Source organism: Dromaius novaehollandiae, chromosome 13 (assembly GCF_036370855.1).
Source record: "Dromaius novaehollandiae isolate bDroNov1 chromosome 13, bDroNov1.hap1, whole genome shotgun sequence".
NCBI lineage: Eukaryota > Metazoa > Chordata > Aves > Casuariiformes > Dromaiidae > Dromaius > Dromaius novaehollandiae.
In genome coordinates this window covers 4220146-4501627 of record NC_088110.1, presented here as the reverse complement: position 1 = coordinate 4501627, position 281482 = coordinate 4220146, and the positions used below count along the sequence as shown (strand labels likewise).

General features: G+C 48.4%; 9 protein-coding genes across 32 annotated transcripts; 4 read left to right on the top strand and 5 right to left on the bottom strand.

The window, feature by feature from the left end:
• Nucleotides 1–6270: 6270 nt before the first annotated feature.
• On the top strand, nt 6271–17408 carry OSGIN1 (oxidative stress induced growth inhibitor 1). Of its 8 annotated transcripts, none has more exons than XM_064519483.1 (8): nt 6271–6425; nt 7485–7544; nt 7629–7716; nt 10769–10867; nt 13365–13501; nt 13831–14022; nt 14318–14409; nt 15055–17408. In XM_064519483.1, the coding sequence occupies exons 4-8, from the start codon at nt 10783–10785 to the stop codon at nt 16046–16048; spliced, it is 1500 nt and encodes a 499-aa protein (XP_064375553.1). In that variant the 5' UTR covers nt 6271–6425; nt 7485–7544; nt 7629–7716; nt 10769–10782; the 3' UTR covers nt 16049–17408. The 8 variants fall into 8 exon arrangements, with proteins under 8 accessions (XP_064375553.1, XP_025957887.1, XP_064375552.1 ...); XM_026102102.2 differs by having other exon boundaries at nt 10765–10867; XM_064519482.1 differs by having other exon boundaries at nt 7629–7737.
• A 23181-nt stretch (nt 17409–40589) lies between these two features.
• On the top strand, nt 40590–159960 carry NECAB2 (N-terminal EF-hand calcium binding protein 2). Of its 6 annotated transcripts, XM_026102110.2 has the most exons (13): nt 40592–40881; nt 47688–47712; nt 79853–79961; nt 111461–111486; nt 115923–116020; nt 152240–152376; nt 156512–156624; nt 156892–156971; nt 157965–158021; nt 158206–158318; nt 158618–158695; nt 158939–159030; nt 159341–159960. In XM_026102110.2, exons 1-13 carry the CDS (start codon nt 40678–40680, stop codon nt 159367–159369), a joined length of 1161 nt encoding a protein of 386 aa, XP_025957895.1. In that variant the 5' UTR covers nt 40592–40677; the 3' UTR covers nt 159370–159960. The 6 variants fall into 6 exon arrangements, with proteins under 6 accessions (XP_064375549.1, XP_025957894.2, XP_025957895.1 ...); XM_026102109.2 differs by having other exon boundaries at nt 40591–40881; nt 156512–156971; XM_064519480.1 differs by lacking the exon at nt 111461–111486 and having other exon boundaries at nt 40763–40881; nt 156512–156971.
• SLC38A8 (solute carrier family 38 member 8) lies at nt 159880–170039 on the bottom strand. Its single transcript, XM_026102111.2, has 10 exons — nt 169731–170039; nt 168436–168634; nt 167570–167726; nt 166716–166820; nt 165945–166002; nt 165337–165451; nt 164571–164718; nt 164220–164419; nt 163114–163165; nt 159880–160223 (listed from the first exon to the last, which is right to left on the bottom strand). Exons 1-10 carry the CDS (start codon nt 169911–169913, stop codon nt 160121–160123), a joined length of 1320 nt encoding a protein of 439 aa, XP_025957896.2. The 5' UTR covers nt 169914–170039; the 3' UTR covers nt 159880–160120.
• Nucleotides 170040–176922: 6883 nt separating this feature from the next.
• On the bottom strand, nt 176923–206427 carry MBTPS1 (membrane bound transcription factor peptidase, site 1). Its single transcript, XM_064519470.1, has 23 exons — nt 206272–206427; nt 203790–204281; nt 201732–201989; nt 201081–201284; nt 200606–200716; nt 198964–199073; nt 198457–198573; nt 197373–197440; nt 196659–196761; nt 195665–195816; nt 194545–194706; nt 193793–193937; nt 192465–192653; nt 191697–191869; nt 190650–190765; nt 187070–187226; nt 186076–186200; nt 184884–184961; nt 182765–182905; nt 180254–180385; nt 179590–179716; nt 178779–178909; nt 176923–177742 (listed from the first exon to the last, which is right to left on the bottom strand). The coding sequence occupies exons 2-23, from the start codon at nt 203974–203976 to the stop codon at nt 177546–177548; spliced, it is 3183 nt and encodes a 1060-aa protein (XP_064375540.1). The 5' UTR covers nt 203977–204281; nt 206272–206427; the 3' UTR covers nt 176923–177545.
• A 2017-nt stretch (nt 206428–208444) lies between these two features.
• Nucleotides 208445–215834, bottom strand: HSDL1 (hydroxysteroid dehydrogenase like 1). 3 transcript variants are annotated; one of them, XM_064519475.1, is made up of 5 exons: nt 215744–215834; nt 213643–213876; nt 212474–212919; nt 210271–210498; nt 208445–209359 (listed from the first exon to the last, which is right to left on the bottom strand). In XM_064519475.1, the coding sequence occupies exons 1-5, from the start codon at nt 215817–215819 to the stop codon at nt 209258–209260; spliced, it is 1086 nt and encodes a 361-aa protein (XP_064375545.1). In that variant the 5' UTR covers nt 215820–215834; the 3' UTR covers nt 208445–209257. The 3 variants fall into 3 exon arrangements, with proteins under 3 accessions (XP_064375545.1, XP_025957891.2, XP_025957892.1); XM_026102106.2 differs by having other exon boundaries at nt 215457–215786; XM_026102107.2 differs by having other exon boundaries at nt 215499–215786.
• DNAAF1 (dynein axonemal assembly factor 1) lies at nt 215770–232146 on the top strand. 5 transcript variants are annotated; one of them, XM_026102123.2, is made up of 14 exons: nt 215770–216000; nt 216597–216738; nt 217134–217271; nt 217750–217885; nt 220495–220586; nt 221442–221663; nt 222395–222561; nt 222814–222935; nt 223441–223655; nt 224887–225147; nt 225783–225892; nt 228602–228664; nt 230812–231190; nt 231508–232146. In XM_026102123.2, exons 1-14 carry the CDS (start codon nt 215818–215820, stop codon nt 231603–231605), a joined length of 2328 nt encoding a protein of 775 aa, XP_025957908.2. In that variant the 5' UTR covers nt 215770–215817; the 3' UTR covers nt 231606–232146. The 5 variants fall into 5 exon arrangements, with proteins under 5 accessions (XP_025957908.2, XP_064375541.1, XP_064375543.1 ...); XM_026102122.2 differs by having other exon boundaries at nt 215865–216127; XM_064519471.1 differs by lacking the exon at nt 217134–217271.
• Nucleotides 232147–235061: 2915 nt separating this feature from the next.
• HSF4 (heat shock transcription factor 4) lies at nt 235062–260332 on the bottom strand. Its single transcript, XM_026102053.2, has 13 exons — nt 259744–260332; nt 255410–255518; nt 254406–254533; nt 253825–253949; nt 251229–251304; nt 249222–249286; nt 246204–246303; nt 244946–245070; nt 243744–243968; nt 242156–242261; nt 240636–240701; nt 239057–239147; nt 235062–237756 (listed from the first exon to the last, which is right to left on the bottom strand). Exons 1-13 carry the CDS (start codon nt 259864–259866, stop codon nt 237560–237562), a joined length of 1536 nt encoding a protein of 511 aa, XP_025957838.2. The 5' UTR covers nt 259867–260332; the 3' UTR covers nt 235062–237559.
• Nucleotides 260333–260473: 141 nt separating this feature from the next.
• FBXL8 (F-box and leucine rich repeat protein 8) lies at nt 260474–270242 on the bottom strand. 6 transcript variants are annotated; one of them, XM_026102057.2, is made up of 4 exons: nt 270109–270242; nt 267443–268155; nt 263243–263476; nt 260474–262532 (listed from the first exon to the last, which is right to left on the bottom strand). In XM_026102057.2, exons 3-4 carry the CDS (start codon nt 263404–263406, stop codon nt 261557–261559), a joined length of 1140 nt encoding a protein of 379 aa, XP_025957842.2. In that variant the 5' UTR covers nt 263407–263476; nt 267443–268155; nt 270109–270242; the 3' UTR covers nt 260474–261556. The 6 variants fall into 6 exon arrangements, with proteins under 6 accessions (XP_025957842.2, XP_025957847.2, XP_025957845.2 ...); XM_026102062.2 differs by lacking the exons at nt 267443–268155; nt 270109–270242 and adding an exon at nt 265876–266143; XM_026102060.2 differs by lacking the exons at nt 267443–268155; nt 270109–270242 and adding an exon at nt 265020–265782.
• Nucleotides 266748–279798, top strand: TRADD (TNFRSF1A associated via death domain). The gene is made up of 5 exons (XM_064519469.1): nt 266748–267094; nt 270125–270276; nt 275209–275486; nt 277225–277417; nt 278867–279798. The coding sequence occupies exons 1-5, from the start codon at nt 266763–266765 to the stop codon at nt 279169–279171; spliced, it is 1260 nt and encodes a 419-aa protein (XP_064375539.1). The 5' UTR covers nt 266748–266762; the 3' UTR covers nt 279172–279798.
• Nucleotides 279799–281482: the final 1684 nt, after the last annotated feature.

Below are 281482 nucleotides of genomic sequence, written 5' to 3'. Positions count from 1 at the left end.
TATTTCAGCCGAGAAGCTGTAAGAGATTGATTTGGGGTTATGTTCTGCTTTGGGGCCAGCAGGTCATTATGTGATACTGCAGTTATTAAATTATAAGTTGCCAAATATAAACAACTTATATGCCAAATACTATAAATATACGTTGCCAAATGCCTCAATAGAAAGAACATAACTGGACACTGACTATAGGATTGTAGAAAATAAAGGCTGTGTTTTCACAAGTAGATCCTGCTACCCTGAACTCAGGTAAATATTTATAAATATTGATGTCAAGAAAAGCGGAAAAACTCTCCACCAGCTTCATTTGCAGTTTAATCTTTGACTAGGTCATAGCTGCAGTTTGTTTGAAGTGAAAGTGCATGTGTTTGCTTTTTTCCCAAACCACATGAATGGTGAGATCATGGAAGTCTGAATGCAGTGCATGTGAACTGAACTTTTCTCTGCATGTTGCATTTTGAGGGCATTGAATCTGCAAAGGCCCAGCTCTTCTGGGATGTGAGCATGGCTGTAGCCCCTTGAGCCAAAGGACAGCACCTCTTTACATCTTATCAGTTTCTGAAAGGGAGCAGATGTGCAGGGAAGTAGAAAGCACACTGGATTTGACTCTTATCCCTGTACGCTGTGATCTGAGGACACTAGGGCTGTGCCTGCATGCTGCATTTGTTCTCTGTGTGGATATTTGTATGTGAAGTTGGAGTGACTTTAGTTTTGCAAGATATCTACTGCTGTTTTGCAGCACAGTGGGCTACTTTGTACAGGCTAAGAACATCTTTCTCAGGATGCTTATGCAGAGTAGCTAGAGCTCTGCAGACATGCCCTCCATTACTGCTCTGTAGTGGGCTTGGGTAGAGATGTGTGAAATCTCCCAAGAAGGCATTCTTAGTACGCACTAGAGTGCCTCTGTCAGGTGTTGCTGCAGAGTAGCCAAAGATATGACCACATGAATGCAGACAGTGGTGCTACAGAGCCTTCCTGTGCAGTACAATTGATTCTAACTTAACAGCATTATTAGTGGTGCCTTCCCCATGCTTTTTATGCAAATGTTTTCAAGATGAAGTGGTTGATGCCTCTGGACAATGAAGACTGGGAACTTAAATTGATACCAAAGCAAAGAAGGACCACCCTCTGAGAACGGCCAGGGAGAAGATGATTGCAAGGTAATGAGTCGAGGGAACAACAGAATTTTTAAATAGTTCTAGCAAAATATAAAGTTTTGCTTTTTCTTTCCTTCCTCAAACAGCTCTCAAAGGCACTAGGACAAAACCATTTCAGTTATTTATCTGACTGGGAGGTCAGTGTCTTTTTGAATAATAAGTGGGTGGAGTGAACCTTTCTTTCTCTCCTTTTGGACCCAACTGCCTAAATACTGCAAAGAGAAGTATGAACATTAGACAGATATGGCCTTGGCAGGGTCACAGGAAAACAGGACACAAGCTCAGTGACAAGTTTTTCTTAAAATGAAGTCCTGTGAATGCACAAACACATGTAGGAAGTTATAACTCCGAGCAGGAGCTGGGTCTCACACTTTCAAAAGTTTCCTGAGCTGCTGCTTCTGTCAAGCCTAGCAACACCCTGGGCTTCCCCAATAGATCCTTTAACTCATTTAGCACAGCAGGTTATGCACTTCAGAGATCCAGCTGCTGGCACAGGTGATGTGGCTGCAGCTTGTCTTTTCTGTGTCAGAGGGCGCCAGAACATGTGTAGGGAGCATGTTTGATTGTTTTTGTTTTGTTTTTGGTTGAGGATTGTGTTAATGATGCCAAATGTGTGTTCTGTTTGGTCAATGCAAAAAGTTTCCAGCATCAATGTCAAAGCATTATTTTCATTAAACAAATAGGTGCAAGTTTTGAGTAGATAACATACAGTTTCATAAATGGAAACTTTCCTGTGTGAAAAGGAGGGATGCCTCTGAAGCTGGTCTGAAGCTGGATTTCATGTACTGCAGAGATCACATGGGATCAAAATATTTGGTCAGGTCTTCTAAGTGCTTCATCTTGAGGTTTTGCATTAGACTACATGATCCACATTTATAAAGTTCCCTTAGACAAAAAACATGCAGGATTTTATTTTTACTGGAACTGAATGAAACCCTGAAGCATCAAAGTGCTATTTTGGCCCATAGAGGATCATGTTGGGAGTGTTCCTCTAATTATTAAAAAGCAGCAGAACATGAAGTTCTGATGTGTGAAACAATGTAGTGTGCCATGATAACTTGACACAGTGATAGCACACCGTAAGCCTGGCTAGAGGGAAGGGTGGACGCTAGAGAGGTACTGTAGTAAGTGTCCTGCCATGAGTTGTCACCAGCAGGGATAGGAACAATGACTTCTGACAGCAGAGATGTGTTGTTCCTGAAGTTCCTCCAAATCAAAGACAGCAGAATCAGGGCTGTCTGGCAGGTTTCATGAATAGGACATGGGTGGTATAACTTCTCAGTGACCTGAGATGTCAAGTCACTTGATAACAAGGAAATTTCTTGCATCAGGGGATAGTTCAGATGCAAAGTGTTCCTCCTGAACAGTGCTATGGCTCTTTGGCACATTCTGCAGCATTACCTTGGGAAAACATAACATTTGCTTGAGTTCTGAGATGTAGATCATGGCTGACCAAAAGGGAAACAAATTGACCTTGGCAACAAATGCACCTGTCAATACTGTAAACTGCAGGGTATGACTTGAAGGTGAAACGAATGATTAGCAGTGAAGTCCATCCCTTTTTCCCACAGGCCAAAACCTTCTCAAGTTGCGTGAATCCCAACTGCAGTGTGTTGAATTCTCCCCATACAGTGATAGGGCATGATTTGCCTGGCTACCACTACGTAGTGTGCAAGGGTTATTCACACAATAGCAAATGTAGCCCTCTACCTTTGCCCTGCATTTCTACCAGTACAGATGAAGGTAGACGTGATCCTTTGTGTTGTCTGAAGGCAGCTCTCATTGTCATGGGTCTTTTTTTTTTCCATAAACAACTTTTTTTAAGAAATAGAAGCTCTTTGGGAACTGCTGTGTAAGTATTATATTGCTTTTGCTAGATCACTTTGTCTTCTTGCTAATTTGGATTAATCTTTTCTGGATAGTGTCCATCAGAGGCTAAGTTTTACTGTTATTTTATTTTTTTAAAGGAAAAAATTCAAAGAACAGAGGAGAAACCTTTGCAGATCATGTGCTTTATTGACAGTTTCCTTGAGCCTGATAAATCTACTTCGTTGTACCATGCCATTCAGAGATTTGTGAATTCCTCAGATCCCAGCTGGAACATACTGCAGTATACCTCAATGAGCCTATAAAGTAGTGGTTTGGTAGAGATTCTTTTTTTTTTCCTGGAAAAATCTGAAGCCAAAGAAATCTGTTCCACAATAAACATGTTTTTGTCAGTTTGTAGCAAAGAAAGGAGTTGGAACTGTTGGCTAAATGCATCCTCACAGACTGTGAATAGCAATAATGCAAAATCCTGTTGAAACCTACATATAAACTTTCTCCTTGAGCCCTTATTAATCTGAATGATACTACTTACCTTTTCTTCCTGACTTATTGTAAGATCATGGAAATTTGTAGATCAAAAGGCTGACTGCCAGGCCAAATGTAGATTATGCAATTACTTCCTCTCCTGGAAAGTTTGAGTGGACAGACAAAGCATGCTAGGCTGAGTTATTTCTTTCTAGACATGGCACACAAAAGGAGAAACAGAGCAGAGTAAAATTAAGATATACCCAGAGTGGTGTGTATGGTAGGATATCAGTAACAAGCCCTCAAAATTTCTAGATTCAATAGCCCTATTGTGCAAGCAAATAAGGGGCAGTGAGATATTGTCATATTTTAACATTTTCCTTTAAGATTTATAATGCCTACAGAAAAGATAGAGCTTGTGGTTTTGGCCGTACTTGCAGAGAAGTAATATTAATATCTCCTCATTTTGTACACAGAGGACAATTTCATTTCTGCAGATGTGCACACACAAAGTATTCTTGATTTTACTGCTTAAAGCCTGCCAAACCATCATATGGTTTCCTCTTGCATCTATGCCACAGGCAAGTATTGACTTGAACATCATTTCTTTTCTTAAATATTTGACATGCAATACTACATTGTATTAAAGATCAAGTCTTTGAAAAAATATAGTAACAGAGCAGCTTTAAATCACCTAACTAAACAAATACCGTAGTTTCTCTGAAAGTTTGTCTTGAGTGATACTGATCACATCTGTTACCTGACAATAAATATGTATTTGGGTAATGCATGTAAAAGCCTTTGCTCCTGTTAAAGAATCAGGATGACTGTGTGAATGCTCCAAGTCCTCCCTACCTTGGATACAAGCCCAGGCAACTTGAAAGAGACCTAAAAAAATACTCAGTCTGACATATATATTTACTGAGTCAAATTTCCAGAGGGATCACTGCTAGCTGAAGCTTTAAGTTAAACAATGGCTTTGTATTTATTAGAACATCTGATTCTTGTGGAATTAAAATAGATTATGTAGTATGCTACTTTGATGTTGGTCTTGAGAGCACATGATTCCTTCTCACAGGCTGTTTTCATCTTTGATATCAGATTGTTGAAAGTATGCATCTTAACTGAGTATCAGCAGTCCTCCTGACTCCCTGGAGATCTTACTTTCAAAATAAATGGCCTCAGAGATAAAGATATGCAGCACTTACTGCTTAAACTGAACTGCATTCTTCAGCTGGAAACATTACATTTAAGAGCACTTTAATTTTAGCAGACTTGATGGAGATTGTATAAATGGACTATTCCATTGCATTGAATAAAATCCCTTGAATGACAATCCTATTATGCTGTAGTAAGTTTTACTTGTGAAAGTCACATTCATTTAACTTATATGCAATAGGTTTGCCAGACTTTATCTCACTGAAGAAAAATAAATACAGCTGAATGCTGTATTTTCAGACCCACTGTAACTATGCTATATAAGGACAAATTTCTTGGAATTAAGGCAAATATCCCATGATTACAGCAAAAAAAAATTCATGTTAGATTTCCATATATAAGAGGTTATGGTAGGAAGACCAAGAGCAGAAGATGCTCTTATATGCTGAATAAACAACTCCCATATGTATTTACTTAATTAACATACATAAGCTCAATGTTTTGAATATGCCTGCAAAGAACTCCAGTCTTAATACTATGTAGCGCAAGCTAAATGCAATCTGACTCTTGATTTTTAAGAACCACTGACACTTGGGGAGCCTCCAGATAAGATCTAGACTCTAAACTTGTTTTCTTTGACTCAGAGGAGCTTAAACAATTCTGTTTTGCTTTCAGAGTTGTTGTTTGGATCTGGATTTTACTTCATCAGATTTTATAGCAAGGTCTCCTATGTGTCTAGTTAGAGACTTCTAATCCTGGTCTTGTTGCACCTGGCTGCCGATTTTTCCTGTGGAATTGAACACAAACCGAAGACAAACAGTGCTATGGAAGACTGAAGATTGTCGGTGAATAGCATTGGTTTCCCAAAAGACGATGATGATGAGGCTAACTTTGTGTGCAGGATATTACAACTAATAACATATTAGATTAAGCGTGGTATATGAAATGTACTATATCAATAAATACCTGAGAACTGGAAACTGGAAGGGATTGAGGGAGCAAGGATTTTGCATACTGTGCTGTTTAATCTTCTTGAATTTGATTTGCATGACAGTGCAGCAATGCCTGGTGACTCTGTGTGACTTCAGTTTCCCTATGTAGCAATCTGTGCCTGAGGATCTTGGCAGACAGGAGAGGAGAAGACAACCCTGCTCTGGCAGTGTCATGCATGTCTTGTGTGCTGTCCCCATGTGTATTAGCTGTTTTTTAATGATGAGGTGAAACTAAAAGTCAAAATACTGTCCAAAGAAGGTAAAGCAGTCATGAATTTTCTTTCCATTTGTGGCCAAAAAGATTATCAGTTTTAAAGCAAGTATACCATGCTATCCTTTCACTTTTATTCATATCTGCAGTTATCACTGTAGCAGCTTACCTTTTAAATACAGAGGAAAAATACACTTTTACTGCAGGAAGCATTGTGTTTTGTGAAGTCTTTGGTTTAATTTGCTCTGAAGGCAACAAGTGGAAAAGAACAGATTAGTTCAGTGCTGGACTTCTGCCACGCACGCGTCCTGTAAGCCTGCTTTTGCCCTAGTCCTGTAGTCAGCTGAACATCGCTAAGGAAAGTTACTCTACATCATTCATTCACAAGCTGGGAAATAAAATCTTCCTGCTGACTCATGCTTATAAGTACTTTTCTAGCTCCACCTACACTCATTTCAGCTCCACCTCTCTCCACTTAGAGCTGGTAGCCTACTATATTTAAACAGCTGTCTTAGAGCAGAGACAGGATTCAAGGCTTGTAGTTTGGCCGTTTTTCCTGACTGTACAGGCATTTTCATAAAGATCTTGTTTCTTCTCGTCAGATCTGCTGCTAAAAAGGTAAGGCGACTGTAAGTATATGTAGAGAGCTCTATTTGTGTGGCATACTGGAACATGTTGCTTTCTGAAAGATCACAGGAAGGTTTATGGAACACCGTATCTGTATGTATCACAGAGTTGAATTGCTTCCATGTACTTTGTCTGTGGGGTAACTGGACTCACATGTAAGACTGTGCAGGTGGGAAAAAAACTCCTTAGACTTGTAGGAAAGTGTGAAAGCTGATGGGACATCTGTTTCTTGAAGTCCGAATGAATTGAACTAAATAGCCTCTTAAATAGCTGCTTCTGAAATGAATGAGGGGGATGAAGAAATGAAGCGGAAGGAAGCTGTTGCATTTCTGTTATTGTTCGTGTTTAGCCCTGGGTGTCACAGAAGCACTTTCAGACTCCTCTATTCCTTATATACTCACTGCACTGCTCGTTTGAACTCTCTCCACGTGCTGTACAGGGCTCGCTTCGCAGTCCGTACTTGAGCAGAAGTCCCATTGATGTTATAGGGAGAGCTATTTGCATGTGGCTGATGTAACTTGACCTTTCTCTTACTAAAGTTATTCTAATATTGTTGTCTTGCTAACACATCTTTACCTTTTTCTTTCGCTCACTTAAAACTTGTTTCAGTTGTGCAGCCTGGAACTGCTAGGGGCCACGCTGACCTGCTTTACGTGAGTTACGGGCCCTCTAGGCGTGAGGCTGTGTCTGGGAGGTATGCAGAATTTGGCCCAGGATGATAAGCTGGCTTTTTTCTTGAGCCAGAACAATTATGTAACGTTCCGTTGGCAGTGAAATGCTTTGGAAGCAGCAAGGAGATGAATTCTGGAACTTGCAGCATCTTCCCAAATGAAGAGGAGGAAAGAGACCCCCATTTAAAGCAGGAGCCAAACCAGTGGTCAGGGTCACTGAACTGGCTAGATGCAAGTGCCTGGCAGCCTGCTTTCCCCAAAGGGAAAGTGAGAAGGACAGCCTTGTGTTTCTTGTTACCTCAGGCTTTTCTTTTTCTTGCTTAGTTAAATAGCTCTGTATAGAGTTGAAGTGAACGTTGGTGTCCTGTGTGCTTTCCAGGAGCCTCTGCAAGAACAGGGATTCATCTGCTACAGTGGATTAGCTGTGTGGGCTATTGAGGTATGTGTGTCTCAGTTCTGAGACTGTCAAAAATCAAAACAAGCAACAAGCAAAAAAAACCCCCACTTTCACTTCTCATGGCAGGAAAAGTGAACATTTGGCCTGAAAATTCGACTGCCTTGATGCTCTGAGCACAGCTTTGCCCACTGCAAGTCACACACCTAGCCTACAGGTTGGGAACAGCTCTAACCAGGTTCAGCATCTGATTCATTTTCTGCTTATATGTATATGTGTGTGTGTGTGTGTGTGTGTGTGTATATATATATATATAAATTATTAACTGTCAACCATAAAGATGGCAAGTCTAGGATGTGGAAGGGACTTCTTTTGTATGTAGAGACATGCTGGGATGAACAGAGACTGCTTTGATAGTTTTGTGTTGATAGAATTGTCCAGCGTCAAAACTTCGGGGAACGAAGTGTGTAGCACTAAAATGGGCCTAATGGGGTTTTGTGAACCTGGATCTTGGACAAAACTACAGCTAAAAATGGTCATGTATGTATATTAATTGAGGAATGTTTGCCAAATCAGCAATTGTACTCCTCTAGCCTTCAAGGTTTGGCTTAATTCCAGCAAAAGCTCCTTTTTCACATATCAAAAGATACTGAATGGAGGTGCAGAGTGAAATGAGGAGAGAGTTATCACGGAGGCTGCTGCTTTGCACTGCTCACGGTGGGTTGGGTGACAGTGGAATGGCTGTGAGCCAAGGCAAGCTCGCTTTGAAACAGACAGGACTGCAAGGCGGACTTACCGTCTTGCACCTATTTTTGTCCCCGTCTGTTTCCCCTGTAGAAACTCTGGCATAGGACAGTGTGAGTTTGTGCCCAAGTCTTGCAAATGGACTTGCAGGCTCATCAGTATTTATATGCTGGCTTTGCTGCTCCCCTGGAATGGTTGCCATGTGCCATACTGGGTTGGTTCAGCAGTCCTTCCTCCCAGCAAAATCCCACGAACGTTGCTGGGTTACCGCTGTCTGCACAGCGCATATGGTCTTTCTGTGCATGCTGCTGCAGACGACTACAGAGCAGAAACCTGCACTGCTCCCTTCCAGGGATCTTGCTTCACATTTTCAGACTCCCAGTATTTTCACAGAGATAAAAGGTGTGCACTCTGTGTTAGGAAACATTAAGAACTTGGCTTGTTGTGTAGTACAGCTGTGGAGGAGGGAATGGTTTGTTACCATGGAGAAGAAACCTCTGCTAACCTTCAGATGTGTGTTGCGATTTAGGCTGGTTCGAGCAAGTATCTTCCTGACCAGACTGGTGTGCTGTTTCTCTGGTCTCTCAGGCCATCCCAGTTGCTAGTGCTGAACTCTTCCAATTGCACTCGTGGACCTTTGTGGTAGAAAATTATTTGGGGATAAACTTACACAGCAACCCATCAACGGTAGTGTGGGGTTTGGTTCGTGTGGCAGAATCTACCCAACAGGCTGAGGAAATACGTGGGCGGCTACAGTGGTTGGGTTAAATACAACTCAGGGGGCAGATGGGTGCCTCAGTGTGGACATCACATGAGGAATTATTCACATATGCATCTGCCTTTGGTCCTCTGGGTCACAGCTAAGCTGTGAAGCAACAGTTCCTGCGTAGTTCCTCAGGATCCTGCTCTCTTTAAAGCTAGATGCCTAAAACGGCTTAAATTAGAAAGCATGACTGTTTCTTAACCCATGTTTTCTATGTGGTTCTTGCCATCTCAGACAAGACATGAGAGAATATCTTAGTCTAATGCTTAGTTAAGTGGTAATAAGTGACCAGTAGCTGTTAAACTGTGGTACAAACTTCAGACAAAGCTGCTCGTTTTGAGTGCCACATGGAGGCCTTAGGCTGTGTCTCTCTACTTGGGTGAATCCAAGCCTCTTAGAGTAGCTGCCACTGGAGATGGTAGCTGGAGATGGCCGTATCGCAGGGCATACAAGCATAGCCACGTCCTTGCAGGCAAACCCACTCACACGGCTCCTTCTGAAGCCTGGAACTCTGCAAATCCTAAACTCAGCTGCGGTTTTCTGGCTGTTCATTCAATCACCAGTGCCTTACTGTGTTACTGTAGCTGTTGGTGTTGTAAAAGTCAGGTTTTAAGGGGAGCTTTGCACTCGCAGGATGGAATTTGCTGCAATGTTTGTGTCAAAGGCAGTGATGTGCCCAACCTGTGAGTGCGCAGTGTGCTCGCCTAGGATCTTTCTGCACTTTGGAAGGACGTGGAGAGCATCCCCTGCTGAACAGAGTAATGCCATTCAGTGGCTTTGGACTTGGTTTTTCAAGGCAAATATAATGCTTTCAGAAAAGACTATTTTGTGTAAAATAACTTGAAGTTTATGTTGAATTTTGAAAAAATAGCTTTTACTGTGATAAAAGTAACACTGACTTCTCTGGATTAGCAGCCATGATGGTGTAGTTGAATTCCCTGGAAAAATAAAATACTTATTTAAGGTACTGTGGTGCCTGCAGGAAGGGCAAGAAACTTTGATCACTGTTCAGTGAATTAGGGTATGTGCACAACAAAATCTGAGGTGTGTAGATTCCACTCTCCCAATGACAGCTTAGTCTCCAAGATTATATTTTTGTTACTTTTTTAATAAAGATTTGTTGTCATGTACTAGTTCAAACTCAAAATTCTATATTTTCTGGAAAGCAAAGAAGGCATTCCTCGGTTCAGGAAGTGAAGTAGCCCTTCCTTTCTCAAAAACCTGTAGCAATGCAATGGCATGTATTTGAAAATACAATCGAAACATTTCCATCCTTTGGGCAGAAGTTTTAGGTGATGCTTGCTCTACTTCTTAGTGAATGCACAGGTTGCTTTAAAAACTATGAAGTATTCAGGAAGGGGTGTTTGCAAGACCTCCATTCATACAAGAATTCATGGTAATTACATAACAACATTGTTCTACTCAGTATGAGCGAAAGTGAAGCTTTCATTAACAAGTTGCACCATTTCAGTTGTTATAGTCAGAGGGTTCATGGTTACTGAAGTTGCCAGCTGTTCTGGGTGGACTGAAATTCATGTGTGGAGGAGAAAGATAAGGGTCCTTTCCTTTTTTTTGTGATATAATCAGGGAATCAACCTTCAGCTCTAAGAAAAAAAAAAAAAAGTAGTGGGCCTGTGCAAGTGTAAAGTTGTGTGCAATACAAGGATAGTACTCTGGATCAGCCCTGTACTGTGGGCTATAGCAAGTCATGGTTTTTGTCAGAAAAGCCAATAGTTTAAAATTTCTTTGTTTTGACAGGTAGACTCCAGGACCTAAATGCTTTCAGACAGGAAGATGTATTCAGTATTGAACAAACACCAAAACAGGAGTGGATTTAAGCCACTTCCTGTAGTGATTATAGGTAAGTTTTCTTTTACCAGCATAGTTGTGTTCTCTAATGATGTTTTTGCTTTGGACTTGCTGTCTTTTTTGTTCCATGTCTTCTTAAGACCAGAATTGTCGTGGTCATTGTTCCTGCCCCCTTTCCCTGATAGCCAGACTTTCTGTAGTGCTGATACAAAGGGAGTGGTGGCAAGCAGGGAACGAGCTGTTTAACAAACTAAAATACATGCCTGCTTTTCACTAACAAAAATGGTAACCTTTCAGACATCAGGTCAGCTGGGCCTTTTTTTTTCCCCCTGTTGGGTGCTTAAAATGGTTTGAAACCATTTCACTGAGAAAATCACTAAACAAGTTGATTAACTTTCTTAGTGCTTGAATTGCGTGTGATCTTTTTCCTTCATCATGTGTGGTTTGGGAAGTGATCCAGACGCTGTTGAAGTTCCTGGGAATTTTTTATAGATCCTTTAAATACTTTAGAAATCTCTTGGCATGTGCAAAGCAGCTACACTGCTTTTATACAGAAATTAATAGCTTTGGTAAAAAGCTGTGGCTTTTTATTTTTCACCACTTTAGAAATTAATGCATTAACTGTCCCACGTCCCTTGTGAGAGAGGAGCTTTGTAATGTAAGGTGACTCCTGGAGCAAGAATGAGTGGTGATGTGAGTGCCTTCCCCTCTGCGACTGATGACAAGCTGTGCGGGAGCATGGGCGTTTCACTCTTTCCTTCTGAGCAGGTGCTTAACTGCCTTGTAGAGCTGCTTCCCGCCTTATCTGTCAGGTCGTTGGTAGCCCTCGAGCTAGGCCAAAGTTTGTGCAGCACATAAATCACATTTAGTCCTTGCCGACAGCAAGTTTCACAGGGACACTACTACCTGCAGGTTGAATTCTGAGGGTGACTTTCTGCTGCCTAGTTGTGGAAGCCTTTTGCGGCAGGCAGAGAGGATATTTTGGTAGATCCCAGGTGTGCCTCTATGGGGACCCAGTGTGGAGATGTCACTAAAGCCTCTGGAGCACCAGTGTGAAGATGTGTGCTGTGGGTAGGCTGTTGAGAGCTGAAGCAGCTCGGTAGTTTCATTGCACCTGGACATGTCTGGCAGGTTCCAGCTGCTTCCCCAGGCCTGATTTTGGGAGACCTTAGCTGTGGCTTGGAGGGTAAATCCTCTGTATGCCTTGTGGAGTGTTGTGAATTTAACTCAGACTTCCTTGTACATCCTGAAGCAAAGGAGCAAGCTGAGGCCATATTATATTCTACCATAGCTGCAATGCAGTTTGCTTTTAATTTCCACTGCTGCTCAGTTTTGGATGGTCACTTTCCTGCGAGTGGCATATTCCAAGCACTGACCAGCAGCCACCTGTCCTCAACCAGAGTCAAGCTGATTTTGGCTCCAGCTGCGGAGGGTAGCTGCCCTTAGCATAGCTCAGCTCACTGTGAGTTTTCCAGCCCAAACCTCTCTCTAGCTATGCCCGAGAAGTGGCCTTTGCTCCAGTGGCTGTGGCACGCAGCACGGGCACTGTGTCAACACGGCTGCTCTGTCACTTCGGCTCTCCTGCCCTGCATCGTCACTGCATTATGTAATTGTGGTTAGTCACGTATTAGTGAGCAGCCAAACTCTGGACCAGAGAGGCTGACAGCTAGTTATGCAGATGCTGTAAAATATTAAACATTCTGGAGAGCAGCCATGTGAAAATTTTCCACAGGCTACTCTCACTGCACTTTGGAGTCACAGATAAAAAGTCTTCCGGCTGGCTGTTGGGTGGTCAACTGGACAAGTTTAGCCATCCAGCAATTTGTTCAAAGTGCTGTCTTGGCGTGGCAGAGAGACTTCTTTTTGTAACTTTCTGCTTGCAAACCACTGTAGGGCTGGTTCCAAGGTCCTCCAGAGCCACCAGCCAAAGCTAGTATTGCTAGAAAGCCCTCATTATATGGTTTTTCTTACTGAAAGTATACAGAGCAGAGGTGTTCCCTGTTGTCTTTGGTCTCTGGATTAGCTCTGCATCCCATACCTGATGAACTACCCTGCACAGGTGTGACATGTGTCCAGCAGAGCTGAGGCCCCCAGTCAGCATGTTACCAGTTTTGAAACTTTTAAACTGACTGCAGCTGTCTCCTCCCAGCAAATAAAAGGAGAGAAACAGTACCAATGAGACAGATGGGGAGAAGGAGAACTGTCTTCAGAGCCAAAAGCAAGAAGTTAGTGAACAATTCTGTAATTAATCATCAGGCTAGTGACTTCAGCTTCAGGTGAGGTTAACCTCTGCCTTGTTTAAGCCAATGTCTTTTCAGCAAATTCTGAGGAGCTTACAATGCAGATAGACACAAATGAGGAGTAGGAGGGGAAACATGAGAATAAAATTCCTTCCCCAACTCCATCCAACAAGTCAGTGGGCAATAGAAAGTCTCCTGTATCTGCAGTGGTGTCTTATCCTTTGAATTGGTCTGGTTATTCAAAATACTTCTCCAAGGGTTGCTCCATCTGTAGGAGTATAAAATCTTCTTTTTCATCTGTCTGTTTAGGGAATGGACCTTCAGGAATCTGTCTGTCCTATCTGCTGTCAGGCTATGTCCCTTACTTCAAAAGAGATTCTCTTCATCCTCATTCCATTCTGCAGAGGAAACTGGAAGAGGCACCAGATATCTCCATTTTGGACCAGGTTTGTGGTTTTTTGAAAAAAAAAAAAAAAAAGCTTTTTTTAGCAGGAAAAAAGCCTTCGTTATGACCTCATAGTGAAATATCCCAGGGCTATTTTATAAATGATAACCTCTTTTGGATTTTCAAAGTGCATGGTCAGAGCAAGCTTTAAACAAGTATGAAGTACCAGCATTGCTGCTGAGATCCTTGAGGTAATTCTTAAGCAGTAGAGGGGCTATGTGCCAACAGATGAATTTCACGAAACACCAGACGCCCTAGTTGGAAGTAGAGCAGTTTCAAGTAGTCTCCATGGTATGACACAGGTTTTGAGCATCTGCTGTCTCCTTTTAGGATTTGGAGTATCTATCTGAAGGCTTGGAGGGACGATCCCACAGCCCAGTGGCTCTTCTGTTTGATACTCTTCTTCGTCCAGACACAGACTTTGGTGGAACAGCAGAATCTGTCCTCACTTGGTGGCATGAGACTAACAGAGCCATCCCGCACTTGGTCCTTGGCAGAAACCCTCCCGGAGGTGCCTGGCATGTATGTGAATTGAAGCCTAACTAGGTCTGCATATTGAAAGACAGCCAAAGTGTCCTAACCAGAGAGCTGAAGGATGCTCAAAAAAAGAGGAGGAGGGGGAACATGAGACACACTAATATTTCCATAAGTATGAAAATACTCCTTTTTTCCTTTTGATATCATCCACGCCAGTGGATCAAATGAAATCACTGACTTCATGATACAGGATGTATTGGAACATGACAAAATAGCATTTCATTTTTCTTACTCTTAAATGGCTTTCAGTTATTTAATGTAGCTGTGTTTCTTGTTCCAGTCTATTGAAGGGTCTATGATTACCCTGAGCAGAGGGGAATGGATGGGACTCCCAGATCTCCAGTTCAAAGAGTGGCTGAGGCAAAAGAGAAGGTGAGATATCTATGGTGTGATTGTTTATTTGCAAACATCTAAAGGTTATTTGGGAACCTGGAGTGGAGTGTACTCCTTTGATGCAGCTGTTATGGTTCTAGTGGGAGGAAGGGACCCCCAGCAAAAATCCGTTCTGCATGCAGTGATTCTAGATAAAGCTGGAGTTGCAGCGCAGCTAGTTCTCAAGCACTTGCTGGGGATGGCTCAGTTCTGAAAATGCTTGGAGAAGACATGATAGTCTGTGTGTCCATTGCTGCTGTCCACAATGACAAGTATAATCATCAAAGGTACTGTGGAATCTCTCAGGTGCTTGAGAGATGTTAGATGCTTGAAATCTGAAAAAGTCCAGGAGATAAAAACAGAAGTGAGACATGAAAGAGGAAGGTATAAATGAGTTACCATGTTCCTAGGGAAGGGATTCATGTTAGACAAGTTGTCTCTGTGCAAAAACCTATGAACCTGACTGTTACCTCTGTAGACCAAGAATAAATTTGCTGAAGACAAGAAAACTAGATGAGAAATCTCCTCTGTTAGTGCCAGGATAGAAGGCTCTAGGATACACTCTAGGATACACTCAGTGGAAGAGGGAGAAATTCTAAGCTCTTACTTAACTGCTGCTTGGCCTTTGTTTGTAATGTATTACAGAGGCCTTAGAAACAATAGAGCCACAGCAGAAGACATTGCTCAATATTACCAACATTACGTGATGAAGAAAGGGCTGCAGAAGAACTTTAGATGTGGGACTGTTGTGACCTCTGTGAGGAAAGTGAATGCACAGAGCATCTCCAACCATGCACAGAAAGATCTGCAGGAGAAAAGTGGCTCGCTCTGGAACTTCACTGAGGAAAGTATGGAGGTCTTTAAGGTAGATGGATTTTTCAGAACTGTGAAAGGTGATCAGGAACCCTTCTCCATCGAAGCAGAGAATGTGGTCTTAGCTACAGGAACATATGATAGTCCCACTTGGCTTGGGGTCAAGGGAGAGAATCTTTCTTATGTCCATCACCAGCTCTCTGCCCTAGAGGAAGCAGTGAAGGACAACAGCATTGGCATCATGTCAGATCCAGTCTTGATTGTGGGTGCTGGTCTGACAGCTGCTGATGCGATTCTTTTTGCTCACCACTGCAGCATTCCAGTAATCCATGTTTTTCGGAGAACAGTCAATGATCCAGCTCTTATCTTTAACCAGCTCCCAAAAGTGATGTACCCTGAATACCACAAAGTCCATCAGATGATGAAAGAACAGTCAGCTGCTTGTTCTGGGCTCTATGAGTGTTATGTTAGCCTTCCTGAACATCATGTGCTATCCTTTGGCAAGGACAAGAAATGTATCCTTCAAGACAAGAATGGCTACCAGAAGATTTATAAAGTTTCCATGGCTCTTGTTCTCACTGGTTCAAACCCCAACCTTTCCTTTCTGCCAAATAATGGCATTGACTTGGCAATGGACTGCAATCAACCAGTCAATCCCAAGAGGAATCCCATAGATGTTGACCCATTCACCTATGAATGCACTCAGGAGAAAGGGCTTTATGCTCTAGGACCCTTAGCTGGGGACAACTTTGTACGCTTTGTGCAGGGAGGGGCTCTGGCCGTTGCCAGCTCTCTGTTAAAGAAAGCAAATAAAAATCCACCCTAATGAAAAAAGCCCCTCCACGCTTACAGTGTCTAAGTGGGTAACTGCTGTTTTATTAAAGAAGCAAGTCTCTGATATGTACACCCTCAAATGTGAAGCCCCCACTCCTGGTATTCACCAAAGGTTATGCAGAAAGTTACTAAGTTCTTGCTGAGTTATTTGGGAAGATTAAGTCACCACACGCACAGAACAGGCTTCACACATGGTGATACCGTGAACTCTAGGGGATTCAACTCTTCCTGCATGGCTGTGCATGAAGGCAGCAGGGGCCTTGAATCCTGTGCTGCAAAAGTGGGGAGCAAGACAGTGATTGCTCTTCTATGTAACACCTTCCAGGCTACTAAAAGTAGAATTGGGGAACAAGCGTTGTTAATTACTTCCAGACAGCAAGCTGGCAACCCTGTGCCTGTCAGTGTCTTATATTGTCCAGTGTTTTTGGATGAAACAAAGTAAGCCAGTGTAGTTGTATTTGCTCCTGTGGCTCAGCTGTATGTTCTTATTAGACAAGAATTCACTGAAAGATGCTGCAGGTAAATTTTTGGCACATGAAGTGGTACTCCGTGAATAAAAACTGGCATTGAAGCACATTCTAAGCTGTATTTTCTTACTGATGACATCAGCAACATGTTATATGTAGGGTTTTTTTCAAGAGATACATGTGATGGTTTGTTTTCTCCTTCTGAAGAGTCTTCAGAGTGATGGTATTGACTTACAAACATCCAGTGTGCTATCTTACAGCAATTTGTTTTCTGACTCCTAAAACTGTGGTGGCTACATTCTCAGCAGCTGCTCTAAAGACAGCAGAATTAAAGGGAGCGACTGGCTTGTCTTGAAATTCTGCCCGTGTATTGTGTGGGACTTCTGCTGCGTGGAGTATTGCAGGAAAAAGCAGTATGTTGCATATTGTAGTATGGATCTCTAATCTAGCATGATTTTTCAAGAATGCTGTTTATGAATTCAAGATTTTTATTGACAAAGCACTTTGTTAGGGGCTTTCAATCAACTTGTGTTTTGAATGAGCTGGGGTGGGTGGGAATCGTGCCTCATGGTGCAAACCTCACTCTCAACCGACCTATGGGACCTTACATACCTCTCACAGGAAAATATAAGAATCATCGTTAATGGTTTTCAGTATAAAGACAGACTCTGCTCCCTTTGGTGCCCTGAAACTCACTGGCATGACAGGATGCTACAAACGTCTCTGGAAAGCTGTGCGTGTGGAGACAGTGGCTGTTTGCATATGACCCTTACAAGTTGTGCAGGGAGACATACTTGTCTGCAGTGCTGTTGTAGCTCACTAAAGTATTTTCATCAGTGACTGTACTTGTATGAAATATTTTTCAATAAAGTGATTTCAGACTTACTCAGCATGTTTGTTTTTTATCTCTGACTTTGAATCCCTGACCAAGAGAAGATCTAGCAAACTGTTCTTCGTCTGCTTCCTGGCAAATACCAGGGTGTGGTGTGATGTGCCCACTAAATCCCACCTCTCTTCTCCCTAGGGGCATAACGCTCTAAGGACATGCTTTCCACACATCTTCCTCTGCCCTTTAGGATGGAGAACCTTTTTGTAGACCCTACCAGAGTGCCCTTTCTCTTTTGTGAGGCTAAACCATGCTTACAGAACAAAGCTTTTTTGCAAAGAGTGTTATCTCCTAGGAGACCTTAGATCTTGTTACTTTGTGTCTTCTCTAGTCAGGAAAAGTCACAGATCATGGCCTAGCCTAGTAAGTCATAGGATCACTTAGATTGGAGGGGACATCTGAAGGTCTGTGGTCTGATGCCATTAAAGCTTGGTCAAATTTGAGGTTAGATCAGATTGCTCAGGGTCTTGTCCAGGAAAGCTTTGAAAATCTTCTGGGATGAAGATTCCACTGTCTCTTTGGGCCTGCTGGTTCGATGTTTGACCACCTTTACTGGGGAGAATTGTGGGTTGTGTTGTGTTTTTTTTTTTTTTTTTCGTCTCTAAGTATCTAACTGAAACATTCCTGTTGTGACTCATATCTGTTGCCACTTGTTCTTTCACTGTGCACCTTTGATAAGAGTCTGGCTCAAAGTCTTAAAGCACATGCTCCATCTGCTCGGTGAAAGGCTGACACTCAAGGCCTCTAGGACTTGCAGGGACAGAGAGGTGCAGTGTGGGGAGTTTCTGACTCTTTGCTGGCCGCATGAGCAGTAGGGCCCCCAGAGATCTCTGTGGGACAAGGCAAGGTGTCAGCAGCTCTGCTTTGCTCTCAGACTTTGGCAGCATTGCTCTAATAAGCTGGCAGTTGTTACATGCTATCTGGACATAACTTAGTGTGGATAATGCGGTCCAATGGCAGCTTGTGTCCCGGATACTCCCTAGGAGAGATGAGCAAGTAACTGATACTCCCCTTGCCCCCCTTATGCTCCTCCAGGCTGGTTTCCATACAGCATATGGAGCTGAGAGCTAAAAAAGCATCTCAGCCCACTTCAGTTGGAGGAGAGAGGCCTTTGCTGTCTGCCTGGGCTGCTTGGTAACCTGCCTGTCTTCCTGACTTTAAATAATTTGTTGTCTTTTATGAAATGAGAGTGCTGTGGGCTTCCAGGATTGTGCTGTTTCTCCCTGGCAACTGACCTTTGCTAGAAAATAAATCGATAAATGATCAGTGCTCACCTTCTTAAAAACAGCATTTTGGGCCAGGCCTAGAATTCCTGCATCAGAAGCAAATGGAGTGGAGAGCAAAGGCCAAAGGGTGGTTTTGTTTGTTTGTTTGTTGAGGGGGGAAAAAAAAAGCAAGGGGCATCAGAGCGTTCTGGGAATACAGGAGGTAGGACTGATGTCGCTGCAATGCTGCTCTTCCCACTACTAGAGTAAAAGTCACAGCATTCGTGCTGATCGTTCCTGTATTGTGTTACTGTGGCCTAATCTCCCTGTCCCGGGGAGTCCCTATCGAGGGTGGCAGCCTGTGCTGACGTTGGAGGTGGGGGCTAGGATTACTGTCTTTTAAATAGCTGGCTTTCTCGCCTTAGAGGGATGAGCAAATTGCCTGCCCTGTACAGAACTGGAAAGGGAAGTGTTTTTTCACAATCGTTACTTAGAAAATACCCTATGTTCTGCCCTACAGGGATGTTAAAGCAAAAAACCTCACTAGTGGAGATGGTAGTTTACTCATCAACAACGAAAAGTCCTCAGGGCAAGCTTGTGTAGTGCTAATCCAAGTCGATTGTCATTGATTTCTCTGTAACCAGGGAGACAAATATGAATCACTGTTCCAAAACACTGGACAGTCAATAGATACCAGCTTTGTTAGGTCTGGGGTTCATCTGTGCATTATAACCTTGACCTACAGCATATGACAGGGCCTGGAAGTGAAGAAGAGTCTTCTAAAAGGCTTTCTGCACATCACGCTGCTCCCGTGGGAATGACACAGCTTTGTTAGGAAAGACACTAAATGCATTCACCACTGTTTCCATTCCTGCATGTACAGTCCAGCCCGGAGGTAACCCTGGCAAGGTAGTTGGCTTTTTCAAGTTGGAGGCCAATTTGCTTGTTTTCTCTGTCCCGTGTTAGCCCTTTGGTGTCCTCTCCTTGCCCGGTGGAAGCCTGGTGCCTGCAGCACCAGTGACTGAAGCAGATCCCTCTGAGAAGCAGCAAGCAACTTCCTAACCTGCTCAATTCAAACAGAGCAGGTTTTTCTGTTTGAACCTCCGGTTTCCGCTAAGATCTGACATTCAATAAAACCCCACAGCGTCAGCAAGAACTCCTTGTCAGGTATTTGCTTTCTGTCCTTAGGGGCTCCTCAGCCTCCTTTCGTTTCCTTGCTAACCTGGTAAGCCTCCAGTCTTTGTCTTCTCAGAACAAGCTCCAGAGACTTACTAGTACTTGCCTGGGGCAGTCGGAAACTTTTGCAGCCTGGATAGAAGCAAAGATGTAAAGTTTACCTACAAGAAGCAAAAGAGAACTGTGGGTTTTTTGGCTTTTATTATACTGGTAAGTGCTTGTAGTCAAGGATGATGTGTTTTAAATAAACATGCTAGTGGGTGTGGCAGAAGTGACTGTGCAAGTCTAAACTCAGGTGCCTTTTATTGTGCAAGTCACGGCACAAGCCTACTGCTTTTATTTTGTGCTTGGCTTAAGGAGCTGTGAGATGTCAGAGCATGTTTATTGGGGACCTTCACTTCTTAAATGGAGAAAAGGGTACCATCTTTCAAAAAGGAGCCATCTCTTAAAAATCATCTGGGTTGAAATTATTTTGTGAAATTCTTATAGTCTTGGGAACCCCATTAGTTCTTCAGCGTTTACCCTTTTTGGCCACATTCACTTTTTTGGCCAGACTTCTGTCTTGCTTTGAGTACAGGATTAAATCCAGTCACAACCTGGCCAGACCAGTCCGCACTATTTAAAAAGTCCATAGAGTAATTACTATATATATTGCAAGTCAGATTATTGCATGTCATATACTTATGAAGACCCCTGAGGACCTGTCAGACAGTTGCAAAGTGTGGTGGCTGAAATTATCTGTTTTATTTCGGCACTGGGCAGGCCAGCAGCAAGCACATTGCTTGTGGCTGTGGCTCAGCTGACAGGCGGTAGGTAACTCCTGAAGTCTGGAAAGGAGCCCAAATTTTTGTTGCTGTTGGTGATGGGATCCCAATTCTGCCAGGATCCAGAGCGCGGCAGGGATTTGTTGTCCAGGAAGAGTTTCCTTTGCTGTCTCTGGGGAGCAAGCCCTGAGGGCCAGGACAAAATTTTGGTCCTCCGTTGTACAACTGAGAAACAGAGTCTGCTCTGGCATGAGAAGCAAAATGTCTCACAGTATTTCTGCACCTGGCCACGTGAATGTGCCCTTGTGCTCCATATGGACACCCCTACAAATTTTGGCTCAGAGAAGCAGGACCTATTAATAGACTGATTTACAGGAGCCTGCTTAGGAGGGGTAGAACAGGCAGCTTCCAAGAACTTTGTGCAGACAAAGCAGAATGGATTTTGTTTCCTTGCCCAACTTTTACTGCTTGCATTCATTTCTTGGACTTGCTGCTGGAGGTTCTGTGTGATTTTACAGCTACGCCGCAGCAGGCTGGAAGTGGAAAAAAGGAGGGGAATCCCGAGTAAGCCAGTGTGCATGTGCTCAGCATCACTGCCAGCCAGGGAAAGACTGGTTGTCAGGAGGTGAAAGTGCTATTTACTTAAGATATTTATCCCGCAGGTGAATTTCCACAGCTTGGTCCCATGGGAAGCGAAGGGGCTGGTGCAATAACTGCAGGAACCACCTTTATGAACTGAGTTGCATCTGCAAACTCTTGCAACCCCCTGCAGAGGAGGGCAGCCGGGGCGGGTATTTGATTACCGGCTACCTCCAGCGGGCAAACAGAGCTGCTTTCGCTGCCAGTGTCAGATCAGCACCAGGTCAGGGGGAATTTTCCTGGTGAAACAGTGGCTGAATGAGAGCTAGGAATGAAAAGGCAGTTTGACAGGTCTCCTTGAAAGGGGCCGTGAACATGCAAAGTTACTGCTGACGGTGAAGTGTGCATTTGGGGGTATTACACTGGGCAAGTCTCCAAATTTTAGTCGCACTTTTAAAGCCCACTGAACATTTTGCCAGGAAGGCAAAGTCTAATCAGAGGACAAGCAAAGGGCAGAATGAAATCATGCCTTTAATGGCAAAGGAATAGAAAACTGGCAAACCAGAGGAACTGCGAATTTTTATGAGACCACAGAACAGTTTCAGGCTAAAACATCCATTCTTTTTGAGAGCTGGCCCAACACGGCAAACATAGTTTGCAACTTGGCTTTAATACACAACCAGTATTACCGTAACTCTCAGTCAAGTCTCAAAGGAACAGATATTTTTCAAAGCTAATAAACTGACCAATACATCTTTCAGCTGAAAAAGCCAGGAAATTTGTGTATTAGAAAAAATTCCTTGGTGTAATTTTGCGGTAATAAGTGCACTATTCAGTTTAAACACTAGGGTCCAGGAAAAACAAGCCAACCACAAAGCGGTGTGACCCTGAAGTCCAGGCTCAGCGGAGGCTCAGGGCCACGGTGGCTCCTGGTGAACGCGGGTGGAAGCGCCCGAGACGCGCCGTGCTGGGGCCACCGGCGGCCTGCAGCGAGCGGGAATGGAAAGCTCCAGTCTCGATGCGTGTTTGGGCACTGGGAAAACTTTGTTTGACTATGCCTGCTCCTGCCAAAGGGGACCAGGCATTGGGATGTCAAGCCCGTAGTCCTCCTCAGCACGCCTAACCTTTCCTGGTGGGGGTGGTGGAGGGGGTGTTTCACCAAATTGGCCGTTTCTTGCTTTAATTTGTAATTCCATTTTTAGTTTGCAATATGTAATTTTTTGTCCCCAGTAGGAAGGTGGCATGTTACTGCCCAGGTCTGCTTGCCTTCTTATGCCGATAAAGCCTTGTAACTGCAGAGGGAAAAGTCAACGGTGCCACCAGAGAGGCTGATGCAGGGTCAGAAGCTGCCCTCCAGCAGCTGGCCAGAGGGGTGGTGAGGGACGGGTGAGGTTTGCCTTCCCAAGCTACAGCCATTCGGGGTGTAATTAGGGCAGCTGTGGGAAGCTAATTAATGCCCTCCTCAGCCAGCAGGGCTGGGGCCAGCTGAGGATGCCCTGGGGAGATCTCCGGTCTGCGGTCTCGTGTCCCCGCAGGTGGGCAGCCGCCTGCCTCGAGGGCAGCGGCGAAGGTGCCGGGCGCTGCGCCAGGCTGGGCAAAGGTAACTTATCAGTGTCGCTTCTCAGCAAACTCGAACTGGCAGAGAGTTTATGCCATGCGAGTCCCATGTTGTGCAGCGGAGGGTTTTTCTTAATTGGGTAGCTGGGCTCCCAGCGCCGCTTTTACAGCGGCATTGAACCATGGCCTGAGATAAGAGGCAGCAGCAGCAGCAGGTGTCACCGGTCCCCAGGTGCCCTGGGGACCCTCCTTCGCGCAGGTCGCGTCCCTCTCGCCCAGCCGGCGTGGGGTCGGCCGCCAGCTCTCCTGGCCGGCGATCCTGGCACAGCGAGTGCATCGCCAGCGATTGCAAAGCTCCGGTTTTCTGCAGAGCCCCTAGAGAGAAGCGGCTTGAAAATAACCGCTGCCAGCACACTCTGGCTGCTTGCGAGCTCCGCCGTTGCGATCCAAGTTCTCCCTAAGCCATTTCCAGCACCTGCTTGCCCAACTCCCTCGTGCAGGGCTCACTGCCGGCTTTATCAGCTTTCCTGTAAAAGCTGGTCAACTCGCAGCTATTTTTGGCACCTGCCCAGGAAATTAAGGCCTTCGGCACGCAGTAAGACACAAGACCAGGGACAGGGAAGTGTGGTGTTTCACACGGAGGAATTACACGTGGTTACGCAATGCTTTGAGCGAGCTCTGTGCAAAAGCGTGGCTCATCCCTTGTATTTCACTTCTAGAAAGCTTAAGCAAAAGGGATATTTCAGGAGCATAAGTAACTGCCCAGTATCTTTACTGGCTAGACTATAACTACCAAGAGAGTTTAAGAAGCTGAATTAAAGCAGCATGTGAAAACAGGCAGCAGGCAACTCTGCAATGACCCTCTGCAATGTATTGACCCGATCAAACGTATAATGGTGAGAAGTGTATCTTACTGGTTTTCTCCCCTGAAAATGAAAGCCTTTATGAACTCGCTCTGTTTTACATGGAGGTGGAAATAAGATCTTTGGAAATTTTGCATTAGAAATGGAGAGGGAAACAGATGCTGGATCAGGGATTTAGCCCCGAGCCCCCGACGCAGCTCGCTGCCGTGCTGGGTAAACGCTGCGGCCGCTGGAATTTTGAGGTGAAGTTTTTGTTCCTTTTTCAGGCAAGGTTTCCATCTCGAGGCTGAGCAACGTTTTCCCCGAGACTGGCTTCTTCCTCTGCAAATTTCTGTTTTCAATGAATTGATGTTTTTAGGAAGCCAAAAAGTTCCCAGCCAGCACTGCCGAGGGCTCATCGCAGTGACGTCCCGAGGACGCGCGTGGGAAAACTATTCCGATGGCACCAAAAAGGTTGTCTGAGCTGATATCCTTCTTAAAAGCCTCACTGTTCATTTTATATTCAGATTTGGCTAGTGAGTTTGCAGAAACTTTCTCCTTTTTCACTCAGATTTTCAGAAAATAATTTTTGGCCGCCCTTCCAGCCCAATTTCATAAAAATAAATGAACAGTCTGGAGAAACTTTCCGGAATATGGCTGCTATTGCTCCCAAAGCAGTACTGAAGTCCCCAAGTTGTGATGCTCCAAACAGCCGCCCCCGTGTCGCCCGTGGGGCTGCGCTGGGGAGGGCGGGCGGCGCGGCGCGGGTGCCCGAGGCCCGGCTGTGCCGGAGGGGGGGAAGCGGCGCGGAGGCAGCGCCGTGTCCCCGCAGAGCGGGCGCTGGGGACGCCGCCGAGCCAGGGCAGGAGACGGGGCGCTGCTAGACGTGTTTAAGAGGTTTTCTCTGCTTAACCCACAGTAAGAAGACGCGCTATGGACAAGTACAGCGAGCGCAGGGGGTTTTGTTGGAAATGGGAACTGACGAGGTGATTTCCAAGGGAAACTTGAGGTACCGGAGGTTGCAACCATGTGAACTTTTGCCATTTTGCATAAGAAGGAGGCGTTTTGCTTTGGCAAAGGACGCGTTATCTTTGCAGGTCTGGTTCAAAGAGCAGGAACGGGGCATTCCCCAAACCGTGACACAACAGGGACCCGCGGAAGGGCAGCGAGCGCAAGAACCCCAGACCTTGGCTAGAGCTGCATCCCTTCGCCCAAAACGCCTGTCTCTAGCAAGGACGCTGTGCCCAGCCGCAGACCCTCAGGCTCATGCCCGAGGGGTCGTGCACACCATTTCAAACTGCCTTCCCTTGTGCCACCCCTTGATTTCAGTCTTCTTAACGTGAACTCTCTTGTTTTATGGAGAGAAATGCAGGCAGCAGCACGCCTCTGGCCGTCTCGGAGGCCCCTCCTGGACGCTGGCCTCTGCTGGCCTGGGCCTGCCGAAGGTGGTCCCAGCTAGCACAGGGACCGCACAGGGCAGCTTCACATGCAGGGACCGTTTTATAGCAAAGGTGATAGTCCTCGTGACGCTGAAGGGAATTAGTTCGTGCCCCTGCCAATATAAATATTTTCATGAAGATGGAGAAGCGAGTGTTATCTGTCTGATGTAATCCTCCAAATGTCCCGTCCACTGAGCGAGCTGGAGGTGACAGAACTGGAGAACCCGAGCAGATTTGGCAAAGTGAGCGGTTCTCGCTCAAACACAAAGGGAAGCAAATCAGCGGGCCGGGGGATTGGCCCGTTCCCAGGCTGCTGCTCCCACGTGACTTGCCTCGCGCTCTGCTACAGCCATGTCCAACAAAAGGCTTTCCTTTTTTTTTCTTAACATCCTTTAAGCAATGTAATGCATACCCCGCTGCCCATTTTCTGGGAAATCACTCGCTCAAGAGGAAGTTACACAGCTCGGCTGGAACAGATTCCTGTTTGCAATTGAAGTGTATGCAGTTTATTCAATTTTAGGTGAAGAAAATTACAGGGCTTTGAAAGAAAAGCAGTAGCTGAAAGACCAGATTCTTGCTGTGGTAGGTTATGATTATGGGTGAATTACCTTCCACCCTTTCCTCATGTGAGTAATCCCAAAAGCCTTTAATGCTGCAGCGATAAAAGAAGTGGAAATGCACAGGACAAAAATAATTATTCTGTTAAGAGCTAAATGACTAAGCCCTAGATTCTTACTCTTTCCAAGGCTACGCAAGGCTTTCACCTCGGTGGTGCAAGAGCTAATACTAAAAATTTTCCATATGGAAGTATATTTCCATGTTCCTCTAGAAAGTCCCCTAACACTCGGAGATCTCTCAGGCTGATATTTCATGAATTATTTACCTTGCTGAAGTTTATATTGCATGGAAAAAGCTCAGCAAGAATGATGGTAGCTAATGATGTGTTCAAGCAAACACAGGGGAAGAGGTGAATGGGAATATTTCTGTTGAGACGCGATTTTATTTCTAAGGTAGGTAGAGGATATTTTTTGATTTTTTTAAACTGGTAGCTTATCACTTGTGACCGTAATGGTCTTTGCTCTTTCCCAAACACACCGCTGCTCCCCAGGGTGTTAGCACAGAGGTATCCTTGGTCCCTGCAAGCCAGCGCAGGTCTGAGGCAGAAGATGGTGGGATGCTGGTTGCCCTTTAATGCTGCTCTCTGGTTTCATGAGGAATGTAGTAACAGCAGGGTCTTTGCTGACGAAAATTCAATGTCGTTCAGGTTGAGAGCAGAGCATAGCATTGGTGTATAGCTGTTCCCCACTGGTATTTGGGCAGGCAGTTATTCATGTGTGCAGATGTGGTCTGCTTGGTGTGGTTACCTCATGCGGACAGCCTTTAATTTTATAAATTCAAGACAGGCTGCCTAAACAGATAGAAGGGGGACTAAACAGGCTTATTTTCTGAATCCAGTTTCTCAAACTTTCTTATTTCTCCCCAGCTCCCACAAGGAATCTGAGCTCTTGCCCTCAGATGTGGCTTATGACAGTGTGAATTCTGCAATGAGTAATTCCTTCTACCACCCACCAAAAAATCCGACTTCTCCAGAGGTGCTTATCACGCCTTGAACTTGCCATCTAAATGGTGTTTTTTTCTTTTCTGAGAGCTCTTAAAATGATAAATGAGAACTGCATTTCCAACAAGCAGTCCACCCTAGGAAATCTGACTGCCAGCCAAGTTTGGCTTTAAAGCTCTGGCAGTGGAAGTAGGTAGGCAGCCAGCTTATCTCAGAGAAGGACTCAACGTGTCCTAATGATAGATGGTCCCCAGGCCAACAAACAGGGTTTTCCAGAACGGAGAGTTAAAGAAATTCTCTAAAAGGGAAACAAACATGTGAAAGGGGAAAAGCAGGTAAGCCTGAATAAAATCAATCTCTTTGAGCAAACTTTGTTGGATTTGTGTTCCAATGGAGCAAACTTTGTTGGATTTGTGTTCCAATGGAGGAGGACTTTGAGGTGGCTGGTGCACTGGTGTAAAGGGTATGGGTGTGTCCCGTCTGGACTTGCAGCAGCCGAAAACTTCCCTGCTCCTGGGAGGTCTTTAAAGCTGCTTTGAAGTGCAGATGTGGTCACAAGCTAGACTACCAGCTCCGAGCCATGAAGCAGATTGGGAAGAGAGTTAATATGTCTTGATCTTTGCTCTTCTTTGAATGAGAATTTATGGAGGAAAAATGAGATTACTAATGGAAGGTGGGAAAATGGTCTCGCTTTTTATGATAAAAGGACATTCTCTTGGGCCGCTTGATTGTCCTCCACCACCCCAAAGGGCACTTGAATGAAGAGGGCAAGCTGGTTCCTGCTGTGTTTTCAGCCTGGGAAGGACAGAGAGTTTGCTGGGCTTCACTGTCACATAAAGGTGGTGTCTTCAAACTGACCTTAGTGGGAGCAAGAGGTACATTTGATCCCTTTTTCTTTCTAGCTCTTATCTCTATTTTTGGCTGTCATAAGCTTGGTTACTTCATAAACCTCTTCAGTGTAGAGTATACGCAAAGATCTGTGTACTAATTTGGAAAGCGCAGTACCGTATTTATTGCAGCCTGTTCATGCACGGTTAGACCACAGAGACTACATCTTCTGCCAGTTCACCTCTGTGATGTGATTGTAAACTTAAGAGCTTCCTGGTGCGAGCTTGTGCTCGCATTTCAACAAATAGATACTAAAGGAAATCATTGTTTATTTGCTGTAGGAACAGCCCAAAATTCAGTTTCATAACAGTATCTAATCTGGCTGTCAGAGTTGGAGGGCACTGCCCATTCCAGAAATTTTTGCAACTGATTTGCAACCAAATATTATATAAGCTTATTGTATCCGGAGGTTTGTTTATAATGTTGTCATGTGAACCTTCAAGAGGGATCAAGAACAGGTAGCAGGTCTTTGGGAGAAACCAAGAGAGGGTGAATACAGGGTGATGTTATGCTGTTCTATCTATCATTCAAAACTCATCCAAAAATCCCCTCCTGCCAGATGAACTCAGAAGCATACATGACCATTTTATCAGTCAAAGCTCTCCCCTCCTCTCTGCTCCTTCACGGCTTTCCCCAAGAGGTTCTTCCAGTTCCAAGGAAACTGGGAGAAAACTCTACTGCTGCTGGAGAAGAAAGCTGGATTTTGAGCCAGGAGCAATAAGGGCTGAATCCATTCGCCCCTCCAGCCTGAGGCTGACTTCTACCCCGGCTGATTCAGGACTGTGACGTGCAGCGAGTGTAATTTCAACAGAAGACTTCGGGCACTTATCGTTCCTTTATCTTCACAGTTGTATTGACCCCTAATTTCCTGGCAACCAGATTAGCCCCAGCAAGCTGTGGTAGATACAAGCTGTTCAGGCCAAGCCAGCAAGACTTTGCCGGCACCGCGAGCGCGGGTAGCACAGCTGGGGTCTCTGCCAGGACTGTTTCTCATGTCCGCCTCTTGTCTTGCTCCCCACCCACCGCACCCTACTTGCTTGCCGCCTCTCCCAGGGCCATCTGCAGACAACTCCAGTTGTCTCCAACTGGCAGTTGCTTGACGATCAATGGAGAGGGGCCCACGCCCTCCTGGCAATGCTTGTTTGGAGTCCCATTTACACCGTCCTGCTGTATTTGAAGTCTTAGGTAATTTATGTTTACAATAGGACATTAAGGTGTGGCCCATAACTATTAAAAACAAATTTGGATTTCTTTTTAAAGTTTATTGAGACTAAAAGCTAAGAACACTGCAGCCATAAAGAATGCACAGCTGAACAGAGGGCATCTGCACTGACAATTCATCCACTTGATGCAAAATTGTTCTCAAATTTGTAAAGGGCTTCTGGTGTCATTTGTTGCAATCCTAGAGACAGATACGCAATGTTAAATCTTTTGTGACTCAGAGAGTGCATGTGATAGTGAGACTGTCAGAAATATTGCTGCAAGTCACTAGATATTTATGCTGGAGACACTGAGTGAGGACCATCAGAGGATTCCCTTTAAAATTCCCCTTGAATGAAGGGAGCCCAAATGAGTTCATCCTTAGAGTGTGCAAGCTCCTCTTCAGCCCTGGGGCTAAAAGCATGACAGAGGGTAGTCAAACATATGGACATGTTGCCCAGAGAGGTTGTGGAGGATTCTTCCTTGGAGACAGTCAAAGCTTGACTAGACATGGCATGAACAACCTGCTCTGCATTGGCCCTGCTCACCCTGAGTTTCCCTGTGTCCGGAGGCAAAACTCAAAGGCCTGTTAGAGAACGGGATGTCGCTTTGCAGTCCGTGAGATCAAGGAGACAAATGTCTTCAAGTAGGCAGCTAACTGCATCCTTCTAAACCTCTTTTGGAAATGTGGTTTCCCCGTATCCAAGACAATCCATGGATTCATAAGCAATGTTTTCTCCCCCAGGATATGGGAGATGCTGTTTGGGGTTGTTCCTCTAATTGTAATTGAAGATAGGTATTTCTTCAGTCATGGATATAAGCTTTATTCTGATATTTAATATATCCACTCTTGACAAATCTGAAGTGACATTTGAAGAAAACTCCTAGTATATGTGTCAGCTGAGTGCCTTGCATCCTAGTACGTTACATCCCACTTAACGCTCACGCTTCTTGGATGTCCATCACGAAAAATAGCCCTCTACCATGTAACAGTCAGTGCTAAGGAATCCGAAAAAGAAACCCTCTCCTTTTGAGACAAAGGTTGCTGTAATAAATTTAGATCAACTGTGTGACAGAAGAGTGCTTCAGAGTTATAAGAATAGCGTGGTTTGACTTAATAGCTCTATTTCTACCATTTTAATGGGAAACGTCATGTAGTAAATAACTACCTTCGTATTTTTGCTGGTGTGTCTCCTACTCCTAGTCAAATATATGGACCATCAAGTGCACCCAGAAACTTGGGATGAATGTATTATCAGAAAGAAGCTACAATAGGTTTCTTACCACTTAAATTTGCGTTTTGCTTTGAGTCTTTCTTCTCATGGTCCTTCAGAAGTTACAAAGTCTGAGTTACCTAGAGTTTATTTGCCACCTTGTCTATGTCTTGCTGTTTGAAATCACAAAGTACCGTACAGGGGAAGGTAAATCCATGGGGGTATCCATTGCTTGTGCTGGAAGAGTGGTGTCTGGTGCGTGGCAGGATCAGGCAGCCTGGGCTAGTCCAGAGAGGCACGTGGTGGTTGCCCAGAAATGACACGTGCACCTTCTCAGGCACATTTTTTGGCCATCATATTATGTAATTATCTGGGTACAGGCTGTTCAGACATATCTTCAAGGAGATAATGAGCCGCCTTACAAATCCCAAAGCACCAATCTGGGCTTGCACAGGGCAGTGAAGCTGTTGGGACAAGTTTTGCCTGGAAACAGTTTCTGAAGGTGTGAGTCAAACCCTGTTGAGGAACAGAAAACTCGTGTGCGCGTGCGTGTGTGCATGTGTGTGTGTGTGTGAGAGATTGGGGATGAAGAGTTTACAGTGGGAAGGCCAGATTTCTGCAGTTGTCCTTTTTTGGTGAAGAGGGTATTTCTGCCTAAACAGGCATTTCTTCTTGTTTCTGCTAGTGCTCCCCATCACAGGGGGCAATTTTGCTCTCAGTCGGACTACGACGCAGGTCTGAGAAAATAAGGCCTTCGACTCCATGTGCCGGCTACATTAGTTGGCAGAGCATGCTGCCGGCGAAGCAAGAAGAAATTGCAAGGGTGTAAAAGTGAGTTTGCCTTCATTTGGCTGTGCCTTCCTCCCTGGTGGGCACCGTGCTCTCCCTCCCAGGGAAACGTGGAGATTTGCAGGGGACATCTGGGAGGGCGAAGACCTCTGTGCCACCACGGGCCACCGTTGCGTCACGGGTTATGGAAATGCATGTCACGCTGCGGTGACGAGTCCTGGGCAATGTTGGGTGGCTTTGCACAAGTGTGGCGTGCATCTGAGCCTGGGGTAGTAAGTTATTAAAAAGGCAATTTTCAGGGGAGGCAATTTTGTACAAATTTTGCGAATAGCTAGTTTTTTTTAATTTCCAAGAAGAGAAGGAAGACCAGCTTTCGACTGTTGATGCACTTAAGATGTCTTTAAATGAGCATTTGATTTAGGAAACACCAGCGTGGTTTGCCTTGATGTTTTTTTAAACAAATGTTTTGACCTTTCCTTTTGAAACAGCATATTGTACTTTAAAACCACCCTAAATTAGAAACAAAAGGATAAATAATGTGCAAAAGGAGACAAAGCTTTCTGGTTTGGGTTGAATGAAGTGCCTGAGGTCAGCCCAAAAGAATTTAAAGAGCTATTTGACCCCTCGTCCCTCACCTAAACGCATTTTGGTTTTGCTTTTGGCCCAGCCGGTTTTTTGGCGTTGCAGTTTGCTCCCCAAGCCCAAAAGACTTTGAAACGTTCAGCAGATCGCCAAGTCTCCCGCGGCTTCAGGCTCAGGGTCCGGCTCCCCGGCCGGCTCTTTTCAGCCTCAGGCCGTCCCTGTATTCACGCAGCTCCTACAGCGCAGCCGCAGCCGCGGTGGGCGACCCGAGCACCAGGAGTCGTAGGCTGCCCCGTTCTCATTACCCTGAATTCACATCGAATTTCACTGCGTGCTCTGCACTGGATATGTCTAAATTGACGGCCAGCTGCCCCGCCGGTGCGAGCACGGGTGCGTGTGTGCCGCAGCGCGGTGCTGGCCGTGGGGAGGGATGCAGGAGCTGCGTGGGGACACAGCTCCCTGTCACCACTGCGGAATACACCGGCACCGGCGTTAACGTTTTCTTAGACTTGCAGTGAAACAGGTTTGTTTTTTCAGAGTAAAGGTGCTTCGTAAGGCACCGTTCCTCCGAGGACAAGGAGGGCTCGGGGGGGCGTCCACGTCCCTTCTGCACTGGGAGGTCGATGGTCAAGGGGGAGAACGCTACAGCTTCCAAAAAATCAGATTTTTAATTCCAATCGGGCTCCCTTGGGCAGCGATTTCTCGCCTCTGCCTGACTGCCTGCACCTCGCCAGAAGTCCTGCAGCGTGTGAAAAGCCACCAAGCAATCCCCACCCATGGGCAGATCAAGACGTCCCAAATCAGCAGCTATTTCAGGCTCTCTGTTGAACTGTGTTGCCCGACGGGGCCTTCCCTGTCTCCGGCTATGTTTCTTGATTTAAAGAAAAAAAAAAAATGTGTTTTACAGAGTGAGCTGAAAGCTTGCAGCCTTCCAGCACTAACAGCACGGGCACGGCAGGCGAGCCCCTCCGCGCTGCAGCGTCCCGCGGACGGACAAGGCAGGTCGCCGTCCGAGGGAGGTGGCGAGGGGCCTCTGCAGGCAGCACCTCCCTGCCACCGGTCCCTGGCTCTCGGCTGCGCAGCGTCGAGGCGGCTTCTGGGCCGGCAGGGCTGCGGCTGCAGCTGGAGGAACCCCTGCCCGGTGCAACCCTGTCTCCTAGGGGCGTTACGGGGAAGTAACATGTGCTGCTCCATGACAGGCGAACGTGCTGTCCCACAGCCCGCACTGCGATACTCTGAGCTTTTAGCTCTGTGAGATGGTTTTGGAGATCTCAATTCTCCATCCTCATCCACTGCAAATATCTTAGATTATCCTCCAAATTATCTTGTTGCTCAGGAGCAGCCCTGCTCATGTTGCCCAAACCACTTTAGTCTGCAAGCTCGGCTATGCATAGCTTGGATGGAAGTGTGTTTTCTTAGAACAAGATTGGTTTTTATGCTACGAACGATGCAGTCAGCTCCGTGATCAGCATGAGTCCACAAAACGTGCATGTCCAGCTGCTGGAAGACAGTTATGGAGGCTGACAGCTAAAAAATGCTTAGTTACAAGCCAAAACCACAGCTAAAACTCTGCAGAGAGGGATGAACCCTTCTCTGCTTCCAGCTTTATTGGGAGAATATAAAACCAGCCGCAGTCGCTATAGCATTTTAACTCCTAGCTCTTGAATCACATCTAAGTCACAACCCAAACGAGGCCAGCTCCGCCCGAGCCGGAGGAGCCCAAGAGGACCTGGACCTCCCGGACCCGGGGACCGCGCTCGGCAGACGAGAGCAGCTTTTGCCGAGCGGCCGGTGACTCGATCTCCGCGACTGGGGCTCTCAGTTGAAACATACGGCACAGGCACACAGCAGACAGGGCCTGCAAAGAGCGCAAACATCGTCAAGGAGCTGATTCAGCGGGGAAAGAGTAAAGGCGAATGTCTGGGAGGTTTTTCTTCTTCAGGCTCCCTCCTCCCGTGTGCTGCGTGGCACCGAGCCGGCCATCTCCAGAGACGCGAGGGCTGGTGCCGGGGCTGCCGTGGAAAAAGCAGGTTTTATCGGCCAGATCCTTGCCGTTTCCCGCAAACAACGCAGGGCGCGTTGGAGCCCGACCGGGGCCACGGGGCAAAACTGCCCCGGCTGAACCCGTCAGAGGAGGCGAATTTTCGGCACGAAGTCACGGCCTGTCTGCAGAGCTCGGACTTGCAAGACGCAGCCCCAGCCCCGCAGCCCTCCTCCCCGTCCCACGGGGACCCCCCAGAAACCTGCGGGTGGGAGCCCCACTCCCGCGGGGTCTGCAGGGCCGTCTTGCAGCCGCAGGGACCTAAGCCACCAGCACCCAAGCCACCAGCACCCAAGCCACCAGCACCCAAGCCACCAGCACGGCGGCTTCGCCTTAGCCCCGCGCCGCCTTGCAGCATCCCCGTCGGTCACTAGATGTCCTTGCACACCGCGCCGGTGCTGTCCGGCCCGGGCTCGCACAGACGACCCCTCTGCAGGAATGTGGCCCGCTACCACCTTCTGCCTTGCCGGGCTCAGGCGGTTGCCCAGGGGAAGGTGCGCCCTGCTCTGCCCGTCTCTGCGCTCCCCTCGAGCTCCAGGTCAGGAGCTGGCGGGGGGGGAAGCGAAGGAGACCCAACGCGTCGTGCCCGAGGGCAATCCTTAGCGGGGTGTGCGGTGGCAGAGGTGCCCCGCGGCAACTTTCTGTGCTCCCAGGAGCCACAGACACACCGTGAGCCTCTCGCCATAGGAAGGTTCGCAGCCAAGGTCCTGCTCGCGCGTTTGCTCTCTGCTCCCGCCGGGCTGGGACGGCCGCAGCAAGGCTCGCTGGCGAGCCGAAGGGCGACGTGGTGATGCCACTGGAATGCTTCGTGGGCAGCCCTTTGGTGTGGGGCATCAACAGGTGCCCTGCCGGCCTGCTGAAGTCCTGGTGAAACCCTTTAGATGACATGAGTTTGATCTCAAAGTGGCAAACGCAGAGGTGCGCACCCATGGCACGTGCTGATAAAGCGAAATTTTGTGCATCCAGCAGTGAGCAGGACCGGAGAAGCAGAAGATGCTGCTCACAAGACCTCCGACGGCAGACTTGGTGGAGTGAGATATGGATGATCTCCCACTTCTGTGGCTGTGAGAAAATGAATAAGGCCAGGCAAAATGCTATGGGAAAAATGGGTGCCCCTGGTTCCCTGGCAGTAAGGAGCATCCTCGACTTCGCTATTAAATCTATATGCAGCATATGAAAACCCCGGTTGTGCCCTCAGGGTAGAAAGTGCGCACTCCTCGGGGTGAGTGGCCGTAAATATCCTTTGGGGAAGGCCTGGCAGACCACTTCTCCTTGTCCGTATTTTGCAATTTCTTGTACTGGCCGCTGTGAGCTCGCTCCCGTGGCGCATGAAGGCAGGATTCACACCCACCCAGCGCTGCGACCAAAACCGTTGGCTGTAACAGCCCGAGTGTAATTACACCTTTTGGGATGGGATAACTACAGAGAGCTGCTGACACTAAATTAGTATTTGCCCTCCAATAAAGCGTGTCAAGAACAGCAGCACGAAAACTTCAGGGTTTGCGATTAAACGGGAGCAAATGCGTTTCACTTGGATGTGGCAGCTGCAGCCTCAGATAAAGTCCAAGCACAGCGTATGAAGTGATGAGGAGTTTCACGTCAGATCACTGTGAAATACTCCATCCCCAGCGCTGAGACGCCCGGACACGTGGGGTTGGTTGACCCCGGGCATTTCCCGCGGGCTGGTGGAAGTTCAGCATTGCTAACGGAGAGCCACTTCCTGCACGTGGATGTGGAGCCCGCTTTTGGGCAGCGGTTGCACCCTTTTGTGGTGCTCACCCCCCACGCCCTCCGGCACGTGATGCTCTTCTCCCTGCCTGGGCTGGGAGGGCTTGCTCATGGACATAGGACCTTGTTCTCACTTACGTTTCTGCACAGGTTGACGCTGGCTCTGCGCGGAGCCCGTGGCTGGAGGGCATCGCTTCCTGGCTGGTCTCCGCTTTTCAGGAGCAGTGGGGATACGGTGCTGAATTACTTCAGGAGCAGGACAGGCCCCAGCGCGGCACCAGAGTACGACGGATCCGGTGCAAGCGGGAAACTATCCGACACCCGTGTGCCGTGCGTAGGAGTGGAGTAACCAGGGATCCGTCCTGTGGAGCCAGAAGTCAGGCGCGAGGGTGGAAATGCCAGAAATTCCTCCCTTCAGTGAGGGACGAAGGCTTCTGTCACGGCTGGGTTGCTGCAAGACAAGTTGAAAAGCCATAATGTTCGACCGAGCGCTGGAAACGGCCTCTCGTGGCGTTTAGCGAGCAGCACCTGGCCCAGACCAAAGCAGGAAAGAGGGGGCGACAGCAAAACTGGATACTGGCAGAAAGAGGCTCTCCCGGGCGCAGACGTCTCTCCCCGCCCCATCCTCCTCCGCGCAGACCCGTCCGCAGCGGCGCTGGCTCTCGGCGTGCCGGGCGCGGGGCGCTCCACGCCAAGCACCACGTCAGCAGGGCCGGGGCGCTGGGGAAGCCGAGCCTCGCCGCCTCCCCGCGCCGCCCCGGCCCCGGGGCTCGGGAGCGTTTGTGTGGAGACGACTGTCCGGGCTGCTTGGGGTAGGGCGGGAAGGAGGAAAAAGCCGTTTTTCTCACAGCTGCTTTGTTCATCCGTGTTCTCTGTGGCCTGCTGGGAAGGAGCCGAGCTGCCGCCTGCCCGAGCGCAGGCGCAGAGGAGCTGTTGTCCTTCCCGGTGGGAATTTTGTTGGCGTGGAGCTGCTCTGCACCTGGGTTCACCCACCAGTCCCGGGCCCAGACTTTGCTGAAGAGGACCCCCGAAGCCCGAAACTCCCTCCCGCATGCTCTGGGCACTGGCGCCAGACTCGGGGCACTGCCCATGGGCCGTGCTGCTGAAGCCACGGGCAGAAACGTTCCTGTGAGCTGCAGTGCCCAAGGGACGGGGGGCTTCACGGCTCGCCCGGCCGGCCCCTGCCCTCCCACCCGTGCGGACGCGGACCGAGTCGAGGAAACATCTCACATACGCTGGGAACAGGGGGGCGTCGCAGCGGAAAGGACGTGCAGTTTGCACAGCCTTCCCCTCTCACTGGGGAAACCTCACTGTGCTCCCACAAACGTGGCCGGCGGTGGCATCTGCTAGGCCCTAAAGGGACGGAGGAAATTGTTTCAGGAAGGAATTACGACGGGCACAAGCCATGGAAAAAACGCCGCTGCCTCTCCCCTTTTGCCACCAAGCAGCCTGATGGTGCTAACTTCAATCCATCTGCAGACACCGTTTGTCCATTCGGATGTTTTATGTTGCAGTAACACATGAAGACACAGGAGGTCACTTAAAAACAGGCAATAGTTTATTGAGGTGCAATAACTCAGCTGGTTGTTTAATTGCTGCTCGTGTCCACACAGGGGCTTCGGGCTTCGGTACCTTCAGACCTACGTGTGCTGCCAGTCCCTATTTCCGTGCTTTTTACGCCGTGATAGGAGATGCGATGTGAGGGGTGCCGAGCGTGAGAAACGAAGGGTAATTTTAAAGGGTCACTGGATGTGAATTTTCTTGTTCTGTGGTTTTTTAATGGTCCTGACCTGAATCGCGTGTTGAAGGGGAAAATATTTCGATCTGTTTTCTGTGAATGTTTCCTTAAATAACAAATACGCCCGAGTCAGGCTCCCTCCGGCCCAGGCCCGCGCAGGCACAAGCCCGGCCGAGCCACTCGCCTGCGCCTCCAAGTACCGCGTGCCGGTGCGGGCCTGAGCGCTCGGATCCTCAGCCGCCAGGGCCCAGAGCCGTGTGCCGTCCCCGTAATCCCCAAACAGAGCGGGCCGAGAAGGAAAGGAAGGAAAAAAAGAAAGGTGGTAGTTGCCGGAGGAGCCCCGGCCCGCTGCCCGCCGGCTGCAGAGCGGCTGGTCCCCAAGGGGCAGGAAGGCGACGGGCTTCGCTCCCGGGGGTGTCCTGCACGCGTGGCCGCCGGGACCCCGCGCCCGCTCCCTCGCTGGAGGGCAGGCGCTCGCTGCGTCCCCTTCTGTGCGGTGCCACCTCCCTACACCACCCTGGAAAACCCTCTCGGAGCTGTGGGGAAGTGGGGCCGTAGGAGCAGCCCCGTCTGCTAACGCCACAGCAGCTTTGCGTTAGCGCGAGGCTGGCGCAGAGCGTTTCTGCCCGTGCGGCTTCCCGCGGGCTGCGGGAGCTGCGGTGCTGCGCGGAGCCCCGGCTGCGGCCAGCGGTGCTCGGAGCGGGCTGGGCAAAGCCCGGGAAAGGGCCGCTTGGCTGCCTGCTTTCGCGCAGGCGATCGTCCCACGTCTTGGGATTAAACCCGGCTGTTTGGGGTCAGAACTGCAGAAATGAGCCTGTTGCAGGAAGGGATATTTGTGCAAAAGAGAGTTTAATGGGTTTTTTTTTTTTGCTCATCAGCTTAACCTTGGTTGGAGCATGGCTGTAGGCGTGTTTAAAGTCAAAATGCATCTTAAAGCAAGAGCCAGCACAGCACTCCAATGTCGATGCTATATGAAGTGGTGCATTTGAAGCTTTCTACGCACCCCTGTCCCCGCCTTTGAGATAGCACCTGGGTTGGAAATCTGCGACTCTGGGGCGCTCGATGCTTCCCTGCACTCCCCAGCACAAGGGGTGTGGGACGGCTCCGGGCTCTGCCGCCACCGCGAAAGCCTTGGGTGAGGGCCGCTGGCGTGGTGTGCTTTGCAAAAGAAGTCCTTCTGTGTTTTTAGAGGTGAACGTACATTACCTGCACGACCTCTCCGGATCGCTTCCCTCAGTTCAGACCAGTGCGTTAGGTGGGTGCTGCTGATGGTCTGGCATTTTCGAGCCGTGGTTTAAGATTCGCTATAAAATCACCTGGTGATCACTCACTGCATTACAATCAGGAGCCCTGACGTAAATTGCCGCAGGGGCTAAAGCAGCGGTGCAGCCCCCGGGGTGGCCCCTGCCCGGGGGGACAAGGCTGCTCTGCCCCGTTCTTGCCCCGTCGCGCGGCTGCCATTTCGCCACCCTCCGAAGGAGCAGCTGGATTCGCCTCAATCCGTCAGTCATCAGTAAACAGGAGTCAGTGGCCTCTGACATTTTGCACGACGTGAGGCTGCAGGCCCTGCCTGCTGGCAGGTTTTAATTAAGCGAGGCTCCCCGCTGCCCGCGTGTTTGGGGTGGCGGTGGAGAGAAGCCTAATTCAAAAGGGAGATGAAAGTGGCTTTCTCCGCCTGCCGGGCAGTGATGCTGGCGGGTCTTCTGATCCGGCTTGGACCTTTCTTCTCGCAAAAGCTATCGGCTTCTTTAGGTGGGCTGTTATCTGAAATTACAGCATGCGATCAGGGCTCCTTTTCGAGCAGGCTTTTCAGAAGCTGCTGGAAGTGCTGGGTGCAGCATCCAGACGAGCGTTACGTCAGAGCGTGTAGAGCAAGTGGTGGTGGTGGTGGTGGTGGTGGTGGTGGTGGTGGTGGTGACACACTGCTAAACCAAGAAACCTTCTAGCTGCAAATGCTGGGCCCTGAGCGCCACATGCACCTGGGAGGAGCAGCCTTGGCGGGCCAACACCAGAGCTAAAACTAGAAAGGCAACAGCCTCTCTGGCGGGTTCTTCGAGGTTTTTGCACTTGGACCTGGGAATGAAGGAGAACAGGTCCAACTTCTCCAGTCCTTTACCGACGAGCCTTCTTGCCCTTACTGTGCCTGTTATTAGTGACAAAGCTGTAGCGGTCTGGGCCCGCACGTGTGCCAGGTTAGTGCAGCAATGGGAAGCTGATCCCTGAGCGTCAAGGAAGAGAAAGCTACAGCCAGTGCCTTGACATGGCTTTGCTTGTGCAGTTTGCTGTTATCGCCATCAGCCAGCGTTCGAGTCCCCTGCTAGCGAGGCGGCATGGAAAACAAAGCGCCGCTGGGTCTCCAACATGGAAAGGAAACGTCACAGAAGAACCGTATTTATAAATTTAGTCAGTAAATTGTTCTAAATGACTTAAGCATACAGCAGTCCTGACCCGCATGTGAATGACGGTCTGAGCAGCCGTTTAGCAGAGGCAGGCCCAGCGGGGGAAAGAAGCGTGTGGATAAGCTGGGGATTGGAAGTGCCGGGAAGAGTGGAATAGCTCGGGACGTGAGGGGCACGGGTAGATCGGCGTCACGAGCTCCTCGCTGCTGTCCCGTGAGGCTGCCCGCCTGCGGAGCTGCGTCTTTGGGGCTGCGCTGCGTGCTGGTGCACCTGCGGTAGCAGAGCAGCCCCTCTTCCCTCGATCCGCTGTCCTCAGACGTTTAATTTTATGGTAGAAAACAACTTTTCAGCAGCAAGCGAGCTGGCAGCGAGCGCTCGGATCTCCTCCAGCTCCTGGCAGCGGGATCCAGTCGCCCTCCACTGCGTCCCAAGGTGGGAGCAACGAGTGCGTAGGGACCGGCTCCACCGGCGCCTGTGGCAGAGGTGACAAAAGGCACGTCCTCCCCTAGACTGGCTTTGCTGTAAAACCTAAGTGGGGATTAAGTGGCGCTTGGACTGCGTGCTCCCCCCTCCAGAGAGATGAGCACCCCCGTAAAGGCCTGCAGACCCATGAAGCGCTCCCCGAAGCTCCCGCAAGCACCGTGGCGGCCGCCCCTTCCCCATGGGCTGTGGCCAGGAGGGCGCTGGAGAAGCGGGGCCGGCGCCCGGGCGCCCCAGCCTCCCGCCACCCGCGCTTCGAGCACGGCGCTCGCCCCGGCGGAGGGAACCGGGCTCCCACTCGCTCTCCCTGCAGCAGCAGTGGGAAAAACACGTGTTTCCCCCCCGCTTCACTTCCATCACAAACCTTTCACCCTGCTTTGCCTGAACAAGGAGCCGCGGGCTGGGAGAAGGGGCTAAACAGGAGCTCCGCCACGCAGGCTGTGCTCCGGGGTCGGGGCAAGCCGGCAGAGGCTTTACCGCGGCAGTGGCTGCTGGCTTGCTTCCTTGAGCAGGAGCGGCCGGGCCTTTCGGAGCCGGGATGCTGCACCTCCCGGAGCCGGGGTGCGGAGCGGAGGGCGGGAAGCGGCCGGTGGTGCTTCCCGGGGATGCGGGGCTCGCCGGCTCCTCTGCGCCCAGGCGGCTGAGCCGGGCGGCTTGGTGAGGGTGCTGAGCCTCGCCGGGCAGGCGGGTCCCAAACGCTGCGGTACCGTTAAGCCGGGGGTCGCTGGGCTGGGCAGCGGCGCTCGCCCCTGCCCTTCGTATCCCCTGAGCAAGGGACGGCTCTGGGGGCTCCCGGGAGCGAGGCAGCCCGGGTCGCGTCGGCGGCGGGGGCACCCCCGGGGCGGTGTGGCGACCCCCGGCTGACCGCCCGCCGCCGGCCCGGGCCTCGCTGGCGGGGGGGTCCCGCTAACCCCCCCCCCCCGGGCAGGGCGCGCAGAGCCGCGGCGTCCCCCGGCGCCCGCCCCCGCCCGCTGCCTGCCGTCGGGGCGGCGCGGCTGGGGGGCGGGGGGGGAGGAGGAGGAGGAGGAGGAGGAGGAGGAGGAGGAGGCGGAGGGAGTCCCCGGCTCCAGCATGAGGCCGGCGTGAGCGATGTGCGAGCAGGCAGCGCGCTACTGCCGGGCCGGCGTGCACAGGCTGCTGCGCAAGTCGCCGCCGCCGCCGCTGCGCGGGCTGGACGGGCTGCTGCGCTGGGTCGCCGCCAAGATGAGCGACAAGGGCGCCGCCGCCGAGCGGCAGCTGCTGCAGCCGGGAGCCGCCGCCGCGCAGAGGAAGGGCACCTCCGTCATCCTCGATGTGAGTTGCCCCCGGGGCGGCGGCGGGCACCCGGCTCCCGCGGCCCCTTCCCCGGCGCCCGCCTCCCCCGGGCCGGCTGGGGGACGGGGGGGCACCCCGGCTCCCGCACCCCGGTACCCCGGACCGGCAGGGATGGGGCTGCACCCCGGCTCCTGCATCCCGGTATCCCGGACCGGCAGGGATGGAGGTGCTTCCCAGGTCCTGCATCCCCCGGACCGGCGGGGATGGAGGTGCTTCCCAGGTCCTGCATCCCCCGAACCGGCGGGGATGGGGCTGCACCCCGGCTCCTGCATCCCGGTATTCCCGGGCCGGCGGGGATGGGGCTGCACCCCGGCTCCCGCACCCCGGTACCCCCGGGCCGGCGGGGATGGAGGTGCTTCCCAGGTCCTGCATCCCCACCCCCGGGTACTGCATCCCTCGGACTGGCTGGGTGCGGGGACACCCCGGGTCAGCTGGAGATGGCGGTGCACCTCGGGTCCTGCGTCCCCCGTCCTTGACTCCTGCATGTCCTGGAGCAGCTGGGCGTAGGGGTGCACCCTGGGTACCCCACCCCCGAGTCCCCCATCCCCCGGCCAGGCTGGAGATGGAGCTGCGCTCCGGCTCCTGCATCCCGTTTTCTGGGTGCTGCGTGCCCCCGGACTGGCTGTGCATGGCGTGCACCCCGGCTCCTGCACCCCGTGTCCCTCAGGCAGGCTGGGCGTGGGGGTGGCCCCTGTGTCCTGCACCCCGTGTCCCTCAGGCAGGCTGGGCGTGGGGGTGGCCCCTGTGTCTAGCTCCTGCCCCCTCCCCACCCTGCCCCTGCACTGCGGGGTGCCCCGGGCTGGCTGCCCCTAGGTCCCGCCTTGCCCCCGGTGCTGCACCCCACGGCAGGTGGGCGTGGGGGTGCACGCTGGGCCTGGCCCCCCCAAGGGGCTGCGGCGGGGGGGACCCGTTAGGAGGGAGGCAGCGCAGCCCCAGGTGCCTGTGAGTGGATGGGAGCCGGCGCTCCCGTACGCGGGCCTGGGGGACAGGCGGGGGTGTGCTTGTTCCTCAGCTGTGCTTGTTTATAGACCTCCCAAATCAGGGGCTTAACTAGGCTGTTGGCACAATGGGGAGAACGGGGTGGGCTAAACCGGAGCGCAAACGGTGCGGCCGCCTAGTCCTCCTGTAGCATCTAACACTTCAACACTCGCGTCTTCAGTTTTGCGATCTTCTGGCTTAAAAAAAGTGTCGCGAATTCAAAAATGAGCTCCGATGGCATTGCCTGTAGTACAGGGTCGCTCACACTCGCTTGGAGCGCTGGGCAGGAGCACCCCGGCCAGGCGAGCCCGGCGGCCCTGCGGGCGCCTGGCGCTGTCGGCGGCGGGCGTGGGCACGGCCGGGCACCCGCAGCTCGCCACCCGCGTGGGCAGCCCGCGCTCGCAGCCGTCGCGGTTCCGCGTGTCACCGGCCCGGCGGCGCCTGCCGAGCTGCCGAGCGGGGCGTGGGAGCGGGGCCAGCGGCGGGCGGCGGTGAAGAAGTGCCGCTTGATGGGGAACTGACAGGACAGAAGTAACAATGGCGCTTGTGTTTTTTAAGTTCACTTTGCGCTTTCCCCCCCCCCGCATTTTCATGCAGTGGAGCAGCAGCCTGCCCAGGGCTGCCGGAATCCGCCTTGGGAGCATAAACACAGCTGGAAGGCGACAATTCGGTGTGTTCAAAAGCTGCAGGAGTTAGGGCTGGTTTTCTGCCAAGACGGTATCTTATCCGTCCAACTTTACCTTCCTTAAAACGGATTTTTTTTCCCCCCACTTTGAGGTTTGAGCTAAGAAAATGAACCATGAACGCCCTGATTTTTTTTTCTTACCGCTGGACAGTGTGACAGACCTGGGTGTGCAGCTCCCAGCCCTTTTTCCTTTTACAATGGGACTTAGAGCCCTTCCCAACCTGCTGGCAGTGGGAAATGGATGTGGGAAATGTAGGGTTTGAGGGCTGAGGTTTCTTTCCCCTTAGAGCTTGCTTCTCTCTGTTGTTTTTTTCCCCCTCTAGTTGTAATAGAAACTCCAAACTATGGCTTTATTGTGCCAGACTCTTCATGTGCACCACGAGATCAGCCCTTAATGCAAAGTTTACCAGCGGGGGAGCGCGCGTGGAGACGAGGGAGAGGCAGAGCCGGCCGGCCGGGCTGGTAGGAGGTTTCCTACCTTACGCTCTCCCAGCGGAGGAGCAAACCGGTGGCTGTTGTGTAGCAAAACGGAGGGCTGAGGAATAATGAAATAGGACTGAGTGTTAAATAGTGCCTGCCATCCACGTGCATGCTGCTGCCTGGAGGACGAATCTTAGCTTAAGGCTATTTTTTCAGTATTTTTCTTCTTTTTGCTTGCATCCTTTTAGGTAAAGGATTTAAAAAAACTCCACAAAACCCGAGTAATGTTTATTAGTACAGCTCAATCATAGGATTCAGAGTATAAAAATAGCTAAAATTGCAGATTAACTTTTTGAAACCCCAAGTAATAAACTGATGGAGAAGATACGTAAGTACTAAGCGCTCCCTAAAATAGGCAGCGAGTACAACTGTGGAGTTACGGACACTCTTGGATGGTGCTGGTAGAGCAAGCAGAGATGACATCTCCCTCTAGACACCTTGAAAACGTCAGTCTGCATTTACCGAGCCGCTGTTGCAGTAGCGGTCAGATCCGCTGAAGGGCTTGGGGTGGAGCGAGGGGCGTGTGGCTCCGTGTTCCCCCCCGAGCGTTGGGTTTGGGGTGCTCGCGCGCCTCGAGGGGCCGTTGCAGCGGGTGCCCTGGCTGCAGGGCGGCGGGAAGAGCCGAACGCGCAGGGCGGCAGCGCATGTAGCTGGCTGTAGGCAACTGGTGCCTCTCTGCAGCCTCTGGCACTGGGTCGTGGTGATCCTGGCTCCTCTGTTTGCCTTCTGTGCTGCTAGAAACGCCCTCCAAAGGCTCCTGCCTACAGCCGTGAGCACAAAACCCTGTTTTCATTTCCGTTCCAGAACAAATCCGCAAATATCACGAGACTCGGGGAGATACTGCAGAGAAGCTGTATCGGTTCGTATTTGCTGTGTGCAAGTGAATATGCGTGCAATATAGGCTGGAGGTGACTGGATACCAAGGTGTGGGAAATGTCTACACAGAGGGGTATTACTCTGTCTGGGAGTGCTTTAATACGTATTTACAGGCTCTTCCTCCTCATCTCCTCCTCCCGCCTTCGTCCCCGTCCTTCTGCTGTGCGTCGGAAGACAGGGAGCACGGCAGCCGGGCTCGCAGCTCAGCGCCCGCGGTGAAAGCGGGGCGACGGGGACCTGCAGCGAGTGTGAGCCGGGTCCCTCGGGACGGAGCTCGTGTCCTTCTTGGCGCGCAGAGGACGGCCCGGCCCGAGGGGCTGCTGCCGGCCCTGCCGCGGGCCTCACCCTGCCTCCGTGCCGGCTTCTCCGAGCGAAACGCGGCGGCTGCAGGGGGGCCGTGCGTGAGCTGGGTACGGGGGGGGCCCGAGGGCTCTGGGTGGGCATGGCTCCGCGCAAGGCTGGCTGTGTCCTCGTCGCACTTCCCAGCACTTGCCCAGCGGTGCCCGGGCCTGGAGAGCAGAAGGCGGCACCGGACGGAACGCCGTACCGCAGCCCCGCGGAGGGGCGTCCGCACTGGCAGCGAGGGGCAGGACGGCAATGTGGCAGCGCAGTGCACAGATTAATCCTGTTTTTAATGTTGTGCTCTCTATTTTAAGTCAACATCGTACTAACCTGCGAAAGGAATAACGAACTCTGCAAATACTGTAATAGTTCTTTGGCTTGTTAGGGGAGTGCCTGTGCAAAATTAACAAAATTGCCAAGAAAAACCTCAATTAAGTAACCTCCAGCGTAGCAGGACCTCCTCCAAGAGCTTTGAGAAGGCAGAGCTGAACGTTTAAACTCCAAACCATCATTTTTTCCCCCCAAGTTTATTATTATTGCTAGCATTTCAAATTGCTTTACTTCTGGCAGCCAAATGTGTAGTAGCCACTTGAGAGAACAGCAAAAATGTGTGTTTTTAAAAAAAGAGCTGTTGGAGGAAATCTCGTAAGAGCTCCTGGCTCTTAACAAGATGCAGCTTGTCTGCATCTAAATGCTGCCTCCGAGCAAACCTAGTGCCGGTGGTGTTACTGGGGTCCTCCTCCCACGTCCTCCCCGATTCCTTGGGATCCCTTTTCCCTTGGCCCCAGCTCAGATAGGTGCCCCCCCACCCCCACCCATGGCCCATGCTGCTCCTGTGACCGGCACTGCCCCATGTCTGGCCTCGTGCCTCCTCCCAGAGCCCGGTTTGGAGGGCAGGACCTAGGGCAGACCCAAGCTTTGGTGGTCTTGCCTCTCATGCAAGACAAGGCCGTGGGGCCTTTCCAGGCTTGCGTGTCGGAGGGCGTTGGTTTTGGCCGTACTTCTGCTGCTCTAGTGTCTAAATCCTGCGTTTTCGCAGAAGAAGTGCTTTTGGCAACGTTACCGAATTATCGCCGAATGTATTATGTCTCAGCAGCCCCTTGATATTCCTTCCAGTTGTTCAGCCCTTGATGCACTGCCTGTCTGTGTTGACAAAGGATTTTGTCTTAAATTGCTCTCGCTGCGGGAGTCCTGCTTAAAAAAAAAATTTCTTTTTCTTCATTTTTACGTGCGAATTTTTGGCGGTCCAATTAACCTGGCAGAATAGATCTTGCTCATCAGCAGTGAACGCGGCACAGCTTGATCCTGTCGAACAAACCTCGGCAGGCGAGCCTCCTTACGTGCCCTTCCATAAACCCCTTCACTTGCAGATAGTTTCTGCTGTCAAACCAGTTCATTGTCCCGTTGTCGTCCTTTCTCGGAGTATCAGGAGTTCAGGCCCTAAGAAGTTGCTTTTTCTTTTGCTCGGAGACTTCACTGCAGGGTTGGTGGCTCCACAGAGCGTCAGCACAAGCCACGGCTTGCTTGAGTGAGCCCTTCTCCCAGTTTAAGCTACGTTTTCAGCTATTATTTTTGCCTTCCTGCTCTCCCCCTGACGGTTGTGCTTAGTGGGGTGGCTGCCTCCCACAGCACCTTAAAATAGATATTGCCGCTTCTATATTAGACTTTATGTAAGGTCTTTGTTTCCGCGCGGCGGGAACAGTAACAAAAGGATGCGGCAATGAAACAGAAAAGAAACTGGAATAATCAGCGTCTAGAAAGAAAAAGTTCGCGGGCTGGCAGGGCTCGCTGGGAACGAGCAGCAGGGGCGTCCAAGCCGGCAAAGGAGGCACATTTTGCCCTGCAGGCAGGGCAAGCGGCCCCCGTCCAACAGGCATCCCCTGTCTGGCAGCCCTTCGAAACCCACCTTTAATCAGGTCCGTAAGGACAGGGATAGATAGGATTTCCCCCCGGTTTCTAACTCTTGGAAAGGAAGGTCAGCCCCAGAAGTAAGGAGGTTTTGCAGCGGCTCCTGGCCGCTGGGGCGGGCGCCGGGGTCCTGCTCCCTCTGCGCCCCCGAATCGGCACGTGCTGGGGCTTCGGGTGGGCATGGGCGGCGCGGGGCGGGGGCCCGAGCCCCGCTCCCGGAGACCTCTCCCGAGGGAAGATTTCTGGAGCGGGGAGAGGTTACGGTTCTGCTGCAGGAGCCCGAACGCACAGCCTCGGCTTTGCCCCGCGCAGCCTCGGAAGCACTTTGGGCAAAAGAATGATTAATGTCGCTTAATTAAACCATATTCACTTAAATAGCACATTCTGCGGTTCAGTTTGTCTCTCGGGTTGCTTTTTCAGTACAGCAGTTTCTCCGCTGATATTTTCTTTGTAATGATTTTATGACCCAGAAAATCCGAGATCCCATTTCACGGCTGGCTCTGCTCTGTCCTGCTGGTGCTTTTATTCCCTCCGCGGGGAAATCTCTTTGTAGGGCCAAAGCCTCTGCTCCTGCTCAAATTAATAGGGTCAGGTCTGGAGAGATGATGATAATGTTTTCCCTTTCCTGCCCGGGTTATGAGCATGTTAATTTTTCAGTAATTTATGGCAAAACCTGTGCTCGTGGTCACTCTTTGTACTAACCCAGAAGATTTCTGCCCATGCAAGAGGCTATCACTATTAATTGCAGTGTGTCAGGGGCTATTCCTAAGATTAGAGTCGTCAGAAAAATAGCGGTCGTTTCTGCTAGCTTTCTCCCTGGCAAATTCCACTGTAATACTTGTTATTGCCGGTTTTCTGCTGATTCCTGTCTGTGGGCTGTTTTCTCCACGCTGTAGTCTTAAGTCTAAATATAATCGCCTTCCCACGCAGGAAACTTGCTTCAGGAAAAATAAAATTGTAAATAATTTGTTTCAGAAGCGCAGGACTGCGCAGCATAGTTTACGCGATATTATCGGTGCCGGAGGCATTAGCTGGGCTCGTTGTGCTGCTGCTGTCGCTGGTTTTCCATGCTGGGAGCTTGTCCCGTGCTGGCTCCACGCTCTGCTTCCTTCTGCAGGGAGGGGGGGAATGAGTGAATCGCTCAAAGCGTTTAACATCTGATTTTTTCTGTTGTCTTTCCAAAGCCAAACAATGTTGAGAATAGAGGAAAACCATCCAAAAGGCACTTCTGCGCTGGCAGGAGTGTCGGGAAAGCGGGGTCTCGGCATTGCCGGCCCAACAAAGTCCCGCCTTCAGCTGCCCCCTCCGGCGGCGGCGGTCCCGCTTCGCCCGGCGGTGCAGGGAGGCACCCGGAAGGGCTCTGGGTGATGAAACGCCTCGCTGGCGTTGGGCTGAGCTTAGTCCTAGTGGTAACAGCTTCCCTGAAACCAAAAAAAAAAAAAAAAAAGACAAAAAACCCTTCAAGTCAAACAACATAGTAAAAATGCATCTCTCTCTCTCTCTCTTTTCATTCCAGATTTTCAGAAGAGCTGACAAAAATGGTAAGTCTGTATTTTTCCATTTCACTTTTTTTGATCAAACTTTTGTCAGTATTACTGGTTTTTGAGATAGGAACACCTAACTGTGTTGTTTTAAGTGTCATTCGGTTTACCGAGTCTTGACCCTGCTGCGGTTTGAGCCTTTGCAAAGGTTTTGCGCTGTTTATGCAGCTGAGGCACTTGCAGCGCGGACACGGTGCTAGTGTGCAAGACCGGCCAGATTTGGGGCAATTTCACAAGCCTCAAAGGAACATTTAAAAAAAACACAGCTAAGTGATTAAGTGATAACAGAAGATGCATCTATTGTTAATTTGGCAATAGCTTTGCAAAACAGACCCAATTTGTGAAGATTGGTAGCTGGTGGGTTCCTGGAGGGCTGTTGGGTGCTTGTGTCGAGGACTAACATGTCTTGATGGGTACTTTCAGCTTCTACCTGTCCGAAGCTGAGCAGCGTCATTGAAGCCTAGTAGTGGCCTTGGGTGGGGAATAACACAGAGGGCTCTTGATGGCCTGGTTTGGGATCCCTACACGAGAGACAGCTGAGGGGAAAGAGACACGGGGGGTCCAACCCCCAGAACAACTCTGGCCACCTGAAAAGCATTTTCATTTCAGCTCCTAGCTAAAATCCCAAGACCTCCCCTCTGCTTTTTCCCTGCTGTACAGCAGGAAAGTTAAATCTGCATCAAAACTGTGTGTGCTGCGACATGTGGGAGCAGAGAGGATACCTGTTTTTCCCACACCTGATTTAAAAAGGAGAAGCGAGGTTTCTAAACGAGCTCGTAGGCGTGATGGCTGCTCCCAGGTAAGGAGTGGCGAAGGCTGCTGCGAGGCAGCTGGCACGTAAGCAGCAAATGCCCGGTTAGATGGGCATTTGGTTACAAAACCCGGCGCTGTGATGAGAGGTGAAATCCCTCGCGTTCGGAGGCTGGGCGCCCCGGTCGGCTCCGCGGGGCGAGGCGAAGGCTGAGGGGGCTGCCGGGGAGCCGGGGCGGCGGCACGCGGAGCACCTGACGCGGAGAAACACCTTCGACACCCGGAATATCGCACTTCATCGCCGCACAGCCGCTTAGTCGCTGCGTGACTGGAGAGCGGTGGGTTTTGTCTGCTGAAACGTTAGCTCTCTGTGCAGCCCCGCGGAGCGAGGGCCGCGGTTCCAGCTTTTAAGCGAGTCTTACCTGGCACTTGCTCCGAGTCCGAGTCATTCCGGTGAGGTTTCGCTCTGCAGCCGTCAGCATCCCTCTGCTGCAGGCAGACACCGAGCCAGGTTCTGGGCTTAGCTATTCCCGTCGCATTCGGAAGCTGACGATGCCGCTCCAGAGTTAGACCGGTGAAACTGCTCCTAGCTAAGCCCGGGTTTGGCCTCCCTCCTGCGGGAGGTAACTCCCAAATTTCCAGTCTGCAGCTTCCAGCATTTCCCCCTGTGCGCAGCAGCTGGACGCTAAGGCAGTGGTTTTCTTCAGTAACGCCTGCTGCTCCGTTGAGCAAAGCCTAAATGGCTGTAGCTACGTTCAGAGGCTGCTTTTCGACCTCGGCCAAACGATGCTTTTTTGAAGAATGGAAAACCATCATCGAGGGTTGTACACCATCTCCCAAGGTTGTGGGGGATTAACTTTTGTGGTCCCTCCGCACAGGGGCAGGTCTCTGGATGTGGCAGGTGCCAGCAGTAAGACACAGATCTGCGTTTCGCGCCGTGGGTGATAACCTGGGAGGAGGACGAGCCGTAGCCTTTGGCCTCGCTTGGTCCTCTCCGGTGGCGGAGCACCTGAGAAGGCAGATTTACCTGCTGAAAGCCGGTGCTTTTTGCAGGCCGGTTCACTCCTTACTGCTGAAACCCATCTGAGCCTTCTCGTTCTGCAGCCTTACACGTTTTGTAACCTCACACCTTATGCTCTGTTACTAATGACAGGCAAAAACTCATCTTCCTGAGTCTTGGCGTGAGCAACAGGCGGAGGGCAAACAAAGAGTTTCCTTAGCAAGGGCAAACCTGTTGTTTTCCCCTGGTCCCCGAAACACTGCCCTCATCTCAGGCCAACCAAGTCCAGCTGCTCCACCGTCGTTTCCTCCCTTTGTAAGGCCAGAGCCAGTGGCCCGCGAGTGGCAGGCTGCATCGCTGTTACCTTGCACGACGAGGAGCCCGCGTGCGCCGCCAGACAGCTTTGCAGGCAGCGTTTCACACAACAGAGCAAAAGCTGTTAATATTTCCCCAATTTGCGGTCGCTTGCCTACCCGCCCCAACACGTGCTGTGGAAAGCAGAGCGGCGGCACCGCCGCACACCGTGCTTCCCGTCGCGCTGACGCCGCGGGGCCCGCGGGACCCCCTCTGCCTTTGCCTTGCCACGAAGACGGGCTGCCCCAGGGCAGGGGAGGTCCCACGGCAGCCCTGGCCCCGCTCCGTCCTGCCGCCCGAGACGGCTGCAGGGAGCAGCGGAAGCACCGGCTGCCGCGTTCGGGTCTCGCCGCAGAAACGGTCCATAACCAGCCCTTCCCCGGAAGAGGAAAGGGCAAATCTTACACTATTCAATTATTCTCTGCATCCCGGGGGATTTCTCTCTGACCGCCGGGAAGGGGCCCTGAGCTCTGGGCAGGCTGCTGAAAGCAGCCGGGAAGCCGCCGGGAAGGGGCAGCTTTCCCCCAAAGTCGGCAGCTTCTCCTTTCCGTGGTAAAGCCGCTCTCCTAGGCAGGAGCGAGTGCTGTGGGGATCAGGAAAAAGAGCTGAGGGAAACCTCAGCTTTTGGCTTCTGGTTCAGCTAGAGGGCCCGCTGAGCCGGCCTGCCAGCGGTTAAAGGAGGGCGGCTCCGAGCTCGGCTTTCGGATGCTCAGCTTTGCTCTTGAGTCAGCTTGCAGCTACAGGGTGCAAAACCTCGCCCGCAATGGCTTTTCCGGTTGAAACTGCGAAATAGCAGCTCCTTCGCTACTGCCCCGGCTTGTGTTACGAGCCGCAGGAGCTGGCCTGGGCAACGTGCAGCTGGCTTCAGTCGGAAGAGGGCTCGCGTCGGCAGATCTGCCTGGCGCCTCGTTGTTTTCGAGCTGTGTTGAAGTGCTGTGGCTGGCCGGGCCGTGTTTCTACGGAGCCTGGGGGAGCGCATCAGAGAGCCGCAGCCCCTCCTCATCCCTGCCCAGGCTCCGCAGATTTAAGTGTTAATTCACAGAAAACTGGGTGTCCTTGGTGCAAGATGCTAAGACACGTTATTGTTCCTGCCGTGTTCGTGTACTTGCGTCGAGGTGACTTGATTCAGTCGCTACGTGTAGTGGGAGACGTCTAACGAAGCAGCTCTTGCTCGCCGGCCCCCGCGCAGCATTGAGACCCTGCGGCTCGTGTGAGTTAATTCCCCTGCCTTTCCCCCAGGCGTAACACCGCGCGGCGGCAATAAGCTATTTACAGCTGTAAGATGAACTGAGCAAACCATCTAGACAGCCCACCTTGCAGTGATGAAGACATCGGCGAAATCTGGATAAGCTGCCAAATGATCTGGAAATAAGGCAGAAGTGCTGGGGCATAACCTTTTGACAAAGAGTAATTGAGCTAGCTCTAGCCGTGCTTTGCCGGGGCATGGCTGTTAGTCATTCAAAATAACTTTTCTCTTCTGTGTAGGAGTGTTTTTCCTTTCCCTGCTAATAAATCCACCTACAGTCTTGTAATCCTCCTGGTCCCAGTAAACAATACTTAATCGTTTAATTGGCATGTGGTAGGAAAATGGAGCTATGTTGTCTTAAGCTCTTAAAGCAGAGCTGTTGATCATTGGAGAGTTATCTGCCATGTTCTTTAATTCTCTCATTAGAAAGCTGTTAATCAATTATAAGTTAAATAGCCTGGCAATCACTTCACAAGCTTAAGACAGCTTTATTTTGACATAGCAGCCTAATTGCTAATGATTAGCTATAAAAACGTTACTTCACAAAAACATGGGTTTTATTATCTGGGACTCTCCCATCACCGCAGCCACCCAGCTCCCGTGGCTTTAGCGAAGCTAAACATGAGCTACGTCCAGTTTGAATCCTGTGGTTTCCTTCCGTGTCTTTGGTGTAATTCCCAGACCCGCTCACAGAAAAGCCCATCAGGCTGCCGGGGAGGCCGGGCCGGGCAGCGCCGAGCCCCGTGCGGGCAAACGAGCCGCTGCTCTGGGCGCCGAGGCTGACGGCCGCTCACTGAGTTGTGCTCCCCGAGCGCCGTCCCTCCGGACAGCCCCGTTCGTGGAGGCATCTCCAGCTGGACGTGCCGAGGAAGCGTCTTCTCCTCTCTGCTCTGTGCCCCCTGCCCCTGCGGACCTCTGCGGCGGAGAGGAAAGCTGCAGAAGAAAAGGTCGTGCCACGAGCTCAAAGGTGGCTGGAAAGCCCCTGCACGCGGCAGGCCGGGGTTGCTGTGGGTGCAGCGTTCTTCCTATTTTCGGGGTTGAGATTAGCACCAGTTAAATCGGCATCGCCCGTTCCCGTTATTGCTGCTCCCGCGACTTCCACGATCTGCGGCAAGACCTGGCCCCAACGGTTGCACCACTCAGTCTGCTTCATTTGCCACATCCTGGGAACGCAACGTGTTCATGGACGTTCGCTGCGGCAGTGGAGAGGCCGCTGGCCTTATAGCAGCCAGCTCAGGAAATGCCGAGAGGGCAAGAAGCTGCCGCTAGCCGTGGTGACCAAAACTGCTGAGCAGAGGGCTGCAAACACCGCCCGAGCTCTGCTCCCCGCGGCAGGTAAATCCTGCCCCCGCCCGCCGTGCTGGAAGGCATCTCGTTCTCAGAACGTGCCGTTGGTCAAGTTCGTAGCGTGTTCCGCATGCAGTTTCCCAAAATGACAGTCACGAGGCATCAAGCCGTTTTCCAGAGTGCAATAACGTAACTGCAGCCTTGGAAAACGCCACCGCTATGTAACCCCTCTAAGGACGGAGCAACAGGAATGTGGTTAGATGTGGTGAAGGCGTTTTGGGGACCAAAACTCAGCACCCCATTAATTCAGTGTAATGACAAGTGAGACTTGTCCAAATAGCAGCTCTTCGCTGTAGATGGGCTGCGGCAGTGTGGACTGATCATCCGGCGTGTGCTCGGATGCGCATTGGAAGATGTGGAGGGGAGCACAGTCATTCAGCGCATGCTCTTGAATGGCTTTTGCTGTTATCTGATGGGAAATACAGTGAGGTCGGAGTGGGGATTTAACTAACTTCACTTATAAGTTTAACACAGATAGCTGGAGTGCAAGCTCTGGGTGAAGGTCTCAGTTTGCAGTCGAGCTAGCTGATCGGTCGGGAATAGCCAGTTAGAGAGGGCCAGTCGGTTGGAGCTGCAGCAACGCCTGTCCCCGTAGGGCTCGTCCTTTAAATTATTGCACGCAGGCATCTAAGGACCACTTAGGATCTCGTTAAAGGAGATTTACGCTGGTATTCTTCATCAGCAGAGCCCTGTGTATGCCAGCGTTGCGAGCCTCCTCGCAAGCAGCTCCTCGTTTGCAACGTGAGGGATGGGGGCACGTGTACCGCAGCTGGCAAGTGGGGGACGTCAGCGGCTTTGCTGGGCACCAGCAGCCTAACGAGCCTGGGGAGGCTTTTCAGGCAGCAGCAGGACTGTGCCCTCGCGAGTAAAGCAAGCGCCTCCACTTCGATGCAAACGAGAGGCATTGCTCTGCCTGACTGCTTTTTGCTGGTGCCGGTAAGGCCCCGCGCTGCCGCTGCTCGGCATTTGGCTTGTGGAGGTCACGAGCTTCATGAGCTGGGCAAAGGGAGAAGAAGAAAGAGGGAAAGGAAACAAGTGAGGGGGAAGAAAAAGCTTCAGGCACATCTCTTGGCCCCAGTTTGATGTATTAAACAACCGAGGCATGTCATCAACGTCTCCTAAGTAGGAATTCCCCCCCAAAAAAGATTTTGACCACGTCTCACGAACACAGAGAACTGGAAAAACTCTGCTCACCTCGGCCAGGGAGAAGGCAGCAGGGTGGCCCCTAGAGTCCAGTGGCGCCCCGCGGCCGCGGCCTGCCGAGGCTGGAGGTTTGAGGAGGCACTCGTGGCTCAGGGGGATGGGACTGCGGTGCGAGCACGGCGTTACGCTGTCCTCGGCAGTCCCGGGGCAGGTGGCTGCGCGATGCGCGCCGTCTCCTGCTGCTCGCTGTCTCCTGCAGTCTCCTGCGGTGGTTCGCCTTGCTCCTTCCGTGCCCGTCGGCATCCAGGGGCCTCGCGCCGCCCGGCTCGCGCTCCCTGCCGCCTTTTTCCTACAGCATCTGCCCGCTGTGCAGAAAAGTTTCGTTCTGTAGCTGTCCCGAGTTTAAAAATAGCAGGCGTCTATTACTAATTGCCTTCTTAATTTATCAAAACGTTTTTAGAAGGCTGCTTGATTGGAATTTAGCATAGTAATTGATCACCAGGTGGTTTTAAGACTTGGAATACTTCTCTTGCCTCTCTGTCCCTGCCAAATTAAGGCCTCTTCCAAAAATACATCTGCACGGGACTTGAATGGTAGCAAGCAGCTGGGGCTTCAATCATAAGGCACTAAGGCATCCGGGAGGAAAGGTAATGTCATCCTAGCTTGGATCCTTCCATCAGAGCTTCCTTTTGGTTAAAGGGAAGTCAAGCTAGGGCTGCGCTATCTTCTTGTTATATATTAGGGAAGAAATAGTCCATACCCACAACTCGCCCCACCATGACCGCTGATTTGAAGTCTGTGCTCTTCCCGTGAATTCCCGGGAGCCGCACGCTCCCTGCCTGCGCGCGTCGCTGATGAGTTGCCACTCGGCAAAACCTACTTACCTTCCAGGACGGGGTAATTACCTTCTGCTGGCCTCCTGCTCCTCACACGTGTGGAAAACCTTGAGCTATTCATATCTTGCTGGGGCATCCAAATTAAGTCATTAGTTCTAAGTGAGAATATTTAAAATTCTTGCATAATAAAAACAGTATTAGCAGCCACCCACATGTAAGTGGGAAAACGCAGCGATGAATCAGGTCTCCAAAATGTGGATGAATCTGGTCAGCTTTTCTATGACCAGACCACCAGGTCTGAATTGATTTATTTATTTTCTTAAAAAAAGATCCCAACAATAACAAAAAACCTTTGCATTTGTATAGTCTAGCTTTTGTGTGATGGTCAGAAAGCACCTTGTAAAACTGGGCAATGAGAGAAAGTTTGGATCCCCTTTCAGTCCCTTGGATTCCTGTGTACAACAAGGCTTTTCTAGCTCTCTCTATTGTGTACTCAGCTGTCTTTCCAAAATCTTAAGTTCACAGCACACGGTTTTGAAGTGATGACATCTGTTTAAATCAGGACACGCTGTTCCCAAAATAATAAACCCATCAACCAGATGAGTTTTGAGATAATGTAGCTATTGTGAAAGATGACTGTTGGGCTTGTTCTACAGGCTGCCACTAGCCGTGCCAGTACTCCTGTCTACCCTTTAAACCCATCAACTTACAGCGTACTGAATCGGGGCTTGATTTTTGTCTTTGGCCAGCTTGCTGTTACTGATACAAGCTCCTCAACTGCTTGTGCCCTTTCAGGGCTGCTCTTTCGTTTCCCCAGGGGTCTGGTTCCTGCCGCACTTCAGCAGAAGTGAAGAGCTGAGGTTTCTTTGAGCTTGCCTGTCTTGTCACATCACCTCTTGCTAGCAAATGCATGTTAGAACCAAGTATACATTCTTGTCTTTTTTAGCCAAACCACCTTCGTTCTGCAAAGCAGACCTCGAAGCATGCACGTGCGGGGTTAGCGCCGCTGGGCAGGGACGCGTTCACCTCAGGTGCAGGAGGCTGGTGCTCAGGCAGCAGTCCAGCCTTAACCTAGGGCAAAGTTTAAATTGGCCAGACCAGGTTTGGATCCAGCCCAGAATCTCCTGCATGAAGTCAAGCCAACAGCGTGGCCAATGCAAGACTTAATTCTTCCTCAAAAATGCTGGCCCAAGAGCCGGCAAGAGCTCCCCAAGAGCTTCCCTGCTTAATTTCCCCAGCGGCAAAGTGATGTCCAGACTCTAATTAATACAATCGTCCCCTGAAGGAACAGTCCCGGGTCGAACTCGCCTGGAATAGGCAAAACCAGAGCGAAAGGGGTGGCTGGTTGCTCGTTGGCTTGGGGTGACGGACAGCTCGTGCATGGAGGGACCTGCGACTCCTCCACTCCTTCAGTGGGGAATAGCCCATGCACTTCTCCTGGGACGTTTCTTCTTGAAGAAGTGTGTCAGTGTATCTGTGTTTGGCCTTTAATTTTTTTTTAACATGAGCCTCGTGTGTGTGATGGGGAGGGCAGTGCGATGGGGAGCCCAAGCATTTCGGCACCGAGCACTTCTGCTGCTGTCTCAGTGACCTTGCTCAGCTCCTCCTTGTCCTTCCCACTGCTGTTTCTTTGGTCTGCTTTGGGGAAGGGTAGGGAACTGGGTATGCGAGATCTTGCTGGGAGAGCCATGGCTCCTTGAATGTTGCTGTTGCCTGCCGGAGTTGCCGTTGCTAATGGTCCGGCTGGTATTTCAATTCCTTTAATACAGAAAGAGAGTGAAGCACAAGCAGCCGAGTCTGGCTCTCCATGACAAATTGGGAGAGAAGACATTGAGCAGGGGTTACGGTTTCAGCCTGGCAATTTGAAGCAGAATATCTGATCTGGAGGACAGTGTTTTCAAACACTCCTGATTTGCTTTGAAGTGCACCAATTAAGGTTTGACATACAAAGTAACCTGAAGAAGACAGGGTTTATCTTCTTCCTCTCTCTGTGGGTTAGGAGATGTGGTTTTTCTTCTGCAACCCTCATTAGAGACTCCAGCCTGCACAGAAGTGAATGGGAGATATTCTGGTGACGGCTTTAATGGCCTTGTTACAGGTTGTGGAGGGTGGGAACAAGGGATCACGGTTTCTGAAGGGGACTTTGAAAAGGTGGTCAATTAGCCAAGAGGACCTTTAAAGGAAATTTCCTTCTAGAGCCAAAGTTGAGCAATTTAATTGGGCGCTGCATAGCAAATGTGTTCACATGGCATGACGACGGCCAGCAAAGGGCACTATGAAACATTTATGGATCTATTAGCTACTTATGATCTCTAGCCAAAAAACGTGAGCTTTATTGGTAGTATCTTAGAAGTGGTGGCTCTTGTGCCGGCTTTTCTGGAGGATGGACCAATCCCCGGATGCTTCCAGCTGGCCTGGAAAGCTGTGGCTGCTGCGATCCCAGAGGGCAAAATGCAGCTTTCATTTATTTCCCTTGTGGACGGGTCAGTCCCGATGTAAAACTCCTCCAGCGTCTCTCCCTGCTGAGCTGACAGCACAAGCACCAAATCCTCCTCCCCGTCCCTCGTCCGGTGGAGACGTTGACACCGCTGGAGATACGGCAGCGGTCAGTCTCAGCAGCAGTGCTCGTGCGAGAGGTAGCAGGCACCGAAGGGAAGAGAAAGCCAAACCGCAGTGTAGCCTCCAGAGGTTACGGCCACGAATTCGGTGTAATATGCAGAGCTTTTCCCTGCAGGCAGGGAAACAGATAGCAGGGCTCTAATGGGGGGGGGACGGGGAGCAGCTCGGAGGTGCTGCCTTGCACTCTGCCTGCTGTTTTCTCTAACAACATGCCCCGGTTTCAGGAGAGATTGGGCATCGGCGCAGATCTGCCGGGGAGAGGAGGTTACTTGCAGCACGATCTCCGGGCAGGAGCGGTGTGCCGCGGGAGAAAGCGCCAAGGCTCCGGCTGTAAAGGCAAGCCCGGGGTTGATTGACGTTGCCGGCTTAACACCCAGGGCACTTTTTGATCTGCCTCATTAATATCTAATGCTGCTGTATCCAGGAAGCTTTTCCAAGTAGCTCCAGCAAATCGATATTCCTCTTGCTAAATTGTTGATGTTGTTTTTCAGCAGAGATGAAATTTTAAAATTCCTGGAGAGGATCTGTTGCAGCCTGGACGGCTGTAGTGGTCCGGCAGATTAAACGGGTGCAGCTGACTTTGGGTTTTGGAGACTTGGCCGATGGGTAGGCGTCCCTGGGGACACCTGGACGTGCCAACGGCCGTGTGTGCTGGGCACGGGAGGCTTTGACAGGCGGCAGAGCAGACTCTGCATTTTGCATCTACCCGCCCTGAAATTTTGCTTCCAGGAACTGATCCCCTTTGCCACGAATGAAGCAGCTTTGGTTTTGTCTTGCTCTCTTGGCAGGAAGGTATCTGCTGCTGGCACCCTTTTGGGTACCCTTCTCTTGGTAGCTGGGCTTTCATTTGTTTGTCTTTCAGTTTAATCACTGGGATTTAATCGCTCGGTTTAACCACTGTCCCTCAAAGGCGGCAAACGCTTGGGGGAGCAGAGCAAATCAGGACCTGCGTAAAGGACAAACTGCGACTCCTGCTTCCCTGCCGCCCGCCCAGGTGCCCGGCAGCCGTCCCTTTGCTCCCAGCGGCCCGGGGCACGGGGCGGCACGGGGCTCCCGGCACCGCGTTTCGTTAGGCACCTTCTGCTGATCAGACGTATTTATCGAAGATGGTTTATTACAGCCGTTAAAATTAAATAAGGCAAAAATTGAATCCAGAACAAATACACTGCTGCAAATAATCCTTATAATTCACTAGCAATTTGTGCCAGACAATTGTGAGAAAATATGTTCTGGCAGCCTACGTTCAGGCAGCTGGCCAGGAACAGTGCTAAATCATGCGTATCTGTTTCTTCCTATTATCATTCTCACCCTTTTAAAATCCACGGGTTACTGGATAACATACATCAGGGAGAGGGGAATAATTATCTTACTGACTTGTAGGGGGAGAGAAATGTCTGAAGCTAAAACAGTGATATATCCAGATATATAAATGCCAGCAAGAAAAAGCTGGGGGACAGGAATAGCTAAATTCTCTCTAGAAGGATGTGTTAGATACGAGTTAATATTGACGTTCATGGGCACGGGACATGAGTCCCATGCCATTAGGAGCCTAAGAGTCTTTGGTTTTCTGCTTGGTTTTCTGCCCTGTAGGAAGGCAGCATGTCAGTCAGAGAGCAGCCTGCAGTGCTTCCAGAAAGTTTTCTAAGTGAGATGATTTCAAGTTATTTTTAAAGTAGAAGTTTCTTTTCTGTGATCCTGCTGGAGCCTCAGTGCAGAGTCAAACCTGCCTGCGCTTCAGCTGAATCCCGGTCCGAGTCCAGCTGCAGTGAAGATATTCTGGCTCAGTTCCTGTTTGATTTCAGCAAAACTTTAAAGGAATGGTGCAATTTGGGCTCCGGTTCAAGAAATGATTCAGCCCGGGTTTCAGATTTGGATCTGAGGTCGGTTCCTGCTGCCAAGGTCCTGCCTTAGCTGGATGCTGGTGCTCCCAGCACAGCATGAGCAGACACGAGCGCTCCCCCCCCCCCGCTATTACTCGTGCTGCTTCCTAACCTCAGCCTGTGAAAGGAGCCAGATTTTGGGGCATGATGACCAGAGTGGGCGGCTTCCAGGCACTTCTGGTGCTGGGCGTATAAACACGGGGTTTCTGTTCTTTGAGCTGAAATAACTGAGCACGCAGCCCCACGGAGCCTGTGCATCGCGGCAGCACGCGTTGCTGTATCGTGTCAGCACCAAAACACAGGTCTGCACCTGGGCCACTAACTGATGTGTGCCGAGACTTACTTTCCTTTCCAGAAGATTTTCTGTGCATCGTGGAGATGTTACTTTTCCAGCTGGCTGGTTTGCTGGCTTTCGGACACGCAGCGCTCTGCTAAGCAAGGCTGCTCCTCCTCCCTTCTGTTTTCAGTGATGCGCCGTTCGCCGTGGCTGTGGCTTCCCTGCCCATCGCAGTGTGCTGCCTGTTGGACGACCTTCCGCCTCTCCTGGGTGTTGCCTTGCAGGATGGGACAGAAAGGGAAAGGGGTTTTCAGGCTTGGAAGAAAACAGTCTCGCCGACTCATGTGGTTTCACTGCATACTGCCAGGCGTCTTTGTAATTGCTTTTAAAGCCCCAGGGCCTGGAGTCATGTGTTTCCATGAAAACCTCTGCTTTCATTAACCTCCTTCCCACAAACTTTCTGGCTCTTGTCGTTGGACAAGGGGACTCCCAAAAGTTCAGAGAAATTGAAGGCATATCGGTACTTTGGATTTATCACTGATTTGTAAAAAAAAATCTCTTGTGTGTTTAGGGGAGGACGCCTGGGAGTCAGGGCTTGGGGTGCTGTCCCTGGTCAGTCCAATTTGGAAACTAGAGGGAAAAATGGTCCTGTAGTATTTAGAAGTGGGCATTTACGTAGTAAGGAGCATTAAAAGCAGGCACAGTGAGAGCGCTGTGATCCGAGGCGGTGATGAACGCTGAGACTCCTGGGGAAATAAAGGCGAGAAGAACCGAGCAGTGGGGGACGTGCCTCGCTAAGGACCGTCTGCAGATATGCTATGAGGCTTGAGTATGACACAGACACTTAGAGGCTTCTCAAAACCAGTTGTTGCTTTCTAAATGAGGAGCCTGACATTTTAAAGGTCATCAGCCATGGGAAAGGGCGACCTGTTAAATAAAAGCAACCAGAGGTCCTGCGTACTGGCCTCCAGTGTCCTTCAAAGCAGGGTACGTCGTTGCCTAATTGCCTGGGAAGACTATTGCCACAAATGTGTTTCCTAATAAGACAGGTTTGCGATATGCAGATACACTGGAAATAGCAAGTTTCAAAGTTAACCTGGTGTGCCGGTGAGAGCCCTCCTTGCCCTGGGGTCTCTCGTCCCTGCCCCATCTCGGCAGGATGAGACCTCCGCGTCCACCAGCCGTTGTCCTTCATCTGGAGGCTTGGGCTCTTGTGTGCAAAACCAAGCCTCAGGCTGGCTGGGACCAGGCATAAAAGTAACTTACCTCAGAGATCTCCTTTTTTTAATATCAAGTACCTTAAAATGTGGCTTGCTTGAGCCGTTCTCTTCCTTCTGGTGTGCTTTTTCTGACAGTGCTGAACTGAGCAAACGTATCCATACAGGGAGCAATCAAATAACCAGGGCAACGTGGTGGTTTTCATATGTTCATAAATCATCACAGAACAGGGCTGGTCCATCACAGCATAACCCAAGTAGTATAGTTTTTTCCCCCTTTTACCTCCCCTGCCTTCTATGATTTTATGGTTCATGTTTTAAGCTTGAAGTTGTGTATCTTTTTGTTCTGATATTTGGATGTCGGACTGCTAAGCCTCTGAACTGTTACTATGCTGGCCATTTTGATCCTTTCATAAAGCAAGAATGAGGAATAAATGCTTCTCACGACACCTGCGTCATGACAGTGCTCAGAGCAGATTCGTACATGCAGATGTTGGAGTAGAAACCGAGTCCTCTGCAGTGCAGGGTGCCCGTGGGACTTGTGCAGGGAGGAAACCACTGAGCCGACTGGCTGCGAGTGCCTGCTCCTCTCCGCGAAAGCCTGTCAGTGCACGCCGTGAGAAAGATGGATGAGATCTGGAATTAGCTTCTCTTTAACTAGGGTGAAAATTGCAGTCAAGAGCAAATCTATATTCTCTCTTGTGGCAAAATGCCGTCCGAGCCCTCAGTCGGAGGTTTCCCTTCAATGCATGACACCAAACCTTGCCGTTCCCCTCGTTTTCCTCACCCAAACCTCAGCCTGCCTCACCTCTTTACTGGGAGATTTGCTAATTTTTCCCCAAAAGGAAACTGAAACACAAATTATCCTCAAATACACTTAATGGTGGCTTGCTGGGATGAAGAAGGTATGCAGCAGCTGTGGTCTGCTTAGCCAGAGGTTAAGGTTTTATAGCAGATCTCTACAGCACCATCACCCTCAGCAATACCAAAGTTTTTTGTAAAGACTGTGTTTTGTTTGCTCTATCCTAGGTTATTCTTATGCCCTTTTCTTGTGCCTACGTAAATAAGAGATACAGAAGAATCTCAGTCTCATGTGTTACAAGTAGGTGCCCAAATAGGTCAGTAAGGAGAGCGGGTGGCTCACAAACCCAGTTAACTTCTCCCATAGCTTTGTGCATTGAGCAGGTCTGGAAATCCAGTCTCTGCTAAGAGTTACGAAACACGGGTGGATTTAGTGGACGTCCCTTGGCCTGTGATGGGCAAAGGAGGGCCCAGAGAGAGACGTGGTCCTCTTGAACCTTGTGCCCGTGCTCCTTAGGGGGTGCGACCAGGATGGTCTGCTTGCTGGGACGCTTTCTCCATTACCAGCTCGGCAGTGGCACGTCAGCTGCTAGCCCTTCTTTACCGGGAGACAGAAAAACACCTGTGTAAATTGATCCTGTGATGGAGCTATTAGACAAGTCTTCCCTTGCACGAAGAGGTGTGTTTCTTCAGATGGGTCCAATCTCTGCTAATAAATCACCTCCTCCAAGCGAGGAGAGTTTGATTTAACCTCACAGGAGATATCACTGAGGGCTAACCCCCTATTTCATATGCCGTTAGCTAAAGCTAGTAGTGGTCAGTACTTCAAAGACACGCAGCGTTGCCTCCAAGGTTTGTATCACCAAGCCAAACAACCCAAGACGAAATCCTCCATGTGCAGAGAGTTGCTCCTCATTTTGCTTTCTTGAGCAGGTCTGTTAAAGCAGTCGTTATCTTTATCCCGCTTGCATGTCCCTAGCAGAATGTGCCAGGGCCTTGCTGGTAGCGGTCCCTGTCGCAGAGGCTCCCGAGCTGCTGGGAAAAACGGGAGCAGTTTGGATTTCGCCCGAGTTACCCGTCTGACGTTTCCAGCAGAGCAGCATCTCCGCTGGCCCAAGCGTGGCTGTCCAGGGCACGGGTCCCCAAAGCCCCTGAGTGTGTCGGGGTTGGTAAAGCCCTATGGTACAAAGCTGAGGAACTTGGGTGTTTGCTTTTAGGCTGGGGGAGTATGGACAAAACGCCCAGTCGTTCCCGGTCTCTGCCGAAAACTCCTGGGATAAGGCCTTTGCGAAAGCTAGGTGCTGCCGGGCTTTTTTTTAAGCTACAGAAAGATGCTAATGGCTTTGTGACTAGAGCTGGGGAAGGAGAAGAAAGCTCTTAGGAGGGCGCTTTATCTCGTAAACTCCTGAGCATCACCGTGACTGCAGCTGCTCTCCGGCGTCCGTGCAGCTCTGCCGCGAGAGCGGAGGGGTTTGCGAGCCGCTCTCCCGCCGGGCGAGCTGTGTCTTGGCTTTCAAAGGCCGCCGTGGCCCACGCGGCCCCTTTGCCCCCCGGGCAGCGCCGAGCACTGGCTTGCCCTGCTGTTTGGCATCGCCGTGGGATTCTGTGGGTCCCTCAGTTGGCTCCGGGGTCAAGCGCAGCGGGCGGGTCCCGGGGGGCTGCGTGGTGGGGGGCTGCCGCAGTATCTCCGCGTGCTGCCGCCAGCGCGACGGTCCCGCTGGGCTCTGGACGCCTGTCCGGGTGGAGAAACACAGATTCAGCACAAGCTAAGTAGCACACGGCATTAAAAATGCACAAAGGCTGCTCTGAAATCCCGTCTCCGGGCGGAACGGTTCGATACGCCGTAGCGAAACCAGGAGGAAACCCAGATATTTGGGCTCCGAATAATTTTGGCTGTCCCGACCTGGACCCCAGCTGGGTCTGTTCCAGCTGTAAAACCGGTGCCCGTCAAGGCCGCAGAAATGTCTTCAGCCCGGCAGCACCGAACCGGACTGGCACACACCGAAATCCCCGCGGGAATGGGCCAGGAAAGGGCTTCTCACGTCAGTCCGATAAACGAGCGTTTCAGAGGGCAGGCTGGGAAGGAATCAGCACTGGCAGTAAGTCGTGCTGAAGATTTGGGGCTTTATTTATTTTTAATTCGCAGTCTTCAAAGAAAAATCACGCTGGAGGTTTTTTCTTTCCATGCTGTCCTTGGAGCTCCCTGGGAATTTATTTGGCTTCCCCGTGGAAAAGTAAAATAAGTCGAGAGACTGTCGTGAGTTTTCAGTGGAAAATGTTAAGATTAAAGTGAAATTAGACTGAAATACTTCGGGTTTGGCATTTTTGGGTTTCTCAATTCAGAAAATGAAAACCAGACAAAAAGCAGATGTTCCTTTCTAAAGTGTTGTTTAATTAAGAAGTGAGGCAACCCCATTTTCCACGGAAGAAAGCTCGTGGGCATTTATCAGGCAGCTTGGTTGTTCAAATACTTTTTTCCTCATTGGATACGCAGCCAAATTAAAGTGGGCCAGGCCGAAACACAGGCCCCAGATCTAGTCTCTGCGAGGCTGGTGGGGGCGAAGGGAGCCGCGGGGAGATGCTGGGAAAGGGGGTTGCGTTGCGGGGGGGCTTCGAAACACGAGTCTGAGATTAGTCTGCAATTTTCCCTCTACCTTTTCTGCAGTCGCTCTTGCCATTAAATCGAAGTAGGGCACGTTGCACGGAGCTGCAGGGATGCTCTGCCTCAGCCGTTCTCCAGACCGCGTCGTGACCTGCTTGTGCAGCCGGTGCCGCCGGCCGGGGCTCGGGGCTCGGGGCTCGGGGCTCGGGGCTCGGGGCTCGGGGCTCGGGGCTGCGCAGCGCAGCGCAGCGCGGGGAGGAGGCAGCGGCCCGTTCTCGCGGCTGAACGCAGCGTAGCAGTGCGCGTGTGGCGTAAAGTGTGCACGGAAACAGGGTTCGTGCTCCTGGGTTTTAGCTATACAGTGCCACTCTGCATTATGTTATGTGCCAAATTATATACTATATGCCAAGTATATTATAAAACGGTATTGCTGGCATTGTTCGTTTTGGCTAAAGGTGACAGAGCAAGGCGTGCTGCAGGATCTGCTGCTTCAGGGGCTCTTGCAAATCGCTGTAAGCAGAAACCCCGAGTTTCTGCATTTCCCTTTCCACTTTGCGTCTGTCAAAGGATTTCCCAAAGGGAATCCAGAAGTTAGATGTGGCTGGGACTTTTGGTGTCACCAGCACGGTGGGACGACTAGGAGACAGTTTCTGGCACTAAGAGGCAGTGCCTGCCCCGTCGCCCTGCCAGTGCAAGGTGAAGGGCCGGACTGCACGGGGAGGATAAATCTCGCAGGATGGCCGAGCTCTCAGGGGAGATGTTTTCTCCCTCTCTTTCCTTTGAAGCAAAACCACACGGGCAGGTCCCCAGGCCTCCCACCTTCTGCAGACTGGTGAGATAAGAAAATCGGTGTATGTTTTGGGTGGTGGGGTTGGCTCATCAGCTGTCCCTTGGGCCCGGCGACTGGCCAGGGTGGTGGAGCTGGCCGTTGCTGGGGCCTGCGAACGTCTCGTTCACGGGCACCGCCGTGGGTGCTCCTCCGCAGCTTGCTGCTGGCCCGGCAGTTTAGTGCATCAGCTAGGGCTGCTCCGCGGCGTCTAGGTAAGAAAAAAGAAAATTGGGATTTCCATCCTGAGACATCAGCGTGGCCTAATAGCTCATCCATAATTCGTTTTCATATACATTTTGTCATTGGCACTCTTCTCTATTTTGAACAGTATTGGATGTTGCGGAAAACACTCTGGAATATTTTTCCACTCCCTAAAAACAGACCAGCCTGGTAACAGTCCTGCTTCTTTACCTACTTCTGAACCAAGCACCTGCAAAAAAACAAAACCAAAAACACAACAGAAAAGATATTAATGTTGTAGCTTTTGTTAAAAAACAGTTGCAAAGGTATTTAATTATAAAGATGTGCTTGTTTAATTCACTGGAGCAGAAACACATATTTGACTTTTTTTTCCCTTGCAGTCGTTTCAGAGCAGATGTGTCTTCCCTGCAGGAAGGCTCCACTTCTGTGCTGTTCAGCTGTTTTGCTGAAGCATCCCCATGAAAGAATATGGAAAAGATCAGCACAGTTTAGTGCAGAGACATTAAGTACTTTTGACAGGGCTGAGACACCCATCCTGCCCCGGACAAATAGCAAGAAGCACTCAGTATAGGACTTAAATTCTTCTGTGAAAATAAATAAGAAATGTGAAAGCTTATTAAGCAAGAGCCTAAAATTAAGACCAACTGGGCTGGATTTAGCAAGGCTTCCTCTGGCTGCTGTCCCCAAGGAGGCCACCAGAAGGGCCCAGGGGAGGGGTGAGCACTTGGGGAGCAGAGACGGACCGTCTCCAAAGTCCCCAGGACCTGCATGCTCGGAAAGAGCTCTTTGGCTCTTGTTTGTGCTGACTCCTGAAGCAAAAATTACCCCTGAAAAAGAAGTTTCTGAGGAGAATCAGCTAGTTACAAAGGAGCTTTTGGAGAGGGGATGTAGAGCATTTGCTGTGGTTTGTTTTAGTGCCTCAAACATCTTTCATGGGAGTTTTGAGACCATTGATGCTCAAAAAATGAGATGTTGATGTTGCAAGTGATCAGCATTGTAGACTTACAATTGGACTTCTTGGTTCAATGGTTAAAATGAGGAAGCCAGTTATTAATTATGAAGCTTCTAATTTGCTATTCAAGTAATTTCATCTTGTCTTGTCAGTACTGGCACAAAGAGCTGAATGTCCTATATGCTGTAAATTATAATGCAGTAGGATAACTTTTTCTGCCTTCTGAGAATGCAAATAAGCTATCTGCCTTTTGAGTTAGTTTAATTTGCCGTCTTCATCTCTGCACAGCTTGTTAGCTGAATGGAAAATTGTTGATGCTGCCAGTGCAATCTGGGTATTGTTTCATGGGGCTGCAAAAAGCGATGAGTTTGTAGCTCTCTAATCCTCAATAATTTGCTGCTAATTTGTCAACAGTCAACAGCTCCAGCGGTTACCACATCATAATATCCAAGATGCCACCATGCTGCTGTTGTCAGTGGTATAAACGGTCATTTATAGGACTACTTTTCATCTGCTGTTGTCTGAATGTTTTACTACACAGAATAACGCTCGTTTTGCAAAGGAGGAACAACGTCGTGACGCGACTGTTATCAGTGGCAGAGACCAGAATGAGCTTTCCCACATCTCGGACTTGCGCGTGGCCCAGCGGCGTGTTCAGAGCGCGGGGGAGCCTTCTGGCCCGTGGAGACCTGGCATAGCCCTTGTGCCTGCACCCCGAGGGCAGCGCGCTCTCTTACACTGAGTCCTTTAGTTATGTCAAAATGCAGCTTCTGCTAGTATAAGATCAGAAAATCAAATCAAAGGGTTTAGTTGCATTCATAGCAATTTTTTTGAAGTGTCTGAGCACTCTGCCTCCCCATGAAGGAGAGCAGCTGGGGGAAAGCTGTGGCACAGGGACAAAGGAGAGAGCAGCAGGTCACTCGGCAGCTACTCCACAGTCGCATGGGCTTCAAGGGCTGGTATCTGCCCGCCTTGCAAACTCTGATGGACAGGAATTGGAAGACATGAATATCAGTGAGCTGCCGCATTTCTCCTGGTGCCACAGAAGATGCCTTCTCCCTTTTCTAAGGACTTATCGCCCCATTATCCAGGTAGACTGGCTGAGGTGGAGGGAAAGGGGCTTTCAAGGACACTTGCCTGCCTCAGAGCCTGGAGCTGACACTTCTGAAACGCCGTCCCTGATTTCTGCCCGGATTGTCCTTGAGAGACCCTAACACCGCAGTGCACCAGGAGAAATCCCCCCGAGCAGCTCGCGGAGGAGGTCACAGCACACGAGCTCTGCCGTTGTGCTGGCGGCAACAAAACGCAATCAAAACTGTGCTGTTTTCAGACTTCACTTAGTGATGAGAGTCCCTCAGAGGATGGCCTGAATAATAAAGCTTTCTGGGTGCACTCAGGTCCTCTGCCTGCCTCGCTCGGTGAATATGAGGAACATGATTTTGACAGGCAACGCTGTACATTTTCATAACTCTTCTTCTCAAGCCACTGCCTCCATTTCTGAAGCGGAGTGCTCCATGAAGGAGCTGAAAACAGGGCAACCCCTGCCCTGGCCCTCTGAAACATTCATTTGCAACTTAACCAAGAAAATGGCTGATTAATGGGGAGCTGGAGGAGCATTTAGGTGATTGCTGTCTGTTTCTGAGCTTTCTAAGAAACCCGGATTTAATATGCCATTGCAGAGCCAGGGCACTACCGCAGTTGCTCATGCTGCCCTTTGCTTCGAGTTGCCTGAAACTTCCCAAGATATCATCCTATGTTCACTTTTTTGATGTCTCTGCCGAAGTGTAATGATTAAGGCTGAAAACTTCTGTGCTGGCTGCCTGCCTGAAACTGGTATTTCCTGAATGTTTCAGCTAACCCGTTCCCAGCTGTGTCCCAGTGCAAAGTTACGTACATTGTGTTTCTAAATCCGTTTTTCTGAGTTCTCCCCACTCTGGAATGGGGATATTAATTTGGCAGAGAAGGTCAGTATGATGCCAAGATGTCTCTTCTTGCTGTTCCAGTGAAATAATACCCAAATTTGGGCAGCATCTGAGTCACAGAAAAGTTACCATGTGTACACTTGCTCAGCAAACTTGCTGCCGGTTAGCAGCCCCATTAGCCAGGCTCCGTCTGCGGGGATCGCAAGAACATGCTGATTCTCCTTTCTTACGCTGCTGGGAAAATTGAGGAAAATCGGTGTTCATCTTTCAAACAAAATCTCTGCTATCATCTGCTCTGCTGCAAATAGCATGTACGATCCCCTCCTCTCCCTTTTAAGAGAGCTGCCTCTTTTGCTGCTCTTTCAGGAGAGAGTGAGACGAGAGGGCCTTGTACAAACTGTGATGTGTTTTGTCTTGTTTTAGGAATGTGTGAGAAATTGCTGTCACTAAGCAATGGTGTTTCCCTACATGATGGCTTAAGCTAGATTTGACTTTATTTAAACTAGCAGAAGAATCTGCTGTCTAACTTTCTTCCTTTTCCTGATCACTCTGGTCTTCTCTGCCGAACCAGATAACTTCTGATGCTTTTTAAGCAGGCTAAAACCTGGTTGTAAGTGGGATTTATAACTCCATGATCTCCTTTTCAGAAAATGGTAGCATTTTTTATTGTAAGCAAGGATGTCCAGGCTGTGATCTCCTCTGCAGAGGTCTTACAGAGGTCCATCTGAGGCGCTTGGGCTTCCACCACTTTGCATGCCTCCGGGTGCCCCATGCAGCCCCCACTCCCGGGGCACCGGGCCTCTCCAGCCTTGAAAGAGTCAGGTTCCCGGGAAGTCTGGTGTTGCTGTTGTCTAAATGTCAAGCAGCCCAGCTGTATTTGAGCTGTGCCCCGTTAATTAGAGCAGTCTCTTTCATTTCTTCTTGAGGTCATCTCTGCAGATGTTCCTCCTCAGTTGTCCATCAGGGAAGAGGTAACCCCCTCACGCTGATCCTCCCCTGCGGAGAAGGTGCAGCTCTCTGCCCTCATCGCAGGGGGTGCCAGAAAGCCCTGTGATGGGGAAGCTGCGTCTCAGCTCCTCCGTAGGATGCCAGTGAGCTCCAGGGGAGTGTTAGTGAATGCAGCCCTACGTGATTCTGTCTAACCTGCCTTCCCTCGCACGCTACATCTGCTGTCTGCTCTCCTGGCCAAGAGCAATTCCCCTCCTACGCTCTCTGGCAGTGAATGAGCCAGTGAGGGTCTGCTCCAAACCATGATGATGCCAGTCCTCCGTAGCTACCAACACGAAGTTCTCTGCCAGAGCAGGTGCGCTCTTCTTACTAAGCTGTTACTAGAAACCCTGGAGGATGTTCAGAGGAAAGTGGAGGAGAGATGCAGCTTTTGGCTTCCCTCCCAGAGAGATGGAAATGAAATGACCTCTTAGAGGTTCAAGGACGCTTGAACATCTCATTGTACAAGAGAACCTGCCATTGAAGTGTCTGAATGCCTGACACAGAATAAACACAGCAAAAAGGAAGGTGGCTAGTTCTTACTGCTGTTTCAAATGTAATCAGGACATGAGGTCATTTCTGCTGAGTTTCTTTGAGTGAAGACAGAACCCAACCAGAAATTGGTAGGAATTGATTTAAATGGTATATCAGGGCCATGGCCTTTTTGCAGCAAAACTTTTCTCCTCCTTTCTTATTAAGTTGCAGAATTGACATCTTGACTTTTCCCTGAAGAGAAACAGTTTTTTTCCTCTTTTCTGCTGAAGCTAGAAGGAGGTCAGGAGGTTGGTATGTACGCATATGGGCTGTTCTCTGCCACCTCGGCAAGAAGGAAGGCTGCAAGAGGTTACCCATGGTAGCTTCTCAGAGTCGTCTTGTTCAGATGAAGGTGAAGCAAACTTGAAGTTCAGGAATGCATGAATTACTGTAGGTCCCGTCTTCAGCCAAGATGAGAGCAGGGGAGCACTTTGCTAACTGGGTAGGAGGTGAAAAGATTTGCTTTTGACAACTAGAAGTTGACTTTTCCCAGGTCCATGCTGAACCCAGTGTGGTGCAGGGAATGTTAAATGCTGGGAGTCGTGTGCTCTCCATTAGGGATGAGGTGAGCGTGTTCCGGCATCTCATACCATGCAGCTCTTCTATTTACAGCTGCTTGTTGATATCCAGTCAATTTTCTTGATTTAATTTAATTTCTCTGTTCAGCTCTGTCCAACTAATGCAGATTTCCTCATGCACTGTTTGTACGCGAGACAGCAGTTCGATGCTGGCTGAGATGATTACCTGGGAAAGCTTCCTTTTATAATCTTGTGTGGGGAAGGCAGGGTGAAAAAGGCCCATGCTCTAAGACTGCATCGGTGCTTCTTTATTTTAGGGCTTGGAGCATTTGCTTGGCTTGATTTTGAGTCTTTTGGAGAGACGTGCATGAAAACGGCTTTGTTCAAGGGCAAACACGAGTATGAGGAGTGCTGAGCGGGAGCATGCTGAATGCTGCTGTTAGGCGCAGTAATGCTGCCATCGTTTTCTCATCTCTGTCCATCGCCCTGAGTTTTCCACCTTTCAGCCCATGGATGATGAGCATGCCCATTTTCCCAGGCAAGGTGGTGTGCTGCATTTCAGCAAAACACGTCCCGGGGCAACCACGTGGCCTGGCAGAAGTGGTAAGACAGCCTGAGGGCTGGGGTAACTTTTGATGCATTTGGGGGGAACTGCAGAAAAATCTCCCAAACAAACCCACTTCTCTGCTTTCCTGGTGGCAGAGCTCCGTAACAGATTTAAATACATTTTTATCATTCCCAGAGCATCTCTATTATGCATAGAAAGAAATACTTAACCTTTCGGAGAATTACTTTTAACACTCTGGTTTGCGGCTGCACAGACATTAGCTATTTGTTGTATAGGCAAATAACAGCTATAGCATTCGATATTTTAATGTGTCCCAAATATTATTTTTCCTCCCACTGTTTATTTGTAGTGTATTTTTCATTGTTCGCGGTGCTTCCTGTTGAGACTGCTTGTTCTTAAGGCACTGGAGGAGGCAGGTTCTGTTCTCGATTAGCACTGTTATCCTTGGGAGAATTTTGCTTTAAGTGCAAGCAGAAAGTTTTTAGGTCAGAATTCACAACCTTTGGGATTGCTGGAGAACTGATTATCGTTATGTTTTATTTCTCCTTTGAGCAAATGTTTAGACAGCTGTCAGTAACTAGTGTGGTTTGAATGGGAGATCTGTTAATGGAGAGCTTGGGGGTAGTTTCGAAATGCAGAGGTTTGGAAAAAAGGGATCTGCGGTAAGGCTGCCTATATAATAAACATAATAAAGAAATTTGGGGTATCCAGTAGTAGTAGGGATCAAAGGTAGATGAGGTTTCAGACACTTATATCCTTACAGTCTCCTCTAAAACTGAAATCCTGGTACTGTGCTATCTACAACTTCGTTGGAGGTTACACCCAAAAACTCTGTTCAGTCAAAACAACGGAGCTGAGCAGCAATGGAGAGAATAAGGCAAATGCTTGAACGTGGGGAGAGTCAAAGCCCTTGGGAGGGTGACTTCGGTGGTGTGGGCTGTCCAGGTCAGGAGATGGAAAGCTCTGCCCAGAAACGCACTGCTCTGCCTCGGTGGCTTGGGCCTGTGTCACTCCCAGGGGAAACGGTTTGAACGGGCACAGGAATCAGAGGTGCAAAAAGGCTGTGGTTGTTCAGAGTCGTCTGTTCAGTAGTACCCAGTATAAAGGAGACAGGCTGAGGACAAATAAGCTGAAAAATGCTTCACTTACTTTGAACTATTTATGCGGAGGTAGCTTACTGCAACCTATAGTCTCTTTCCCTGAACGTTTCCCCAAAGACTACTGTAATCTGGATGAGTTTATGCATGTAGAAAGTATCCTGGTGACCAGATCGCATGCAATTTTCATGAATTATTACAGGGTAGCTCCACGTGGAGGACGTGACTCAGTGTTGCCATTTTGTTTCTTGTGCGACTCCAGATGTGAAGCAAATGTATTGAAAATAGCTGTCGACATTAATTTTCTTTTTAAATTGAAAGAAAAGGTTCTAATTAGCGAGATGAAAACTGGAACGCATTATGTCTGGTTTGCTATAGGAAAACGGTAGATTAAAACAGCTTTGCAGACAACTGGCATCTTTGAGTCATCTTCCAAATGTTCAGGTAGCATTTGTTAGAGGCTCTGTTAAGCAACAACTGTATTGAACCTGGGCAGTCTATTTGCACCCTGGCAACGTCTGATCCCAGTGGGAATTTCTTTGGAAGACATTCATAAATAGCTGTGATATAACATCTGAAGTCTATATATTGGGTGAGCACAGAAAAAAACATTTCAATCAGGTTGTTACTGCAGGGTGAGGATTATCTAGAAAACTGAAAGAAATAAAGCCTCCACAAAAGACTGTGGGAGAAAATGTGCTTTGTCAGTCCTGTGTGTCTCCCTGCCTACCAGCCTACATTTGGTATCTATCTATAGCTGCTATTAAATATAATTCCAAGATCACTTCTAAATCTGGGATGACAAAAGGCTTGATTTGAAGACAGAAGCTGAGCAGCCTGGTGAAAATTCTGGCACGTTAATGGACGTTGCTGGATGCCCAAGTTATTTCCGGTGAGAACAAGGATTAGATTTCTGACTACAACGGAAATCTTTACATTCCCAGGCCAAGTCTCATATGGAAGATGGCCAGCCATATTCTGTTTGGTATATGCAGTATTACTCATAATGCTAGAGAAGAATTGGGCTGTAAATCATTATTCAGCATCTTATGCTGTCTGATGTGGTCTTTTTGAAATGAAAGTCACTCTCTTCTCATTTTTAATTGAATTGAAAAGATTAACCCTTGTACCAAAGGGAGCTTCTGTCTTGCTTTATCTTTGCCTATGAAGGATTTTAAGTACACACCAGTTTCAGTCTTAGCACAAAATTGCATCACCTACTGCATAACATAAAGCAAAAGAACAAGACTGACCTAATATTTTGTTTGATGAGCTCCATACTTTGATAGCAAGAGAAGTATCTTGAAGTTATTAAAGATGAGCTGACCTTTGTTACTGGGGTAGATGACTACGGAGGGGTATTGGCTGACTTTTTAAGGGATATTCTTTCATTTGCTATGTGCAGCTTAGGTCTTTGTCAGGCCTGCTCTGAATATACGAAGGGAAGATGATTGTTCTGGAAACAGAAAAATCCCAAAGGTTTGTGTTAACTCACGGATGCAGATAGCTTATACCCAAGTCAGCAGAGATTGACATTATCTTCAGCTGATGCTTTTATAATTGCACTAGTTAGGAACCAGGCAGCGGAGAATAAAAGAATATTTTCTTCCTGTAGGTTTGTCTTGTGCGGAGCTGGGGGATTTGATGCAAGGCAGGCAGAAAAATCAGCTGGAGACACTGCAAGAAAAAAAATGATGATTCAGAAAGTAGAGCTGCCTGTGGTGTTGGACACTGGTGCATGTGTGCAGCCTGCCTTAGGGTGAAAAACATCGTGATTTATGTTCTTGAGAGCTGCAGTCAGGGTAACAGGGAGGACACAGGCGAAAACAAGGGCCATTTACAGAGGGGTCATGCTAAAAACTGATGTTAGGCTTTGCAAGTGAATGCAGTAAGGCCTTTATCAATTTTTGTCCAAGAAGAAAAAGTGTAACGTTGACCTGACTAAGCAAAGGCCCACCAGCTCCTGAAGTTCACTTCCCGCTTCGTCGGTATGGGAAGCTGCAGTTTCTTCTGTAGCAGCCTTTGCATTCCCATGCTGGCATCAACCAGTCTGTCCCATTAGCGATGCCAGCAAGCATTAGGAAATGCACAGGAGAGTTTCAAACGGAGGCTCCCAGCACGATGGAAACGTCAAGCTGTCTCTCAGGTTATCCATGCGTGTCACTTGGTGTGCCACCATCCCTTGAGAAAACATCTGGGCTGGGTATTAGGTAATTTTCATGAAAAAAAAAAGCAATTTTGGAGTCATTCAGCAATTTCCTTCCACTAGAAAATTACTATAATTCTAATAATTTCCTTTTAACGATGTGTGTCACATCTCATTAGTAAAGGTGTTTGCAGGAGCTCCATTCCAATGGTTATGGTGCTGTCTGCCTTGCAAGGAGACACTGCCACGTGAGATGTGCTTCTAGCACAGCGATCCATGGCTTTCGCAGGGTTTCACAGCTTCAGCCAAAGTTTGAGATGAATCACCAGGCCTGTTTTCAAGCAAACTCAATTGCCCCTGAAGTAATACTGTGATACGGAGTGCAAGTGGGTGGATAATTTTCAGCTGGTTGCGGTATGACAGGGTGAGTCACAGAGGACCTGCAGATGATTTTTGGAAGTGGATCAGGGCGTGTGGCTGCAGCGAAGCTGTCCCCTTCTCTGCCTGCGGAAAGGCCGTGCAGTGCCATGCGAGGTGCAGTCGCGGCCTTGGGGCGATGCAGGTGACACGCGCCGTTAGGTGCACTTGATGGATTTAGCTGGGTGGGGCACGTCAGCAACCCGGACGGGGGATCGCCGGGCAGAGGGAACAGTGGCCTCCCCAAAGTCAGAAATTAAGGTGTCGGCATAAAATTCATCAGGACAGTATGTAGATAAAAAAAATGGTCTAAAAGGAAAACTCAAAACACTCTGGATTCTTCTGAAAGTGGGAGGTGAAAAGGGCTTCTCCTAGCTTAGGAGCCTGCTTGCTTCTTTATCCTTTTTCCTCCTGTGTTGAGTGTGACTTTTCCTTGCAGCTGATCCTCAAAGCACAATTCCAGGTACCTCTGGGTGTTTCTGGGATGCAGCTCAGGTCAGAGCTGCAGCACGGGTGATGGGGCAGAGAAGCTGTGGGCCACCTGCCTTGGATGTTCCCAACGGGGCGGTTCCACTGCAGAAAGCTCAAAATGCGCCCAGCCACCTGAATGTCAAACACGTCTAGCTTTTGAGGCAGGTTTTGCAGTGTAAAAGCTCTGCTAAGAGGGTATTCTGACACAGTCTCACATTTAGTGTCCCATCTATGTCTTCTGCATCCATTGCAGATCAGATGTGTGGACCAGAAGTTAATTTTTCCTAACAGCCCAGGACTTAAAACTCAGGTCAGATCCAGCTTCATTTAAACGAGTAAGGCCATTGCTGCTGGCTTCTGGGGGACTGCATGGAGGGTCCAGCCTGGAAACCAGTCCATGTTCTTACTGGTTTGTTTATCTGCACATTCATCCCTGCTTCCCCCTGGAAAGAAGAAAAATGCAGTCACCATTTTTATACATAGGCTGCAACAGTCCAATAGCTCTGTTGGTGCTTGAAGACTAAGCAGGGTTAAAAGTATTTTAGAACTCAGAAAGTAATAAAAATAAGTAATAAAATATGTTCGTAATATAGCTAAATAATGATGCTTGAATGCTAAGCAAGGATAAAAGTATTTTAGAACTCATACGGTAATAAAAAATAAAGAATAAAATATCTTCATAATATAGCTAGATAATATATGAGCAGTGTCAAGCTGATATAATTGTAAATAGACTGAGCAAAACTGCAGTCAGAGAGGTGACATTATCTTGTAGACGCTTTAAGCTATTTCTGTTGCTGAGTGAATTTCCAAAAACTTAGCCATCAAATTAGCTATATTTTGGGCAATTTATGATCTTAGCTTGATTTTCCCCCTGCTGCGCTGGACTGTGAGAGCAGTCCGATTGTGTTGGACAGAAGGCGTAAAAGCCCCCTCTAGACTCCTCAGATTTTTACAATGGCAAAAGTGACAATAATAAAATCCCAGCTGGGGCTGTCTGATGTTCTCCATCATAGCCCTCTCTCTTCGGTTACTTTTACCTTTGATAAACGCTGGGCCTTTGCCTGAGATGGAGTTATTTTGGAAAGCTGGAGTAAAATCAAGAATACTCTCTCAAGAAAGCGCGATTAAAGAATAGCTGTGCCCTGATTATCCCTTTCCTCAGCAGATCAGCGGCAATATATGCAACTCTTAGCTCGCGGTGTTTGTCTTAGCTGCAGCTTAAGTGTTGACTTAAAGTACTGGGCTTAAAGAGGGGCTGAGTAGGTGAAACTACTTTGCCTGCCCTTAGTATGCTAGTCCAGATTAAAAAGCCTCAATGGTTTCTTTAGAACTTGAAGTTGATGATATCTTTATTTTCTTTAATGAGATCTGGCATGGAATATCACTTTTTCTATTACAACTGTTATCAAAAGCAGGAGGAGATTTTTAAGAAGACAGAAATGTCTCAAAATGAGCTCCTACCGAGTAGGATGTGGGCTAGGCTGACCCATACGACTTACGGTGCTGTTCTGATACGACGTGTGCCAGTTCCTTTGGAGAATCTGTATCTCCAGCACCCAGATGCTTTCAGCAAAAAGCAGGTTTCTGAAAGTCTTATCCGTTCTTTGGTAACTGCAGAAATTTCTGCTTTCAGAAAAAGCTCGCTTTTCTGCGGCTTTCCTGATAAGGCTGTTCCTAGAGCACAGCATCTTCAGACTGCGTCAGCTCTTATCACGCTGCGCGCTGGCTGTTGAACCTGAGTGTCAGTGAAGTTGCGGACAATCCTCTCTATCCCGGATTTTCCACCATTTTAATTTTAACTTTCAAATCCCAGCCTGGTCTGCTTCCTCTTATCACTCGAGTTCCCTGGAGGCTTCCCTGTCTGCTAGGCGCGAGCACCGCGCTGCTTCAGGGCTGTGCTGCGGTCACAGATATGCAGCTCGAGGATTATTTGGTTACTCTGGAATGGTTTTTCTTTGTGTGTTTGCAGACAGGGAGTCAAGCTGGTATTGAGGAGTGATCAACTTTAAGCTGACTGGCACTTTATGGTCTTATTTTTTGGAGAATGAAAATCTCAAGCAGTGTTTACTACTAAAATTTGCACTTTTCCTGTTCAGGGCCAACCAGTTCTGGGGGGTCTCCAAACAAAAAAAGCAAAATAAAATTTACTGTCACCTCCTCCTTCCTCTAGATCCTTCACTGATCCTGTATTTCTTCTTGCAGTTGCATGCCACAGGCTATTCCCATTCCAGGTGCGCCAGCAACTTCAACATTTAAATAATAACGCTGAGTTTATGCTGAGTTTATGTTATCGTAGATCACCAGAGAATTTCCGCTTCCGCATATTTTCTCCTCACAGATCTACTCTTGCACCTAGGGAAGCAAACTTCCCAACTGTTCAGCATGTGTGCTGTTGGCTTCAAGTGATCCGACCTGTCACGGAAAATTGCTGCCTGCCTCTGTCCTCTCACGTGGGCTCTTCAGAGGCTGCGCGAGGGGAACCGCAACGGCATTTTGGCACCTTTTAGATTTTAGACAGTGACGTTTCAAAGGCTGCAGCAATAACACATTACTCCAAAAAATCAAGAGTGAAACGAAAAGAGACAAGTTATAAGATATAAACTAGGTTAAGGAAAAAGACAACGTCTTCCTTAAACTTAGAGAGAAACACCTTTGACTATGTTTGTTGGAGGTGAGAGAGCTGTAAACTCAGATTAAAGTACTCTACTGGAAAAATTCACTAGCTTTTACAATTTCTCTTTCCCAGTAAGTTAATTTGAGTTACTTTCCTGGGAAATTTACTCTGCCTGGTCTCTGTGTAGAGGGCATTTTTGAGGTGAACAGGCACCTATTTAAGGTTTGCCAGAAAAGTGTATCCTATATAAAGAACAGTTTAGACCTCATGGGATAAAAATGCTATTTCTCTTTTTGATCTTTACGCTTGAAGACATGTATTCATTGCCAGTTGAGATCAGAAGAAATCCAGCCTTGATCTTGGCTAGGATGTTGCATAAATAAGGGCGCTATGGACGTTTTTCATCCAGTTACAAGATATGCAGAGGCGGAGATAGGGCGTCACGTGCATTGGGCCATTGGTCTGGGTCACAGTCTCCTTTTACCTGCTTGCAAAAGAGCATCCTCACTGGGTTAGCCTCCAAGTGACACTTGCAAATCTAGGTGGGATGATTTAAGCAGTAGGTACTTGTCCTGTCCCATCCTCACCTCCTGCCCCCAATCCTCCCCAACACTTTATTTTTCTGTAATCATGTATCTTCTACCATTGCATAAAGTTAACAAGTTTGGGTCTTTCCTTGACAACGAAAACGTCAGCACTGGAATGAGGCCTGTGGCTGAGCTGGGACATGTCTTCCTTGTGACCAGTATGCCCTGATCGTGTCGCTGGTCTTCCCCAGACGGAGCCACCTGGCAAAGGCCAGACGCCAAATCTGGGACCAAATCTATGAGCTGTGCATCGTTACTCTGCCACCCTCCTGTTACGAGGAGTTCACATTTTGGGGAAGAAAGGTGGAAAAACAACACAGGCAGCTGGGCATTCTGTATAGCCATTGTGAGGCTCTGAAAATTATACCCCTCTCACCCGTTGTTGTTTTAGGTTTTGTTCTGCTTCTGTGTCCTTTTGTGTAATGGCCAATTAAAGAGGTATCTCAGGCTCAATTCATCACTGTTCTAACTTCATCTGTGTCAGCAAGGGAAACTGGGTTAGCATTTGGCAATGTAGATATGTTTCAAGAGCAGCAGACTTATTTAGTTTGGGGAAGAAATATTGGTAACTATGTGGGGAGTTGGCTAATTTTGTCCTCCAGCATCATTTCCTGAAAGAGAAGCAACAGAGTTTATAACTGATTTGATTAAACAATAAATCAAACATTCTCCTGCTGCAAAGTAGGCAGCATTTCCAGTCCACGAATCTGCTGTTCTGTGGATATGAATGGAAAGGCTCTGAATGGTGGGTGACACTGGAACAGTCAGTCCACCCAAGGCACTGCTGTACCGCAACAGCACCTCGGCCTGAAGAGGAAACCTGGGGTAAATTAAAGTTACTTTAAAGCTCTGTGTCAGTCTCCCATTGCTTTATGGCTGAACTTCCTCATGGGAGCTTTTCCCACTGCTTCTGCTTCTCACTTCCAGCTGCGGCTTCAGCCACGATGTACCTGTCCGCAGCACACACAAACAGACTCCCGATTTAGCAGTTTGTGCCTTTGTTACCTTAGGAGCAGAAGCTGTAAAGGATTCCTCCTTGTGGGACTTTGTACATGGATTTAGTCCCTCTTTTCTTTGTCCGTCTTTTAAGCAGGCAGTAGTAGCCCCATGTTATATTAATGATGAGGCCAATGTGTATATGGGCCAAGGTAACCAGTTACGTGTTTGGCATCTTTTTCATTCACTGGGAAGGCTTGAAAACACCCAGCCTCTTTCCTTATCTTTAGTCAAAGGTGGTTCTCAGTACAGAGGACATATATGCAAAGTTTAAGGCCGTATTTTCAAATTTGCAACTCTGAGTTGAGACCAGAGACCCTCTTTCCCAAGCACTGGCTGTCTGCAGGGAGAAACCTCTGAAAATCTGCCTGGAGAGGGTATTAAAAGAAGTGTTCACAAATGAGTAGCCAGCTTGGAGGCTGCTAGTGAAATCACTGCAAGTCGGTGTGTGGGTGGCCGGTGCCCAGGAGATCTTTATTAAACCTCTGCCTTGCGATTCCTCCGCTCGCTGGTGGCTTTGCCAAGAGGCACCCAGCAAGCTGTAGCCCGTATGGCCAGGCAGATGGATTTGGTGTGTCATCAAGTCCCTTTAGAAGTAAAGGCACAATATTAAGGTGACACAGCCCTTGTGTGTTTAAACAGTAGGCATCTGAAGCAAAACCTATCTCGTTATGCTCGGTGGCTGCTATTTTGCGTTCCTGTCCAGACCTAGGAGGTCCACTGCATGGAGAAGGTGCAGCTGGATGGAGGTGGCAAAAGATACTCTGGTCCGCAAAGCACCCGGGCATTTTGTGATACGTGCCGAGGAGGAGGCCACGGCCCCTTTCCTCAGCCGGCTCCCTGCTCCCACCGGCCTGCCGCCGCGCCGCGCTTGCCCCCGCCGGGACGCCCGCCTTGCTCGTCCCGTTCCCCAAAGCCCATTTGGGACTTCAGTGTCCAGAGGTGGCCGGGAGCGTGGGGTGGCAGCGGGGTGGCAGCGGGGCCACCGGGGCAGAGCCGAGGCCCAACACGAGGAGGCTGGGGAGGGGGGGGGCAGGATCCGCTAGGCTCCGGGGATGAAAGCATCGCTTTTCACCCTTAGAAAACACAGAAAAGGATAAAATACATCCTTCAAGGTACATTTTGGTCTGAATCTTCAAATCTGCCCGTGACTCTCAATTGTGGGTCTGGGTGGCTTTGCCCCGGCCGGCCCGCGTCCCTAACGCCTGCTGTGTTGCTGCTTGCAGATGACGGGAAGCTGTCCCTGGAGGAGTTTCAAGCCTTTTTTTCCGACGGGACACTCAACGAGGAGGAACTCGAGAAGCTCTTTCACACCATTGACTCGGACAACACCAAGTAAGTGGCCCGTGCTGGCCCTCCGCTTTCGCGGGGGGTTTGTGTCCCGGCCACCTGAGCTCTGTCTGACCCCTAATCCTTTACTCTCACGGCCAAAAAATGCTGAACGCTCTTGCTGAGAACCAAGCGTTCGTAGGCTGCGCCGAGCTGTCAAGTTAGGGGGACAAACTCGTTTGCTGCTAATGTTTTCTTCCCTGACTTTTTAATTTCGTGGCTCTGCGTCTGCCTTTGCCACTCACCCCTCGCCACCCCCTCTGACCGCGTTTTTCTTTGGTGGGATCCGAGATGTTTGTGAGCTCTGTGACGCCCACCTGGTGCCGATGCTGTTCATGACGAATACAAAGCTCTCGGGTCCCCGGCGTCCGGCGGGAGACCCCGCCAGCCCGTAGCAATGGTGCGTGGGCACCGACATGAAGGACATAGCCCACGAGCTTTTTTTCTCTTTCCAAGAGGAACCAGTCTTCAAAAGCCTGGGTAGTTGGGCCCTTTGAAAATATAAATTAAAGCCAGCTTTGAGTCATATTCCAATGTGACTCTAATTCCTCTAGAGAGAAAATATCTGTCCAAAACAGCAGATGAAAAGAGAATCCAGTTTCAAATGAGAAGTCTCTCAGTAAATACTTCAAAAATAATAGTCTGGTTAGTTAGAGAGGCCTTCTGACCCCAGGTAGGTTGAGGGTGGCCCGTGCGAATCCCGGGCTGAGAGGCAGGGACGCTAGTGCAGCCGCCTGCCAGACTGCGGGCAGAGGGAAGGGGGGAGGCGCAGGGGCCAGCGCTGCTTTGTGCCCCCTCCCTGGATTGGGACGAGCTGGTGGCAGAGCCCACTTCTAGTATTCCTACAGGCAGCTGAGTGTTTACTTCTGTTCATTTAGTCTTTAAAATATCCTCCTAGAGGACACGCACCTCAGGAAGATGCTGCTGGCTGGAAAGAGAGGCTCCCTCTCTCCTAATGTGCCCTCCTCAGTGGACGCTGCATTATTGCTCTCAGTCTGCACCGTTACTTGCAGAGGGTGAACGCCAGGCCTGCAGATAAGGGCACTCTCTAACGTACCCGCTGGAAGGGAGAGACTCTAATGCAATCTTACTCTCTTGTTTTGTGCCATCACGGTAATGGGGTTTCCATAAATAGTGGGGCTCCATGGAGTCGTTCCAAGACTGTCGGAACAGTCATCCGACTTTATTCCAAAACTTCAGGCTAGTTCAGATTTCTTTTTTCCTTAAAACTGAGTGCTCACCATATTTACAGATGTGGTACAATCTGAAGGAAGTGGAAATGCCCAAATACTTTGAGTATCTTCTGGATTTTTTATTTTGTTTTAGAGTGGTCAGGTATCTTGGCATTCAAATAATAAAATAACGTGGGAGTCATGGGAATAAGAAGTGCAGGCCTTTACCAATCTGAACTGTCGAAGAAAGGCTGCCATAAGCTTTGTGGATCTATTTAGAGAGCTAGGGGATGCTCCAGGTGTAATCTCTGTGGACTCTGGGGCTCACCTGCTCATCTGCTTCTGTCTGAAATAGTTTATAGCGTTGCCTGGGCATATCAGTTTCCATTTAGCCTTTGAAAGGATGCAGACAGCTAATGTGTAAGCTGACGTGTGCGGGCTTTACTATGTGGACATTTCTCCTGGCTTGTTTGAAATGGTAAGCTTGATCGTACTCCATTTTTGTTTGGGGACTGCAAAAAAAAATAATTTGCAACTTGCTCTGAGCCTTAATGGGGGAAGTCTTCTAAAGTGAATGGAAAGAAAACGTAGCACTTCTAAATGTCACATGATACTTCACGTAGAAAACTTGTTACAGAACAGACTAAGCTGCACATTGTACCTTGTTGTCTGCTTGACCAAGATCGCTGGTCTGCCATAGCTCCACTAGTAATACAGGTGTTATAACTAGCGCATAGCGTACTTCAGGACCGGTGTCTCATGTTCTTACAGCAGTAAATCAATGAGTAATGCTACGTCTTGGGTTAGAAAGTGGAACATTTTATAAATATTTTTATGTGACTATGTGAAATAGCCAGCTGTAATATCTACCAGGATGTTCTTCCCTGTGCTTCTGGAGAACGACACCCCCATAACGCCAGCCGTGGTGGTATCTCTGTCTGGCCTGGCCGGGGTTTTGATTAGAGGTGTCACGTTGCTGCCCAGCGAGTGGGACCTTGCTGAGCAACTCCTGAATGTGGCAAGAGTTCCAGCAGTTCAGTAGTATTTTTCTTTTGCCAAGCTGGCTTGATCTAGTCATCAATACCCATTAAGTACCGATACTTTCACAGAGCTGTGTAGCATCTGCTGTTCTTGGCTGAAAGGAAAAGCAATGAGTTGGTCACACTTCCAAGTTAAATCTTTGCATGAATTGGCACTTGTTTATTGATTTGGAAAGCACAGACACCCACAGCAAATTTATCAAATTGGGGGAAAAAATATTCCTCATTTTTTATTTGCAAGATCTCTCTCAGTCTCCAGAAAACCTATTTCATAGCAGGACTTGCTCAAACAAAAGTGCAGATGTGCATTTCACTATGAATTGAATGGAAATGGAGATACACATCGCAAAATGCTGCTTGCTTGACTGTAGTCCTGAGCCTGGTGTAGTCCTTCTAGATTTACGTGTGTTGTTCAGAGCTGTACAGAGCGATCTTTTCTTTCGTTCTCTAAACAGTAAACTGGTGGGCCTGTATGAGGTGCCCAGGGCAATCAGTTGGCGGCCAGGAAGGATGCCCTGCCCCCAGCCTCCTAGATGTCTGCATATTAGGGTTGCAGTTTTGAGTGCTGCTGCTGCTCTCAGGTGCTGTGAAAGCATGACAGTATGGGAATTGCTTCTCTGCCCCAAGAGCTTTTCTCTAGACCACAGTGGGTTTTTTTTATATCAGCGTGATGCCATTTGCTGTCTCGGCCAGGCGCTCGTGGCTGTGGCTGCTCTCCCTTGGGCACGCGGGGAGCGGCCGCGTGCTGCTGGGCATCTCCCGCGGGCCCCCGGCCCCGGCCGGCGCAGGGACCGGCGCTGCCAGCTACGCGGCAGAGTTTGCAGTGCCCTGGGGCGATGCCACAGCCAGCAAAAATGGGGAAATCAGAGTGTCCTGGTGTTGTGAAAGGGGCTTATCAAGTCCTACATTCACACTGAGCAAGGTGAAGAGTTAAAAAGCTTTTTTAACTATTGATGAATAAATAAATCCTCTAGCCTACAGCCACTTCCATTCTTGGCATTATGTCTACTTATTTTAATATCTTCCAGCAGCTATTGCTTCGGGACAGCACTACGTATGATGAGTACTACTCCCTTTTCTTGTGTCGCTGTTCCAGGGGATATTGCTCCCTTCCTCTCTGGTTCCTGCTCCCTTCCTCTCTGGTTCCTGCTATTTCCTAAACTGTTTCTACCGACTTCATTTAAGCGCAATATAGATCACTGAGTTACTAATAATTATCAGGGCGTTTCATGCAGGGAAAGTGGTGAATAGATTAAGCGACAAAGACTGAAATACCAGATAAGCACTCTCTGTTTTCTTTCACATTTTTCCATTTTACAGTGGAATGCAGGGACAAAATTTAGTTTATCTTTCCAAAGGCCATTTGAATTAAAATTATTTGCTGTTTGAAAGGGGAAGTTAATTTATTTTTAAAGCCAGTTTTGCTATTCCATTTTCTCTGTGTATTTTTCTCCTATTGCCCGTCATGTTCGCTTAGTGTGCAATACGAAGTTTGCTATTGAAATTACATTACAGCTGGAGTAGCTCTAGATGAAGAAAATTATGTTCTTGTTGATTATTAATAATTGCTTTTACCAGCTAAATTACAAAATGTTGATTCAATTTTCCAGAGTATTTTTAGGAATGGTCTTACTGGAGTAGACAATATGAATGTCTCTGTTAGCTTCTTGACTTGCTTTAGTTGGGGAGATGGTCAAAGGGAGAAAACTTGGGAAGATGAATGGAAGATGAGAGTTGGTTTAATAATGCCGGATTAATTCTGTATTCCTGCGGGGTGTCCGTCGCAGCTGCGTGTTTTTGTTTTAAGAATCACAGTCCCCTAGCAAAATACCTTGTCAACAAGGTGCAGTAAGCAGGATGCTTAACTGAAATGAGATAGCCAAAAATAGCCTGGGGGCATTAATGAGGCTTGTTCTTTCTACCTGACTGCCTAGAAAGTGTTTTTAGGAGGTTAATGATGTGGCATGATGGGCACAGGGTGGAAGTGCGGTGTTGTATAAACATGGTTATGGGAAATCAGTAGTGCCGTTGCTGCAGACCTTAAATTCATTTAGCGCATTAGCCTCTCCAGGAGTCAGTTCTTCCCTGGAGCAAACTGAGCGTCCCCAGATGAGGCAGGTCCTGTCTGATGCTCCTAACTTGCAGTTTCAGTGGGGGAAAAATTGTGTGTTCAGAAGCCATCGTGTTGGTATCTCCGGGGGGATTTCTCAGCTTGTGTTGCTGAGGTATTGCTCTTGCACTCTCAGTATTTGCAGAGGGAGAAAAGTCCCGTAGCTGCAACGGTGTCAGAAAGCTAGAGGAGGCGAGGAGACGGGCGGCGGTGGGAGCTCCTTCCAGCCCCCCTCTCTGGCTTGGCACCTGGTCCAGCCTGGGCCCGCCACGCTTCTGCTACCCAGTGGTTGTATGCAGGACGTCTGAGCTGTGGCAGCCTGGTTACGGCTGCAGGGCAGCGTCTCCAGGGCCTCCGCTGTTGCAGGCAGAGAAATCCTCAAGAAATATCTCCTGGCTGGACATGTAGGTTTCTCAGAATCCCAAAAGGAGGGAAAAGGGATGGGGAACTTGTCAAGTCCCTCCAGATGGAAAGAGCTGGAAGCACATGTAGATTTACCGGTGATACAAGGCAGCGCACGGATCCAGAAAAGGGGGTGTTTGACCCGGCCGAGCGAGGGGGGCCCTGCTCGGGGCCGTGACGGCTGGGAAGCTGCCGGCTGTGCCGGGCCCCGTCCCTCGGCGAGTGCTGGGGCTCCGCTGCCGGCCGGCCCTGCTGTAGCAGAAAACACAACATCACTGCCCTGAGACTTAATTACTGAGTATCCTTGTAAAAGAAGCTGCTATTAGTGGGAAAGTACATGGATTCTGCTGTAATCCGCATGATTGCTGGTTATTCCGTCTGGCAGCAGGAGTGTGTAAAATGTGTCACGTACTTCACTCGTTTTTGGCAACATCATATTCAAAAACTTGCTGTCGCTTAGAGGGGTGATAAAGTGATATTCTTCTCTCCATCACTAACGCTAGCTGCCCTGCTTCCTTTCTTCCCACCTGAAGCATGAGGCCGAAGCAAGACGTCGCAGGGTGTTTTTTCACTGTTGGTTTTAACTGATATTTCAGGAGGTTTCAGCAAGGCTTTATGGGAAATCTTCCTGAAGATTGATGGGGTGGTAATGACATATTGCTATTAATATCAATGATACCAGAATTGTGCAAATTATGTAATACAGAAACACACACACATATATACGTGTGTGTACGTGTGGGTATATATATATATATATATATATATATATATTTGGTTTAGTGGCAGAATAGGGCTTTGGAAAGCTTTTGATTGATTGATTTTTTCACCTAGAAAGTCCTGTTGTATCTGGAGAGTTATTTAACCACTTTCTTACCTTTTCTAAAGATATAGATCAATTTTAAAAAAGGAAAACGTCATTGAAAATGGAAAGTCAAAAAGTTTCAGTTTGAGAATGACCAGCTGAAACGCTCTCAAAAGGTGCTGCACTGGCTGGCTGAAACGTGCTTTGTCTGACCCACATTTGCTGTCTTTTTGCGACTCCCTGGAACAGCATTTATAACCACTGTCCTTGAGCGTGCAGTACCCAGGCTGCAGCGGGAGCAGGCAGCTCCCGGGCTGCGTGGCGGAGGAGCTGCGGCATCTCCCGCTGGGTGCAGGAAACCCCGTCCTGGGGGGTCTGGACATCATCCGGGGGATGAGCAAGGCGGGCAGGTGGTGGCACGCACCACTTCTCTTCCTGCTCCCTCAGCTGCAGCGGAGTAGTTTTAGGGCACAATTTCCAAAATATCTGTGTGCCTGTGCTACGTCGCATGCTTAAGCAAAACACCAAGTCTGCTTATCTGCGTGTCAGTCTGACAGGGATGACCCCTGGCCAGCAGATCGGTGCTAACATGAGTCCTTGGATAAATATTCGGCTGAATAAACCTGCCTGCAGACAGTGCTTACGGCTGGAGCGTTTTGCTGGCATAAGCCGTGTCCGCCCTGTGCCTTGCTGGTTTAGGATATGGGTGTCCTTGCATCTATGCAACCTGAGATAAATACACAGACACTTTGGGTAAGCTTATACAGCACCAAACAGCGCTGGTTCCCTGGGAAGGAACCAGCCTGTGCCCCAGAACTGTAGAGCTGAGTCAGCCCAGAGGTTTGCCAGTGGAAATGTGGCACTTTTCACGGTCTCTGCCACTACCATTTCCTCTTACTGACCTGTTTGCTTGCAGTTGTGCCATCAAGCCCTGGCTGTGCCATGTGGAGTGCTCTTTTGACTCCTCTGGTACTAGACACCGAAGTCACTCTGTGCTCTGCAGTCGGTCAGTAGCTGCTCTGCTGGAGCTTCCTCTGCTCTGCACTAGCTCCCGCTGCAGGGCCCAGAGCACCGGAGGTGCAGCGCTGGACGCAGGCAGCACTCTGACGTGCGCGTGTGTGTGCAGGAGCGTTTGCCAAAGGGCCTTTGCAAAATGGGAGCCTGTGAGATTATAGTTTGCTCTGTGAAGTCTTCCAGCAAGCTACGGTACGCACTTCGGGAGCCTGGGGACAGTGCTTGGCGGGATCACCGCCACTGCCAGCAGGTCTTCACTGAAAATACTCCATCACACAGATTGCATTCTCCTTTGCTTTCTGACTTGTTTCAGAAGGACTAATTAGCTTTGCAGGAATCCTCCACCCTCCGGGGATGTTCATACCTCCCCCCGCCAGTGGCATGCCAGAAGTGTGCTGCAGGGGAAAATGGTGTGCCTGTCATCGGTGATCACGGTGGCTCCTCTGCATTGACAGAGCAAGCAGCTTTCAGGCCTCATTCGTGGTGCTCTTCTTTGCTCTTCCTCCCCTCTTTTTACTAATGATGAGAGTCGCATTGCGTTTGTTTGTATCCCAGCTAACAGACACACCGTGACGGCGACACAGGGTCTGGAAGGCCCTGAGGCTGTTTCCTGCCTTGGGATCCATGCCTGGAACCAGGGCAGCGGGAGAGACCAGGGCTTCAGGAGCTTTGGGAGCAGCGTATCTGAGAATACGCCCAGAAGCCCCAGTGCCCACCCCGATGGCCTAGCTGGGAAGACTGCAGTCATTACTCATCACTTGTCAGGAAAACAGGGCTTTGCATCACCTTGTAAAGATGAGCAAGTGGAGTGCCTGTCAGTCCTTGGGAAAGCAGAGGGAGGTCAGACGTGGCTGTTGACCAAACTAATTTACTCCTAGCAAGGGATTCTAAAAATTCCTTTTGTATCTCATACATTTTTCATAGCTGCAGAGGACAAACCTTTGGGGAGAGATCTGCTCGCTGGAGCAAGACTTCTCGGATGAGCTGTACATGTCCATTCGAAAGGAGCCAAGAACATGGCATTAGCATGCTACTGCACTGTCATTTATTATCTCTCAGCTAGGCTTATAGCTGTTACTTTAATTACTTTATTTTCCCCTCTCTCTCTAAGTGAGCTCTTCTCTCCAGTGGCAAATACTAGAAAAGATTGGAGCTTGCATGTAGTATAATTAAAAGAAGTGGTGTCTCTTCTCAGAAGCTCTTCACAGTTCCCACAGACTGTCACTTTTGCTGGAGGATTGTCACAAATGGAGAGCTGAGAACAATTGGGTTTTCCAGCATGTAAAAGTTCACCAGCCTGCAATCATCTGCTCTTCATGGAAGTTATGTAGTGCTGTATCCTAGAGGGAGCAATGATGCGGGATGTTTGGGAAAATGTGATGGGGTACCTTTGGATGTTGAACAGCAACCTTTCTGGAAATGTGGAACCACCTTCCTCATCCAATACTTCAGATATTCAGATACCACAGAGAGCTGTATTATAAATAATCAGACTAATGTGGGTTTGCTTTGCAGTACAGGAAGTACAAAGGGATGGGATGTAATGGGATTTTATCAAGGCAACTACGAACTTCAGTAATTCGTTCTGCCTACGAGAGAGCGGAGGCGGAGCTGTGCAGGGGTGCCTCAGGGAGGAAGGTGCAGCGAGGAGGCTGCGTAACGATGCTGGTGAAGTTCTCTGCCTGCACTAATTAGTCTTGCTGAGAAAGGGAGCATGTTAGCCCAGGCGGAGTGCTGTGCCAGCACAGCTGTATTATTACTTCCAGTGCTCGATTTAGCTTGAGCATTTTGATATACCTGAAACATCAGTGGAGAGAAGATGGGAGCTCCAGGTTACCCGTTTTATACTCTGACTACAAGGCTCCTCAAAATGTTTTTATGGCTGAAATGAAGAAGGTGGCAAAGAGGGAAAGAAAGACTCTAGGGGGGAGGAGAGATGGGTGTTGCGCGCACACAAGACCAGAGAGCCTGTAGGACAGGTGGCTCCCCAAAGCAGAGGCTGAGGTGCAGTTGATGCCAGGTACCCTTAGACAGATGAGCCAAGCGGTCTGTTAGCTGTGAATTACCCTCTCCGGGTGATGGCACTGGGCCGCAGCCCTCCTCTGCCCTGTGAGCAGGTACTGTGAGTATGGACCACCTAAGCCAGGAGCATTTGTTTGTATTGTCCCATTTGCCTGTATTTTGCATTATCTGTGGTTTTGTTCTGGCCAGGTGAACTCACCCGTACCTCCTCAGTACCTTGAATTACTGGGAAGGTGGGCAGCAATAGGCAGAATTAGCATTTTTGGCTCTTTCAGCTCATTAGACACTCACAACCTGGAGCTGTTTGACTTTTGCTGAGTTCAGCAAGGTAATTCAGTGTGTTGTTTCCCTCATTGTCAATTTGCAGCACATTGTTATGAAAAACAGCAGCTTTTTCTCCCGCTTTTGCCAGGAGATGCCATTCAGTTCAAGGTCAGAGGGAGAGGCCTGGGGAGCGGCAGTCTGGTGGGGAGGGCCGTGTTGTTCCCTGCTGTAACTGCAAGACCTGTGTTCCTAGCAGAGGAATCGATAATGGAAAGCACTAGTGGGTCATGAAGTCCCAAAGCACAGAAAAGGCTTGATTGCTTCAGATTGCTTTCTTTGTGACTGCACCTCACACCTGCAATGCTTTCGCAGCTCCACAGCTAGGCGACGAGAATGCAACACAGCGCGGCTCTGTCTGCCCAGCTGCGGCCCGTGTCTGCCTGAAAATGGGATGATGCTGGAGGCTGCCGCGGCGACCGTTTGGGAGCATTTGCTAGCTGGAGGGTCCTCCGGCTCTGCAAGACCCATCCTGCCCTTCCTGGCCAGGGCAGAAGTATGCCTGACCAAAAGCTCCTGGCAGCATAAAGGGAGACTGTCATTAAATGTGAGGGGGACGGGGTCAGCTACGCTGGCTCTCCGGAGCATAACCAGATTTGGCATCTCCAAGAAGTTATTCACGAGTGGTGCCTCGTGATGAGCTGAGCTGCATGACACCAAGATCCAAATGTTAAGTGGCCCACGGCATTTTCTGCTCAGCTAAAAGGACGGCAGAATACGGCACAGCAGAGAGCTAACTTACCAAGTTTTTGTTCAAAATAGTTTTGCGGTCACGGCTGGGTATTCTGCACCTGCAGATGCTCAGGTTCAGCACTTGGAGCTCTGCATCTTGAAAGCCATCCTGAAAGAGCAGAAGAAAACAGTGTGGGCGGAGAGCAATGAAAGGAGAGACAAGAAGTAGCTCTTCGGAGAAGATGACAAACTGAGCCGAACACTCATGAATGAAGGCTCCAAAGACCCGAGAGGGCCTGTTGGGGTATTTTCAGCACACAATGACTCCAAATATTAGGGGTGCAGCTGCAGACAAGGCCTCGGAGTAGAGGCAGATTTAGAAGGGCCTAAATTTATACTTCTAGACATGATGGCAGCTGCATATGGCCCTCAGTTTTCCAGAGCATGAAACAGTAGTGTGGGAGGCAGTAGATACCAGTGGGCCAGAGTCTGTTCTTCTAGGCAGATGGTGAACTCGGAGGTTCACTCATTGCTACGTAGAAGGGGAGTGTGAGAGAAGAGATTGCTCTTCTTTTACTTGAAAGAACCATTTTTTGTTGTGCAAAGTCAGGTCTCTGTGTGTGTGTGTGCGCACTCCATCCTTCCGTAGTCCCTGAGGCGCCTGGCAGAGAAACTCGCTTGTGCCTGTGTTAGCGTTCCCCTTCGGCACACAAAAATCGCTCTGCAAACATCTGGCGGGGGGAGTAGCGCTAGTCTGCACTACTCAGCCGGCCAGGGGAGAGCTAGAAATGAACCCTTGATGCCTCGTTTTGCACCTGCTGCACCCTGAGGTGACGTGGCTCCCCTGAAATTCTTTCTCTCCCTGTAGGTGGGTCACAAGGAAGTTCATCTGTAGGTTCTTCCCCTCGTTTTTACTAATCAGTTTTCTCAAAGCTGTCTTTAGAAGAGGAAAAACACCTTCTTCCCCCCTTTCTTTAGTCCAGCTTTTCAAAATTAGAAATAGAGAGCTGGTAAATTACTACCTTCCACAGCTTGTTGGCTTGCTGACATTATCCGCTTTGGCACTTATATTATACCCGGTCCCACCACAAAGTATTTAAACGGCTGCAGTTAGGAAACAGTTAGTGGGAATGGTCTGCTGCCTAGGAAGCTGAAGCAATTTGAGACCCTGTTCAGCCCTGAGTTGTCATGGCTGGGACAGCTATTCCTTAGGGGTCTTTTTTAAGTGTTGCTTATTTAAGGTTGATTGAAGCAGAGCAAACAAGGAGGGACAAATCTATATTTCACTCACTGTTAATTGTGTGGGAGAAGCTGTTAAGATCATGTTAGTGCTAATAAGGGAAGTGAGCAAGAACGAGCTTCCCCGTGCTAGCTCAGTTGTAACTGGCTGGTTGTGGTTTGTCGTTCCTGCTGAGGGAATGCATGTGAGTTGTGGCCTGCACGGTGACCCGTCCAGTGAGGCCGCTGAGATATTTGTCCGTCTTGCTCCTGGGGCCGTTGGTTCAGACTCCAGGATGCCAGAATGGCAGGTGTCACACAAGCATTAGGTGGCCAGGCTCCCTTGGCAGCCTTCGCTGTTGAATGAGGCCTCCAGGCTGGGGGAACATGGTAGCTCTTCACCAAAGTGTGTTTCCTTGGCTTCGCCACTCCTGGACGTGTTCTGCACTGACCCACACCTGGTCCCTGCAGTGGCATGTGCGTTGCTGCCCCGTAGGTCTGTATGGCAGGAGTTGTCTTCAAGGAGAGGTGTGGAGTTGGAGGGAAGTTGTCATTAAACTCTGTGCTTGATCCTGTTTGCAGAGCAGCGGTGTCCAGTTGAGGCCTCTAAGGAAGTGTCACCTGGGAGGGAGCATGTCAGTGTGTGGTCCTCATCTCTGACCTCCTCCAGTTTCCCTTCCTTATCCAGGCCACTCAGCTAGGAAAACTCCACCTAGGCCCTCCGTGGAAAGGCTGTTTTCTATGCTCTGTGAACACGGAGCATTTTTCAGGACTCTCGAATGGGACTCATTGCTTGTGTGGATTAATTTTGTTTCTCAGTTAGCTTGACTGTGTTGATACCCAGACATCAAGATTGTTTTATGTTAGACCCTGTGCAAGCAGGTCAGACTCGGTGCTTGCCACAAAGAAGCTTAATGGCCTACAGTGATGAGCAGCATCCAGAAGGTGGGAGGAGATGCTGTCAGCGGGAGCTGCTGGTGGTCGTGTGTCCAGGCTGATGATGGCTGACAAGAGGAGCCAAAGGAAGGAGTGTCAGTAGGAGCCCTGCAGCCCTCTGTGCTCAGTGGTACCCTGAGCGCTGAAGACTCCTCTTTTGGTCTTGTGTATGAGAAATACGGTGCTCTATTGGGGCCAGAGAGAAAGGCAAAGAAGCTGAAAATCTGTTCTTGAATATTAAGCAGGGAGCAGCTTCCAGACAAGCTTGATGTGTGCAAGTTTAAGCTATGCTTTGTGCTTCAGCTGGTAACCTGGGCAAAAAAGGAGCTCCACAGCCTCACAAGGGCGAGTCTCACACAGGAACGAGCCATTCCCAGCACACTCCTTCCAGCATGCGATCTTGGCCCAAATCTGGACGACTTCAGTGCCTTCTCTTATACAGCAGCCTGGTGTCCCACTGCTCCAGTCATTATTTTTCCTCTGGTAGATGATCTTTTGTTACCACTTTGCTGCCCACGTTTGGATAGGATACCACACACATGCACCCACACTCTCAACGTGCTCTGTCTTCCCAGGACCTACATCAGGTCTGTTGTCTTTTGGTCTAAGGAGACTCCATTTGATGGAGTCCATTTTGAATGGGGACAGTTCAGCAACAGAACTCAGCTGCTGATGCTTTTCACCAGTCCTCTTATGTCAGTCCCCTCAAATTGGAACAGAAAGTACTTCTACCTCTTGGGCAAGGAACAAAAATGATTATGAGTGTTTTTTCCTGTTCCCTCTACTATTCTTGCCTATTTGCACTGGAAACTGGATTCTGTGTACTGCTGGTTTAGCCTGGGAACTGGAGCCCTTCCTACAGAGATGGATGTGCCCATTGAAACCAACTTAATTTTAGAATATTGAATGTTCTCAATTAACTCTCTGGGAAACAAACTAATGATCATATAATCAGCTGAGATTTTGATTAACCAATTCAAGAGACAGTTCTAGTCTCTTCTGAAAGGACAAAATGATTGCATAAAAATTATATGTCTGGCTCTAATTATTTGGCTCTCAAGAGCATGGGCACTTGGTGGATTTTGTTCTTTCTGTTTATATTGAAGATGTTTTCAAAATCCTGGCTTATTCTTCTTAATGACTGCATGTCACTTATACTGTGCTACGCTGTACTTCTCCTTTAGGCAAAGAAATATTCATGGCTGAAGCTGGCGCTTGGCAGCTGTGTGCTGAAATAGCTACAAAACATCTCAGCCTGGTACTGTGTTTTTTGGACATTATCTTTTCATTTATTGATCCATAGGAGCACATCTTAGATTGCCTTGCAGGGCTGTCGCTCCAAACCTCTTGCTTCACTTTTAACATTTTACCACTTTTGAGTTTAAATATGATGCTGAGTTTTCTTGCTTTAAAAAGTTGGTCCCAATCCTGAGCGGGATAAATTGCGAGTGGTGGAATCGGATCCGGGAGGCACAAGTGCATTTCTTTCCGTCTGCAGCAGAGCAGCTCCCACACGACCAGCCAGGGCCAGCTTTCTCCTCATTTGAATGAAACGTCGTTCTTACAGAGCAGAGAAAGTTGCTGTTTTTTATTGTTTGACCGACCTGCTGCAGTGCTGAGGCAGTGCCTTTGCACCGCCGTGCGCACCGGAGCGGGCGGTTAAGCCCAGAACAGAGTTTGCAGGAGAGGGGAAGATGGACTGTTTGGCAGATGAAATTCAGCCTCCTCTTAGGAAAAAACTCTCTAAAAAAAGTCACTCTCTGGGAAGCTCATCAGGAGAAACATGGATCTGGAAACACTGCACAGAAACTTGTAAATCCCATAGGCTGGAAAAAAACATTTGAGAACATTTTTATATTCCTAACAGTATTTCCCAGGTGTTTTGCCAGGCAGCCTTTCCGCTGCATCCCCGAGAGAGCGTCTGTTTAATACTAGCAGCAAGACGAAGGCGAGCCTTGAACTGCAGGCTGGTGCTTGCTGCAGAGAGCATGGATCCCGGAGTGTTTATCTGTGCGAAAAAGATCTGAAAAGTATCACACGAGAGGGTTTTCTAGCTGAAACTTGGTTCCAGCTTGTTATTTTTTTGTATTGTTTCAGGCTGTTCTGGGAATGGAAATATATCAAGATCTTGCATTAAAACCACAGAAGTGACGAAGATGTCTAATAGTAATTGGCTGCTAGTACTTGAATCGTGTGGCCATTCAAAGGCATTGTAACTTTTTGGTTTAAGCCCCAGTCTGGCAAATGTATCCACGTGCTTTTCGGAATGAGTGAGTGAGTAGGACTTGGTAATGCACCGTGACCAAGCACCCAACGTGTCCGGCTGTTCACTGCTGCTTCCTGGGCTGTGCTGTCTGTCCTAAGACTGAAATAAAGGAAGGAAGGTCATTTCCTATTGGCAGGAGAAGGGAATACATGGGAAACAAAGATATTGGTAAAATACAAGGAACAAGTCTGCAGGGATTTCTTGCTTTACTTTCTTCCTCTACTTCTAGTTTCCTGCCAGTTGTCTCTCATAAATCCCAATCTAGAGTTTTTGTTCTTTTGGTTTCTTCCTGTCCTACATACAATTTCAGTGAAACCAGGATAAACACAAGATATAAAAGGAGGAGGAAGCTGATTTAGTTTTAATTCATGCTCTCAGTGTCTTAACATTTGCTTTTGGCAATTAGCACATCATTCAGCTGAGCTCAGAACAATTAGTTTTTCTAGTCTCTGTTGTGCAGTCCAAGATTAAAGAGTAGTCAAAGCTATATTGAACTGTGGTAAAATTGGGACTTTCTCCCCAGCACGGGCAGCAAAAATGAGACCTCTGTGAGAGAGAGTGAAAGACAAAAATTTGAAAAGTGATGGGCAATTGCTCTGTATTATGACCATAAGGGTGGAGACAGCATGGGTAAGGAGGAGATACAAAAGTATGGCTTTATGTAGCAGAAGTGCTCTGGTGCCTGCAGGGTGGATTGCACTGAGTTTGGTGCTTAATGAGGGGCATATATTATTCACTTAAACAAAGCACATGGAAATCAGCTTAGTCCAGTTTTATCTGTGAAGTAGAAAGAGGCAAAATGTTATACATTCATTCATCAAAAAAGGCAATTTCGGACTAATACTGTTGGCAGTTTGTACAAAAAAAATGAAAGAACATCTTGAGAAAAGGAAAGAGTATTTCATTGTTTTGCATTTACTGCTTTGCGCTGAAAATTGAGCTAAAATAAATAATGAGAAGTTAAAAACATGCATAAGTGACTTCTTGCTTTGATAGCAATGAGAAGACCGAGAAACAGAGGGAAGTTGATTTCTGTGAAAAAACAGCTGAAATATTGTTTTGGTGCAACCCACAGCGAATTACCAGTGCCATTAAATGGTCCCTGTGAAAGTGGCTCGCGTGGCTCTGTTGCCCAGCACGGGCTGCACCGCCAGCACCCAGCCGGCTGGAGCAAGGATCAGACCGAGATGCAAATAGCTCTGTGGCTAATTCAGCCCGAGGGCCCTGCAGGGTACAGCGAGCCAGTCCTCGATTTGTGCAGGTTATGAAAGCGTAACTCTTTTCCACCTTTATAACTGGTTTATCATGGCGTTCGCCTGGCGACTCACTCTCAGCCCTCCCCGATCCCCCCGTAGCGCTGGGCGTCCAAGAACGAGGCCGGCTTAAAGGTGCCCCCAACCTCCCTGCACTGTTTGGAGGGGAGATGCCACGAGCCCCTTCAACCCCCACTTAGCGTCGCAGCTCGGCCGGGCTCAGGGGCTGCATCAGCGTCAGCGAGCGGTGTTTTACATCCCGTGCTTCGTCTGCTGAGGTTGGCGTCGTTGCTGCCCTCCGCCCACGGCAGCCCAGGATCGCGCTCCGCGTTCAGGGCACGAGCGAAGCGGTGCCGGGTAGAGCGGGGCTGATGACCGAGGGAGGTGCCCGACCCTGCTCGTCTGTCTGTCCTAAAGACCTGCCGCCCGTGATGGCAGCGGGGCAGGCCGGGCTCCTCCAGGCGCTGCCGTGACGCCCTGTGCTTCGCCTGAGTGCGCCAGATCTGCCTGCACCCGCGCTCGTGGGGCAGTTCCTCTGCAGAGCAGACTTTGGTTGCTGCTGTGGCTCTCAGTTCCTAGGCTTCTCCCGTTCGGTATAAATCACCCTCACAGATTGAAACCATTCTTCACATTCCTGTTTTTTTTTCTTAATTTATCCCCCAACAGGGGAACCATATTAGCCTAAACCAATATAGTCACAGTAAATAACTCAGTAATAAGGTTGCCATTACAGAATAGTCCAAATCCATCACAAACAGCCGGTATTAAACACCATATCTTGAGGCTGATCAATTTGAACAGTGTGACAGCAAAATTGATGCCTTGTTAACCGAGATGCAATTGCTGTACTTAGGTTTTGTGCAATGCATTTGAAAACTGAAGGGCTCAGTTTAGAAGCGGGCTGGACGATGCAGGACGGAGACTGAAGTTATTGGCTCTGCCTAGGACCAGGGTGCTAGAATTAAATAGTCAAGTTTCTTGATGAAACATGATAAAAATATAAAAAAAAAAATCTGCCAAATTTGAAGATGTGCCTTAGTTTTCCTCCACCCCTTTTTGTCAGTTTTCTTGTGAATAGCCTCCCTCAGGAGCATTTTTGAAACAGTGATGTTAAAGCAAATATATGAGGCTCATTCGAGACCCATAAAGGCAATCCACGTGGGTGAGCTGGTGCCAGGACTAATGTTGGCAGCGCCTCGCGATGAACATTTTGCAAGCATTTTCCCAGCTGAAGCATTTTCCCTTTAATGCGTAGTGAATAAATTCCCCTGGAATTTCCCGGTTCCCGTGCAGCGAAGGGAGGTGGGACAGCGCTTGTGTCCTGCCGCCGGCTTGCCCAGGCCGATCCTCGCCCGAGCGGCATCCCAGGCGGGGATCATACATGCTGTCTGCTGTGTCTTCAGCAGGTCTCCTGGACCTCACCTTAGAAGTACGTTGAATCTTGGTTTAAAAAATGCAACCCTTTTCCTCAGATTTGAGAAAAATAACCTCCTGGCAACATATGATCCTGTCCCAAGCTCTGCTAACAATGTTTGCTGAAATTAGGGCCAAGTCTACTGAAAGATGTGTTTCCTGTAGAAGCCAAAAAATTAAAAATTAAAAAAACCCCAGTGACTTAATCAATTTGAAAGTGCTATCTAGCCTACCAGCTAAGTTATTTGTAGGCTCTAATTAAACCTGCCTTATATTTTCTTTGATGTCTTTGTGGGCAGAGTGATATTTTCAAGATCAAGTCATCCATCCAAAAAGGTTGAGGATTTAAATGCAATTTATTAGGGATTTGGCACATACCAAGCCTTGAAAATGTCTAATACTGTACTAAATGTCTGTTTTATTTAAGGTAATGACTGTACTTGGAAACCAGCTGTTGGATTATGCATAGTAAATCAGCGTGCTGTGCGAACCTATCTCCTTAGGATTTCAGTTGTGCTGCAAACTGCTTTTTTATTACACTGTCTTCCTCTTGCTCGGAGTTTTTATAAGCTTTGCGAGAGATTTTCTCTGCCAGTGCGTGGTTAGAGCCGACTATTTTTAAGAGGCTGTGAAATGGTCTTACACGGGAACTAGGAAAGCCCCCAGCACTAAAAATGCAGTCCTGCTCGGGCAGACAGACCCTCCGACTCCCGTCAGGCTGGCTGAGTGCTAGAACTTGCGTTCAGCTGTTTTGCCAGGGAATGAAATACTTAGTTCAGGGCTTTCTGAGGGCCTAGGGCAACACAGCGTCCTGGCAGCCTGGAGCGAGCTGGCTTTTGGTCTGGGAAGCCCGGCTGGATTTGGAGGAGAAAACCCCTTGGGCACACTGGAGGGGCACAAAGTGGCGGCCTCCCCGTTGCCCAGGCAGTGCCGGTGCCGGGTGGCGGCTGCGGCTGCCGCTGGCAGGCAGATGTGCCGGGGCACCGGGCTTTCGCGGGGGGCGAGTGGGCTCTGCAGACGCGGAGCAGGAGGTTTCTACCTTGGGCTTCTCCTGCCCTTGGCAGAGTTTCGTGGTCTGGATTTGTGGTTGGCACGTTCCGGAAAATCGCAGCGTTGTGCTGTATTTCTGATGCTGATTTGTAGCAGGAATGGGGCAGGAAGGGCAGCGAGGTGCCAAGCGCTCAGCCCAGCTGCTCCGTCCGCTCGCGAAATCCAGCCCCCGCCTCCTGAGCTGCGTGAAGAAGCAAGACGGCCCAGCACCAGCTGACAGACGGAGATGCCATATTGCGGTTGCCGATGAATGAACAAATAAATGCCTGGTACTCCGCAGGTGCCAGTTTATTGCCCCTGCCCTTTTCGTACAGTGACATTTATTTCTTTTTTAACTAATGAGTGCTTAGGTGATGTTTTCTCACAGGATCCAGAACCTTTGTTTCATTTTCCTCCATATTTCAGCCTCTTTTCTTGGTGCCCTCGATGGTTAGAGCTGGGCGTTTTGTTCTGTCAAATACTTTGCTCGACTGAAAACGCAATTTGAAAATCCAAAACGCAGCGCGGGTTGTCGTGACGCTGCCGCTGTGCTCCGCGCGGGCAGGGACGGTTTGCGGCGCGGGACTTCTGCTTCCCGAGGGACGTGAGGGAGGCCTGAACCGCGGTGGCCGGCAGCCCCTGGCCCCGGCGGGGCAGATACAGGCGAACGCCCGTTGCTGGCCGGTGCCGTGCGCTGGCGGGGGTTGTGGCGGTGTAGGTACAGCCGCAGCGGCCCCTGCAGCGGCGCCCGCACCCTCGCAGCGAGAGGCGGTGGGGAGGCGGCAGGCCCCGCTCTGGGCGGGCCGTGCGTGGAGGGGGCCGTTTGACGGAACCCGCGGCTCCGGGCAGGGGGTCTGGCTGCGAGCCGCGCCCGCTGGAGCAGGGCAGGCTGCCGCTGCCCGGGACCCGCTGCTTGCTGCGTGTGCGTGCCCGGAGCAGGCATCAGAGGGTGCCAGGGCAGCGAGGGGCTGAAGCGGCTTTGAGGCGCAGCAGCAGGCAGGTGTCGTGGAAAATGCCAAGCGAAGCGAACAGCGCTGTGCTGGGCTTCGTCGTCCGTAGAGGCCGATTCCCTGCAAAGAAATGGAAACTCTGGAGCGGCGCTGCCGAAAGAAGGTATTGGGAAGGGAGGGGTGTTTAATCCACCCTGCCCTGTTAATTTTATCAACCGCAACAGCAAGAGGGTGACTGTTGCTGTCAGCGCACAGCATCTCCTGGTGACAAGATCCCAGGTGAGACAAGCGGCCGCAGCAAAGCCTGGCTCACGAGGAGGGCAGCAAGCCCGGTCCGCTGCGTGGGGAGCTCAACTTTGGTGGCTTTGGGGCCCAGAGCTGCTGCTTCACGAGTTCAACAGCCTCTTTGCTTCATTTTTATGTGGATTATTACTGGTACGAGGAAGACGTCGTTGCATTGCAGGTCATCGTCTATAGAAGACGTCTTCCCTTGCCATCTGCAATTCCTGCTCACGCTGAGTGCTATGGCAACAGCTTTCGTGCGATGCGCTGTGAGGCAGCACAGCCGGCTCCAGCGTGGCACGGGCTCTTCAGACCTGTCGCTCCCCAAACTGTGGCAGCCTAACTGCGGGGTTCATCTCTTTGTCATAAATAAGCAATTGCTAATTAGTATCCAATGTTAACCATCTTTTTTTCCCCCCCAGTTTGCAATCAGAGCTGAAATAGCCTTCCTGACACGCGTAGCTCGCTGCTGAGTTACGAGTCTTGCTCCGGCCTGAGCTGCCCCCCAGCTTCTGGCGTCTCGGGAAGGATGGCAGCGAGCGGGTCGGCTGCCCCTGACTGCGCTGGCTGTGACTGCAGCAGGTACTGCAGAAGTCATGCCCTGGGCTGGGCTGCGGCCATAAAGCAACGTGGCAGGTGGCTTTTTTCCGTCTAAATGTTAGTGAGCAATCCATTGCTTCGTTTAAAGTTGGATTAGCCTGCCTGACCTGCCGTCCAACTTTCTAATGGCACTACTGCATCTGGAGGGGAGCTGCTGGCCTTTCAAACGGGAGGCTTGAAAACCGGTGGGCGTTCAGGCCGCTCTGTTTCTTCCTCTGCTTTTGCAGCGAAGCAGGCTCAGTCCCGATTTTCCTGTGTGATCGTGCCGCAGTTCCATGGGGTCTTTTTGTGTGCGTGCAGAGGGGAGAGCAGCCTCGCAGCAGGACGGATAAAGGAGGGGGGACTTTGGTTTTCGAGTAGACTCGTGATCCTTACGGTGTCCACTCCTGCAGCAGGTGCTGCTGCGTACGGGGGTGCTGCCAAAGACCTGCCCGTCACTGAAGCCTTTGGCTACAGCCTGCGCGCGGGGCTGTTTTATACTCAGCCCATCAGATGCACTGGGTTTATTTGTATTGAAGGTCATTTCAGTTTGCCTTGAAAAATCCGTGTTTTCCAGGTTACTAGCGTGTAAGGGGGCTGTGCTGCCCGGCGCTGTGGGACGAGACGGCTGCTCCGGCGGCGCGGGGCTGCACGCACGGCCCTTGCCGCTCCCCTTGGAAATGCGTGCTCTCTGACGGTTCGGTTCGATAGCTGGGTGTGTGCAGGGGCTGTGCTGAGGGGAGTCCAGATGGCTTGTCAAGGCAATGAGCCACCAAGAACGATGTGCTAAAACGTTTAGTCTGGGCCCATTGGATCTGCAGGCAGGTTTGTGGCGCGGCCGCTCTGCCCCGGCACAGGCCCCGCTCGAGGACTGGTGCCGGTCGGAGCAGCGGTCGTGGCCGTGTGGGACATCGAGGAAGCAGAGCCACCCCTCCCTGGATCACCTGCCTAGGTCCAGGGGAAACCTGTGCAAGGGGGAACAGCAGGAGAGGGACTGTCTGCCAGAATATTTTGAGTCTGTTATCGTCCCAAATTACACACGGCGGGAGATGAGGCTCTTCATAACATAAAACCTCTATGTGAAAACTCTATATAGAATCCTCTTTTTGCTTCTCTTTGATTTTGGGGGACGGTTTGTCCCGTATCTTTTCTCCTCTGTGCTACTAGAGCTCTGGAGAAAAGACCTTGCCTGCTTTCAGCCCCCCTTGCTGTGCTCCCCAGTCGGGCTTGATGGTGGAGCACGTCTCGCTCTGGACAGAAGGGAAGGATAAAGTTTTTAGTCTCTTTCTGGGCAGGGCAGCATTTTTCTCTCTTCCAGGAGCCCCTGGGGGAGCTTATTTATATAATCTGTGCTCCACAGCGTTGCAAATCTCCCAGGTACGTGATATTCTTGGAACACGGTTTCTTATAAAGTGGATTTGAGAGGAGGCCGCTGTCTGGAGTAAGTCGTGAGCGCTGTATCGGCTAGTGCAAACGGGCTCCGCTCCGTCTCGTTGGGAGCTCAAACAGGCCGTGCGGATGGGCAGCAAGGCGAGCGAAAGCGGAGCTGGAGGAAGGATGCTCGGCTGGGTCGCCGCTCGCTCTTCACCCGCTGCACTGAATCAGGCGCGGGCGAGTACGTCTGTCTCAGTGTGTGCATCTCCGAATTACTGCTGCTGAAGTGCCACATAAAATATGTTGTGAGTTTGTTTCATACAGGAAGCAGGGACATTTGGCAGGAGATAAAGACCATCCTTTAAAGTAAGGGACAGGTGGTTACCAGAACCCTGGCTGCCAGCTTTCCACAGTTAAATAAATGAAGGCCAAACCCGACATATGTTATGAATACTTGTCTGCCTATATCATTTGAAGCTGCAGATGGCTGAATGCAGTTCGCGTTATTGGAAAGCCTTGACGTGTTGTTTATGCTGTTTCTTTGCTGTGGCCAACATACTCAGAACTGATCGGTTTTAGGGTGTTCTCGTTTGGAGAGCTGCAGTGACCGCTTGGGGGTCGGGTACGCCACGCTGTGCAAACTGGCTCTTCCAGGGGCATCGCGTGGGTCTCCCCAGATGACCCACGGGGTAATGCGCAGCGCGTGAGGACAGACCTGGCCTCCTCCGTGCATGCATTGGACTTGAACCAGCCACGTCTGCACTGCGGGGGACCGGTCCGTCACCACGAGCTGCTCGTGACCACGTCACCGCGGGCTCTTGCCTTCCCCCCGTGCAGGGGAGAGGGAGCGGCGCAGCCCTTCGCGTAGCGGGACAGGCGGTACAAGCGTTGCGCTGGCGGTCTCCCTGCGAGGAGGACTTCACCGTGGCAGCTGGCGGGAAGGTGTTAGCAGTAGCTCCAGATGTTATTTTTTGCATCGCCGTGTGTGGTAGTGATGCGCTGCTCAGTAAGGGCAAGATCTGGCAAAACTGTCAAAATAACGTACTGGAGAAGTGATTCTCTGACTCAGAAAGAAGTGAGGGCTGCCAGTGGCAATGCAGCAGTTCTCCAAAAGCAGTTTGCTTTCCTGCATATGGGGCTTTCCTGGCCTCGCTTCCTCCTGAGGGACCCGGGTGGAGCGGACACATGCAAAGGTGCCTCCTACCCTCAGATATGTAGAAACCCATCTAATACCTCAGTTTCCAAGCCAGCGTGGATGGGTGATCTTGGAATCTCAGTTTTTCTATATTCAGAGTATGTCGCACTGCGTGGAGAGTCTCTCTTTTGGGTGTTTCTGTCGCTGCTGTGCCCTGTTGTGTCTTAGCACCTCTGGCCCATAACCAGCGGACCGGCTTGCGACACCTCTCCCTTTCTTGGCTCACAGCTGTGCTTAAGTTGGGTTTTCAGTTCAGACTTATTTTCTAGAATCTTTTGATTTTCTTAGATGAACTCCGTAGAGGGAACAGTCGGAGTGGTCTCTCTTAGCCCCCGTCTGTGCTTGGAGCTATCCTGCAGAAAGCAGTGGTGAAAGTCCAGCTGGCTTTTGAATCAGACCAGGATTTGGAGCATTATCCCTGTATCAATGGCAGACAAGCAAGCTAAAGGAAATAGCTATATATATGTTTAACGTATTGTGAAATGAGCTTGCATTGGACTATTTTTTTTGTGATGTGCAACAGAAAAGTGTGCAAAGGGGCAACAGATTTCTGGAATCTCAGTCGACAAAATGCCACATCACAGGGTTTTGCCATATGCATTTCATTTTAGTTTCACAAAATGCGACTCCAAGGTGGATTTTCTGAATCCCTGGGACAATAGAGCTTAGTAGGCAGCAAAACATTTTGTAGTTCAGGAACCTGGATACCTAGATTGGTGGCAACAAGCTGGTGCACCTGCATATCTCTCTGTCTTGTCATACATATTGCTGCTTTCTCTGTGTAATTCAGTGTGATCCTGTGAGGAGCCCAAGGAATAGATATGGGGGTGTGTGTGTGAAGTGATATCTCCTGATGGCTATTAGCAATAGCTGTATTCTTTTTACTATACTGAGTTCTTAGCGGAGACCAAAGGCATTCTGAGTATCCCAGTCTGATTTATAGCAGCTTCAAGCATCCGCATCCTATGGACATATTCATAGTTTGGACCAAGACTGAGAGTAAGATAGGGGTTCAGGAAGAGAAGAATGTTTATGTTTTGATTATGGAAGATTTTCAAGACTAAAATGCCATGAAAAGAGTATGGCTTACTGGGATAATGCTGTATAGTAGAAGTGGCTGTTGGCTAGAGTTAATATCAGGGTGAGCTGGAAAGGAGGTAAGGGAGAACTTTGACCACACCTGCATTCTGACCACACCTAGCACTCAAAGTCGTGTGACTGAAGATGACTCACTGTGTAGTTATGGGTCCCTTGTGCATGTTCACAGTTAGGGCTGGGGTAGGGAAAAGCAGGCTTGAAAAAGGGAGTTTAATCTTAGATTATGCTGCACTTGCAAGCCTTGTGTGAGGATTGGTATGAGCAAGGATGTACAGTTTGTGTTTGCTTCCTGGGTAGTGAGTAACATGCAGTGAGCTAAAGCTGCTTGCTAGCAAGAGTTAGGGTTAGGCTTTGGAGAGGTACAGGAAAGCTTTGATTACATCTGCATTTTGAAAGATTTTGGAAGTTCTTTTTTACCTTGTGCTCTAAGAGTGGGGCTGTTTAAAGTGAGTGTGTGGGCAAAGGAGGTACTTTAATAGGTATCAGGAAGGATTTGTCAGGGTTCTCTGGGAGAGCAACATGATGGGCTTGGAAAGTTCCTCAGCTATTTAGAATTCAAGTTATTTAGTTCCTGGCTGGTATCCAGTATTCAGTATTTCTATTGCTCTGCCTGGAAGAATTTCTACCTCTCTGGGGTTTGTGCAAGTATGTTGCTCCGAGTCCAGAAACTAATGATCAAGGGTGACCATCTGTGACCTCTTAGTAAGCATCTGGATGTACATTTTCCACTTCTGAGGTGTTGAGATAACTCAGCACTGTTGCTGCCGGGACTTGAAAGCGTATCATCAGATATAATAATGCTTTTCAGCTACACATGTTGTTTTGTGGTCTCTCGTAAATGAAAATCAGTTCTGCAGGTGGCTAAAACTAGAGGATAATTTGTTTCCATGCTCATTTGAAGCATCATAGCAAACTCAAAGCTGTGAACTGAAGACAGAAATAAAAGCAGAATGTGATTTCAGAAAGCCTCCGTTTTCTGTGATGGGGAAGTAACTAAGCAGTGCGGCTGCTGATGCAAAGCTTTCATCTGCCCAAGCAAAAAAAGTTATTATCTTCAGCTGAAGCTGATCAGGTGTTGACTGGTATTTGAGCAGCCTATCCAGGCAGCTATTTGGGTGAGAAATATGCTGTGAGGATGAGACTTTGATGTACTTACAACTTCTGAATTCCCATTATGTTTTTGATTATGCTTCCCGTTTGGAGATCCAGGGACATCACTCCGCTGATGGTGCCGAAACCGAAGAAGGGAATTTCACGCTCCTCTCCTCCATGTTATTTTTTCCAACTTTCCTGTTCCTCTTTATAATTGAAGAGAAGCCTGGAGAAATGCATTAATAACAGCAAGTCAAAGGCCTTGCCTTAGAGAGACAGGGTGATATTGGAAAAGAGAGGAGATCAGAGAATAGTAGATATTTTGGCTGGAAGGGACCTCTGCACGTCCCTAGTCCCTGGAAGCAGGAGCATTGCTAGCACGAAGTCAGGACAGCCCTGGCTTTGTCTAGCTGAGCCCTGAAAACCTCCCAGGTTTAATTGTTCTCCTACAGCTTTCTGTTGCTCTCTGTGATGAAGTCACTAGTGACTTTTCAGATCTTCTTAATAAAGGACCCCGTGCCTTGCGGCTGAATACAGGCAAGGCCCGTAGCTGCAGAAGGCTCTCTCTGCCTCCATCCTACCTCCCTCTTCAGCCCGGGGAGGGCTGTAGTTACACTTCCTCCTCCAGCAGAACCAGGAAAGGGAAGGGTCTGCGCACGAGCCAGGGACGGGGTCTTCTGCTCCAGTTTACCCCGTCAGACACAGCTCCACTCCTTGATCTGGAGTAAGGCCGTGGATCTGTAGACCTGTAGACGTGGCTGAGCGTTTAGCTGCTGACAAATATGGGAAGGTCCCTACGAGCAGCGATTCTCCATGGCCAAATCAGAGCCAAATGCAAAGAAAGAGGGGGCCTCCCAGACCCCTTAGACACCCTCTAGTCTCCTCGGAATCCCTGCAGATTTCTCCCTTCTTCCCCAGAGGCATTTCTTGACCATGTAGATGCCTTAGCACCCCTCTACTGCACTCTGGACCCCTCTTTTCCACAGAATTGGGCCCCCCAGCTCTCTTCTGGGCCCCCAGGCCTAGAGGGGGTGCTTGGTCAGTTCCCTTAGCCCAGTGCAGATGTCAGACAATTATTCTCGAAAAGCAAGGGAAAACCTCAAAAAAGAATAGCTACAGTGGAGGGGTCTGTGGTGCTGATACATGCTGGGCTCCAGCTCTGGCAGAGGAAGTCTTTTAACCCCATATTTAGGGTGCAGCAGGTCTCTAATTCTTCCTCTGCAGTGGGTTAGTTGGTGAAGAGCTAGAGCTACTGACCGTGATGGGAAATTTTCAGAAATATTTTCTCCTGCTGGGAAACGCAGACTGGCTTAAAGCACAGTGGTGGGCTGATCTGGCTCAGTGTGACCGGGGCTTCTGACCTGGCGCCTGGAGGGCTGTGTGAGGGGTAGCTCTGGGCGACTGGCACCCACCCAGAGATCGGGTGCCAGGAGGCTCCGCTTGAGCCGGTGTTGTATGGGCTCTTGGACACCCTGCTGAGGGCTGGAAGCCAAAAAGCCATGGCAATGCCTAAAAATCCCAGTGCAGCTGGAGTTTATTGCCTGTTTCCTGGCTGCTTGAGAAGGAAACCGGACACAAGGCTTTTGGGCCGCATGAGGTGTTGCACCAGCGTTGTTCAAGGAAGTTGAAACGTCAGGTCACTTTGATTATTTTGCATTTTGGATTTTTGGCCCTGCGAATGCACAGCACGGCCCCTCCCGAGGCACTAGGTACCTTCCAAAGTCTGGTTTTCTGCACGTGGTCACGCCATGTCTGTCTGCCTCCGTCCGGCAATGCCCACGCTACCTTCCAGCGGGAGAGAGTCTCAAAGCCGGTAGCACGTTTCTAGAAAGGCAGGCAAAGAAGAAAGAGCTTATTCGGGCTCTGAACTGATGGAAAAGCAGCAGAAACTGTACAGGGACAAACTCTTACAAATGCCCAGGCACCGGAAAATCTTCAGGCAGGGACCCAGCTAGGCAATGAGACAACTTCCCAGGGATCCTCATTAGCTCTGGCGCTCGCCAAACCGCTTGCTCTTGTTTTAAGCTTTATTTGGAGAAACCTATTTCTCTCTGGAGTGCACAGGAGGCACGGTAATTGCTCCGGGCAGCCTTCTCCTCTTGCTGGTCGTGTGGCAGTAATTACTTTCTGGGCAAATTCGCTTAATTAGGCCCACCGAGGGGATGCTCTCGCAGCACTGTTGCTGCTCTTTAAACTCCCACATACGAGGGAGCAGCATCACACTTTGAGGACTTTGCTTTTTCTTTGAAAATAATTGGGTGTAAACCAGCGGGGAAAACTATTTCCTTATTGCTAATACATTTATCTAGTCAAACTGTCACCGTGTATTTAAACAGTGGTGGATGGTGAGCAATAAACATTCCTTTTTGTGGCCAAATGAGTTTGTGGATTATGTATTTTTTTTTTTTTAGAGGATGGTCAAGGTTGAAATCTGAGCTCTCATGTTCATGTTTGGCTCCTATTTCTGTTGGAGAAATTAGGTCCTAAGTGGGAAATGGAGAACCCCCAAATCCCTGCTTGTTCTGCACCTTGTTACAGGTGAGAAAATGTAGAAAAAAGCCTGACACTAAAACAACTTAGATTTTCTTGATTTTCTACTTCGATGAAAGGAAGAACTGTGTTTTAGAAAGGAGCCAGACAGATGTGACCTCCAGCATGCAGGAAAACTGTATGATACAAATGTCTTTAATAATTTTTTCATTTAAAGTTTCACTTCAACATCATACTGTTTTGCTTAGTTGGGTTATGACTTCAATAAGTCCTTTGGTCATACTATTAATGAAGAGTGCTTAAAATGAAGAGTAGCTTCACAGCCAAGTGTTCTTTGGCAGCTGAAAGATTTTTTTTCTCTCCTGTGAAAATGAGAACATAGCTTGTGACTTTTCTTTCTCGTTTGTTGGGGCTTACAAAAGGGCTGAATATTTGGCAGCTGGAAGAAGAGTAGTAACTAATGCTCATCGTCCAACGCTCTCATTTTGGAGGGCTTCATGAGATCTTCACCGAAGCGCGGCCCCTGGGATGAATGGCTGGGGAAGGAGAAAGGGTGCTTGTATCGGAGGACTTGGGCTTCATTTAAGAACGTGGTTTTGCAGCTGTGATGTTGCTGGAGCCGTTAAGGTGAGGCAGGCTGAACTGGCCAGTGCTCGGGACGCCTTCAAGGGAAGGCTGGCGGTGGAAAGGACGGTGACTGCGAGCCCGGGGCCGTGTCGCTGTGCCCCTTCCCTGGAGTCGCGCTCGGGCTGCCGCAGCGTGGAGCCCACCGCCTCCCATTTCACGCGGCTTAAAACCCAGATCCTGAACGTTTGCATCATGCAAAATCTGCTTTGCGTAACCCATGGGATTGTTAGTTACTAGTGCCCTAAACTACCCCCGTACCTTTTAATTTCTTTTAATTATGCATCGCACTTGTCTCACGTGTGCATATTCAGCTGTGCAGAGCTCCCGTCGGGCAACGAGCTCCTCGTAAAACCAGCCCAGAAGTGGCTGCAGGTCAGTGAAGCTCCTGAGCTGTGCTCTCCTTCAGGACAGAAACAGTTCAGTAAATCCCGTGGGTAATACTTAAGTCTCCCATGATTTCTCCTTATAAAGCTTTATCTGAACATTACAATATTTTTTATTAAGTCAGCTGTGACTTCAGGAAGTTCTTTAATTAGGGTTATGCGTAATGCAAGGCTGCCTAAAATTAAAAGGAGGTTCTTGGCCAAGTTACATTCAAGCATAATTAAGTTAAATAATGTTGCAAGGAAATAAAAGACCATTTTTGGAAACAGGAGATTAATTATTCCGATGCAAAGCCATAGGGAATACAAAAAAAGATTTTTTTTCCCTCAGTAACTTGTAGTTGCAAAGCTGTGAACACTTGAATAGGTGTTTATAAATTCTATTTTTTGAAAAATATTATTTAGGACCTTTGTGGGGGTTGTTCATGTAAAAACCTTTGCTGTGCATGTGTCTGAGAATATCAGTTGACTTCACAAGCTCTGTGCTGTTATTTATTAATCAGCCCGAGAGCGGTTTTCTGTGATGCTCTGCGTGACGGTACGACAGGGCCGGCCGACTCTCCGCCAGCTCTCCGTTCTGCTGACCTGCTTTTTCTCTCGTGCGCAAAGGAGTAAGGGCAGAAAATCTCCTTTTTCACAGCATTTCTGACTAAATCCAAAAGTGGAAGAATGAAAATGGAGAGAACTCGTTTTTTACCGGCTGTCCCGTCTGGTTTTGTTGACTAAAGCGCTTTAAGCGTGCGCGGGGCACGGGGACGTCTGCGAGCCCTCGCCGGGGGGTCCGCCTGGCTGCCCCTGCGAACTGCCAAGACTCCGCGTAACCAACTACTTGCACTGTTGCACCAAAAATGAGCTGGGTCTTCTAGGCAGCGTTTCAGGTCTGCGTACTTATTGGGGTTACTGTATGAGAAGGGACCTCAATGGCCCTGGGAATTTTGTAGGATTCAATGAATTTCAATGAATTTCTTTCTTAAGTAGATGAAGCTTTTTCTTCATCTTGGTAATAAGCAAGGCTCAAAAATTATTGCATTTTCACCAAGAAAATGGCAGTTCAGCCACTCCACTCGCCTGCTGTTTAGACCGATGATCAGGACCAAATGCATTGACTAAAAATAGCTCCGGACTCAAGGGGGTGGCAAAAACAGCCCAGCTGCTCACCTGACTGAGAACAAATGCGACCTTCTGAAGGGATTTTGGAAATACTAATTTTTAAGGGCATAGGCAGGTGGTTGGCCTCCTTGATGGATAGCGTGAGAGTTAGTTTTCCAAAGAAATACGTGTGCCTTTCACCCCAGGCTTAAGGGGCATCAGCATATTTGCTGCAAGCAGCTTTTGTGCAGTGCGTGCTGCAACCAGAAAGATGTCCTTTGCGAGAGCTGCAGGTGGGAGCCTAGGGACAGCTTTTTCGCACCATCACAGCCGTGAGTGCATTACCAGAAAAGGTGTGCGATGTGATGCAGTAATATGTTCTGCTTAGCTGTGGTGCATCTGGCTAATGCATCTCAGCAGTGTATTGCATCCATTAAAAAGCCAGCAGGGTCCCGGAGCTACAGTAACTTGCATCTTCTCAGGTAGAGTCAAAAGAGAAAGAAAAATCTAAATTGGTCCCTCTGCTAAAAGAGTGCTTGCAGAAACTCGCTTGATAATGCTATTTTGAGTGGGATATGCAGTCTGTGTCACCCATCCCCTTGCCTTTTCTCTCCATGCAATGAGGCAGCTCTACTCACGCAGCGTCCGAGGCAGCTGCTGCTGCAGAAGATGGCAAAACTGCAAAAGATTTCAGCAGAAACGAGGTTTTCCGTGGCTGCTTCAACTTGCTGCAAAGGGGGTGCCGTTCTGGGTTGTAAATCATTGATGATATGGTTCAACATGGCCTTTGCGTTGAAGAGCAAACCCATATTAAAACTTGCCCATGTTAAATTATGCCTTTAGAAGGGTGTAGAGGGACAGTAGTGAATGAAAGCTGCAGGGTGTGGAGGATGGGAAGCAAGCAGGGTGATACAGGCTAGAAATGCAGGCACGTCGGTCACGGCAGGGTCATCAGGCAGCAGGACTTCAGGGTCCACCAGCACTTCCAGAGCGCGGCTGGGCAGCGCTGCCAGGGCTGCAGGAGCGGCCGAGTAATGAAATCAGCATTTCAAATGTCTCTTTCGCTAATCCACTTACACTGACAGGTTAGACGGATCAGGGATGAGTTGAGTTAAAGAAAGAGCTTTCCAGGCCATAAATGGATTGATAAAATATAATTCTATTAAGAGATCATCCCAGGCGCCTCTCGAGTCTGAATGGCGTTAGTAATTGTGTGGGAATCCGCGTCTCAGACAGATTAAGGCAATCTCTATTTCCCAAGCAGGTTGTCTGTGGGGACAGCGTTACGTAAAGTAGACGTTCATGTATTGAAAAGTAGTTGTGCAGTTAGGAACGGTGTTGAGCTTTTACGCCGAGCGCTGAGCCTCTCGGATGCTTGGCAGGGCCAGAGGCAGGAGAATCGATCCATTTAGAAAAGCAAATTTTGCAAACTCTAAAAATAAAATTGTGTTCCAAGCACACGGGAACAAGCACGTTCCTGCGCCAGGGTCCCCAGGCCTGGGGACCTTCTGCGGCTGCTGTCGGGGAAGGTGGCTGGGAGGAAGGCAGGACCACGCTGCCTCTGCGCTGGCAGTTTTAGAGGTGCCAAGCCACAGGCCCGCTCCTGGCTTGCCTCTTTCCCCAGAAGTTTATACACGGGAAGTGCAGGAGTCCCCTTCTCCCCGCGAAGAATATCTAAAATGAGCTCGATGCTAAAGAATAGCTAAAATGAGCCCGATGCTAAAGGCGTAGCCCCGTGTGGCCTCCCCGGATTGCGCTGACCCTGTGGGCAGTTGGCTTTGTCGGAAAAGCAGCCGGGATGCTTGTGGGCCCCCGGAGCTCCCGAGGTGAGGAGAGCGGCCGTATCTGCTCTCCAGCTGGGGTGAGCAACGAGCCGCCAGCGCCTGCTTTTTGCATCCAGGCTGAAACCGTGGCTTTGTCCTTCGGTTGTCCCCATCAGGCGTCTGGGGAGACGCTGAAGAGGCAGGCGACAGATTTCAGGTGTGTTGGGAGCGTCCTGCACGACCCCACGCCAGCCACGTGCTCTTGGCGCTTCCCTCCCAGCCGGGTGGCTGCGTCGCGTGGAGAGCTCGAGGACGGCATCATTCGTGCAGACGTCTACCCATAGCTTGCAGCAAAGGGCTGCCACGTGCAGGGCTCCTCTGACACGCTCGAGCAGCGGGAAACCGCATCTGCGTGGAGGAGAGCGCACAGCAGTGCCTCTTGGCGTCCCTCCCAACGAGCCTCGCGCAGCTCCAGGAAAGGGGCACCGATTTGCTACCCCCGGCAGTGTGCTAACCCCGTCCGTTGGCTGTCCACGGGGTCTGCCGAGAAGCACGCACCCACGGCGGTGAGGGAAACCCCCCGGCTGAGTGCAGGACCGCTGGTGAATGGTGGTGCCCGTCGGGAGCTGGGGCCGGGCTGGGGTTGCGGCCCCGGCCCGTGCAGCGGGACTCGCCGGCTCCGGCGCTGCGGGGGCTCAGCCCGCCCAGGAGAGCGGCAGCGGCCGGCCGCCCGCTGCACAGCGCTGGTGGGGTCGGGCTGGACGTGTGCCGAGCTCACCCGAGCTGCGAAGGCGTTCGCGCCGCTTCTAGGGAAAATCCGAAGTGTATCCTGTGTCTGCCCTTTACCTTAAAATCTTTTCTCTCTCTTTTTTTCCTGCTGCCTTCCCTGCCTCGCTCCCCGCTCTTGCAGCAATGTGGACACGAAGGAGCTGTGCGGTGAGTACAGCCCTGCTCTCCGCGCAAAGCGGTTGTCGTGTGCCGCGGCTGTTTTCCGGGGGTGCATGAAAGCTGTCAAAAAGCAAAGTGAACTCCTGTCTCCATGGGATAAATGGTTTCTTAGGGTGTGCCAGAAGGAAAAACAAGTACATGTGCGAGTCTCGAATACTGCAGGAACTGGGGCTGGTTAGCGAGACGTGAGGCAGCTGAGGGCGTCCCTTAGGCTACGGAGCCTACGTCCTGCGCGCCCCGCGTGCCTGCTCTCCTGTTCAGCCGGGGAGCGGCGAAGCTTTGCTTCATCTTCCTGCAACGTAAGTGGGCTCAGAGCTTGAGCACAGCAACAGGATCCCGTTCAAGAGCAACGTGCAGTTTAATTTCTGGCAGCGTCACGTCTGCAAGCTCTGCGCTGCAGCTCGGTAGACCGGTAGCCCTGCATAATACCAGGACGGTGTTCAGCCCTAGGCAAACCTGCCTGTTTCGCAGCAGGCTGTCCAAAGTACACATAACCACTGGGGCACCTTCCCCAGCTCAGAGAAATGAAAGACTGAAAAGAGAATCTGTAGTAACACTTTGGCCCACGCCTCAGCCGGAAAGGGATTACTTCCCGCAGGCGTTTCTCGAGGGCTTTGTCTGCATCTCAAGCAACGCACGCGTGGGGCTTTGCCGCTCACTCGGGAACGTTCTTCTACAGATGCGCTGGTGTTAGGAGACATTTGCTCAGCTTTTCTGGGGAGATGGGGAGCTGTGTTGCCTTGCAAAGGCTTGGCCATCTCCTCTCCTTCCTCCTCTGAGATGGTGCAGAAGAGCATCTAAAGCAACCTTTGCAGGTGCTCAGCACTTACCTTCATCACTTCACCGCTAATTACAGCGTTCAAAGGTCTAGGTGTGAACAGATGAGACGGCAGGAAACACGGACCCTGGCAGCTGCCCTCCGCAGCACGGTGCTTGCTGGGGTGTCGCACAAAGCAGAAGGTAGTCGTTATTCTGGATACCTTTAACTCTGCACTTAAACAGTGAGAAAGTTGCATAGGGTTTCCTTACCCCTTCTGTAGTTAAATGACTCCTAATGGCTGTGCTGACACAAATTGCAGGGAAGAAGTCCCCATCTTGGTCTAGCTGCAACCAGTTCCTAATTTATTTGGAAGCAATTTAAGCCACTCATTCTTCAATTTAAGCTGATGCGGTTATGGCTTCCTGCAAGAGTTTGTCTGCTTTAATTTAGAAATATAGATTACTTTAAAATGCTGGCTGTTTGTTTTTATGTTGTTCATAGTTAGTTATTAGACCAGAAAATCCCAGAGGGGAAAAGCCCGAGCCCCAGGTAATGGAGAAGAGCTGAAGTGGGGTTTCATTTCCAGCAGGTGCTCAAACACGTGTTTGCAAGCCCGGCTGTCACTTAGCAAGGCGCAAACGGGAAGAGAAAGCTTTAATTCTGGCCCAGCATTCAGTGGGTGGAAGAATAACATCATTTTTTCATAAATCCCTAAGCCACCAAAGTGAGATAAAATTGTAGGGAAAAATACTGCCTTTTTTTATTGGATCAACAGGCAAGTTTTTGAGCACGCAGACCTCTTCAAGCCTGCAGCAAAAGCAGCAAAATTTCGCCTAGTTGCCCCATTCATTGTCATTTTGGTACGTGAGAAACTAAGCCTTTATTAAAATCCTTTTGGTCTGCTGACGATCTGGTGGGCTTTTGCCAATTACTCCTTTCTTATTTAATTAGGCCTTTCTTGTCTGCTGACCCGAGAAACCCAAAAAACCAGACTGACCTGCAGATTTTGCCAGGGAAATATGGGATAGTAGTATCACTGTTTAACAACACTCTTCTTTTTTCATTGGTCTGATAAAAACAGACAGTTAAACGCCTGTCATCCGGAGCGATCTCACGTTAGTTCTGGAAATAGAGACTGTGCAAAACTGAGTTACCAGGAGAGCGGGAGATAAACCCACCAGCTCGTGGTGTGAAACGGGAGGGTGATCGGTCGGCTTGAGATCCTGGGTAGATCATTTATCTGCTGAATACCTGCTGTTGCCAGCAATGTGCTTTCTTTTTTCCTTGCCACTCTTCTAAGAACTGTTTTAAATATAAAACCTCATCTTGGCAAAATGGAAACTGTAGTCTTTCTCTTGGAAATGGTTGCAAGTTGTAGCACGTTGAGAGCATCTGAAAATGGATTCCTTGGACTCCGCAGCTTATGAGAGAAATTTAGTATGAATTAATCGTTATCTGGTAGCATCCTGTAAAACTCTGTTTTTTCCAACAGTCACTGTTAGAAAGAAACATTTCTGCATTGTAAAGATAGCAGTTTGTTGGGCTCATAGCAGCAGGCATCCTTATTTAATTGTTTGGGAAATAATACTGATGTGTTAAAATGGGAGAGGATGACACGTGGGCCTGGCTGTCCCTGGCTCACCCTGTGGGAGGACGAGAAACCGCGCCAGAGCCGGGGCTTCCTCCAAAGGCGCGTTCCAAACTCAGTGCCCATGGCCATGTCTTTCCTCCAGCTTTCTACCAGCGCACGCGTTTGTGCGGCCACGGAGGGCGTGGGATCAAGGCAGCCATGTGGCTGACAGTAGTCTGCCGAAGAGATGACCGGAGTACTGAGCGACAGCTTTGCTACGGAGAGATGAGCGGGGAACCCACCTCCTCCACACGCAGAACCCGTGGGCATCCATCCGTTCATCTTGACGTATCCATGGGAGCCATAAGCAGAACCATCTAGGGTAGAAAGCGCCAATCTCAGACGTTCACAGGGATAAATAAGGCTAAAACTGTAGAGCTGCATAGCTACAAAAAGTAGCAAAAGTCAGTGCTGTTCTCCTCCCAAATGCTCGCTCTCCTCGCGCTCGCAAGACTGTTGGTCATCGTCAAGAGCCGTGCTCTGCCAAGAGAAGCTCATTTCTCCCGAAATGTGTGGGCCCTAGCTTTTTATTTTAGGACTTGGAAAAATGGATTTCCTTTACTTTTAAAAAATGTACAGTGGTTTGGTTTTCTTTCCTAGGAAAAGTAATAATAATAATAACAGCAAAAGTAAACATGCTGCTCTGAGAATAGGCTGTTTGGCTTGCAGCGGTACAGCAAGCAGCTGCTGTCAATCATGTCGTGACAGTCCAGTTTCTGCCAACGTCTACTTTCCCTTGGATATGTTCTAAGGCCATAAATAGATATAGGCCTAATTAAGCCAGGAGAACCCAATTAGTGTCTAATTGTCTCCTGGAATTTATTTCTTATTGAATTCCATAGCAACATCACTTCAAAATGAATCTTCACTTTTTTAATGTTAAAGGAAAGCACTAGTAGCTTTTCGGGAACGGCTGTTAACCGTAGTTTGTGTCAGTCACATAGCAGCTGGTTAGCTTTGTGTCTACACTGCAAACTTAGCGCATGTGTTGCTGCCAAACTTAACGTCTCACTATTTCCATTGTAAACATCTAATTTCAGGACTCCGTAGCTCCTGCACAAAATTGTGCCAGGGCTAAAGTGTGTCCTAGAGCCATCGGTTGTGTGTGAGCCCACTGATTTTGGCAATATTTTGCATCAGTGCAGAATAGTTGGGATTACTTGGCATGAATCGTCCCCTCTTGTCGGAAGCATGTTGGTGGCACAGCAAAAGCCAAAGGCAGGCGGAGAGCTGGAGAGACGCCAGACCACATCTCACTAATCCATGCCTGTACTGTACAGATCCCTAGTTTCTTCAATATGGGATCCTCTAGGGAAGAAACACATTTCCCAAACCTAAAATATATGTATAAATATATATATATATGTATAAAAGAATTTCAGGAACCATTTTGTGTTCATCAGATTCTAGATTTTTTTTTACCATATTGTGATCCTCAGCATTTTGCAACTACTGCCTTTCATCTTGCGTTGTCACACCTCACAGGGTGGGAAAGAAACCTCAGACTCCTTCTGTGGGAAGGATATGTGCTTTTGGGCACTGCTCGCAGCTCTGTTTTCTTCCTTTTGAGGTGTATTTTGCTCTCTAAAGCCTGTGCAAGCCGCGATTCTGTGCTGAGGTTCAGATGTGATGGGAATGCAGGGAAGGATGCAAGGCCGGAATCTCAGCTCGTGTAAATTGGTGTGGATGTGGTTCATATACCGATGCTTTGAGTGTTGGCAGTAGGAGAGAAAGAGCTGAGATATGGTCAAATGTGGAAGCGGGCATGGAAATAAAGTGCCCGTTGTTTTCAATGGAAAGTACTGTGCCTTCTCTCTCTTTTTTACAATGGTCACAGATTTCACAGCAGTCACCTCCTTTCCCACCTCTCGCAGCCAAGTTGTGACTCTGACTCAGGTTATGGAGTATAAAAACGTAATTGAAATCACCTTCCAAATTTTTTCCTTCCACCAAAACAGACCTTGCTGTGTTGCATAGCCTCGAAACATTCAGCTACATAAACGCTGCCTGTCCTGTCCCTCTTGGTTTCCCCAGACTATTTTGCTGATCATATGGGAGACTATGAAGACGTCTTGGCCTCACTGGAGACGCTGAACCTCTCCATCCTGAAGGCGATGGACTATACCAAACGGGTGAGTCCTCCTTGCTTACCCAGCCTTGTGCTCCCTGGCCACAAACAGGGGGAGGAGCAGCATTTTCCACATGAAGATGCGTACGAGATGATGAGCTTGGCGAGAAGGGTGAGCTTTTGAGAAGGCCTTGCAAGCATGCCTCTCTGACTGCGAAGGTGTGTGAATTCTCTGGAAGGTGGCAGCTTGCCCGATAGCACCTCCGCAGCGTGATTCTCCGTGGTGGCTGTGGGATGGTGCGTTTCAGTGTCTGCTGGTGGATTTGTTCCTTCTGCTCCACTCAAGTGTGTCATGTTACTGTGGGCCACTTAGGTAGTGCAGCAACTGCATGCTCGGTAAGGAAGGTTACATGCAATACCACAGCGGTGATGCAAATATGGTATTAACAGAGCAAGTAAGTCAGGTCTCCATCTTATTTAGCACAGTTGTCTCCTCTTGCCCTTGCATTTGGGTGTAAGTGGATCATTGGGGTAACGTGAAGACAGTGGATGTTTTGTTAACAGCAGACCAATTTTGAAAATCTTTGGCCAGCTTGTGAAATCAAGGTGCAAATTGCATGGGAGTGGTGGCACAGAGGTTTCGTGGCAGAGCACTGTATGTTGTCACGTGCCGTGGGCTGCGTTCTGTGTTGCTGAAGTAATAAAATGCTGCAGTTGTCCTCAGACGATAAGGCATGCAGATCTCTTGGGTGGGCTTTTGAATGCATAAATTCTTGTTAGCTTCTTTGGAAGTACTTTTGGAAACGTTATCTTTTAAAGCTGCCATTAAATACAGCTTCTGTGTTAGAAGTCATGCTGAGTTCCAGAAATATGGCCATTAAAGGTCGCAGTTGATGTATTAGAAAATAGAGGGTTATGTGTTTGAAGGACTGGGGCAGGGGGATATGGACTATTTCTACATGCAGGCACCAAAAGAGACTCATAATGATGTATTTTACACGTGCAGTGGGCCCCCAACTTCTTCATAAACAAGCCAGCATGTATCTTAATGAAACTGCTAATAATAGAGTATTAAAAAGTGGCACTGATCCAAAAGCATACTGAAATTTAATTACGAATATCTGGAGGATCTGAGCTGATCTACCAGATAAGCATCCCCACTGAGCAGTGAATGCTTTATTTGATATCTTACCATGAGGAGTAAAGTATTTATAAAGCTAGTGTTCCTTTTAAACCATTTTCCTATTCTTTCCATATCATTTAATAAAGTAGCTGGACATTACCAGTCATATTAATTATCTCAGAAATATATTAGTTCTTCTACTACTTCTACCTTTAACCATATTTGCATCATGCATTTGTGCCACTGTGAGAGAAAAGTAGTCTTCCCTTTCACTGATGAGTAGTAATTTGGTATACTGAAAACTGAGCAAAGTAAGGAGGTTTTGCTTTTTGCAAGGTTCTTTAAGCACTCCAAATTCAATTCCAGTCCTCCTCTGAGCAGTCCAAATTGAAATGTTCCTTCCATTTATCTTTGGAAGTAAAGGAGAACTCAAATTACTTCGCATTACAGATGTGGTAGAAGTAAAGGAGAACTCAAATTACTTCGCATTACAGATGTGGTAATGATAAGTTTTAGGAGTTAGAATGGGAAACAGCAATTTTTTCTCTCCTCCAGTTACTACGTCAAGATCCTGATTTTATAAGTTTATTTAAAACTATTCTTTTTAATATTTGTGAGGAGGGCAGCATGATGGAAAGCAAACATACATATTCAACATGTTAATGTTTTGCCATGCTGAACTGAAGGCATAAATCTTTGGCCAAGCCCTAATCTGTCTGAAATGTTTGTGAATTTTTTTCACACTTTGAGAAGGCAAAAAAAATCAGTAAAACTTTAATAGTTTTTCTTTTTTCTGGTTAGGTGCTAACTCTGTGCATGCCTCATATATATTTACTATTAGGAAATTTTCTGGCAGTTGGATTTGCAAGCTACATATCTTAAATACATGTTAATGTGCTAATGTAAATCTCAGTAATTCACTTGAACTGTCTATTCATAAGCCTACTACCATTGCTTCTGAATTCATGTTTAATATAGATGACTATTTCCTCCTAGCATTTTACAAGATGAGGATGGTTTATTCCCTCTTTATAAATCAGGAATCAGAGCATACAGGGACTAACTTGCATAAGAAATCTGTGGCAGAACCAGGATGTTTATTCATGATCCTAGTCTTCTACCTTAATGATTAGATCTTTCTCTCTCCTTGAAGCTAACCAGTAATTTGCAGTAGGATTCATCTGCCTTGACTGAGATGTCTAAAAATGTCTAGGTTAGCTGTCTGAATCTGAGCTAGTCACCTTTGTCATCCTCTCGTAGTTCAGCGGAGAGAAATAGGAGATCCAGGGCATCATTCGTTTGGGCTGTGACCTGCTTTAGGATGAAATGAATGAATCCTTGGAGGCATTTTCCTTCTGTGGCTCTAAAGGATCACAGGACTATTAAGGTCAAACGTAGACATCTTGCTTCTAGATGTCTAAAGCCAGGTGAGGCGAGTCCCATCCCCGCATCTCCTCATTACACTTATTTAATCAGACTCTTTGATATGCTTCTCCTCACCATGTGGCAGACTTTTGGCAAGCAAGCAAACGTAGCAAGAATTCTTCACAGAAAGGATCTGGCAAATAAGTATTTCATGAAAAACATCGGCTCCCTGCTGTGATTTGTGAACAAACTGGTACAAACCTCATCAATGAATTATTCAAAAATAGTCTCTTTGTTCAAGTGAAAAAAGTGGAGGAAGAAAAAACCCATGGAAAATAAGCTGTCTTAGGTGTTAGAGAAACTCATCTTCAGTGATTAGGTATGGCAGACTTCCAGACAGCATCAGAAGCTTTTCCAGAGTGCAAACCATTAATACTTTTAATTTTTTAAGATCCAAGATTTTTTATGATGCATTTTCCCTAAAAAAAAATGCATTCGCTTACTAGACTTTCCAGTTTTAGTGCCAGAATTGCCAAAATGGAGGGTTGTAAGAAAGCTTCTCGCCATGGAAATTCATGAAATGATATGGCTGAGGTCCGCTCACCAATTTCCAGTTGATGTTTTCCCATTCCTCTCTTCAGCTCCCAGTGCAGGTTATTCGTAGTGCTGGGGGGAGCCACACTGGTCCAGCTCATTTCCTTTTGGAGAATCTCTAAGCAAGGTATCCAAAGCATTATCATCTGCTACTGGTTTAGCAATCCTGGATCTCGCTTCAGCAATTGAGGCTCACGTGTCTAGAGCTGCTTGCCTATGGGATAGTCAAGACCAAAATTCTGCGGATTTTTGAAGTGTGGGCCAGGCTTTTGCAAACCACTGTGACCTGGCTTGGCCATCAGTCCGGGTGCTAGGTTTCAGAAAGCAACTGTGCAATTCTAGAAGTCCTTAGAAACTGTCCCCTCCTCTTTCCCCCATTTGTTAGGGAATCACTGCTGATCATCAGAAAGACCAAAAACCCTGTCCTGATGAACAGTTTTGTCTGCATGGATTCCCTGGCTGCTTCCTCTTTCTCTCCCAAGAAAACTCTCCTGGTGAAAAGGCCTGGAGATAAATTTTTGTGTTTTCAGTGGTCTGTTATGACCAATTTACTTAGAAGGGAATTTAATTACATTGGAATACTCTGAAGGCAGGTTTCTCTCTGAACAAGGTTTTCAAATTGAGCCTGCATCTGTCTGTACGCTTGTTACCCATTGACTACATGTCCAGAAAGGGTGCGAGTCCTGCCATAAAATTAATAGTATGAGGAAGGAGCTGCAGAGAAGATCGATTGGCTCATCTAGGACATGTCCTGGTGAACTAAGATTATTCCTTACAACCGTATTTCCTTGCGCTTGACCTGGGTGTTTTCAAACACCTCGTGCAGAATTGCTTCCCTCGCTCCAGCTAATCACGTCTCCTTGCCAACAGATTCTTCACTCCCTTCAGTTACTGTTGTTTAATACCCTCTTGGGCTACTGCACAGAAATACTCTTACCCAAGACCGTTGTGCGTGCAAGCCCCCCTCTGCACGGGAAAAGAGAGCTGATTCGAGCTCACTGGGGAGACCTTCAGGGAGACCTGCAGGACAGCCTGGGGTGCCAGGGAACGAGCCTTTACTGTGCGTAAGGCAAGAAGGGGGCTAGGTCAGATGACTGTTCCCACTGTGTCGCAGACTAAGACTAGGAATGAGAGGGTTACTGTAGACCAGCTGCCATGCGGTAGCCTGCAGAGGTGTCCCAGGCCCCAGACAGATGGTCCAGGCTCTGCCCTGGAAGCCCCTGGTGAGCTGCGGTCCCTTGAAAGCTGGCTGCTCATGCCCCGCTGCCTTGTCTCCTTTGTAAGGCAAAGAAACTGTACAAAGATACAGATGGAAGTTGCATTTTAAAGGAACAGATGGCATCAAAGTGTTCCCTTGACTTTCCCTGATTTCCCTTGACTTTCATCCGTACCCAGTACTGCTGCTCCATGTAAGCATCGCTGCATTTATTTCACTGCTGAGGGGGAAAGGTGCTCACTGCAGTCTCGAGTGGTGAGCGGTGCTGCAATAAAGTTAGAAACCCGCACTGAGATGGTACGAGCGTTAGTGTCTTTATATCCTCATAGAGCTAGTGCCTTAGTGAGCTGAGGGAAAGCGCTGGATTTTCTCCTTCAGTTGAGATATGCAGCTCATCGGGACTAACGTGGCGGTGCGTGTGTCTGTTCTGTAGGAGGCTACAGTCGCAGGTGTTACTTATTACTTTTCCTCCAAGTCAGCAGAGCGATTTCCCAAGGAGTTTGCATCCCTTGCCCTTCCTCTCACTTTGCAATATTAAGTTGCAGTAAGTTACAACAATTAGAAGTTGTGCACCTTTAAAATAGAACTGGTAGGGGATGCGGGCACTTTGCGCACGTAGATGATGCTCTGCAGCATCCCATGGCCGGGGCTGGAGGTAATGCGGGGCTGGAGGTAATGCGGGGACGGAGCCACGGCCTGAGGTGCTCCCCTTGTGAGAAAGGCCAGCGCTGGCTCCGGCGGGTCCTGAACGGGTCCCTGCCACGCAGATCTCCATGCTCTGTCGCCTCTGCATGTAATGCTGTAACCAGGGACCCCTTGCTGATGCCAGGATTTTTAGGAGATACGTACATGCAAATACATTTTTAGAAACACTGAATTGGGGAAAAGACTACCAGAACTAGCAGGTTTTGGTAGGAGCTGTGTGCGTTTTTGTAGCCTTCACTACCCAAGCATGTTGCCATTTCTCTGCAGTTTCTCACCTCTGGAGAAAAAAATGCGGCTGCTTTCCTCAGACAAATAAAAGGCAGGGCTCGTCCAACATGTAGGCCGCTGCGGGCCAACCCTGCAACGTGCTGGGGGCTGCCCGAAGACACGGGGCGCTGCGACTCGCAGGCAGGGCTGAGGGCAGTCCGCTGCCGTCGCCATGAAAATAAACCTCCCCAAACTGCAGCCTGTTGTTTCCTGATACTTCAGATGTCATGCTGGCTCCCCCGAGAGAGAGCCTTTTATTTGCCGGGTCGGGACGGACGTCTGTGGTTGCCCTTCGAACGTGCTTTCCGGGGGCAGCGGCGGCACGCTCGCACACGCCGTCGGGAAGCGACTGCGCGTGAGGAGAAGCTTCACAAGCGCCCCAGAGACAGGAGGGCAGTTCTGCGAGTTGTCACTCCGAGATGAAACAGTAGACAGCTTTTCTTGCAGTAGTAACAACTAATGAGCCATATGTCGTCATGAGGGTTTTTATAGCCTGTTTATACAGGCGTATACAGCAACACAGGGGAAACAAGGATCCATTTGGGGCGCAAGCTCGTCTGTCAAGTCTCGGCCGCTCTGCTGTGGGCCCTGAGCTCCAGGAAAGCAGTGGACATTTCAGGGGCAGAGAGACTCCATGTCCTCCCTTGGTAATTGCTTTTTAATTGAGCCTTTAATTCTTCATTTCTCCTTTCCCTCCTGCCTCCCTGCTGTTAATTAGAGATGGCCTCAAGCTGCAAAATGCAGCTACCACATTCAGTCAGCCCAGAAGATACGCAGGGAGCAGGAGCTGGGAGTTGTCTGGCGCCGGGTAAATATGGGGGTTGGTTCCGAATTTGCGAGAGATGCTGAATTTGGGGAGCTGGACTGTGCTCCTGGCACGGTACCAGCCCAGAGGTCGGCTGCCCGGCATTAAGCCTCCTGGAAGTTGTCCCGTTGTGTCCGTCAGTCCCCAGAGGCAGCTGCTGGGTCCCACGCGAACAGCAGCCCCTGGCCGGTTTGCTTCCCCGGTTGGCTAAGCTGCTCTTGGAGGCTCTCCTCGCCCTGCCCTTTCGGCCCGATGCCCCCGAGCTGTGCTGCGAACCAGGCATCCCATCAGGCTGGGCTGGTGTCCCCGCGGCAAGACAGACGCCTGCGCTGCCTACGGGGTACAGACGACTGCGTCAACCTCTGCGGTCAGGTTTTGCGCGACGAGAGGATGAGAGAGGTTGTATCTCGAGCAGGGTGTATAGGGAAGCGATTGCAATTCGCAGCCGGCAGTCATCAAAACCTGGCTGCAAGTGCTAAATGCTTTCTGCAGAGTCTGTGGGCCTATAAATAACAGGTGAAAACCTGGGATAAGCAGGGTACGCGCTGGCCACTGAGCTGCCTAGAGACAGCCTCTCAGCCGGCTGAAGGAAGGACAGCTTGTGTGTTAAAGTGTTGTCAAGTCTTGGCAGTAAACGCTGGCTAGAGGAGCTGCCTCACGTCCTTGCTGAGGCCCTGGTGTGCTTTCAGGCACAGCCGTCACATCGCTGCTCAGTAACCGGTCCTGCTTACCACAGGCCTGAGGTGTCCACAGTGAAAAGTACTTTCCTGCAGCCTTCCGCTGGAACATCCTTATAGCTTTAATCATATCTAATATCATTTTAATTACAAATGTGTTTTTATAGAAACATGCAAGTCTGATGTGATTTTTTAACAGATTTGCCCTGATTTTTTAAGGGTTCCTGTCCTGGAAGCTTGCAGCCAAATCCCTGCCTGCAGCAGAGGCGGGTGGGCAGTCACGCCAGGCACGCTGCTCGCGTGCGAGCGCACGAATGCGCCCAGCTCCACGGCTGCGTTTATATACGTAGGTTATGTGACTCCCTGGCATTTAAAGCGCCTGAGAAACTCCAAATTCAAGCACTGTAAAGCTAAGCTGAATCACAAGCTTGGAGCCATGAAAGTCATGCGTGCAATAGGGATAAGAAAAGTAGCTTATGTACCTGGGCTGCTGTGAGTGTGAGAGAAAGCTGTTTTGCTTGTAAAATGCTCATGCTTCTCTATACTAAAATAATCCTTTCAGCAGATGAAGAAAACTATTGATCATCTGAGAAAATTCCTCATTCCCTCCATCTCTCCCCCCCTTTAAAAAAGTATTATATGCAGACTATAAATGAAACCTAATCTTCCTTTATGTTGGATTTCTGATGAGAAACGCTTTGTGTTCTTTGGAGGGGCTGCATAGCTACGGTATTTAATTGCTGTTTATATTTTACACCTTGAAAGACAACTGATTATTGCTTGTTCTTAAAAAGAGAAAGCAGCAATTATCTTGCGCTGAAGAAGCTCATAAAGTATCAGCAGTAATTAGATTCGGTGGCGGAACATCTCATACAGCCAAACACAATCTGTCATTGGGATTATTTCCCAATACAGTGATGTCCGTGTTGCATTAAAATGACAGCCAACTAATACGTGAAATGCAAAGTTAAATTGTAAAGAAAGAAAATTAACTTTCACGTTCAAAAAATAGCATATGGTAGGATACGTTGTTATACTACTCTCGTTCACTGGTTTATAGCACAGTCAGCAAATATCGAAACCAGCGTGGCCAGAAAGGACGCAGTTTGCTTGTCCAGTGTCAGAGGGAGCATGGGGTTTGGGGAAAGCTCGGGAAGCAGGGTCAGAAGATATATCTAGACCTCTAGTTTGGTCAGGAGCCCGACTTTTATCCAGAGCACTAAACTTCCCTGCCTCAGGCTGCCCACCTGGGAAATGGAGTGACCCCCTGCCTCCATCGTGGGAGCTTCGGGAGGTTTGGTCCGTTCACATCCTCAGCCTGGAGGAGACGGAGGAGCAGGAAGACTCCAGGAGCACAAGGGAGACTCGTGGCACGAGGTGTAAGGAAAAAATTACCTGTGAAGGCAGCGTAGAGGTGGAGGGAGGCACGCAGGTGGTTGTTTCCCTGCGGATATGACAGCAGTGACATCCTTCTGCAACCATAATGTCATAAATCTGAGCAATACCAGTCATGCAAACGTTACAGTAAATGTACTTTGGCTTGGTAAACAAGGCACAAATTTGTATTTTTGAAACCGAGAGGCCCAGATAGCCTATCTCCTGCCAGTGCATTTGCCATATGTAGCATTCATTGCCTGCCCCGCCGCGGTTATTTCTTCTCCTATTTTTGCTGAGCAAGCATTTTGCAACATTGAGCAGGAAAAATATTAGCATGGTTGACCTTTAGCAGTGAGGCAGACTTTAAAAGAAAGATAAAAAGAAGTCCCCCCCAAAAAATGAGCTAGGAAAGCCCAAAGAAACAAGCAATTTGGATTTAAGGTTAAATTATCTGGAGAATCTCCTGCTGGGTACAAGAACGGCTTGAAAAGTGTCCATCAACAGTCTTTGGCATGTTCCTTGTCCACACTGGAAGGGAAGTGCTTTGAAAGCAGGATCGTGCAAAATTTGAGCTGAAATTGCAACACCCATGCGAGTACAGAAACAAAACCGAGCTTCTCTCGCTCTGTGAACTCATTCGCATTGTATTTTGAAAGCAGGGAAATACTGCATTGCTCTGCTTTGGTGAGACCGCTGTGGGGAGCAGGGCGGCGGAGGAGAGGGATCCAGCTTCAGGGAGGAGCAAGGGGGGCAGAAGGAGTGATTTATGGAGGAGGCATAAAAACCTGCCCAGTGGCCTGACTAAGCGGTGATTAAGAGGACATGATCAATGTGTGCACTACAGCTGGGTGGATTTAAAAAAAGCAGATAGGAAGAGCTGTTAAAGGGTTATGGGATGAGCTCCCTGCTTTTTTTAAGATAGGTAGTGAAGAGAGCTGTACAACGTGCTGTAAATCTGGGATTCAGCAGGCTCATAAGGGCGTTTCACCATGTGTATTTTTCTTTTCCAAATTAGAGGTTAAAGGTAGCAGTAAAACTTGGTGCAGACTGAGAGGTATGGCTTATTGGAGATGTTTTGATCGCCTCATGGGCATCACCTTGGCCGTGCAAAGCTCTTGGCTCCAATGAATTTTGGAGTGGGGTAGGCGCTGCACGCGGGGAGCTCCTGCCTCTCCCTGCAGCCAACGTGGCTCTTGGGCCGTCCTGCACTGCCCCTGGGGCTGGTCCCCACCGTAAATCATGGCTCTTGGTGTGCTGAGGGCTGACCAGCCTCTGCCGTCTCCACCCGGCAGGAGAGGGAGACCAGGAAGGCAGTGTTTTACTCCTGAGTTGCTTCCCGCTGCCGACCAGAGATCCTACGGGAAGCGTGATAGCCCGCGGGTTTTAGCACAGACTGTACTGCCTCTTTTCGCTGTAAAATTTGAGTTCCTTCAAGTTCAGATCAATAGTGACATTTTTACAGAGCCACAGGGACTTGCCAAGACTTTGCTGTGAAGAGTCGGGCTGCGTTGCAGACGTGTCAAGCCCAGCGTTCGGAGGCTGGCGAGGGAACGGCTGTAATTTAGCTGAAGCGTGTGGACTGCAGCGGTTTGACAGGGAGATGTGGCATTTTAAAACAAATGTCATTATACTGTAAGGGTGTTCAAACCTCTGGAATTGGCTGGACTGTCAGTGTTTGCGCGAGTGCTGTTGTGGGTCTCTGACATGCTCCTTGACAACAGACCGGGGCAAAACGTGGCATCTTTGCATTGCTGGGACACTGCAGCCTCTCAGGATGCACCGGGAGAAGTTCAAGAGGAACCCGAACTTGTGTTATTCCAGCAAACCTGCAGCTGTGCTGGAGATGAAATAATGAGCCTTTTCCACCAGGAATCTGTGACTTTTGTCAGACAAAATTGCAGACAGTCAGTACTTCTGGAGCTTGGGAGAACAGCGTGGCATTTGCAGAGAACACACCTCTCTGCTCTCCTGGCACTGGCCCCCAGCAGCTGCTGGGCCAGGTTGCTGCCAGCAAGCAGGGCACGACGTGAGACCGGCTCACAGGTGTAAGCGTGAAGACGGGATCTGCCAGGACAAACGGCTTGAACAGTAGCATAAACCTGAAGCGTGACAGGTTGCTTTCTGGGGTTTAAGTCAGTCTGGGCTTGCTAAAATCCTCCTTATCTCATTTAATGCACTGGGAGTGGAAAAATGACCAAGTGTTGACATGTCACAAACCTCCTGAGAGCCTTCTTTTGTCAGGGTGCCAAATATATGTACACGTTACAGACAGGCATTGTACCAAAACTAGCTGCAAGCAAATTTTCCCCTGAGAAAATTATTATGTCGAGAAAATGTGTAGGACATAAAGGGAAGATTTAAGCTGTTCTGAGTGTATTGACCCATAGCGTCAGTTGATGATTTTTCAGTGGTGATGGAGAGCTCAGAGGTATGTACCTAAGGGCGAAAGGGTTCTCCTGAAACATTTGCAGGTTAGGTTGTTTCTGCAGCTCTTCACCCTTTTGCGTCACTGCCTCACACATATGTGCCTTCATAACGCTCATCCCTGGGCTCAGCCTTACTGCAAGTGCTGCATCCCCCTGCCTGTGCCAAATCCTGCAGCTCCTCTCCCGGAGTTTTCCATCCTTGAAGGTCATGGTCGGGTTTCCCCTGCAGCAGTCCCATCGAGGCCACGCAGCACTGCTTTTGCCCGTGAAGTGTGTCGTCCAGCTCACGCAGGGCCTTGTGGCTCTGTTTTGGCCAATCTCAGTTGGTCGGCAGCTTGTTACCGTTTAGGGGCAGTGCTCAAAACTCGCCTGGCAGAGACCTTATCCGTCCCGTGGGCTTTGTAGGCTCACTCCCCTCTCTCTCTCTCTCTCTCTGCGTGGTATTTGCTTTCTTCCACAACAGCGGGAACTGTTGTCTCATGCTCACCCAATCCTGCTAGTCATTTGCCTGGGCAGAATTTTGATGGAGATGGTTTCCAGTCCGTTCCTCCAACTTTTCAATGTTATCCCGTGTCCGTGTGCGTCGAAGAGTGCAGACCGTGGGAGGTGCTGCGAGCAAAGCAGTTAGCGGGGGAGGTTTCAAAGGCTCAAATGAGAATTAGATTTTCAGCCCTGGAAAATCTCCCCCGAACGGTTGTCAGATAATGAACATTACGTACATGACTGTTTTTCCAGGACAAATGAGATCTTGCGCTTCGAAGGTAGTAATACCACTTTTTTGGAACTATATGTAATTGTGCAAGAAGCAGAGCACATTTTTCAGGCCTGGCAGGCAGTTTTAAGTACCAGCATTCAGCTTAATGTAGAAAGCAGAGTGCCTGTTGTATTCTGCAAGATTACCATGGTATGGCCGTATTTTGGGGAGGAAAAGGAAGGCATCTGCCACCATCCAGCAGCTTTGGCCCCAGCCACAGCCCCTAGGCTTGTCCTTTCCCTCTCCGCACAGAGCTGTACAGCTACGGCGATTACCGAGCTGCCTTAAGGGCGGTTGTGTCCTTCTGAGGCAAAGTCTCTTGTTTTGCTGGTCAGGTGGATAAAGACTGATTTGTTAACAGTTAATTTCCGCATTGATTTACTGGCCAATACAACTTTGATTGTATTACATTAATTTATGCAAGTGCAATGCATCTAAATGTCCAGCAACTCCTACTGCTATTTATCATCATGCTGCTTATTGTAAGCCTCTCGGAAGCGAGACTTTCGACTCTTCGTTTTTCTTCATATTCATTATTAAAGAAATAACACCATGTGTCTAATTTTCATTGGGGCGTGTTATTAAATCGAATGCTCTCTGTCAGCCTTTCATCCCAGGTAGGAGCCTGATGTGGAGACACTTTCTCCCCTGCCTTAAGACCTGTCTCCAAAGCTGGCAAACTCATAGCATTAATTAATGTCTCCTTGTGTCTTGCAAATTCAGTTCAGTAACAAGAAAAAACTCCATCTGGGACACAAAACTGACGTAACCTCGGAAATGCTCCCGTCCCCCGTCGTCTCTCTGTGCCACCTTTCCACTCAGGAGCTTCACTGAAAATGAGCTTCAGTGCATCCACTTGGGATGGGGAAGGGAGATCATGCTGTGGAAAGCAAACCCTGGCTGATCTCTTCCCATATGGCAGTCCAGACACAGAGCTGTGGGAACGGTCTAAACTGACCCAAGAAGGGGCTGCCTTTGCCTTCTCTTTGCCCTCCTCTTAGCAAAGTGGTGGCCTGGAGAGGACTCTTGCAAAAGCAAAGCATCAGGGAGTGTGTCTGCAGGATGGAAAGCTGCTGTCACCTTTTATGGTGGGCATTAAGAGAAGAGGGTATTGATAAACTGAGGTAGATGGAAAACCTAAGCAGCTGCCTGTTAAGTGAAATTCCCTACCTTTGCCAAGAAACTTCAAGAGATGTCTTGTTACCACTGAAGCCTGGAGAAGAGGACTTCACCATTGCCTGTGAGAAGATCTGGGGGAGAGCAGAGGGTGATGCCAGCTGAAAAGCTGGACAACCCAAGGCTGATAGTATATATCTCCCATAGGAAGGCAAGAGAAGCACTATGCTGCCAGCCTCACAGGTGCCTGTGTGGCTTGGCTTCCTCCCCACAGACCGCTGTGTGGGCCAGAAGTTAACATGTGATCATGAAACGTTAAAGGCAAGGTTCGTTTTGATTTTGGCATTACCAAAAGCTGAGTGCTAATGACTCAGAAAGGATGATGCTTGTCTCTGTTTCCGTGTCCATTTCCTGCTGATGAATATTTAAATCCATTTGCAGTTTTAACTCAGCTCAGGCAAACCATGGGAGAGGCACTTGAGGATCACAGACACATTTCAGCAAGCCTGACTTTAGCAAGTCCAGTCTTGAGAGGAAGATGAGTTGCAACCCAGGATCTCTCTCTCTCATTTCAAACTTGCTGCTTCAATAGATTCCTTTTCTTGCTGCTTCTAACGTGGAGGAAATGCACCTATTAAAAAGCATTGAGTCTGCCCAGTTTGGTCGCTGTTCTACTGGAAAAAAATGTTGACATTGGCAGAACCTTCGCAAGGACCTTGTTGCCATGGAGCATAGCGGTCATGTGTAATGCGTCTGCCAGCATAGCACAGATGTAGCCGGTGAAGCAGGAGAGAAACACCACAGGCACACACACAGAGGCATCCTGGGTGCATGGCGTCCCGCTCCACTTATGAGCGGCGAGGTGGACTGTGAAGCTGCCTGTCCTAGGAGGCAGGACAGGAGGCAACACCATTTGCCTGTAACAGCTGCTTTCCTGAACAAGTGACTTGTTCCCAGTAGTTGATGATGCCTCTAAAACCAATTACGTTCCTGTTTAAAGCTGTCATTTTGGTTTGGTTCAGTAAGGATTCCCAGGCCACTCACAGCACTAGAGAACGAAAAGTGGGGACTTAACCACTTTAACCAGTAACATCACTAGGCGAGGCTTGGCTGTCTTGCTGGTATCTCTTAGCATATCAAAGCCTGGCATTGCTTGTTTCCTCTTCTCTCCCTTCGTTTTGGTGAGCTTTTATTCCTTTAGAGCCTTTAGATCTTATTGTCCTTGTCCTTTGCTTCTTTTAGCTACCTCTCAGGTCTCACGGGAGAGTACGAGTAACATAAAAGCCAGAGTATTTCAGAAATCCTTTCTTGCCTCTATTCACTGTTGGATCTTGTTGGCTTCTGACTTTGTTTGCAGAGCAGGATATTCCTGGTGAAAAACTTGGGGCTTCCAGAAACCAGAACAGACCGACATGTTGAGGAGCAGGCTCTTGGTCCGGAGTACCTCCTTTCCTGGGCGCTCTGCTTGGGACACCTCAAACCTGATGCAGGGACGCATGGAGCAACCACTAATCCACAAGTTGGTGTCAGGAATTACAACGCCTCAGGAGATCTGTAAATGGGGCTGCGAGTAGCCCTGGTAGGGATCAGGCCTCTGTGGGGCTCAGCAGGAGCCGCTTCATCTGACCCCCTCGCCCCATTGCCATCTCCAGCATAGCCCTGGGTCTCTTCTGGTTTTCACCCACCAACACTGCACTGCAAAGGAGCGCTTCTCTCAGTCGCTCAGTTACAGCCCCAGACTGAACACCATCTGCCACCAAGCTTTGATGCTAAAAATGATGGATGTGTGGTTTTTGTTTTATTGCACGGGCCAGAACAGCAATATATATTGCTCTCATTTGCATTTTTTTACCTTCCAAAATTAAGCTTGCCAAATATGATATTGCTCTTTTTTGAATGATGACATCTCAAGATAAAATAGTCAGGTAGAAATAATCCTTAAAAACGATCCTTTCCCTCCCACTCTCCAGCTAATCCTTTATCCTGTCTTTTTATTTCGCTTGAGCAGTTTTTCTCCCATTCTGCTGAGCAAACCCTAAAATAACTTGGTGTTCACACCAAAGTCCTTTGCTGGGCATTCATCTGAAGCTCTTGAGCAGCACTTTACCGCAGGGGGAGGCTGGACCACTGCCGGGTGTAACCGCAGGGCAGCCGTGGCGGCTCTCCGGTGGTGCTTGGTGCCCCCGGCAGAGATTGCGTTCTCGCCCTGACTCGGATCACGTTTAACCATTGTGGTTATGTGAACATCAGCTGAGCTTTCCTGGTCTGGGCTTAATGCACGTCAGGTAAAACTGCAGCACAGCAGATTTGTTGCTTCATCTTTACTCCAGAGCAGATTTGTACCGTACTGTGCCCATCAGGCTCTCTTGGCCAGGTCTGCGGAGGCACTGATGGAGGTGTCCCGTTCGCCTGGTTTGGGAGGTCCTCTGAGGGAAGAGGCTTGAGCTGTCCTGAGGAAGGTGATGTAGGTGCAGGCAGTCCTGCTGAAAATAGTGGAAATCGTCTGTTATCCTGGTTAGGTTTGCTCAGGAAGGTGGTCTGTAGTGCTCAGGAAAGTGGCTATGTATAGACTTGGCATGCTGTGGTGGAGGTTGGAAGAGTGGCCTTTCTCAAGGCACCTCCTTTTCTTCTGGGACTGAGAGGTGCAGCATTGGTTTAGGGTTTATTAGCTGGGTTTTCCCCCTTTCTTGAAGGGGTGGTTTTATGATGAAATGCTGGCTGCTTCGAAACTTGTTTATAATGCAGTTAACGACTGAGAGCTGTTGAGTTTATGATGGACTGTGTCAGTGTATCAGCAGAAATCAGAACAAACCTGTGTCCGAGAAACGGTGTACCTTGTTAATCTGCCTGCTTGCAACGCAGTCAGTATACCCTCTACGTTGCTCTATCCGGATGACAAATGCAGAGTCTTGTATAAATCAAATGATGGTGCAAGTTTTCTTCTCCACTACGCATGTGCACAATGTATTTCAGTAAAGTATTTCATCCTATGTGTTTTCTAACTTCCTAAACAGTGTGGTTTCTCCATTGTTGCAAATCAGCCAAGCCCTGCCTTCATTTTCCATGTAAATCAAGGCCAAGCGATGAAAGGAAACAAAATCTACCCTTACACAATAGGATGCACTGATAACTACGACAGCGCTTCCACTGATACCTTGTACTCTTGGCCCAAATTAAAATCCTAAGTAGCCTCCAGCCACCCATGCAACTTGTCTTTGCTTATATTTTTTGGCCCCTTCTAGGAAGCTAAGCAGGAGCAAGAGACAGGCTCTAACTGCAGGCAAGGCTCAGCAGCAGTAACTGCACTCATTAACCTCAAACTTCATCCCTGTGCATAAAACCCCTGAGCTGAGGCAACGGCAGCCAGTGGACTGCAAGAGCAGGGGAGAAATATTGCGTATATATCAGCGGCGTCTGAAAGCAGGCTCGATGAGCACCCAGGGTGAGGGCCTCTGAGGGTTGTTTTCCAGTGTTTGAGAAGTTTGTGGTGGCTGCAGTGTGCGTTGGGCTTTGCTTTCCTCGTTGACGCTTCATTTCCTTGCATCCTTCAGGTGTGGCTGCCAGCCTTCTGCACGGCGCTGGGTCTCGCAGTTGGCCCATAACTCACATTTGCAAACAGTGAGATACCAGAGTACTCGTTTTTGCCCATGTGGGACACAGAGCATATTTTAGCTGCTTGTAGCATCTCTTTTCCTTGTTGTGGCCAAATTTTTGTCTCCTGCAAACTGGGAGGCTGCCACCGGATCTAAGCTAGTGGGAGGAGGACACGTGGGCATGGCGGAGTCTGTCACTCAAGTGCTGTGCAATGCAGTCATCCGCAGTCATTCAAGAAGTGTCTTTGGACAGTGTGAAGTAGCTCTCAGGCTGAGACCTGTGTCTTCTGAAGCTGGGGGAAATCTGGTGAGTGGTTTTCACTGAAAAAAGAGAGGATTGGTGATGGGAGGATCAGTTGGTAGAGGCTGAGTCATCTTTGCTTATAATCTGAATGAAGCATTTCTGGTCAGAAGTGTCAAATAATTTCAATATCAATTTTTATAGCAGAAAAATGATATGGATTCCTGGAAGGGTTATGTGACTACTTATTTTTCCAGAATGACCTAAAAGGAAACAGAGCATATTTGTTTGGCCTCTCAGAAAATATTTCTGCAACTCCTTTCTGAGGGGAATTTTGAAAAATATTTCACCAGAAATTAAAGCAGAAGTGCTATTTCAGTTCTGCATGAACCGAAATTTCCCCAACTTTCCTGTTCAGGCTCCGGAAGAGAAAATCAGTTCTCCAGGCAGCAGCACCCAGCAGGATTTCCTTGCCAGCCCTGCAGAGCCGTGCTGAGAATCAGCTGGGCTGCCCGACGGCTGGGGAGCAGCAGCAGCGCTGGCAAGGAGCTGGGTCTCAAGAAGGTCTCTCTTCCATGTTATTTCTAGACGAAGGTGTGTACTCCCTGCTCTTCTGACTGACTGTCGCTGCAGAGTGCAGTATGGCCCCCCTCTCGCTGCGACAAGAAAGAGCGTCTTCTCCGGGGGAGCCTGGCTGGAGAGCCGCAAGCTCCCGCTCTGAGACCTCCCGGAGGGTGGTGCCGGCCCCGTCCCGCGGCGAGGCTGTCGCTGCCTGGGTTGGAGGGGCCGTACGGTGAAGGAAAGCCATCCGACTGGTCCTGCCCTCACGAACGGTCAGACAGACACTCAGGGGTTTCCATGAACTGCCCGAAGGAAAGGCAGGGCACGAGCCGATCGGGTGAACGGGTAGCAAAACAGCAGATGGAGGTCTGTCAGCCATTGACCAGCCCATACGTCCCATGTCTTTTTTTCTGTAGGGTCTTTCAAGTAGGTGCAGTTTGGAAGACAAATTGTGCCTTTCTTAGAAAATTGAAATAAAATATGTATTAATTTACTGTCTTGTGGGTAATAAATAAAGCTAATGAGGACCTTGTGTGAAGGCAAATGTTAATTATAGACCCGGTTTACAGAACTAGGAGCCCACACTCAGTTTTCCAAGCCTGTTCTTTCCCTGCTAGATAAATGAACAGGGCTTAAAAATGATATAAGCCTCTTGATCCATAGGCGACCTTAGGGTGTGCATTGCATAGCGTGTGCTTGCATTGGCCGGCGCCTCTGGGAAGCATCAGAGCTGCTCAGGACGTGCGTGCCAGTGAGTCCAGTGGCAGAGGACAGACTTGGGTGGCAGCCCCTGTGCCGGGCTCCTGCGGGGCTCTGCGAGGAGCCCGTGGTGCCCCGGGCAGAGGGGATGCACGCCCCGGGGTGCTGGCTCCAATCCAGACACCACATTCGCCCTGGGCTCGCGGGATGTCGCCTGCCCTCTCCAGCCCTGCCTGGGGACATTGCAACATTGCTGGCGGGAGAAACTTCGACGTTCTTCCTTCCCACGCCCAGGCCATATGAAATAAGTCGTGAACAACAAAATTTGATGGGATTTATAAAAGGAGGAATTTATAGCAGAAGATTTTTAAAAGAAATGCCAAGCTGTACTTTTTTTATTATTATTATGAACAGGTGTCTCATCTGTCTCTTTTTGGAACCGTTTTGGGAAGGCTGAGGGTCTTTCATATGTTAATGCTTTCATTTATCAAATATTTAAGTGTCTGTTCTCTTCAGGTTTCTTCTACTGATTATGTGCCAGGCAATCAGTTTTGGGCCTTTGCTTTTGAAGGGATTTAAGAGTTGGGGGAAGGAGTGAGAGGAAGGTCTGAGTGTTATTCTAATTATAAAAAAAAATCTCTTGGAAGAAAACAGGCAATTATGAGCAAAGAATTCAAATCAGTCGCTCTGAGGTTACATTTTTACAACATGCCTAATTTTTAAAGTGGTGAGTGGGTGGAAGATAACCTTTCAGTCATTCTGGGATGAGGTTTGACAGAGGTTTTTCTTGGCCATGAATGGGTTTTGTTGGTGGTGATTTTGTGTTTTTGTTGTTTTTTTTTAACTGGAGAAAAAGAGTGGGCGAAACAGAATTGGCTTTGGTTTCCATTTGAAAAACCTCATCAATTCAGTGCGATTGCTCTGTGGGCGTGCTTCAGCTGTGGTTTAAGTGACTGAAAATTGAAGAAGCCATCAAAGTCCCTGAGCTCAGCAAATGTCAGCCAATTTGGCCATTCTCTCAAAAAATCAGTGCTGGAAAGTGGTGTTGGTCAACCTGTAATTCTACAAGACAAAGCGACGGTGCTAAGGTGTAGCTGGGAGGGCTCCCCGAGTCTGTGGGTGGTGGCATCATCATTTATATTTTACATCCTGTAGTCTTAACTAGCTAAATAGTGACCTTTAAAAATGCCAGCGAGGAAGCTTTGAGATGCTCAACAACATTGAAAATCTACTTTTTCAGTCATTTAATACTGACAGGAATATGGTCGTAAGAGCCCAGTTTTAGGCATCAGTGTGCAATTTCTGGCAAGGAAGGCTCGACTCCGCTGTTAGCAAGTCCAAGTGCTCAGAGCCTCTGAGCGAGGAGCCCAAATCCCAGGCTTGATTTCAATACGAAACATTTTGCAAGGTTTTCCTTTTAAGTGCCTGCTGAATTTTGGGCCTGGCACATTTGGTTTGCAAACACTGCTAAATGACCAGGTTTTTAATGGAAGTTGAAACGCTCCTGTAGTTGCTGGCTAAAGCGGCCACAGATGATTTACAACTTTATGAACAAGCAGATACCTTGAGATTAGTGATTAGATTCAAATCAAATCTGTTCACTTGGCTGAACTGAGCCCAGTGTCCTGTGAGTCTGCTTAACCCAAATGAGATGCACCATAAGGCAGGGGAGCTGGCTTCCCACTGGTGCACATCACATGCAGTTATAGAGTTTTTTCAGACCTCAGCTCAGAAAGAGAATGAAACACAAAGTGTATTGGTCCTTCAGTAGATATTTCTAAAAGTATCTACAGATGCTAATTTTCCAGCTTTTTCAGGGAAGGAAATGCCTGCAGCAACTACAGCCTGCCACTGCTCTTTGAGTGTAATATTCATAACACATCTCAAGGGTGTTTTCATTTATCTGTGCCAGAATTTTAAGCTGTTGAGAAAATGCACTTTAAGGGGTTAGGCTCAGATGGGATTAGAAAACGTGGCTGAGAAAAGAAACAAAGCCTGTGTGTGTTAGGTTTTGGGAGGGTTTGGTGCAGAAGGGAACTGAAAGCTGGACGAGCCGTGTCGGGGCTTTGAGCAGCACGAGCCCCGGACACGTGTGCCGTTGCGCGCGGCAAAGCGGTGAGCAGTTCCCCGCTCTGCTCCCCCTCGCCCTGGGATTTTGGTGCGTCCAAGCTGAGCTCCGTCAGGCCTGCAAAATCCCCACCAGCGTCAGCCTGATGGTGCAAAGACTCACTGAGCTTTAGGATGGGGACGTCCTTCCTTGTTCTATGAGGGTTTTCTCTGGAGGGTGGGAATTGTGCCTAAAGGTGGGATAGCGACAACCTGAAATGCAGCAGGGTTTGGGAAGGAGGACTTTTGGGGTCCTTGATGTGAGAGACAGTTCAGCTTTACAAAACCGAGTTGCAGTGTGCAGAGATAGCCTGGGATTTCCTATACAAACTGGCTCTAGCCTGCAGTGTGGGCAAGCGGGGTGAGATTTGGGCCATAGCTCCGGGGCGTTACGTGGGAGTGGGCATTGCTGGCCAAAGGGCCGTCTTGGAACAGAGGAAGGGAAAACCAGCAAAAAAGGTGTGAATTTCATCTCCTGCCGTGAGCACCCTTTGGTTCTGGTCTTGTTATGTGAGGCAGCAGCAGCCACACAGTTTGTTCCCTCAGGTCTGTGCTTCAGCGACTTTAGGGGGAAGGCTGGAGGATCCGGCCATTTCTCCATACCACGGTAGGGAAACGCTGTGCTGGGGTTGCGGCAGCTCGGCGGTAACAGCGGATCGTTCCATGTGGTTGGACTGGTTCACACTTCGGGATTTTCTCATTACAGAGGTCTCGACTCTACCTTTTATTCTAATTTGGATTGCAGGTGGTTAAGCCAATGCTTGACTCATGAAGGGCACTTTGAAGCAAACTTTATCTAGTAGCTCTCAGAGCATGAAATTAGTCTGCAGCAGGGAGGGAGGAGAGCGCGGGTGTAGGTCGCTGCATGGCTGGTGTCAGAGCACAGCCATCACGGGCCTAGGGCTGGTAATGAGGCAGCAGAGGGCTCACCGGAGAACCCAGCGCTAGGCAATATTTTCCCATTTACTAGTAGCTAAACCAAGTTTTCCTTTTCCCACTCATTTCTTCTCTCATTTTTTGATGTCTCTGACTCACGCTCCAGTTTATCAGACTGTGACATTTTATGAATCTCTCCTGAGGACCATCCTCTGCAAAAGTCTTGAGGCCACTCTTTCAGCGAGGCTTTTAAGTTTGTCCCTCACCATAGATGCACATATCTACACATTTGCACAGGCAACAGCACTTGCATCCACACTGTACGCTTTCCTGTGCAAGAGCAGGCGTGCGTGTGACAGCGTGTGGCCGGCGAGGAGGTGATCTGGGTGCCATGTGCCATGGAAGGACCGAGAACCTTTGCCGTCTCCTCCATGGGTCGACACTTTGCTCTTGCTTGACCTTGATCTAGCTGGTTTCTATAACTGGCATCTGTGTGAGACTTCTCAGGTCTGAGATCACATCTGCATTTCCGTTTCTTTTGTAATTAGAAATAATCAGTTTCTACCTATTTTCTGGTAAATGTGTACATGACTGCTTTATGCATGGAGCTGAAACAGTACAGCTGGTTGTGGGTCTGTCGGTGCTGTGGGAGGAGAGGAGCTCCTGGGCTCCCTGTGCTGCGCCTGAGGACTGCCGGCTGCACGCAACAGTTAGGGAGAGCTTGGACATACGTTGGTGATGGCGTAGATGCCATAGATCAATCTATGGTCAATGTATGGTCAATGTAGATGCCGTAGATCAACGGTGGAGATGCATGTTTCTGCCCGCTGCTGTCTCTGGCTGCTCAGTTTGTGCTTTCACCCTCATGCCCAGACTTGCCTGTTTGGTGCCTTTGGTGAAAGCGTGCTGGCTGTCCTGGAGCCAGCGTTGTGCTTGTGTCACCATTTCGCTGCCCTGTGCACCTTGGGGAGTTACCTAGCGGGACTGCGTTTCTCCACGGTGCTCGGGGGCAGCTGCGTCTTTGGACAAGGAAGTCCGAAGTCCTTTTGCCATTTCATTCAGCCTTTCTTCCCCAACTGAATGACTGTAAAAAGACTTGGTGTAAGCCTGACTCTGCTAATCAAAGCAAATACGTTGGCACAAACACAATAAACTGAAGTAGGACTCGGCATCTCCTGTAAGCTTTTTGCCTTTTAAATTCATTCCACTAATACAAACATGGATTTTTTTGCTAATTAGCATGATCAAACAAGGCTTGCTAGCAAAATATTCTGCAGCAGGGCATAGTATCTGTAATGCCAAAGTCTTTCTAGTCTTGAACTAATGAACTAGTTGGATGAAAGAGAAGGTTTTTGAGATACACCCCTCCAAGATCTTCTGTCACAAAGTGGCTTCATAGAGCAGCAATTATTATAATATCTCCATAAATATTTTAACTTCTTAAGAAAAACAAGGAGGAAATAACTGTTCAGGGTAGAATTAATCAGAACAAACCTCATTAAATCTCCCTAGGACAGGCTGACAAACATTTTAATAAGACTATGGGAAGGATTCCTTTGGAGCTAGTCTCCTTAATGACTTGTTTTTGCAACGCAAAATAAGACATTTGCTACAGGTGGGCCCGAGAGATTACTGAAAAGTGTTTGAGTACATACGTTTCAGACCCTGCTTCTGACTGCAAATGTCACAGCTGGGCTGGCAAATGGCCAGACTGGTTAAGTGGGGGAAAAAATATCAGTTATTTTCATTTCAGAGCTACTGGACTCGGACCCATCTGGGGCTCTTGTTTTTATTTGTGGTGACATTAAAAAAACACAGGAAAGCACTGAGGTGTCATTGGAAGTGATGAATTGTCCTTTGGGAGGAAAAACACAGTTTTGAAGGAATAACCTGGATCCATGCTAGTGACTGTGTGAGGAGCTCTCACTGGGGCGTTTCGGTGCATGCGGCTCTTGTTTCAGAGCTTTGTTTCCCCATCTCGGGGCAGTCCAAAAGGAGACATCGCCACCTCATCAGGCTGCCAAAAAGCCTCAGCTCTCAGGGGACACCTTTCCCTGCGCGCTGACGAAGGAATACGCCCTGCGGACCGTTCTGCTTTGGTTGCTTTTGCCTTCCCCTCCCCTTGAGCCCAGGGATTTTGCTTGGTAGCACAGTGATAAGATACGATGGACTTTAGATAAACCTCGGTAGACAGACACATAAATGAAGGACGGATGCAGCACCCAGGTGTGCTGGTGCCTTCAAAAGGGTGATCGTGCTGCTGGAGGTGATCCCCACGGACTGCCCGTCACCCCCACCTCCTCTCGCAGCACACATTTTCTCCCCCTGCAGTCACCTCAGTTGCATTTGCTGAAAAATAGTGAGCTGTGGAGAAGACGAAATGGAAAGAGCACCCGCTTAGCGGTGTAGCCCTCTGCCCGCGGTGCTTGGCCTGGTTAGAGGGTGGTCTGGAGCGTGTGCCAGCTCACCTTATTAACCTACAAGCATTTAACCCTTGCTGGGCTAGGGCTGGTGTTCAGGTTATGTAGACATTTACCTTACAGGCAGCAACAGTAACTGGAGCTTTAAAATTGCTCGGGCTTTTGAAAATACAGTTTGAGAAAGTAAGCCTGAAATGCCTTTCAGTGCACCAAGATTTTAATAACTCTCCAATCAGCTGAGACGCATCAGCTTTAAGCATTTCCTTTCTAAGCCCATTCATTTTAAACCTAACTTAACAGCTTGCCTGCATCCGTAGACTTGCTGAATCCCTCAGGGCTTGATCTGCAGCTCTTGTGGGGTTGTCTTGGAAACTGAGGTGACCCATCTCCTCCAGATCAGTGCGAGTCTAGCAACTGACTGGTTTTATCGTGTTGCGGCTCCCTCAGTGCTGAACCTGTGGCGAGTTCAGGCCATGAGACATCCCGCAGGTCCGTGCTGCTTCGTGTATTTGCAAGCTCTTGCTCATGGTGAAGTCAGCGAGGTTCTGTTTCTCTCCAAAATCGTTATGCCTGGGGAGGAGAAAAAGGAAACCGGTGGAGTAAGTCATTAATAAGAGGATGAGGTGGGGTGTTGTAGTGGAGACGGCTTGGAGAGAGGTTGATGGGGTTGTTTCGGGAATGGTTTCTGTAGGACTGAAATGTCACAAGATCTTACCCTGTGCTCGCATGGGCCAACCCTGGTGGCCAGACTGGGACCACGGGAAGGAGCATGAGTCCCAGTGCTCTGCTGGGGTGACTGGGCAGTCTCTGAACTGCATGACTGCTCCGCACTCCAGCTGCTGCAGTCGTTACTTGCCTTTAATTGCTGCCTGCTCCTTCTGCGGCAGAATCAAGTGACATGGGAGCGTGGCAGGTATCAGCATGGGGGGAACGGTGGTGCCGCTGGTGGGACACAGGCCACCTGGAAGGGTCACGTGGCCACTGATGAAACCTGCCACAACATCTGCTGCTCCTGGCGGTACCTCCGCCAAGGGCTTCGCAGTGCTGTTGCAGTGTTGTGCCATCTGCTGCCAGTGACTCTTGGGAGTATTGGGCAAAAATAACTTTGGGCTCCCCGAGCTGGAGCACTCGCGTGTCTGCTACCTCCAAGGGGCTCTTTGTGCCTATGGCTGGTGGTCGAGCCCTACAAAACCGCTTTAATTTCTGGCCTCTGCCTGGCCGGTGGGGGAGCAGAGCTGTCATGCCCAGGGAAGTGGTGGGCCTGCGGTGTTTCAGCTCGGGCGTGTTGTAAACTGGGGATTTTGACCAGATAGAAAGGGGGAGTTATAGAAGAGGATCGAGATGGGCTTTTCAGAAGAGCAAAACCTTAACAAAACGCTGCAAGTGAGACGATTTATGTCTCAACAAGAATCACATACTACTTTTCTACTTCTTCATTAAGCAACGAAATTCATCTGATGTCCCAGGGCAGAGAAGAGCAGAGCAGCAACAAAGAGATGTGTGAGTTCAAGTCATCTAAAGTCAGGATGTGTGAGTTGTCACTTCACATGCAGAAAGATGCCATTAGTGTCAAAGGCAGGTTTAATTCCAGGACAGCACGACAGCCGCAACGGTGACACAGTGGTGGCTGGGACGTAACGGTCACTGTTAGGGTCCAAGAGAGCCGCAGGTCTTCTGAAGGGCTAGTCAGAAAGGCCAAGTGGCCAGGCACTCGTATTTGGAGCAGTGCCCAAATGTGGCATCTGAGACCATGGAATAAATAACACTGTCTGTGAAAGGTGATGCCTAAAAGCCATTGTGGACATGTTGCCTTTGTTCTGCGCTGACTTAGATAGCTTTGTACCTAGCATTCCTTTTTCCAGACAATCCTGATTTAGGGAGTTAAGCTGATTTAAATTAATGTGCAAATCACCTGTATGATTTCCCCCTAAGCTGAATGTAAATTTTAGGCTACAGTAAGGTAATAAAATCCACAACTTTAAATATTCATACTCTTTTGGCCTTTATCTAGTACCCTGTGTCAGTCTGCTTGATAGACAGCGCTTAGTGTAGCCTGTGTTTGGTAAATACGAGCTATATTTGGAAAGGAGCAGTCTCACGTGCTAGGGAGGCCAACCTGCAAGCACACCGCATGAGCAGGATTGATTAGGAATCTGTTTCATGGTGTTTGTAGGAGATAGGACATAGAGCCCTGGAGGATAGAGAGAAATAGGAGGAAAATAGCAGCACGTTATTCAGTTTTTTGATGTACGCGTTGAGATGTAAAAGCAGTGATGCGTTCTTTGTACCTCCAGAAAGGAAACAGTACGGAACAAACAGCGCAGGAAGGGTATAAAATCAGCCGTGCGTGCTGAGGGAGCATGGGGAATTTGAGAAGTGATACAATATCAGCGAGCAGGACAATGCAGCAGCGCTGCAGATCTCACCGGGGACGAACATTAACGGGAAATTGCTCTTCAGCCTCATCCTCGGCAGAGCTCTGTGCCTTTGCCGTGGATTAGTGCGGGGGGCAGCAGCCGGGCAGCGAGCGGGAGGCTGGGTGCTGAGAAGAGGAGCCGTGTCGGGACTGAGCTTTGCAGGCGCTGAGCAGCTTGAGCAGGGCTCTGCAGAAACCTGCCAGCGGTGTAAAGCGGTGCGGTGAGAAGGAGCCTTTCTCGTTTAGTGTGGGCTTGCCCTCCCGGCAGTGGATGCGGTATCGGGGTGAAGGAGGCGGGCTGGGCCCTCCCGCTTGCTCCAGCTCTTTGGTGAGTGCAGAGAGAAGTGTCGTCCATCAGCTTCAGGAAAAGAAAGGGGAGGAAAAGCAAACAGAGAGCATCCCAGCAAATGCAGTGTTACGAAGCTCTGTATGGATTTCACAGGGGTTTCTCATCCCACCCAACCTCCTTCTTCCATGCTCCCAGGCGACTCACATCTCTGCTCCCCGTAGCAATGGGATGGAGCCGCTTTGCCATGGCGCGTCGGGTCCGAGCAGGCGGGAAGTGGCCTGGGCAGAGACCCGGCGAGTCGTCCCCTTCCCCGGGGAGGTTGCTGCCCCGCCAGCCTGGGGTGGCTTTGCCGCGCTGCAGCGGAGCGGTGCGATTGCTGGCACCAGTGCCAGGCCCTGCAGAGCAGCACCTGAAATCCTCTCCCAACCTTTTTTTCCTTTAACCCTCCCATCCCTGTTTTTGGTTTTCTACCACTCTCTGTGAAAGGAAGCCCAGGAGACGAGGTCATACTGGCATCAGTGTGAAAGACCTGGAGTTGCATCAAGGCTCCTAGGTTCAGTGACAGCCCTGATGGGGACCTTTCGGTGGCTGAGGTGTCGGTCAGGCTCAGAAAAGATGCTGATTTCTCCACTGGAGAGAGGCTTTGCCTCCCTGGCACCGGCTTCGGTTCGGGTTGAGCTCGCCGGCTGCCCCTGCCCTCGTGCTTTCCGGAGGGGCGCAGCTGGTAACTGCCTGCCCGACGCGCTTTCGGCAGCGAGTCTGTGCGGGCGCGCACGAGTGTGATGGCGACCTTGCTGCGGGAGCTCCTCCAGGCGAGCGCCGGGCAGTCGCTGCTGGTCTTTGCAATTAGCAGCAACACCGGGAGCGGGCAGGAAGGGGAGACCCGCTTGGTGCAGCCTCTCAAAGCGGGCCCGACCTCGGGGGTGCTTCGTTGAAAGGATGCATCCAGCCCTGTCCTCGTCCCCGCTCCCCGGTGCTCCCAGCGCCTCCCAGGCCTCAGGGGCCCAGCTCAGCGTTTAGCTTCTGCCCAGGGAAGCCGCGGTCTAGCCCTGCTGGGTCGGGCCGTGGTGGGCCGGGGCCGGGGTAGGGTGCCAGCTCCACCGCGTGGGGCACAGGGTGGGTGGGCTGAGCCCCGCCGAGCCCCCCCGGCAGGACGCTGCGGGCCCGCTCGTCAGGGCAAATCACGCTTCAGAAAACCACCGCTCTTAATCAAGAGGAGAAATTCAAATCAGTCCCTCGAAGGAACGTGGAAAGCTCCGTGTTTAGCAGTGGCAGCTCCTACTTCCTCGAGACACCGAGGTCGACTCTAAGTCGACCAGGAGGGATGTATCTGCCTTCTTGCCCCGCTCGGCTCCTCCGTGGAGGCCCCTTGGGAGACGCAGAAGCAGCAATCAGATGCAGCACACATCAGCAGGGGAGGGGGGCTGCCGGCGCTTTAATCAAACCCTATCTGTAATTATAGCAAAGCCTATTTGAATGCCTGATTAATATATGTGCGCCTTCATTATGCGCCAGCTCCCGTCTGCACACAGCTGCGTGTGCGGCGCAACCCGGGGAGGGGAGCAGCAGTCGGAGGGAGGAAACAGCTTCAAAATTGTTGCGGATCCCAAATGCAATTACGTGTCTTTGCCAAAGAGATTTATGGATTTAATAACATCCTCCTTAGCAAGAGCGTGAATAGGGGAAGATGTATTAAGTGATAAAACAATTGCCTGGGTGAAGGGGTAGGTTTGGTCCAATCTGGAGTTCGTTGCAAAGCTTGTCAGCAGGGGAAGATAAAGCGCAAGTGAATTTAATGCACTGTGTGTACCGGCTTGTTATGTGAAGTATGTGTATTTGTGTGTGTGTGTGTGAGGGGGTGCTTGGAAAAAATACACGTTGTATTGTACAGTGTAACTTGTGAGTGCCTGAATAGGGAGAAAAGAGGTCATCCAGCTCTTCTGGAATATTTGTGAATGCCTTCAATTTTTTTCCCCAATCCAAATGCTCAACAAATGTTTTCACATCACTTCCTTGGCTCTATTGTTATTTATTTGTGTAGCGGTGGTATTCGCGCCTCCCACCACCCCCTGGTGCAGTGTTTTGCCAGATGCTGTGTTAGCACGTCCTGAACAGCCTGTTCCCTCGTGTTGCTGATCCATCTTTGGGCACATGTCTTGGAAAGAGCAGCGGGGAACCGGCTCCCCTTCCCTACGTGCTCCTCACCCTGCAGCCCCTCTTTAGAAGAAGTCCTTGGTGGCAGCCACCTCTGCCCATCTCCGGAGGCGCAGGTGGGTTGCGCAGGTGCAGGAGGGACGCTGCCTGGTGGCACTGGTGTCCCAGAGAGTAAGGATTGGTGTGCAAAGCACAGCAGCAACCCTCTCAATAGCAGGCAAGAAAACGCAATAAGCTTTTGGTTTCAAGGCAAAGCACCTGCTGTTCTGCTCCTCTAACAAAATATGGGAAAATCCCAAAGGGGAGTGCAACGGAGACATGTATCTTTGGTTCTTCAAGCCAAGCCTCCCCCCAAGCCAGGTGGAGGTGGTCTCCATCAGCTGTCCTGAGGATATACACACGGCTCGTGCCGCGGCGGAGCAGATTTTTCCATCGTGTCTGTCATTCTGGGCTCATTCGTATGGGAGATGTAGCTGCCCGCATTCACACGGGCTGCGCTCGATTCCAGGGACTTGTGAATCTCTGTATTAATAACCAGAATGCAGATGTGTTTTGCTAAGCTGGCTGACCTTGTTTTCAAACATTACCATCAGTCTGGGGAGGAAGGAGATAACTCAGAAGTGATAGCTCATTTTTAAGCTTAATCGATCCCTGGCAAGGAAGGTCCCTTGCCCTCTCCTCCCTGGCTTTCTGGCAGATCTCTCCTAACCTTTATTCGCTGTAACACTGCGGTGGTCTGTCCTCCTCTCTGACTTGGCTGTGCTTCAGATGGTGGCGGTGGAGCCTCTGGGGCTCTGGACCGTGCTGGGCACTCGACCCTTGCCACTGTCTGGTGCCCCGGAGAAGAGCATTTCTCTGCATGGCTTCCTCCTGCCCTGCCCTCCTTTAACTTTTGGCTGATGCCAAACTGTGCTTTCGCCTCTGACGCCAGCTGTGACATGGCATGTCTGGAGAAAGGCTCCAAACACAGCGCGGTCCCGTCTACACCACCAGAGGCATCTCGATGCCCCCTGAGCCTGAGGAGGGCCCCAAGGCTTCTGCCTTGTCTGCACCAGCTGCCATCGCAGCCTGGCCGCTGAGCACGTTGCGGTTGGTTTCACCTTCGTTTTACCGGTGTCGGGACCAGGCGTATTAGACTGCGTCCCCGTTACGGTGAAACAGCAGAGCAGCGTATAGATGTCTGCTGTCCTGCCGGTCCCTCCCCCTACCCCTTCTCCCACAAGCTGTGTAACCCCAAATAGCTGCTGCTTGGTTGAAGTACGGGCTTTCTAGAAGTAGAGGTGAGGTGCTGGGGGTGTGTATATATAACATGGAGCTCGGGACGCCTCCGGTACGCCCTCGGTGCGAAGCTGGGGGGCCGTGCGGCCGAGACACCCGTTTCATTTGCCTTCCCCCAACGGAAGCTCACCCCTTCCCTGCCGCTGAACGACGTTAAAGGGAGCGGGCTGCGTTCGCTTGGCAGTGCTGCCGGCGTTCAGCCCATGTCCCGTTAGCCACCTCCTTACTCTGTTAGGCGCTAATAGGGTTATCGTGCCAATGCACTTCAATTTACAGGACAGCCGCTGACAGCCTCAGACGGGAACCCAGGCTGCAGCTGCCGTGATCGCCAGCTGTGCCGTCAGCCCCACGGTGACCTGCTGGGGAGGTGTTCGTCCCCCTCTTTCCATTTGTACTTTTTATTACTCCATGGTGAGGGACAGATTGGGTGTTGCAGGAGATAATTAATATGGGCATTGCATGGTGATTTTCTTTGGCTGTACCAGCCGCTGATCGTCACCACGTCATGTGCCACCCCGGAACGCGGCAGCTGTGACGAGGGGAGACCGCCGGCCCTCTGGGTGGAAGGAGGAGGCATGCAGCGTTCCGGCAGGCAGGGCTGGTGGCATGGCTGTGGGAAGAGAGCTAGTCTCGATCTGAAGCTTTGCAGGGAGAACAGGAAGATTTTGGACATCAAAAAGAGTTGTGCAAGTCTTCTGCATGTTCAGTCTCTTGTAGGCCCCAGGTGACATCTCCTGGTGGAAGAGGTGACTTTCACAGCCCTGGACTTGGGAGACTTTGAGAGAGCTGTAAAATCTGGGCACACCATCCTGTGCCTTGGCTTTCGGCTGGCTCTGCTCAGATAAGCGACTCGCGTGTGACAGGCTGCTCTGAACACGGACCTGCCTCGAAAAGCCTCCTCCCGCTGAGAGGGGTCTGGCGAGCACTGCGGAGGAGCCAGGCTCCCGTCCCTGTTTCTGTCCCCCGCTGCCATTTGACACACTTCGGCCTGGGAACACCGGAGCGTTTGGCTGTGGGCACGCGGTGCTGGTCAGAAGGGGCTGGAGGGGACGGAGCAGGGGCGTTTGGCTCCCTGAGCAGCCGGTTGTGGATGCACAACCTCCTGCGTGCAGGTCCGTCTCTGTCCTTTTTCAGGACAAACTCTGATACATTTTTCGTCTCAGCTGAAGGCCTATGTGAGGACGTCAGCTCTTTTTCTCAGCAACAAGGAAGGGCAGCAACAGGGGCAGCAGGGATTTTTTGGCACTTTGCATAGCATAATTTTGCTGAACTGCTCTTAGGGCCAAAGGGCAGGTTCTCATGAAGCCTCATGCATGTAAGGAAAGGAGGGTGAAGAGGCAGGTCCCAGCTTTTTGCCCTCTCCAGAATGTCAGATCAAGAGATCATCTTCCACGCTGGCCTCTCTGAGGATGCTGCTTTCCTCTGGGCAGTCCGTCAGCCCTCCACGTGTGCAGATGGTGAGGGGGGATTTGGACGAAGAACTTGGCTTCTCCCGAGCCTTTCCAGCTGATTCAAGAGTGACGCTGCCCAGGAGTAAAATCACTCCCACTGCCTTTTAATCCAAGTGCTGGCACAATTCAGGAATGGCACTGTTGTCTCAGATTGCTTTGGGCGTTGAGGGACCGAGACGTTCAAAGCATATGGGGCTGGCTCAAAAAATTGCCTAAAGTGCCGGTGTCAGGAGTGGGCCAGTGGCAAAGCCGTAAATTGGCTGGATTTCTTAGTTCGGGGATGACGGCGTTATCACAGCGATGTGGCTGGCCGACTCGGCTGTGCTGACTCCCTGTCCCCCCCAGCCTCGCTATCTCTTGGAGGTCTCCTCAGACCTAGGATTTTCTAATAAATCGCTTATCTATGTCTCTTGTTCATCAACACAAAGGTCCACAATGAGTTCAACAGTATTAGCTTGAATTGCAGTGGATGGGAAAGACCCTGTGAATAAAATTAACCTTTTTGCCTTCTGGAGTAAGACTTTTTAACCTTGATTCAGGTCGGGGGTCTGGTCGGGGGTCTGGTTAGAGCGTGACCAGAGGAAAGGCTTTCTCTGCAGGCCCTTTAAACGGTGTGTGTGTGCACAAGAGACCTGTGGCTAAGATCGGGGGGGTTTCTGTAGGAGAGACTTTGTTAAAAGATGCACTAGCTGGTGCATGCTCAAGGAGCCACCTAGAAGTTTGTACTCACTGAGCAAATCGGAGGTGAGAAATTAGCCATGCGACCAGTTTTGCAATTGCAAAAGCATTTTCCTTCAGCACATTCATCTTTTGTGATTTAAAATAGCAACTGAAGGCCCTCTCCGTTCTCCAGCTACCCCGGAGCCGCTCTGGTTGCCATGGCAATAGACCCCAGTTCAGCTCTTGGCCATAAACCCGATTTGCGTGCGTGGAGCTTTGATGGCACAAACGGGGTGAAGGTGCGTTCAGCTGCATCCTCAGAAGTGGCACCTCGGGGCCACCGCTGTCGACGTCCCGGCTCCGGCCAGCCGTGGCCGCGCTCTGCGGCTCGGAGGGGAGGGCTTGCTCCAAAGCCTCCCCAGAGCAACCGTGGCATCGAGGAGGAGAAAGCCCCTACCCGGGCTCCGGCGATGCAGGGTGACACCGGGGCTGGGCATTCGGCAGCGTGCGGTAAACGCCATCAGCGATCCTACCGATCCGCCGCAGCATTGCCTCCACTGGGCTCCCGCTTTGGCCCGGCTTTGTCCTTCCTAAAGCTGCCGCTCGGAGCTGGAGCTAAGCGGAGTCCCCAGTGAGTGCAACGGCTTTTATCAAGGCAGGTGGGGAGCCTGCGGTTTGGGAAGGGATTTGTCCTGCCCTCCGGGCACTGCCTGTGTAAGCTCTCCTCATCAGCGAAGCTTGTCGGCGTTTGTCCAGGTGTCACGGCACCAAGAACTGGTGAGTCACGCAGGAGTGTCCTGTCAAGAGCTGCGGCACGCAGGCATGTGTCCGTGCTGGCCGGAGGGACGCGGGAACGGGCTGCGTGGCCTGGGGTTTGCCTGTGCAGGCGGCCGGAGTGAGTGCTGGTGTGTCAGGGTGGGTCCGTGGCGTTTTACCAGGAGAAGAAAAAGTGATGGTGGGGAGTTTGGGTTTAGACGAGCCTTTCTTTCATTGAAAAAATGTGTAGCTCTGACCTTAAATAGACGCCTTCAATGACAAACTTCAGACAAATGCAGTCTGGTGAATGGCCTGCTTGGCCTGATGTCAGTCTGGTTGGGCTGGTGTTGGTCCAGTTGGCCTGATGTCAGCCTGGATGTTGTTCTGGTTGGGCCAGTGTCGGTCCGGTTGGGCTGGTGTCAGACTGGTTGGTCTGGCGTCAGTCCGGTTGGGCTGGTGTCCTGCCTCTGCTGGTGGCTCACAGGAGGAGGGAAGGGCCAGGATACTACTGGGTGCTGTTGGCCGGAGAACGGGAAGGCTGTGCTGGGGCAACAAGGGCCCTGGGCACACTAGGTGGACCGGTTGTACGGGCAAAACATTCTTTTAAGTAAGTGTCTACTGTCGTGGGAGGGGTTGGATTTCTTTGTGAGCTTCTGTTGTGCAGAAATATGGGGATGTGACTTGCCCGCTGAGGGTGGGCTCCTGCAGCCATTCAGTGCGGTGGGGACAAACCTCTCTGAAAACTTCTTGCGACATGAGCAAGGCAGGGCCGAACTCTCTTTGGAGCATGAGCAGCTCATCTTTCTTCACAAAAGCTCTGTGCTTCTCCGGAGCTGAAAGCAGTGTTGAAGGCATTTCTGCTTTGTAGTCAGTCTCTGTCCTATCTTATGTCCCAAACTATTCAGAGCTTTCTTCTTCTCTCTCTTCAGGAAAAAAATCCTAAAGCTGAAATATTATTTTCTTGTTTGGACCTGCAGGGAGCAATTTCTCCTGAAAGCTGTTTGCCCTTGCTAAGGACTATAATCCGTTCAGTTGAGCAGCTCTGGTCTCAGAGCACCTCGCCGGAGGAGCGTCGGTCGGCGTGGTTCGCCGCGGGTTGTGCTCAGACACAGGGCAGTCTTACATGACTGGTTTTTAAAGGATGCAGCAGATCTGATGCCTCCTTAGGACATAGCCGACTGCAGGACGCTGCTGTGGGCACCGAGAGCTGCTGTGATGGATGCTGCCGGTTCCTTGTTTCTGCCTGGCCGTGGGCTCTGCTTCTTCCCAGGACCTGGCCCCAGAGCCCGCTGTGACGGCTGGGTGCCCCCTGAGCCGGTGCGTGTGGGATGCTGAGCTGCGGCTGTGCAAACCTTGCGTGGTTAAAGGCCTGTGACACGTTGCAGGGTGTTTAGGGCAACTTGAAGTTTCCTCTCGACTGCTCTCCCGAGTGCAAACGAGCAGCTCGCATGGGAGAGGGGCTTTTTGCAACCTCTTCTGGGACTGTGGTACTGTCCCAAGCAGCTTGTGTTGGACCCTGGGGTGAGACAGGTCCCTGTCACTCCTTGCTGTGTGTCTGTGTGGTAGTAAGTCATGTCTTCTGCTCAGGTTACAGGCACTGCCTCTGTCCTTGTTTGTTTTTGTCGGCTTTCTAGCCTTGCCTTTGTAAAGTCAAATATGTGCCTGGGGAAATAGCTTGCAGCACCAACACATTCAATTATGTGAACGAGCTCCTTCAAACCGGTTGCAGACCGGTGACGACTGAAGAGCCCTGCATGCTATAGCAAAGCCTATGATTGCTGCAAACCCTCAGACCCTTGAAAAAGCCCATTTCATGCGTCAGCCATTGTAAGTGCAAGATATACCAGTGATCTCCAAAGTAAGATATGCCAGTGATCTCCCATGTGCACCAGGTGGTGGTTGCCGTAGCCTTCTGCACTTGGGTTAAAGGTGCCTTTGGCTTGGTGAGAGCCGTGTTAATTGTACAAAATCCTTTTTACTTTAATATTGAGTTGACCACGCTGGTTTTCCACATCACAGTAATACGGGAAGGAGGAAAATTGATTTATGCACAGCGTGTTCTAATTAATAAGTGCCAGTAGGTGAAGGAAAGATGCCGTGTCTGAACTGTCTTTCCACGTGAGTGCAGAGATAAAGTGGTAGCTTGACATTTAAGAGCATTGAGGCAACGATGGCCAAGGGCTTCTTAGGTGGGTAGTTCGTGCTGTCATGCACTAAGACACTAAATAACTTTCTGAAGCTTTTTAAGCTTAATTTAAGGTCATGCTAAAGATAGCAAACATTAGGTAATTGCCTCCCTACATTGTTTTATTTATGGCTGGTAAAGAGGTGCTCACATGCCTTGCTCCCCGCAACCCCTTTCACCAAGCAAGGCCAGACAGCACAGTCCAAGGTGCCGTACTGAGACTCAGGAAGGCGCAGGCTTAGTCTTGGTCTTTGGTAGCCTCCGTGGAGAAGCAGCTCTGCCTTGCGCAGGTGTGCTCGGCTCGTCGGGTGCGTGGTGGGTCTCCTCGCTCCCATGCCAAGCTCCCATGCCTCTGCACACCGCTGACGTGCAGCTAACCAGGGAACGTGTGGGGAGCTGTGCGGCTGCTGGGAAATGCTTGGGACGGCAGCAGGAGACCACTTAGAGATGTCCTGTTCCCATCACGTACCTTGAAAGTCTGTCCCACAGATGATGCCAAAGATACTGATAGTAGAGTATCTGTGTGCTTCACAGAGAGAGACCCATGTCTCTGGCACACATCTCATTTGTGCCTTGGCAAACTGTGCTGGTGACCTTTTTGAATAGTACAGCTAATAGCATGCTGGAGAGATATTCAAGAGTATTAAGCAGGACTGGAAGGGTTGAGGGTGGCTTCTTCATGGAAAGTGAGTCAAAACTGGGGAACAGATGTCTGCTGCAACATGCCTCAATTAGAAAATGTTGCTGCTAAACAAAAGTGCCTTGGAAGCTAGTCAAGAGCAAACAGCCCTGCCATTCGGCCATCTCGGCTTCCAGGACATCTGCCAGGGCCTGGCTGGGCAGCAGATTAAAGCGAGAGCAGCTTAAAATAAATGGCAAAGCAAGCAGAGATGAAAGAGGGGATCCCAAAAGGCAGGAGCGCTGCTCTGCCAGCAGCAGCCTGAGGAGGAGAAGTGAAAAATGTGGCTGCCCTTGAGCATCTGCTGGCACTTCTGGGCTGTTGGGAGCCGGTGGCTTGGGAAGCAGAGGCATGCCTAGCTCCTCGTTGGGGGCTGAATATGCTCCCTGCAGTGCCATGTGTAATAACCTTCGGCCAGTTGGTGTGTTTTGGGCATCTTGAGTGGTCCCCTGCTGCTTTGTGCTTTCAGATAAACCATCTGCCTGTGGCCACGGACGCTTATTTTAGTCCACAGTTCTTCACAAGTACTATAGCTCTGGGTCTCGGTTCTGAGGCATGTGTCCCCACAAGAGCAGGACGGCTGGGTGGTTATGGACCCAGCCCACGGGGCTTTCACGAGGCTCTTCCGGGCCCCGGTGCTGACGGACACTGTGGGACCATGTGCTGTCCATGCGAGTGGTGGAAAGCCACCCGGGGCAGCCCTCTGCTCTGGAGCTGCTGTGAATGGAGTGGTTGCACTCAAAGCTTTTTCAGGCGGTCTCCAAAAAAGCAACCTGTATTATTGCATGTGCAGGAGAAGAAGAGCTCGTAATGCAGCCCGGGACGTTAGAGGGAAGGAGAAGGGTATCCAGATAGACCTGTGCAACTGCACAAGGCCAGCTTTGGGGTTCCCGAGGAAACCAGGGCAGGCTAAAGCTGGCCAGGTCCCGAGGAGAGCTACCGGTGCCCTTTAGCAATGTTTGCCTTTCTCCGCCTGTGTCGGCAGCCCTTGGGGAAGGAGGTTACGACATTTATTGCCTGGTGTCCTTTAAAGCTTTGCTGTCAGCCATCAGCTCTTCTCTGGAGGCCGGCTGGTGGGAGCACTGCTCGGCTTGGGGCTGGCAGGTTTGTAAAGTTTGAGGACCAAAGAAACCGTAATGTTGGAGTCCTTCCCGTGAGATGCTCTGCAGTCCCAGAGGGTTTCCCGTCTAACATGCACATCAAAAAGGGAAATGCAAGAGAAGGGAGGAGGAGGAGGAGGTTGGTTAAAAAAAAACCCCTGCGCTGACGCCTGCCCGCGCAGTGCCGACCCTCTGCTGGGGACAGCTGGGCCATCCCCGGGTCGCAAACCCCGCGTGAGCGGGCAGGGAGGGGGAGAGGAGGGGACGGGGGGCTCGCGGGGAGGGGAGGCTCCGCGGCCGCTCCGAGGTGGCCCTTTGGGGCGGCGGGGACGAAGCACGTGGCTGTGCCCTCGGCGGCGCGGGGGCTCACGGGGCCCGCCGTCTCCGTTCGCAGGTGTACGAAAGCGGCAGCAACGTGGACCAGTTCGTGACCCGCTTCCTGCTGAAGGAGACGGCCAACCAGACCCAGTCGCTGCTGAGCTCCGTGGAGAGCGCCGTCGACGCCATCGACGAGCAAACCAACCCCGCCAGGTCGGTGGTGCCTGCTCTCCCCCGGCCGGCAGACGAACCCGCTTGCTTTTTAGCTGGCCTTTTCGCTGAGTATTTTATTTTATTGTGGGGGAAAGGAGAAGGAGGTGAATGCCTCTTTGCTCCTTTGCCTGCTCGGCTCTTCTGCGGTCATCTTTCGTAGGACAACTTTTTGTCAAAGTTGATCAAAGAAGCTCCGTGGGAAGCTCGGATAAATTGGTGGGTTGTGCAGGAAAAGGCCAGAAAGATAGGAGATGCCAAAAACTGAGACGGTTTGGTCCAAATAGCCACTGCCAGAGCTGTGCTTGGCGTGTGCTCCCAGGCCAATGCTGGCTGAGGCCGGCGGGCTCCATCGGGGCACGTCCCCGCTCTGGCACACATCAGCGTGGCTCGTGCGACGGGAGGGAAATTGCGTGTGATGAGTGTCCATATGGGAGCGAAGGGGGAGCCCGGGGCTCGCTCCCGGCAGTGGTGGCCGGAGGGTGGGACAGCCCGAGGACGCTGGGCTGCCCAGCGCTGTCTGCTGGCTTTACTGGCGCAGGAGTGGGATAGTCCCAGTCATCTCTTGGGAGGAAAAGAAATAACGTTGCAGCAAATGCGAGCAGCCAAGGTGAAGTGCTCACAGAGAAGCGTAATATTGGCCATTACGCCGGCCAATACTGCTGGGACAGTATTTCTCTCGGTGTGTTTTATTAACAAATAATGATTTGAAAGAAGGTCAGAGGAGCCTGAGACTACATCTCATCCTGCCTTTCTCTCTCCTTCCTCTCTGCGTTGCAAGCGTTGAACCTTGGGACGCTTTTATTGCACGCTTTAACTGGCAAAGGCGATAAAACGCAGTGACCTGTGTTTTCCCAGCGTGCCTCTGAGCTCGGCGTTTTGGGCCATTCAATCGCTCGTCTAGGTGCTCCTCCCCGCACCCCTTCCCTCCTCCCACGTCCTCAGCACCTACGGCGAGATTTTTGGTGGCACCAGCAAACCATCCTCCTCCTCTCTGCCTCTCTGCCGGCCTCCTCGCGCGCCCTCAGGGCTCCCCTCCGCTGCCGCGCCCTGGCCTCCCCCCGCCGAGGCGCAGCCCCGGGCGCCTCTCCTCCGGTGAGCCGTGCCGGCGAGATGCTCCGGCGGGTGTCCGACCCGGGCGGCGGCGCCGGGCGTTTCCCCCACCTCCGCCCCCGAGGCTCCCGCTGAGCCCAGCGCAGGTCGTGCGCACGCAGGGCTCCTTGGCTGCGACCGAGGCTGGCGGCCAGCCCACCCGCGGCACTGCCGAGGCGGCCTCGCGGCCGGCGGCCCGCTTTGGGGGGTTTCCCGGCTCCTCCTCGCCGCTGTTCGTGTGCCGCTGCCGTAACCCCTGCTCTGATGAGATGCCAATAGCAGGATCCAGCTGGGAGACGGTCCCAGGGAAGAGGTGGCAAAAAGGAGGCTGAGAGCGCTGCCCCTCTGCCCGCACAGTGGCAACACCGATCGGTACCGGCATCCCGTGCTCCATCTCGGCACAGCCAGGGCTCCCAGCGGAGGCTCTCACCGTGCCCGGGACATGCGCCGAGCCTGGAAAAGGCAGAGGAGACGAGGTCCGGGATTGCTCTTCTCGGATGCAGTCAGAGCTAAAACGCGCGGGACACCCAGAACCGGAGCGCAAGCCTCAGCCCAGCCTTCCCGCGTGTTCAAGTGTCACTCGGCTCCCTGGAGCACCGAGATCCCCGGCGGTAACCAGGACACGTTGCCATAGAAACTGCTTGGGGACTCTCAGCTGCTCATGAAGAGAATCTGTTTCCTGCCATATCTGAAAATCAGCAGGTCGCAAGGGTGCTTGTAGAGTGTATTATTTTCAGCACGTTGCAGATCAGCAGATGGGAGCGGGGCACCGTCTCCTGTGTTTTAAATAGGGCAGCGCTCAGCTGGAGCTGGAGAACCGCAGAAACCGTGGTTTGACAAAAGCAGGGCGAGGAGGGTGAGGTGAACTTTTTCTTTTGCTTTTCCCATCTCTTTTTGACCAGTTTTAATGCTGATGTAGATCTGTCCGTAGTCAGGCTCCTCTGAGCTCCTTGGACAGTCTCTACTGACCCCAGAAATAAATGGGTATGGTCCCCTAGCTGCAAGGGGATGGTGGGCCGAGCTCGCCCCGGACAGGCCTACCTCTCCGGGTAGCTATTTGCCCTTGAAAAACCTTGAAATGCCCCCTGTCTGCTTTGCATCTCTGGGTCCTTTGGCCATTTAGTGCAGATGGGTACCTGTTGCCTGGGATTTGGGGGCATCCTGGGTTTCCAGCATGCCTCACGCCCCTGCAGCCTAGCTGAGAGCTGGGCCAGCTAAATCCCACTTCCCTCGGTTTCTCCCAGGAGAAGCAGACCTGGCTGTGCCCGAATGTTTCATTACAGGCAGATCTTGGTACTTGATGAGAGCAGCCCCTTCCTGACGGGTGGCTGGAGACCGTAGCTAGTGCTGGGCATGGTGCAAGCGGAGGGGAGAAACAGCAGCTGGCCGGGCTGCCGACCTTTCGTTTCGTAGGAGGAGCAATGCATCCATCGTGTTTTGGGTTTTAACCTCAGTAGATGCACCCAGGCTGCCAGAGCAGCAATCTGGTCTTGCGGGAGCCATTGGCATTTGGGACGCAGTGCCGGCAGCGCAGCGGCGTCTGAAAGGGAAGCGAGAGGATGCGCCGAGCGCCCTGGGACTCCGGAGAGCCGAGCGGCGCCTGGGGACAGTCGTCCGGCAGCACGCTCGCTTCCCCGGTGCCAGGAACTGGTCACAGTGAAACGACCTGGCCTGTGCCTTCGACACCTAAAGGGGCTTGGGCAGCTCGGACAACATCTCAGGAGCTTCCCTAGGTGCAGGGCTGGTGCCTTCGTCGACCCTCACTGGTTCCTCTCCTCGTTTTGGCCTGCCCCAAACCCTCATGTAAGGCGCAATGCAAAACACGTGCAAAAAGTGAGAGCTGGGTGGAAACAACGGGGAGGAACCGAGTCCAACTGCGGATGGAGCAATTAGAGCTCCCAAAAGACTCTGCTTGCTTTTGTTTGCCGACGAGTGGACGCTGCACACGATGAAGCGTATCGTGGTAGTTTTCTCACGGAGATGATGGCTCCCCCCCACGCCCCAAAACTATCTCATCGTCAGCACGGAGACAGCCCAAAAGCACAGAGGTAGAGCTTGCAAAACGCAGCATGGCAGCAAGGGGCACAAGCCCGCGCCGCCTTGCTAAGCTGTGATTAAGAAGTGATCGCCATGCGGTCTTGCATGAGTTCCTGCCTCTTGGCGGGGGCTTTCCTCCCGCGGGGCGCAGGCTGCAACGCGCAGGGCTCGTGGTCGGGCGCCGGCTCGCGACGCCCCGGGGAGAGCGGCGCCGCTTTCGGAGCGGGCTGGGTCCGTGGCGGTGCCGGGAAGGGGCAATGGATTAAAAGTTCACCGTGGCGCAGGAGGGCAAGCGTCGAGCCGCGGGGTTCCCAAAGCAGGCAGGTTTCAGTCGCCGCATGCCGCATTTGAGCACAGGACTGGGGTCCCTCCGGGTTGCATGGCACTGTCAGGCCGCCCCTGCTCCCTTCCCCTGGGGGAAGAAATTCCCAGAGGAGCAGGAGGAACAAGGAACAGAGACGGTGAGAAGTTCTGCAGCGTTTTACAAGCAGGGAAGTGACAACGGACGGGAACCGACTATCGATTTCATTCTAATTTTGACCCACTTTTAACACCAGGCGATGCTGAAGAATCGCGGGTGGCTGAAGCAAGCGATGCGCTGCCTGCGGCTCGGCGCAGAAATCGCTCCTCTCCGCTGCTTTGGCGTTCAGCGGCAGAGCCGTCAACATGAGTGTGCAAAGGCAGCCGAGGGCCCGAGCGCTGGGACGAGCAGGCGGAGCCGGGGGCCTTGTGCTTCCGGCACGGTCCAGGACTATTTCAGCACCTCCCCAGTCAGAGCGGGTGAACGTGGAGCCCCTCGGGGGCCCCCCGACCCGTTAGCTGGCTGTTTCGTGTCTTTTTAAAAAGCCCCATCCTTGGTCTGGCAGCAGAAAGGGGTCGTTTTCCCGGCGACCAGCCCCTCCTCGCCACTGCCCAGTGCTGTGTGCGGCCGGTGGGGCGAGGATGGACGGGTGCCGCGGGAAGAAGGCGCCGGTCCTGCCCTCTCTAAGCACCTGCTCCTCCGCTGCAGGCACCACCATGGCAAAGCTGGGCCCGTGGACGCCTGGTACGACAGCCCCGTGCCGAACTACCCCCCGAACAGCAGGCTGGTGCCCAAGGAGCACCGGAGAAGCCCCCAGACGGGTGAGTGGCTCCCGCGCGCTGCGGTGGGCAAGGAAGCGCCGCGACGGCGGCCGGGGCGAGCCCGGGTGTCCGCAGGGGCGGGCGCCAGGCAGTCGCACCCGTGCCCGAACCTCGCGGACCCCGCGGCGCCCATCGGCCTTCCCGGCCCGTCCCGGCAGCGCCCACCTCCTCCCGAAGCGCGGCGGGAGCGGGGCAGGTGCCGTGGCCGGGAAAACCCGCCGGGCGCTGCTTCCCCGCGCCGCCCTGCTGCTGCTCTGCTCGCTGCAGGTTCTCCCGACGCCCGGGAGGAAGGGCTGGAGGTGCAGATCAACAGGCTCGCCGAGCTCATCGGCAGGCTGGAGGACAAGGTAAAGGAGCGGCGTTTGGCGCTTTCGGCTTGGGGGCCCTCACACCTTGCTGCGCAAAGGCTCCAGCACCATGCACGGCCCTGCCTAGTGGCAGGGCAGACCCCCCAGGCCAGGCCCCCGCTCCTGCCACCCTCAAGCATCACCACGTAGCCGCATTTTGCTGTTTGGGCTCATGAATCGTGCGTGCAGGAGTGGCCGGGACCAGGCAGCTCCCTGCCACGGTGCCCTGCAGCCCTGGGTCCGGCTCTGGGTGCTCGCGCCCCTGGCCCCACCACTAGCGTGGAAATCCCTGGCGATCCTGCGCACGGCCCCCATCGACGGGCGGAGAGGGCCAGGACGGGGCAGCACCAGGCCCGGGGGCTTTTGCAGCTTTGGCCCATCCATGCACTGGCTGCACCCGAGCGCACACGTGTCCGTGGCTGCTTCACAGCGCGGGGGACAGCCATCCCCAGCTCCGTGCTGATAGCTCGTGTTGGTGCTCCCAGCAGCTATTGAATGCTGGGACGGTTAACTGCGACTTGTATTTAAACAAGGGGAAAAAAAAAACCCACAAGAAAGAAGGTGAAGTCTCTGGGCAAGGCTGTCTTACTCCATCTAGGGACCGAAGGTGAAATGGTTTCCCAAATCCTCGGTTGCGGCAGTGCTCTCAGGGCGGGATGCCGCCTGGGGCAGGGAGATGGGCTGGGATTTATCCCCTTTGCGAGGACTTTCCTCCCGGAGGAGCCGCTGGGCTCCCTCGCATCACTGCCCCGGCCCCGCTCCAGGCCCGGCGCCCCGAGTGGGACGTCTCGGAGCTGAGTTTTCCGCTGGCAGCTCGCCGGGAAGTCACTTACTGCTGTGCAGCGAGCGCACGCTCCTGCCCAGCGATGACACGGCTCGGCAGCCGGGCTGGGCACGAAGGGACCGACCTGCGGGTGCCCGGAGCAATGAGGTACGAGCTCAGCCCACATCGCTCACCGTTAATTTTTTTCTTTCTTCCCTGCCCTTTTCCAGACGCTCTGGTTCGACTTGCACCAGCGGCTGTCGGACAGCGAAAGCACCGCTTGCACGGTGAGTGCAGCCCAAGCGCCGGGCTCGCGGTGAGCGTGGCCCAAGCGCCGGGCTCGGCCCCCTTCCCGCACGGCCGCTCGCAGGCTGGGGCCGCCTCGGCTCGGCGGGGAGCGGGACGCGGCGGCTGGGGAGGGGGCGGCCGCGCAGCGGGGCTCGCTGACGTGCGCCTGGCGCGGGGCGGCAGTACCTCCTCCTGGTGCGGGACGAGATGACGGTGGCACACAAGCACCTGGGCGAGTTCTGCAGCTCCCTGAAGCAGTACCTGAAGAGCGTGGCCGGCGAGCGGGACTGCTTCCAGTGAGTACCCAGGGCTCCGGCAGCGCCGGGCCCCGCGGGGCACGGGAAGGGGTTGAGGGGGGTATTCAGTGAGGAGCTGGGGGGATGCTCGGCCACCAAAAGCCTCTCCCCCGTGCCCTGCTGGGGCTGTGCTTTGCACGGGAGCACCCCGGCGGACGGACGCCGCTGGAGGTGGCAGAGGCGGCCCTGGGCTCGGCCAGCACCACTCGCAGCGGCTCCTGGGCCAGCCGAGCCGGGCAGCGCCGCGGCACCTAGCCCCTTGCCCTGGCCCGGCGCTCAGCCCCTTCCCGTCTCCTCAGCGTAACTGCGGTGAAGCTGCCGGACGGCGTCACCTTCATCGTCTACGAGTTCTGGGAGACTGAAGAGGACTGGAAGAGGTAGGAGAGGCGCCCGCAAGCCCTTGCAGCGCGCTCTGTCGAGGTGGGACCGGGGCCGAGACGGCGGCGGCGAAGCCCCCAGACCTCAGCTGAAGGCTGCAGGGTGCCGGCTGCGGGGCAGGGAGCTGCTGCTCAGGGCTGCAGGTCCCCGGCAGCAGCGGGAGCCCCCGGCACGGCGCTTTGGGGCCGGGAGGCGCGAGGGGGTGGCAGGGGGGTTGTGACCGCCTCCCCCCTCGGCCGCAGGCACCTGCAGAGTGCCACCTGCAAGGGCTTCCAGCACGTGAAGGTGGACACGCTGAGCCAGCCCGAGGCCGTGTCCAGCGTCGCCGTGCCAGGTGGGAGCCGGGCGCCGCGCAGCCGGGGAGGGGGAGAAGGGGCTGAAGCCCCAGAAACATTTCTGTGTGCCAGCGCGTGGGGTCCCTGCGGGGAGGGCTGTACCCGCACCAGAGGACGTGGCTGGGTCCCTGCTGCCCTGCCTCGCCGTGGGCCGAGGCTCGTGGGAGGGACGCGCGGCACGCTGGGGAGGCGCAGCGGTGTCATGCTTTGGCACAGGGGCTTGAGGGGGCCCATAGAGCCCTGTGGGCACAACGGGTGTCCCCGGGGGCCGGCGGTGGCGCGAATGACCGGTCTCTGCTCCCCCCGCAGCCGCCTGGTGCACTCTGAGCAGAGACTGACCTCGTTGCCGGAGAGGACGCGGCGGCCATGCGAACGCTGGCGCTTCAGGGCCCTGGGTCCTTCCTGCCTGCTGTCCCGTCCCCGGGGACGAATCGCCTGTCGTTTCTGATGACTGTGTTATGAGTGTGACGCTGGGAGCACCCCCTGCGCAGCTGTGCGGGCCGGAGGTGCGAGCGGTGGCTGGCTGGCATGAAGGAAACCCCGTCCTGCCCCCGGCCCCCGCGGCACCCCCAGCGGGGTGGCACCTGCGAAGCGGCCCTGCCACTCGGTCCCTGCCTGCCGGTGCCGCGTCGCGGGGAGCTGCGGGGCCGGGGGGCCGTGCGCCGGGGCCACGTGTGCCCGTCGGGGCCCGCTGCGCGCGTGGGGTGCTGTGTGCGTATGTGGGTGAAGCGCTAGCTGTCTCGTGTGCACCGTCGCTGTCTCGCTGTGGCTCTCGCTCCCAGTCTCTCCCGCCCAGACCCGGCCGCGCGCTGGGGGCTGTATTCTCCGAGATGAGTCTATCCAGAGGCTTTCTTAATATCATCATGTTCAGTATTTATTAGCAGCTGTACAGTAGAGCAATGGAGATGCTGAATAAAGATGTGATGGGATGCACCGTGTCGCAGCCCGTCCGGGGAAACGGGGCTGGGGGCGGTCGGGAGCGGAGGAGGACGGAGGCGACGCTGCTTGCGGGAAGCTCCTGGGCCCGGGCACCCCTCCGGACCGCGGCGGTGGCGGTGGGACGGGAGAGGGGCGAGCGGCCGGGGTGGCCTACGCGCGGCGCAGCAGCTCCATGGCGGCGCCGGCCGTGCTCTGCCCGCAGACGAAGGCGCCGCACAGCACCGAGAGGACGCCCCAGGCGACGAGCGCGGCCCTGGGGGGAGAGCGACCCACTGCCCTGATCTGATCCGGGTGGCCCTGCTCCCTCCCCCAAGGGGGGCAGTAAGGCCCGCGGGGGTGCACAGGACCATTAAGGGGCCAACAGGGCAGCTGTGGCCAGGGCAGTGATGGCACGCCACGCTGCCCGGTCCCCCCTGCCCAGCCCTTGGTGGCCATCGGTGCCGGCTGTGGCCCACTGGAGATACGGCACAGCTGCACTGGCAGTGCTGAGCACCCAGGCGCACACGTCCCCGTGCAAGGACACCCTCAATGTGCACCCGCATCCTCAGGCCCAGCTCCTCACTGCGGGCACCGCGGGCCCGGCCCGCCACCGGTGAGGGGCCACCCCATGGCACTCGGTCCAGTTCCTCCGCAACACCTCAGCACTGCCCAGAGCCTGTGCCGCTCACTTCAGTGGGGCCACCTCGAGGCACCCCCTTACCAGCTGTGCCCTGCCAGCCGGCCTTGTGGCAACTCACCCCATGATGTGGTTGGCCCTGCTCGCCTCGGCCCCAGCACGCTCGCCTCTCCCCTCCTCGCCTCTGCCAAAGTCCCGTGGACAAGACAAACCAGGGCACATCCTCCACCGACGGCGCCAAGGGCTCCTTTAGCCCCCCTCCAGAGCAGGGCCTGGCCGCTGGCCCGGGCGTGCTTGCCGGGTGCTGCTGGCCACCCCTTCCCGCGGTGCCCGCTCTCCGGGGCGTTCGCCCTGCCTCCCGGGCGACCGCGCTGGGCTGCTGCCCTTGCCCCGTTAGTCACCTCTGCTGCGGGGACATTTGACACAGCCGTTCCTAGAGCTCGCTCCCCGAGGGATGCCGCTTGCGACAGGCTGCCGACGCTCCTGACCGTCTGCCCCTGCGGCCCTGTCCGTATCGCCCGCCACAACCGCGCAGGAGAGCTGTTTCACAACCTTGCAGCAATCGACAAGACACATTGCTTCCGCTCATCCCTCACCCGCACCCCCGGGTCGCCTTGGTGCTCCTACCTCCGCGAGCTACCTTCCAGCTGGCCGGGTGCCCCGCCGTCCCCTCCTTCTGCTGGGGGTTGCTATGTGCTGCTCCCCCCTTGCCAGGGCCACACTTCCCCGGTCACCGTCTCTCTCGGCATCCTTGGCCCTGCCAGACCTCTTCCAGCAAGATCTCCACTACTACCACAGTCTGGAACGAGCCTACGGACCCTCTCCCAAAGTCACCTCTCGCCGCTCCCTTCCCTTGCACCGAGGCCTTCAGCGTGGACGCTGCCCGGCGCTGCTGCCCGGCCCGCTGCAGCCCTGTCCCTCGCTGCTCCGGCCTTCGTCGGTGGCGGTGCCTCGGCACGGGGCCTCTCCCCCACAGCTCGCGGGCTGCAACCAAACACCAGCAGAGTCAGCGCCGCGCTGCCCTTACTACACGCAGCAGAGCACACAACCCCCCGCGAAACTGCCCACTGTGGTCGGGACTCCTCCAACCGGGGTCAGAGGGAGACTGTCCCCCTCCACAGAGGCCCCTGCCACGGCATGTCCCTCACCGGCCTCCTGCCCCGACCTCAGCACTCCCCGTGGGCCCACTGCCCTCCTCGGATGGCTCACCACCCCCCTGCTGCCCTTCCACGTGGCGGGGGAAGCCCATCCCTGTCCCATGCTTGGGGGACAGGTGACTCGTAAGCAGCTTGTCCCCAGTCAACCCTTGTCCCTCTGCCCAGACATCACAAACGAGGCCACCCCGAGCCCCCGGGACGTAGCACTCACCCTCGACCCGCGGTGCTCCTCCACTGAAGGCGTTATCGGCATCCACGGGGATGAGTCGCAGAGAGTGGCAGTCCAAGAGGCGGCTGAGCCTTCGCAAACTCTCCCAAAGCCCCGGGGCTTGGCAGGGCTGAGCGAGGAAGCTCCCAAGCTGCTTGGTGACCCATTGCCTCCACCAGAAATGCCTCCATTCCTCGGCCAGCAGCCCTGCATCTCTTGGCTGACCATGTCTCTGCTGGTGCCAAGGGAGCTGCCATCTCCTCGCCACAAGTGACATGGTTTCCTTATTGATGGTCCCTGTCTTCCCTGGCCCCGGCAGGGCCTCCAGTCATCTCCGCTCCTGCGCCACATGGGGCTTGGGCTCTCTCCCAACAGGGGCAGTTTCAGGGCTTCACCAGGCCTCTCCGGTCCCTTGCCTGGGGACGGGAACAGGGTGCCCCACATGGGCCCTGGGGGGCCGCCAATGCCTGCTCCCTCTGCCGGCTCACTCCGCGGTCGGAGGGGCCCTGACGGCTCATGACATCCCCGCGTGCTGCCTGGTTCCCGGGACCTATGGCTCGCCTCGCCGTGCCGACGGCGTGAGGCTCCAGCAGAGCTGCCCTGCACCGAGCCCACAGGCACAAACAGCCAAAGAAACACCAAAACATGTCATCCCCAAAACACGCCGACCCCGCGGTGAGCCTGTGCCAGACCACGGCAACTCCACAAAGGGACGCCCGCTGTCCCCTGCCTCTCTGCCCTCCGCTGTCCCAGGAACGGCGTTGCGGACACAGCACCCTGGGCATGACAGACGCCAGACGGGGCCCTCCTTTGGCCCTGTGCCGAGTCTCCTCCGACCCCTGCCTCGGCTCCTTCTGGGGCACCACGGCCCCCCACCATCTCCAAACCGCACGGCCGTTCCCCTGCACGCGCAGGGCTCTCGGCGTTCCCTTGCAGCCTCCTGTGCTCACCGTGGCCCTGGTGCTCGGGCGCATCCCTCCGCACTCGCCCTTGAGGCCACAGCCGCTGCGGTCCCCGTGTCTCCCAACGGGCACGAGTGCCCCAAAGCCACCACCTCGCAGGGCTCCTGCTGCCCTCGCGTGACAAGGGGACCTGCGGGGACCTGCTGGGGTACGTTGCGCCCTGCCCCTGCCCACCACCACGCCTGTACGCAGACACTTACCGCTTCCTTGGCCCGACGGCTTCGGTTCCCATCATGCACACCAAGCACAGCCCTGCCACCAACGCAAAGACACGCAGGTGATCTGCCACAGCCACCGCTTACCCGGACGCTCGCTCTGTATCCCCCGCCAAGCACGCGTGTGCACCCCAAACACGCGGCCAAAAATGGGTGCGTGCAATGGCCCTGCAGTGCTCCCACGCCCTTGCCTTGGTGCTGCCTTGCTGAGCCCGAGGTGCATCCCCTCGTCCCCGTATCGGCTCGCCGGAGCACCAGAGTCCGTGCGGCTGCTGGGGAGGGATAGCATCAGCTGCGGGAATGGGCCCTGCCGCCCCCAGGCCCCGCTCTTGAGGCTGCCTGAGGAAAGCCCCACGGTAGCGACCGTCAGGCACGTGCACGGGGCACCCAAATAGGCTGATCCGCACACTGTCCCCAAAGCATCGCGACTGCAGGACCCCCACCCTGCAAAGCCAAGGCACTTGGCCTGGTCCCCGGGCTGCCCTGTGCCCTGAGAAGACCTGTGGACATCACACGGATTTGGGATCACTCCCTCCGTGCGGAGACGGGCACACTGGGTCCCGATCATGGCCGGTGCAGGGGGACCACCTGGCCACACGCGCAGTCCCTCTGACACGGCCAGGCCACTCTCGCCAGCCCGCTGCCTCTCCCAGCCCTTACGGACACGGCTCTCCTCCCGCACTCACCTCATGGTCACCCCAGTGCCAACACCCCAAACCTGCTCAGGCAGGCTGAGAGCCCTCTGCCTTGTCCTGGCCTGCACAGAGCGGCACGCTGCCTTCGATGTCTGTCCTTGGGTGCAAGCTGCATGGGTCCAGCTCTCAAGGATGGCAGTGGGGCATGGACAAGGGGCCGGAGGATTGTGTGAGGTCGCCTGGGACCTTCGCCCCCACCCCCATCTTTGGGCACAGTCTGCTGTGCAGGGCCCTGCCAGGCACGCCCGACCCTGCACCACGCACCACGTGTGCATGTCCGGCCGCATTCCCACCTGAAACCCTGCTCTGCAGGGCTGGAGAGCAGCCTCGGGCCATGCTGAGACCCGGTGCTGGCCCTCTCCCCCGCAACATGCTTCCCTCGCCATTCCTACTCGCCTGGGAAAATGAAGATGAAGAACGCGCTGATGCCCCCGATGAGCCCGATGACCTTGCCAATATCCGGGACGAACAAAGCGATGGCAAGCGTTGCCGCGATCCACGAGACGGTCAGCGCCACCCGGGTCCGCCGCTCGTGCACCTCAGCCACCGGCACGGCCCCGCGCTTGGGGTTCACCCACACGTCCCGGACAACGGACCTAGGGAGGGCAGGCAGGGCCGGCTCGCAACCGCCTGCTCGACCGCGGGGCTCTGGCTCCGCACCGGTGGCTGCGGGCTCCTGGCATAGACTTACGCTTGGCAGGGAGCCACCGGGCTTGCCCGCCCGTGCCCGCCGCCGTGCCGTCTCACCTGCCCAGCAGCACGACGATGGGGTAAATGGTCACGATGGAGATGCCGAAGAGCAGGCGGGCGACGATGACAACTGCGTCATTCCCTGGGTAGGACATGAGGATGTCAGCCGCCACGTCCTCGCCAAAGGTCAGGTAACCATACAGCCCTGTAAACGGGAAGGTGAGGGATCAGGATGCGCCCTGGCCACCTTCCAGCCGGTGGCACTGAGGAAGGGGTGACTGTGAGCGGGACCACAGCCAGCAAGGAGATCCTGGGGGCATCCTACAGAGGCCTTGCGTTTTGCCACCGCTTAGGACAAACGCCTCCTCTCGAGTAGCCTCATCCTTGAGAAGCTTTTGCACTTCAGAAAAAACCCTTACCCTGAAAAGGAGGGAAAAACCCCCCTGCTAACCCTGCCAACATGCACAGAAACTCTATGCTCTGTCCACAGTCACCTTTGCAGTGGGCAGCATCGAGCGTTTCCCCAAGAGCAGGTCACTCTGCCTTTTCTCATCCCAAAGAAAACTCCTCCTCAAGGCCACCTTTGAGGCACCCACGATCACAGCTCCGGCTACGTCTCACCCCCTCTCGCAGGCCATGCTGGCGCCTGTGATGACAGCATGGAGCCTACACCCCACTCCCCGTGGTGCTGGTGGGAGCTGAAACCCACAGGATTAGGGACAGCGACAGGGATGGAGGAGTCCCAAAGATAAGGGATGAAGAGGGAAAGCGAAGGAGTCAAGGGCTTTATCAGCCACAAAGGAATAAAACACGCCGTGGTTACCTGTGAGGGAGTAAATGAGCAGGCAGATGAGCATGGAGAGCACGGAGACGGCGACCCAGTGGGAGAAGTTCTGGTTGCGCATGCTGCTGTAGATGGCCACACAAGCTTCGTGGCACTGAAAAGCACAGGGGACGGCCGTCCTGCGGAGCGCCAGGAGGACAGAGGGGCCTCACCTCACCTCCTGTCCCTGCCTCCCGCTCCCCAGGTGCCATCGTGGCCAGAGGCCTGTGGCTGTGCACCCTACGCTGCCTGCTGAAACCCCCCTAAGCCAGGTTCCATCGTCCTCATGGGGGTCAGGGGCTTGCAGTGGGGTGGGGTGGAGAAGATCATGCTCTGAGACAGTGTTCACTGCCTCCATCCCCCCAAAATCCAGAGGAAAAGGCTGCTTCCCCAGACCTCTGACCCTGCTCTGCCTTCACCCACTTCAACCAGACCTAGCCCACAAGTCTGCAAGTTTGCCACCATCTCCCAGCAGGAGCATCGTTTCCCCTGCCAGGAGCCCTGGTGTCCCTCCAGCCCCTCGGGCCCCAAAGGTACCTCCCTTGGGCCCCGGCAGCTCCCACTGCCTGCCCTGCAGCCCAGGACAGTCACTGCGCAGGCAACAGTACCTGAAAACCGAAGCAGATGGTTGGGATGACGCTGAACATGGAGGCCCAGGAGGAAGCCCTGTGACAGAGGAAGGAAGAGCAGGGGAGGACAGAAGGTCCCTTGAAGCAAAGGGGACTTTGCAGGGATCCAGTGTGAAACCTGGCGCTGGAGTGGGAACCTTTCAGGGGAAGGCAGGATCACTGGGGCAAAAGCCCCTGAGAGGCTCGGCTGGGGGCTGCTGGCCGCTCGCTCCCTTCTGTGGAGCCAGTGGCCAACGTGCCACGAGGGCCCTCCTCGTCTCATCCCCGCCACTTCAGACTGCCCTCACCTACCGCCGCGATGCCTCCATCCCTGCCCCAGCCACCAGTGCACCCTGTGACAGTCGCTTACGCCGTGGCAGGGGTTCAAGCACTGAATCACCATGCTTCAGAAAGGACGGCCCCACTCCTGGCCAGCCCTGCTGTGCCAGGCCCCCACGTGCGGTTCGTGGCCATGGATGCCATGAGGATGCTCTCCATCCTCGTGCGACCTCGCGGGAGGGAGCCCTCCTCGGGCCCAGGCAACCGAGCCAGATCTGCAAGCTGGAGATGTGCTTTTGGTTGGGCACGTTCCCTCTCTCTTTCTGGGGCACAGGGAAGCGGCAGGGTGGTGGAGCACCCCAAGGCCCGTCTGCACCCCAGTGAGCCCAAAGGTGCCCCGACCACCTCTGCCCAGTACAACATGCAACTGATTCCCACGAGGGGACGACACGGAAGGGACATTGGCTGCCCTGTGGTCACGTTGACCCTTACCTGGAGGGATGGGGGGGCTCACGCAAGCTGAGACTCTCCGCTTGCAGATGGTACTTTATGACGATGACCAGGGTGAGGTAGCAGGCGGCTAACGTGCCCAGGATGCTACGAGGAAGAGGAGACCACACGCATGATGCCCTGCTCTGCAGGCGGTGCATATGCACCCCCAGCATCTTGCAGAGCATTTGTGGCCCTGAGGGGGGAACAGGCTCCCCCAGCCCTGGCAGGGACACCGGCACCCAGCACGAGACGGGCTGCGCTGGCTGCCCACAGCCGTGGGCTCCTATTCAGGCGGCAGAGAGAAACCTTCCCTCTCTTGTCGAGGCTTGGGCTATATTGCCTCTCTCATTTACTTCTCTCTGCCACCTTCTGCAAAACTGTACCCCTCACACTGCATATCTGGATAGAGTACACTATACCGACAGCGCCTGTCACATGCTCCGGAGGGGCCACAGATACAACACTACAGCAAGAAGAGATGCAGAGAAAAAGGATAGAAAAAGATATCATCTGTGCAGCAATTGAGCTGCCCCATCACTGGGATGCTGGAGGCTGATGCTTGCCAGAAAACAGGCCCCGCCAACCGTGGCAACAACGCGTGCACAGGATCTCCCGCACCATACGCGCACCCGGCTTCCCTCCCGCTTTGGCAGAGTGCAGAGGACACGCGCCCAGCTGCTGGGTGGCTCTGCCAGCGGGACTTCACCCTGCTCTCTGCAGGGCTTCCCCCGGCCCTTTTCCGGGTGCTGCACTGATTCCCTGTGCACCTGGCTCTGCCAGCAGCCTGGAGCGGGGCTGGCTGCACTTCGGCCCCTGGCTGCCGTGGCCAGGTGCTGCTCCCCCTGCCCGGGTACCTGGAGTACTTCTGGAAGCCGATCTCCTTGGGGACGGAGAGAGGGAAGATCACCAGGACGCAGAGCGCCGAGAGGGTGAAGCGCTGGTCCGCGTACCAGTGCTGCGGCGACGGTCCCTCCCCGCTCAGCGTGCCGTTGGGGTAGAAGGAGTCGCACACTGCCCGGAGGAAGGAGAGAGGAGTCAAAGGCAGGAAGCCCCCGGGGCAGCGATGGCAGACCCCACGCTGTCGTGTCCTGGCTACGTGGCACAGGGATGGAGTGAGGAGCCTCAGCCCGCTGGTGATGGCCTGGGTGGGGAGTCCCACGTGCAGTGCCATGTCCCTACGGCCACCACACTTCTCCATGCTCCCCGGCTGCGGCAGTGTCCCCCGGGGACCCACGGACACTCTCCCACTATGGCCGGAGCATGGTTTTGATGGGACACACGCACAGCAAAAGAAAAGTCCTTCTCAAAGCATGACCATCATGTCTTTGCCCTTGGGCGAGCCTGGGCTAGAGCAGGATGCCACAGCGCCGTGGGACAGACTCACGCCAGCGGCTATCCTCGGCCACCCCAGCCAAAACGGGCTTCCTGAGTTTTCAGGCCAGGGAGACAAAATTCAGCCAGAAGGGGCTCTTCATCACATTGCAACCTCTCAGCTACAGAAAAACCCAGGGCCTCCCCCTTGCCAGCCCTGTGCAGCCGCGGGGAACAACCTTCCACATTAGAAAGGAGGGTGTCAAAGCTGCCGCTTCCCCCCACCTTGCCCCCGGGAGCCACCGTCCCCTTGGCTCATTTCCAACAACACCCAACACATCCCTGGGCATCAGCCTGCCAGAGGGGTCAGGAGTGCCAGTGGGTCACCGGCAGGGCTGTGGGGACTCACATTTCTCCAGCTGGTCACCCACGACCCTTAGGAAGGCCACGGAGATCATGAAGAGGTTGAGGATGAAGCAAACCTCACAGAGCTTCCCCACGGCCGTGCCACAAACCTCCCGGATGACGCCCTGGTACGTGGACTGCGTGCTGAGGGATGAAGCGTAGCCCAGCACCGCCAGCCCGCTGACAAGGAAGACTAATGAGCCCTGCAGAGAAAGGACGGGAAAAGAAGCATCAAACAGTGATGACCCAAAGCACCCATGCTGCCAAAAACGCCAGCACGTCTTGCTTTGAGAGACTGAGTCCTGCAGGTGCCATCAGCAAGACGGGCTTCACAGCGCCTTAGGATATTGCACCTCCTGCCCATCCCGAGCAGAGACATGGGAAAAGGTAAGGTGCCTTCACGTACCGACCCTCCTCTGCCTCCATCATGCCTGGGCACAAACCTAACGGCTGTAGCACCAGTGCTCTACTGTGCTTCTGTGTCTCCAAGTGGCCGTACATCTACCAGGCTATCCCAGGTAGGAAAAGGAGGAAAAAACCAGCTTGTCCTATCTGATAATTTGGGCACGAGCTTGAGGGTTTTGGCACATAGGAGACCAGCAACCAAAAATGCTGTCAGGTTGGGCCAAAATGCCAGCCAGAACCATGGCTTCAGACACAGAAAGCACTGCTTGGGTGGCAGCGGTATTTATAACCCTTATCCTGACTCTTTTCCCGTTCAGCTCCTGGCAGGACAGCAGCTGCAACTGCCAGCTTGCAAAGCAAGGGTCCCTGTCAACAGGCGACGGAGAAAACATCCTGGTGCCCCTCTCCCAAACATCGCCTGAGGCAAGGGACAGATTACAAGCCCTCCCTCTTCTTCCTCCTCTTTTTTTTCCTTCCAGCCCACCTGCCACATTCAGCCTGAGGCTGTGAAATCCCTCAGCTCCCTTTGGGGAGAATTCGCTCATCACTGTGAGCAAAGTAACCATGGAGCTGGGGGCTGCACGAGGCTCGCTCCCCCCTGCCCACTGCTGCAAAACGCCTCCCGCCTCCCTGAGCACTGGGCACGAGCCCCACCTCCCATCGGCCGGCTCCTCTCCTTTCCTCGGCGGCACATCCTGCACCGCACCGCAGCCAACCCCCATCCTCATCCCCGCAGCGGAGGCAAGCCGCACACTGCCGCTCTCGCTGCAACACGACAGCCCCCGGGATTTTTTCCCTTGGGAAGCGGAAACACAGAGCCAGGTCTGCGGGCCGGCTCCCTCCCTCTGCCGGCAGCGCCCGGGGGACGCACACCCTCCTCTCCCCGTCCCTTACCAGCTCCACGAGAACGGCCGGCGCGATCCCGCCAGCTTTGTTGAATGCCCAGGGGAAATTCAGCAGCCCTGCTCCAAGGGCTGATTTCAGCATGATGAAGACAGCTCCGGCAGAGGAGAGGTTGGGGCTGCCCGCCGCCGGCTTGTCTAACAAGCGCACGCTCTCCCCTGCCACCTTCTCCATCTCTGACCGCAAGGCGGGGGGGTCCTCAGTGGGGTGCGTGCCCCTCGCCCACTGCCCCGCGCCGCGCACCCGGCACCCCTGCCCTCCGCAGCCCCGCAGGACAAGGAGTGCAGCAGAGGGGACTCGCACTGCTCAGCTGCCCCCTCTCCAGGACCTCCCCGGGGATGGGATGGGATGGGGAGGGGAGCGCACTCCTCTCCGCCCATCCTCGCTCAGGAGGACGGGAGCCCGGGTATGCTGCTTTCCCAGACACAGCTCTGCGAACTCGTGCCCAGCATTTACCAGCCGCCACAGTTAAAGCAAGGTGTGACACAAGGGCCAGAGATGCACCAGGTTTTGGGGCAGAGCAAGAGAGCAGGCACTGGGCATGGGGAAGCCCCACTGCCCTGGTCACGCGCTCTGTCCTGAGTTGTGGCACGCTCCGAGCTCGCCGATGCACGGCGCATGCAGCAGAGGAAAGCCTCCATCGCAAATCCCCTGTCAGCACAATTTGGACCTCAGCCGGACTTGGATGCACAGGGCAACAGGGATCCCTGCAATGCTGACGATCCCGCAGCAGCCCCAGGTCTCTAGGGACAGCACAGAGGGGGTGCAGCCATGTACCTCATTCAAGCGTATTCTCCGTACTCAGGACAGGCAGGCCACATCCAGCTTTTCTGTGGGTAGCAAGGTGCAGGCTGATTTCAGCACGCAGTGTAGCTCCTGCTGTCCTATGAGATTTTCATATTTCAGTCAAGCAACACCTGTAAAGCAGTGCACGTCTGATGCTTGCACCGATTTTTCCCGTAAAACACTCTAGCACTCTCTTATCACGGCCTGATGATCAAGCTGGCACGTTACTTTAACCACCTTCTTCCCTCGCCTCCCCTCCCCTCGCTCTGCTGCTCTTCCTGGCTGCAGCGTGTCTGCACTGACAGGGCCCGTCCTGCCGTTGTGTCCGTGGGGTTGGATGGCCCATCCTGTGCGCAAAAGGCCAGGCGAGCAAGCCAAGGCAGCTCGCCAGGGCCAGCCTCCCCGGGATCTGTGCCAGAGCCAGCTGGGCTGGACATGGGCATTCCCCCCAGGACCTGCTTTTTCAGGAGTTGCCTCTGGTATCCAGAGTATCCCCCCGCAAAACCCCGTCGCCCAGGAAAATCAGGCAGTTGCTACCACCTATCTAAAAGCAAGCACTAGACTAGTCTTCCCCTTGGTTCAACCCAAGGAGACTCGGCTCAGTAGGAACGGCAGACCAGCTGGGGACATTTGTGCAAAACATACCTTCCTGCAACATACCTGCAATCCTTGTAAACCCAGTCAAGAACTTTCCTCGCAGCGACTTTCGTTTCCACGCTTCCCACAGGGAGCATGCAGGTTCTTCGAGAAAAGTTGCCCCAAAGGCAATCTTCCAGTGGGCTGTGCGATAACCGGCAACGCTGTCTTCCTTTGGGCTTGCAGCCTGACAGCACAGTCTTCCTGCCAAGGCAAACTGCAGCTACTGAGATGCGCTCTCTGTTTGGTGGATGCAACTAGGCCACGTACAACCGGGGACGCGCTGCCTGGAGCCCGCTCTGTACAGAGCGGGCGGTTACGCTGCAGGCGGGTGTTCAGTTACAAACTTCACTCGCCCCATCTCAGGGTTGCTCTTCTGCGACGCAAACGGCTTTTCTGGTTAGAAAAACTAAAGCTCCTGCTGAAATAAACTTGTCCTGTTAAAGCTGGCTTGCAGCAACAAGAGACTTGATTTTTGCACATTTCATAAGGCCAAAAGGCCTCATCCTTGCATGCAGTCACATACAAATTCACCATATTTTTCTAAGAATGGAAGCCTCTAATTCCCCCTCACACTCCGAACTCAGTTGGGGCTTAGGAAAACCAACAGCCCCAGGGAGGGCAATGCTCCCCGAGGAGATGGCATACTGGCTCACAGGTGCTGAGACAGGAGCGCAGGCACTTGAGGAAGAGAAGAAAGATCTTTATGTGCAGCTCTCAGCTCAGGCTCAGGCCAGGTTCAGCAGGTCGAGGGCTCTCGCTCTCTATCTGGGCTCAGGCCTATGCTGGGTTTGCTCCATCCATGATTTTCTCGCTGTGGGGCTTTTCAGAGCAGCTCTTAGAGAGAGCTCTGAAGGGAGACCTCTTCCTCAGGGAGGAAGACTGCTACACAGCTGCATTGAGCTCTCCTTTACACTGTTTGGCTAGTGAACACCCCACCTGCACACGTTCCCTCGTAGGGTACAGCTGTGGACCCCTTCAGCATCTCAGCAACCGCAGCACGCAGCAAGAGGCTCCAAGCCCACGGAAGTGCTCCTTCACAGGAGATCTCAGCAAGGAGCTGCCCCAACCCACAAGCCGCCGGCACCGCTAAGCCTGGTTGCTGGTGGCTCTGGTGCTCAGCATGCATCAGCTGCACCGCCTGAGCTCTTCCCTGGTGCCGAGTGTCCTCCTCCTCCTCCTCCTCCTCCTCCTCCTCCTCCGTGTGGAGGGATGAAAAGGGGGTGTAGAGTTGTAGGAACGGGGTGATGAGGGCAGCCTGCGCTCATGCCATCCTCCTTGCTTTGGGAACCCCAGAGGAGCAGATCCCGAGCCCGTAAACTCACAACACTGGATCCATGTGCATGGCCAAACCCTGAACCTCGTGCCTCTGTCCATAAGCTCAGGCCTGGCACAGATCGTAGTTGGTGCTGCAGCCCAAGTAAACAGCCCTCGTCGGTGGGTTTAGCTCAGGAATGAGGCATCCTCTCCCCACTTATCTCCTTGCTCAGCCTGTCCCGTTTCTCAGCATCACGTTGACTAGTCCCTGCACGTGGACACAGAAAAACCTCTGTGCTGAGGACGGGAAAGCTCAGTAAGATGCTGCACATGGCCAGGGCCGCAACGGGCTTAGAAACAAAGGAGCATGGCTACTAAATGGCCTTGCGTTACAGATTGGAGCGTTACCTCAGGGTGCAAGTCAGCTGGAGGACCTGCACAGAGAAGGAAGCTGCCCCTGCAGACGACAAGGAACCCCGTCCTGGCCACCTCCCTTCCCCAGCGCTCCTCTGCACGGCTCCCTGGGTGTAAATGCTCTCTGCAGGATGAGCACATGTTGCCATTCCTGTGCTAAATGAACAGGCCCCTGACGCTGGCTGACAGTCCCTAATGCATTTTTGATTTCCAAATATGTGCCCTTCTGATCTCAGTAAGAAGGATAAAGAGACTTTAATCAGCTGCTAGAAGGAATTATGGAAGGCTAATTGTGCCTGCCACCTCAATTAAATCTTTGCAGCCTATGGTTTTTATAACCATTTAAAATGTCCTTTTAGGCCTTCATTAGCTGCACACCAAAGACTTCAGAAATAATTGGCTTCTACGATTTAGAAATTGGCCACTGGGCTGTAAAATACCAGCCACTGGGAAAGTCTCTTAACTCGGACTGGTGCTTTGATACAATTTGACTCTGGTTTCAAAGTTACCGAGGGGCTTGTAATCTCTCATTAGCGATGCCATGAGAGGATAGAGCTTCCTCATTAGCACCGACCAGAGCAAAGGCACAAAGGCTTTCAAGACTCCCTTTGACGAGGGCGCCACAAATCAAAGCAACGCATCAAGCTGCCAGGCCCTGCTGGGAGGGCAGAACGGCGGCACTGCAGACCAAGGAAAGCCTCCGTCTCCAGAAGCAGCTTCCACTGCCAAGATGAAGGACCGCGGCTCACAGGGCCCATGGCCAGCCTGCCAGGGCAGCCGGGCTTGCCTCTGCTTGCATCGTGCACCCTCCTCCTTGCCAGGATGAAGTTTGGTACACAGGACACGACAGCAGTGAGGAATTATTGCACACATCTCTCAAGCCGTTTAACTTGGGCTCTAGTCCGGACTGAGTGACCTCTGACAAGTACCTGACCATCCTTCTACTCCTCAGCCAACCTAGTGGAAAACTGGGGTAAAAGCCAGGCCTTGGTCCATGCAGGAGATGAAGCAAATGCTGCCTCCCAGTTGTGATCTTCAGGCTATAGAGGCATTAAACAAGATTTTGTTGCCTCACAGACTGACCACGGAGAGCAACAGAGGACACACTGCAGTGGCCTTCGCTAGCCTCACACACAAGCCATAACCCTCCAGAGTGATTTCCTACACAATTATCCCATTTTGACTCAATGACTGCTGACAGTGAATAATCCATTGCAATCCTGCAGGAGCTCTTCCAGCAACAAATGACTCTCCATGTTAAAAACCTGTACTTGCATTTAAGCCTTAACTCTCCGAGGAGTCACATTCAGGAACGAGCTCTACATCAGAAGAGTTCCTTCAGCACTGTACTTAGGCTGCCTGACTGGGGACTGAAAAATGACCAAGGCACCTTGTGGTCTTTAGTAACCTACACATGAGCTCCTGAAATAGCGGACAAAAGAAAACAGACATCCCGCAGGGACATACCAGGACCAAACAAAGAGCTCCAGTGCTTTCCTACTCTTACATGAGATGAGTGCACATACACAAAACCAACACGTTCATTTTCGAAATAGCATCACGACAATTGCCACTGTGCAGATTATCTGCCAAGACCCTCTGCCACAGGACATCATTTGCCCATAACTCCAGGACTGCAAACAGAGCCCAGAGTGCAAGAGTTACTTAAAGGAAGGAAAAATTACCTACAAACCTCACATAAAATTTTCAACTTCACACCCGCTGCTGAAGCTACCAGTTACACTACAAGCTTCTGCTTGTAATGCAAAACTCTATAGCCCAGGAGAATATCTTCAAAAGAGGCTGGATAGGAGAAGTACCTGTTCATAAACCTTTTTTGAAGTCAGTTGTGCTTTCTAGAACTCACAGTCCTATTAAAATGAGCAACCAGAGACCACAGCCTTCAGGGCATTCAACAGATGCTCACTCTACCTCACTCTGCTGAAGGAAGGTTTAGAAGAAGCAGCGGTGACACAGGCTCATTAGCAGGCGATGATGGGCCAAGCTGACTTTTCTCATCTGCAGCCGTATCAGTGCTTACACTACTTATTTTACTGATAACCTGGGCAGAAATGGACTGTTTTTAAGATGGCAAGAGGATTCCTTTAAATAACAAATCTTGCCCAGCTGAAATACAGCTCTTCCAGGAGAAAGATGAAATGACAAGACCACTTCCTAAAATTTTACTCGGGTGAAGCGTGGGTTTCTTAGTAAATGCAGATGTTCCCCTTCACGAGCACATGTTCTCCCCCCTTGTCTCCTGGCATGTCATGTCCAGCCTGTATTTTAACAAGCCCCAACTGCATCTGCATTCACTTACTGCTTTGAAGGCTGGCATCTTCTGTCAAGCCAGTAGGTGAAAACAGGTCAGAGATCCAGCATCTACTCCAGCCACGTGCGGGCAACCTGTTAGAAATCTCCGTTAGCACACAAAGACTTTGAGGAATGACTTTTTAGGGGGTAATTAGGGACAGAGTTTCTTTCCAGACCCACCTGTTACCATGTCTGTTTGCACTTACGCTGAGGTTTGCTCCCTCCCTCTTCCTCACAGCCTCAGGCGGGAGGAGCCGGAGGTTAGCTCCAGCACACCACAGGCAGTCCGGGCATGGGCAGAAGGAAGTGCTCAGGCCCCGAGGGCTCTTCGTTCACGTACAGGAAATGCAATACCAACAGAGACGGCCAAAGGACCACATAGCTGTTATGTTGACACGGCCACCAGAGGTGACAGGGCACAACGCATGGAAAGCTGCCTTCAACTCACATGACTTATTCCACTTGCCTGTGTGGTAAGGCCATGGAGGTAGAAAGCCCTTCTTCATAGAGGCGAGGGACAGGAGGGAAGGGCTGTACTCCACCAGCCCTGACCCATCAGTATAGCGCAAGCAGGCCAACCTCGCAGCGTGGATGAGGTGCCCACCCCTTGTTCCATTTTTCCTCGGCAGGCACAGCTGGGCAGGCACGCCAGGACACTCTTTATCTGTCAGCAGCTTTGTCAGACCCTGTCTCCTCAGCCCCGACAAGCTTCTGCTAACGGGTCCCAAATGAAAGCTCGTCCTGGCATCGGAACAGGATGTTGCCTTTTTCAGTGCAGCTTCATCTTCAGAAGGGAACAAGCAGGCTTGGAAAAACCAACTGCTCTCTAGCTTAGGGGAAATGGCTTTGCCCAATGTCTGCCTGTATTTGGCAGGATGCCTGTACACTGTAAAAGCCTATCCACAGCCACATTTTTGGAAGATGTACCTCAGGCTATACGCAGAGATGTTCTTTCTTGCAGTGCCCTTTACTACCTCCCCAAGGCCCACCGTCATCCATGCTTGTAAACCCTCCTGCCCCCTGAACAGCAGCCGCAGTCAGACTGCCTAACGGGGCTGTCCCTGGCACATCCTCCCTCTCCATGCGTGCCCAGGGCTGGGCGGGAGACGGCTGGTTGCAAGGGCCAAACAGTCCATCTGGGACCGTTCCCTGGGTGACTGGTACAGACTGCTGCCTTCTGCTGCCTGCTCACTGCCCAGGCACCAGTTCTGTTCACCGATCCAGGGGCAGCCACCAGGTCCCTGCTCTTCCTGGGAAAAAGTGCTTTTACTTGGAGCGGTGACAAAAGCAGCTACCAGGGAAAACCTCACACCTTCTCTACAACAGAGAGAAGCTATTTCAAAGATGGCAACAACATTAACCAACACTACGGTATGGGACAACTTGTGCCTGGGTCCGAATTTTAGCCCATAACAAGTAGCAGGCTTTCAAGCAGGACAAACCAAAAGACAAGGTTCCTAGCTTTGTGACACACTACACTGTTAGGTGCCATCCGAGCTATAGATCTGCACTACAGCTCATTCCTGAGCTACCCTTTGGGAGCTGCCTCCTCACTAGCTTTTGTAATTTTGAAGGTTTTCAAAACCCTGTGCCAAACTTTTGGGAGCGAGCACTGTTTGGAAAGCTGCCCAGTTAATGCTCCAAAGCCTACGGCTTGGGATGCTGCCTGTAAATATTCAGGAACAAGGCTGGCAGCGGCCTTCATAAAAAGTTTCTGTACTTGACAACTTGCTCTCTAGGACTAGCATGCGAAAGAACAGCCACCTAGCACACCATCTGAGCCTCATATAGATAACATATTTATTGAAAATCTGCTTCACCAACAATGGTGAAATCATGACCAAAAATTACAAAACATCATGGTAGTTGCCTTTATAAAAATAAACTGCAGGACTATGTCTCACTGATTTGTACTAGTTTATCTTGCCCCCTCCCTCCTTTAATGATGTAAGTTATACTCTTCAGCGTAATACCATTCTAGAAAATTGCATTCCGTCCAAAAAAATGCGATTGCTTTTTATTAGCAGAGGTCCTTAAAGTGACTTCCCCCCCGCCCGCCCTCCCCAACAATAAATATAGAAAATAGCCTCTAAACAAATAAATTTTAGTTTGGTCAGCTTAAAAAAAAGGTCCATTTTCCCCCTCTTGGGATATGTAGTGACTAAGCAGCCTTTCAAACAGTATTCAAGTCTTTGGTGGCTTTGGCTGCTTAAAGCTGCAGTTTTATATACAGACGACTAACTGAGGTCCTTTTTTTTCTCCAGACACCAAAGACTATGAGATGATGTCAGATGTGAATCACCAATACAATCACCACATTCACTGCACCTTCACTGGGAGCAATCAACTGTTCAGAAAAGCAACTGGTAAAAGAGGGTCATCTTTGGCAAGCGAGAGCTTTCAAACTGAAGGCGTCTTTGGTGGATGAACCTGTTGCATAAGCTGCGGTCGTTTCACTCTCGGTTTCCGTCTCTTTGGCCTGCTCTTCGCTTTGTTGATCTGCACCACAAAGAACGCCAGGACCACCATGGCACCAAGAAAAGCAAAGACCGGAATAGTCTGTCCTACATCCTGGTTGTACCGGCCGGGCATTATACCTGGAAGGCCAAAGAGGTTTGGAAAGCAATTAGCAACCGCATGAGCTACGGCGCCTTGGCGACATTAACGCTATCTACCAAAATGATCCAAGGGTAACTCTTGTTCTAAGACGAAACAGCTATAATCAGATTACATTTCAGACAAGAAGATTAACAACTGCAGACCAATTAGTGAAAATAAGACAGGATGCTAAATATACAGAAAAGCATAGGCATTTTCACCTTGATCTGTTTTGGAACATGAAAGCATAATCTAGATTTCTCCCACAACAACAACCTTCTGTTTTGCATTAGAAGGAAGAAGAGAGATGCAAATACTTGACTGTAGTTTTATCACCAAATAATTTCCATAAATCAAACCAAATTCCGATGCCACATGAAAACTGACTTTGTGCTCGCTCCAGAGACCATACATGCACGCAGTGAGGACAAGCTTTAGAATCCTTCCTTTTTAAAGACGCCTTTTGGTCTAGAAGCTCAGAGTAGGAAAAGAGCACATGTGAGACAAGCTTTCAAACTACTTCCAACTGGGCTTGCAATGCCCAGCTCATAAAGCAGAGTACCCTACCACAAGACTGAAAGCTGCTTAAAGTGCTCTAAACCATTTGTTATTATTACACCTTCCCCAAAGAACTGTTCAGACACGCTCTTCTCATTGCTGCTTTCACACCTGTGCACTCACACAAGGAATTCTGTGTTAGCACGAGATACCTAGCCACAGCCTCCAAGGACAGGGACTACTGCTGACATCCACCAAACTAAACAGAGTCAAAATAAACCTTGACCGGCCAAAGAGCACCTGCCGAAATCTTCCTCCCGGTATGTGTCACATGTACTTTCTTTTAAATAAACTAGTTGTATGCAAAAATATTTCTCTAAGGCTTCAGCAGTCAAGCTTTTACATAATAACCACACCACTATCTGCATATTTTTCACAACTGAAGTGAAACATGTGGAATCTCTTCTGCTGCCTTTTTTTAAAAAGCTATACAAAAGGCAAAGCAAAACAGCATCTTTCAAACTTTTTTATATTTACCTCCAGGAATGTCCCACGCTCCACTTTCTCCAGGGGAAAGTGGTCTCACTTGGGGTCGGTTCTGTCGAAAACTGGGTAGAGCAACTTTATCGAGGTCAATTGACAATAACTTCTGATGTTTCCAAAGGTTGCTAGAAGAAATTTAAGAGACAGAGGTGTTTGCCCACTCACTTCGTTAATGCAAGGAATTTTGTAGAAACATATAAATATTGACAGCTGACACCTATAAACTGCTCACTAAATTGGACCCAAACAATAATCCAATTCATTCTTCAGCTCCTACAATTTACAGGTCTCCAAAGTTAAATTCAGACACCATAAGGACACACTTAGATCAACTGCTATTTACTTACAAATCTATTTCTTGCATGTGGACTACCTAAAGTTACCTAAAACTCAGCAAACTACAGCCTACATGCTGACATCTTTGTCTCTAAGTGACTGACAAATGATACACAAGAAGGTAAGAGTTTGGTGAGCTGCCCAAGAAGCTGCTTTAGAAAATTACTGTAAGGGCATGCAGTGACTAGCGCTTCAAGCAAGCTCATTAACTGTAAGTTGGGATCACTCAGACAACAGTGAATTGACTTTTGAAGCTTTTTCTAAAATCCCCCAGTTTCATAAATTACAGTGTAACTATCAGTTGGGGCTAAATTATTTGCTGAGGATGCATTAATTCCTCTTTGCAATCTGTTCTTTCTCCAGGAAAGACGTTTCACTGTTCCTTTCAAAAGCAGAAGAAACAATTGACTTTTCAGCTCAACTCAAAAGTGAGAATTCTTATAGCGCTATATTAAAGACATATAATCACCTGGGGGCAGTTTCATTCAAAGGCTGTGGTTTGGCCCAGGACAGGTGAGGACAAGCTGGAAGGGAACGGGGTTTAGGGTCTCCCAAGTGAGCCTCAAGCACCTTTGAGTATCGATGCAGATGGTTACCTATGATTCACAGCAGAGAGACTGGGTTACTGAAAGACTGGCAGGGTAATAGTCCCAAATATTTGCATCCAGCTAAACGCTGCTGCTGTAAAACCAGGAGATCTTTACAGTAATGACTCATAGCTAAATCTTGCAGTTAGACTTAATCAAAGGGTACCTTACAAAGCAGAACTGCGTACATACAATCAGATGCAAGGTGCTAGTAATCCAAGTTTCGCTGGCCAGCACACTAGATGACATCAAACACTTTATACATGCTCCATAGCTGGTAATCAGAATGCTACCTAGCAAAACTATGTCTATGAAAATTCCCACTCTATACGGAAAACATTTTCTCTAATCAAACCACAATTAGGTAATTACAAATCCCTAAAGCCTGTAAGTGCTCTCTTCTAGTAAAACAACAGAACATTATAGAGCCCACACCCAACTAACAATCTTAATGGCATATAACTCCTGCGTCTGACGTGAGTCTTCTTAAAGAGCACCCTGATACTCTGTCAGTTGCTGACTCGGCTCGATAAATAAGGCTCTCACCTTCCATGCGCTCGGGGAGAGAGTAGCCTGCTCCCGACGGAGGTCGCTGCCTGTTTTCGGAATGGCTGAGACTCGGCGGCGTCACCCCGTAAGAAGTATACTGCAGAAGGGAATCCAGGAGCCAAAAGCAGTCTGTGGATTTTATACCCAAGCCCCAAAACATAATATGCATTATGCTACAGTTTGAATGGCTTATCTTTCTGTTAAGCAGTCTATCAAGACATTCAGAAATACAATGAGTTTTCTGCTCTTGTTACTCCGCTTTTGAAGTCTTATGCCTGATTTCTGAAAGATGCAGCTTTCTACCCATGCTCCTCCATGAGTATACAAAACCAAAACTGATCTGTTCAGTTTTAAAATACCTTCTTTTCTGTACCACTTTTGGGGAGTAAGAGATACAATGACAGGGTTTCGAACATGGGAATTCTAGGTTGGGCAAAGCCAAGTCCCTGCAGATATTAAGAGGCTTTTCAGTGCAGAAACACAGGAAGCTCAGAGCTTATGAGATCATTTGCAAGGCAAACCAGAGACCCAAGTAATTTAAAAAAGGACAAAATAAATATCTTGCACAGAAAAATAAAAACAAGGTAATGTTTTCAGGCTGGGGATCATGATCTCAACAAGGGGCGTAATTTTGGTAAATTATGACTCATCTGCTTTTCCAAGCTTAAAAGGAAAAAAAAAGGGGGGGGGGGGGTCCTCTGGCTATCATCCTAACTAAAGGAAAAGCAGCTGTGGTACAGACCAGGTTGGAAATGCCACAACATACTTCATTGTGGTCTTCCTTTGCACTTCAACAGCTCACAAACATTTGTTTTGATTCCCTCTTGAGCTACTACTGCCTTAACCCAGAGCTACCCCTAAAGGATGAGTCTTCCACCTAGCTAACATCACGATTCTCTAAAATTTCCATCTGTGGAGGCAGGACAACAACTTACCAGCTATTTCCACCATACAGCAAACTGCTTTTCTGAGAACTTTTTCTCCCAAAGAACAGTTGGCTGGGAATGGGAATTAATCTTCGTAATCCTGGGGTCCCTTAAACCTTCATCTTTGATTTTTTTAAGAGGTCAACCCCATTTTAAGGATTTATATTCACAAATGCTAGGAATTTACCTCAGTTGAGGCCACTGGTGTCTCTGCAAGAGATACAGCTCCCGGTTCACCACTTAAAAGCTAACTTTAAAGGATTTTTTTTTAAGCCTTCCAGTCTTGCTTGCTCCACAGGCCACACTGAATTTAACAGCATTAGGGTACCAAAAAGCATCGTTTTCTATTACTTAATTAAAAGCCACATATCTTCTCTTACATTACATGCTTTCAAAAACCTACAATAAGCCTAGAAGGCACCGATGTATCAGTGTTACGGCATGTGACAAGAAGCTGCCCAGAGACAGAAAGAGAAACCGGAAAACATGCAGAGAAAAAGAAAAAGTTTAGGAAAGAGAGAAATGAGCTAATGATGGAAAGCTCCCTTAGGCAGTAAGTTCCTTTAAACTTAGATAAATTAGGCAAGGAATGGATTACATAACACACACACATGAATGCTTAAAACATCAATGATAAAACTTTACAAAAATTATAAATGTACTTTTAATCATAAAAGGAAAATTCAAGTTGAACATCGCATTCAGTGGAGATGCAGAAAAAGACCTCAGATACTGGATTATCTTCGCCATCTCAAGCCACAGATTTCTCAGCCTACGCTTTACATGTCAAAGAGGCAGGAGAAACCCAATCAATCCCTTGAGAATTTCAAAAGCCAGATCAGACAAAGTATGAGAGAAAGGTTTTATAAGAAACAACCACAGTGTGTAGGAAGAGAGCATGACTTCTCTGAGAGTTAAAGAAACTGCACACATAGAACAACTCACATGCTTGCTACCTAGAGCTGCAAATGAACTCTTTGAAAACCTAAACAGAAATGCCTATTTTCTGACAGATTTACAGCACCTAATTTGCATGAAACTAAAATGACACGAAAATAATAACGTACAACTGAAATGCTCAGCATTACTACAAACCCCTACAGGAAACGCTCCAAAGGGGACAAGACACACTGATAAGCAAACATAAAACAATTCATTAAACTGCACGACACCCTGAAAATGCAGCTAGGAAAAAAAAAAAAGCAGGGGCGTCTGTAATTGCCTCTTCACAACTTCAGATCAAGCATGTCTAATTGTTAGTGCTTCCTGGAACCAACCACCCACCAACAGACAAACAAAAGCAACCCCCAAAAACTTTTGGGCCAGAAATACAGGCAAGAGACCTAAAGGGAAAAGAAAAAACCCCAACAGCTTAGATCTATCAAAAGGCTATTTAACATGGACTGTTCTTTTGTTGGTAACTGTACCTTACAGCATTTTCAGTAGTGCTCTGCAGAATTTGAATTAATCACCAGTTAGGAATATTTAGCGATTCCCTAGAAAACAGCCATTTCTGATGGGAGCCGTAAATAACCCCTATGACAGATGTCAGCTTAAGACAAGAATTATTCTGCTTACACACCTTTCTGTCGATGGCTGTCATCCAAGCAGTTAGAGTCGCCATACAGAACAATTCTGCCACCACCTTCGGAAGGAACTTGGTAAAGGCCCAAAATAGGGACATTCTCAATTATAGCAGTCTCCTGTTTTAAAACTTCAAGACCTAAAGTAAAGTGAAAATAAACAGCATAACCTACAAGGCATCAACACCAATTGATTCACAGGTCAGATTCACAGGTCAACACAGTTTACGTTGCAAATTTAAAAATGCAGCTGCACTGCTATTCATTTCACACATTTATGCAAAAAGCTTTCAGAAAAAACATGATAGTATGATACAAATGAAACTGCTCCAAGACCCTGATAATGAAATTTCCTACTGATGTCAAAAAAAAAAAAAAAAGAAAAAAGAAAAAAAAAAAAAAAAAGAAATGCACATATATTTCCGTGTATTTTTTTCTTCTCTTTAACCCTTGGCAAACTTCACTCCCTACTCGCCCCAGCTTCTCTTTACATTAGCAAAGAGAACCATACTTCATCACATCCAGCGCTGCTGTGGTTCAGGTATCTGCTTCTCAGCCTTTTCTGAAACACTTGCACCGATATTGTAAAGAGCAACTTTTGAAAGAGTACCATTTAAAAGCCTGCCTCCAAAAGCACTGCAAGTATACAAATAATAAACTGGCAACTTAAAGATATGTTTGTGAGATATCTGCAATTACAATTAAGATAACCTGTGAATAGAAAAGATGAGAAAAGAAAGTATGAGGAAATATCCCAATATGAAAGGGTATGTGCAAGAAAACCCAGGAGACACTTGGCTATAAATCTGCTGTTCCCATCACAAAATCTATCCAGTTGTTTCATCTCTCATCAACTGAAAGCTGCCATAGAGAGCAAGAGGGAAAATGCCCAAACTCATGAAGGAACTAAAACAAAGTCTGCAGAAAGTCATTTTTAGGTTAAAGGTTTTCCTGCCTGTAACGCTCACTTCAAAACCCAGAATAAGAATGCAAACTTCAAATGCTAGGTATTTACAGTCTCCTTTGCTTTCAGACATTGCCTTTAGATAGCAGAAGCAAAACACAGAGCTGTTTTGCTTCATGAATTGAAATGGAAGAATTTCAACAAAGGCAGCAGGTCTGGCAGGCTACTTGTCAAAGCGATGCTCTCTCCGTTCAGCAATGAAATACCCAAGGCCTCAACACAAGGCATTCCAGGGACATCGTCTATCCTCCGAAAGGCTCACACGGACGAGCTCCTTACTGTTGGAGGACATTTCGCCATCAGGTAGTCATATGTCTCTACTGCACACCGTAAGTCACCCCAAACCACAGTGAACCTCCTAACCTTCTCCAACAGCAGCTGAGGCCTATCAGAAACTATACATGCACTTTTCACATGCTCAAACCCTCCCAGATACACAAATCAGATGCACAATCTGGTAACAGCTCTGGTCATTTAGTCCTACAGAGCTCTTCCTAAAGGCTCATTAAAAAAAAAGGCACTTTTTTAAAATGGCCCGCTCCTGTTACAGTTCTGCATCACCACCTCACAAATTAAATGATACTATGATAAAACTAAAGAGAATGGATACAGAATAGATCATTACTCGAGCCTGAGCACACAAGCACTTTGCACGCCTAAATATGTTTCCCGTAGGTCAGTCTAGTAAGCGACAGTGTCTACCAAACTCTTCCTTACACCATCGCACTCTACGACTCATACCACTCACATTCAGCAATGACTAGATTAATTCTACACATAGATATAGTTATCACTTGAAATTTATGAGAAATATGGACAAGTAACACAATGAATTACAACACAATTTTTCCCCCGCCAAAAGATAAACATTTGATATACACATGCGTGCAGAGGGGTTTACATAGAGCAAACACAATAACAGACTGCATATATAGACTTGCATATTACTGTACTACATAAAAAGTGTATACACTATCACATTATAGCTGCTTGTTAGTTATCCAGCTACAGGTTCTAGGCAAATTGAAAAAATACCTACCCTTTCAATGCATTTTTCTCTCCACATTTTTTACACCTTTAGAGTTTGCAAATTTGCTTGTGCTGTGACAAAGAAGTTCTATGTAAAATACAGAAAAAGAAAAGGAATCGCATACCTTGATCCTTAAATGTCTGTGCAATTACAATGCCATCTTCTGGAAACTTTGCAATACTGCATCCTGAGGCATAATTCACTGAAAAACATCACAAAATTGCAATTTACAGACTAGAAGTGACATTTCCTCCCTTCCTACCATAATTCAGTGATCTGTGAAAACAAGCACAGGAAAAAAAACAAACATTCTAGGAACATTTCTCTCATTTGGCATATTTTGACCAAGATCACAACATGACCAATACATAAATTCATGGGCAAGGCATTTCTGAGCACAGCTTTCACAGGTTCAGCTTTACATACTGCTTTCAAACCTCTCCATTTAGAAGACTGACATTATCTTTTTTCAACTAAAAAGCTTAATTGCTCTACTGCTACCCTAAAACCAAGACTAAAATGTGGTGAGAAATGTAATATTTCACGCTAACAGTCATTACTTACACTACAGAGAACCTGTCCACTTCAATCAGCACTTGAGAGAGTTACAGAGCCCTTGGCGCTGGTGCATTCGCTCTAGGAATGTATGTTCCAAATCAACTGTTCAGAAAACCGTGATTTGGAAACAAAGTGTTAAAACATCAAGTAACTTGATCAGCTTAAAAATAAAGACTGGCTAGACCCAGAAGGTCTGAAAATGATTCCAGCTTCTGAAGTCTAAGGAGAAAGTTTGAATTTGAAACCAGTGAAACATACTCATTTCAGGCAATTTCAGAGGGACAATTCAAAAGATCACAAGCACAGGAATTTATGAAGCATCTCAAGATTTTGTGATACATGTCTACATTGGTGAATTCCAAAGGAGGACTCTCCAATGATTTTTTCCTCCCAAGTTTCAAAGTTCCAATTAATTGAAAAAAAATTACTGTAGAATTAAAACCAGGACTAAACCAAAGGCTCCATCTTAGCAATTAACATTTACAGTACAGGCATGCAGAGACACATCGCAACAATACCCTTCAAAGTATCATCACCTGGAATGCGACTATAAACTCGGGATATTCATTATGGGGTCTGAAAAGCTATCAGATACCTATGAAGGAAGTAATCATCTAAGCATGCTTGAGAGACTCTTTTCACATAATTTCAGAGTTGTTCCCTTGAGTCTCACTCAGAAAACCTGATTCTTGCAGAAAACTATTTTCCAAGAATGCACTGTTCAATATTCTGTGTACGCACTGAATTCTAATACTCACTTTCATGATTCGCCATGGTAAAATCACCTTCATACAGCCCATCGCTAAAGGCCATATTCCAGACAGAAAGCAGATCATTAAGAGCTGGTATATTAGCACCTCCAGTATCTGGCATCCACCACTGTCTGTAAAAATTATAGTGGAACACAGTTTGTTAGTACACAGAAAGCTCCGAGAGCTTTTATTATAAAAGATCAGGTCTCTCCCTGCATGCAGACTTTTTCAGTCACTTAAATAATGAACCGTATCTCAAAACCGCCTTTAACTCTAGGGGCACGTAAGCAATTGTCTCACTTTGGTACCCACATTATTTAGCACAAGTTAAGTAATATTAATGATGTACAGCTCTCAGCGCAGTTCCATGAAAAATTTTAATGTGCCAGAAAGAAATCCTGACTTAGGTTCTTTGTGTGGCAATGAGGCAACAATGACAGTCCTGTCACTTGCTTCTCATTTCTCTAACAATAGCTAATATTACCCACTCACAAAATGTAAAACCGACCTTTCTATCTTAACAGTAATACAAAACAGACTGATAATTATAATGTCCTTTATCACCTATTGATATTAGTGTATTTTCCCTTTACGCAATATCCTGGGATAATTTAATCCTGAGACTGGCAATACTGTTTGCAATCCACATTTTCTTTCCAGCCTTCTCCCCGAAAGTGAAAAAGCATCAATTTTCTTCATTTGTCAGACTTCGATTCCTTCCTTCCTTTCATTCTAAGTCTTTTTCTGGGCTTTAAAAGAAGATTATGTTTACAAAAGTGGGCCTTCACAGCCACGATAAAATGGGTAGCTATTCTATTTAAGCTGTCAATAAGGTCTATTTTGGTCTTGAGGTATTCCTTTTCTTAGAGGTAGCATGAGAAGTGTTGCAAGTGCTAAAATAAAGTACATCACGTGTGGTTTTTTTTCAGGGTAATAAGTGTACAAAATAGCAATTTTATGACATTTCATTTCCCACAGAGCACAGAGCCTACACAATTACCTTGTGTTTTCATCATAAAACTTGACTTTTCTCATCACCGATGTGTTGTACCAGTCACTAAACACTATAAGTGAAAGGCCATTATCAACGTCCCTTCTCAGCTTGGTGATCTCTTCTGGAAAATACTCTTCTTCACTGTCCACCATCAATAAAGTTCCTGTGTGCAAAAGCAAAAACAGAGTTCTCCAAGCTGCAACTGTGATGTTGTTACCATTCACACAACCAACGCAGAAAGGCAACGCAACCACACATTTTGCATGGTATCTTGTCCATGTGCCCTGCCCTGCAGCTCATCTAAAAAAGTCACTTCTAAGTACGGGCAGTTCACTTTACAAATATATCCAATCATTAGTTTGTCAGCACAGTATGCCTTTTGAATCTTACTTATGACTGGTGCTCATCTGGTCCCATGAACCATTAACGTCCACTAACATCTGGAGTATATTTTCCAGTGTTGTTTCATCCGAATGCTCTACAAACAGAGGCAAAGTGGCACAAGAGACTGCTCTAGACTGACAGCCAGGTAGACAACAGTTATTCTGAACCTTGGTATGATTCGGAGGTTGAAAACTACAGTTGCATTTTGGTAGATCTGGCTACAGCAACATTGCTACATTCACAGAGCTCTCTCCTGCTCCTACAAATAAGCAAGTACAATCTTCTCTGCTTGACCGAAAAACATAACCAGAAAAATATACTTCTAGTCCCTGAAAAGATCTTTATGCCTTTTGATTGCTTGTAGATATCAAGCCATTTTGCTTCTTCACTCTCTGGTTGTCCAGAGAGGTGGTGGAATCTCCATCCTCAGAGATACTGAAACCTTGACTGGATGAAGCCCTGAGCAACTCGATCAAGCGCTGACGCTGGCCCTGCATCTAGTGGTCCCTTGCAACCCAGATGATTCTATGAGCCTGGAGAGTCTACGTTCACAACACCTTCTTGTAAAGATCCTGTTGAAACCAGGTTAATGACCTGAATGATGAGATAGAGTGTGCACTCAGAAAGCCTGCAGATGATACAACACTGAGGGGAGCAGTTGATAGACCAGACGGTCCTGCTGCCACCCAGGGGGGCCTTGGCAGGCTGGAAAAACAGGCCAACAGGAACCTCCTGAAGTTCAACAAAGTCCTCCTCTGGGGAGGAATAACCCCATGCACCAGTTCAGGCTGGAGGCCAACTGTCTGGAAAGCAGCGCTGCAGAAAACGACCTGGGCCTCCAGGTGGACAAGAAGTCGAAACTGAGCCAGCAGTGCACTCTTGTGGCAAAGAAGGCCAACAGCCTCCTGCGCTGCATTAGGAAAAATGTTGCCAGAAGGTCAAGGGAGGCGATCCTTCCCTCCGCTCAGCAGGGACGAGACCACATCTAGAACGCTGTGTCCAGCTCTTGGCTCCCCAGGACAAGAAATACATGGACATACGGGAGCAAGTCCAACAACAAGCCAGAAAGACGATGGGAAAAGATGATGAGGAGAGGCTGAGAGAGCTAAATTGTTTAGCCTGGAGAAGTAAAAGCTTGGGGGTGGGGGGAGGGAAATGGAAGCTGGATCTTATCAATGTGTACAACCTATATATCAATGTTTAGGGTGTAAAGAAGACAGAAGCAGAGTCTCCTGCCCACTGAATGGACAAGGGGCAACGGGCACAAATTGAAATACAGGAAATTCTGTTTAGACATAAGAAAAAACTTTCTGACTGTAAGGATGACTGAACACTGCAGCAGGTTGCCCAGAGAGGTTGTTGAGTCTCCATCCTTGGAGATACTCAAAACCTGACTGGACATGCACCTGAGCAACCTGCTCCAGTTGACACTGCTTTGCGCAGGGGGTTGGACTAGACAATCTCCAACTGTCCCTTCCACTCTCCACTATTCTGTGATTGTATACAAAAATTACTTACAGTCTAAAGAGAAAACATTAACCAGTCTTGTGTTCAGAAGCCTATTTTAGTCATACTTTCATTTCATTTGCCAAATTAACTTCACTTGCACATTTCTGTTCTTTTCTATTCTTAGTGCCTCGTCCATGTCTTACCCTTCCTCCCTACACAGATTTTGCAGCCATACAGAGCACTCGCCTCCCATCTCAGCCTATTTTGGCAATCTAAAAGCCAAACTCTTCTGATTTCCCAAAACAGTTTCTCCATTCACCTAAGCAGAAGTGTGAGCTGAAGTTGACAGATCTGTGCATGCAAAGCAGATCTGACCTTGCAGTGAGAGACAGCGTATCTGCTGCCCTCAGCATAAGCTAAGCAAACCACCTGTTGAACTCGACTATGCAAAAGTGAGATCACTTTTTGGCCCACAAGATATAAATCACAGAATACTGCAATCAATCTGTCCTCCCTTGCTTCTCTTCACTGAGGAAATTCTGGAAGCCCAAACTACTAATTAAACCAGGCACAGTGTAGGCGTGGGCTTGTACCACCACCAACACAGCTGCTGCACAGGAAACACCTGGGAGTTGTTGGAGTAACCATAGGAAGACTGCCAAGACAGAAAAAAAAAAAAAAGAAAAAAAAAAACCCACAAGCGTAGTCAATGCTCTTTTCTTCTCTACTTAGTCCAACATACACTGACCATCCTCTAAACTTCTTTTTGGGATACTATGTAGGAAAGAACTGGTTCAGCTTTTCCACTCATTCCCCCAAAAGGACAAGAAATCACAAGGAAAGATAGGAGAAAGAAGTCCCTTAATGCTGCTCCCTGTCAAGAGCAAATCTCGCAGTTTCAGAAGAGAAACTAATTTGCCCTCCCCGCCCTTTTTTTTTTTTTTTTTTTTTTTAAACAGCTAACATTTCCATCTCCCATTGCATATTCACTGAACTCAAAAAGCAATGGTGAGATATCTGCTGATGAACCATGAAAAACAAAAGATTACCACTGACAACATTTCCAGAACCAGGAAATTATCAGGAGAATTCACCCTCACATTACAGTCCACTGAAAAACATCCCAACCCAAAAGAGAGAGAGTCTTGCTGGAGCACGTCAGGGTCAACGAGAAGGGCATACCAGAGCAGAAAATAACACAGACAGCTTGGTTTGCCCCCTGCCTGGCAAATCTATCACATCTCCTGCCTGATGAACATACAAGAAACAAGCCACACACTGCTTCACTACTGCACATGTTTTAATGGAATGCTTTCCCCACCTCCTAACCTATCCACAAAAATCTGTTTTTTAGAATGCCACTGCTAAGGAAAAAAAAAAGCAGAATGGACATTCAATTTTAGTCTATAATTCATCTATGCTTCAGTTTGACTATGCCAAAACCTTTTGGCAAATACAGCTCTGCCTCTGTGGGACTGGATACAGAGGGGCTTTTAACCGAGGAGTTTTTCCTTCTCTTTTTTCAAGAGAAGGATACAGAACTGGACAAAGTCTGCTAGACTCCCAAGCAAGCTTCTGCATGGACACTTCACACACTTAAATATAAGCATATAATTAATAAATCTGCACCCTTATAATACTTTTCTACTATTGTGAGAATTGTTTTTCAAGCCTCCACAAGATTTTTAGTTTTACAAAAATCAGGCCATTTTAGGAAGTTAATTGTATGTAGAACAAGGCAATTCATGCTTACCATACTGACTTGCATCGAAACATGTAAACGGTGAACCAAGAACCTCAACAAAGTATCCCATGCTTCTCAGGTGCTGGTACATGTCCCTGAAGTTTGTGTGGATATGGTCACCATTCCTTAAGAAAAAAAAAATGTTCAAGACATTTAAATCTGGCATGCAGAAACCTAATTTAAATCCTCCAATACATTACTTGCTGGTTTCCTTTCTAGAAGTTCAATTTTTTCAGATGGTAACCTATAGTTTTCCACGCACAATCTCCTCTGCAAGATTCTTCACTAATTATACTGCTTCTGAGTACTTATTTTATTTTATAGAGAACTATACCAGCAATGCCAGAGATTAGGCATGTCCCTTATGAAGCACAAATCTATTTGCTTGCACCACATCATAGAGTCGGTAAGTTATACGGAAGAGGCATAGAGGACCACCTGCAAGTAACCGATGAAACCCAGCAGAGAAGTACCTGGCCACTTGCTTTATCTGCATGCTGCTAGCAGCTTTCCAAAAGCATACAGCTTGGATGCTGACCTGATTAATTCTCACTTACACACTGTTGCACATTTCTTCTTAAGCATATTTTCCCTCTCCATCTATGAAAGACAGACTTTTGCTGCTTAGCGAAGCCTCTCCCTGCTTCGAAGAGAGTGTCTCTCAACAGACGAGATCCTTTCTTAGGATTCAGCCTTTCAAATCTCTCATTTTTTTTTGATAAAGGAATGCCAAAACAGCTAATAAAGTGGACCCCATGGCAGAAAGTAGGACAGAAAAGAAAAATGCTGAACTTTAAAAGCAAAACAAAAATCTCAGTTTCTTAAATCTGCATTTAAAAATGTCTCATTTCATGTGAATAAAAAAGCCTGCTGAATTAAAAAAACCCTTCACAATAAAAAACATGTAGGGGCCAAGGACTTTTCATGGATTTATTAGAAAAGGTAATTCCATGCTGCATTGAAAAAGGACAGGGTGTTCTGGCATTCAATAAAGTTATCCCATATCCTCAACATACAATCAAGAAATACTGATTTAATAGAACCTGAGATAAATACCAATCTAATGGATCGTTCTTCATCCTCAAATTATCCCTGGGGAAGTATCCTGGTGGGTAACGGAGATTATGATACTGATCCCAAAGGACTCGCTTACTACGAGGTGGAGTAGGAATAATCTTCACTTTTATTGGAAGCTTCACCGTTGAAGTCTGCTCTGCACCATTCTTAGACTGAAGGACAGAACAAACTACAGTGAAATCCTTTTTCCCCACAAGAACATTCACCATTTAACTGTGGATCATAACAGGCCAAGAAAATAAGCTATGAAATCTTCCTTTTGTCACCTGTACCAACTGCAGAGACCAGATGACAACCCTGGCTTAAATCACCATACCTTTTTTCCCCTACACTCAACAGTTTATATCTATGCTCAGAATTTAAAATACATAAAACGTTTTAGAACTACGATTTGGTTTAAGCATTCAAACCCTTAAAATGTTCTCTGGAACAATAAGCAGAGTTCTAGAAGAAAGAAAAATATTTAAATAAGTTCTATTTCAAAACATGTTACTTAGAATTCAGAACAAATAAATGAAATTATGAAGTTGGTCTCACAGACAGATTTTTGAATTCCAAAGCATATTCAATTCACAGATTAACTCTGCTGTCAACTATAAAGATTATTATTTATACTCTCCAGTTTCTTGACCCAAATCTAATCTGTACTTAAAATGGCAGTACTATAGCAACCTCTTAAAAAGATATATTTGTATATCATGAAGTGACCTTAATAAAACACAGAAGATCAAAATGCATAGAACTTACTTCTTTTTCCACAGGGGATGATACCGTGATCATAACATGACCTTGAGCAATGCCTTCCCAAGATGCTGCTTTCTTTGCTACAGAGATAGAAATTGCTAAGTATCCAGACCAAGGCCATAACACAGGGGAATAGGAGAAAGCCACTTCAATATTATCCCCATTTTGTGGGAGATAGGGCTGCCAGTCTGGCTGTGAAATGAAGAATGAGGAATGTTGGTAAAACAGTATTTGCAGTCACTGATTTCTGCACATGTAGCCCTGCTCTACCCCTCCACAGAAACAACCCCCATAAACTTTTCTGAAGATTATGCCAAACTGCAAAATGTCAACAAAGCTTAAAAGTGAGGTGTCGTACCAGTGAAACAATCTAATCACGACAGCCTTAATGATCTGGACTACAGGCTTTTCAGCAGCAGAACTCTCTAAGAAGGTAACTGGACAGCATATTAGATAAATGGGCCTAATTTACTATTCTGGGGTCCTCTGCAAAAATTTATTGGAAGGAACACTAAGTTTCTTTTCAGTAACAAAAAGGACCATCGCTGTTCCAGATTCATGCAAACTACACCAGTTGTGTCTGAGCATTACCATCAGCTAATGAGCTCGGAAAAGAGCTTCCATAGCTTTTGGAGCAGGCTTAAATCTATAACAGATCTCAGAATGCACACTACCATGTCAAACTTCAGCTCATCTACATGGGCTAGAGTTTTGGAATAGGTGCCTTATTTAACTTGCAGTTATTTAACTTGCAGTTTAACTTTTATTATATTAATTTCCAGATCTGTCTACATATAAACTTGCTTAAAGCTTAATCAAAAAAAAAAAATTAGAATCCTCCTAAGACAACCAATGTGTTCAACAATACTGAAGTAAAGAACATGTTTTGCTGCAGACCTTGATAAGTCAACACATTCAGGTCAATCTGACCCATATAAAAGGCATGTTTTATAATGTCACAATCCTTTACAGAGAAGGCCCATGTTGCAGACCAAAGAGATGGAGAAAGTCTATACTTTGCTCCAGAAGACCTTAAATACGATCAGAGAATACAAGAAATCTCTAAGTACTTGTTAATCCAAACTGTTTTACATAGACAAAACAATACACGCACCTGAAACTAGTCAGTGCGTTGCTGGAAAACATGTGTAGACAGTTCACAATGACAAATCTTATTAATCCAAGTGTGTCCTTCAAAATTAAACATTTTGTATCTCCTTCTCTCACCAATACGAAAGCTTCTTTGTTGTGTTAAATTTATGGGTAGAATAATCTTTTCTGGGAAGCATTTAGCAACATTAATAGTCAAGACTGGGAACAACGTGTCTTACCTTGTCTACAATTCTCCCAGTGACTCCCATACCATTAAGGATAGTAACATTAACAATGGTTGGCATCCCTCCATAATATATGGGCTGAGAACAATAGGGCCACATGTAGGGACATTCCGTCAAGTCAATATAGCTTGGACTCAAACTACAGCAGGATGGAGGGAGTGGGATGGGGAGATGTATTAAAAAAAACAGTAAATAAAACAAGTACATGATACCACACATAACTGATATATGAAAAAGTTACAGAGTAAACATGCTAGCCATAATTACTCCATTAAGATCTTAAACTGCTTCCCTAATCTGCACAAGAATCTTCTTCTCTTCTCCTCGGCTTTTTTTTTTGTAAATTGAAGTTGTGTGAAAATATTTACTCTATTTTCATAAAGCAAAAGCAACTTTTCAGCATAATAAGAATGTTCTTATCCTGGAAAACTAAAATTTATCTACTCCTCCATTTCAGTCCATACTGCACTACCCACAACATTTGAGAGTTTAAACTGAACCTAAAAGAGAAAGTAAACTTAGGTCTCAAAGGCTCTTCAAAGTTCTAACTTGGGCAGAAAATACCAGGACTTTTCATCGATTTTCCTAACAAAATTCACCTTTCAGGATTACATAAGATGTCTGCAAGATCTCTTCATTGCATAGACACAGATTGCTCAACTAAGTTACACTCATACCACCTGCTCTCTGAAAAGAAATACTGCAGATCATAGTGTGTTAGTTATTAATTAAGGATTAAAATTAACCTGGCTTGCGGTTTATAGCTGTTGAGGATCTGATAAGCTCTCAGAAGATCCAACTTGCCATGTCCTTGTTCAAACATGTTGACTCCGGGAAGTCTACGTGCTGACGCAATAAGTGCTTGCTTCATACTTGCTGGATTCACTGTTTCGCGCTTCTGAACTGTGCTGAAGTGGGAAACAGTAGATCACCTCAGGTAGCCTCTATTCTTGTTTCTAGCTAGTCCTGTTTACCATTCTGCCTTAAACAGTCTAATCCATTTGATTTATGAAAAATACAATAAAAAATTAGGCTGCTGTGAGCAACAACCACAGTTCATATTTGCCAATTACTTGATTTCTCACAGGAACAGCTGCAGATGAAAACATAAGTGGCAATCTTCTGATACACTTCTCTTAAAAACTAGTATTTCACACATTTCTCTCCTTACAATGTGCTCCATCAGCAGCAGCAGTTCTAATCAGGGTAGTATTTTGATATGCTAGACAAAATACTCTGAAAATCAAAGCCTGTGTAACTGAAAACTTGCTGATCTCTTGCCACATACCTATTCTGGGACATGGGGGGGATGATGATGACTTTGAATTTTGGGCCTAAGTTTTTCAAATAAAGGTTTGTCCCATCTTTAAGTAGAAACAGTTACAAACTCAAAAGGAGAGAGGAGAAACTCCTACTTTCCTTTTAAGTTCTTCCAACAGAAGATTTATGCAACTGGATAATAACCAAGAAAGCCCTAAATCCTACAGAATTTACATATACTTGGACAGTTATCTGCTGTAAGTGCCTACTTTGAGCAGCTACTCTTCTACTATGACATGAAGTGACAAAAGCTTAGCAACTTAAAATAATTAAAAATACGAAAAAATTATTTTGTAATGCTGTTCTCCCTATTCATATTTTTATATATGTAGTTATTATTCAAAACAGGCCTCACGTTTTGCCCAGGAGATTCAGAGCTAGTCAGATAAGGTAACATCTCAGGCAGAAGAATCCCTGATTTTACACTTCAGAGTTTGTTTTCCTAAACTGAATGCAATTTATTTTTATTTGGTGCATTCCTTTAAGGGTCTCTTACAGCTCTATCTGCATCAATATCTTTTTCAGAGATTATTACTTAAGGCTTACCTTACTAACAACGTAACAGCACCTGCCACTACAGGAGATGCTACACTTGTCCCAGAGAGAGAGCGGCATCCACCTTTCATACCAGAACCTCTCACTCCAGAGCCATAAGTAACAATATCAGGCTTCACTCTACCGTAACCTCCAGGCAGCTCCTGTGAAAGAAAACGTATGAATTAGTATAATTCATTACTATAATAATTACTGAACATCAGTTGTTTCATTTTGGCATTTCAATTAGCTGCCAGCCACTCAGAAGTAAAATGATCAACTACATTAGCTGAAATTCAGCATCAAGGAATATCAAGTAACAGCTAAAGAATCACACAAACTGTTTATGACACCTTATCTGCTCAGTATATCAATACACGAAAAGGATGTCAGTGTTACTGCAGATTGCTCTAGTATCTACGCTACCTACAAAACCACGGAAAAAAAGGATAACCAGGCTGTTACCTGGCTAAGGAATGAGATGCAGCACAATACAAAAGAAAAAAAACCATGATAGTAGTGCCCTTAAACAAGATCATGATGCAACCTCATCTGAAATCACATCTGCAGTACCAGTCACCTCAGTTCAACAGGCAACTGCAAACTTAAAGGTCAAAGAAGTGCAACATTACATGTGGCATCTGGAAAGCCTAGGATGTTTGTACTAAAAAAAGGATAAAAGCAGGCCTTCATTTTTACAGAGATCTGTCCACACTGGAAAGTTCTTACCACGATTCAAAAGGTACTGGACATTTTCACAGAGATGAAGAATTTCAAAAGCAGTCAATATTAATGATGAGAAACCCCAGAAATAACATTAAGCTTCTCGCTTCAAAACTTACACCACTCATCAACTATTCTGATCATTGATGAAACCTGTTATCACGTTAATATACACACATCATCTGCACGGGATCACAAAAAAACCCCAACTCTCACAACTGCTTTCTTTCCAAAGCCCTTATTTTGTCTGCAAATGTGGCTGGCCGTAGTCGAAGTATCTTACCCAAGTGGTCATTCCCCTAGATGAAAAGCGAGCTATATTATCTTCAAAGTCAATGCCACCTACTCCAATCACATCCATCTGGTCAGCAGGGTTATTGAGAGTCCTAGAACAAGTTGGGAGATAAGAAGACAGGAAGAAAAAGATGACCACAGCCGTAAACGCTATACAGATAATACGCATGTCACCATCGGATTTTTGTCAGGCACTCAGTCTAACCTCCACGGAAACAACTACTGGTATTACCTGATATAGTTATATTCTATTTGTGAGAGCAACTTTTCAAGCAATAACTTACACTACCAAACCACATATCTTCAAAACAAAAAATCTTTTCTTAGGCATTCATTTTAGAAATATGCCACAAATCACCTTGGTGAGATGCTTCTGTATTCCTCAAGCCTGAGATCTGTACCCAAAGATACCTGCTCACACTAACAGTTAAACATCAGATGAAAGTGCAGCCATTCTTGTTCAACTGACTTCCCGTTGTCTGAATGAAAAATATTCAGCTAAGTACTTCATAAATGTATTACTGAGGCAAAGGATAAAGACAATGGATGGAAGGAGTCTAACTCGGGTCACTTCCAAAAAACAGACTACCTGCTACAAATTATAGCCAAAGGAGGACGGAAAACCCTCCAGACCAATCACAACTGCTTCCAAAAAAACATAACAACATATTTGCTTCTCTGTAAAATGGTCACTGAAACTTACCCATACAAGGGTCCATCATTGCCAATAGCAGAAACCATGATCACATTGTTAGCCGTCAGTTCCCATACCTACAAAAAAAAAAAAAAAGAATTGTTTACAATAAGACTGCCATCAAAAAAGAGAGTTTTCTGAACAAATACACATTCTATACAGCCTGACAGTAGCAACTATTAATCCAACCCCCCTTTCTTACTGAGACTTGTAAAATACATCTCAATGGCATATTCAATATTACACTTCTATTATTCTGAATACTATGTGACCGATAATCCCGTCTCAACAGTAGCACTGCTGACTGTACCTAGTCAGGTTACACCAAAAGAAAAACTGCCTGCAACAAAACACTCTAGGCACCAAAATTCAAATAATTCTGAATCCCCTCTAGGAATACTCTGGGAAGACTAGTGAAGTCACTGTCAAACTAAATTTCAATGTAGATTACGATAAGAAAGGGAGAATTTTTATTCCTCAAATTCCCTTTTAACACTTTTCAAAGAAAGATTTTATCCTTTTTTTTAACATAAATTAATTCATTTTGCACTTTTGAAGGACAGACCGACGGCTCAAGGAACATGACATGACATTCATGACTTTTACAAAGATAAAAATCTAATTCCATCTTATCCTGAAACAAATTTGTAATCACACAGCTGTATCAACTACCTGTACCTTTTGAACTAGTTATTCTTAAATGATCTGCTGCCAAGTTCACGATACACATATTTTTACTAGGAAACAGATTAACCGTGTAGAGATTTTAAATAAAGCAGAGCTGGATATCAGCTAAGCTGCTTGTATTAAGGGCCCACTTAGTTACCTGTTTGGGAGTCACATTTCCTAGCAGTACATACAGCACTCCACTGTAAAGTTAGTTTCTTTATTAGAATCCATTCCCCTAAAAATATTCCTAAAAACCATCACTTGTACAGGGTTTCTCTTCCCTAAAAATATTCCTAAAAACTATCACCCGCACAGGGTTTCTCTCATGCAAATGAAGCCCCACAATAGAGTCATTACAGAACCAGAACCTGTCAGCAGCTGTGGCAAATAAGTTATTCTGTAAGTTACATCTCTTTGTACTGACCTTGTCAACAAAAGGATGATCCATGAAGTCTGGTCCACCAATACTTAGATTCAATACATCTATCTTCTTTAAAATCGCATAATTAAAGGCATCCAGAAACCAAGATGTATAGGAGACCTGCATAAAAAAGGGGAAAACAAAAGCTATCATTTGAAAATCATGGCAATACAGACCTGAGAGACAGAAGAAAAAACAACACAGAAAGAAAGCACAAAACCAACAATGATTTTGTAGCATTTCTAGTGCTCAATATATTTAAGTGACAGCTGCACCTCTATACAGATCAGACTTCTACACATTATTTCTGAAGAATATACCCAACTGGGAAACTCCAGGACGTTCTACAATAAGTAACTGTCTTCTCTCTTTAAATAAAAAGATGCATCTTTCTCACTTACCAAACAAAATATGTCAAAATTTACAAGTACTTGCAACATTCACAAAGGAAAGGATTAATACTGTATTAATCTAGACAGGCAGAATTTAAAACACATTTTAAACAGCTACCTGATTATTGGTGAACACTCTAAAAATGTGCAGTTCTGCACTTGGAGCAAATCCCTGGCATTCTCGCATGCTGGCTATCACACCTGCTACAAAAGTTCCATGGCCTAAACCTATCACAGACAGAGGTTAACAAAATAAGATGTTAGAATTCAAAACATTTCATTGTTAAGGATTTCATTCATTAAAAAACACCTATATCAAAAACCACACTGACCTAACATACTTTACAGCAAATGACAAATACTGGGTTCAGTCCTAGTTCTACCAAAATTGAATTTTGCTATTGACTCCAGTGGGGCCAAAATTTCCGATACCATCCAGCCAGCCAGCCAGCTGATTTTCTGAACAAATTCACATTCCATGAAGCCTGATGGAAGCAACTGATTAATCCAACACAAATACATCTCAATGGCATATTCAATATTACGCTACAACTATTCTGAAGATTATGTGACCAATAATCCAGTCTCAGCAGCAGCACTGCTGACTGTACGTAGTCAGGTTATACCAAAGGAAAAATACCTGCCTGTAACAAAACAGAGAGAGATACATTCTCTATAGTCTGACCACTCCTACTTGCTACAGATGAGGTCAAGTGCCACATTAAACAATAATTAAAGAGCAAGATTATTTTGGCAAATGCAAGTCACAAGCCCAATGTATTTTAATGTACACTCCTTACAAGTTTTTTTTTATCCTGACTCTGCAATAACCATAGTTTGTTAAGGGTGAAAAACAGGACAAGAAAACACACTTTTTCCTCCCCTCACAAAACACAAGTTAAGCTTTTGCTTTATGAGACTGCCTACATTATATTTCTGTGCTCGAAATCTGTCTATCCAGCAATCATCTGGGCAGAGAACTAGTAGAAAGTAGTACCAAAAGCAGGTACTGTAATGCAATGAAATACTACATGATAAAACTACGCAAGTGCACTGAGCAAGATATGCGTGCACACTGGACTATAAACGCATTAAATTGCCAACTAACTCACTGACCAGGACTGTATGAAGTTGTTAATCTGTAAAGGTATACAGTCAAGGCAAATTAGGGTCAACACAAGAAAAATGAACACAAATATACTGTAGAAAATATAAAGTTCTGTGGGATGTAGACGGGCATAAACCAGCAGAGCATTTGTCGATGAAAACTACGTAGATTAGAAAAACTTTACAGAAAGCCACCAGAACTCTCATTAGCTACTGGACTGCACAATAAAGCAAAATATTCTCTCTCTTAACTACAAAAATATGAATGCACTGTGTAAGAGCAGAATACATAAAAAGGAAAGGGAAAGAAACAGCTATATGGGGTTTGCTCTCACCTCCAACTACCTTCATATGGCATTTATGCCTGCGTAATGTTTTCTTGCCCTGATATTTTTCAAAAGCTATGATGAAACACCACATATGATTCAAGAGACTCATTCAACACCTTCTTGGAGCCTTAATACCATTTGCTGAATTTGATAAGAATACAAAACACTCAGAATGTTGCAAAATTAAGCTTAAAATTTCAAGATACACAGCTTCAAGAGCTGTTAACAGATGTGCCACCACAGCAGCAGCAGCAACTTTACAATGCAAAAAAGCACTCACACCAGTGTCAGGAACAATTTCATCAACACTACATGGTAACCTACCATCATCCAAGGTTCTCTCATTAGTCCAGTTTGTTCTCTCCTTTACATTTTTGAAATGTGGATGTTTCTCACTCAGTCCGGTGTCAAAAACGGCTACTCTTACTCCAGCACCTATAATAGAAAAGCATCTCTTTTTCTGATTCAGCTTCAATATGGATCTATCATATTAATGAAACCTTTTATGTATAATGTACTACACAGTCTAAAATTTCAAGTATTTTAGATCTTTAACAAAATTCATAATCCATTGCAAAAATTCAGCCGCAGTATAAATAAGATTAATTTCACTTAAATCCAGTGTACACACACACGTGCTCTGTAAGAATACAATGCACCTCTAAACAAAGTATTTCTCAATCTTTCTGGAACTGGCATTCAATATGAGAGCAATACTTACAAAGACAATTTGCATATCCTTATACTTCATTTGTTTTTCAAAAAGGTAATTGCTCCAAGCCAATAGAAAAAAATATACCTGTGTAACCCATTTGCCAGAGGACATCCGCCTGCAAGGTCTGAGCAACTTGGCGTGGGATAGCTCTCAGCAAACGCCTACTTGAATGTCGACCTGTTGCATGCCAGAAACCAGAACCTAAAGAAAGACTTGCTCTTCTCAAGGGACGAGATGACTGCCATTTTTGAGTCCATCTGGTCTCATTGCAGTGCAGTGTAGGATCAGCTATGTACAATTAGCATGAAGACAAAAAACAGTATGAGGAAAAACACAAAAGATTTAATTTTTATGCAAATATACAGATCATACTGTTACCTTACAACAAAAATTTTACACAAGCAAGTATCCACTTTCTCCAAAAATACTAATATCATCAAAATCAGTGAAATGTTCCATTTCATGTACAGGGGATATATGTGCCCATAGTCTCTGGTAAGTGACTGCTGCAAAAAATGTTTCTATGCTATAGCTGAACTCACTGTTACTCTCTAGCAAAAGTACAGCAAGACCCTGAAAATTAAATAGGAAAAAGAGCAGGTTTCTATGAGTTAAAGAAAAGTCACAGGGCACAACTGCCTTCTCATTTGTGTAATTGTTAAAATGAGTGTCTAAAATAAGATTCAACAGATTTCCCAAAATGGATCTCATGCAACCATAAAGAAAATTACTTACACTCTGAATATTTGAGAGATCGGAAGACCTTCCGTTGAGGTGTTACTCGCTTTATGTTTGGATGATCTTCCAGTGTCAGTACTCCATCTTTCTGTCTTTCATTGATCTGAATCACCTCAAAATCACTAGGATAGTCACTGGCTGGGTTGTTGCGAGGTACGATCCTCCAGTTCTCAATATCGCTGCTTTTTAGCGCACTTGAAATAAATTTACTTCTAGCTTTAGCTGTGAAGTATCCATTAAAAGCCACAATATACTCTGGAACAAGAGCACAACTTTTCAGAACCAATGCTTAAACAGCTTACTAGCGCATTCACATCAAAAGGATCTGAATTCTTTTTCTTTAATCACAATTTGATGCAGTGTCTTCTATCTCCCAAATGAAAATACTTAATAAAGGAACTGGAACTATTGACATAATTTAGGTCTACTAATCATGCAAGTTTGGATGAAAAGCATTAAGGACATAAATTTTAATAGACAGTATCATGCCTGTCAAAAAGCCTCAATTTTGAAACATGAAAACATAGGTTCAAACAGTACTGTAATAAAAACAAATAGTTGCCTTTATGGATTTTTTTTTTTTTTTTTTTTTTGCTTTTACAAACTTCCAATTTACTTCTGCGCTAAGTTTCTTTTTGCATCATGAACCCCCCAAAATATAGTAAAGACCTTTGAAAGGATGGTAGAATTGTAAACTACACAGAAAGGTAAAACAGTGGGGCATGGGGAGCAGAGGGGGAAGAGAACCGAGCTAGTTACATCCAACGCTATAAATAACTGTTTGATACGCCAATTCACTATGCTTCTTGACGTATATGATTAAAAGACATCTAAACGCCATAAGGTATTGAGTTTTAGCAGTTCATGAGCAACAGCAAATTACTGACAGCATCTATGACACACAGAGAACTGAGCTAGTCCCAACAGTCCTTGATCTGGATTAATAACTTGTGGGTAGACCTCAGCCCCAGTGCACATTCGCCTCAATAAGCCTTTGGCTAAATACGCACAAAAATGTGGTTACTCATTTTCTGCCTGTATGTATTTAGACATACACATAGCTTTGCAGTGAGAAAATCATGCTTACCTGAGAAACCAGACATCGGGTCAAGGCATAAATTGACAACTTAGATGCTGACTTCTAAGACTGAGTCAAATAAGCTGGTATATTACATGAGCCTAAGGTTTTAAATATTAGCACAGAAGCAGACATAAAAAGCCTCTGTGCACCCTTCAAGAACCTTTTGGTTTTGTAACAACTATGTAAGAAGCTATACGAATTTACTGTTCATCTTTCCTCCACATCCCTTTGCCATTCATACACTGCATTTATCTTAGATGTTCTGCAAGCACATGGTGGCCCATCCCAATAAAGATTTCATTTTATATACTCTTTTGTGAAATCACTTCCTTGAAAATGTATATAGCACATGCCGCAAGAACTCATGCATTCTTTCTCCCCTTTCTTTTAACTGATCGGCTTCGTCTGGCCTTCCTCCCTCCATTCCCAGTTTGCCACTCTTACTTGCTTTGCTCTGCTGCTACCCTTTTCCATTCCATCAGTGATATCAGCATCACTTTCCCTTTCATCTGCTATGTTCAAAATCATCTTTGCAATTTTTCCATGCATGTATTATTGCTTCCAAATTCTTCCTTGAACAAACACAGAGACTTCTTGTCCTCGATCCTTCGAGGCCCACTGCTGGCTTTGTTTCATAAAAGGGCCTCAAAAATACCATCAAATGGGTCAAAAACCACAGCTACTAAACACACTAAAGTGATCGGACTTGCCCAGCTGTACCTATTTCTCTCTTTTAATCATTCCATCATCCTCCTTATTTCCCTCTCTCTTCCCTTTCTTGTTCTTAGAATCTTGTCTCCAGTTAAACTGAGAACTTCGGGGAAAAATTCTGTTTATCTATTTGAATACACAGAATTTAGCAGAAGATCCTAAATCTACAGAGACTCTCTGAATGTTACAACACTTGCACAAACACCACTGAACAGTAACATGCACTTGAACTTCACATGTATTTTTTATTAATTCTTTATTACCATGCTCCACGACTGTCGAAGTGAATTCCACTTTCAAAGTAAGGCGAGAACATCCAGGACATATGTGAGCCTCATGAGAGGAATTTCCTAGTCTGGTACCAAGGTGTTTTTTGCCACAGAGTAAAATAACAACCAGAACAAACCAGATGTCTGCAAACTTCATGGTCATAGAAGAAAATGGTTTCATTTCAAAAATTCCATATATTCAAATCACACTTTTTTTCTTCATAAACTAGTTCATTTTTGTTTCAGCAAACGTTGCTTTCACTGTGCTGTTCAACTGGATATTCTTAAAGCTGTGTCCAAAATAAGTAGAGATTTCATGGTCTTTTCAGGTAAAGCCTAATAAACAGGCTCATTTCTTTCTACGCTTTTTCTCCATTTTGTATTAAAGGATTCGTCACTCAGGATGTGGTAACTGAGTCCTGTACTCCATTTCTGATCGAAAAGTTAATCCCCCGGAAGAATTAGCAAAGCTGTTTGCAAGCTAACCTGTAAGGCAAGGCAACATATAAAATGATTAGATTCATCCTTGTGTATATATATAGCCTGAAAAAACACAAAAATGAGCATGTTCAGCAGCTATGATCAGAAAAAAATAAAATAGTTGCTCATGTTTCATTTTGTAATTTTTCAAGAACACTTCCCAAGTCTCTTCCTTGTTTGTGCAAGAGCATTTGTGTATTAGTTTGACAACAGAATAGTCAATGATGACAACCAAACTCTATGACCATTTTTGCAAGGGGAATAAAGAAAACAAAAGGACATGTAAGGCCCATTACAAGCTAAAAATAGAGAGCAAAATATAATATTAACATGATAAACATTTTCCACACACACTTGTTTTTCTTTTTCAAATCAGAAACATGTCAAAAAATATTACTACTACTGTATGCGATTTTACACAAGGAGAATCGGGTTCGAACTCTACTCCAGGGGCTGGCAAGAACCAGAAATACTACATGGAGCAAACTTTCAGTTCCTGTGTTTGAAAAAGAGAATCAGAGTGAAAGACGACTTTCAAATTTTCTTGAGGTGGAATGTGGGTTACTACAACACAGACTCCTGAGAAAACAAGGGAATGGATTACAAAAGTAATAATGTGAAGTTAAAGAAAAGTGTTGTGTTTTCCACATAGGGGAAGGCTTCTTCCTTTTGTGCTCCAAAGTGGAGGAAGGATTCAATAAAAGTTGCCATGCTAGTATTTTTGAAATTCCAAACATTAAACAGCATCTGATAGTTAAAAGGCCATTAAAAGATGACGGAAGAAGAACATTTTTGTCTGGTCTGCCACAGCATGTAGAGAAACTGAACAGAATAACACATTTTTGTAGGGACCAGAACTGTCAGCAAAAGCTTTATTAGGGACTCGACCCTATTTAGGAGAATGCTGACCACACACTACAAAAACAGAATGAAAGAGACTGCATGTGACAGCTGCTACCTTGGTTTAATTTTATTTACCATTCTCAAGTATTTCCTTGCAACAGCAACATAATTCTCCTCTATTTCCATCTGCGATTGACAACACCATGACAGGGTGTGAACTGTTTGCAATTACAAAGTTTTCTCTTCAGTTCTAAACTGGACACAGCAACAGTTACATGGCTGAGCTCTTATCACCTCATAGACTGGTAACTCTTATGGCAGTAAAATCAAAAATCCAGTACACGAGAGAGGTGAATAATGAAAGCAAACTAGCGATGACACGGATTATATATAGAAAATACACACGAAGCTGAAATCTAATGGATGCTAAGAGCAAAGGGACAGCACGATGACAACCTCATTCTGCTTAACACGCTCAATGCGCAAAGGTGCATTAGCACTTAAACCTGCCAGTTCCAAGGAGCTTGTCCATCCCCTGGAAAAGCTCTGCCCGGGGTTATTTCCGTGCCTTTCCGAGGGGTCGGCACCGCACACCGGGCGACGGGAACTCCGAGGAGACCACCGGCAGCGGAGGCGACTCTCTGGGGGGCTGCGGCCGGCCAGGGCGCCGCCCGCCGGTCTGCCGAGACCGTGAGCGATAACGGCGGGGCCCTGCTCGCGCTTCGGGCCGGGCAGCGGGACCGCGACTCCCGCTCACTGCACCGGAGGCAGCGAGAAAGCAAACAGTGCCGTTTTTCGGCCGTTACCGCGGGTAGTTAATGCCTCCCCGGCGAAACCCAAGCCCCGGAGGAGGCAGCAGGGCGCTCCCGAGACCCGCGGGAGGCTCAGAGAAGCCGCGTCGGCCCGGGCCCGGGGAAGGCCGCCGCCGCACACCTCCGCCCGCGGCGCGGCGGGTGGCGAGGCCGCCCCGAGCCGAGGGGGAGCGAGCACCGGGCGCCGCGAGCCGGCTGCTGCGGGCCCGGCCGCTGCTTGCCCGCTACGGTCCCCGTACTCCCCCCCCCACCGGCAGCTGGAGGGCACAGCGCTCCGTCCCCGCCCCCCAGCGGGGCGCGGCGGCACCACGCTCCCCCCCCCCCCCACCCGCTGCGCTCACCGTGCCGCCGCCGCCGCCGCCCCCGGGCCTGCCGCCGCCATTTTGTGCAATGTTTACCACAGCCCTCTCGCGAGAGCCCGCGGGGAAGGTGCCCGCCGGGCGCATGCGCACCGCCCCACGGCGCAGGGCCTGCGCGCATGCGCAGCGCGCGCGGCGGCCGTTGGGGCCGCGGGCGCTCCGCCGGCGCTGCTTTTCCGGGACGCAGAACCCGCTGGCGGCTGGCGGCAGCGGGGCCCGGGTCACCCCGACTGGCTCGTCCTGGGCGGGGAGCTGCCCCGCGGCAGCAGCCTGCCGGTACCGGTCCGACCGCGTCGCTCGAATAACGGACACGGCGAGAGCGACACCAGCCGCCGCGCCGCGCCGCGGTGGAGGAAGGGCTGCCTCCCCGCCGCCGCCTCAGAAAGCGCAGTGGGTTGGTTGGTTGGTTTTGTTTTTGCTCAGAAACCGAAGAGTTCACGGAAGGCGGAGCAGCATGTGCGAGCAGAGTATAGGGTGAACGCGGTCACAGCAAAAAAAAAAAAAAAAATCGTGTTAACCAAAAGGGGAAAACTTTCAGCTACTGCCCCATTTCTCAGACCCCATCTCCAAGTATTAAGTGCTTAAATTATGTTAAGGAATTCTTGTAGGAATATTACTTGATAGCGCATGTGCTTAGTATTACGACCACTGTAACTTAAAGATACTTTCAAAGATACATGATTGCTTTTTGGAAGAGCAACTATATGCACACGGATCGTTTGTTCTTATAGAAAGTCACACTCAATTACTATTCTGTATTGTTCAAGAAACTGATCATTCATATGTGACTGAATGGGGTGTTACTCCTGCCAAAAACTCCCAAGATATGAATTATCAACAGTAAATGACAAACTGAAAGCTGAATAGGCATGAAAGAAAGCAATACAAAAAGTTCTAAAGTTTCATGACAATGGTTAAGCCTTGCCTAAAAAGAAATGCATTTGTTTATCCAGCCTCCTTTAAATTGCATTTGCTAACAAACATAACATTATTAGCGAAACCTAATACACACTTTTATACTGTATAATGGTAACAAACAGCTTTTAGAGCCAGCCAAGATCATGGTCAGCTAATAGGGAACCCTTGGCCAATAACACAACTTAGCAAGTCCCTGACCTGGCCAACAACACGACTTAGCAAGTCCCCAACTGGGGTCTTCTCACTGCCCCCACACTCCTTCCTTCTCTCCCCCAAACAATAGGGGGGATATGCAGCTGAAGCAACACAGCAGGAACAAGCATGAAGGGAGGGAGCTCTTTCGTTATAAAAAGCACAGACTGAACTTCACTTTGGACAATAACTCCAGTATCAGTTTCTCACTGATGCATGGCCCAACAAATCTACTAGGTTACGCAACAGAGCACTTGTGATTGTGAAGGCTAGGGCCAGCTTCACTCTGTTAAGCATCTAGATTTTTAATAGCTCCAATCAAGATTTCAAGTGTTACCTTTGAGAATTTGTCATTTATAAACAGATTTTTTACTCAGCCACTTCAGAGTCTTAGTGGAGGGTGATGAATATTACTTTTTTTGTACAAAATCTATTAATATAGAAGTTTTGTGGGGGGCATTGCTGTTAGAACTGCAGATTTTAACATCACCAATCCAGGGCTCCTGTGCAGCAGCTACAGAAATCCTCTTTGTAATCATGATTGCATTATTTAGGCAACACAGCACAATTAAGTCCTTGGTGTAGATATTTCAATGAACAAGGTAGAGCAGTTTACTGACCCATCTCACATTATGGTGCTGTATTTCATGACAGTGACAGCGTTTAAGGGGTAGATACTTAAATTCACGTGGCTATGGATAGAATAACTGCATAATTATTTCACGGTTTTGATATTTCAGTATAATAGTACTGGAGCAGTGCTAATGATTCCCTGATAAAATACAAATGGATGAAGAATATTTAAGGCATATCCTTCTTTCAGACAGTAATTACAAATACACAGAAAAGAGCTTATTTGACTTTCAAAGATTTAGTCTGCAACAAATACTAACAATATATGATATCAGATGATCTCCACTAGAAGAGGTCAGATACATACACATAAATATATCTATATGAAGATATATAGACATAATATTTTATATAAGATATTATATTAAAAAATATTTATCTATATACAAAAGCATCAAAATAATCAAGCAGCAAAACTTTAATAACTTTTTTATTCTCTTAGGAGAGACAATCAGTGTATTTAAACCAAAAGATTAAATTTGTTATTTTTCTTCAGCTAATCTGTTTCCACATTCTTTATTCAATTCTTCTGACATATTTCAGATTGGTGAAGGAATATTTAAAGCATGATCAAGAGCATTCACACGTGGAATAGGGAAGCAAACAAGCATATCTTCAAATTGCTTTACATTGCTTCAAGTTGCTCCGTGAGACCTTTTCAATCATTTAAACAACTTTCAAAACAATATTACTTTCCATATACCTTAATTTTGAGAACACCATTCAAAAGCAAAAAGATTTTATACTTAAAGCATATAAACATTTGCAGTTAGAAGACCAGAGAAGTTACACAAAACTGCATGTTATAGAAACTTCTTAGTTGACTGGGATTGTCTTTTTAAACAGCATGATTTTGGATCTCTCTTGGGCCCATTTCTGCAGGATTTGGAGAGTTCTTGAATCCTGTTGACTTAAGTTGAAATCATTTAGCACTATGCAAGAACCAGTCATTCACTATCAGAATTAAAACTCTACCTGTTCCTGCCCAATTACATGACAGAGTGAACCAAGATTAATCTCAACAAGATCAGCTGTTTGTCCTCAATGAAAACAGGAGCTATTCAATACAAAGATATAGACAGAATGCAGTCTTCTGATGTCTAGGTTACACACAGTTTGTTTAGCAGAGTATGGATAAATCAGAGTAAATTCAGGATACTCTAAACATTCTTCCAACACTCAGATCAGAATACTGTACTCATTTACACTGAACCTCTGGATATTCTTATTTCAGTTTGCTTGTTAAAGCTTTCTTGCGTACAATTCTGCAGACATACTCTATACCCCATGCCCAGATCCACTCAGGTATGTGTTCAAGCAATGTCACCTGTGGAGAGAGGCAGGGAGACAAGGGAAGAGAGAAAGAGGAAAGGGAGGGAGGGAGGGAGATCAGTATCTATTTGATTAAAACAAACAAGCAATTTATCAAATTACCACTAAAGCACAACAATATGTATTTGAACATCAGCAACTAAACCGTAAATTCAAACCCCTGAAACTAAATATATTTAGTCATTTTAGAAGTAGGGTACACAGTAGCATGGTTAGCTTCTGCAAATAAACCCTACAATGGTTGGTTCAAGTTTGCAAAAAGGAATGCTATCTACTTCCTTTAATTCCCACATCTTGCCAAGATCTTTCCTGCTTTCTGTCCTCATTTAGACCAATCCCCAATTTTAGTTCCTTCTACTCTGCCTAATAGGTAGGTGTCACCAGTGTTTATAAAATAATGTTAGGGCCCACAGTCCGCCCCAAAAGTGAAAATGTAACACAGTGGACCTACCTTCAGGCAGTTTAGGATTAAAAAAAGTGGGTTTTTTTTTTTCCCCTGCTATTATTCCATCCTCCCTGCCCTCCTCCCCAGAAATACTTCCTATAAGTTAAGATTCAACAAAAAGCAACTTTTATTCAAAAATACACAGTAAAATGCGGGCCCCATCAGCAGCATTACCAAATAAAATGAGCTACTGTGTGCTTTTGAATAAAAAGTTCTTTCCTACTTCTGCTGAGCATTCAAGTAGAAATCAGATTCTCTATCTCATCTTAGAAAGCAGTACGTCCAAGCATAATTAACTAAAGCAGAATTAGTGAGAAAACATGGGGCAATGCCTTTAAGTCCTTTGCTATGTACTGTACTTTTTCAGAATACTTGCATAGTTTCTGTTTTGACTTCTAAGAAAGTAAATAGCTTCCTTACTTCTACTGGCTAACATAAAAGAGTTTAGTGAATTCTCTTACCTGTATTGCATGCTTCCAGTAACCAGGAGTCCTTATGGATAACCCAAGAGTAGAAACAGCTTGACTTGCATATTCTTCAGCAGAAGGAAAAAGGAAAGATCTTTTTGATAAAATGGTACCTTGCGGTACCATTTTTGTAGAAATTATGAATGGAATTAAGCTCTGAATGAAGATTCCTTTCGGGGCATACTCATAATGTAGCGCTCTACTGAAGTAGTCCAAGTAGCTCTAGGAAAACAAAAGCAGAAGAAGAGGTGTCTCAATTTTGTGCTTATGACAGTTAAGTCTCGGTGTAGAGTTTTATTAAAACTATAGGAAAGTTTTAGCATACTTTATGCATTAGCTAAAAAAAAAAAAATACATTTCTACAGCATTTCTATTTATTGATATTTGTTTGTCAGAAACTTGCAACACTGCACTAACTTGCAAGGAGAAAGTGACAGCTTACCTCTCTGATGTGAGTTCAACAAACATCTGACAATTTCTGCTTAAAATTAAAACAAACGGCTTGTTTAGAGTGGAGGCACTATAGGGAGCGCCCCAAGGCTAACTATGCATACCGCTGTCAAAAGGACAAAATAAAGTCCGATTCTTTAAAACATTTTGTGAGTGAATTTCATATTCAAATGATCTTTCTCAGAAGCTAGATTAATTACTTGCTGGGACTCTCTTGAGCAAAATTAAACATGTATTTGCTTGTGTGTATGCTTATATCTTCTTTAGCTCATTTTACTTTTACAGAACAACATCAAAAAGCACAAGCTGGTAACTTGGATTGTAAGAATCAAACAGACTGAAAAATGAGCATGACCCAGTCTTATCAAGACAGCAACACTGATGCCACGCTGAAGCTGCTTCCGTGCCATGTGACCAGTGAGGCCAAAGGGAGACAGCATTCTAGACCCAGGTTGCAAGTGGAAGAGGTTTCTGCCCCCTGAAAGCCACTACTCCCAGTAAACAGTTAGGAGGGCATCTGTTACAAGTGCTCTTACACCTGCTTTAGGCAAAAAAAGAACAAGACTCAATAGAAAGAAGCACAAATGAATCACTTCAAACACTTTACACTATTAGCCCACAAGGAAGCTTAGGATGCTATAGCGCTTGTTGCCGCTTCTATGCCAACATAACTGTTGAGAGGTCATGCTTTAAACCAGCCTGCTGATCTGGGATTCAGATTAATGATGCCAGCAAAAGTAAGAAATTTTAGCAGGCTTTGGATTGTTTTGTTCTTTTTCATTCAGGCCGCTTAACTGATGTGGTTTAAGAGTGCAGTTCTACATGCACTTTGCATAACCAAGAGAGATGCTCTGCAGAGAGACAGGATTCTTTTTAAGCCAGTTTCAACACTGAAAAGAATCTGCAAGGCGTTACACTTTGGGGTAATACAGTTCCTTTCACTTCAGGCAAAAGGAAGTGCTCACAAGAACCAACCCAGAGGCAAGGCTCTAAGGGCAGCAACCAACAGCTAGAAGCAACTATTTATACAACCTCAGCCGCTTTTGAGCATTCAGTAGCAAATCATCCAGCATGAGTCTGCATCCACACACACACACACACTTCCAGCATCATCCAACTGTCCCATCCTATTCACTACTAACTGACTCTCTTCAGGAAGAATAATTATGGGGAAAAAGTCCTTTTCACTACTTTCTAAATACGGTGCAGGCAATGAAGTCAGAAGCCTTTGCCACACCTAACGTGCCTTGACTGCTGCTAATCTCAAAGATGAAGCTGCCTTTTTGCAGCACTTGTCACAATGGTGGCTGAACTGCTGAACTGCAAGTGTAGCCCCTCTTGCTACCAAATACTAACTTGTAAGTACCTTGAGACATCTCTGCACAGCTCAGATGGGGGAGATAAGAAATCCCTGATCCTTTCAATGAATCATAGAACTGCTACTTTAGTTCATGTATCATTCCTGAGGAAGGTGACATTTCTCCTAGAACTACCATCATGCCACAGTTAATATGTAATCCATATAGTACAGGCTTGGTTCCAAAACCCAGTGTTACTGCAAAAAAGCAGTGTACTGCCTGCATAATACATGTAATATTCACCTCTGACATTTGGGCAAGTCCCTAGAAAAGTTTCAATTATTTTGATATCCTCACTGAACATGTTTTAGGGAAGGGAAAAAAAAAGATCCACCAAACCCGCAGCTTCTACTTCAGCACGTACCATTAAACATCACACCCCAACTTACTTTAGAGGCTCCATATACTGTCAACATCGGTATGGGTTGACAACAGGCTGTAGAAGACACATTCACAATTGCACCCTTCTTCTTCTCTACCATACCTGGCAGCACAATATGCACCATCATGCTGGCAGAAGCAATATTTACATTCATTATTTCCCACAGCAGATCCTCAGACAGGTTGGTAAAGTAGTCCGGGTAGGAATAACATACTCCTACATTATTCACCAAAATTCCAATTTCTCTGTCTTTCAGGGCCTCCTTAATGGGTAGGTAAGCCTCACGCCCCTTGCTGAAGTCAGCTACTATGAAATCTGTTTCCACTTTATAGGTTTCAGCTATGCTTCGAGATACAGCCTCTAGCTTCTCCTTGTTTCGGCTGATTAAGATAATGTTGACACCTCGCCTTGCCAGCTCTTCAGCATATGCTTTCCCAATACCATCTGTGCTACCTACAACAGAAAATAGCAATGTGAAGATTAGAGCAAGCCCAGTCTTGTTTCTACAGTTCCTTTAATCATAGTTTTATTCCTTCCTCTGAAGGTGACACCACACTGAATACACTGATCTCAAAACCACGACACTAAAGACACTGCTGTCAGCAGCAAACTTTTGCAGCCCCACCTCGTAAGAGTTTAATCTTATCAGTGACAACAGCAGAGAGCTTACAGTAGAACCTTAATGAAAGTGGAGGATGTCAGAGATGCATGACCTAAATGCTGTTCAAAGACTTGAACACCTGTATAAATGCCACAGTGCTCCCAGCTGCATCTCTGTGTACCTTTGTTTATGTATTCTCATGCTTGCTTGTGTATGTTTGGGGTATACCTTACAATTTTACGGAAAAGTTGCTTTGTAATTCTTCCTCAGCAGACAGTCATCACAGTGAGCTTACCTGTCTTCTGAGTGCTCAAGTAGTGACAGTTGTTCAAATTAAATTGTATTCATTCTACAGCTGCAGCCTAAGTTCACACAGACCCCAGCTTGTGACATAAAGCTTACCTAGCAAAGTAAGATAGCAAGTTTTACAGTACTTCCAAATTCTGGTAAGAGGCTTCTTTATGCATGGTTGGTAGGGAAGAGCGATTAATAACCCATTTCAGAGGTGAGGTTAACTCTTCCTTGAAGATATGTATTATATAAACATAAGCAAATATACTGCTTCAATTGCTTACCAGTGACTACAGCCCATCTCCCATACTGTTTGACAAGATCGATCTTGCCAACCAGCTTTGGAAGGAAATGCAACCTGAGTAGACTGTAAGTCTTAACAGCAAAACTGATGCACTTGGTGGCTGTATACCAAGCTCCAGCTATAACCAGGGCCTCGATGTAAAAATCGCAGGCACGACCAATCTCTCTGTACAAGAGGGAAAAACGATCCACCGCAGCCATGGCAATCCAGAAGCCTAAAAAGAAGAGGGGAGGAAGGTAAGGGAAGAAGCAGGCAATTACAATCTCCTTTTCAACCAGATCAACTTTTCATACTGATTACAAAACAAATAACCTTTGAGATTCAGCATATGTTACAATCTGTCCACAAATGTATAGTACCATCTGGGTGGAAAAAAAACACACAAGGTATATTCAGTCAACCTTCTAAAGTCTGGATTATCTCCAATTAGCATTTTCATTATCTCTTAGAAATGGTGTATGTTTGAGCTAAGTGTGCAGTGCTAAAATATACAAATCTATATTGCACAATAGGATAGATATGTTTGAAAGACCTACTCCTTTCCCAAGGCTAAAATCATACAGATATAAATGCAGGTGCAGTCATAAGCTGTGCTCCAGGGAGGATGAACTTAATTAAAAATAATAGAACATGAGAAGCTACAAAATGCCAGTTTTACCAATATAATATGGCACACTGGCACTTTAGGCAAAAAAACTTCAACAACAACTAAAGTCTCACTAGCTACTGGTCATTAAATATCTTGACAGCATTATACTTTTTGTAAAGGAGAACAACTTATTCCTACCAAAACTGCAACTTTCATCCTCCTGTTTTGCCCTACATATGTCTCCTTTGGCTTCAAATCAATAAGTCTCTCTCCTAAGCTACTGAGCAGGGTTCTTGACAGTAGAACAAAATACATGCCACATTTTATCCCAGAAATGCAAATATTTAAGAGAGGATATAACACTCAGTATATTGTTAGCATGCACTTAGATATTGCAGGCATACCCATACTGTTCCTGAAACTGTTTCCTTTAAATAAAAAAGCACTAATCATGAAACTTCAATTGCACAAAAAAAAGGTTATCACTGCACTGGGCTACAGACAGTATCTTTTTAATTTTACTACTTCTGGCAACAGCATCCACCTTCTCAGCCCTGCAAAGCAATCACATTTTACAAGACAAAAAAAAAGTAAGAGCCTGCACCACCACACAACACATCTGAAGTGGCGAGCATGTATGTGCCCCAGCGACTTCACAGCTTCCATGTAAACAGCACATTTTCCACAAAGCAGGTGGGGGGAAGAAAGAATGCACTTCAACATTTCAGGAATCAACCACCAGTATTTTCAGGGAGGGGGGAGCTCCTGGATAACTAGGAAGAAAAAGAGACGGGTTCAAATCCTCTGGATATTACTGAAGTATGACAAAGCTTGCATGAGGAAAACTGAATTCGCTGGACACTGAAATATAAATATAACTTAAGAAATCAAGGAAATACCACATTTTTTACTTGGGTACACTTTGCTCTAAAGAAATTATAAGCCTAAAACATGGACGAGTCTTGTTTCTAATACATGTCAAGGAGGGATTCCTATCACCAAGTCAACTGATACCTCATGTCAAGCTAAAAACAAACAAGTCAAGGTCAAAAGAAAATAACACCCTCCGCATGAGCCTGTCAAAACCTGTCTGGGCTCCAACGCCTAAGAGCCCCAGAGAGGCTGTGCAGCGCCGCCAGGTGAGGACTGCGGCTCAACACCCCCCCCGCAAGAAGCAGCCACCGTCCCCTTTCGAGCAAACGCACTGTGGTACAGGAGACATGTCACTTCACGGGGATGCGACCCACCTCATCCAGCGCGGCCGGGCGCACGCAGGGCCGCCAACACCGCCATTCGCACGGCTGCTAACGGCCGCCGGGCGCGCGCCGCTAATGCGCCCGCCCGGCGAGGCGGCTCCTGCCCGCGCTCAGCAGCCCCGGGACAGGGCCGGGCCGGGCCGGGCCGGGCCGGGCGAGGTCGAGCCGCTTCCCAGCTCCCTGAGGCGCGTTTTCCCGGCGGCAGGACGCGGCGCCGCCCACACCGCCCGCCCTACCTGCGCCACCGCCTCCGCGCGGAGCTGCCGCGAGAGCGGCCGCGGGGGGTTGTGGGCCGGCGCGCGGCGTCGCCATGGCGACGGCGGCGGTTGGCGGCGGTTGGCGGCGGGTGCGCGGGGAGCGGCGCCGCTGGCCTCGGGGGCCTCTCCGCCGGGCGCTGTCCGCCTCGCCGCGCGTCTCCCTCCTCCGCGTTTTACGTCTGTCACTGCCTGGGGAAGAGCAGAAGCGCCCCCGGTTCCCGCGCAGCCGGGCCCAGGTTGGCACCGCGCCGTCGGCTCGGCCGAGCCCCTGCCCCAGCGCCGATCGGGGCGCCGCGCTTGGTCACACCCGGAGCGCGTTTGCTCTGCGTTGTGGGACCTGGGGCTTTTCTAAAGAGCTCGCAGGTAAAACCAAAGAAACCGTAAGGGAGAAGCATAAAAGCATCCCGATTCTTTACCGTGTTAGGAGAATAAAGCTCCTCCTGGCAGCTCTCCTTTCCTTCTAGTGACAGCGGGACAGGACGCAGGTGATGCCCTGCAGCAGGCTGTGCCATGAGGGAGCAGCGTAGCTGCCTCTTCTGGCTGCCTTTCGAAGAAAAAAAGGAACTTGGTCTATTTTGCAGAGTTTCTCTGCTGTGGCCCCTTTCCCTTATGAGTGAGATACATAACAGGTTTAAGATTCCCTCTCCCTGACTCTCAGGGTCTCTGTGATGACTAGCCCCAGCCTCCTAGCTCCCCACAGGCTTCCTCATTTACCAACACTAATCTTTTTTGTCTGTAATGGCTGTTCCTTCTGATGCATTTAGACATTTTGTCTGGAGGTTGGATTGTACGTCAAATACTGACTTGACTGATGTTTGTCTAAATCACGTAGCTTGAAATGCAGCCGCAATGTGGAGCCCCGGATGGAGGCCTCAGAGGGGAGGTTCCTGGGCGAGAGGCATCAGGAAAGTCCCCGAACGGCACCAGAAATGAAGCTACCCAAACAGAAAATGAAGACAATTCTGGAGAAACAGGCAAGCTCCTCCAGTTGGCTCACTAGGGTCAATTTAGTGAACATTTCACAATTTAATTTTTGTGTACATATTCTTTAGTTACTTTACCAATGTAAGAGCTGGAATTCAAGCCTGTTGTTACCCATCTGGATGCAATAGGAGTTTATTCTTTCTCCCACTGAAGTCAGTGAAAAGCTTGCCATAACTGAGACTTACCACAGTTAGCTACCTTCTTTTGCCTTTTTTTCCCTCTCCTCTCCTCTCCTCTGCTCTGCTCTGCTCTGCTCTGCTCTGCTCTCCTGGGATACCTTTTTTATGTTGCAATCATACAGCTAACCTGTACTCTAAATGTTTTAATTATGATCATTTTTAAATGGTCTGGTCCAATCATCTTGTTTGCACTGTCTCTTTTTAAGTGTCAGAACTGCAAGTACAACTAGAAGGTGCAGAGAAAGAATCTGAAGAGAAGATTATTGAACATGTAATTAATCAAAAGCAGCCTAAAGACATTTTGAACAAGTATAGCACTGGAGACACCTTAAGAGTGCAAAATGGTAAACTTGTAGAAGAGCTAAGACTAACAAAGAGCTGCAATGCTTGACATGATTCAGATAAGCCATTACTCTAGTCTCTTTACATGCAAAGTTAGCAGTCGTTAACCTCAACTTATCAGTAATTAAATGTAAAGTATAAAAAATGTCTAAGACTGTAAGAACTTTGATGCTGGTACCCTTTTCTCGCTGTATATTATAATAATCCTTCTTAAGATGAATGGATACTACCTCTCAGAGTTGACTTGCAGAACTAAACAAGAAATGCAATATGTCAGTAGTTTATCTTATTTTAGTACATTTGCCTTCTTAAAAAGTAAAGTTTCCTTTCAATAGAAATGTCAGCAAAAATCTTGGTTAGAACACTTTTTTCTTGAAAAGTACATTCAAGTGCTCTTTGATATTGCTTTCAATTGAGAACATGACACTTTTACCCATTCATGCTGTTAAACTGCAACATTTTTTCTTACTTACAACAAAGATGTTAAAACTGAAGAGAAAGCTGTCAGCTGTATGTCCAGAACAAATCAACAGAATGAACAAAAACCAGATGGTAATCACAAATCAGTAACCAGCTCATTCAATCAAAAGACAGAAGAAAATGAGGGCTGCGTAAGGTAATTTATTGGTTATTGATGTTGTTTATTTAAATCCAGGCATCACTGAAGTCAATGGGAACTTCACTATTCTGCGTGTTAGCCTTAACTCAGAAAAATGATTTTGAAGATAAACATGACACTAATCGACAAATCAGGAATTGTCCTTGATATTTCTGGCATTCATGATGTTTTTTTATGACCACAGTAGCACACTACCCTTTAAATACATTATGTAGTTTATTTGATGGATTCCGAGAAAATTGTAAAAATTCTTGCAGGAGTCTTTTGCTGGTAGATATGACCATTTCTCAGTGTTAGTTCGGCTGGTGCATTGTATTAATTCATCTCAATGTAAATTTTATAGGTGACAACATAATTTTTAGCAGAAAAAAGCCAGAGGTACTTCAGATGGTCAACAGTGAGCTATAACTTCATTGTAAGCTCTGGCTATAGTTTAGGTCCAGCCTAAACCTGCATAGACTGTTAAAAATTGTGATGGCTGTTCGTTAGTAGCTGAAATCGGATTATTCTCATGTTAACTCCAAGTAAGCACATTTGCCTGCAATAAAATTAAAAAACATATTTAGTACTATTTTGTAACTTTCTTGAAAGTCTGGTCATGTGGGTTAGCTATTAAATAATATTTACAGAACAATGAAGATTTATCATCCATTCCTGTAGCTGCTCATACATGCTAGCAAAGCTTCCCAAAGAAAGCTTGTGTTGCTGCTAGTTTTAACATGCCCATTCTATTAGAGACATTTACAGTCCTTTAAAGTCAATGGAAAGACCTTCACTGACTTATCAGGTGGTAGATTGGACTGTATGTACATAGAAAACCTCATTATCCTGGGTTAATCAGGCTAGCACACTTAGAATTAAATTCTTAAGAAAATTGAAGGCAGGGAGCAACAACTGCATGAAAAATAATTAATATTTTTAAGGAACACATTTTATTATGATCCTGTAAATTGCCTGAGGATGCTAATAATTCGATTAAATGCTATTGTAAATAGCACAGTAAAATATACTGCAAGCAGAAAGAGTACATATTTAAAGATTTTGCTCGAAGTTTAAAAATCCTTCATTCCTTCAAAAATTTATTTCAGACATGTTTAGCTTATAGGACAGTTACAAGCTGACAATTATATTTTAAATTGCCTCTGTATCAGAGTTTTGTTCTTCAACACTATTGAGATTTTCAGTGTAGTAAGTAAATATATCTAAAAGAAAATTCTTTAATAAAGGTTTAACTTCACTGTCTTTATTCAAGTTTCTTGTTACTTTGAAAATATCTTCCTGCCAAGAAAATCTTACTGTTATAAGCCTTAGTCCTACAAATACCCATGACCACAAATGTGTAGTTTAGTCTGCTAACACTGGGTTTAAAAGCAGAAAATAATTTGGGGTTATATAACATTGTACTGTTGCAATATTTCTTTAAGTGAAGGATAGGTAATTGAAGATTTATTTAGGACAGGATCTAATCTTCCTAAACAGGAAGAAACAGGTATTTTCTGCTTTAAAATATTTTTGCTAGTTATTTTCCTGATGGCTTCCCAAGTTTCCTTCTATAATGTTACAAAAGTTTAAGTCTGGAAACTGTTCCTAAGTTCTGGATACTGGCCTCCCAAAACAGTGTCCTGTCATTCTTTGCAAAGCCTGTGCTAAGGAACTAGGCCCATCCAACTGTCAGTCCAGTGCTCTCTAGCGCAGGGTCCCAGATAGCTGTGTAAGTCATCTCATCAGCTGCTCTCCACTATCACTCATTTATGTCTCAACAGTTCCCAGGCCACCTGGATATTTGTTCGCCACTTTGGGTTTTGCTGTCTAGCTCACTGCCATCTGCAACTTCCAGCCTCTCTGGCCTGCTTCAGCCACTGTTGGCTGCTGGCCCAAGTGCTTTGCCCTTGCAGCCTCTGCTCTTTCACGCTGTAGCTTTCTGCCCGCTGGCTCTTGCTGAGTCCTCTGCCCCTGCGCTGTACGTCTGTAGCACACAGCTTCCCTGACTAGCCTTTTCTGGCTTCTCACTTGCATAAATCCTCAAAAGAGTGGAGGTGCATATTAAGCAGTTATAATTGAACAGGTATTGTTTTCCTACTGTGGCATTTCTAGCCTACCACAGTTCTGTATTCTGTGTCTCTGAGTGATATTTCAGAGTCAGTGTTTCATTAAAATGTTAGGTTGATAACTATTGATTTTCTAGTCTGAGATCCCAATTCTGCATAGATGTTGGGTGTTTTCTGTGCCACTGAAGGTCCTGCACCAAAGCAGCAAGAAATGTAGGAAGGAATAGGAGAGGAAGGAACAAGAGTCTATCAAAGGATCATTCTCCTGTTACCCAGGAAGATAAACTCTCTAATTCCCTACCTACTTTCCCACTTGCTCTCCTTTTTTAGCAGAAGTAGGAAGAGCCTGGTAACACACTTCAAACAGGTAGAAATGGAAAGCCACTCTAAGAAAACCTACTGCTTATATAGTTTGAGTATGGTCTTGAAATCTGTAGATATTTCTCTTGCATGAAAGAACTATTAATTATGTAGTATTGAAATCTGAATAAAAAAAGATTTCAGAGTGTGCACTGAAATATATTTTTATTTTGTTTCTCCTTCCCATTATTATTTCAGAATGACAAAAAAGATCCTGCGAGACATCTGTAAGCAGCAGAAATTATACTTGACCCCATCCTTAAATGATACGCTTTACTTACATTATAAAGGTAAGATGCAAACAAGAAGACTAATTCTCTTTATTACTCTAAATAGCATTCTAGCAGAGAATCTAGTTTATGGCTCACTGAAGTAAGGTATCTAAACATTCTTTCAAAATAGAAATATACTTTAATTTCATATAATAATGTAATTGTGAGACAAACTGAGCCAATGTAAAGGTAGAAGAGTGAAATGATTATAGGTTCAATTTGCTTTGTGGCATCATTCAAAGGATCAATAGGAATCAAGGGACATTTTTTTCAAAGCAGTAGCCACTGATAAACTGTGTCTTAAAATACTGGTCTGGATTGCATTTAGAGGAAAATATACCTATTCTTCCTTTTTAAATGTGTTTGTATAAAGAAACTATTTTCCAGCTTTGGGACTTTTGGACTGCCAAATAAAAATGGTCAGGAAGAAAGCAGTAAACAGTAAAGACACATGATGCATGTTCTCCAATACTAATGAAGGAGAAAGAAGTTGGTAGAATGAATGTGAATTATTGTCTTGTGGTCTGTGAGCAGTTTTCTGAATGATATAGTTAGCTTGTTAAAATTGTTATAAATAAATAGGACGTGTTACACCTGCTTTCTACGTTTGGTCTTGTTTTTGCTATTTTCTCTACATATATTACATATTATTTTAAAGGACTGCATGAGATAAAGGCCAGATCAGGTACCTATACATTTTCTCCAGTTACGGTCTAGGGACTGTATCATTAAATCGGTGGAAATGTTGCCATCAATTTGAATACAAACGCACTCACAGAATGCATCAGCAACACTGGTTTAATGAGAATTACTCTTCCAAACACTGATTTTCAGCCAATGCAATTTGATCTAAAGACTTTTTTTTTTCTGCAGGGTTTGACCGCCTGGAAAATCTTGAAGAATATACAGGATTGAAGTGTTTATGGCTGGAATGCAATGGCTTAACAAAAATTGAGAATTTGGAGGCTCTGACAGAGTTGCGTTGCCTCTACTTGCAACTCAATTTAATTAATAGAATTGAAAACCTTGAAGCCTTACAAAAGCTGGATTCCCTCAATATCAGTAACAACTATATCAAGACCATTGAGAATCTCTGTAAGAACTGTTCGTGCAACATTTAGCTTAAAATGCACCCATTTTCCTAACCTTTGACTGTTGTTAGTGTTAGTAGTTTCCAGGGATTTTTTTACTCATGTTAAATTTTTGCACAGTATCCCATACTAAAGTCCACAAGGCTTCTATTGAAGTCAAACCTATGTATTTTCCAATTTGAACAGAGGAGAAAATGGAAAAGATGCTTACACATGGATACCTCAAACAATTAGGTAGTTTTTCTACACTTCTTAATACTGTCTCAGTACTTACTTGTGTTGCAGACAGGCTGACAATCCACTTTTCGCTATTTACTTTACAATTAGGATGTCCTTTGGCAGTTGCAGACATGATCACCAAATCTCTTACGTCTACAAAAGGATTTATTCCATCTTCAGCAGAAAATAAAAAATAATTTCTCTATATCATCATTTCTGTACTTTAGCAGTAACTTGAAAAAGATACTCTTGCTTTTGTGTAACTGACTAATTTGAAACTTGAATTAAAAATGACCAACCATCCTAAAACAACCATTTTTCTAGTGATGGAGAAAGCAGCTTTGGAGGAATAGCCAATAAGTATATATGGCAGAATTCAACAAATTTATAGAAAACTCCCCACAATTCAGTATTAAACAATGATGTTAAAAATGCAATTTTCCGCTTTCTCCAGAAAATCCTTTGTGAAGGAATGATTTTTACCTTTCCTTTGATTGTACTGTTCTTGTCTGACAGCTTGTCTGAAAGTCCTGCACACTCTGCAGATTGCTCACAATAAATTACAAACAGTGGAAGACATACAGCACTTGCGAGAATGCCCAAGTATTTGTGTTCTCGATCTTTCCCACAACCACCTAGATGATCCAAATACTATACCTATTCTGGAGGCCATGCCTAATTTGGTAAGCAGAGTATAGCTGAGGGTTTGTCATGTATATGAGTGAACATCCTATTAAATGGTTTTATCAGGTAGTCCAGTACATGATAGGTCTGTGGTCTAAAGCAAAAGTTACTAAAACAGCTTCATCTGTGATTGTAGATCGGGTATTTTATTTATGTATTTATTTATTTATTTGAACTGATAGTGCATATCCAAATAGGTGTTTTTTTGCTATTCAACTTTAAAAAAATATTTCTTTTGTTTGTTTCTGTAGTGTGTGCTTAATTTGATGGGAAACCAAGTGATAAAGAAAATTACTAATTATAGAAAAACACTTACTGTTCGACTAAAACAGCTAACATACTTGGATGACAGACCAGTTTTCCCAAAGGATAGGTAAGAAACAGAGACATCTTCTTTACGTGGTAAAAAAGCTCAGATGCTAATGATCAGTATTTTCAAAGGAAGACTAACCGCTATAATTTATTGAGGGCGAGTGATTTTGAGTACAGTAGTATTATACTACAGAGATCTGCATTTAACATATCTAGAAAAAACACACCTCTTTTGCAAGAAAATTAATTCTTGAACATTATTGTTTCATGCAAAGTCCATAGACCAGAGGCAAATCATAATCTCAACTGAAACTGAACAGGTATCTGGGAAAGCAGAGCCAAGATCAGCACTTCTCATGGATCTCGGCTTTTGCAATCATTAGCATTTGAATAGTTTCACTTCTTTTTGGTGTAGTTACACGTGCAAGATATAGGCATCCCAGTTGCTTAAGGGATTGTCAATGCTATCTGCCTTTTTTTCTGTTGCAAGATATTTTAAATTTCTCTTTCATTACGAATGTGAGCTTTTAAAGCTGCACTACAGTGAGCGCTTTTGTTTTCATTAGAGCCTGTGCAGAAGCCTGGGCCATTGGAGGGCTTGAAGCTGAGAAAGCAGAAAGGGAAAAATGGGAAACCAGAGAGAGAAAAAAAATCCAAGATAGTGTCAATGCTTTAGCAGGAATCAGGAGAAAAGCAGAGGAAAAGAAAAGACGAAAGTATATGGAAGAAAGAGATGCAAGTGCGAAGTGTGAAAACAGAGATGTAACAGAGACCCTAGAAGGTTTGTTGTTAGTACTTTGGGAAAAGGTTGTGTTTGTGTCTGCTTCAGTTTGAGTATTTAAAACTAATTAAGAATTTCCAAATGTTCATAAGCAGAATGATGCAATTTTTGGAATATACTTAAGAATCTTTTTTTCCCATACTAGATACTTTATTAATATTGATGCTTTTTAGGTTAACCTGAAAAGCTTTTAAACAGTCATCACCTTTCTCACTGCTGATAAAACAAAAGAACAACTAAGCACTTTCTGGCCCAGCTTTTCAAGTCCTTGTGTTCTACACCAGAGCAACCAAACCTGATCCTACAAGCCAGGTACCCAAATCTGTATGTGGTCGAGGGCTAAAAGACTTGCATCTCTGGCCAGGGGAATAACAGTCCCAGCAGGCATGCAAGGGTGCAGACAGGCAATGACACCCCAAGAGCAGTATTTCCCCTAGATGCAGGTTGGGACTGGCTTGAGTACACGTGGGCTCTAGGGAGACCCAGTGATAACTGCCTCGCCAGTTCACATCCAGGTACCTCTGCACTGCTGCTTTCTGTAACAGGTAATGACTTGAGGCTATCCACAGCAGTGGTAATACAGGCAGTATGAGGAAGGCCTTTAAGGTTCTGCTTCACTTACTGCCCTTTTTATGCCACAAATTCTCCTGTAACATTATTCAAGATGGTATAAATTCATGAACAGTAATAGTCCCCAGCCTAGCTTTTCCATAACAGTATGTGTGTTTCAAGATCAACAAGACAGAAGCCAAATAAGAAGGGAGTACAGTGCAGAGGAGTGTTTATTTGATAAATTTTGTGGTTTTACAGTCTCTGAAATGTAATTGAATAACAAGTAAAACTTCTTCAGTGAGCTAGTAGATTGCATAAAGGAGAGTATAACTTCAGCAGTTGTCACTGATCCGTCAAAATGCTCAAGCATATATTTAAATGTAGACACTTGGGTGTCTTCTCAAAGTGAATGGCTCAAAGTTAATTATGGATGCTGGACAACTATTTACTTTAGCGCTTTGTCTAGATGAGGCTTTTGCTGGGGAATTTTTATGAGGTGGAAAATCCACAATATGGCTGCAATCTTGTAAGGACTGTTGACATGAATGGCTGTTCAAGCAGAGCAAGGGCTTATGATGTATATTTTAGGCCAAACTTTGAAGACCACGTAGTACAGTTGGGTTGTCTAGAATGAGAACTGGCAAGTTAACTCAGTAATTTTAAAGAACTTCTTCTGTAGGAGCATCTGCAAATTCAGATGACAGTGATGGAAATTCTAATACATCAGAGATATCAGATCTATCAGATGAGGCAGAAACTCAAGAGAAGACTGAGAAATCTGTAAATGAAAGTTTTGATGCTTGTGATGAAGCAATAACACTGCTATCAGATAGAGAAGATCACACAGATTTCCCCCCTGGAAATATTCCTGCTAAAATTCAAGAAGATGCACAAGAATCAAATTCGTACAAATGCTCAAACTTCAACAGGAAGACAGTCGGTAATGTACACAGTGAAGAATCACACCAAACTGAGGAAATGCAGATGATGAGTCAAACTCTGTCTTAGCATAGCTCCCCGGTGCTGTGATTCAATAAAGCTGATTGGTAGATAAGAATGTCCTATTATATTTCCATTGTGACTAGTTGAAAATAAAGTAATTCTGGATAAAATATTCTTTAAATACAATGAAGAAAACAGCTCTGGGTTGCCCAGCTTGCAGCTTTATAAAAGTGGAACTGTTTCTCATATGTGCTAGTTTCAGTGACAGGACAGGAGAGAGATCATAGCTCACAGGCTTCCCTTGGTCCCACATAAACTCTGTGATCTGTCTACACTAGCAGAAGCTGGGCATCAGAAGCTGGGCATCAGTTAAGAGGTGGTTTTGTGACTTTATATGTAGAAGAATGCTTTTTGTTGTTTATATATGGAATACATTATTAAAAATGAAAATACTAATCAATGCAATGTAAGATAGACCAAGAATATGATGGAAAGGCAACGTCCTGGATTCAGCTGTGAATTCTGTGACACTAATCGGGTCCACAGCAGTTAGGTTCTGCAGTGCTCTCATTGCAACATACAAAGTCTTCTATTCAGTTAATTCTCTGTGACTAGGTGTTTCTTATTCTGCAGATTTACCAGGAGAGAAGATGGCTCCTGAAAGGGCCATGGTTCCCGAAGTGGATGAATATGCCGAAAAAGAACAAATCAAACTGGAGACACCAGAGAAACTTTATCTTGATGTACGTATTAGATTCAGATTTTCAGAAGTTCAGATCTGGATATTGTCAGCTCCCAAATACGTTCCTCTAACATTCTGGCTAAATAAAGTGTATGGTCAGGTTTCTAAGAAAGGTGCTCTATCAGGAAAAGTGAAAGGAAAGAAAAGGGGGAAGGGGGGGAAGGAAGGTTGTAGTGTTACTCATTCTCTCCAAGATAGCATGCCAAAAACATACCACTGCTTCCAAAGTTGATTTTGTCCTTAGATCACCTGAAGTTGACCATTTAGCTTTGTGATTTCTTTGTGGAAAAGTTAATAAGAGCTTTCATTTAAAGAATACAAATCACAATAAAAACAATCTAGTGGATAAATGTATCCTATTAGGCAAAACCCAATCAAATATACAATTAAGAATGTCAACTACTGCACAAAACATAAAGAAGAAATAGCTATTTAGCATTGTAAATGTTAGTGATATTACATATTATAATTAATTTACAAAATACAACTTTTAGGTGTATTTCTGAAAGAAGCAGAATATGCATTATTCATGTATATCATAAATAATTAACATTTCTAAAATGCTCTTCTACTATCTAATATTTCTATCTGCTGGTGCAAACATGTAAACATGTTTCACCCTGAAGACATGGATAATATCACTGAAAAATAAAATCTAACTGCAAAGGAGAACTGTTCAACATATTCTGACACTACTGCTAAACTGATGGTATCAGATTATTATGCTACTACCAACAGCAAACTTCTGAGCTTATGGTTTCCCAGAGCACCTAATGTATTCTTTCATCCCTTACGTAGCCACTGTTTACCAAATCCCTACTGTACACTATTTTCTGTGTTCTTCCCAGGAAGAATTTCCATCCTGTTATCTAAGGGCTCAACTCACTGCTTCAGTATAGTGCACATTACTGCATCCATCTGTTTGGCTATTTTTAACAATAGGATTAATGAGAAAAATCTGTGGGATCTCACAGCAATTACAAGTGTATACAGTACTGTTTTTATAGGCAGATCTTTCAGTGTCTGAAATAAAAGCATTAAATAAATAGCAGTACTGTAGGTACCCACAATGTGAAGATCTTGGAGATTCAGTGCCATTTCTTTCTTGGTGTTATATGGCACCATAGCAAGCTCCTTTGCACAAACTTTAGCATAGTATAAAAGGAACTCTTCAGCATATGTGCATAAGGTTCCTTTTGATGCATAAGGAGAATGAATATCCTAGTTCTACAGAAAAAAAAAATCACGTACTGATACACATTTCGGTGTTCTTGCTACTCCATTCTCCAATTTCTGTTTAGTAATGGAATGAGGTTCTGGCAACAACCGCCAATACTTACGCTAGTGCAGCTTTTCCGAAGATACTTAGCATTGACGTACTGGGGGATGAGTGTGAAAATGCCAGTGGTGAGATGTGCTGGAGCAGCACTGTGGTATTTATTCATATCCTGGACTCTGTAGCTTGTCTCGGTAGTAATAGTAGTGAGAAGACTGGAGAAGGATTTGTCATGCAGTTGTTACAACATTCCTCAGTCAAGCAGAAACAAGCCACAGGTGCATCACCTGTGGGCTGACTGGAAGTTGTTTGCCAAGAACTAATATCTATGCATATTCCTTAGCAATATATGGATTACATTCTAAGTATCTAAACCAGGTTAACTTTTACTAAGAAGTACAGTTTAATTTGCAAGCACATCCTGTTGACTGGAACAAGACTAACAGCTATTTCACTTCTCTATTGACATCAAATTCACCCATTATCATTAGCCTTCAAGTCTTAATTTGTACATTTTTCATATTGTATATAGCTTTATATGAATTCGGGACATGCTGCACTAACCACAGCTGTCTATGAAAACAGAAATTTCATTTGTTGATTTTGATTCTGTAACAATCTTCACCAAGCAAAGCAGTACAGATTATACACAACTAATTTGATCTTCCTGATGCTGCTATGCCAACCAACTTGCTACAAAATCAGTAGCCTCTAAAAATATCTTATTAAATGATATGCTTTTGCCAGTATTGCCCTACATTAAAGTATGGCAAAAAAGTATTACATTCTACTTGTGATTTTGTATTCTCGTCCTGTATTTTTGCTTTTGTGTCAGCAACAGATAGTTATCTTAGATGACAATATCTAACAGAAAGCTGAAATGATTGCACTTGTCTGAGGAAAAACAAGTGTCAGTAAGTTTGAATTTCCATTTCTTAGTTACACGGCATTCACGGTAAAGCATTGGCTTGTTCATTGCATTAACAGCATTTACTGATAAACTATTTCAAGTAGGCTGGAGGTCATGTTTTCATCTTTGCTCTTACCCATAAGATGGGTTGCAGTTGGGATTAAATCTGTTGGATAGGTTAAAGGTTGCTAGTAGACATAAACTGTGTTTCCTTTTAAAATCTTTTTAGTGCCTTGCTATTTATCCCTCTTTCTTTTTGTTCATAATCACACAGTATAGTAGAAAAGAGCATACAGCCTGAAAAAAAGGTTATTGCCTTCCTCCATTTCTGGAGACGGACGAACTTTCCTTTTCCCACACCTACTTAACAGAGAAAACTGTCATCTTGGAGAGGGTGACACTGACGTATTCCTAAATATTTGGCCTCTTATCCTGAAGAGAATTCCCAATGAGCTAGAGATGTTGTATTTTACTGGTTAGAGCTAGCCTTTCCCGCTGATAAATGATCTTGTGATTGTCTTCAGGAATTGCCTGATTTAGAAGATATAGATGTAAATGCTCCAGAAGAGAAAAGCTTTGTTCAAAAGGTAAGACTATTTTTAATTCCGGTGATGATGCTTCTCTAAAGACATTTAGAAATGTCTTGCAAAATGAGGGTAATCTAAGTTGTGTAATGCTATTTCAAGAAATGTGATCAGCTAAGGCTTTTATAAACTAAAACAGATGTTTCAGTAGATCTTTATTCACTTGTGCTTTTAATCTGTTTTTTCATATTATTGCATTGTAAAAATAGAAGAATGAAATACTAAAAGTAATGCAACAATCAAATAAGATTAATTTCCTGTGGCGGTCTGATTCACGGACTCCGATGTACTGGATCAGAATCAACTTTATTCAAGCAAGCAAGCCCTATATATAAGCTCTAGCCCGGATCGGTACTTTCCCACAGTCATTTACAGTATTTTCTATTCTCCTTGCAAGTGCCACGTTATACCTTCCCAAAGGTCATGTTCCCATCATCACTCCCTCATTCTGTGCAGTTACTCCCTATGCTCCCATACTGCTGTCAATTCAGCCCATGGCCTTTGGCTCCTTAACTCTATCTTGTCCGATCCCTCGCTGTCTGCCCCTACAATTTCCTAGTAGCATATAGTGTTTTAATGAAGATTACTAATAAAATATACTGTACTAGTACTAGTATGTTGTAATGAACTGAATAGATTGTACAAATTGCCTACTACTAAATAAAATCGGACTTTTCAACTGAAAGCATAAATAAATCCAAATTCCTTGGCTCCACTTTGGACTAGTCAGGTACAGGGCAGTTCCAACCCTATTGAATCATGCCCACATTAATACTGTGCTGTAATTAATCTAATAGCAAATTAATCAAATTTGCTAGATAAAAGAGGACAAACAGGAACAGAAGAGAAGAGAAACAGAAGAAAACAGCAAAGATGAAAAGCACTGCAGTGATTCTAGTGCTGGCATTTACTCATACTTACCTTGCTGGAGCTAGGCTAATACACTATATGTTTTTACGAGTTGATCCAAGATTTCTAAATGTTTACTACACTCAGTATGTGTAAGGCATAGATTTTATTTGCCCTTTTGGTCACAGACCCACAATGGTGTTGCAAAATAAGAAATATTGGCTAACAAAGCCTCTAATTACACAGAGGATAAGAGAAATAAAAAGGGCAGGGAACAAAGATGATTAAAAAGGGAGCAGGTGTTACCAACTCTCATGTGCTGAGTGATGTTCAGTTCTTAACTGAAGTCAGATGAAGATATTACTTAGGTCTCTCTATTTGGATAGGATCTGGTAAGTCATGTCTGGAAAAACAGCACTGGCAAGGCTCAATATATCCTAGAATCACAGAATAGTTGGGGTTGGAAGGGACTTCTGGAGATGACTGGTCCAACCTCCCTGCTCAGATGGAGTCAGCTAGAGCAGGTTGCCCGAGACCATGACCAGGACCTGCTATCCATTATGATAGATCCTGGAACACTAGAAAATCATGTGAGCAGCAGTGGTGGTGAAATGTAGACCTCTCAGGCCTGTTCCTGTAGCATTACTACCAAAACCCAGCCCTTTTATATGAAATGCAATTGGTTCATTAGCAGAAATCCAGCCCAGAACTCCTGCAGCCTTTTAGTTAAGGTGCTCTCCTGAACAGTGGAGGAGTCAAGATTAAATTTCCGTTCTGAAGAAGGTAAAAGAATAGATATGATCCCATGAACCTTCTTCCCATTGTCAGTGACTTGTTTTTAATTATGTGGTTTTGGGATCCTGGGCTTTTGCTTTTATTCCATCTGATATAAAGAAATCTGTTTTCAGGTTGGATCAAAAACAACACAGTATGGTGTAAATCGAAGGGAAAAGGGAATGGTTCTGATCTAGCCTTCACAATTAGAGTGGCTTTGTCTTTTTCATACTGGTTGTATTCATTTTGGTACATTGCTCCAACAGTAAGAATTGCTGAAATGCGTCTTCTTTTTTATGATTTTTAGTTATTAGCTTATGCGGTTCATGGCTGCTACCGGACAAATAGTTAACCCAAGGTTCATCAGCAAAACAAGTAGAACCGTGGATATGAGGCACATCTATACATTTTGGGAGAGCAGCACATCAAAGCTGATGATTGTTGCTTGACTCCAGGAGATACTTACCCATCTTTTAATATTTGGATCTAGAAGACTATATTTTCAATTGCAATTTCTATCTTTACAGCAAGAATATCACCCAAAGATTGAAATAATTTCTGAAACAACAGATGAGAGTGATTCTGCAGTAGAGGAAAATGGTAAAAGCACATTTGGGAATTCAGTAGGAGAAGAGGTTCCAACAGCAATTTTTTCAAACCTGCGTAAGATACATCAAGACCGTGAAAAGGACATCTTAAGACCCATCGTTGAAGACCTGTTTACAGAGCCTTCTAATTCAGAAAGGGACTTGGAGACCAAAGATAAACAAGAAAACGTGTTGAAACCTTTGATACAAGAGATTATCACTGAACCTAAGGATAGTCTACTATTGTCGTCAGTCTTCGATCAGCCAGATGATAAAAGCCCATGGGAAGAGGACAGTAATATTACAGTTTCTTGCCCTGGTAAGATTACAGTGATATGATCACAAAAAAAAAAAAAAGGGGGGGGGTGTGGCACATACACTCTAAAATTAAGGATTTGTTCAGCCCTTGTCAACAGAACTCTCAATCCAGTATCTTATTAACAGTCACCTCTTCCACTTATTTCTGTGGGAATTCTAATAGATTAAGAATTAAAATATTATTCTCTGGTTTTGTACACAGAAGTTCTTGCTGAGTTTCATTTAAATGATTTTAAAAAAATGGACACTACATTTATTTTTTCAATATTAACGACTACCACTCAGTTTCATTTGCCTTTTGCTTTCATGCTTTAACAGGGAATAGCAGTGATGGAGAAGTACAGTGCCTGGCTGAAAGTGGAAGCTGCCCTTGTGAACCTCAAGATGACAAGGACAGTGAGTGTGGATTTGATTAATCGCTTTGGAAAAAACAGACCACGTTTGGAATACAGTGCCTGGCTGCATACAGTTATTCTCAAATTCCAAATTTAGGAAGGGATTCATTAGTTAAAACTGACATAACACTTCTTATGATATAAAAGAAGACTGCCTTTAACATGAGGACTGTTAGGATTTCAGTTAGACATAGGCTGATGCAGCCTCCGGCATATGACCTTCAAGGCAGAACTTCTGGTCTTGTCAGCATGAAAGTTCATAATCCTACATAACCTACAGGTAACAAGTGCCTTGCACTCTTACTTTCAAAGGTGCTAAAAATCCCTAGGTTCCAAGCTCTTTAAGGCAGTTGGGAATGTTCGCTACCTTTGAAAATTGGGGTACTACTGTTTTAAGATTAAATTCCACTCTCTGTTATGTGATTTCTTTTTCCTTGCATCCTTATAGAAATGACTTAAACGTTTCTATCTTCTCATTTCATTACTGACATAGTTTCGATGCATAGTGTTACCTATTCTTTGCTGTTACCTGAACTAAATAAAGATTCTGTTTATAACCTGACACATTTTTAACTTGTATCAACCCCTCGCAAATATGTCATACAAGATAGTGTTCAGTAACAATGCTTCTTCTTAATACAATATTTTAAGGATTTAATATTCATAAACAATTGTTTCTGCAAAAATGGTGCAGAAATAGTGTCCATGCATGCAAAACATGAGTTTGCCTTTTAGGGAGATTTGTGATGAAGCATATACTTACATCTGCCATGTTTGTAGTTTTTCCTCGTAATACACGTGTCAGGATCTGTATTTCAAGTATAAAGGGAAGATAGCCAGTTAGTAGTGACAGAAAGACACTTTTGCTATTAAAAAGCAGACCAGAGGAAATCTTCTTTCATTAGCTTCTCTTTTACTTGAGAATGGTAGCCTTGTGCCAAAGTGAAATGTGACATCAGGAGCAGTGACTCCAGAGCTGTGTCCTCTTCCCTTTTGTTTTTTCCCCCTTCCTTCTGCCCCTGCTGAACAACAGGACAAAATTCAAGCAAGTGGAGATCACTGGCGAGCAGCGCTTCCTTTGTGACACCACAAAAGAAAGAGTTTGAGGACAGGGCTAATTCTTGGGCATATGAATGGACACTGAGTTCATTAACGGCTCTTATTTTCCCACAACAGAAGTAGCTATGGTAATAAGATAGAAAATAATTGTATACTGCTTAAGTGTACCATAAAAGAGGCGGCCTCATCTTCAGGGCTGACATTGTTTTTATGACATAACCAACAACTGGCAACATCAAGAGTAGAGGCTACGTGTTAGGTTACTTCATTAAACCATAACCAAGTTAAGGGCAGTCCCTTTTTCATATTTCTGTAAATTTCTAGCAATCTGTAATAAATAGAATGAAACAGGCCTTGTAGAGGTGCACATTTAAAAAAATTATTATACAATGTTAAAAAGATTTGTTTCCAATCAGCTGGGTGTAGGTACCATATAGTGGTAAGAGAAGTGGTCTTTAAGCATAAACCAAACTAATTGGAAAAGGCCTCAGGGAACACACCACACAATTTAAACTCCAGACGTTTTCTGCCTTTCATCAGTAGAAACATGCTGGTAACATCTTTGGCCTCCAGGAAAGGGCAGGAGGAGAGGTGAACACCTGAGGAGAACAGGCTTTTCTTAAAGCATCTTTACCAAAATCTTCTCTTTACAGAGCTGCAAATGGTTTCAACAAAATTTGTGAGCTCTGCCCTAAAAATTGTCTGCTTCCCTTTTCTGACAAAAAAACCCAAGTAATCAGGGCTTTCTTCAATGGCTTTGCCTTGTATATTTTTTGTGCTATTTCTATATCACTTTCAAGGTGTATTTGTATATTGTGCATACGCAGAGGATTGTACATCATACCTTGAACACAGTGATCAAGTCACCATGTGTGAGATGCAGTTGCACTAAGGGTGGTTGCCCTTTGCATTGACTGCCTGGGCAGCAGGACCAGTGCGCTGGGTGTCTGACTTCCTTCAACTAGCAGCGAGGCCCCCTCCAACACGGGGCCTCAGTTCTAGGGCTTTTACCTTAGGAGACCTCTGTCAGCACAGACTGAAGTTGTGCCTGGCGTCACCCAGAGGACATGGAACCTCTTGCAACCAGTGCTAACCACACTCATTGCCAGGTCACATGGGGAGAACAGGAACGTGGTTCTGATGGAGCAGGAAAGCTGCAGTTGCAGAACTGACTTATACTGAACATTTTCTAAGACTAAGTGTAGAGTGGAAAGAGAGACTAGCCTAAGAGAAATGAAGTTAGTTTGACATGAGCCTGTGAAACAATGTAGAGTGGAAAGAGAGACTAGCCTAAGAGAAATGAAGTTAGGTACCTACCTTCTTTAAAAAACAATCAAACAACCCCCAAATCTGTCTCCAAACTAATTTGGCCTAGTGAAAATCAGCTGCCGGGTCAGTTCCATAGGCCTGACATTTCCGGCAGACTATATAGATAATCCACTGGAGCTGCACATGTTGCTCAGGCTTTGTGTGGCATTACCATGGTGCTGTAGCACACGTTCAGTGAAACCAGTTCTGCTGCTTTCATGTCAACTGTGCTCATGGTCAGCTTCTTTGTGATACCAGAAATCAAACCCAGAAGGCAGGGAAGGAATTGCAGCCGCTCTCTTCTGCAGGAGTGGCCAGGGCTCCAGGAGGGAGTCCGTCCCCCTGCCCTGGGTGCTCATGTCACTGCTTACGTGTTGGGTAGGCTCTGGGTCCCTGCCTCATCCATGACCATTACCCACACACTTAGATCTCTGACCCATTTCTAGCTTTTAGTCCTGCAATACCATACTGCTAAGTCCAAGAGAGCAGAAGAGTGAACTGTAGCTGCACAGCAAAATGAGGAAACCCACTGACCAAACACATCAAGTCTCGAACTTTTACTGCCTGTCTTGGTGCCCCATATTACACTAAGAACAAATAAGCAGGCAGGATCTAATATCAAATCATGTTTAAAAGAAAAAACAGAAAAGAGACATCTTTTATAAACAAAAAACTTCTACAATTAATTCCAAGAGTGAAATTAGAGCTCAAGTATCACTGAAAACAAGAAAAGAAGGATAAAAGATGCCTGTCAGATTTCAAGAGCTATAGCTTCTTTTACTGTGATTCAGACTTTAACAAACAAAGCAAGAATGACTAGCATTTTAGATTGAAAAATTCAGCTGCTTTCTGAGTTGTGTTTACATTGCTTCATTTGACATGCTAGCTCTCTGGAGCTCCACTTTTTTAACACAGATGATCACAATCCAACAGTGGGTCAGTGGGCCCTGCATTACCTCACAGGTAAACCTCTTGCAACTGCAAGCTATTTTCACTTATTGGTGAGGACTTGGGAAGGAGGAAGGGAGGAAGGGAGAGGAGGAAAGGAGTGAGAGAAATGCCAAACCAGGACTAAGTGAGAAAAAGGAAACATATTTAATTAGTGTTTTCTGTAAAACTTTACAAATGTACAGCATAGTGCAAAAAAAAGCAGTCTCAGCACATCACCTTCAAGTAAAGTTAACAATGTAAAAAGCCAAGGAACACAAGCTTGCTTCTTCACAGGAGTGATTCTAGAATACTGTTCCTGGGGTTTCCTCGCTTACCATCAAGATCCAATCTCATGTTTACAGTAGAGCAAAAAGCCTGAAGAAAAAAAAACAAGAACCATCCCAGAGTGGCTTCTGACAGTAAGTACAGTCTAATAGTTGGCACTATAAAAAAATGCAGTCTAAGTTGGAGTCAAGCATCCTTGTTGACTGAGCTGCACGTCTTTGCCTACTTGCAAATAGCTACCCTAAGATGGTTCATTTTTCAACCACAACTAGGCAATTCAGTAAGAAATTGAAGCATATGTCTAACTTCGAGCTTATGATAGCCTTAATAAAATAAGGACAACTACTCAGAAGCTCTAAGTTATGCATGTGCTTAAATACCTTATTGAATCATTGCAGTCAATGTTAACATTAAGGCTATCTAGCATATGAAGATTCAGAGAAGGATGTAAATCTTGAGCAGGGATAACATACTCTCGTCAGGTGATATGAGACACCAGACAATTTTCAATTTCCTATGAGAAAAGAAGGAAACAGAATACAACTCAACAAATTTTAGCTCTATACATTGCTGGAAATGACATTATAGGGTGGCAAATGGGCTGATCCAGGAGAACTTTCGAAGCACAAACCTGTCAAAAAAGGAAACCTTGTCCATGATACACTCAAGCACATCATCTAAATACCAGGCCAGTGGGGGCTGCCAGAATTTTCCCTTAGTCCTGAACACAAAAACAGTGGCTGGAATTAATTCAGAAGTTTGCACAACCTTACTTCTGCAAAGACTGTACCACTCAGGTGGTGACAGGAGCTCCCAGCACGCATATATCTGTAGCTAGCTGGGAAAAATGTGCTCAGAGGTCAGTGTTTCTGAAATAATACATCTGTTCACATATTGATAAATGGATGGAGGAAAGGGCTGTGACAGGAAAGTCCATCTAAAATAGATTTGTCTTATTAACGAGAATTTGAGTTTGCATTTATCTGATTACATTTTGGGGTGGATGCTGCTTGACCATTCAAGATGCTCAAAAATATGGTTTGGTACCATGAATCATCATGGCAATGAAAGTGGGCAGAACATTTCTTCAAATGATCTTGGCTTGGCTTATACCTCCCTGTCTAGGCCCCTGGAAGGCCTGAGTTAGGTCTGAATTTCCTGGGTCTGCCTTACTGCATTTGGGTAGTTGGCTCAGTAGCTTTCCTAAGGAAATGCAACTTAATTAGAGAATACTGAGATAAATAATACGTGGTAAAATCTACAGTTCTCATTAGAACTACAGCATAAAAAACAAAGCTCTGCTTTGTTGAGAAACTCATTCGTCAGAAACCATATGGAAGAGGGAGATTAATTCAAGCTTTGGAGACTGGTCGCAGATGCACAAAGGACAGAAGAGAAGTTAGTGGGACATTGTGGACTAACCCGTCTGCCTTCTCAGCTACAAAGAGCAGGTACCTGCAGCTGAAAGTCTTTCTAAAAAAGGGCCCCAAATGACTAAACTGGTTCACCAGATTTTGTGTGTCAATGAACCAACAGGCTCATCTTCTTCAGGGGAAACATAACAGGTCAAAGCCAAGATATAATCAGACTGGACATGAAACACTGAGCCAGCACCAAAACCAGAAGCGCATTCTCTCCGTCCTCTTCGCAAATAGAAAATAGTGTGTGCAGAAAAATCATGTACTTTATGTCGGAGAAAACAGATTGGAAAAAAAACAAACAAACCTCTCAGTTTGGCATGGGATGTTGTTCTGTGACAGTTTGTAGCTCCCCTAGGAGCTACAGCCCCATTCTTAAGAGTGGTCACCTGGAAAGAGGTCTTCTGCACACCCCAAGGGAACTTCATTTTCATACTCAGCCTAGGAGGATAAGGGAGAGGCACAAGTACATCCCATTAAAAAAAAAAAAAGATAATAAGAGAGTATTTTTAGAGCACTGGGTTGGCATATAGAACCAATTTCCTATTTAAAAAAAAGCATTCGGAAGGCCCCTGCATCTCTGTGCTGATCTGTGCTGCCCCAACAAAATCCAACAGTTTGCCTTTGTAGATACTAGTCAGGATTGCTTTATTTTATGAAGTCCCTGATAGACTACCCTTCACTCAAATTCTCAGAAGATTTTCTTAGTAGGTCTGAAATTTGTAAAAGAACCTCCCCCCCCAACACAAACCCAAAAGCAACATTTTGTTTTAAAATTATTATTCTAGACAAACACTGAAATTCAGGGGTGGAGAAGGTAATAAGGTAATGCAACAGCTACTGACCACTTCCATCTACTCAAAAAGAAAGGGCACAACTCTGTGATGGGTTTCTGAGTCACTTTTGTTTCTTTACATTCAAACCTGTAGATGCTTGGATGGATGGGAGGGAGATGTAACTGTCTTGGAAGCTAAATCACTGGTTGTTGTCCGTTGAAGCACTCAGGTTTAATGGGATATCCCCCTGGACAGCCGCAGAGGACAGATAAGAAGCCATATTTTCAGATGGAACATAAAGCGATGAACTTTCAGGCAAGCTGATAATGTCGTTTCCAAAGATTGACTGACGATCAATGAGGAACTGCTGGGTGCTTTCAAGAACGACATCTTTCCCTGGGAATGCAAACAGACAACAGAGAACTCAGTTTCTGGAAGGCAATCTACCAGGCTTTATGAATTCAGAACAGGGAAGTGGCAAATTCCCACAGAAATCCATAGGAGATGAGAGGCTCGACTCCAGAAGAGAAGTGCTTGGAAACACTTGAGCAAAACTTGGACTCATTCAAGAGCCGATTAAAATCAGTGGGGGTCTTTGCAGGTTGCCTAGCTGGGTTCTGCCTGAATAGCTGAGATGCCTCACAGGAACTGGAAGAGGGATGACCAAATAGCCAGAGACTCTGAAAAGTGGGTAAGAGCAGCTTCTTTTCTCTCTCAATCAAGAACTTTCTATTTTTCCTTGTCTCTGCAGAAGGAGAAATCTGCCAATTGCCCTTTATTCCAGCATCATGTCATTGCACAGACAATAGTGGCTTTGCAGACAAGGGACTCTCCTCTTGTGCAGTTCAGCCCCAGACTGCTGAAGAAATCTTTCCAGCGAAGCTGGGCTTTGACACCTCTGTTGCTCATGCAAGATGCTGGGCTTAAGGTAGAGCCTGGAAGTCTTTGAGCTATAAACAATACTGGAAGACTCTGGGGTGTGTATAAGTGGTTACAGCACCAAAACTGAGGCTGACAAAAGCAGCTATTCTTTTAAGTCATGCCCACTTGAATACACATAATAAATAAATAAATAAATAAATAATGGTATATCACTATTCCAAGACCAGGAAAACACTTCCAGATTCATACTTGAGATCACTGATACATTTTATCAGAGTCACTAAGAGGGGAGAAGCTCAGCTGGATGGTTGCCTTGAGGTCTGTTAAGAAGTCTGGAGAAACTAAGAAATAACCTTTGCCCCTAGCTGCTAACAGCGACAGTTTGACCTCCTAAGCAGCTACCCTGGTGGCAGCATTAGGAGCCAGAGGGAAAGAGGGGGAAACACTAGAATCGTACAGCTCTTAAAACTCCTAAATTTCATTCAGATCACCATGCTGCTTTTAGGTGGTGACAAACAGGTGGAAGAAACAGTGGAGACCTTTTGATGGACATGATGTGACTCCAAGCAGAACAGAGGTAGTTTAATTCTATTTAAACTTTGGTATATCCCCCATACTTTCCCCATTGCTCAATAACTACCTTAGCAGTTGTTGTGGAAACATTACTGACAGACCATCATGAAAGTGAAATAACAAAGGTTGTGTTTTTTTCCCCTCGAAGTGGCAAATGGTCAGTGCTGGACATTGCATCTAACTGCTGACATGTTTAACATCTTGATTATATTCCCATTCCAGAGGCGGCCAGTGCTCCTACCTGGGCTGGCATTGTTAAATGGTGGGTTGAATGCTTTCGAGGACAGCTCAGTTGCAGGATTCTTCTCCAGATCCACCGTGAGTCGCTGCATCTTGATGCAAAAATATAAACTACAATGTACAATCATACAAAGACAGGGCAGCTTGTTAGAACTAGGCCATTTCTTAAGGTCGGTGCTTTATTAGTGCTGCACAACATCCACCAGTAATGCAAGCTATCCTCCCCTGGCCTATCTCTCCTCCCAACCTCATCTGCACTGTGTTAAAATAGCCAACAGCATGTGCTCAAAGGCAGACAGATACTCCCAAAGGAGAGGGCTGACAGAGACGTAGTCCCTTACTAGCACTGGTCTATATGGTATGACACTCATGTCTTATGAGGAGACCAAACTAGCATCACTGTGACCATATCTGCCTGGCTGCTATACAAAGCAAACCCGCAGTCTTCTGCAGCCAGCAACAAATATGAAAGAAATTTTCTTTCCATTGCCTATGACTGTCTTTAAGTAAAGCTAGCTTTTGCCTTTGTTTGCACTGTACAACTAGCTGCTGCAGCTGCTAGTCGCAGGCTACTGTATGCTCAGAGGCTGTCTTTCTGTAGGACCAGCAAGCACAAGGTAGACTGCACTAGATGCTGGGAAACTCCAGTGAACTGAAGGACTATAGAACATGCAGCCTTCTCTTGGCCTCTTTTGAAAGAGATCTCCCTTTGCTTCCAAGACACGGGACTATTCTCCATGTCTTCAGGGACTCTCCTTTCTAAACCTCAGGAAACAGAATTACCTTAGTAAATTCAGAATTATTAAATCGAAACCTAAAAAGGATAGTGATACCATGAAGAAGGCTTAGAGAACTTTGGCACTTCATTGGAATGGATTACACTTTCCATGCATATCTGTCGAAATGGCAGAACCATCCAGGTCTTTAACCTACCTAGCTGGCAGTGAGGGCTCTGAAAACTCTCCTCCAGTAAAGCAGGAAAAAAAAACCAGTCACGAAACTCACATTTCCCCTCACTTTTTATTAACTTGCCACATGCACTTCAAAATGTCTGTGTCAATATCAATTCCAGACGAATACTGCCAAACTGAATTTCTCCCAGTTTACTCTATGTAGGCAGGTATCATCCTCTACTCTAATAGGGTGTGTTTGCACTGCCTTTGAAATATGCAGGGATGGCTGCATTGTATAAAAGCATATTTTGTAAGGGATTTGGCACAAAGGCGTTTTATGAATCTATGGTACTGTTAGGAACTGATGCAGTTAATTTTCAAGACAAGAACAGGTGAGTGACAAAAACACCAAGGCAAAAAGTCTGAAGCAGCCAGTTTCAGTCAAAGACTCCAGGACATCATCAACACACGTCTCTAAGCAAGCTCTGGTTGAATGGGAAAAAATAGGTCAAGAGTACAGATTAACACTGTCAGCCTAACCTCAGGGGATGCTTATTCTCTGTGCTTTACCACACTCTTCCCTCCGACTGTGAAATAACTGATCATTCTTCAGCAGCGAACAAGCTCTGTCTACAGGAAATTCTGCTTCGTACTCACATCATTATCTCAGAAATACACATCTCTTACCGGGGACAGACTGGCTTCCATTTCGGTCAAATTCCACTCACTCAAAGACAAATTGGGATTAAAGACCTGTCGGCAGAGAAATACAATTAGGGCTCTGAAAGGCGTACTGGTTTTAGACACTGGTACCCTCAGCTGTCTGCCTGGCCTGTCTGCTGGAGGTGGTTGCTCTGCTGGTGGAGGTGCCAGAAAGCAAAGTCTGCCTGTGCCTCAGCTGCTGTGATGTAGTAATTAAAGGTACAGATGAAGGTTCATTTGTGTTGGCTTGCAGCAGACCTAGAAGAGCAACGGCTGAGCTGTGGGCACTTGTGCTGATCCACAGACCTTGCTGCCAGGCTGGTACCTTCCAGTAGAGGGGCAGGCGGCTGGTGGAGCAGTGTCTGAAACCAGGGCGGCTGTTTACCTCCGTGCACATGTACACTATAGCCCATTTTTTCTGCTCTTGGGTCCTAGGGACACTTCCAGATTCTCTCTTTTTTTTTTTTTTTTTTTGGTCAAAGAAGTGTTTCAAAACACAGTAGCAAAGGGCCATTAGTCTCTCAGTGCCAATTTCTTGAGAAGTCTGCACAATCTGGGAAATGGAGCTGTTGGTCTGGAGTATGATTTCATGATTCACTCTGTCTTGCAATATGCAGTTACACAGAGAGGGGAAAGTGTGTCAGTAACAGGAAAACACCTCCTAACAAGGAGTAAAGAAGCAGAAACCACCATACTCGGTGACAGAGTAGACCACTAAAAAAGCTTTTCATAAAGTCGGTCATGGACACTTAGGTTCCAAGAGAATAAAAGTAATTTTCTATGATTTCCCATTCCTGTTTATCTACATAAATTCACCATGCGCCTAAATCTGAAGCATATTCTGAACATATGTTCTCTGACAGATGGATTCTTTCACTACCTACAGAGCTTTCTGATTATCAGCATAAAGCATTTTATATTCTAACTGTACGTACAAAGAGAGGGAGAGAGAAAAAGAGAGAGTAAGAATTAAACCCTTATATTTCTGCATATATACTTAAGAAGCCACCACTAATTTTCAGAGAAAAGTGCCTTTCCAGAATTCTGGAATTCGAGGAAAAGGGGAAGGTAATAGAGCTAAAAACAATGCAGGAATATCCAAGATGCAGAATATGCAAAAAAATAAACCACCACCCCTCCCAAGCAATTAGCAAACTAGCTACAGAGTCATATTAAACCTATTTTATGTAAGAGTGGGAGTGCTAGGTTTTACAATCTTGTCTTTGCCAAATGCACTATGTTTTGTGCTCCTATGGTAAGAAGTTCAGATATATATATTTTCACAAGAAATAAAAATACAAAATTAAAGTCTGAAACCCTGCAAGTTCCCACAAGCAGGTCAAAAAAAGTGCTGTGTTTGTATTGGCAGCATGTAACAGATAAAGCGTCACACGGGGCTATGCAGGAATAAGCAGTGTGCTCTATCCATTTAACTGCCCAAAGGCACTGCTGTGAACTTCATAGCTGCTTTATGTAGCCGCGTAGGCCGAGGGCCTGACACTCACATCCAGGATACTGGCATGCTCCAGGCCGTACTGCTGGCTCCTCAGCAGCAGCTGCAGGCCTTCCAAGCTCAAGTCAGTGCCCTCCAATGGGTCTGGAATATCTGTTCTGAGAAAAGACAAAGGGAAACATTGCCACAAATGAGACTTGTGTAAATACGTACAGAAAGCAGGACTTCCCAAGACCTCCTTACATTGCTGCAGGTGCCATCAAGAACAAGTTCTGCAGTTAACTCCCATTTCATCTACTAAGCTGCAGCCACACTCTTCTCCTGCTCGTGACGTCTGCTGTATGTTCACCCATTACATCAGTGCGGTTGGGATTTCAGTGGTGGACTGTGGCAGATCACAACTGCAAAGGTGGCTCACGCAGGGTGGCCCGCGGCTAACGAGACTGCGCTACTCTCCCCCTAACAACAGGGCATCGCTCTCTGGGTGTCTTCCACATGCAGAATATTTACATGCCCTGGCTTCAAAATAGCCAGACCTCTATCCCTTTGTACCAGACTTCTGCGCTTGGTGAACACAAGCTCTTAACTGTCCATCCCTGTGAGTGATTTCACTTGCTACGGCATTATTTTAAGTCATGATTTTATACCCGTTCATAACAACTTGCTTGGGACTGCCTAGATTTTTACTCAGCTCTTCCAGTTCAAGGAGAGAAGCCTCATAAATGCAGCTAAGTTTCATGGTTTTTCACTCTTAGTCAGAGGGAAGCTGAGATCTCTGCCAGCATCAGCTCCTCAGCACCTTCCCAGAAACACACGGCCCACATGATGGTGCCAGAAAGGCTGGCTGCCCCTTGAAGATAGATCTAGCACAGACTCAGGAAAGTCCGCTGCCCTTTTAGAACGGTAAGGAGGTTTGCCCATACCTCAGAAAGATGATAGGAGGAGATGCAAAGGGAGAGCAGACTAAAGAGGAAATACCCTATATGACTTCACAGCACAGGAGAGGAAAAGGGGGCAAATTATTTCCTTATGGCATATAATTCCTCACGCCCAGTCCTGGGCCTGATAGATGCTTTGCTGCTTTACCAAAATGTATTTCTTGCTATAGAGCAGAGGTTACCATGACAGTGGACTGCCCTGTCCCACCACTGTATGTATTTCAGCATACAAGTGACACCCTGTTCACTACACAGAAACTACAGTGACAAATATTTCCTTATGAGTTTACATTTCCTTATAAGTTTAACCCTCAAGACCCAACAGAGCAAATGACAGAGGGTGCACGAGCTATTGGACATGCAGCACAGTCCAGCGGCCTGCAAGTCTGCAAGCAGGGATGTTGGTTTGGGGTCCACCTCTGACTTGGGTCTTAGGCAAGTCCATCTCACTGTGGAAAGTCTCTTCGTGCTCCCATGACTCTGGCGAACAAGATCTGACAGCTCTTGCTCTGTTGGGTCCTTCAAGCAAATCATCTGCAGATCCCCTACCCCGGGCTTCAAGGGTCCCCTAAGCAGGAGCCGCAGATACAGGACAGAGCTCACAGGGTTGCACTACGGGACTTGCAGTCAGCCTCTCCCCAGCTAACAGAAAGAGAGGGCAGTGAAACAGGCAGGGCCACAGCTCTCTCTTGCTCCCCTCACCTGTCCAGCAGCGCCCTTCTGCCTCTTCTCTCAGGTGGCTGCAAGGTCCCCGGCTGGGCTGCACCACAACTCCCTTTACCTTCCAAAACAGACTGAATCATGGCGACCGGGAGCACCGGGGGCTCGGCACAAGCCCGGCAGCCTGGCAGCGGGACATCGGGCTCAGTGGTGGCTTTCACTCCAGGGCTGACTGGCTCTTCCTTGATCAGCATGAGGCTCTTCTCCCTGGATCAAAGACAAGACTTAGCATCCCACACACATCTGCTCCACAAAGGCCCCCCACTGCTGGGAAGGGCAACAGGACAAGGGTCTGTTTCCACTTCCAATCAAACTGCCCCACAGAGTCTTTGCACTTGCCAGGTGGGCAAATGAACTCTGTCAGTACCCCTGTTTTCTTTTCAGCGAGCTCCAAGGCCTGCCAAAGTAGGTGGAAAATCTTCAAGAAACATGGGAGCGGCAGCTCTGTTTTACTGAGCTTCCTGTGGGTTCATGCAAAGGGCTCTGTCAGAGGGAAGTGGGTTGTCCAGGCACAGCTGGGAAGGCTTAGATTTAAACTGCCGGATCAAGGCTGGGCATGTACCCAGGGGAAATATTGGAAGGGGTGGATCCTGGTGCCCTTTCGCAGCTGCACCACTAGATGGGTGGCTTGCTCCAAAAAGCTGTCTCAGGCCTCTACTAGACTATAGCACTAAAAGGGTGAAGTGAGTGAGAGGGTGCTGGCGTGTGCTGGGTCACTGGACAGGTTAAGTGTATGTGCAGAGTGCTTCTGCTATTGCAGGCCGTGCAAAAACAAGGGGCAGAACTTTTCCTGGAGATGTTGCAACAAGGAGGAGGACTTCAGCTTCCTTTTTCTCTTCCTCTCGAAAACAATACTGACAAGTGTTGGTATCTCATTTTTTGATTAAGTCTGGGACAGCCACTTTCTTGAAAACAAAGTATGAAGAACCATGGAATACACCTCAAAGAGGTGAGTGGAAGATCTCAGCATGAAATTTGTGACTTCTTACTGAAAGTAATGCTGTGAATATCCCTACCTAATTCTGAAAATCTGCCCCATATTGCAAACTGGAAAAAAAAAAATTCCAGCCCATCATCTCTATAGAGCTTTGTGATTCAGAGAATTAGAGCCAGGAAATACTCTGCTGAAGTTACCCATTATCCATACTTGATTCTCCCTGTTCTCAAATCACAAACATATTTACCTCTCATTATCAGGAGGGGATTGCATGTTTATTATGTTGGATGGTGATGCTTCGGTAACATCAGAGATGATGGGTCCTCCAGCAATTGCAGGGCTGCTTAAGCATGAGGCAGATTCTGTTGATGGCTAAGAGAAAAGTAAACATCATATAGATTCATCCTTCTGAAGTAGTAAAGAGCATTAATAAATCAGTTGGTTCTCCACTGGCCCAAGGAGGGGGAGAGACAGGCTACTGATTTATAAGAAAAAGCTCTCCACTCAGCTGCTTGAACTCCCACCCCTCCAACATGCTCTGCCCAAGAGCTCTGGATAGCAGGGTGCACTGACTCTCCTCCAGCGCTACCTGAAGTAGTGCCATCCTCTCACTCGCTGCAGAGGGGCACAGCTAACTGAAAAGACCCAATTATTGCCCCTAGTTAGTTCACTATGCCCTTGAGCAAATACTCCTTGTGCTGAAACCAAGGAAGCTCTTACCTACCACACAACATTATCATTTCCTCTGGTCTTCTCCAGCCACCCAGAAGTGCAGGTATAAAATAACCGCTGTGACTGAAATGTCAGCTGCTGACAGATTTTATCCTGTCTGACATTTTGCTTAGACCACTTAGCTTCCTCTGGAGGGAAAGATGCAACTGCTCTGCAGGTGGGTTTACGTGTCATGACAATTCAAGTATTTTAACTGCAGGACATGAGTGTGGTAGCCCTGCTAGCAGCAGCCAGATGATAGGCCAGTAACACAGCATAACCCTTTCTCCCTCAGGATGCACATAGCCTTTGCAGAAAGCATCCACTGCTTTGCTTAAACGACTGTCCCCTCTGGTGCCTGTTTTGGTGGGTTAGAGCGATGGGGATGCTCAGGGACTGCAGATATCTGGCTTTGGCCAGGAAGACTCTGGTTACCACTTCTAGAACAAACTTCTTTCTGTCCGCCCTTGACATGGGCCTGGCTGCGGTAACCCTGGGCAGAGCTTTGTGTGTGGGATCTGCCTTTCCCTGCCATATCCCATGGCCTCTCACATTGCCCCAAGCAGGCAGCAGCAGAATACAGCAGTGTGAGCATGCTATAAGAACGCACCTCTCCCTGGAACAATCTATAGCTGAAGAAATGACACATTTAACTCAGCTCTGCAAACCTTTTCTCTTCTTCACTGACAAACTCTTGCCAACTAGCTTACTCCATAATCCATATTATTGCCTCAAATGTTTTGCCACTCTGGCCAAAGAAAACACACAAAGCTCGGAAGCTGGAGCAAACTTACCGACTGAATGAAATAGGGGTCATGGAGAGGGTCCGTAGACAAATGCCGGCTGAACTTGGGCACTTGTGGAGTTGAGATCCCGTTGTCAAGCATCAGGGGTCTGTGAAGAGAAAAACGAGAGGTTTGCTTTCCCAGCCACATATTAACTGACTGTTCCCTGGCTGCTCACAGAATAAATGTCTCAGTTGTTTCCACTCGGATACTCTGGTTTTCCTCAGTTGTAAGGTACTTTCTTGTCCAGTGTTGTGGACAAGGAAGAAAAACATCAGCCTTGAAGGAAGTTACTGTGAAAAATGTACTTTAAACAGCCATACAGAAGAGAAAGGATCTGTGTTTTTCTAGATCTTATTTGAAAGAGCCAAGTGAAATAAAATACACAGATTGCTACTTGTATCCCACATAAGGAAGAAAAAGATGAAGATATCTGAACCCACAATCAAAAGTAGCTCTGGAGGATACAAAAGCTTAGGATAGCAACCTCCAGAGTCTTCTGACTCCTCTTTACACAGGCTACAATTTACAAGCTTTTAGTGGATATCTGTAACTTGCAGTGAAGAAAGTCTTCTGCCTCAGCAAAATTATTTATTTTTCCATTTTGGAGTTCTGGTTTGTAACCCTACACATGAATATTCACAATACAACCACCACGTAAATCACACTGGAATCAAACTCTTGCTGCCGCCCCATTGGTATTCTACATACATTCAAGTGGAAAAGTCAGAATTTAGGTTTAACTGAAGATGTTTTGTAACAGAAGGAGCAGACGGACTAAACTTATGACAGTGTGCTATTTCCAGATCACAGGCTGTAATTTGTCACTACCTGTATTACAAGACGCACTGTACATTGTTCAGAACAATACTTCATGGTACCTCTCCAGCTGCAGCAGGACCTAGCTGTCCTTATCACACACTCTCTGTGAAAGAGCTCACCGAGCAGGGCAGCCCTACAAATGCTTCCTGGGGATGACTTCCATATGCTAGTTACTCCATTTTGGAGGACAAGGAGGTTTTAATGCCTCACTGCCCATTCTTCTCCCACAGTCTTTCACCTTGGCCTGCTACTCCCATGCTACCCACTAACACAGGTAATGAAACAGGGGGAGACACAAAACAGAGCACAGCACAAACCCATTGCATACAGGCTTTTCAGAAACGACTGACAGGCTTTTCCAGATGGCTGGTGACAAGAAGTGGGGCTGCGTGTCAGGCCCTGCGGTGGGAGTGCTTTACATTTAGCAAACAAATGAAACCAAGAGAAAAAAAAAGAAGCCTCAAAACAGTGCTGACATCATTCCACCATGAAACCTCTGGGGTTTTGTGATGTAAATGTTACCAACACCACCATGCAGTCCCAGGGAAACTTGGAAATGGTGTATTTTGACACCCACCCAGTATTGCTGACACTATGATGATCCTGTAAAACTGCCAGCAAATCCCTCTTCTTCTCCCACTGTCCACAATCAGGAAAAGCATCTCTTCAGTGTTCATTTAGAAGACAGTGGTTTGACTGAGGGTACCAAGGAAAGCCAATGCTGTTCCCCTGTTAATCTCTAAGAGGCCTGACAGAAGAAATTAATTCCCAGTTCCCCTTTTGCTACAAACACTGAAACTGGATATGCTGGGAGAAATGCTGGGTTTGCTCTGGCTGGAACTAGATCCAGTGGATTCGGTGACCGCAGTATTTGAGATCTTGATATTATTTAACAGACTTTTCTATTCTATGACGTTAACTGAAGATACAGAATGAAAAAGAACATTTGAGTCATTCTGACATGGACCTTGTCACAGCATAGGCTACTCTTCGGTGCCAACAGATATCATAGCCAGCCCTGTGACAATTACAGATGTCCAGCTCTCTGCTCAGGAGCCACAAATTAACCTCTCCATCCAACGTTCGTTATCAAAGTACTTTGGGCTTCAACCGTCCAACAGCCTCCCAAGTCAGATGCCTACAAGACCTGCAGATCTGCCCATCCCAGAAAGAGGATGGGAATCCAAGAGAATAGGAAATCCAAAAGAACTGCTTATCCAAAGCAAAAGCTTAACTCAGAGCCACAAGGAGTTGAACGAATTCTCTATAAATGGACAGATACAAATGATACCATTGCGGAGATGTAAATGAACAGAACTTTATTACATTCAGGCATGTACCTTAGATGGTACTAACAGGTAACAGCCACCAGGGAAGAAATCTCACCACTCTTACCTCAGTTTTAGAGCTCAGGACCTTCTGATGAAGGTCTGGGTGCACCTCTAATTGGGAATCTCCACAGGGACGCTATTCCAGGGCAGAGCTTTTATCATCACTGGTCTACTGCTATCCTAGCCTGCATGGGGCAAGTGGATATTCCTGTGTTGTTGTCTGTGCTCTAAATCTTTTTGCAATCTCTGCTTCTAAGGCTTCTCACTCTGGTACTTTTCCTCCTACACTGTTTTATACTCGATCCAAGTAATTGGCCAAACTTAACTGGTGTTGAGATGAGGCCAAGATGATTCAAGTTCCTCTATTCACTTGCCTTGAAGCATTTATTTACAATCCTAAAGATTCCCTTAGTTAAAACCTTTCTCTGCCTCTGTGAGACCTACACGTTATACATCACCCAACCTGTCTTGGATACACACCCCATTCAGCGCCTGTGGGTCAAACAAAAGGTGGCTGAGGGCCAGCTGGGCCCAAACCTGTTCCCACCGATGGCATGCGGCAACACTGCCACTGGCATCTGTACGGCCAGCCTTGGGACCCTGCCCTTCCCCCGGCCACTAGTTAGCGTTCCCATCTCCTGTCTCACTCTATATTCCCCAAATAAAGGTCGTGAGCTGACACGGTGCTTCTCTAAAGACCACTGAATGGGGCATGTCAGCAGGTCTGACTCGGCAGTTCATCCCATTCATTTCCCATCACCATGGTGCCCTGGTCTGGTGACCGCCTGCCTGGGCAAGCTGAGCTTGTGCTTTTAGTGAGGGGGCAGCATTATGCACCCGTGAGTGTGTGTGTGCACCACACAAGGGTACTTACAGCTTCCTCTTTATCCCAGTGCTGCTGGGGTTTGATTGGAGCTGGCCAAACAGAAACTGAATCAGCTGTCAGGAGAGATCAAAATCCAGTGTTAATCAGCAGGGTGATTCAGCACTCCCTGCTCTCACAGTCATTCTTATGTCACCCTTCCTCCCTTCTGACACCACCCCAAAGCTGGGAGCAGCCATGAAATGTGGGAGCCAGATTGCATGAGATGCCAGAGCCCAAAACAGGACTTAAGCATTCCAAGTACCCTCAAATGACCTGCTTGGTTCTCAAGGAGCACAGCCAAGTGCCTTCTTTGTTTCAAGGCTGCCAGATACACATGCTCTGCACTTCCTCTCTCCTCTTCTGTACATGCAAAAACCCCAGCTAGTCTCATCTGGCCCAGGAATATGCCTGTGAGCAAACATTCCTAGGCCTGGAGTGAGATTTGGCATCTAGAAAAGTCTTTAGAGACTTTTATAAGAGGCTCTGTACAATTTAAAGTCTTTATAAAGACTTTGCAAATGCAGAAGGCAGTCCCCTAAGAGTGGCGCTGGATGGAGGTCTCAGCTCTTCTGGCTGAGTTTTTCCAGCCTGTGGAATTCAGCACTGACATAACAGGCCACTAAAGAGGATGCGGGATGGCTTTTGAGAGGAATCACCTAGCAACATATTCCCATGTCATCTTAAGCCTAGCGCTCTACTTTGACCTCCAAACAAAGGGAGAATTATCATTATATACCACAGCTGTCTCTTACTCATTGCTCAGGATAACAAATAGAGTTGCACAAATGCCTCTGCAATGCACCATGAGTGCTGTGGCTGGACCCGCATTAGGGCTGGAGGAACGTTCGATAGCCTCATGCGTTTCCATCCAGTCCTATGACTCTATGATGCCATGTGAGGGTCAGAATGTGGCTTTCACCTGGGGCAACTGGGAAATGTGCCTTGTTCAGTCACATCAGCACCATCCAGGCATCGCTGGGGAGGCCTTTTCTGTACAGGAGGTTCTAAATGTTAAGGGAGATGACTCCACCTTGTTTCTTCAGTCTGTTCTCCTGCGTAACTTACACTAGAGGCTTGCACAGTAATTCCTCAGCTGGCCCAACAACACCAGAAAACCTAACAGTTCCTGAAGGTCTCCACAGGCTGGGGGAATGGCTAGCCAATTCTGCTGCCTACAGCTTCAGCAGCAGTCGGATGGGGAGGCTCTTCTCTCCCCTGCATGGCCATCCTCTGCTGTGCTTCTTGCAGGGCTCTGGAGGAGCTTGTGAACTCTACCATCGCTGGAAGAACAAGAACCTGGTTCTCTGGTCACACAGAAAATCCAGTGCAGCTCCCCAGTAACAAAGACTGATGCAGCTACTAATTGTGAATGGTGAGAATCCCAGCATTACCATGCAGCTATTAAAACGCACATGCCCTTCCCTGTCCAAGGAGACAGTACTCCTACAGCTACTATGACGATCCCTATTTGTGATGCTCTGTGTCCTCGCTTTGACGAGGGCAGCACCAAGGATCTAACACTTGTGCCTAGAACATGTAAGATCTGCTCTCGCTGCCACATGCACCAGTCCTGTGGCCACCAGGCTGGAGTCTGCGTCAGAGCTCTGCAATCCTGTCCTGGCAGAACAAGGAGCAAGAGCTTTTCAAAGACCCTCCTGTGACTTGTCCAAGAGACAGAGGAAGGTTTGGGAAGCCCAAAGGCACTGGTACCACCAGAACATAGACAGTACAGGGCAACCAGAGAGAGTCATGCTGCCTTGCTCTACAAAGGGTCAAAGTGCTCAGGACTCCGATAGATAAGTGGTTTTTAACACCACAGCAAGGACTGACAGGGAAAGGAAAATCGTTTGCTTGAGGGTTTTATGCTTTGTTAAGGAACATTTCCCACATGATTAGAAAGGGAAAATTCATATAAGGCAATATAAGAGCCTGGAGAAGAGTATGGGGCAAGAAAAAATACAGAAGAGGACCTACATCAGACCGTACAAGGGAGTTTGGTGTTTATATGATCACTACCTTGTTGATCACTTTCTGTTGCTGTGTGTGGTTCTGACGGAGAGAAACAACTTCCCGCCAGAGAACTTCATTTTGCCTGAAAGCGAAACAGAAACCTCTCATGAGCACAGAAATGCCCCACCAGCCCACAGTGCTGCCATAACGCACAGTAGACCCAATTTTGCAAAGTCTGTCTCCCTTGATCAGTCTCTTGCAGCGTTTGGCACTTTCCAAATGTCCCAGCTACTGGGGTCACACAACTACTTTTCTTGTTTTTCCTAGACTTCAGAACTGCAGAGCAAAACTTGAAAAAACATACCCCACCAGTTCAAAGCAGGGCAAAAAAGTAACATTTACAGAGGAGGGAAGGAGGGGAAGAGGAGAACACACCTGTGTCTGGGTTTTATGCAACATCTGGGTCAAACTCAAAACTTCAGCAGGGCCTCATTTCTGATTTTGCATAATTTGGATCACCAAGACTGTTCTTGCTGCCAGAGACAAGAAAACCTGATCTCTCTGCCACTGCCCTCAATGAAGGAAAGACCAAGAGATCCTATGCAATTCTGCCTGCTCAAACCTCATATATTTGGTGATACAAAGGCATCAACTGGAGTAGCTAGAGGGATGTTTAGTGGGACTCACTGATTTCATCCAGTGCAGTCCTGTGTTCTGCTCCAGCTTGCAATTGCATAGATGATATCCAGGCCTAGCTTTCTGTCTGCAAATACAGCGCTTACAGGAGTTACCCCTTTCTTCGATGATTCAGCCCCTGACACTGGGATGGGGGAGATGCACAGATTATTTGCCGTGCTGCCTCCAAATCTGGATTCAAGCCAAGTCAACGATACAAAAGATTTTGCTGATGAATTTGTCTCAGGAACACAAAGATGTACCAAAACTGAGAGGCCGACAGAACCTTTCATATAGGTGCAACTTATAAACCCCTTTGCTACATGTTCTTTAAGCTGTTTTCATCTTTGTAATGTGGATTGACACTAAAATGGGGAAGATAAGGCCCACCAGCTCCACCCAATTAATCAGCTCCAATTAGGGAAGTATCTGCCTTAGCAGAGCAGCTTGGGCGTGTACAGCAGGAATCCCTGGAGTGAACTTTCTGCACTGGTACAGACAGGATTTCCAGCAAAGCAGCTTTCCTAAGACTGACAGCTTGCACTGGAGTTATGCCCTAATGTTATTTCACCAATGCACAATTTTTAATGCAGTCACAGCCTGAAATTTCTGGTCTTTGTTAGCTTATAAGAGTTGTCTCCTTTTAATTAGTTAAATGCAGTTTTGCCTTTTGACAGCTGATGGAGGGAGAGAGGAAACCAAAAGGGAGAATGAAATAAAAGCAAGGCCAAATCACTGATGCTGGGATTCTTTAAAAATTAAATAAGATACAAGCCCAGAGAGGGACTCTTTCATTGTCACTGTACCTGGATTTCATGGTGTGATTTCACACACATGCAAAGCATAGGAGGCATTAAAAATTGAGGAGGGATAAAAATATTTAGCCTATTGCATGCAAGGGCTGCTATGAAGTTTCACAGTGGTATCTGGTGTTCTTTCAAAACCCAGGATGCCAGTTTCACCCAATGATGTATGAATCTCAGCTCTCATTACCAAAGTTGTTTCTGGATCATACTTCAAAAATCTAAAGTGCTCTCTAAGGATTAAAACCCTGGAGGCAAATAAAAAACACTCCAAGTGTGTGATCTCTAAAATAGTATCTGTTTACTAAATTCCTAGTGACCATGTCTGACTCAAAGTCTCAGACTCTCAGACAGCTGGAGACTGGGAAACAACACGCAAGAAGTGCTGTATATGCTTGTTCTGCTCTTATACAACAATTTTGGCTATGTCAGAAGATAGGGTCTTGGGAAAGACAGGCTCATGGTCTAAACCAGTACAGCCATTCTTATGTTCTTATATTTTTAGACCACTCATATATTTTGGAGGATGACACAGACTGATTTCTGATTTTTGAGTATCTGGAGCAGGCACTACTGCATTTCTGTTCAGGACTCTCCTAGGGATGAGAAAGAATTACATCTCTTTTTACCACAATCTTTTTTATCTGGAGGAAAATACAGATATCTGAGTTAAGTCCTCAGGTTATGCACATATTTCCTGCATGACGCCTTCTGTGCCTCCCTCATCTGTAAATGGTATATAGAGATGGAGAGAATACATCTATCTTTCATATGAGACAGAGAGACTGAGCATTAATTCATATTTGTAGAGCACTGGGAACTGTTTGCATAAAAATCCTACATGTTATTGTCTCAATGGATCTAGTCTCTGTGTCTGAAATGATAGTCGGCCCTTTAGATACACCAGGCCTTGGGATGTCTCAAGGTATATCCCGCATCAGGGCTTGCTCTGGTCATGTTCACTGCTAGAGAATATGTACTTTGCACAAACCCACGTTTCCAAAGTTAGGACAAGGATATTTAAGCAGAGAAGAGATTCTTAGCCAAAGGTCGTGCTGGCTCGGCACGCCGTCCCTGGGAGGTGTGCAAGGCTCCTCCTGTCAAGCATTCCCCAAGACCAACAGCTCCTTCAAGGAGTAAATGCCTGCAAGAAGCAGCCTGAACTGAAGTAGGGTTCAACTCACTGCTTCATGTCCTGCACTTGACACTCCATGTTCTCTTGCTGACTTCTCAGTATCTGTACCTCGTATAGCAACCTGCTGAGGTCCTCCTGGCGCATCTTGGTCTCCTCGCTTTTCACTACCGACACCTTGGGGAAGAAAACAGAGGTGGCTTTTACCAACGCAAGAAATGCTGCGGACAGACCCGGTTGTTGCTGCGGCTCAGGCGCGGGACTTCCACCAGCCGGACGCCGATGTGCTGAAATACTGGGAGGGTCTGTTGGGAGTAGGGACTCATTTCAAATCAGCTTGGATAGGAAGGGTACTTTCAGGAACAGGGAGGAACTGAACTAGGTGTTCGGCTGGAGACGTCCAAGGGACAGTAAACAAATACACACTATTTCTCCCAGGACAGAGGGCCTGCAGGGATCCAAATTAAATGAAGAGACATCAGGCTTAAAGCAGACGAAGGGCGCTAGGCCTTCAGAAAGCTGTGAGGCCAAGGGATGCCGCCAAGCCCCCAAGGCGGGCAGGCGAGGGGCCTTCTTGGAAGGGGAGGAGAGGAGAACCTTCCGGAAGGGGAGGCCGCCCCGGGGGGCCCTCACCTTCCTTTTGATGTGCTCCAGGAGGTGCTCGTGGCCCTGCAGGAAGCAGAGGTGCTGGAACTCGGTGTCGTCCCGCTCGGGCTTCACCAGGCCGCCCTGCTCGATGTTCACCACCTTCCTGAAGCCGTCTGCGCGGAGAGGCGGGCGGTGAGGCGCCGGCACCCCGCGCCCAGGCCGGCCCTCCTCCCCCACGGCTGCCGGAGGGCAATCGCTAAATAAATTCTAAGTAAATCTCACCGTGCCGCGTTGTTTCCTCCCCAGGCGCTGCTGCCGTGCAGCGCGTGGATGAGGAGGCTACGCTATATCTGAAACTCCTTGAGAGTATGGTCTAATGGTCGAATATTTACCACAGTGCTGTTAAATGGTAAGGGGAAAACTTTGCTGAGGAACGCAGCCAATCGGTCGCTAACAACTGGACGTTTTAACAGAGGCGAACTTATGGAAATGATCAGAAAAGAAGCGTATTTAATGCCATCATGGTCCAGATGTGCCTGGAAATGACACCTAGGCCTCTGCTAAGGGATGGAGAGGTCTGGCGAGCGAGGCAAGGGGGAACTAGTTTCCGTTACTAGCTCTGGGATCCGGCCGGGACAACGGCCGAGCTTTGGGGCACGCTGCGCTCCACAGCGGCGGTGTGCGAGGGAGCTTTCATGGCACCAGGCTGCTGAGAAAAAGCCCCTTAAGGCATTAAGCAGAGATACTAAGGGGTCGTCACGTTGTTGGAAGAGAAGCAGAAAAACGGTAGCCAAAATTTCCTAGCTCACAACTTACAATTTAATCTAACAGAAATTTCACGCTGGAAGCTACAGACTCCCCTGGCATTTGAGAGCGAGCTCCTCCCTCAGCAAATTCGGTGACGCCACGGTAACGCACGTGTGTGTGTCCGTGTGAGGTCTCAGCTGTTGGACACACGGCTCCCTTTCACCCTTCCACTCTCCTACTTTCCACCGTTTTGCCAGCGTCTGTAGGACCTGCACGGCCTCGGACCTGCAGGTTGAACTTACACATGTTCAGCTGCCGGACAAAACTGGCCATGTTGTTGTGCTTGAAATACTTGGGCAGCACCTCCTTGGCAAACCGTCCTTGGTCGAACACATGGAAGCTGGTGCCATTCTGCAAAGGAGACATGATGCGGTCAGAGCGCCCACGACCACGCGAGGGCGGCCTGGGAGGAGGTGGTTCCCTGGCGTCCTACAGCGGGGGAAGCTCTGCTCTGAACCTTGAAGCGAGAAGAGTGACAACGGCCTTCGGTGAAGGATGTGCTCCTTTCGGTTCTGGTACAGCCAGTCCTCTGTGACTGTTTTCAATCTTTTTTTTGCACTAAGCTTTGCCATCACTTAGTTCAAAGCCTTGGGTATGAGAAAGCAACTATGGACTTTTACACCCAAATAGCTCATAACTCATGACTGCAGCCTCCCTCTTGCTTGGACCTTGCAGAAGGACTCTGGTACCAGAAGAAGGTCCAGGAAAGCAGGAAGGTCCATTACAGCCTCTTGACCTGCTTGTCCAGGTCTAACTCAAACTCATCTCCTCCAGAGCACAGCAGTCCCAGGGGAGCACAAGAAACACAGCAAGGCAGGAAAGCAAATTGTCCACAGAGAGACTGCACTGATTCAGAAACCTTAGACACCTTCTCTTGATTATTTTTGAAAGGACAGAGCTGCAAGAGCAACCACAAACTTGGCAGAATAGAGCATATAAATTTTAACAGTCATGCTTTACAGTCCCGGTTCAGCAAAATGCATTTTAACATGGTAAAAGAGCCGTTTTTGGGGTTGCATTGCCAGGAACTGATTGCAAAACAATGCAAACTGTTCTGGGGTCACCGACTCGTCGGCACACTGCAGGCTGGGTGCCTTCACTGCCTGGCCTTCTACTGCTGACAGTTCAGGGAGTAGGGACAAGGCCCATGAGACACAATGCACTGAAGCTGCCTTGAAATATTTTGCAAACAGCAAGCCACGTGGCCTTTTTAAGGGACAGAAGAATTTTCAGTTAATTTTCATCTGTAACTGATGCTTAGAAACAGGTTTTTTTCTAAACCTCTGACCCGAACAGCATCAGTGTCTCCATGATATGGGGGCAGGGGCATTACCTTAAATCTCTGTTCTGGAGGCGGGGGGCGGGCGACAGCGCTGCGAGTTTGGAGGAATGAAGAACCATGATTTCAGACGTGGAGTTTGGAGCACGTGGCATTCTGCAAACTTGCAGAGAACGCTATCTTTCAGGGGCTTGTGCCAGCTTTGCTTGCAGAGAGGGAAACAGCTGCTAAGAGCTGTCTGGGGAACCGCCCAGCTGCACAGCCTGAGCTAAATGCAGCTCCTTGGAGGGGCAGGCAAGATGCAGAGAGCTATGCTGGGACAAAGATGCCAGCAGATATTTGGGACTTACCAGGTCTGCTGCAGCGGTCTTTCAAAGGATCCTTAGCTAAAGGCACCGGGGTCAGCGCAGTGTTGGCAGGGAGGAATCTGTGCAACCAGCGCAGCCACAGTCGTCCTGCTGTGTTCAGCGTTACCAGCACTCACGTGGTGCGGCTACCCGGTGGGTTTATTTCACAACAGACCGCTTTTGATAGAGGAGGCCAGTATTTCATAAGAGCGAGCGCTCCGGCTCCACGTGCAATAGGAGCATACCCGTGCCGTGCAGGTCCTCCCGCATACCCATCACAGGGTCTGTATCCGCACAGCTGCTCTTGGGGCTGCCTGGAAGCTTCTAAAGCAAGGAGGACCGTCGGGACCACGAGAAGGCTCAGTGACTACAGAGAGACTGGTGTGCGCCTGTAGCTTGCCCATGTCACCAGAAATCAGCCAGCTGGCAAACTCTGCTGCCCTACTTGCTGCCACTGTGTTTCCATGGCTGGACGGTGCCAGCTCCCTCACTTGTCTGCCCTAGCCACTCGCCCTGCACATCCACAGACGTACGGCACTGATGAACGCTCTGGTTCAGCTGCACTTGTCACTCCTTGTTCACTACTGCAAGCACTTAACGTGACCGTTTGCCTGGACAGTGCCTTTCCTGGCGCTGGAGAAAGACCAGTCCCCCATCACCGGTGTCTTTCCTATTGCTCCTCACCCCATGCAGCAGAACCGGAGCCCAGTCAGGTACTTAGGAAATTCACTGATAATCTGTACACAGAAATTTTCCTCACAAGCTGTGCCTGCAGCGCTCACAGACATGCCACAGTTTCCAGATACTGCAAAGGCTGCGCTAGGGACAGAACTGCTTCATCCTGCTTCCCTTGTGCTCCTTCCTGCTCCCACCTGGGATACAGCTGTGTCCCCCAGGCTGGGCACTCGGATGTAAAATGAGAGCGTTCCCATGAGGGTTTCACGTACTGAGACATGTCTTTATGGGCTCCCTTGAGGTCATTTCTTTGAATTCAGGGTTGCAATGTGCTCAGCCAGAAACCCACATCCTTGTGCCCCACAGAAGCTGGCACGCGCAGAAGGGTTCCTACAACCACGAGAACCTTCGGAGTCACTGCGCATTCACCAGTGAACGCGGTGGCACGTGCATGGTGAGGCTGCTACTTGCCAGGCTCACTGTGCACGTGCCGCAGTGTCAGCCTGCTTGCATGCAGCAGCCGTGTCCTGGGTGCCTTACACCACAGAAGCACAAGCTGGGAAGGACTTCAGAAGCCTTCTCTGTCCAAGGCAGAACTGACCCTACATATGCCATTCTTGGCAGATGCTTGTCTTAACCGGCTTCGACAGGTGCCCGATGGCAGAGACCCTGTGCCCTGCCAAGGCAAGCTGCTCCAGGAATTTGCTATCTCTGGCTAGGAGTTTTTCCTAACTGAATCTTCCATGCTGAAAATACATTTCATTACCTCTTGTCCAATCTACTGTGGACACAGACTGCCGACTTTTCCTTTGCACCTTGCAGCAGCCTTTAAAGTATATATAAACTGTCACCATGTTTCCTCTCCATCTCTTTTTCTTCAGGGTAAAGAACCACACTTTATTCAATCTCTCCTTACAGGTCCTTTTTCCTAAGAGCTCTGATTATATCCAGAAATCTTAGGCTTGCACACAATTCCTCAGCCCCAAGTGATGGGTGCTGAGAGGTGGAAGAGGGGGATGTGACGTGGGAAACCCAGACATCCAAAAGCCTTAGCCAAACTTCCCAAGCAGGCAGCTATAGCCTATGTGAGGTTGCAGGAAAGCAGAGCACAGGGAGGGCTCAAAAATAACAGTTGACTTAACAGCAACAGCTGTAATATTGCAAGTGTAACAGGGAGGGAACTATTTATACATGTAGAAAATCCTCCTCAGTTTGAAAGCCCTTATTTAAAACATATGATACAAAAACTCAGTCGTTCTGAGAGATGTGGCCATGTACTACCAACTTCAGAGAGCTACCACTGACACAACAACGTAGCTTAAATCCCATCTCAAGCTTTGAATGAAAAATGTACTGGATGCAAACACATGACAGAAAGGCTGGTTTAGACTTTTTTTCCCCTTTAAATCTGCCTTTATTATAGAGTCTTATTTTTGGAGAATGAGTTTATGCATGCAACATATCTGATAACTCCCTGCTGAAGACATATCACACCACTATTTCCAGCAAGTCTTAATTAGGTCAAAAGCAAAACCAACACGGTTTCAAAGTGCCGTACCATGGAGACAGATAAATCATTTTATTTCTTTGATTGCACTTACTACATTAAAGCCTCAGTGGCAAATAAGAAGCCAACACAAAATAATCTCTTGTTATCAAACTGTACAGACAACACATCACCATGATCATCATACAGACTAGCTCAAAATCTAGTAAAGCTCTTCCAAAACGTTTAGCAAGGTAGGGTGTCAATCTGAAATCTCTTTAAGGTACGGGTTTCAGCCTGTGGTTGGAAGGCTGTTTGTGGCAGTCTGCTGGCTGCTTCTGTGGCACTTGTGAAAGGCAGTTGAGAGATACATGTGAAATACACAAACATCAATGAAATTCATAAAGGACTTTGCACCTTTTCTGGAAAATTTTAGGGAACCACAGACTGATGCAAAGTGAAAATCCCCTCTCTTAAAGATTCTGCATTTTTAGGAGGTTCAATTTTAGGCACCCTTTAAGATGTTTCAAGTGCAATGTGTAAATACCGTTATTATTAAAACACTCTCAAATCAGTAGCCCCTTTGAGACAGAGAAGCCACAATATTCCAAACAAATAACACCAAGTACATACAAAAAGCTCCTCTAAAGAACCTTCAGTGGTTTCCCTCTCCCAGTTAACTGGCCAGCACTTGTAAAGCAAAGGGAAATTATTGGCAATGCTGTGCTGTCATTTGGGCCTGGGTTTCTCCAGGTACTCCAAGTGACAACTGGCATTTGCTGTACTTACAGTACTCCAGCAGATGAGATGGTTCGTTTCAGGATCTTCCACCAGCGTCCAGAGTTTGGTTAGGAAGGCTGGCACATTGCTGGAGTATCCATCCATCACCAGAGAACTGGGTGAATCTTGCATAGTTTTTTCAGTGTTCCAGCTACACTAGCTCCATTGCTCCCAGCGCGCCTGCCTCCCTGCATGCGTGTGTGTCAGACAGAGAACGAACCACTGAATTTTATCCCGGGCGAGTGGAAAGTAGGCTCCCCGGGAGTCACATCAGCAGTGCTGCTCACACTCTTCAAAACTCAGCACAATGCGATGGCATCACCAGCCCCGGAGAACAATACACAGAATGAAAATGCACTGCAGCCGATCTCGCAGAGCTGTGAATAAACATGCAGCGTCATGCGAAGGCACCACGTGCTGCACACCTTACCCGGGAAGGCGAGCGCCTCACCGGAGCGGACCCACCCGCTGACAGGTCTGCGGGACACCCCGGAGCAGCAGCACCTGCTTTGTGGAGGCACTTGAATTGTTATTTCAGAACTCTCTTGTCCTAAAAGTTGGTCGGCACAGAGGAGCAAGGCCTAGCCAGGCCTCGGGGCTGCACATCTTTGGCAAAGCTGTGCAAAGTCATACTTGCAGGTCGGTTCAGCTACAGATCCCATGCTATTTGCAAGGGCCAAGACAAACGGTTTGGCTCTTGGGTGAGAAGAGAGGGTGATGACAATAGCTACACATAGAATCCAGATGTCAATATACTTTTATTATAATTATTATTATTATTCAAAATGCTTTTTATAGTTCTAAATCAGTGCTTGCAATGTAGCTTGATGCCAGGATTATTTCAGCTCAGAAAGTGCTCTGCAAATAGCATTCACCAAAATTTTTGGCACAACAGACCAACACACACGTGCGCTAATTCAGATGCTAGATACCTTTGCAGTTTGCCACTGAGTGTAAGGTCATATGCAAAAAGTGTTAGCACTCTTTTTTCCTAAGAAATGCTAACAACGTACTGAAAGCAAAGGTCTTTGCAAAAGGCATTCAAATTACAACCTGGAAACCTGCTTTCTGTTGAAAGAAAGGAGGGACAAGGGAATAAGAAGGCCACATATCCTTTATAACAGCCTTGTCAATTGTTTTCATTAAGCGATTTTTCTCCTGCCTGTATTTTATATCATAATTCAGGTCCTGTTTAGATCCTTCCACAGTGGAGGTTTCCTGCCAACCAGATAACAGGTGAACTCATAGCAGTGCAGAAATGCCAAAAGAGGAATTATCAAGGTAAGAGTGGATTTTCCATCAGATGACCGCAGTTCTTTGCTCAACTCATTTAACTTGCACGGCTAAGTACCACACTGGATAAAGAACAGCGGCAACACTGAAGCCGCCACTTCCTTCACTGCCTACACAAGTAGTTGCTGCGATCATGACACAGCGTGCTTTTCATTGGGGTTCTCTTACAGTGCAAAATCACAATTAAATTTTGCTGAGGTCCTCAGTAAAAATGCATGAACAGTAAACTTGGCATTCCTGAAGTTGCTAAATAAAGAAGCAGAGGGGAAAAAAGGCCTGCCCTCCATACCATCCAAATACAAGAAAAAAGGCAATTTCTCTGTATAACCCTTTGTCTATCACACTTGCATGTGAATGCTTAGTCTCCGGAACAAGTGATCACCACATTTAACAGCCAAGGCTGGTAAGGTAGCACACTCTAAGTGAGCAGCAGCAGGAATTTTGCAGCATTTTTCTTGTATCTCTAAATCTTCCCTCACTGTACTCGTGCAGATGCACCCGATTTCCCCAGGAAGTCAGGAGGGACCAGTCACTGAACTATTACTGGTTTCCAGGGGTGCCGTTCCTTGATGATCTTGAGCGTGTATTGTTTCAGACTGGGGCAGTGTGTGAGGAACGCTTCTACCACGTCCTGGCTGACCACACAGTAGCAGTGGATCTCCAGTAGATTTCTGCACTTCCTAGCGAGATCTATTAGCGAGGCATTTAAGTCCTCTGAAGATGTGGTTTGTAGTGTCAGCTTCTTTAAAGTGCTGCTGTAGCTCTGGGTGACAAACCTAATCTGATTGACCATGTAAGTACAGGTATTAAGTTGCAGTGTGCTCACAGGTATATTCAGCTTTAGGATCTGTGGTATTTTCAAGGCAGGGACTGTATGATCAAACTCTAGGTCTACGCAGAGCTGAGGATGCTTTTGCCTTACAGCAGCCCAGAGCTCTTCTGAGATGACTGGGATATATTTGTCCAGGCGCTCACAGAAAATGTCTAAATTGAGGAAAGGTGCTCTTTCTGGCTTGATCAGGTCCAGAAAAACATCGTCAGACAAGCTGGCATAGTAAACCCCCAAGGTCGAGAGTTTGGGACACGCTCTGAGAACTTTCCTAATGGTATCAGGTGCCACGTTGCATACCAGGGTGCGGTTGTTGATGAACAAACTGCGTAAGTTTGGGTTGGCGGTGGCTAGGAGTTCAACAAGTTCATCATCAAGCGTAAAGGGCATTTCTCGAAAATCGATATGCTGAAGATCTGTCTGGTTCTTAGCGTCGCATATATGCCGTATGCTCTGCAGGATGTCTTGGCCAGAGTAGAAGTAGGGGTTTTCCCCATGGCACACAATGCACAGTTGCTGCAGTTTGTGGTTCTGTTTTGCCAACACATCTAAGACACGTTTGACATTTTTCCGGTTGATCTCCTTGGACTGGTCAAACACAAGCTTCAGGTGTTTGATTTGGCTCAGGAACTGCAGGAGGCTCTGCAGCATGCCCTCCTCATCCTCTAAATCACAGCTGGAAGGGTAATACAAACTGTTAGTCACTGTGGAAGCTGAGCTGAGCAAGCACAGAACAGATACTCTCCTTTACTACTGTTCCTGTGAACATCTACAGCTCCCCCAGAGGTTTCTTCTAATCTAAAGCCTGACAAGTCAGCATAAGGCAGTGGGTGAACGCTGGGGAAGGAGTCAGGGGGTGAGACTCCAGAGAGACCTATCAAAGTGGCCTACTGAAGATGCTGAACCAGTCACCTCCATATCTCTCAGCTTCTTTCTCCTCCCACCCTCTCTGCCTCATCTGTTTCAGCAGTGAGCTTTTGTCCATAAGGCTTGTCCCTTGCTACATGTCTGGATGGGAACAACCGCAGTGATAAGGTGTGTGATGTCCTGCGTAAGAAGTAGGTGTCATGATGAGGGTGACTATTCAGTAACTCCTTGTCCCTTGCCATTTTTAAGTTGAACCTTACAGCAACTTAGCTAAGAAAGCGATACTTTCCATGAAACCCAAATCATCAGCAGCAATTAAAAAACCCAACATATACCGCAATTTTCTCTATTACATAAACAGTTACCAGCCATGTAAGATAGTATCATCACACACAGAAGTCACAATTAGTGTCAATAACGTCACAGCAGAGTGGTGTAAATGTTTGATATGCAGCAAAAAGGTAATGATCTGGTTTTGTCTGCAGAGATGTTTGGACATTAGAAGCCCACTCCTCTTACCTGATCTCTGTGAAATGCCAAACAGAGCTAGAAGAAACAGCTGTAGCCCACTGTCGACACACCTGGAAGACTGTATATCTATCTCGAAGAGAAAGATAGTAGAAAATCTGAATGAGGATTTCTTCTGGGAGGCAGTTCCACAGTCCTGGAGCTGAAGCAGGCATTTTGCTAATTCAGTCAGGTTTAAAAATGTTGAGAGCCACTTCCAAAACTGCAATTAATTTTCAAACATCCCTGTTCCAAAAAAAAGAGGGAGAGAGGCATTAGGGTTTATTTACCAGATCAGACCAATGTGACTGAACCAGAAAGGAGTTTTAAAAACTAAATTTCACCAAACTTTGAAATTTGACATAAAAATGGGGAAAATCTATTGGCCAATTATTTTGCACATTTTTCCAGTCAAGCCTGTGAAGCTGGATGACACTTTTCAAGAATTACAGATGTCATAGATCAAAGATCTTTGGAAAAGAGTTGGAAGAAACTTTCTTTTCTGCAGCCTGCTTTTACTATTCTGAGTAATAAAAATGCAGGGAAATTTTCTAGTAGTGCTGCACTGGTATTCAAAGCTGGAGGTGAATTTCTCAAACTGTGGAAAGAAACCTCTTCGCAAAATAGAAGCTCTGCACAGAAAACTTAGTGCCACACGGTCAGTTTTTAGTGACTCTGAAACGAAAAGCTTATGGTAGAAACTCACAGCTAAATGACAGTGGTCCTTGCCTGTAAAAAGAGGCGGCAGTTTGAAAGAAGTATTTTATTGCTGTGACTCCACTATTTACTGATTAGATTTATACACATCAAACTCAGAAACCGAAAAGTATATTTCGATTAACCTTTGATGTGAGTTACGATACAAAGGAATAACCACATGGGAAGAAGTCTGAGGTTTGCAGCATCATAATATTATGCAATGTTTGCATTAATCTTCTTTCATCTAAGATGTGTTGTACCCACATTCTAGATTTCTGTACAAATAAAAAAATACTAATGTTACATATTTTTTCAGTCTTTCCATAAGCAAATGAGGAACTTAAAAATGAGACCTTAAAGTCTGCAAACATTTCCCTTCCTAGACTGGCACTGTAGAAGGTCTCACAGTCCTACTACGAATTTCGTAGTATGCCCTTTGGCTCTTGAAGCCCCAGGTCCTGGAGTCACAGCATTATCTCGGCATCTCACCTTTCCTTTAAACCAAAACTTACACTTCTAGATATTCTCGGAGTAGGGGAAAATTTGCGAAACATGAAGCAAGTACGGATCAGAGATGCAAAAAGCAAAATGCAGAGAGGAACGCAACGGCCCATTTTTCCAAAATACACAGTTTTGCAGTGTGACTCATTATTTTGAATGGGAGGTGGCCATAGCATAGCAGCTATAATATCTTATCTACTACCAGATCTGCTGATAACCCCCTTTCCACCCACCGCTGAGCTAGAACTGCCAAGTAATATGATCCTGCTTCCTTCCTGGGAACTTCCTTTCTCTTTTTTTGTCATTTTCTCTGACAATCACCTTGATAGCCTGGACCCCGCTCTTCTAATTTTAGCTGCTTTCAATACAGCCTCTAACACATATTTGCCAAAATACCCCAAGTCAAATCTCACATGTCCAACTCCCGTCATTTTCATTATTTTTCCTTAAAGCCGCAACACTCGGAGTCCTGCGTAAAGAAGCTCAATTCTCTTTGAAAATATGAAATGCGTCCTAGCCCTGGAGACTGCTTGGGAAAGCTTAAAAACATGGCCTGATGGCAGGAGGGATGGCAGAGAGGAAAACTAACTGGTGTTACTTTAAGTTACGGCATGGCTTTGAGTCAGCGAGGAACACGGTTCACGGTCCGCGGACGCTACGGGTGGGCTCGGCTCCATCCCGGTCTCCGCGCTGTCACGGACGGCTGTCACGGGTTTGGCGAGGCTCACGCGCGCCGCCGCGCACCTCCTCGCGCGATCAACCCCGCGGCTGCGCCGAGCTTCGTCAGCTCCCTGCGCGGCGGGGCCCAAGGCAGCGGCGGCTGCTGCCGGAGGGAGGCGCAGGCTCAGAGCCAGCGGCCGGGCGCGGGCGGCCAAAACAGGAAGCGGCGCGGCCGGGTAGCGAGCAGGCGCGGCGGCCGGGCGCAGGCAGCCAAAACAGGAAGCGGCGCGGCCGGGCGGTGAGCGGGCGAGGCGGCCGGGCCGCGTCCCTCCGCCCCGCCGAGGAGGGAGCCGGCCGCGGGGTCGCGCTGGGGAGGCGCTGCCGGGTCCCGCGGCCCTCGGGCCGGGAAGGGAAGCGGCCGCGGCTCCCCGGCGCAGCCCGGGAAGGGGCGAGCGCGAGGGGCTCGGCGTACCTCTCGGAGCACGGCCCTTCCTGCCCGCCGCGCGCCCGGGGCTCGGCCCGCCGCTGGCTGCGCCCGGAGGGAGGAGCAGAGGAGAGGCCGAAAATAGCAGCCCGAGAGGGAGGCCCCCGCCCCGCCGGCGGCGCGGGAGCCGAGACGCTCCGACAACCTTCACGGGAACATACCGAGCACAGCCCTGTTTTCCCCTTCTCCGGCGCTCCCCCGCTCACCAGCCCCCCCACCACCTAACCCCCCCTTCCCCGTCGCTTCCCCTGGATCTGCCTGGCTGCGGCGGGCCGGAGCGGCAGGCCTCATCCTGGCTCACCGCGAGATGCCTTTTAATCGGGGCCTGGCCGCACTGAAGGGCCGGTTCCCAGCAGCGCTGGGCACCACCAGGCCTGCTCACGTTGACAGCGGCCGCTGCACGCCCCTCGGGTCGGGCCTGGCTCTGGGAACGCGAGCGCCCGGGAGAGCCAGCCTGGGCTTAACCCCTTCGGCAATTCATCTCGGTTACGTTTTTCCTTCAGCAAAGAAATGAGTTTGTTTTGTTCAAATATCGCTATTGCAAAACAGCATTAAATGTATATCCATATGCATGTGTACACATACGTATATATAAGTGAAATTTTCAATGATGCTTTCTGCTTTTGTGCAAAGCTCACTCCCCAGAGGGTTAGTACAAACCAACTGCGGGACCCAAGCGACCGCAGCCAGCAGGCAGGCAGAAAACCCGGCCCGGTAACCCATGCCAAGGGCGCTGCCGCCATCCCCGGGCTCCCGGACGGCACAAACGCGGGCCACGCAGGTGGCCGATGCCCGCGGCTCAGCGCTGCAGCTCCAACGTGCAGCCTTACTGGGCGAAGAAAGAGGTGGGGAGATGATCAAGGTATTATTGCAATAAAGACTAAATCAAACCACAGTAATCACAAAAAAAGCAGGAATTGCAGTGAGGAGCAGCGGCCCTGCTGGCACGCGGGGGTCAGCCGGGGCGGCCTCACCCGCCGGGCGAACCCGGCACCGCGGCGGGTCGGAAGGGCCCGCGGTGCCCCGGCCACGCTCGCGGGTGGGTGCCAGCTCCCTGCCCCTTCCGCCGGCTGCCTCCCGCCTCGTCCCGCCGCGTGCGAGCGCCCGGGGACCTCGAGGACGAGGCCAGAAATACCGAGACCTCCTCAGCAGGCAGTTCCCCCCCCAAGGCCAAGAGCCTCCAGAGAGATGGCGGCCGGTCACGGAAAACGAGGCCGTGCCGGGGGCAGGGACCTGGACAGACCACGGAGGGAGCCCAGGCGCGTCTCCCCCGCAGCGACAGGCGCGCTGCCGCTCCCGCTTAAAGGGGAAGGAGGGGAGGCGCCGGCCGGCCCGCCCGCCCGCGGCCCCTTCTCCCCGCGGCCCCTTCTCCCCGCGGCCCCGCGGACTGTCGGTGAACACGGCGGCGCGCCCCGCCCGCGCCCCGCGGGGCAGCGCCGGGCCGGGCGCGGGGCGGGGAGGCGGCGGGCGCGCAGAGGCGGAAGCGGCGGCGCCGAGGCCGCGAGGGGCCGCGCGAGCAGGTAACGGCGCGCGGGGCGCGGGGCGCTGCCGGCGGCAGCGGGGGGGCGGCGGAGCGGGGCGCGGGGGGCGGCGCTGACACCGCCCGCCCCGCCGAGGGGCAGCGCGGGGCCGGGGCCGGGGCCGGGGCCGGGCTGCCCGCAGCCGCTCCGCGCTGAAGCAGCGCGCTGGCAGCGAGGGCCCGGCGCAGCCGGAGCAGGCGGCGAGGGCGGGCGTGAGCGCGGCCTCCTGCTCGGTGCTGCGCCGCGGCGCCAGGCGACGACGAGCGGGGACCAGACGGCGCCCAGATCGCCCGTCTCCCTCCAGCCCGGCTTCGCGCGGCAGCGGCGTCGCCGCGAAGGGCCCCTCACCTCGGCGCAGCCCGTGCGCGTGTCACCGCGGCGTCCCGGCGCCGCCAAGCCAAGCCCCGGGGAGACGCTGACGGCCGCCGGCGTCCGGCCGGTGCGGCGGTACCTGCCGCGGAGGCGACGGGGTCCGGCGCGCTGCCTGCCGCTGGGCTCGACGTGGGCGCTCAGGTGTTTGCGCTGGAAAAGACGATGAGCTGTTCTGCGGGTTAAAACTTTCCCCGTGGCTTTAGCTCTCTGGGATGTTTGTCTTTGCCCTCCCGCTCTGAGACGCCGGGAGACGGGTCCCCCCACGAAAACTTTGCAGTGTGGGGGCAGCTCGGACCAGACCTGGCCTTCGCAACAGCACGCCTTCCTCGTCCTCCGCCGTGCGATCCTTGCTGCCGGGGAGCACAGGCTCCGGCGGCCCACAGCCTCTCCTAGAGCTCCTTCCAGTGTGAACTTTGTGATTCACTGGTGATTTCCTGTATTTCCCAAACGAGTGAAAGGCTCCCAGTGCTAGGCAAGAAGCTCGTAGTAAGAAAACAGTCTTTGCCCTGATGAGTTTCATCTCTAATCAGGGTGGATGAAACGTCCCAGAGCCCTTTCTGACCATGCTGCCGAGGACAAAATGGTTCCTGGGGCCAGCTGTCACCTGGAGGACATCGTATCCGTTGGAAGTCATCCTCGTAGGTCTGGCAGCCCCGGTGACCAAAGGTGGACACCTTCACACCTGCAGCCTAAAAGACAGGGGAAGAGAGGGGCACGGCGTCGCGGCCAGCAGTCGGACTGCACCGGGCCCTCGCCCGGTCGCCAGGGCAAGGCTGCCGGCTTGAAGCAGCAGGGCAGAAAGCAGGAAGGAAGGGCTGCCCGAGGGGGAGAAGCTGCTGGTGTGACAGAGGTGCAAGCAAGTAGTCAGGAAGAGGGGGCAGGACTCGGGCCTGGAGCAGGGCCAAAAGCCCAAAATCGCTCCTCACCGTGATGTCACGGAACGGCTCCCAGCGCAGCGCTGCGTGGGAGCAGCTTCCAGGGGCTTGCACCGACCGGCTCGCACACAAGTTACGACAGCTTGTGTGCACAGCAAAAAGAGGTGGCGGCTGTGCCTGTCTCCTACCGCTGTCAGATCTGTGCTCCCCGGTAGCTGCAGCCTCCGTCCTGCGTTGCCCAGTCTAATACAACTTTCTCATTCTTAGGTTTTGTAGTCTGGGGGGCTTTTTGGTTTGCCTTTGCCTTGGGAGCCGAGTTGGGCGCAGCTGCGATCGCAGCAGATGTAAGCGTTGTGTTAGCTGGCCAGCCAGCCACAGGCACAGCGAGAATAAAGATGTGGATGTACTGTCTTTTCAGATGCTTTGCTGTAAAAGGCCAGTGGTGGGAGAGGAATAAGAAATGAACTAGTGTGTAATGCAACAACCTCCTCTGCTCTATCAGGAGCAGGTTAGGAGATCGTGGCTGACACTGATGGAGAGAAATTATGAGATTTCCTGCCTGCACGAGGCTCATAAGGCTCTGCTGCGTTGGGGTTGCATGTGTCAGCAGCTCTGCAGTGCATTGTGTGCTGGTTCCTGCTTGGGATCTTTATGGTTTGCATCAGTCTCCCTGTGTCATTTCTAATGCCATGCCCAAGCTTTAAAGATTTTGGAGGCTCTGCATCTTGCTGACATGGATTGGTTCTGTTGGGAAGGCAGGTTTTGACTCTGTGGAGCACATGCATGCTTACCAACAGTTTGGTAGATCTGCTGATAAGGAGTTTCTTTTTCAACGCTATGAAAACAGTAGAATCCCTGAATGGAGATTTCAGCATGGGCCAGCAGGACAGAGGTTAGGGAAGAATAAATCTTGCAACCTCTGTTCAGCTGCGTCCTCTGGCAAAGACAGCTCAAGCTTGTTTAAGCTAGCCTTGTTAGCCAAAATAGACAGCACTTTCCAAAACCCCAAGCCACGGGGCACCATCTGTTAGAGTGCAAGGTGCTTTCAGTGGCCGTGAAGGTTACTGATGCTGCAAATGAGTCTAGAGAGATCTGATACACCTTCTTTTTGATCTAAACTCTTGGGGTGAAATCTCAATCCCATGGTAATCAACTTGCAATTTGCTTTCTACAGTTCTTGGTCCTAGAGCATATCCTGGCTGCATCCTGACTGTGTTGGGGAGAAATTAGGCTGGGCACCTCAGACGTTTCCACCTTTCTTTCCCATGCAGGCATGTGGGCAGCAAGGGAGCCATGGGGCACTGCAGTGTATCCTTTAGCAAGGACAGTCAGGAGACCAGGACCTCAGGCGATAGGCCTCTGTCTGCAATGCGATGCAGTCTGTGTGAACATGCCAGCACCAGGACTGCTGGGGGCTCCTTGGAGCACCCCCAACACGTATCTTCAAACTCCGCCAGCTCAGCCATGCAGTCAGAGGCATGAGGGCTGAAACTTTTTGCTTCAGAGTCTCTCTGGACTAGAAAGAAACGGACTCCGGTGGAAAATCAATGCGGAGCTTTGAGAGCTGCCAAGTGTCTGGGACAGTGTGTCCCACTGTGCTGTGCTTTACAGAATAAAAGTAAACTCCTTAAAGGTTACACTTGCTTTAACGATATTAGCACCTCCTCTAGGAAATAAGGGTAAATCCCTGCAATCCTACCATGCTTATGCTTAGTGTTTGCTATGCTTACCTGGCAGTGCTCTGTTTTCACTATGGTCTCAACTCACCTCTGTGATTTTGTAGGGTGCAGAAGATGGCAGGCAGCTCCGCTCCTTGGATAGGCAGTGCTTATCTCTTCCTCCAGTCGACATGCAAGACTATTGCTCTGCCTTCTCTTTATGAAAGCTCCCAGAAGAAACCTAGCATCTTCAAGGCTCTCAAGCTGGCATTAGCAGGTACCCGTCCTCTCTGATGTTTTGTCACACTGAAGGGAATTGTCTTAACTCTTCACACAGCAACACCATGCCTTTCTTTAAGCCCACGTTCACTGGTAAGGAAGCCTGGTGCTCACTGCGGTGGGGACAGCTTCACAAATGCAGGCTGTACCTAGGAGATAGAATGACCATGATTTTGTGTGTCCTAGTCCATTGCTTCCACAGTTTCAAAGGAGCCCTGAGGTTCAAGCTGTGATTTGAGTTTGGTCACATAACTGGGTGCAAAACCTCCACTGTCATTTATGCTCTCCTTTGCAACTGAGACAGGTTAACAGCATGTATGTTGTCAGCTATTGTGCTTCAGCTAATGAGCAGGTATACCTGCTAAGGTGAACGCTGTTGTAACCCTCAATTCTGTTCACCTGTGTGCCCATTTTCCTGGGCAGGGAATTACTAATCCATCTGGATGGGTTACAGCCATGAGAAGGTTTCCTCTCTGCTCTTTACTACAGTGTAATTCTATAGACCCCACTCTGGCTTATCTCATGATTCTGCATGAGTCACACACTGTGCACAGTAATACCTTCAAAGGATACATAGAGTACAGAGGATTTACAATCAGTTAATGTTTCAAGAGGTTTCTGCCTTTACACAGAGACCATTCTTCCATCCCAAACTGCGGTCTCACACAGCCTTTTGGCTTGTGAGCCATGAGGTCAGTGGGAGATGAAGTGATAAAAAGAGGAAAAGCAGAAGATTTTTCATTATCAGCAGCCCTGCAGTTTTCAGCATTGCTCAGAGACATCTGTCTTAGTGTTGCGCTCAGGGGACCACACTGCCTGCCAGGGCTACCAAATCAGAAAGCAAAAGCCTTGTGTAGCAAAACTGTGTAGAGAGATTAGAATCTCTCTTCAAAGTGAGACTGCAAGTCACTGCATTCTTGTCACATTTGCAGATGACACCAAATTGGCGGCACAAGTAGACCCGGTCAAGGACAGGGCTGCCATGCGGAGAGACCTAGGCAAGCTGGAGGAATGGGCCAACAGGGACCTTATGGAATTTGGCAAAGACAAATGCAAAGTCCTGTCTCTGGGAAGGAAGAACCCCCTGCAACAATGCAGGCTGGGGACGGACCAGCTGGAGAGCTGCTCTGCTGAAAACGACCTGGAGATCTTGGTGCACAGCAAGCTGAACATGAACCAGCTCTGTGCCCTGGCAACAAAGACAGACAACAGTGTCCCAGGCTGCGTTAACAGCCAGTAGATCGAGGGACGTGATTATCCCCCTCTGCTCAGGGCTCTTTAGACCACATCTAGAATTCTGCATCCAGCTTTGGGCCCTGTAGCATAGGAAAGACCTTGATAGAGCGGAGCAAGTTCAGCAGAGGGCCACCACGATGGTTGGGGGCTGGAGCACTTGGCCTGTGAGGAGAGGCTGAGGGAGCTGGGCTCGTTCAGCCTGGAGAGGGGACAGCTTCGAGGTGAGGCTGAGAGCAGCCTGCGAACACCTCTGAGGAGGTCAGCAGGGCAGAGCCAGGCTCTTCACAGTGGTGCATGGTGGGAGGATGAGAGACACTGGGCATAAATTGAAGCAAGAAGGGTCACAACAGATATAAGGAAAAACTTTATCCCCATGAGGGACAGCCAAGCAGTTGTCCAGAGAAACTGTGCAGTCTCCATCCTTGAAGGTTTTCAAGACCAGCCTTGATAAAGCCCCGTGCAGCCTGGTCTGACCTCCGAGTTGACCCTGCTATGCGTGGGAGGTTGGGCTAGAGGCTTCCTGAGGTTCCTTCCAACTTGAATTATCCTATGAAGTATCCTATTTTGTGAATGCTTGTTTAATCCCTTTTATGTGAGAGGGAAAAAATTGTAATTGGTATGAAAAATATTTAATTTCTGTCTTAATACCACCAGAGAAACGTAATTTCTTCTTGGAGAACTCTATTTTTAAAGTGAGTGATAGCCAATCAATTGGAAGTTCTTTTCCAATAATAAACAGGCACAATTACATTAGCTTCAGCTATACTTAACCCTGTTTACATCAAAAGAGGATCTGAGATAGAAATAGCCATAAAACTATCCATTTCTCTGTCCACCCTTGCACCAAGCCAACTGCAGAATAATAGTAATTTGAAGAGCCTAGAATGGCTATCACAGTGTTCTTTACTTGTCATACAACTGGGCCTATATTGTTTAGTTAGGTTTGTGTAGCTATACTGTAACTTCTTCTGGCAATCATCAATATAGCAAAGTTTGTCAGTTCATCCGATACAGGCCAGCTCATTTTACAGCTTCATCCAAAGGTGTACAGCAGCAGGAGGCCCAACACGGTTGTCTAATTAGGCCCCATTTATGCCCACTTTGTGTCACTGGGACAGATTCATATCTGTTCGCGTGTTTAAAGAAAAGCCTGCCAACAATGCTAAATCCTACCCTGCTCATTCAGACCTAAAAAGGAACTGAAATCTGAAGTTGTTGAAAGTCTCATGAAGAAACGAGTACAAAGTCCTCTCTTTTGAGGTGGCGTTTCAGCTGTTGTGTATGCCATTCATAAAGGTTTCCATGTTTTTACAGCTTTTCTCTCCCCACCCCTCTCCTATCCTCTTATGCAAGCTTTTGTTTAATCAGCGCTCGGGAGAAACAAAGCGTGAAGGAAGCAATAAAAACAAAAGGACCTTTCTGATCAGCAGCAGTCCATTAAAATGCTTCTCCTAGGTCCTATCCCCATGTCCCATTTACCCATTTAATCTGAACTAGACTTTCTGATGCAACCAGAACTCTGTAAACACTATAGACACTGTTAGATCGCATACTCTTAAATGCTAAGTCACTAATCCTGGCTAACGTGGCACACACAGGTCTCTTTTGCCCTGGGATTCTCCTTGCATGTCCAAATAATACCATGAAGTAGGTTTTTTAAAAATACCTGGTTTAGAGCCAATCGGAGCCGGTACATCCATATAGACCTGGGCAGCAGCAGGCAAAGAGACTAATTTGGGTCTGGAAACGGTTCAACCCTGCTGGCACTGCACTGTGCCTTGTCCTCCGTGGTCCTTCCCGAGGGTCCAGTGCCGGCAGAGCTCCAGCACCCCCTCGTGTATCTCCATTTTACCTTCTGCAGGCCTCTGCTGCTGCAAAAATAGGAAAACACTTTTATTTTCGTCATCGTCATGTAAAATCCCTGTGGAGACAAGGTCAATGTGTACAGCTAAGCAAAATTCAACGTAGCTGGCAGAAGAATGAAGGCCTGACCACTTTGTTTCCCGTTCCTCTCGTGCTCCCCCAGCCCTGGTATTAATTAGAGGGTACATCCCTGCCTTGTCCCTGCTTAGATTTTACTGTGAATTATTTCTTGGTGTAAAACGGCTCAAGAGAATCCAGGCCCAAGCTCAAGCGACCTAAATTCCAGCTCCGTCGCTGGGTCTAGCCTGCGCCATTGGTGAGGACTGCTGAAAGCTCGGAGCCAGCCAGACGCGAACTCCCGTCAGGGCGATGGGGAGGAAATGTTTGAGACCTTCGTCACTGCATAAAATCACAAGGACTTGTGATTTTCCAGTCACAGGGACTGAAATCTCACCGAGCGCTGAGCTGAACTCTGTGTTTTCATCTATAAAACTTTGCTGTGCTGCCAAGCAGCGTGATTTATACATTCAGTTAATCACAGAGCCCTTGCAATGCCAGTAATATGAGCAGTAGTATCTTGTTCCAGGTGTTTCATTCCAGGTAACAGTGAAAGCTGTTAGTTACATACAAGTATATTTCTAAAGCTTTCTTCTGATGAAAAGTATATACTTTGTTGCAACAAAACAGTGTGAAACAGGGGTCAGTTCAACAGATCTTTCCGTTTGGGGAATTTTTATTTTATTCTGAACTTTTGAAGCAGCCAGTTTTGTTATTTGACACCTGAGTTTTCAATGTTAAACAATTTGCCTTCAGCATTTCCTTTCATATTACTCACCCAGTGATCCCCAATCAAAATGAAACTTTTCCACGCTGTTCAAATCAGATGTTTTAATTGACCTGGCTATGTTTCTATTTCATTTTTCCAAGGCTTTTTTTCTTTTTTAATCCCCTAGGGGAATTCCACCTTTTTTTCCCTAGCTGCCTATAAATGAACCAGTTTTCATCTCCTCTCTGCTAACAGAACAGCTCTGGCTGCCCAAAGCTGCGTGTGCCAGAGGGGAACTGCTGGGATCCCCTTTCTGACAAAGCGTCTCCACTGCTGGTTAGAGGAGCTGGGGCCGAAGCTCGGAGCTGACGCTCAGACACCTTAGAGGGAGCTGGTCCTAGCGGCCAAGCCCTCTAGGGAGGGCTCTGTTTTTCAGCTCTCCAGAGGTCAGATCTAGCTAATTCTTGGCTGGATTTCACAGTTGTCTCACTGATTTAATGCAACCATTTCTCTCCTAGAATTGGAACCATGAGCAAAGTTGCTGGCTGCTGCAGACCGCAGCACTGGCCTGTGCAGGATTTAGCGGGGATGAGGACAAATTCTGTACCTTGCAGCCATGCGCTTAGCACGGATGAGAGCTGCAGAGCTGTGCACGGCACCGATTCAGCCCAGCCACTGCTCCTGCCTCACAGCACTCCTGTTTGCGTAGCACACTTTACAGTTGACTTAGAGGGTCTTTCTCAGTTGCAGGGACTAAACTATCCCCTTTGTTTATGAACTGGAACTTAAAACCCACCCCAGCAAACTGTTTTGGGATAATTACCTGGGCTGTGGTACCCAACAGCTTCCATTCAGGTGGATACCACACTTCACATGGATTCAGGGCAGCAAAAACTTAATCCTTTCCTCTTGGTTTTACATACAGGTTTTTCATCCCAGAAGATTTTGTCACAGAGAGAAGACGATTCACAAGCCAGCCCGTTGCAGGCTTGGTGGTGGATGGGAGTGGGTCTGGGTTGTCTCTCTCATGCCTGGATAGTGACTCTGCTCACTTCTCCCTGCCAGACTCCACCGGCAGCCTGAATGGTGTGGACATGCTCAAAGTGCACTGCAGCCACCCGCACCTGATAATCCAGCTCAAGTTCTGCAAGCAGGAGAACTGCCGCCGCTTCCTGCGGAGTTATCGGGAAGGAGCGCTCCAGGAGTCTCTCCAGAATCACCTCCAGCTCTCCTTGGCCGTGAGCACGGTGCCTCTCGAAATGGAGCTGAAGGCTGGCAGCGAGCACCTCGACAACATGCTGAAGGATGAGGAACGCTGCCTAGAGTGCATCTACAGAGAAAAGGTGAATGGGAGAGGGAGGGAGGCCAGGCAGCGGTGAAGCACAGTAGCAGAGGACTTTGGAGAGTGGGTACAGATCTTGCTCTGCTGCTGCTGTGTACTGGGTTGTCAGCTTTTCTGTCCTTCAGCTCTCAGCTGTAACATGGAGAAACAGCCCTGCTCTTCCCCAGAGAAGCCCTGGGCACTTTTCTGAAACAGCCGAAGAAATTCCTAAAATGGCCTGCAGAGATTCTGCTAAACCACTGAACTCTCTGTGCTTAAAAGTTAGTGCTGCTGTCACCCCTAAGGCGAGGAATTATCATCCTTTGGCAGAAGGTGACAGTGAGAGCACAAGCAGGAGTGCCGTGTTACTCCTGTGAGCCGGGCAGAGGAGAGCGCAGTCTGGGGCGGTACAGTCACTACCTGGCGCCTTCCTCCCCCCTCCGAGAGTCGCAGTGGCAACTGCACCTACGAGTGAGTGCAAGTGCAAACACCCTGCACGTTATGCCAACAACTTGTGACAAAGTGGGGACATAGAGCAGGAGGAGGCTGCCATACTGGAGGCAAAGTCTCTCTTGGGGCAACATCTAATGTCTAACCCATCTCACGCTTTGGCACTGGCTCTCTAGTCCTGCTAGCAGCAACAGTGGGATCTTGTCATCTCACTACAAAACCAACACACTTGACATGATTAAACTGTTTGCCTTTCTCCTCTCTTTCTGGCTGCCCTTCCGATCTTTGTTTCACCTGGAATTAACAATACCTCACATGTCGGGTTCCTGCTTGAGGGTCCTGAGAAATAGGCAGCCATTAGCTACCTGGGAAGGTTAGGCACAAGAGCACGTTTTGGCAGGTTGCTTTCCTCCAAGCGCAGAGAATGAAACAAAATGAAAACCCTTCATCCTGGAACTACGCAACATGTGGTATCACGCACCCCATCAACTTCTGCCTGCTGCTCCCTTCCTCTGCTGAATTAGCTGACTGGCCAAAGGAGACGGGCTTACTCTCTGTTCCCTAAACCAGACTCAGCATGACCTCTGCCTAATGATGCAACAGTCACAAAGAGCACAAGATGGCATGGCGGGCACTGGCTAAGGACAGTGCTAGGTGCTAGCCTGTTGCATTTAGTCTAAACGCTAGACTGAGTCAGAGCGCTTGCCAGGTTTGACTCTTCCCATATGCTTTGACCCACTTCTTTAACCCCTGTCTCATTACTGGCTTTTGGGTTAGTTTTCTCCTGGTTAGTGAGAACAGCAGGCTCAGGGAGGATCCAAGAAGTGTTAGGAACAGCAAAAATCAGGTAATGGAGGGGGCAGGCAGAGAGCAAGGAGGCAGCAGGAGCTGTCTGCTTTGGTGGCCATGAGTTGTTAGATCAGGTCACCCTATTTGCTGGGTCTGATCCTCATGTGTAAGTAAATCAGAGAAGCCACACTGACTGTGGTGCACCCTAATTCTTAGAGAGGGCTGCTGAAAATAACTGACTATTAGCAGTTTCCTGCAACCTGTAAGCAGTTATTGATGCATATGAAAAAAACAAGAGAGGAAGATTGCCTATTTCATATCACATGACCAACTGCTGGCCAGAACAACTCCATTAGATTATCTCATTTGACAAGTTTACAGCGCGAGCTGTAGGAATCTCATTGCTCCTCCCTTGATGTCACCATCTTAAGCTGCACTAAAAACATGCCTTCCAGCAAAGCATCTATGGCTTTGTGAGATGGTGAGCCTGGCACAAACCACTGATGCTGTTTGCATTATAGCCTGACCGCCTGAGGGACGAGGAAATCACAGAGCTGGAGGAGTGTCTCAAGAGCCTGGTTCTTCACCAGAACATCAACAACAATATGCCTGCAAAAGATTGCCTGTCTCCGAACTCCCTGCCTCTACCTTACTCTTCTCAAGGCAGCTCCCTTTCCCCAGAAGTCACCTTTATCTTTCAGGAACAACAGTTTGGTGAGTAGCTAGACCTGAGCCATCAGAATCCTTGGTCTTCCTTGCCTCAAAGGACAAAAGGGAGGAGGATTAAGGTGACTGTGTAATAGGATCTATCTCACATAAGTCAAGAATTTCTGAAGGAATTATGATAGTACTAGGTTATTGCCATAGCGTTTCAGATTAGGCCTCTGCCTGTTTTCTTCCTGGGGTGGAGCAGAACCAGATGCTTCAAAGACTGGGTCCCTTCCAGGTTCCTCACATGTCAAACTCCTTAATGCTGAAGAAAGACTACAGAGCGGTTTTCTTTTCCTCCATGTCACTTGGCTGAGGTCAGAGCATCGGGATAAAAGCAGTAGTTGGATCAGACTGGGGTTTCTGCCAGGGAGGGTTACCACAGACACCGGCTTGATCTTTTCTGAGTGTGCTTAAGCTGTGTATACAGCCTGCAGTGCTGAACAGCTGAGGAGAGAGCTCCTGTCTGCGTTTCAGTATTTTGAGGCTCAGCAGAGGGTGCTTAGGTAGGGGCCAGGGGACTTAGAAAGGCCTTGCGAGGTGCTTTTGAAAGGCTGGGAGGTGGCTGAAACAAGCAAGCGGGTGCCCAAAAGAAAAATGAGCTTTGGCAAATCACAGGACCGTGCCATCCCAGGGGAGAAAAAAGGGCATCACCAGGCTTGGGGGCACCCCAAGCCCAGATACTCTGATGTTGTGGGAGGATTTCAGTAAGGAACAGTGTGAGCCAAGCAGGTAGCTCAGACACGCCGGGGCTGCTGGCTGTGAGCAGGTCAACTGTGCCAGCACGAGCTGCAATTTGCCACCCAAGGCATCAGCACTGCCCTTGGGGACTGCAGACTAAATGCAGTGGCGTGACCAACCCTCTCCTCGACTCTCTGCTGCGGCAGAGCACCCCGGCTACCTTCATGGGACATGGCCAGCTCATACACAGAAAGCAGGGAGACATTAAGCAGTGAGACTCGCCCCAAGCCAATATCCTGGGCAAACCGGAGTGCATACAGGATGTATCAAGTCCACTCATAACAGCAGTAGTATCCAAATCCCCTCATTTTCTTTCTTGTGGCTGAGCTTGTATATGAAAAACTATTAAAAAAAATCCAGAGAGCCATTAAATATGATATTCACAACAACACACACAGAGGAAAAGAGAGGCCTGACACCTATGCAAAAATATTATAAATTAACATAATACTATGTCATTAATTTTAAGATCTGGGACTCAACTAATTGCAGCACCAGTGCTCTCACACTTCTGTTCTAGACTCAGCAGCACTGCCCTGGTGTTAAAACACCGGAGGACAGACAGAACAGCTCCACAACTAGGCATGTTACTCTCTGTGGATGCTGAGTAGGCTCTGTGCTCCACAGCACATGGAGCAAACTGTGGAAGGGCCCAGGCTGCATCGCATCGTCCGTGAAATCCCTGTGTTTTAACTGCCTTCTGTTCCCTTCAAGCCAACAGAACGCTCACGCTAGACGACCATCAAAAATTTGCCAAGCTCGTGTCGAAGAAATGGAAGCAAGTGGGTCGCTCCTTGCAGAAGAACTGCCGTGCCCTGCGTGATCCTGTTATTGATAACCTGGCCCTGGAATATGACCGAGAAGGACTATATGAGCAAGCCTATCAGCTGCTTCTCAGATTTATCCAGTCGGAGGGGAAGAAGGCCACAATAGCGCGGCTGATAGCTGCCCTGGAAGAAAATGGTCTCACCAGCTTGTCCGAGGAGCTCTTGGGCCTCCATTCCAATGAGGACTCCTAGAGCCCAAAGGGTAGTGGCATTTGCTAAGGGCTTTCTTGCTTTGCATGAGACTGCTGCCAGTGTCCTGGACATGTAAAGCCCTGAAAATCACTGCAGGTTTCTGTGTAGTTGGGAATGCCCAGGGGAAAGGTTCAGTGCTTGCAAAAGCCAGCATGGAGTATCGAAGTACTGCTTTGATGTTCTTTATTTCATTCTGTTTCCAGAAGTCAACATTACCTTCCCATGAACTGGTGAGAGAGGCTTTCAAACTGAATTCCTTCAGGATTGAAATGTCACAGTGAAGCAGCCAGACAGTTAAAGAGCCCTAGAGTAGGGTGGGAGAGAAGAGAAAATCAAGGAAGGCATCTCAGAGGCTTTCTGGGGGGAGCAGAAAGCACCAGATTTCCAAAGCTGTGGCCTAGGGCCATCCCTGGGGCCGCCTAGAGAGCTGGAATATTTTTTTGCAGTGAAGGCATTTATGCTCTCAGGCATGCCATCAAACAAAGAAACAGAGGGGAAATTAAGGAAAAGTCAAATTTATCTTATTTGACTGCGAAATACGACCACTGTGGCAACACCACTTAAATAATCCTTGGTGTCTCTTCTCCACCCTCAAAGTAGTTAGGTATTTTTTTTTTTTTAAAGAAAGGATAAATCATCTTTCTCTTGACAAGGATAAGAAGCACTGGCCTACACCATGAGCTTGAAAATCCTGGCACACAGGGATGTACATACACAACCAACATTTTCCTTCTTCATTCTCCAAACAATGAATATTTCATGGGAAGTGCATCTGCCCTGCCACAGCCCAGTACAACTCCTTCGCACTTCTCACCACCTGAAGGTTTCCCCTTTCCCTGGGAGAGTCATAAGCTTCCACAGGGCGCAGGATCCCTGCTGTGGAATGATCTTCAGGCTGTGAACAAGCAGTATGGACAAGCACACAAATTCAGAGACTGGTTCCCACGTTTTTCTGGACCCAGGGCAATACTATATTAATGACATCACACTTAGCTCTTCCCACAAACCAGAGGGAGCCTGAGTCTGCAAAAAGCAAAAAAACAGCGCTGGAAGGAAAAAAAAATACAGTCTTGTAGTCAGCAAATTACTTCCCTGGAACTGCTGCTTTAAGATGTATTGCAGCATCAAAAACCATCTTGACCCCAATCCACAGAGCTGAGCCATCGCCTCTGACCAGCTGGCTGCTAGCGCCTACGCTCGCTTCTTAAAACTGCCCGTGGCCTGCTGAGCTCAGCAGAGCGCATAATTTATGCAATCATGTATCACAAGTGCCAGGACTTGCACAGAGCCTTTTCCTGGCAATGTTGTCACTGTGTGACAATTGGCATCAGCTGCTGTGCCTGGATTTACCTGCCCTGATTTTGAGGGTGAAAATTGTTTGAAAGAAAAGGGACCCAAAACCCAAGGCTCACCTGTGCTTGCAGTTCCATCGGGAGAAGCCTGTCTCCAGGGATGGTTGAGACACACTGCAACAGCAGAGTTTATATCTTTGCCTGTTACAAAGCACAGAGCAACAAGTGTCTAGCACAACACGGGTCCCGTAAAGCACAACAAACAGCTTGATTACCTTTGACATATTTCTTAAGCTTTCCTATGTTTTTACTTACCTTATTCTGTTAATTCCACCTCTCTTTGCCCTTCCCAACCATGATAACAGCAAATGGGTCTTGGAATTTATTTCAGTATAGAAGGTGGCTCTGCCAGCACACGTAAGCATGCGTATGCTTGCAAGTTTTGGCCCATTGGCTGTACCTCATAGGAACGTCAGGATAGACAAGCCCTGATGGCCTTTTAAAGCACAACTCACCTGTTAATCCTTCACTGGAGACAAAGCTGTGATTTGGTGAGGTGGAACGGAGCCTTGAATTCAGATGAGCGCTCAGATCAGAGGTAGTGGGGCTGGTGTTGCTCCCTCCGCTTCTGCTAAAATGCATACTGTGATCATCAGTAGCTAATCCAAGATGCAGATCAACAAGATTTAGATGGCTAATTTTTACCACATGTGAGCCCACATGCCTCAAATGAGCTGAGCCTTACGTTCCTCAGTGTGAGCTGGAGGAATGTGGCATTTAACTGGAGACCTTGGAGATTACAGACACAGTGTGATAGGAAATGGAAAGAATCAAAGATTGAGAGGATGTTTTCAGGGTGCAAATCTGGTCCCATCTTGCCCTTATCTTCAAAGGAAGCAGGACTTCAGCTCTACAAAGAGTATGGTCCCATGGCATTTTATTAAGCCATCCTAGGTCAGTGGTGTTGCAGTCTCATCTCCACCAGTCCTGCTGCATGTCCTGTCCTCTCCCTTACAGTA

Excerpts from the sequence above, each read along its gene's own strand:
- OSGIN1 (XM_026102105.2), top strand. The coding sequence starts at position 10,783 with ATGCTTTCAGACAGGAAGATGTATTCAGTATTGAACAAACACCAAAAC. Across the intron at positions 10,868-13,364 it reads ACTTCCTGTAGTGATTATAG|GGAATGGACCTTCAGGAATC; the intron begins GTAAGTTTTCTT and ends CTGTCTGTTTAG. Across the intron at positions 13,502-13,830 it reads ATATCTCCATTTTGGACCAG|GATTTGGAGTATCTATCTGA; the intron begins GTTTGTGGTTTT and ends GTCTCCTTTTAG.
- NECAB2 (XM_026102109.2), top strand. The coding sequence starts at position 40,678 with ATGTGCGAGCAGGCAGCGCGCTACTGCCGGGCCGGCGTGCACAGGCTG. Across the intron at positions 79,962-111,460 it reads ATTGACTCGGACAACACCAA|CAATGTGGACACGAAGGAGC; the intron begins GTAAGTGGCCCG and ends CCGCTCTTGCAG. Across the intron at positions 152,377-156,511 it reads GAGCAAACCAACCCCGCCAG|GCACCACCATGGCAAAGCTG; the intron begins GTCGGTGGTGCC and ends CCTCCGCTGCAG.
- SLC38A8 (XM_026102111.2), bottom strand. The coding sequence starts at position 169,913 with ATGGAGAAGGTGGCAGGGGAGAGCGTGCGCTTGTTAGACAAGCCGGCG. Across the intron at positions 167,727-168,435 it reads GGGTGACCAGCTGGAGAAAT|TGTGCGACTCCTTCTACCCC; the intron begins GTGAGTCCCCAC and ends TCCTCCGGGCAG. Across the intron at positions 165,452-165,944 it reads CCATCTGCTTCGGTTTTCAG|TGCCACGAAGCTTGTGTGGC; the intron begins GTACTGTTGCCT and ends TGTGCTTTTCAG.
- MBTPS1 (XM_064519470.1), bottom strand. The coding sequence starts at position 203,976 with ATGAAACCATTTTCTTCTATGACCATGAAGTTTGCAGACATCTGGTTT. Across the intron at positions 195,817-196,658 it reads CTAGGGGAATGACCACTTGG|GAGCTGCCTGGAGGTTACGG; the intron begins GTAAGATACTTC and ends TTTCTTTCACAG. Across the intron at positions 179,717-180,253 it reads TCTCCCCGAGCGCATGGAAG|GTAACCATCTGCATCGATAC; the intron begins GTGAGAGCCTTA and ends TGTGAATCATAG.
- DNAAF1 (XM_026102123.2), top strand. The coding sequence starts at position 215,818 with ATGGCGACGGCGGCGGTTGGCGGCGGTTGGCGGCGGGTGCGCGGGGAG. Across the intron at positions 216,739-217,133 it reads AGACAATTCTGGAGAAACAG|TGTCAGAACTGCAAGTACAA; the intron begins GCAAGCTCCTCC and ends TCTCTTTTTAAG. Across the intron at positions 225,893-228,601 it reads CAGAGAAACTTTATCTTGAT|GAATTGCCTGATTTAGAAGA; the intron begins GTACGTATTAGA and ends GATTGTCTTCAG.
- HSDL1 (XM_064519475.1), bottom strand. The coding sequence starts at position 215,819 with ATGGCGACGCCGCGCGCCGGCCCACAACCCCCCGCGGCCGCTCTCGCG. Across the intron at positions 213,877-215,743 it reads GCGCGGAGGCGGTGGCGCAG|GCTTCTGGATTGCCATGGCT; the intron begins GTAGGGCGGGCG and ends TCTTCTTTTTAG. Across the intron at positions 210,499-212,473 it reads CAGTATATGGAGCCTCTAAA|AGCTACTTGGACTACTTCAG; the intron begins GTAAGTTGGGGT and ends TTGTTTTCCTAG.
- HSF4 (XM_026102053.2), bottom strand. The coding sequence starts at position 259,866 with ATGCAAGATTCACCCAGTTCTCTGGTGATGGATGGATACTCCAGCAAT. Across the intron at positions 245,071-246,203 it reads ACCCCTATTTCATTCAGTCG|CCATCAACAGAATCTGCCTC; the intron begins GTAAGTTTGCTC and ends CTTTTCTCTTAG. Across the intron at positions 242,262-243,743 it reads AGAAGGGCGCTGCTGGACAG|AACAGATATTCCAGACCCAT; the intron begins GTGAGGGGAGCA and ends GTCTTTTCTCAG.
- FBXL8 (XM_026102057.2), bottom strand. The coding sequence starts at position 263,406 with ATGCCTGCTTCAGCTCCAGGACTGTGGAACTGCCTCCCAGAAGAAATC. Across the intron at positions 262,533-263,242 it reads TGGCATTTCACAGAGATCAG|CTGTGATTTAGAGGATGAGG; the intron begins GTAAGAGGAGTG and ends TTACCCTTCCAG.
- TRADD (XM_064519469.1), top strand. The coding sequence starts at position 266,763 with ATGGCGGCCGGTCACGGAAAACGAGGCCGTGCCGGGGGCAGGGACCTG. Across the intron at positions 270,277-275,208 it reads TCTCAAGCTGGCATTAGCAG|ACTCCACCGGCAGCCTGAAT; the intron begins GTACCCGTCCTC and ends TCTCCCTGCCAG. Across the intron at positions 275,487-277,224 it reads AGTGCATCTACAGAGAAAAG|CCTGACCGCCTGAGGGACGA; the intron begins GTGAATGGGAGA and ends TTTGCATTATAG.